This window comes from Heteronotia binoei, chromosome 4 (assembly GCF_032191835.1).
Source record: "Heteronotia binoei isolate CCM8104 ecotype False Entrance Well chromosome 4, APGP_CSIRO_Hbin_v1, whole genome shotgun sequence".
NCBI classification, from domain to species: Eukaryota; Metazoa; Chordata; class Lepidosauria; order Squamata; family Gekkonidae; genus Heteronotia; species Heteronotia binoei.
This window is the reverse complement of record NC_083226.1, coordinates 69,594,862-69,883,219: the sequence shown is the minus strand read 5'-3', so window position 1 is coordinate 69,883,219 and position 288,358 is coordinate 69,594,862. Positions and strand designations below refer to the sequence as shown.

At 44.8% G+C, this 288,358-nt stretch overlaps 1 protein-coding gene across 1 annotated transcript; it reads left to right on the top strand.

Annotated features, from left to right (window-relative positions):
* Positions 1-52,298: 52,298 nt before the first annotated feature.
* Positions 52,299-285,140, top strand: LOC132570621 (guanine nucleotide-binding protein G(q) subunit alpha). The gene is made up of 7 exons (XM_060237486.1): positions 52,299-53,146; positions 131,810-131,994; positions 197,862-198,016; positions 252,342-252,470; positions 253,778-253,907; positions 282,757-282,910; positions 283,582-285,140. Exons 1-7 carry the CDS (start codon positions 53,011-53,013, stop codon positions 283,770-283,772), a joined length of 1,080 nt encoding a protein of 359 aa, XP_060093469.1. The 5' UTR covers positions 52,299-53,010; the 3' UTR covers positions 283,773-285,140.
* Positions 285,141-288,358: the final 3,218 nt, after the last annotated feature.

Sequence of the window (288,358 nt, the reverse complement as noted above, 5' to 3'; positions counted from 1 at the left end):
AACCAATTGCCCTTTCATCACACACCCTCAAGCCTACAAATAGCAGCTCTCCAGCAGCCCTGGCCCCACTCAATGCACAGCAGCCAAGAAGGTCTGAGCACCTGCTCCGGCTGCAACGCCACTGAGGATGTTCTCCGCAGCTGAGAACGAAACGTCTGGAAGGAAAACTTTCTCCAGTAGAACACGGCACTTGAGCCCGAAAGATTCTACAAACCCTAATGATGTTACCAGCCGTGAAAACCTGAAATCTTTGATAAAACAAGACTTCCTTGACCATTACATATATGTAGTGAGGGTGGGTTAGTTAACAGGAAGGGCTAATTAGAGTTAAGATGCATAAGTAACTGAGTGATGAGTATAGGTAAAATTGGATTAAAGTAGTTTGTAAGACCTGTGAATAGCAGCAAATTAGCATACAGAAAATAAAAGCGTTAACAAACAGATGTGAGAACTAAGTTTGAATCCAGCAGTACAGTTAAGACCAGCAAAGTTTAATTCAAGGTATAAATGAGAACTAAGTGACTTAGCATGTGTAGTGAGCTAAGAACCCAATATCTCTGTTAAGCCTTGGGGGTTCCATTGTCATGAGCGTTGTAATTACTTGTAATTCAGCAATCTCTCATTCCAATGTGTTTCTTAAACTGCTTTGCAATAAAACAGCTACTTTAAAATCTCCCATTGAGTGCCTTGGGAGATTGAAATGTTCTCCTACAGGTTTCTCACGTTTGTGATTCTTGATGTCAGATTTGTGTCCATTTATCCTTTGGCGTAGGGTTTGACCTGTTTGCCCTATGTAGAGAATTGAAGGGCATTGCTGGCATTCAATGATACGATTTAATGGTGTAATGTACTGGGAGACGAGACGTGGTGAAGGCATAGGTCTTTATTGGCTGGTACATCACAAGAACTGGGAACACGCGGCCGGGTCCGCTAATATATACATGCATCCCGGAACATCCCCTTCGCTGGCCAGCCCAATCCTGGCCAGTTAAACTTCCCGCCCTTGGTCAGGATTGGCGGTGGCTTTTCCCGCGCTGCGCACGGCGACCCGAGGGTGGCTCGGGTCGCGCGGCGCTTGCGCTGAGTCCGATACACTACACTCCTCCCCTCCTAGTTTAAACTACATAGTCCTGTAGGTACGCTGGCGTCCTGCGTTCCCGTGTTGATCTCCTCGGGGTTGCCGTTGGTGTGGGGCCCGATCCCAACGTGGGTGGCGCCGTTTCTGGCTGTTGCCGGCCCGGGTCGGGTGCTGGCTCCGGTTCTGGTCCCGCGGCTGCGGGGGCCTCGTACGTGGGTCGCTCCTGTATTGGCGGGGCCCCTTCTGGCGGTTCCGTTGCTGGCGGTTCCCTACTCTCTGCCTCTTCTGCCTCCTCGGGTAGGGTGCGGCGGCGCAGCTGGTCGATGTGCCGTCTCAGCACCTGGCCTCCGGCGGTGGTTACCTCGTATGACCGGGAGCCTGTCACCCTCAGAACCCTTCCCGCCAACCACTCGGGGCCGCTTGCGAAGTTTTTCGCATACACTGGGTCGCCCGGAAAGAATCCTCTCACTGCTTCCCGGACCTCGGGGGACCCGCGGACATCCGGCGCCCGGTCGGGGTGTAGCCTATCTAGACGAGTGGTCAGTTTCCTCCCCATGAGCAGTTCTGCGGGGCTGAAACCGGTTACAGGGTTTGGGGTGATCCTGTTGTGGAACAGGAATGCTGAGAGGCGGTGGTCCCAATCCCCATGTACTATACGGCCAAGGGCCTCTTTGGTGGTCCGCACCATGCGCTCCGCCTGGCCGTTGGTGGCTGGATGGAATGGGGCGGACCTTATGTGCCTTATGAGGTACCGGTCGGTGAACTCCCGGAATTCCCGGGAGGTGAATGCCGTGCCGTTGTCCGTCACCAGGGTGTCAGGGATCCCGTGTGTGCAGAGGACCCTTCTGAGCGCCCTGACTGCTGCTGCGGTGGAGGTCGAGGCCACCGGGATTACCTCTAGCCATTTTGTATATGCGTCCACAAGTATAAAGAAGATCTGGCCCTGATACGGCCCCGCGAAATCCACATGGAGGCGGGACCACGGCCGCCCGTTCGACTCCCACCTGTGGACCGGGGCGGACGGCGGATTGGGTCTGGACTCCTGGCATGGTTGGCACCTTCTTACCCACCCCTCTATTTCCTCATCCATGCCCGGCCACCACACGTAGCTCCGGGCCAGGGCTTTCATTCTCACGATGCCCGGGTGGGTCTCGTGGAGATCCTCTAATACCTGTCTGCGCAGGGGGGGGGGGCACCACCACCCGGCTCCCCCAGAGTATGCACCCCTTGTGTGTCGATAGCTCGTCCTTCCTGGACGCGAACGGCCGGAATGCTTCTTCCACCTTGCCCGAGGGCCACCCCCTTCCCACCCAGTCCCTGACTCGTGCGAGGATGCGGTCTCTCCCAGTCGCCCGAGCCACCTCGTCCGCGTGCAGTGGGCGCTCGGGGAGCGACTCAATGAGCATCACCCCGTGTGCCGGGGCGGGATCTGGGTCCGTTGTGGGTAGCGGCAGGCGGCTGAGGGCATCTGCGTGACCCATTGCTTTACCGGGGCGGTGTATCAGTGCGTAAGTGTATGAATTCAGGAACTGGTTCCACCTTAAAACCCTCTGAGACAGAATCTGGGGGGTCTGACGATCGGGGGCTAGGAGGCCGAGGAGCGGCTTGTGGTCAGTGGCGATGGTGAAACGCCTACCGTAGAGGTAGTCGTTGAACTTATGCACCCCCGCCACGATCGCCAGGGCCTCCTTATCGATCTGGGCGTAGTTCCGCTCGGCAGGGGACAGAGTCCAGGAGTAGTAAGCGATCGGCGCCTCTCTCCCGTCCGGGAGTTGGTGCCCTAAGACCGCTCCTACTCCGTAGGGGGAGGCGTCGCAAGCCAGGATCAGGGGTAGGTTTTCATCGTAGTGATGAAGTACCGCGTTAGAGACCAAGAGGTCTTTCACTGCCTGGAACGCCGCGGCTTGGCGTTTACCCCAGACCCACGGGGCCTGTTTATCTAACAAGCGGTGCAACGGTTCCGCCACGGCGGCTTTGTGTGGCAGGAATGCATGATAAAAGTTCAATAATCCTAAAAAACTCTGTAGTTCTGCCTTGCATTTGGGGGCAGGGGCCTGGACTATGGCCCTGGTCTTGTCCGCCGTCGGGTGAATTCCAGCCGCGTCCACGGCGAACCCCAGGAACTCCACTCGCGGAACACCCAACAAACATTTCTCCTTTTTGACTCTCAGCCCCGCCGCTTGGAACCGTCTGAGGACCTCTCGCAGGCGGCAGCTGAACTCTCCTTCGGTGGGGGCGGCGATTAAAACGTCGTCAAAGAAGGGTTGAACTCCGGGGATCCCTTTCAAGAGAGAGTCCATTATGCTCTGGAATATCCCCGGAGCTACACTGACCCCGAACTGCAGCCGTTTAACCCTGAACGCGCCCCTGTGGGTCACGATCGTCTGCACCTCCGCTGTCTTAGCGTCGACCGGCAGTTGCTGGTATGCTTGTGCTAAGTCCAGCTTTCCAAAAACCCTCGCCCCGGCTAGTGCTGCTAGGACGTGGCTAACCACCGGGACTGGGTAGGGGTTGTCTTGCAGCGCCTTATTGATCGTGCACTTGTAGTCAGCGCAGATCCTAACCTCCCCGTTGGGTTTGACTGGCGTTACTATGGGGGTCTCCCATTCCGCATACGTTACAGGTTCTAGGACGCCCTGGGCTGTTAGGCGGTCCAGTTCTGCCTCTATTTTAGGCTTAAGGGCGAACGGGACGCGCCTCGCTTTAAGCCTTATGGGCCTGACCATTGGGTCTATCGGTAAGGTGATGGGCGGACCCTTGTAGCTCCCCAAGGACCCGTCGAAGACCTCGGGGAACTCCCGGCAGACCCCGTCGAAATTGCTGGCCTGCAAGTGGTCCACCCCCACCAGCTGGATCCCCAGTGGATTGAACCACGCCAACCCGAGAAGTGTGGTCAGTTGGCGCTTGACCACTAGGATGTCTAGGGGCCCCCTAAAACCCCCTCTTTCTACATGCACCCGGGCCCACCCCACGATGTGTACTGGGTTCTTCTGAAAGTCCCTCAGTACGAAGTCCGCTGGCCTCGTTTGGATGCGGCGGCGGGGACATAGTTTCTTGAGGGTTTCCTCCGAAATGATAGAGATGGAGGAACCCGAGTCTACTTCCATGATGCAGGGGGCGCCCTCGATTAGGACCGACATTTTGACCTTGTCTGGGGCCGAGAGGGGCAAGTTCAATACCTGCAGACTGGTGGATGCCGTCGTGTGTGTGTCCAGGGAGTCGTGATGCGCTGACGGTTGGCGGCGGCTGTTCTTGGCCCGGCAAGCCCGGGCGATGTGGCCGGTCTTTCCGCAGCTGCGGCAGTCCAGGTTGCGGTACGGGCAGTCCCGTCGCTCGTGGGGGTCGCCGCAGCTGGCGCACCTGGAACCGGTGGTGGCGGTGGCCCTCTCCGTCGCTCGTTGTCTCGCTGGGGCCCGTGTGTCCGTTCTCTGAGGCCGCCGGAGCTGAAACGCTTCTTCCTCTGCTCGGTCTTCCAGCTCCGTTTCTCCTTGGTGGACTGCTTCGCCGCGTGGCTGGCCGAACGCCTTGGTGGCCCTCTCGAACGCCGTCGCCTCGTTGAAGGCTTGTTGTAGCGTGAGCTCCTCCTTAGCGAAGAGCTTCTGCTGCAGTCGTTCGTCTCGGAGGCCCCAGACGAAACGGTCCCTCAGGGCTTCGTCCCTTTTGTCAAAATTGCAGTTCCCGGCGATCTGCCGAAGGGCCGCCAGGTAGACTGCCGCTGTCTCCCCCGACTTTTGGTCCCTCTTGTGGAAGAGGAATCGGCGGGCGACGATGGACGGTTGGGGCGAAAAGTGGCCCGTGAGGAGTCTCACGACTTCCCGGTAGGTCCTCTCGGTCAGCTTAGCTGGAGCGGAGAGGCCTCGTGCGATCTCGAAAGTTTCTTCTCCACAGACGCTCAGCAGGACGTCTCTCTTCCTGTCGTCATCTTCGATCAGGTTCGCCCGCAGGTAGCACTCGACCCTTTCTGTGTAGGTCTCCCATCTCTCGGGGTGCTCCGGGTTGAATTCCGCAAGATGGCCCGTCGTTACCGTAGAGTTCGCCATGGTGGCGGCGGGCTGTGCGATCCTGCGGTCTCACGCCTTCCTCGTCTCCGGCCCGGTCAGGTTCCCCTCGAAGCGGCCGGACCTATCTCGATCCCACCTTCGTCGCCAGTGTAATGTACTGGGAGACGAGACGTGGTGAAGGCATAGGTCTTTATTGGCTGGTACATCACAAGAACTGGGAACACGCGGCCGGGTCCGCTAATATATACATGCATCCCGGAACATCCCCTTCGCTGGCCAGCCCAATCCTGGCCAGTTAAACTTCCCGCCCTTGGTCAGGATTGGCGGTGGCTTTTCCCGCGCTGCGCACGGCGACCCGAGGGTGGCTCGGGTCGCGCGGCGCTTGCGCTGAGTCCGATACACTACAAATGGCATATACAATGTTAGAAGATGAGCAAGTGAATATGCCTAAGATGATGTAGTTGATGTTGTTAGATCCAGTGATTGTGTTGTCTGGGTATAGTCACCCAGAAAACAGAAGGCTCCATGGTCTCTAAACAGAGCAAAAATAGTAATAAGCCTAAGGATACTGGTGAAGCTTATGCTCTATGTTATTGTTGGAGGTTATTGTTGGAGGCTCAGGCTACTATCTTCCATTAGAACAAAGGTGAGGAGCCTCAGGATCACTTGGTCTGTTCCTCGCGGATTGCTGGGCCGACCTGAGCCATGTGGTGGTCTCCCTGGCCCAGCTGGCTGGCAAGGATTGTGGGGCCCGGCTGTGCTGTGCAGTGGCCTCCCCAAGACCCAGCCACGCTGCGCAGCAGCCTCCTTGGGGCCTGGCCGGCTGACCAGGATCACTGTGGAGCCTGGAAACGTCACTGTCACCTGTTCAGGTAAGGTCCCCCCCATTTCTTTATTTCCCTTTATTTCTATTTCTTCCCCCCATTTCTTTGTTTCCTCTTTTCTCCTTTCTTCTCCCCTTTATTTCTCTTCTTTCCATTTCTTCCCCATTTATTTATTTCCCTTTATCCCCCATTTCCCTCCCTTCTTTATTTCTTTTTCTTCCCTTTCTTTATTTCCCTTTCTTCCTCTTTCTTCTTCCCATTTCATTTCCCCTTATATCCCTTTCTTCCCCCCATTTCTTTATTTCCGTTTATTTCCCTTTCTTCCCCCATTTCTTTATTTTCCTTTCTTCTCCTTTCTTCCCCCTATTTCTTTATTTTCCTTTATTACCTTTTCTTCCCTCCATTTCATTTACCTTTCTTCCCTAATTTCTTTATTTCTCTTTATTTCCCTCTCTCCCTCTTTCGCTCTCTCTCTGTAGAGCCTGAGTGGTGGGCATTGTGAAGGACTGCTGCTGAGGTATGTGGGTGCCTTTAAAGGTCTGTGGGGAGCAGCTGCAGTTTCCTTGTGGAGGGAGGGAGGGGTGGCAGGAATGGGGATGGGAGCCAGCTACCACCAGTCCAATTTGCACTTGATTATCCCAGATGGTGTGGCCTATATGCTAGTATTAGTGGATGTGGTCTAATATGCTAATGAGTTCCTGCTGGGCTTTTTCTACAACCCCCCCCCCTGGACCTAGGCATTTGCCTAGGGTGGTGGGCTGGGGGGTGCACACCAAATTAGGCTCTCCCCACATGACTTCAAATAGAAAAAAGCAATTATTTGCATTAATTTTGCCGGCCTGAATCTTTCTCCCTTGGTGGACCACTGTTTTTTAAGCTGATAATTTTCTGTGGCCCACAAATGATGTTATAAATATCCAAATGGCCCTTGGCAGAAAAAAGGTTCCCCACCCCTGCATTAGAAGAAAATTTGTCTGAGACATTAATGAGAAAGAACAGAGCTCTTGAAGAAGACACAAAACTGCTTATATTCAAATAGAGCAAGTCAGACTCAGGGATCCTTTTGTCCTATACAGAAGCTTATTTCTTGTTCTATTAGCACCTGTGGAAGAAAGGTAGAAAGAACTCTCTAGTTCATTTTGCTATGGTCCTAGGACTTTATCTATAGAACATCACGTTGGACTGAAATTGTTTTATATATTGTTTTTCATGACTATACTGTTATCTCTTCTTGTAGTTCTGTATAACACTATACTTGTATGCCATTTGTAAGTTACATGGTCTTATTGTTTTTGCTCTGGGTTTATGTGGTAGCAAAGCTGGCATCTGGGTTTATTGCAAGCTCAGGTACCAGTGTCCATGTTCAAATCAGATGTTGCATTATTGTGGGTGAGGAGCTGTTTAAGATTGTGGGGCGCTGTCTGTGTGCAAGAAAAGATTTGACTCCCAATACTTGTGTAACAGAACTGTCATTATCCAGTATAGGTTACTAAATCGCTATTGATGCAGTGAACTGTTTTGCATTGAGAGCTGTATGTGACCATGGTGTTTAGTTATTGTCTGTTTTGGACCTGTCTCGCTATGGGTTTTCTCTGGGTACCATTCTAGCTTTGTTAATCTGTTCTGCCTGGATAAATCAGAATGGCAGGGGGGGGACGGATTACAGAAAGCTGCCAGCAACCAGGAGAGTATTATATAATTCCTCAACTTTTTTCATCCTGCTCGTTCCTTTGGAATTCTAATGTGGCGGGAGCTACTACAAAATAGTTGCAATAGGAGGTTAAACCAACCAACCATAGAAGGCTCCCATGGACGGCAGAGCCACCCACAAGATGTCAGGGAGTGAGGTTATGCTTCTCCTCCTGGCAATCACTTTATGTGAGCCCTTCCATTTTAACCTGTATTGTTACTTGTAACACTTGATGCTGAAGAGGTGGTGAGAGCTCCTTGCATTGTGTATAGTAAAAGAGAAATTTTGAACAGATTTTTAAGAACATTTATGATTTTTGAAAAGTGGACACTTCCTCCTGAATTATAAAAATAAACAGAAACTTGAAAGATGTGATTACTTCAACAGAAGGTCCAATTAAGCACAATTAAGCATTTTAGCTGTGCAGTGCAATCATGTTTACTCAGAATCAAGTCAGACTGCAGTGACTCTCCGGGGTCTCAGACTAAGGTATTTCACATCAACTACAGCCTGACTCATGTAGTTGGACATGCCAGGGACTGACCCAGGACCTTCTGCATGCCAAGCAGATGCACTAAGCAATCAAAGAATGCTGAAAATTCCAATAGGGACAAAGGATAGCTGATTTTTTGTATAGTTTTTTTCTGATCAAAATTGCCCTCCCCAAGTTGCTGGCCCATCAATTCCTGTTTTAAGGATCTAGGCAGGGGAATTTTGCATTGTAAAAAGTCCCAACAGGAAAGGGTCAAGCACCTCCCCCACCCTTCTTTTGGTCAGCCTCCCACAATCACTTTTCATTTTAAAAAATGGCAGCCTGTTAACAAACATTTGTCCTGTAATATATAGTTTTGCTGTTATTTTTTACATTTATGAAGATCAGCTTGGCAAATGAAACAGAACTTTAAAACACTGTTTATTAGATAAAGGTATCACATTTCTTCCTGTATTTTGTAGTTCTCTTAATCTGCACCAGTGATCCAAAAAAAATTTAAGTTGAGCATGAGCATGCAGTAGATCCGGAATCAGATTCACTCTGGGCATTATCAATGAGTTGTAGGGAAATAATTGAAATTATAGGATAACCTGCCAGAAATACAAGAAACCTCTTGAACGTCAAGCCATGTAACAAGGCATGGCCCTTGTAAAGTTCACAGTGACAGACTGGTTGATAGAATTTCTAGCGAATTTTTCAAGAGCTCTGAACTCTACTATCCAGAGAGACTGAACTAATCTTAATATTACTGATCCAGCTGTAATGATTTTCTATGTTATCTTGAATGTTATTAAAGTAATTAGGCTAACTTTTACAAGAAACTTATTTTAGTATGTCAATTCTCAGAGGGCAGGTGTATAAGAAAGCACCTACAGATTGCTTAGATTTTAGGGATGGCCTCTCACAATGTGTTTCCTATTTGTATTTTAAGAACATTTTGAGAAACAGCTGAAGATATATGTATCTGTGATACCTGGCAGAACACATCTGAAGAGCATGGCCAGTTGTACATCATGGAGTCAGTTCTTCCACGACTTTGTGGCAGCTGTGGCAAACTTGCTTTCCCCTGTGCTACCCCAAAACAAATATGGTTATCCCTGATTCACTCAAGAGAAGTTTCTGTCCTCTGGCTCCTCCTGCCCACTGTCAGTATTATTCTAATTTCCAGAGAGTTGGTGATGGAACGAGGAGGAAGAAATACATTTTGAGCTCTACCCAGCTGAGGTTTCTCAGTATCAGAAACAGCAGCATACCATACCACCACAGTTACCCACAATGCCCAATGTCTGGAGGTCTCTAGTATTTTACGTTGCCAATAGCAGATCCATTTACGAGTATTTTAATTCATTAAGTAAAATCCTTTCATATAGTAAAGTAGAACAACAAAAAGAGAAATTTAACCTAAATTTCTCCTTGCTGTGCCAGTATATTACATGCTTATACATGGTAAAAACATATCTCCCTTCCACCCCCAGTATGAATGGAAGTAGTCTACCACCTTAGTCTATTATACATTCTCTCTAGTATGTTAGACCTTTTGAACATGATGTTGGCAGAGCCAAAGAATTTACCTTTATAACTTTGCATGCACCAAGCATCTCATTTATATGAGATGCAAAACTGAACTATTAAGAGGGTTTTTCTGCGCAGGTAATGAGTACAAAATGGTTTCACAGACTTATGTGGATAAATTATTAGGACTTGTGATCTTTACAGCTATATGTAGCATATTTTAAGTAGGATCCTATTATGTAATTTCTGTACTGCTTAGTGTATCATGTTAATACTTCTGCAGTGCTCCTGTTCTTTCTGGTGATTCCAGTCTTCTAATATCCTGATGCATTAGTTATTGAATATCCCGTCTTGTTGATTGTACTGACTCACTATGGGTGTGGTCAGATGGGTAGATTTGTATCTTGGCTTTAAATAAACCGCTTGAATTTGGGGTGGTTTCTGTCAATCAGACAGCACCCTTCCTAAACCAGCATCATGGTGTCGCAGCCACATGGTTGATTGTTTACATCACTAATGCACCATAACCATGGACCCACAGCTGGATTATTGTTCTCCCCCGCTCAAGTCCTGTTGTGCATGTGCAGAAGCAGACAAACACACACACACTCCTGGCCACATTCTATTGGGCACTGAAGCACACATCACAGTGGGGTTGTGGAAAGATGTGCCAGAAATGTAGCGGAACGATCACACCATTCATGCATTTTCATGGCATGCCCAGGCAATCAAATGCCTGGAAACCTATCATGGAAATGCTTTGCCAAGATAGGCACTGGAATTAACCAGTAGCTATTTAATCCGTGTAGGAATTTGTAATATAGGATCAAAGGATCAAGAAGATGAGGCAACAGTGATAACAGCTCTTTATTAAAGACAGCATGGTATAGAGCTGCCCGAACAAGACTAACTGGCCGGCCGACAGGGCCGTAACTATATACAATGCTGTTTTCCTGCATTAGCAGGTCATTCAAACTGGCTGGGGCCCTATGATTGGTGTAGGGCAGCAGGTATCAGGATCCTGCTGCCCATTGTTCCTAGTTCCCCAAGCTCCATTCTTCCGGTTCCAATGAGCTAAATAGGAATACCCAGATCCTTGATACAATTCAACATGCATAACAGAGTTGTTTTAGTACAAGGTAGGGATGAGTGAGGCATGGGAGTCAGATGTGTGTGTTTGATCACGCCCATTTGATTTGGAGGGGAGAGGTGGCTATGCTGAGCTCATGTGATTGCATCCTATGTGTAAACTGCCTTTATAAACAAACAAACAAATAAATATAAATTGGAACACTACAAATGCAAAATGGATATGCAACACTTGTCCCACCTATAATCTCTGGCATACCAATTGTGATGATTTCACTATGTAAATATTTTTTGTGTATTTTATCCAGAATCATAGTGTTGGGAGGAACTTCCAGGGTCATCTAGTCCAACCCTCTGCACAATGCAGGAAACTCACAAATACCTCCCCCTAAATTCACAGGATCTTCATTGCTGTCAGATGGCCATCTAGCCTCTGTTTAAAAACCTCCAAGGAAGGAGAACCCATCACCTCCTGAGGAAGTCTGTTCCACTGAGGAACTGCTCTAACAGTCGGAAGTTCTTCCTAATGTTGGGCCAGAAACTCTTTTGATTTAATTTCAACCCATTGGTTCTGGTCCTACCTTCTGGGGCCACAGAAAACAATTCCACACAATCCTCTATATGACAGCCCTTCAAGTACATGAAAATGGTGATCATATCACCTCTCAGTTCCCTCCAGGCTAAACATGCCCAGCTCCTTCAACCTTTCTTCATATGACTTGGTCTCCAGACCCCCTCACCAGCTTCATCACCCTCCTCTGGACCAGTTCCAGCTTGTCTATATCCTTCTTAAAATGTGGTGCCCAAAATGAAACACAATACTCCAGGTGAGGTCTTACCAGAGCAGAGTTTCTAGGTTTTTATCTGGAGTTCTATATGTATGTTGCTGTGTTATGATTGGAAGGTAGCTGTACCCTAGGGGATGGAGTTGACTGGTTTTCTGAGAGGGTTTGTGTGAAAGATACTTAGTAGGGAGTGTGTGGCAGTACATATTGTGTGAGGTACTATAGAGTGTTAGAGAAATCTGTGTTCTGTGTGGAGGTAATGAGCCTATGTGGCAAGTTAGGAAATTAAATCTGTGTGCAAATTATTAGCCTAAGTAGTAGATGAGAAAAATAAGTCTTTGGGGCGAGGTCTATTTAAGGAGAGGAGCCCCATGGTACAGAGTGGTAAGCTGTAGTACTGCCATCCAAGCTCTGCTCATAACCTGAATTCGATCCCGGAGGAAGCTGGGTTCAGATAGCCAAGGTTGACTCAGCCCTGCATCCTTCTGAGGTCAGTAAAATCAGTACTCAGCTTGCTGGGGGTAAAGTGTAGATGACTGGGGAGGGCAATGGCAAACCACCCCATAAAAACTCGCGCCAACTCTCTTTACGATCTTCTTTAGCATGATGCTTCAAATAGCCGCAGTAGATCTAGATGATGACGATGGTGTCTACATCCGCTATCGCACTGATGGCAGCCTGTTCAACCTGAGGCGACTAAAGGCTCACTCCAAGACAATGGAAAAATTCATCCGAGAGCTACTATTTGCTGATGATGCTGCACTCGTCTCCCACTCGGTATCAGCTCTGCAGCATATGACGTCCTGCTTTGCAGAGGCTGCCAAACTATTGGGCCTAGAAGTTAGTCTGAAGAAGACAGAAGTTCTCCACCAGCCTGCACCCCAGGAAGATTATCACCCTCCCTGCATCACTGTGGGTGAATCAGTACTGAAGACAGTCCAGCAGTTCAGCTACCTGAGGTGCATCATCTCCTCAGATGCCAAGATTGACAAGGAGATTGACAACAGGCTGGCAAAGGCAAACCGTGCATTTGGCCGACTGCACAAAAGAGTGTGGAGCAACAAGCATCTGAAAAAAGGCACAAAGATCAATGTTTACAAAGCGGTTGTGATGACAACCCTCATCTACGGCTCCGAATCGTGGGTTTTATACCGTCATCACCTGCGACTCCTTGAGCGCTTTCATCAGCGCTGCCTTCGCACCATCCTCAACATCCACTGGAGTGACTTTGTGACCAACACTGAAGTCCTCAAGAGGGCGGAGGTTACAAGCATCGAAGCACTGCTGTTGAAGATGCAGCTGTGCTGGGCAGGGCATATTTCTAGGATGGAAAACCACCGCCTTCCCAAGATTGCTCTGTATGGCGAACTTTCCACCAGCCATCAAAATAGAGGGGCACCAAAGAAGAGGTAAAAGGACTCCTTGAAGAAATCCCTTGGCACCTGTCGCATCAACCATCACCAGTGATCTGACCTAGCCTCAGATCGCAAAGCATGGAGGCACACCATCCACCAGGCTGTCTCTTCCTTTGAGAACGCACGCATAGCTGGTCTTGAGGACAAAAGGAGATTGAGGAAGAATCGCACTGCTACAGCACCAACCCCAAATCAGACTTTTCCCTGCAGCCACTGTGGCCGGATCTGCCTGTCCCGCATTGGTCTTGTCAGCCACCAGCGAGCCTGCAGCAGACGTGGACTACTGCACCCTTCTTAAATCTTCGTTCGCGAAGTCAAGCCGAGAGAGAGAGAGAGAGAGAGAGAGAGAGAGAAACAGTAATAATATTGGAACTTCTGTTATATTTTCAAACTACTAAAAGGACATTAATATTGTTAACATTTTGTCTAATGTTTAAGGGGGCCCATTTCATCAGGAGCCCACTTGCCATCAGGCAAGCTGACACTCTGGCCAGTCCACAACTGTCGGGATGTGACATCCCTCCCAGCGGTACTACCTTTACCTTTACCTATGTAATGGACTTTAGAGAAATAATAGAACAAAGTTTGAGTCCAGTGGCACCTTTAAGACCATTAAGTCTGGGTATAAGATTTTGTGTGCATGCACAATTAATCAGATACATTAGAGAAACAAGAACTGTGCACCTATCTAAAACTACACTTTACCTCAGAATGCTACAGAGAGGTGTCTTTGCAAAGATTATACATGCAAGTGGTCTCACAGAAAAGGAATAAAAATATTACACCAGTATTGCAGTGACTGGAACTCAATATAAATGAAACACCAGGCATGTGCAATGTTGCAAAAATTAGTTCTTCATTCCCACTAACATCATAGGCCTTACATGTCTCCCCAAGAGAGCTTATCAAACTTGTATCTCATTAATTGCATATTGCACAGACATTGCCTCCTGCAATCTTCAACCACTTTCCTAAATGTATTTTAAGAGCATGAAAAGGGAAATATAATGTGGGATATAAATCCTATAATTCTGTTAGATGAATTTTTGATAAGAGAGAAAAACTTTAAAGGTAGCTTCTCTACCAGTAGATGGTACTATATTGACCTCGGTCCTAAGCTGTTGATGTCTGTACTTTGAGCTGGGAGGAGGAGCAAGGGAAATTGAAAGAGAAGTTGTATCTGGCTCAGTTTGTTGCAGAATAGAAGTCAGAGTGCTCTTCTCCATTGCCTTAAGACTTTTAGTCAAGGAGCTTTAATCAGATTAAAGGTAAGGAAATGATATAAAATTGTTTTTCACAGACTTCCAAAATCCTCTCCAGACAATTATCACTCTTTATAATAATAATACCATAGTGCAGGGGTGGCCAATGGTAGCTCTCCAGATGTTTTTTGGCTACAACTCCCATCAGCCCCAGCCAGCATGACCAATGGCTGGGGCTGATGGGAGTTGTAGGCAAAAAACATCTGGAGAGCTACCGTTGGCCACCCCTGCCATAGTGGTATTGGCCAAATGGAGCTCTCTCATTTGTTGATGCCTGCACTCCATAAATCATTGGCCCATCATGCGTCAGTCACCACCTCTGGGTTCCCATTGGCTGACTCCCCTATCCCCCACCTACTGCAAGCCTGGGAACACTGAACAAACCGCTAAAACAGTCTCACCTCAGACGTAGCAGTTACCAACCTGTGCCTGGAAACCCTAGTCTCAGATTAGACTACCTGAAAGACAGAAATAGTTAACATCCTTTCCAATCTGGTTTTAGGCTAGGTTATGGGACTGAAACAGAATTGGTTGCCCTGGTAGATGACCTGAGATGACTGAGAGATGGACAGAAGGAATGTGACTGAATTACTTTTTCTGGACCTCTCAGCAACTTTCAGTGTGGTATCTATAATGTACTGGGTTTGAAGCATGAGGACACTCAAGTGATAGTGAATTCAGCTCTTTATTCATGGATTCAGCATAGCAAGGTAGAAACTGGACTGATAAGCAGGGCCAAAGGCCCTGCTTATATGCATGCAAATAACTCTACCCAAAAACTCATCAAACACAACTATAGGTTCCTGGCTGACCTAACGACCCCTGATTGGCCTCCTCCCAGAATCCAGGGGCCTATTGTTATGGAGCCTCAAGCTCAGCCAAGTCCCTGCTTGACCCTAAGGCCAAGGTCCAGCCTCAATACATAACAGTATCCTTCTGGATTGGGATTGGAAAGCACCATAAGAGCCAGTTTGGTGTAGTGATTAAGTGTGTGGACTCTTATCTGGGAGAACCAGGTTTGATTCCCCACTCCTCCACTTGCACCTGCTGGAATGGCCTTGGGTTAGCCATAGCTATCACAGGAGCTGTCCTTAAAAGGGCAGTTGCTGTGAGAGCCCTCTAGGCCCCACCCACCTCACAGGGTGTCTGTTGTGGGGGGAGAAGACATAGGAGATTGTAAGGCACTGAGTCTCTGATTCAGGGAGAAGGGCGGGCTATAAATCTGCAATTTTTCATTTTGGGGTGGTTCTGGTCCTGCCTAAGAAGATGCTAAAGAAGATTAGAAAATATAAATATATTCTTAAAGAGAAATGAAATTAATCACAAAGAGCTTAAAGTGACAGCACACTGACCACACCAACACCCAAAGTCTTGAACCGGCAATCAATGCAACAAAATTCAAATTGGTGGTCCGGGCTGTGGTATAAGGTCGGTTTTCCAGCAGAGTCCAACACTCCAATTCTTTCCAAGAAGACAGGTAGAGTGGTATGTTGCAGCAAGGCAATTAAAGAACGCGAAAGGGCTGTACGAAATTCCCTTTTACCCAAAGCTTCTACAAGCTACATAAATAAATATGAAAATTTAAACACCATCCATACAATTTGAAAATAACAGTGAAAATTACCAAACATTTCTAGAGGTAGATACAAACCTTCAAAATGCATAATACAATTTTCCAAAGAGAGCAAAGCTTCAAATATTCAGAGATCAGTTTTAACAATTAAAAGTGGTATCCACCTAGTTATATAGCAAGTGCAATGCCACAACATTCTTTAAAGTTACAGACATCCTATCATAAACGGTACCATCAGTTTCACAAATAATATATTTAAATCACATTTAATATATGCAAAATCCACACTGTAAAGGAAACACAAAAGATCCCAATTGTTATTAAGTTCATTTGGCACAAGGGTCTCGAGTTTAAAAATCCAACGCATCTCCTGTTTCAATAAGCACTTATTCATATCAGTTTTGCCCTGTAGCCAAGATGGAAACTTTTCAATAAGAAAAACTCTTAGGGAATCAGGATCTTGTTTAAATTCACAGAAAGGCTCCATGAGAGGGGCTTCTGCCACCAAATTTTTATGCGTGATTTGTGCTCCAATACACGTGTCCTGATGACTAGTGCTCCCAAGGTAGATATTAAAACAGGGGCATAAAATTGCATATATTCAGTGTCTAGTCGAACAGGTTGTAGTGTCCTTTAAAGTAACTTTGCCAGAATTACGATGGACAAATTCTCTAAGATCAAGTGATAAAGCACACACGGAACAGGCTCCGCATTTGTGATGGACTCCCACATGGGTTTCCATGGATTTGGATCTAGAGTAGTCAGACCTAATTACAAAATCAGCAATGTTTCTGGTTCGTCTATATCATATTTTAGGGAAGCTTTCACACCCAAGTATCCCTTTAACTATAAACCAGAATGTCCTCAAAATATTTTGTATAGAGTAAGATAATGTAGAAAACTGAAATGCACGTCATTCTATTAGGCTGCTGTAAAATTTCTGCGCTTTGTTGAGTTTCCTTTTTAAACACTGAGTTCTAGATACTCTGGATGCGATCACAAGCTGTCATCCTGGCCACATAAAGAGAAGTCTACCATATTCATAGTTAGTGAGAACTAAACACAATTCTACCGTAGAGTCCGGAAGACAGCGGCCGTGCTCAGAGCCAACTCTGAGCACGCTCGCTGCCATGCCCCCTAGACTTTGCAGAGGCCTCCTGACTTGGCAGAGTCTGAAAGGCAGTGGGTGCACTCAGAGCTGACTCTGAGTGCTCTTGCTGCCATGCCCCCGACCTTGCGACAGCATTGGGCACTAGGAGGCAGACAGCAGCAGGCACTGGAAGGCGGATAGACATGGCGAGGGATTGACAGCAGGTGCGGGGAAGGGAGAGAGCACGGAGATGGGGATGGCAGCGGGCACGGGGAAGGGGACAGCAGCAAGGAGTGAGCGCAAGGAGGGGATGGCAGTGGGTACGGGGAGGTGGGTGGGCACAGGGTGGGGATGGCAGTGGGAACGGGGACGGGAGTGAGGAGACAATGAGAGTGGGCGCAGGGAGGGGACAGGATGGCAGTGGGCACAGGGAGAGGGGGTGCCTCATGGCGCCCCTAGGCCAAGTGGCACCTGAGGCAGCTGCCTACTTGGCCTACTCCCACACACTGGCCCTGCTAACAACAAAAGCCTGTAAAGATGTAACTAAAGCCTGTTGAGGTATAGTTAGTGAACCGTCAGTACAGCACCGGCACACCCATCTTCTCAGCTATTGTTCCATGTTGACCAAAGCCAGCCTCCACAGTTGTCCTCTTCAATAGTAAGCATGAAGGTAGAGATTCTAACGATCAACAGCAGACCCCACTATCAACAGAAACACATTGGCTCACAAAAAACAAAGCCCTAGTAAATTAGATCTGAGAAATTTGCCAATCAACAAGGAGTTATGTGCAAACACACTTATATACAGCCCTGGGAACATTTCACTGCCTCCAAAAAGTATAAAAGGTCCCATTTGGAACTGTGCTTGTATTATGCTGACTGCATGAAAAAATATGAAAAAGCAAAATCTAACAAATTCAATATGTGTGAGAAAAAGAAAAGCTGGAATGGAAAGTAGAAGGAGGGGGAACAATAATGTGTCATACCAACCCAGAGATTTATTGGGCTATGAGAGAAAGGCTGTGGTTAGTTTATTTTTTTAAGGTTCCAGTATTCAGTCCTGTAAAATATTAACTAGGAAACCCCAAGTCTTAATTATGGACACATAGAGCTACTGGTGAAAAAAAAGGAAATGTGCTCATATTCAGGGGCATTGTTCTTTATTATTGCCTCATTTTATCCAGAGCTGAACCTTAGACAAAAAAAAAAAACGTGTTCTGGGGCTTTACTCACATATGCCCTCCAACTGCATTGTGAAGCATCAATATTGGGGGAAGGCAGACAGAACTCCCCTATTAAAATCCTACTGCTGTGGTACTAACATCTTCCATCCCAGCCACAGTGATTGCTTCCAGAAGGTTTTGGTCCAGTTTAGCATCCAACTGGACTGGGTTGTTTTTTCTGAGCTCCACCTGACATTGTTCCCCAATTGTCCACTTTCTGTGTTTTTACCCACTTGTCTATGATCGCTCCCAAACCTAGTTTGATACCTTTAAAAAAATTGCAGTCAAAGTGCAAACAGATTGCATGCTGTGTGAAAGTCCTGCCTATATTGGTGCCCAAGGCTACCATTTGCCCCCATAACATCAGGGGGCTTTTTTAGATTTTTTTTTTAATTTTATAAGGTTTTATTGAATAAAATAGTAAATACAGAGAAAAGGCAATATTTGCCGATTGTAAAGAATAACAAACGGTCCTGTCAGGGATAATTACATAAATATTAGCGGTTATAAAAAAGTTAGATACCAAAATTAGGACAAAACTACACAATACAATAATACTTCTAGAGTTAAAGTCACTCAATTTTACTGGTACTAGTACATAGCATTAATTGCTTCTAATTGCAATGAAAATTGGCTATGCGAAGCCAAGTACTCCAGGAAGGGAAATCAAACTCTGTGAAAGCACAATTCATAGGAGTCCGAATTTCGTTGTTTAAGAGAGTCTGTAATTTTGTCGAGTTCTAAAATCCTGATGTGCCAGTTAAAAATAGATAGAGATTCAGGAGACTTCCATTTGGAGGCAATTTCTAAATGCGCTACTGTGCAACAGTATTCAGCTAGCTCGTAATTATGAAAACGAGATAAATGAAATGACCAGAGGTTCAAAATTGCATTTTCAAATAAAAGTAGCAATGAAAAGTGAAAAATATGAGAAATTATACTTTGCACCCTAGACCAAAAAGCATGGGCCACAGGGCAATGCCACCAGCAATGCTATTGGGTGCCTATAGCATTGCAACCTTTCCAGCAGAGTCTAGAGGAATTGGGAAGAATATAAAAAGTTTGCTTGGAGTAGTATACCATCTTGTAAGAGTTTTAAAAATCTGGGTTCTTATTTTGATGTTTGGAGACTTAAAAGCATATGACTTCCAAATTTTGTGCCATTCAGTGGAAGTAAGGGGTCTACCTAGCTCTTGTTGCCATAATTTTGTGTATTTGGGTTGTTCTGACACATAAAGTGAAATTAAAATTTTATAAATAATAGAAATGGAGTGTTTATACATTAAGTTAGGTTTGTAAATTATTAATTCAAAAGGAGTCAATTTTGACCTTAAACGTTGTTTAAATTTTGGAGGAGAAAATAAATGGTTTAATTGTAGGTCCTGAAACCATTGTATTTTAATTTCCCCTTTACATTCTAAAATAATAATTATTATTATAATAAATTTTATTTATATCCCGCCCTCCCCGCCGAAGCAGGCTCAGGGCGGCTAACAGGACATTGTATATACCATGATTATTATATAAAACAATTGTAAAATACAATTAATAAATACATTTAAAAAACAGTTACATAAAATTTAAAACTACAATAAGTTAAGGTGCTACATTCAATAGGTATATTCCGATGGCTAGATGTCGCTTTCAGGGTTCCTTATAAGCTTCCAGAAAGAGGGTGGTTTTGCAAGCCCTGCGGAACTGATTAAAGTCCCGCAGGGCTCGCACTTCCTCCGGTAGTTGATTCCACCAGTGGGGGGCCATTATAGAGAAGGCCTGCTCCCTCGTTGCTTTCAGTTTGGCCTCCTTTGGTCCAGGGATCCTTAAAAGACTTTGGGAGCTAGATCTTAGTGCTCTCTGGGGAACATGTGGAGAGAGGCGGTCCCTAAGGTAGGCAGGTCCTCAGCCATATAGGGCTTTAAAGGTGATAACCAGCACCTTGTAGCGAACTTGGAATATAATTGGAAGCCAGTGCAGTTCCTTCAGCCCAGGCCGCACATGTTCCCACCGAGGTAGTCCCAGTAGCAGCCTGGCTGCCACATTCTGCACTAGCTGCAACTTCCGAGTTCGGCACAGGGGTAGCCCCATGTAGAGGGCATTACAGTAGTCTAATCTCGAGGTAAATATGCTTAGCAAATAATTATCCATTAGCTGAAATATCAATAAGTCTACTGAAGTGGTTGAAAGCCCAGAGTTTATAGCCAGGATTGTTGAAGGCTGGTTGGAACCAGCTTTGATTTATAAATGTAGCAACAGAAGAGATATCAGGGGCTAGTTTTTTCCTAAGTCTATCCCATACTTTTAATGTATTACTTTAAAAAGGATTAAGAGAAATTGATTTGGGGCTTTCTCCATATGAGTTCCAAATGGTCTCTTGTAAAGTCCTGTTGGAAGCAAATGATTGCTCAATATTTGCCCAATCTGGCATATTCTGAGTGTCAAGCATTTTAAGTAGATGCGATAAATGGATAACATCACGATAATAAAACACGTTGGGAACACCTGAGCCACCTTCTGAGATAGGTTTACTGAGCATTTTAAATTGGATTCTTGGTTGTTTGGAATCCCAAATAAATTTGCAGATCCTTTTATGAGCCTTTTGAAGAATGGCTTTGGGAAATACCAGTGGCAAAGTTCTGAACATAAAAATAAATAGAGGTAGAATGAAAGCCCTAACAAGATCAATTCTTTCTTGCCATATCCATAGTTTTTTCCATGATTGAAATTTCTCTTTGACTTTAGATTGTACTTTAGTCATATTGCAATTCAGTAACTCATTGAGGTCTAAAGGGATAAAAAGATCTAAATGTCACCATTCCTTAGAAACCCACTTGAAATTGAAGTTTTTTTGTATTGCTTGTCTTTGCTCTGAAGATAGATAAATTGGGTATAATTCAGATTTTTGATGGTTTATGATTAAGCCGGAAACTGAGCCAAAAATATCAAAGAGCTCACTAAGAGCAGTTAACGATTTGAGAGGTCTGGTGAGATAAATCACTGCATTGTTGGCAAACAACAATAGTTTATAAATATTATTTGTAATCGAGACACCTTCAGTTTCTGGAGAGGATCTGATCAGAAGGGCTAAAGGCTCCTGGGCTATAATAAATAAGAGGGGGGATAGGGGGCAACCTTGACGGGTTCCTCTGGTTGGGGAAAAGGGCTCTGATAAAAGACCATTGATTTTGATATTTATTCTGGGAGGTTTATGAATTGAAGATTTTGCTATTAAAAAGGGATTTCTGAAAGTTGTAATAAATTAAGTAAATAATCAATTTCTAACAAATAGAAAGTTTTTTCTAAATCAAGAGATAACAAGACTGAATTAATTTTTGCTATATGGCCATAATTAATTAAATTTAAAGATTTTTGTATATTGTCTGTCATGCATCTTGAAGGAACAAAACCCGATTGGTCTTTATGAATGTATGACAAAAAAAAGCAGTTTAGGTGTGAAACTAAAATTGAAGAGAATATTTGAAGCCTTGATTTAGTAAGGCAATAGGCCTGTAGGATTTCACATCTGTATGGTCCTTGCCTGGTTTGGGTATCATTCTCATAGTAGATTCAGCCCATGGTGATGGTAAAATTTCCTTGTCCATAATGTCGTTGCATACCATATCAAGTAGCTAGGGAAGATATGTGAAAAAGATTTTAAAAATTCCACCATGAAGACATCATTACCCGGGGATTTCCCATTTTTATTTTTTTATTTTTATTGCGTCAGAAACCTCTTGTGCTGTAATTGGGACATTGAGGATGTCTCTTTGATTTTGTTGTATAATAGGGAAGTCTTTAATTGATTACAAAAAGGATTTAATAAGGTCCGGCTTGGGTGAGGTTGAGGAATATAAAGATTTAAAACATAAAAAAATTGATTAAGAATTTGATCATTTTTTACTAATGAATTACTTTCTAGGTCCCTATAAGCTTTTTTTTTGGTTTTTTTATTTGCTTTCCAGGCTAGATTTCTAAGAGCATGAGAGTTACAAATTGTAAAAAATTGTTTTGTTTTCATAGGGGTTTTTTTTTATGCTTGAAAGTTCTAAAGTTTCCAATGCTTTGTGTTAAGAAAGTAACTTCTTGTAGATTTGGGGACTATTAAGTTTTCTATGGAGGTTTTCTAAGTGTTGATTTTTTTTAATCAGCTCAGATCTTAATATGTTTTGTTGCCTTTTGCAGGTTGATGTGAGAGCAATGTATTTGCCTCGTAGGACCGTTTTCATTGCATCCCACAGGATTGCATTGCATACATCCCTTTATCATTGTCCTGAAAAAACACTATAATAGATTTTTCAGTATCATTCCTTACGTTTTCTTTTAATAACATAGAGGAGTCAAGAACCCATTGCCTGTGATTTTTATCACTCGTATTCCAATTAATAGTTGCAGAAACCCATGTGTACAATTTAAGGCCGATTTCAGAGCGGGTAGTATTGGAAGACAAAACAGAAGAACCTAAAAGATAATCTATTCTGGTGTGCACTTGGTGTTGAACAGAAAAATAAGTGTAGTTTCTGGTGTTGGGGTTATTTTGTCTCCAAAGATCAGTAAGACCAAATTTCTGGAGCAGAAGATGCAATTTTGTATAAGGATTGGTTCTAAACTTCTTATGCAAACAAGCTGTGGAATGAGATCTGTCAAGGTTTAAATTTGTAACACAGTTAAGGTCAGCTCCAATAATAAGTTCTCCAGAAGAAAATGAGGAGAGATGGGGAAAGGTTTCAGTTATAAAAGCTATTTGATTATCATTAGGAGCATAAACAGAAGCTAAAGTTATAGGTTTGTCATCGATGGAACCTTTCAAAAATAAAAAATCTCCCTTTAGAGTCTGACATTAAGTCTCCAAATTGGAAAATATGCTTGTCCAAAATCAAGACGGCCACCCCTCTGGATTTAGAAGTGCCGGCCGCATGAAATTGATAGGGAAATCTCTTTGAATTAAAAACCTGTTGATTACTGGCTTTGAGGTGCATCTCCTGAATGAACACTATGTCAGGTAAATTTTTTAGAAGGGCAGATTCAAACTTTTTCCTTTTTATGATGTTGTTAAGCCCTCTGCAGTTTATAGTTAAGACAGTTAAGTTAGGATCCATTGTTAATAAGCAATAGATGGATTTTAAAAAACCCCAGTGGACTGGTAAAGTCCACGGTTTCTGCCATAAGTCAACTCTGCGTACAGGACCCAGCATAACTTAGAGCCATTCTACTCTTAAGCTTATAATGAAAGCATATAAAACAAATAAAGTTAAGTCACAATCTGTATTAGACAGTGTTAATAAGAGACCCAATGATTTACAGTAGCCTAATGAGGCCGTATGTGTTAATTAAAAAAAAATTAAACAAAGAGGGTTATAGCACCAACTTTGCCATACTAGTAGATTAAAACATTTATAAAGCAATGTAGTACCTTCATGGAGAAGAAAAAACTCTTTATTTGAAAAAAAACAGCCCTGACTTATGACTACCAAATGCTCTAGACACTTTAGCAAAGAGAAAATATTGAAAACGTTTGACATAGCATGTAACATCCTGAACATGTAACATCCCAACCTCCCCCCCCAACCTCCCCTCCCCTCTCCTCCAACAAGCAAAAGTCTTAAAGAAGACAACAATCTAATCAGTAAAGCGATAAATAAAGCTTACCCCTCTTACTCTCCCACCCATACAACAATCCCTCCAGCCCAAAATTCTTAAAAACACAGACGATAAAGACAACCAGTCCGATATTGAAAAAGTAAAATTTAAAGAATGAAACAAAAGCAACAACCATCATTGTGTCCTCTTTAAAACTAAATCTTTCTGGTGAAGGACCAGAAATCAGACCTACGTTTTGCGATAAGTGCCACATAAAAAGAATTAGGAGAGCTCGCAGCAATAAAAAGAAAATGAAAAAAATATATAAAAAACAACATGAGCTCAGCAGAACACATCCTGGGAGCCTAAAGGCAAGCGACTCTCCCCCTACCCCACCTTTATACTAGCATGTAATCTGATTAAGCCAACATAATTATCAGCATGGGAATAAGAGTCAAAAGAAAGGCAAACATGTATTTTACAGAGTAAAGCCAGTCAAGTGTCTCCTTTCTTGTCTTTTTTCTTGAATTCCAGCTGTCCCGAGGTGTAGAATCTGCTCCATTTAGGTGGAGTAAAGGTAAGATCCAGCTTACGTTTTGTCATCTTACGTGGCAGGTCGATGTCCAAGTCAAGTTTGAGAGCGTAGAGTATGTAATAACCAGAATCAAGATCGTCTGCCTGGAAGGATTGAGAATTGTGTCACACCATCAGTTTGCCCGTCGGCAACCACTGATATTTTATACCTGCTTAGTTAAGGCGAGTAGTAATAGGCTTCAAAACACGTCTGGTTTGAAAAACTTCTGCAGGCAGATCCAGAAATGTAGCAATTTTAGCATCTTTGTAAGGAAGACCATTTTTTGCCCTGGCCTCTTTTAGAATTGTATTCTTAGTTCTGATGTCGAAAAATTCCACCAGAACATCTCTCAGGCCACATTGGTTAGGGAGGTTTGGGGGACCAATTCTATACGCTTTTAAAATAACCAGGGCTACCCCATCCTCTAGTTGCATGGTCATCGCCAGCCAGGTAGAGATAAAAGAAGAGAGTTCAAGATTACCCTCTGCCTGTTCTTCGAATCCCCGAAATTTTAGGGAATGTTCTTTGAGGCGTTGTTCTAAGACTAGGATTCTTTCTCGTGTCCATGTTTCAGCTTTTTGCAGATACTGGATGTTGTCCAAGTTTGCCATAGCATTCTCGAAGGCTGCATTTGCTGTATCGGTGACTTTTTGAAGAGCATTATGGATAGCAGATAGTTGTTCATTTATTGGTTGGAACATGCAGTTGATTTGTGCCAGCATATCTGCTTTAAAATGTTCAAATAAGTCTTGCATGTGTTGGAGCGACGGGTTTTGTGGATTGATTTCCATCTTGTCTGCTGCAACGGCTATTCTGGCTTTGGCACTCAGAGCCCTCTCTGTGGGCACGAGTGCTCCTTCGCCCCCACACACACATGAGGCTTGGCTCCCCTCACTGGCAGCACACCTTTGAAGCCACGCAGGAGAAGGCTTCCCTTCCCCTCACTTCCAGCTTTAATGAGCTAGAAGGCGCACTGGCTGCATCAAAGCCGGTAGGCTCCAACTTTGGTGCAACGCAGCTTGACATACCTCTTAGGAGGAGGGGGGGCACGGAGCGTGGCTGCATTGCAGCTCTGGGGAGGGAGGGAAGGGGGGGCGGAGAGGCTGCAGCGGGGGGGAGCCGAGCTTTGTGCGCAGGGGGGACAGGGAGCATGCATATCCACAGAGAGGGCTCTGAGTGGCTTGGTTTGGAGAGGGATTTAAAGAAACAAGTGCCTTCTCCAAGCTGGCCAATGGGGCGGTGGGGGCTTCAAGAGCCACACAATAGTTGCGAAAGAACCATCTGTAGCTCCTGAGTCACAGTTTGGCCACCCCTGCTCCAGGTGGTAGTTGGAGGTTGCTGGCTTTTACAACTGATTTCCAGGTGACGGAGATCAGTTTGCCTGGAGAAAACATCTGCTTTGGAAGGTGGACTCTGTGGCATTATATCCTTCTATATATAGCCCTATATGGCTAAGGAGCGACCTACCTGAGGGACCGTCTCTCCCCATATGAGCCCCAGAGAGCACTGAGGTCAGTGGGGAAAAGCAGACTGAATATCCCTGGGCCAAAAGAAGTCAAACTTCAAAGCACCCGCACTCGGGCCTTTTCCGTTGCGGCCCCACAACTCTGAAACAAACTCCCAGAGGAGGTGCGGGCCCTGCGGAACTTAGACCAGTTCCACAGGGCCTGCAAGACCACCCTCTTCAAACAGGCATTCACCAATAACTGAATTAATGTTTACCGCCAGATTAATAACGGTTACCGCCAGTGTTGATTTAGGAATGTTTTAATTATTGATTGATTTTAATGTGAATTTAATGTTTTTAATACTGTATTGTTTACTTGAAATGCTGTTAGCCGCCCTGAGCCTGCTTCGGCGGGGGAGGGCGGGAATAAATAAAATTTTACATTACATTACTTCTGAGCATGGGTGCAGAACAGGGTTGCCAACCCCCAGGTGGTGGCTGGAAGCCTCCTGGGATTACAATGAATCTCCAGGCGATAAGAGATCAGTTTTCCTGGAGAAGATGGCTGCTTTGGAAGGTGGACTCTGGAGTCATATCTCATTGAAGCTCCTCCTCTCCCCCAAATCTCCAGGTATTTTCCAATCCAAACCTGGCAACCCTAACTGGGCCTCCTTCAGAGAGACAACAGGGCACTCCAACCTTTTTGAGCTTGTGGGCACCTTTGGAATTCTGATTTGGGAGTGGGTGCAACCACAATGCAGCCCCCAAGCACAAAACACAGAGGAAAATTCCTTGAAGGCATTGCTGCAGTTTTAGGGAGGGGGTTAGATGGGACCCACTAGGGCAGGGGTGGCCAAACTTGCTTAACATAGGAGCTACATAGAATAAATGTCAGATGTGTGAGAGCCTCCAGGCATGAACAGCAAATGTCTGAGAGAAGGAAGGAAGGAAGGAAGGAAAGAAGGAAGGGAGGGAGGAAGGAAGGAAGGAAGGAAGGAAGGAAGGAAGGAAGGAAGGAAGGAAGGAAGGAAGGAAGGAAGGAAGGAAGGAAGGAAGGAAGGAAGGAAGGAAGGAAGGAAGGAAGGAAGGAAGGAAGGAAGGAAGGAAGGAAGGAAAATAGATGATGGGAGGGAGAGGTTCAAGCAACTTGAACTTTAAATGCATTCTCCAAGCCACTGCCTGGCTTGGCTTGAAGAAGTGGTTTAAAGAGACAAATGCCTTCTCCATTGGGGGCTTCACACGATGTGAGTGAAAGAGCCACCATTTGGCCACCCCTGCACTGGAGAGATGGATATAAGGCACCTTCACGTTTTCATGTGGCCATAACCTGGTTGTGTTTCATATTTCAAAACTGCTGTGGCAGTTTTATCATGGAGTGAGATGGATAAACTAACAAGAATTTTAAGAGACTATGATTTGGAAGTGTTTAAGAGGAATGGAAGAAATTTAGAGGATATATAGAAAAAAAGTGGAATTTGAAAGGACATTGGGCAATTTTTTAACAATGAATTTAAGAAAAGGGGAAAATTGAACTTTGATGGGTTAAGGGTACCTTTATAAGTGAACTTACGTATATAACATCGGCGGAAGTCTAGTAAAGGAGGGAGGGGGGGTTAGAAAAATATCATATGGGTTAGGGATTGTAACGATATAATTTGACATTGTTACCATATGCTATTAATAAATTGTTTTAAACACCTCAAAACTGCTGTGGCACAGTCCAAGCCGAAGGGAAGAAGAGAACATAGGTGTGTGGGGATGGGGTGGGTGGGGAGGAGAGATCAAGACCTTGAATCAAGCATGGTTTTTTTAAAGGAATGTGGGTTTATTACAGGAAATGCTGGATCCCACTAATCTGGCAGAAACAGCAACTGGGATCGCCTCTGGTTTAGGAGTGGAAAGGGAGGAACTGCAGGCTTTCTTGCTTTCAAATACGATGCTTCTGATAGCAGTATCTAAGTAGAGCTCTTTCAAGCTACAGGAGCAAATTGTTGATAAGCTGTTTTTGAACAGTTGCACTGCTGTTCTGGTTTCCAGAGCATCCCTGACAAGTGTTTGTCCAGCCGCTGCTTAAAGACTGCCAGTGAGGGGGTCGATTGCACTGTTGAACAACTCTTACTATTAAAAGGTTTTTCCTATGCCAGGCCTCTCCTCTGCTGCAAGCAGGAACAGCTCCCTGCCCTCCTCTAAGTGGCAACCCTTCTAATACTTCTAAAGAGCAATCATGTCTCCCCCCTCAATCTCCTCTTCTCCAGACTGAATATCCCCAAGTCCCTTAGACTTTCCTCATTGGGCTTGCTCGCCATGGTTACACGGAAGTAATCTACAATGAGCACTGTGACACCTACTCTCTACACATGCACAGGATTGCAGTTTCAGTTTAAAGAAAGAAGAAGATCCTGGATTTATATCCTGCCCTTCACTCTGAATCTCAGGGTCTCAGAGCAGCTCACAATCTCCTTTATCTTCCTCCCCCACAACAGACACCCTATGAGGTAGGTAGGGCTGAGAGAAGCTTTCCCAGAAGCTGCACTTTCAAGGACAGCTCTGTGACCCAAGGCCATTCCAGCAGCTGAAAGTAGAGGAGTTAGGAATCAAACCCAGTTCTCCAAGATAAGAGTCCACACACTTAACCTCTACACCAAACTGGTCCTCCTTTCTCACATCAGAGTTAGTTAATACAATTCAGACTAGCTCTGAAGTTTCCAAGGGTAGCCGTGCTGATCCATAGTAGAACAACTAGATTCGAGCCCAGGAACACCTAAGAGACCAACAAGATTTGGGGAAGGGGGCAAAAGCTTTCCAGCATTAGAGCTCCCTCAATCAGATAAAAGGAGCTTTGACTCTAAAAAATCTTATTCTCTAAGGTGCTGCTGGACTCAGATTTAGCCATATAAATCCATGGACTCCTTTCATCAACTTAATTTATTAACTAACATCATGTATCTCCTGCCTTCCTCCCCCCCAAAAACACTGAAGTGGTTTGACACTCTCTCCCCTTCTCTTTTATCCTCACAACGAACCTATGAGGCGGGTTAACCCAGAGTATATTACTGGTCCAAGCTTTCCCAGCAAGCTGCCAGGGCAGAGTGGACATATGAATCAGAACCTCCCAGATCTGATTTGGACACCCTAACCACCAGCTCCTACCAAACATACCATATTTTAATGTATTCTTTTTTCCTAATGGCAAACTAGAATGATGTTTATAATGTACGTTACATGTTCAAAAGTAAATTAGGTGGACAGGAACACCTCTAGGAAAGGCATGTTCTCAGTTTAACCCAGACTTGCAAGCAACAGAGCAATGAACAGCCTCCATTTATTGCCTTATGACACTCTCACTATCATTCTCCCATTCTGACATGTTACTGTTTTGTTGGTTTCCTAAGCAAATGCTATCCAGACCAAATGTTGTTTCAGTTTGTTAATTTCACTATGAGTTGTTTTTTCTAAACTAAAACCTCAGTATTCAGGTTAAATTGCCATGTTGGCACTTTGTGATAAATAAGTGGGTTTTGGTTTGCAGTTTGGGCACTTGGTCTCTAAAAAGTTCGCCATCACTGGCCTAGAGGACTGTCATAATGTTCTCATGTCAGCATTACCAGAAACTTAATCCTAAAGCTAGGAGTAACAGGGTCCACTGTTTAAAGGCCACTTTATGAGAAAGAGTTCTTTTCAGCTCTGATCAGCTAGCATCAAAACAAACTACTGTGCTTGGGTCCAGGACAGAACTGATGTCCTTGGTTCAGTTGCTTCCAATGGTAGATCCACACAGGCATCAGTCTCAGTCAGGGCCGGTGCCAGGCTTCTTGGTGCCCTGGGTGAGCCCCCCAGCCCCACCTCCACAGGCTTTCCACCTTCCTGTCCAATTCCTCTCTCCCCCGCCCCCCCGCCCCCCAGGTTACTAGGTGTCTGCCAGTGCAGGAAGCCTGATTCACTTCTTGGCTCTCTCTGCTGTCTCTGCTTCTCCAAACGCAGCCAGCTGGGTGGGGATCCATTCAAAGCTGACAACTTTTTATGCCCCATTGATCCGAATAGGGAAGTCTGACAGAGGCCTGTCATGAACTTTTCTTTTAAAATGGGACCTTTAAGGCGCTTAAGCAGAGCTGGGATTTTGTGTGGGGCGAGGCCTGGGGACAACCAACCACAGAATGAAATCAAAATTAATAAGGTTTTTTTTTAAGGGGCAGTGAGTGGAGTGGTGGTGGTGGAAGAGTTGGCCTTTATAGGTACCTGTGCAGCAGCAACATCTGACTGAGTGGTTTGCAGCCAGACCTACCCTGGCTATCTTTACTTGGGAGCAAGTTTAGGATGAGGAGGAGAAAGAAAAAGAAAGCCCAGAGCTGCCAGAAGACTCAAGCCAGTTTGGGGTGGGTGGGGGGCAGGGCCGGATCTAGGGGGGTGTTTGCCCTGGGCACCGACAGAGGAGGGGGCACCAAATTTGGTATGGAGTCCATTCTATTCTATGGACCTATAAGATAGAATGGGCCCATAAGGGGTGTCATTTTTTAATTTTGCCCCGCCTCAAAAACTTATAGATCTGGTCCTGGTAGGGGGTCTTTTGCAGATAGTTCTTTTTTGTGTGTGGGGGAGATCCTGCAGAGAAAAGGGAGATCGACTTAGCTGGCTGACCATCAGCTCACTTTTCAAGTGCCCCCCTTCCCCCTGCCATCCTTTCTTCTCTTTTCAAAAACCTTCCCTGATCTCTGCATCTTCAAACACTTTTTTCTTTTTTCCCCCAGTTTGGCTTCTTCTCTGTCCACTACACTCGTTCTTGGCTCTTCTTTTCTTTCCCGGTGATCCCCTTTCCTCCTCCAGCTCTCTTTTTGTGAGGTCCCCTTTCCTCAACACCTTTGTTTCGATCCCTTAATTTTCACTCCCTTTTCCCTTTCTTCTGGTTTTCCTTCATTTTTTGACTTCTTTTCCTTTCTGTCTTTGACTTTGCCCTGTTTCCACAGGAATCCTAACACCAGCAGAATCTTACTCGGGTCTACTCAATCTGCCTTCCTCCCAGGAAAGCACCTATAATATTAGTCCATCTCTCCTCCCCCATGTATTTTCTGGCTCAGCCCTTCTGATCTCCATTACTTTTCTATAATATAGTGGGTTCTCAGGCATTGAAGAGGTGAGGCGGAAGTGATAACAAGCTCTTTATTGAGTACAGCATGGTAAGTCTGGAGAACAGGGCCTGCTGGGCCAACTATATACAACACTGGTTCCCATGCTAGCACACCATTGGGTCATTCAAACTGGCAGAGGGGCCCGTGATTGGAGCAGGGCAGTCTGGATTTGGATCCTACTGCCCATGGTTCCCAAGTTCCCAAGCTCAGTCCATCAGGCTCTAATAAGCCAGGCAGGAACACCACTGATACTCATTAACTCACATATATAACATCCCTCCTCCCCTAGTTCGAAAGCCTTAGTAATCATAATCCTTAGCAATCATAATAGGCAGGCTTGCGATGCTCTCATGTCGACCTCTGGAGCACTGGAGTGGGAGGTGGGTCAGGTGCAGTTTCTGGGGCGGCTAGCTGCAGGTCCAGTGATGCCGGAGCTTCGGCCGGCAGTTCTAGGACCTCGGAGATCTCGGGCATATACGGTGGTTCCGGTTCCCCAGAGGCCTCGGGTGCTGATGAGGGAGTGGGAACCGGGACCTTGGCTTCAGTAGGCTCCAGGCTGCTCGGGGCTGGCACAGCCAGTGGATCACTCCCGCCCCCCGGCGCCTCACGTGACCGCAATCAGCCTATGTGCCACCTCCATATAAACCTGTCCTCTGAGGTGACCTTGTACATGACTGCTCTTTGCACCCTGGAAACCCGGGTCAGTATCCAGGCTGCCCCCCCTGAGGTTCCTAGCAAACACCAAGTCCCTGTGTCAAACCCTCAGGGAGCTCGGACCGCCTCTGGAACCTCTTGTAAATCTGGGGCACTGTCCTGGTGCATGTGGTCTAGCAAGGCTGTTAGCCGATGGCCCCTGAGAAGCTCAGCCAGGCTGCGGCTGGTGACTATACTGGGGATAGAATGTTGTGCCAGTAAGCACTCCGCAAGGCGGGCTTTCCAGTCCCCATAGATGATGAAGCGGAGCATTTCCTTAGTTGCCCGCACCATCCGTTCCACTTGGCCATTTGTGGCTGGGTGGAAAGGGGCTGACCGCATATGTTTAATTAAGTTGTGGCCGCAGAATCCTGGAACTCGTCTGATGTGAAGGCGTCTCACTAGCGTGTCGGGCAGGCCTTGTGTGGCGAAAACCCTGCAGAGAGCCCCTAACATGGCCCTGGAGGATGTGGATGCTACTGGTATTACCTCGAGCCACTTCGAGTAGGAGTCCACAATAAGGAAGAATATCTGACCCTGGAAGGGCCCCGCGAAGTTGAGGTGCAGGTGGGACCAGGGGTTGCATGTGGACTCCCACTGTTGGGCTAGGACTCGGGGTAGAGCCAGATGGGTTTCCTGGCATGGTTGGCATCGGGCAACCCAGGACTCAATAGCATCATCAATTCCCAGCCACCATACATAATCGCGGGCCAGCACCTTCATGCGCACAATCCCCAGATGAGTTTCATGCAGCGCTGTGAAGTCTCGCTGTTGCAGCACCAGGTGCACCACCACTCTGTTCCCCCACAACAGATAACCTTTATAAAAAGACAGTTTGTTCCAGCGGGACACAAAAGCCGAGAATTCTGACCCCACCAAGCCCGTGGGCCATCCCCTCCACACACAGTCCAAGACCCAGGAGAGGATTTTGTCCTTCACAGAACAAAAGGGAATGTCCTTGGCATGCACCGGGTGGTTCAGGAGTGACTCCAGCAACATAATCTGGTACGCCGGAGCTGGGCAGGAGACTCAGGGCATCGGCGTGGCCCATCACCTTCTCCAGGCAGTACTGGAGGTCGTACTGGTACCCCAGGAGGAAGATAGACCACCGCAAAACCCTCATGGAAAGCATCTGTGGCGTCTGGCGGTCAAGGGCAAACAGACCCAGAAGGGGCTTGTGGTCCATCAAAATAACGAAGGGCTGGCCATACAGAAAGTCATGAAAAATTTTCACCCCTGCCATGATTGACAGTCCCTCCGTCAATTTGGACATAATTGCGCTTTGGCTTTTGCATTGTCCTAGAATAGTAGGCTACCAGGACCTCGCAGCCGTCTGGTAGCATGTGAGCCAAGACAGCACCCACACTATAAGAAGAAACATCACAGGCCAAAATGACTAGCAGCCACTCATCAAAGTGCTCCAGCAAGCTGTTAGAAATCAAAATGTCCATTACTGCCTGGAAAGCAACCGTTTGCCAGCGACCCCAAACCCACAGCGCCCTTTTGTCCAAGAGTCTATGCAAGGCTCCACTACCACTGCCTTGTAGGGGAGGAAGGCGTGGTAGAAATTTAGGAGGCCGAGGAACGCCTGTAACTCTGCCTTGTTAGTGGGCAGGTGCAGGTGCATCACAGATAGCCCAAATTTTGTCCTGAGCTGGGTGGATTCCACTCGCATCCACTGTGTAACCCAGAAAGTCAATGGTGGAAACCCACAGCTCACATTTCTTATGTTTCACTTTTAACCCAGCCCCATCAAAATACTGCAGCATGGCCCGGAGGTGGGATGGAAATTCTTCTTCAGCGGCTGCGGCTAACAGCACATCATCGAAGAATGGTTGGACCCCGGGGACACCTTTAAGGAGAGAGTCCATTAACTTTTGGAAGATCCTCGGGACCACGTACCCCTGTATGTTACAATGGCTTGGGCCTCCGCGGTGGCGGCATCGACTGGAAGCTGCTGATAGGCCTGGGCCAAATCCAGTTTCCCAAAAATTTTAGCCCCCGCAAGGGAGGCAATCACATGACTAGCCACGGGGACTGGCTATGCGTGGCCTTTCAGCGCCTTGTTAATTGTGCATTTGTAGTCTGCACAAATGCGGACGCTGCCATTCGGCTTAACGGGGTGACTATAGGGGTCTCCCATTTCATGTTTGCTACCGGCTTCGGTACCCCCTTGGCCACAAGGTGGTCTATCTCCTTTTCAATTTTGGGTCTAAGGGCCAGGGGCACTTGCTGTGCCTTCAGCCTTATGGGCTTCACACTGGGGTTCAGTTCCAATGCCACAGGGGGTCCTGTATATGTTCCCAGAGTACCATTGAAGACGATGGGAAATCCCTCACAGATCTCATGGAAGTCTCATTACCAGATCCCCAGGGTTCTCGAACCATGACCGACCCAGTAGGCTACACAGGTCCCCTTCTACAACTATTAAGGGGAGCTTGCCCAAGAACTGTCCACATTTCATGTGAACCTCCCCAACCCCCAGTACAGCAACTTCTCATTTCTGGAAATCCCTGACTACGAACAGGAATGAGTGTAACCGGAATTCCACCCCCACCCACCTCAGGGCACAACTTTTGAAAAGTGCGGGCTGAGATGACTGGCCTGCCTCAGAGTCTACCTCCATTTTGCAGGGCTTACCCTCTATGCACACGGTCACCTTAAATTGTGGCGGCGGTCATTTTTCTGCCATGCAATGCTTCCTTGGCCCTGGCGTGGCGACTCCAAATGGCAAACTCATGCCAGATGGCCAGTCTTGCCGCACATGTGGCAAACAGCATCATGGTACTTGTAGGAGTGTCATTCGTGGGCGTCTCTGCAGCTGGTGCAGTCTCGGATCAATGCCGTTTCAGTTGAATGTGGCGGCTGGCACTTCAGGTTGGCCTGGTGCATTTTGAGGGCGTTGTCCTCGGAATCGTCTGGGTTGGACCTGCCAGCGACCTGGTGTGTCCCTGTTGAGTGCCGCTCCTTGTGTGACTTCTTGTAAGCAGTGGCTTCACTCATGGCATCTTCCAGGGTGAGTCTTTTTGACAGCCAACTTTGCCTGCGTTTGTTCATCTCAGAGGCCTGTTACAAAATGGTCGAGCAAGGCCTCTTTGAGACTCGCAAATGCACACTCCCGAGCAAGGTGGTGGAGCTCCACAAGGAAGGCCACAACGGTTTCTCTGGCCTTCTGGTTCCACTTGTGGAACTTGATGTGCCAGGTCATTTGGGTTGGCTGGGCCGAGAAGTGGTCGGTAGGCTTCTCCACAATGGCCTTGTAGGTGGCCTCGTTCAGTGCCATAGGCGAGAGGAGACTCTCTGCCATCTCCAGCATGTCCTCACCACAGATGCTGAGCAAGAGATGCTTCTGCTGCTGTTCATCCTTACTCTTATGGTACAGGATTAAATAGTTCAGCCTCTTTCCCTATCTCTCCCAACACCCCAGTTAAGCGGGGTTGAATTCCAGAATATACCCATGTGGCCCTGGCACAGCAGCCTGGTTGGGCCCAGGCTTTGGGAGAGTGGTAGCACTGGATGCTTGCGGGGTGCTCAGTTTCAGGTCCTGGCTTGGCGACTATTTTCAGCGATGGCAGTGTGATGCGTGGAGCTGAAAGCAGCTGTGAGGTGCGGTGTGGAGCTGATTGCTGGATTGCCTAACAGGATCCCACCTTCATTGCCAATATAATATAGTGGGTTCTTAGGCATTGAAGAGGCCAGGTGGAAGCGATAAGAAGCTCTTTATTGAGTACAGCATAGTATGTGTATGCACTAATAAGAGTGGAAGATGGAGCCTGCTGGGTCAACTATATACAACACTGGTTCCCATGCTAGCATGCCATTGGGGGGCCTGTGATTGGAGCAGGGCAGTCTGGATTTGGATCCTACTGCCCATTGTTCCAAAGTCCCCAAGCTCAGTCCTTCAGGCTCAAATGAGCCAAACAGGAACACCACTGATACTCATTATCTCACTTACATAACACTTTCCTTTTTTAAAAATATATATTTTTTTTTCACATGGGACTTGGAGGTTTCCAGTCAGTGTCAAAGTGTAGTTAATTTCACTCCCCAGCGGTGGCTTTCAAAAACAAGGGAAGGGCCACTCTTTCTCCGCATCCATGCCTGGGCGGAGAAGGACTGATGGAGGCAGAGCCAAATCTGTCACCTGCCTGTTCCAAGCCCAGGCCCCTGCTGGCAGAATCACCTGCCCAAGGGAGTGACAGGAGGCAGAAATGCAGAGTGGCAGTGGGACCAATGGAGGCAGGAAGTAGAGGAGGAGAGGGCATGTGGGAGAAGTCTGCCTGGAGCAGCAGCCCCCAGCCAAGCTGAGAGCCACCCACCCGTTAACTTCCAGCCTTGATGGAGGGAAAGAGGGAGCAGACAGGGGAGTCCTGGCAGCAGTTGTTGCTGCCACCAGTGGCCAGGATCTTTCTCAGGGAAGCTGAATAGACTGAGGCTACTGTGGGCACCTCTCTCCCATGCTGGCTGTGTGTATGCGCAGGGCTTACTTCACATGAAAACATGGAAGAATGGGCTGCCCTAGTTGCAGGCACAGGTTTTTGGCATTGGAGGCAGCCAGGGGGACGTGCCGCGGAGGCGCTGGGAGCTTTCTGATGGGCACGTGGAGAGGGAGAGGGGGTGCCTGCCACCCCTTCTGCCAGGTAGATGCCCTAGGTGGCTGCCTACCTGGCCTACTTGGTAGCGCTGGCCCTAGTCTCAGTCCCCAGCTCCATCAGTTCCACATATGAATATGTTAGAACCACCTCCGAAAAAGCTAGCCTAGAACTAAATTTGAGGACTTCAAGAAAGTTTCCAGCCTTGTGCATTGGAAGCACTCTGACAAGACATTGTTGGTTACGTGCCTAGAGGACCTAAAGCCACTAGTTTTAGAGGAGAATCCTATTGGGATATTTGGTTTTTATAGCAGAGTTTGACCAGTCATAGAAGCATGATATTGAGCGCAGTAAATAACTGTCCCTAGAACTACAAAAAAGGTAAACTTACGTTTATTCAAGTAGATCAAGTTTGTTTGTTTGTTTGGTCAGTAGGGAGCTGATTCACATTTAGGTTGCAGTCAAAAGAAGAGAAAGAAGCCTAATCTAAAGAAAACTTTCCCTATCACAAATGCCAGTTAATCTGGCATTGTGTGCATGGGAGTATGAGAGCACTGTATCTACAGGAGATATCTGCAGACATCTGTCTCCATGGAAGAGACAGGGGCTCCCACCTGCCGTTGGCTGAGCCCCTGACAGCCCCACTGGCCCAAGGGCAAACCAGCTGGCCACCCTGCCAGGACAACCCACCTGCACACGGGCTGGGGAAGAGGCTCGCTCCAAGGCGCGTTGCCGGCTCTCCCCTGTGCCCAGGGCCCAGGAAATGACACCAGAGCACGCCGACGGCATGGGCAGCTGTAGGGTGCAGCCCCAAGCCCACAGCAGGAGATGGGGGCGGGGGGGAAGGGCCCCAGGGGGAGGGACACCCTGGACCCGTGTTGGGAGGCAGCGGTGTCCAACATAGGCTGAGCCTGCTACTGCGGCGGCTAGTGCTGCCGCACTCCAATGCCCCTGCAGAAAGCCCTGCCCAGCCAGGGCCAGAGAGGCCTGCGCATGGGGGTGGCAATGCCCAGCATCCCACCTTAAGGGGGGGGGGGGGCTGGAGCCAGAAGGGAGGGCTGAGTGGAAGAGGGAGGGACAGGCAGAGCAGGATAAAAGGTGGCCAGCCTGGGTCAGGAAGGAGTAAGGCTGGCGTGAAGAGGAGCAGTAAACAGAGAGAGAGAGCACAGAAGGAAGCCCCGAAGTGCACAGAGTGGGAAGGAGAGCCTAAGGTGACGGAACCGGAACTTTTCCCATTTCTGAGACCTCCCACCACCTGGGGGGGGCCCTCTGGGGAGCAGGCAAGGCAAAGCCGACTCCCGGGCCTACGCGGTATGCTCAGGGGAACATGACAACCATGTAGAGGGAGAGAGCAAAGCGCATGTGTGACAGTGAGGAGAGGCAGAGGGCAGCTCCTGCGTTAAGAAAAAGAGTGGCATCTCATTCAAGGGTATAACACCTGTACACCATTCGAGTGACATGGTGTTTCCTAGTGTCCAGGCATGCTAAGTTGCTCACTCAAATAACATTGTAAACCACTATAATCCTCAGCATGATTAGGAAGCAGGTACAAATTCTGCTTCAGTAGATGGGTGGGCAACAATATCCTGATTGCAACTTGCCGAATTTATAGCATTTACTCCTATAGAAAAATACATAACTTCTTAGGTCTGATCTTTCTCCAGCCTAGTCTGCATTAGCATATCCTGACAGTCAGTGCTGGGCCGTGGGTGTGTGGTGCTCCAGTCAGGCTCCCTGCCTGCTGCCCCCACCCACCCTCCTCCTTCCCTTTGCTCCCCCGCCGAGGCTGGTCCTTACCCCTCCTGCCACTGCTATTCTCCTTTACCCTCCCCCCCCAGGCTGGTCCTTCACTGCTGCTGCCCTCCTTCCCTTCGCCCCTTCCAAGGCTGGTCCTTACCCCCTGCTGCCGCCCTCCTTCCCTTTGCCCCCTCCAAGGCTGGTCCTTACCCCCTGCTGCCGCCCTCCTTCCCTTCTCTTTGCGGTGCTGCAAGGCAGTGCCCTGCTCCTTTGCCTGCCCGCCGGCTGACTTCGCTCACCCACCCTCCTTCGCCCACTCACCGGCTGACTGTGGTGTCCCAGTCAGGCTCCCTGTCTGCTGCCCCCACCCGCCCCCCTCCTTCCCTTTGCCCCCCCCCCCATCAAGGCTGGTCCTTACCCCTCCCACCGCTGCTACCCTCCTTCCCTACCCTTCTCCTTCACCTCCCCCCAAAGCTGGTCCTTCACTGCCGCTGCCTTCCTTCCCTTCGCCCCTTCCAAGGCTGGTCCTTACCCCCTCACACTGCCGCCCTCCTTCCCTTCTCTTTGTGGTGCTGCAAGGCAGCGCCATGCTCCTTTGCCCACCGGTTGGCTGGTCCTTTGTTGCTGCTGCCCTCCTTCCTGGCTTTGATGCGGCTGGCATGGTATCTTATCTTTTGAAGAACCCGTCGGAGAAGAATTCGCTCCCCCTCCTTCCCAGAATCAAAAGTGAGGGGAAGCGAAGTCTCTTCTCATGGGCTCTTCAAATGATTACAAGCCGTGCCAGCTGCATCGAGGCCAGTAAGGGGCAGCTGCCACGGTGGGTAGCGATGGAGCATGGTGGCGCGCAATGGAGTGTGAAGGGAAAGGAAGGAAGGCAGTGGCAGCAAGGAAGCAAGGGAGGGCGGTGGCAGCGAGGAGGGAGGCAGGCAGGCAAATGGGTATTGCCATGGGTACGGGGGGGGAGAGGCCTATTCAATGCCCCCCACCTTCCAGCATTCTAGGCAACCGCCTAGTTTGCCTAGTAGGCAAGCCGGCCTTGCTGACAGTGCGGGATTGTTAGTTGCTGGCAGTTTCAGTTCAAAGTGTGCAGTACCCTTTAAGTATCTCATCGCTCTAACAGCAATTCAGTCCTTTCTGGTGGTTACCCTTCTGGTGGTTGTGCTAACCCTTCTGGATAATATACTTACAGCTGTTGCAATGTCAGGTCTTCTTTTAATGGCTAAGTATAAAAGACTGGGGAAGGCAATGGCAAACCACCCCGTAAAAAGTCTGCCGTGAAAACGTTGTGAAAGCAACGTCACCCCAGAGTCGGAAATGACTGGTGCTTGCACAGGGGACCACCTTTTTTTATAAAAGAAGTAACTGAATATACAAGCAAATTTTAAAAAGACAATAATAAAAAATACCTCTTGGGATACTTCCGATGTCTGCATCCTGCAGCTTCTGCTGATTTGTTAGTCACCTTGATTTTGGGGATATAAGGCAGGGTATAAATATTTTAAATAAACAAAAAATGGTTAAGGATGCAACCCAACCAACAGTAGAATTAAAAATCCAAATGCCTTACTTGTGACATAGGAAGTAAGCATGGCAGCTCACCAGGACAGGGTGGGTGCTGCGATCTCTCTGTCTGCCTGCCTGTCTGTCTGTCACGCACACAGTGTCCTGACATGCCCAAGCCAGTTTGTGTAGTTAAGTGTATGGACTCTAATTTGGAAGAACCAGGTTTGTTTCCCCACTTCTCCACATAGGGTGGCCAGGTCTGTGTTGGAAAATACTTGGAGACTTTGGGGGTGGATACAGGAGAGAATGGGGTTTGGGGAGAGGAAGGGTCTTAGCATAATACAGTGCCATAGAGTCCACCCTTCAAAGCAGCCATTTTCTCTAGGGGAGCTGATCTCTGCCACCAGGAAATCATTTGTAAAAGTGGGAGATCTCCCAGCCCCATCTGGAGGCTGCAATCCTACTGCCACATGCAGCTGCTGGTGTGATCTTGAGTCAGCCATAAGTTCTCAACAGAGCTGTTCTCTCAAGAGCAGTTCTCTCAGAGCTCTTTCAGTCACACCTATCTCACAGAGTGTGGGGAAGGGAAAGGAGATTACAAGCCACTTTTAAGTAAAGGGTGGGGTATAAATCCTCCTCCTTCTTTGCAACAATATGCCACCCTGGGCATCTAGTGCCCTTCTTGGCTTTGTACACATATTGCTTATACCTGGACTGTGTGAATGGTTGACATCTGACATCACAGGGGTTTGTGGAGTCTGCTGCAACCAGCATGGTCTAATGTTGCTATTGGAATATGACTATCAGTTTCTGGGGACATTGAACACTATACTGTTTCATCAATCGTGATCCCTGGAATGACAAAGACTTCTAAACTACTGAGTGTCCTACTCTCCAGAGGGCAGGCAGGTTCATGCTATTTATGTGACTTGGAATAAGAGGGCTTTAGAACATCCAAAGGTGGTGGATTATTTTGGTTGCTATATGCAAAACTCCTAATGGTACAATCCTAAGAACACTTTCCTACTAGTAAAACCCATTTAATAGATCCAAGTAGGATTCTGAGTATACTTGCTTAAGATGGCACAGTTAATTTCTTAGTTCAGTGAAGATAAATTTCCTAGTCCAGAGGGACTGCGGAGAGCCCCATATGTTTTTCAGAGCTGCTGCATTTCTTCCTTCAAAAAGCAGCTTTTCACAGACTGGGGTTGAAGGGATTAGACTCTATTGTGTGCACCTGAATTTCTCTGGATACATATCTGAAGCTTTCTCATGAAGTTATCCTTAGTTACCAAAACGGTAAACAGCACATGTGGAGTTGAAGACTTTTCAAGTTGTAAATTGCTATTCTATGAATCTGTGCTCAGTCAAATGTCATAAGTGTACATGAACAAAATTGCTGAGGTACTCAAAACCAGTATAAATTAAAAGTCATAATGTTGTGCTGTAGGGATGACATTTACTTAACAATGGTCTTTGAGGCACTCATCCTTAGGTGGCTCTTCCATGCATTGGACTACTTTCACATTATACATTAATATACTTAAAGATTCACTGACTTCAACCTGATTTGATTAAATCATACATAATTATGATCACACCCATGAATGAAAAACTACTCACAAGAGCACTAGAACAGAATAGCTGAAAGCCTGTATCCTTATGCATATTTTGAGTTTATCATTCTCACGTACACCAGCAAGCAAAACTTAGTAAATGGCTGCAGCAAAAATTCTTTGTCTTCATGTTCAAAGTTGCTCTTTGTTTATTTAAACATTTTAAACTGCCACTCTCTAAAAATGAGTCAAGTAGGTAAAATACCTCAACATATCTCGGCTTGACTTCGCGAACAAAGATTTAAGAAGGGTGCAGTAGTCCACGTCTGCTGCAGGCTCGCTGGTGGCTGACAAGACCAATGCGGGACAGGCAGATCCGGCCAAAGTGGCTGCAGGGAAAAGTCTGATTTGGGGTTTGTGCTGTAGCAGTTCGATTCTTCCTCAATCTCCTTTTGTCCTCAAGACCAGCTATGCGTGCGTTCTCAAAGGAAGAGACAGCCTGGTGGATGGTGTGCCTCCATGCTTTGCGATCTGAGGCTAGGTCAGACCACTGGTGATGGTTGATGCGACAGGTGCCAAGGGATTTCTTCAAGGAGTCCTTTTACCTCTTCTTTGGTGCCCCTCTATTTCGATGGCCGGTGGAAAGTTCGCCATACAGAGCAATCTTGGGAAGGCGGTGGTTTTCCATCCTAGAAATATGCCCTGCCCAGCACAGCTGCGTCTTCAACAGCAGTGCCTCAATGCTTGTAACCTCCGCCCTCTTGAGGACTTCAGTGTTGGTCACAAAGTCACTCCAGTGGATGTTGAGGATGGTGCGAAGGCAGCGCTGATGAAAGCGCTCAAGGAGTCGCAGGTGATGACGGTATAAAACCCACGATTCGAAGCCGTAAATGAGGGTTGTCATCACAACCGCTTTGTAAACATTGATCTTTGTGCCTTTTTTCAGATGCTTGTTGCTCCACACTCTTTTGTGCAGTCGGCCAAATGCACGGTTTGCCTTTGCCAGCCTGTTGTCAATCTCCTTGTCAATCTTGGCATCTGAGGAGATGATGCACCCCAGGTAGCTGAACTGCTGGACTGTCTTCAGAACTGATTCACCCACAGTGATGCAGGGAGGGTGATCATCTTCCTGGGGTGCAGGCTGGTGGAGAACTTCTGTCTTCTTCAGACTAACTTCTAGGCCGAATAGCTTGGCAGCCTCTGCAAAGCAGGACATCATATGCTGCAGAGCTGATACTGAGTGGGATGAGTGCAGCATCACCAGCAAACAGTAGCTCTCGGATAAGTTTCTCCATTGTCTTGGAGTGAGCCTTTAGTCGCTGAATACTTAGAAGAAGATCCTGAAAAATTTAGAAGTATGCTGGACAGTGTCTACAGAGTCAACTCATCATATGCAAAAAACAAAGGCTTACCCAGAGATATCGTTCTGAAACTAAGGTCCAAGGACATAGCAGGAAAAATCATAAATAAAGGCTTTCAAAAAGCTTGGATAATAGAAGGGACCAGAGTTAAAATAATGAAAGAACTCCCAAGACAAGTGATTAATGACAGGAAGAAATATAAGAGACTAACAGAGAAATTGCGGGCAGAGGGTACAAGATACAGATGGATACTACCTGAAGGTCTTGGTTTTGAACAGCATGGAAGAAGGATTACAATAAAGAATGAACAAGAGATGTAATCCCCCTGCCAGTTTTTGACGGGGCGCCACTAACAGCGGCGCACAAGGTCAAGAGTTTGGGGGTACTATTGGAGCCTTCCCTAACAATGGAGGCTCAAATAGCCACTGCCAAGTACGCATTTTTTCATCTTAGGCGGGCGAGGCAGTTGGCCCCTTTCCTGGAGCATGACGATCTATCAACAGTGATTCATGCCATGGTCACCTCGAGGTTGGACTACTGTAATGTCTTCTACATGGGGCTGCCCCTGTGCCGAACCTGGAAGTTGCAGTTAGTGCAGAATGCCGCTGCCCGGCTGTTATTAGGGCTCCCAAGACGAGAGCACATTCGGCCGGGGCTTCGGGATCTGCACCGGCTGCCAATAATATACTGAGTTCGGTACAAGGTGCTGGTTATTACCTTTAAAGCCCTATATGGCCTAGGACCTGCCTACCTTAGGGACCGTCTCTCCCCACATGTTCCCCAGAGAGTACTGAGATCGGGTTCTCAAAACCTGCTTGTAATCCCCGGGCCAAAGGAGGCCCGTCTGAAATCCACCAGGGACAGGGCCTTTTCGGTAATGGCGTCTTGCTGGTGGAACCAGCTGCCGGAAGAGGTGAGGGCCCTGCGGGACCTTGGGCAGTTCCGCAGGGCCTGCAAGACAGCCCTCTTCCGGCTGGCCTATAACTAACTGACATTGGAAATTTTATGGAAGGTTGTAGTGTATCATTTTGGCAGATCGCTTGTTCTATATGTTTTATTATTTTACTGTTTTAAATTGTCTAAATTGATGTATTTTTAAAGCCATTGTTGTAAATTGATGTATTTTAAAGCCAAACTTTATGTTAGATTTTATATGTTGTGAGCTGCCCTGAGCCGCTTCGGTGGGAAGGGCGGGATATAAATTGAAATAAACTGAAACTGTTAGGGGTTGGGGCTTCCCTCTGCTGGCAGGAGCCCACAATACTAAAGGGATCCCCCGCTCCCACCTGGCATCCCTAGTGTGACCCTGGCCCAATCACTCTCCCAACTGAAATGACTCTTGGGGTTTTTGTGGGGATAAAATGGAGGAGAGAATGATACATGCCACTTGGCAGGTCCATTGGGATACAAATAAGATATTAAAAAAAATCAAATATCACCTATGCTGCATTGCCACAAATGAATTATAGCTATTACCATTTAGCAAAGGGCTATATGGTAATAGTTTAGGATTGCCTGACAACCAGCAGGGGATATGGGGGACAGTCTGGTATTGTGTAGGGTTGCCTGGTCTGTTGGACCAGCTGGCAAGGGATGGGGCTGCATTTACCAGGAGTGGGGAGGGAAGAAGCTGGAAATAAACACAACATGTCTACATCATCTGGAAGTGTAAAACAGTAAGTGCTGAGCCATGTTTCAGTTCGGTATAAAGGGCCTCCATAAAAGAAAAGTTTAGGCCAGAACATCTCTCTGAATTTCACCAATGCCACCTCTTGGTGGAAGGAATTCTACAGACCATGGAGGGAGGCAGGAGTTGAAAAGTTCCTCAGGTAAGTCCCAGTCACCTAACTTGTATTAATTCCTGCATGAATATATACTATATAGAACTGAAAACTAGGTGGAGGTACTGGATCCAAGATGATTAAGGTCAAAAATAGCATATCAAATAAAGCCTGAAAACAAATGGGATACCAGTGCCTGAAGCAATACTGACATTATTATAAAGGCGAGAGCAGCCGGGCAGGAATGCCAGGCTCACTAGAGAGCACAAGGCTGTGCACTGTCCCACTGCTCTCAGCTTCCCAGGTTTGCAGCCCAGGAAGCCAAGAGCAGCAGGGAGGGGGCACCCAACAGTGTCCTGTAGGCGAGGTGGTGCCTGAGGCTGCCGCCTACCTCGCCTACTCCTGCACGCTGGGCATGTTTGTGTAACTAGAAGTATCACTATACTGTGAAACTCACTGTGAATGTGATCTTTCATGATGACTGTAACTGCACCCTGATGGGGTGAAGTAACAGTCAACGGCACTTCTACCATGCCTGAACTCGGTTTCAATTTATTTATCTTTCACTATGGATTTTTCAGCATGCTCAGTTTATTCCTGATTTTCTTTGGAGTTGATCCACATGCATTGGAACCAATTTGGGCACAGTTCTTGCACATGTCTACTCTCCCTTTGCATTATCACAGTTGTGGTGTCAGTTTATTTTCTTTCACATGTACCTTAAATAATCAGCTTTCTTAAAGCAGGAAGCTGTCATCATCAGTGGCATCACATTACCCCCTTTAATTTTTCTGCACAAGCTTATATCAGTATATTAATATCATGGCAGCATTTTAAAAAATACACTGACATATATTAATATATTGATGTACTGCTGTGATGATAGGGAAAGCAGCTTGGGTGAACTCCCAGCTTTCTTCCTTTTTAAAAAGAAGTAAGTCTCTGTTCCCTTCCCTTGAAAAGCTATGACTTTTTCCTTTCATGTCTAGGAGTGGAAAAGCTAGAGACTTACTTTTAAAAAAATGAAAGCTGAAAAAGCTTAGTACCATTAAAAATAAAAATAAAACTACTTATCAGGCCGGGACTGGAGAAGTACTTTGACAATGATGACAGTCATATAATGAAAAAGTGGGCTGGAGGTGAATGGGAGTGAGTGGAACAAAGAAAACTGACAGAAACATTACACATGAGGAAAACAGCAACTAAAATGGCTCCCCCCCCCAAAAAAAAAAAGAAAGAAAGAAAGATTGGGATACAAGTGTTCTCAAAAGAAATGGGAAAAAAAATCCCAGGGGTGAAAAACAAAGTGACGACTAAGGAGACAAAAAATATGTGTGGAAATCAGGGGATAAAACAAAGCAGTATGGGGCCAGAAACAACGTCGCTGAAAAGCCCTGTCTCCAGTCACTTCTGCAGTATAGTTGAACTGTGTTGATTGCTAAGAAATACCATTTAATGTTGTGATTGCAAGCAGCTTTGTTGGTCCAAAGAAAAACTAAGAAAAAACCATACAATGCCTTTTATTGAGACCAACATATTATTACAAAATAGGAGGAGGGAGAAGGGGGGAAAGATATTTCAGGGTATGATGCTTAGGTAGGGTTGCCAAGTCCCCTGAGGCTTTGTGCTTGTGGCACAATGATGCCACCCGCAAGTGATGTCATCGTGTCAGCGACATCATGTGCCGGTCGCTCTAGGCATTTCTGGGGGAAATCTATGGTTTTCCCGGACACTCTAGCATAGAGTTTTCCCTCCTAAATTGCTAGAGTGTCTGGGAAAACCATAGAGTATTTCCGGAAATGTCTAGAGCAGCCAGCTCATGACATTGCTGGCACGATGATGTCACTTACCCCCACCAGCCCAGTGAGGGTCTATGGGTTGGGAACCTCCAAGGTGGAAGAACCCCCACCCAGCCCAAGGGCTTGGCAGCCCTATGCTAAGGCCTCTTGCCTATATTGGGAAAGACCCTTGATCTCTATGTCCTGCTTTTTGGCCCAATGCAATGGGTTGGCTGCTGTGTGAAGTATGAGACAGTATGATAACTAGATGGGTCACTCGTCTGATCAAGCAAGCTTTACTTATGCTCTTATGTATTCTGTGCAGGGTGCACTGAAAACCTATTTAGGATAAATTATGATGGTCCAATCCAGTTAGGAGGTCCCACTGATCAGATTTTCATCACAAGCATGACTTTATCTGAATCTATCTCCTCTTTACAGTGTGAAGCCTCCTATGACAGGAAAGCCAAATTGAACAGAAAGCCTTACAGCACATCTAGAGAAGTTGGAAAAACACAGCTAGAGTGTGTCCTGTTCTGTGTATCTATTAGAGATAGATCCATAATTGTCATGGAAGCCATGAAGTCCCAAGCTGATCCTAAAGAATCACCCTTGGACAAATGGTGAGGCTGTTGCTCTAAAACACAGTATTGTATGGTAGCTGTAATCACTGTATGAAAACATATTCATGAGAATCTATCCAACAGTCTTACTGATCTTGACTGTTGCCTAGGATCTTGATAAACACCTTGGTCTTGGCCTCACTCCAGAAGGCTGGTTGTAGGCCTCAAGTTTTTGAGGAGCAAATCATAGCTGAAGTTCAAACTAATTGGGGGAGGGGGAAGATTTTGCTTTTGTGCCATTTAAACCAGTTTCATCTGCAGAAATCAACCAGTGATTTCCCCTCCCCCTTCAGCATGGAGATAAACAATATAATCCATTAATGTTGGCATATGTATAGGAGTAGGTTTCAAAGTTGGAAACTCTATCATAACCTTTTATTAAAGGTGACAGTTGCCAGGATCCTATGCATGCAGGAGGGAAGAATACAGATAAGCAATTTTCATTTCATCTCCCTGACAGCTAAAAGGAAGGGTCCCCAACCAATCTGAGCTTGCAGGTGCCTCTAGAATGTTAAGAGAGGGTGGTGGGCACCACCACAAAATGCCTGTTGCAGGAAGCAGAACTAACAACAAAATGAGCAAGGAAAAAAATGGGGATTCGGACATAATACAGAAAATGCCTGGCAAGGGGAAAAATAAAACACACAAACTTAAGAGACAGGAGACAAAGAAAGTAAAATACAAAGCCAACAAAAGATGCCCGCCTCAGGATACACCCACCTCAGAAGCCCAAGGGGTAAAAAACAGAAATAAAAACCACACACATGGGGGGGTGCAGTTTCCTCCCCCGCCCAAGCATTCTTTATTTTCTTTTTTTTGTGTGTGCTGCTTTCAGTGATTGGGGTGCGGTTTCTTCTTAAGAAGAAAAAGAAGACTGCAGATGTATACCCCGCCCTTCTCTCTGAATCAGAGACTCAGAGAGGTTTACAATCTCCTATATTTTCTCCCCCCACAACAGGCACTCTGTGAAGTGGGTGGGGCTGAGAGGGCTCTCACAGCAGCAGCCCTTTCAAGGACAACCTCTGCCAGAACTACGGCTGACCCAAGGCCATTCTAGCAGGTGCAGGTAGAGGAATGGGAATCAAACCTGGTTCTCCCAGATAAGATAAGAGTCTGCACACTTAACCACTACAACAAACTGGCTCTTTTAAGGGCTCGCTATTTCCATGCTGCACAGTTAATTTGGGGGTACCACACCACCTATCCCAGACTCCCTCTGGGGTGGGCAGGCACTATAGTAAACCAAACAAGGCAGGTTTGTAATATTTAAAACTGAGGTTGACTTCTCATAAAAAGGTCTATTGTTTATTTTTGAGTCAACTCTCCAAAAGTGCAGTTGATCTCAACAATTGTTCAACATTAAGCCCCGTGTTTAGCATCTCTGAGGTTGCCTTCCCCCCTTTATAAGATGTTAATATGCAAATGGGTGTTCTTTGTCTATGACTATAGGCCACTGAAGAAGGCACACTTAGCCAAAACATGTTTGGCCTGTTGGTTTTATGTATATAATCCTTTTTATTGGGGATATTTAACCTTGTTTAACAATTGTATTTTATTTTTATGCATTTTTCACATTTTCAATTGTCATACAGTGGAATAAATACCTGCAGCAGGCACCATAGTGGACATCACATCAAAAGAATATGCAAAGGTCTAGTACTTTATATCTAGTTTCCAAAACAAGGGCTAATCATTTGTAAAAGTTTGCATGATAACAAGCACGGGTAGCATTATCCATTATTATAAGTCTCTTATTAATCAAAGGGGATTTCTACTACCCACTTGATGAAAATGAAATTGACATCCGTTTAAGAATGTAAACTGGTGATGGGCATGAACCAGGAGAATGGAGGTTCATGGTTTGGGGTTTTCATTAACCCTAAACACCCAATGAACTCCTCCATTTGACAAACTGGTTCATGGTTCATCTGGTTCATGAGCTCCAAAAGCATTTAAATGCCTTGGGAGCTTACTTCCCAGTCTGGCCACTTGACTGGAAGTGAGCTCCAAAGGCATTTTAAATGCCCTCTGAGCTCTCCTCTGAGTCAAGCCAGCCCAGCTGAGCTCTGAGAACTCAGTCGAGTTGGGCAGCCTGCAGTTTGTGGTTTGGTTCATGCCCATGCCTAATGTAAATCTGTGCTGATTTATACTGGACTAAATCTCACTGAGTTTAAAAGAGTTTACTTTTATTTACAAATATTCATGGCATCAGTCTGCATGAGTTTGGTGATAGCATGAAGTAATCAGTAACAATGCCACTTCATGTACAGATAGACAGTGGCAGATGATAGTTGTATTTACCATGCTATGGATGAGCTTCACCAACTAACTCTGCAGATTGCTGTTAAAGGCTGACTAGGCTGTTTTCTTCCAAAGTCAGTGGGCAATCCTACTCAAACATCATACTCCCTCTTCCCCTACTTTCCCCTATTGAATTCTGAGGCAGCTAGCTGGGAAGGGGAGCAAATTAACAACAGTCAGATTTTTCCAACTTCTGTCTTTCAAGAAGCACCTACTCCATCTGGGTACTTGGCGGTTGTAACCCCATGCAGGGTTAGTTTGTGTGATCAAGGCAGGCTCCCAACAAGGGAAAACAGTCGGCCACTTGGCAAATGTCACAAAAACACATAGTAATCCAGCTTTGTTACATGAAAATCCACCACTTCTTAATTTTTAAAAATATATTATTTAGTTTGCATTAGACCCAACAAACAAGGGAAACCTTTAGTTAATGGAATTATACACGTAGCACTCTCCTGAATGTACCTCTGCACCCAGATATAACATTTCTGAGGTACTCTGTGTATGTGCGTGTGTGCAAGGGATCTTCATTCTTTATTGCCTGGGTATTATTTCTTCTTTCCTCCAACAGCATCTCTGGTCTTTCTAAAAATAAAAGAAAGAATGATGCGCCACAAAATGTAATATTACAGAACTGGAAGTAACAACCTGTTTATGAGTGTATTGCAGAGCCATAACTAGCTAATTTTGTGCTCATTGCAAAAATATAAAATTTATCTGCCTATACTTTCATAGGAGTTACTTTGGTAGAAAGGTAAATATAAAGATAAAAAGAGTAATAATAACACATTTATTTTAGTCATGATTCATTAAATACTTTTTCTGTGCCCCTCAGCTTTGTACCCAAGGCCTCATTTGTAAGTGCCTAACTTGTCTTTCCCTTGTTACAATTCTGTTGTGTTGGAAAGAGCCCCAAAATTTTTTTTGAAAAAAGTCCTGCATACAGAACAAATATGTAGACGGTATTCTTTATTTCTGAGAAATTACAAACAAATAGTGAACAATATATATTGGAAAAAATACCACAGAACATGTCTCTACAATCTACACCAGAGATCCCCAGCCTTTTTGGACTTTTGAGTTTGCAGAAACTTTTGGAATTCCAACACAAGATGGTAGGCACAACCACAAAATGGCTGCCAAAGGAGGAGGGGCCAACCTCAAAACGTCAGGGAGTAAGATAGATCCAGGTGGCTAGCTGTGCTGATCTGAAGCAACAGAATAAAGTTAGAGTTCAGTGGCACCTTTAAGACCAACACCATTTAATCTAAGGTATGAGCTTTAGCGCTACATAAGAAGATGCCTTTTTAAATGAACATATTGTTTTAAATTATTGTCTTGCTTACACACAGACTACCTTCAGTCACCCAGTGAAGATCCTTGTGCTCTGGAGACAGCTGCTGCTGAAGCAATTTTTTAAATAAAAAAAACCCTGCATAACCCATCAGATCTCCAGTGGCCAGTTAGAACTCCTGCTGTGCAAAAGTCCCACCTGGCTCTGGCAGCTTTTTAAAAGCACTAGGTGGGTTCCAGGAAAAGTGTCAACAGGTGCCATGGAGAGTTTGTATAGATCCTTCTCATGTTCTGATCCTCCCAAGTCTTCATAGGTCTATTATAATAAAAATATTACTTTAATAAATATGGGGCCAGGTGTTCAATAAAATCACCAGGTTCTAGAGTTTTCCTAATTTTCACAATTATTATTTCTAATTTAACTTCTATGTGAATAGACTTTTCCATAAATTGTCAGTGTTCATCTGAGATTCCTTAGCTTGGCTTAAAAAAAACACCCTGGCTCAACTCCATCAATTGTCATGGCCCAGACATCAGTGGCCAATGACCAGCTTCACTCTTGAGGGAGGAGGGGCTGAGACCAGGGGTGCAGGCACTGCAGTGCTTCCTCCTGGCAACCCACCCTGTGGCTGCTGCACCATGCCTGGGGGAACCTTTCCTAGCAACAGCATCAGGGCTGTGGAGGCCTCCTGCCAGTCCTCGCTGTTCGGCCCTTATCCAAGTGAATTTGGAGCCTGGGCACTTCCTCTGAGCCAGTCAATATGTATTTGCTAAGAGCCAAGTGAGCTGCCTGCCAGGTTTGTTTCCATAGTTGAAGAGTCTGTTTTACTTTTTAAAAATCTTGGTGCTATATGTGCATCATTTAATTCTACCCTATTTTTCAGCATATCTAGCCTCTTTACAACTTTCTCTGCTTCCTTACATTTTTCATTTCTCATTTCATCTCACACTTTATTACATTTGTAAAAACATTTACAAATGCTTAAAAAGCCTCCCAGACCTACTAAAATGAATTTCACCTGTTTAACTGATCTCAAAGTACTGATGTATTTCCATTTTCAGTTTGATGTTTAGCACTTAGTAACAAAGAAGTATTAATACATTTTTGTTTATAAAATCGATCATATTTATATTGAAGCCAACTAAGACAGCTGCAAATGTTATCGGGCCTATCCTGGACTACTTTAATAGGTTTATTGACCTAAAGGAGGGAAATATATAATCTATATGTGACTAGGGTTTTTCAGCATATAACAAAAAGTAAAGGTATTTCTGATATAGAATTTTTTTTTTGAAGACAGCAGTTTTCCTCAACCATGTCAGTAATTTTTGGGGACTAAATAACTATGAATTTTCCTCATTTGAAGTGAGAATCAGATATTGCATTCCAGAACATTTATGGTACTCCCATTGATGGTCATTTCACTCTGAGGGCTGTCATTCCAGTCCCAGAATACTTATGCCACAGTTAGGGACTGCCCTTCCATTTTGGAAGCTGTCATTCCAGGCATAGAGCAGGTCTAAATTTGTTCTGCATTTTTGTTGCAATTTTTGTTTGCTGTAATGTAGTTCAATGGAGCCCATGCAGCTCAATTGGCATTCCAGGCTCCTATTATAAATAACCAGCCATCAGGCATCTTCTTTTGTTCCCAATAGGCATTCTTGTCATTCCTTTTAGGATATCCCTTGAACAACAAAATAACTCACACGACCATTAGAGCCGAATACTTTCAGTCTCTTGTCCGGGGCCTCCGTAAAGGCCCTGCCCTTAGTGTCGCCCTTCTTCAGTGACACTGCCTTCTCTCTTGGTAGGGATACGCAGTTCCGTGGGAGAAGGGAGTAACCCCAATGTTAACCCGGGCGGGGCAGCAGGCACTTCCTATCGAGCCTCGCAAGGCAGCACACGGCAACAGGCAGCTTTCTGCCTTCAACCCATATCCTCTCTGACCTGCTGCAGTGGTGGTTCTGGCTCCACCAAAAAAGGCAGTGTTCCTTGCGGCCATTAAGGAAAAAAAAAATGGCTTCAACCTTTCTGTGTTATTGCTGGTGCGTGGCAGCGCTGCAGTATAAAGGCCGTTCAGGGGGTATGGGGGCTTATTTTCCTGCGATATCATTTCGGGGAGGGGAATTTGGAGAGACAGGGAAAGAGAAAAGGTCCGCCATATTTCTCCCTTTATCACGCCCGAAAAGCCGAGCCATTGAAATCAGTCTGGTTGCATATAGTAGATGCACCACAGACTGTGCTTTCGTCCACCCACCCCCCGTTCCTTACAGTAAGGGCAAGGCGGAATCGAGAAAGGAAGCGCTGGCTCTCCCTGGTTGCTGCCGCCTTCGGAGACCAGAGAGAGAGAGAAAACCCACCCTCTTTATTCTCAAACGAAGAAAGTTCATTTCCAAGATCTTAAGAGCAGAGCTAGAGCTTTCCCAGAGGCAGCAGGAAAAGCCTCCGCTCTCCTCCCCTTTGGCGGAGAGAATATTGGGCTGCCTTCAGCATAGGGTGGGGAGAGAAGTGAGCGAAGAAAATGTGTGTGTGGAGCGGGGGAGGGCTTCGTAGGAATTAGCTTTCCTGAGGCGGAGGAGGCGGTGGCTCGGTGGAGGAAGCTTGAGGGGGCATTTTCGCGAGTCTTAGGGAAGGCTGTGCCAGTCTGCAGGCGTGGAAGAGGGGAAAGAAGGTGTTTGCACCAGCGCTTTGCTGTCTTTTGGGCAGCGTTGGGGCTGCCGCTTCTCCTCCTGTGGATGTTTCCATGTTGTTTGGTGCATGACTGAGAGGAGAAAAAGAAGAGGAGGAGTTGTAAGCAGCCAGTGTCAGAGGCAGGATTGGGGAGGGGGGATTTTGTGGATGTGTCCGAGTGGCTCCTCGCGTGCTAGCTTTTCTCGGGCATCTTGCCTAGCCTTGCTGTTGTCCCCGGGCGTGGGGGCTCCTATCTGAGGAGGAGGAAGAGAAGAAGGGCTTTCTTGTATTCGTGGCTTTGGGGCTCTGTGTGTGTGGTGTGTGTTTCGGAGTGGGGGCGGGGGTTGTGCCTGAACCAGTTAGGAAGAATGACTCTGGAGTCCATCATGGCGTGCTGCCTGAGTGAGGAAGCGAAGGAAGCCAGGCGGATCAACGATGAGATTGAGAGGCAGCTCCGCCGGGATAAGCGGGACTCCCGTCGAGAGCTCAAGCTTTTGCTGTTGGGTAAGTCTTGACCGGCGGCGCCCTCCGCCCCAACCGTGGGCAGTTGCTCTTAGCGCCCCCCGACACACCGAAAGGTTCGGAAGCGTATATGTGTGCAGCGATCCTCTCTACGTGTATATATAATCCACAAAGAACTATCCCCGTTTTTTATATTCCTATCCATGATAGAAAGAAGCGTGTTCCGGTTACATTCGATTTTGTTGCTCTCTACCGTTATGCATAGTGGGGCCATACACCAGCTAACCGCTGCTGTAGGGAAGCAGATCATGGTGGTGAAGGTGTGTGCAAGGGAGGGAGGAGAAGGTTCAAACTCGAGTTCCCTCCCCCTTTTTTCCTTTCCTTTCTCTTTCTAGTGGGGCCTTGCAAGCTCCATTATGATCTTCGTTACAGTGGGGATGGAGAAAGGCGTGTTGTGCTCCTTGCGACCCTTGCCATATCCTTCTTTAAAACCCTCTCCTTCTATTCCATATGACTGCGTGTCTGCCTGAGCAAACAGATGCATGTAGCGGAGTGAATGGCTGTTTCTGGTTCCTGTGGGTGGCTTCGTGTGGAGTGGACGCCTGCCGAAAATTGAACGAAAGGGGAAGGGGGTGGAAGAAAGCGAGGGGGAAGAGAGATCCAGACGGTGATGGATGTCAGATGCGTTTTTGAGGTGGGAAGACTGCGAGAAAAGAAAACCATAAGGTTGAAGGGAAGAGAAGAGCAGGGGGAGTTGTCTTCTAGGATTGATGGTGACAGGATTTAATGTCTGCATTGCTCTGTGCGGTGTGTCCACCTCAGGAAGACTTGTGGGCATGCTGTGTAGGTGTGACACCCCCCCCCCTCCCCAATGTGTTAAGATGCAAGAGAGGAGAATGCCTAGCTCTGCACCCGGTGGCATCTGAAGGCAAATCTGTGCTTGAGAATAACAGTCCTCCTGGATCTTCCCACTGGATGTGAAATGTGCCCTACTCTCTTTTAAGGGGCTGCCAGATAGGAATAACCACACTGCAGATTAGGGTTGTCTGGTTTCCCCTGACCACTGGCAGGGAATTGAAGGGGGGGGTGGGTAGGGTTGCCAAATCCAGGTTGGGAAACTCTTGGAGATTTGGAGATGGAGCCTGACAAGGACCTCAGTGGGATACAATACCACAGAGTCCACCCTCCAAAGCATCATTTGCTCCAGGGAAACTGAGTTTTGTAATCTGGAGATAAACTGTAATTCTGGGGGTCCCCATGTCCCACTTGGAGGCTGTCGATCCACAGTGTACTTTCTAAAAAGTGCTGCATAGCAGTGTTAAAACAGAGGATGCTATATATTCATGGATATTTTCCCTTCCTCCCTGCCTGTGCCAATGCTAAATGTGCTGTACGTTTTTTAAAAAGGAAGCCCTGCATTACTGTTATATCTGATCATGTTTAGGCAAATCCCAGGAACATCCTCCCTGATTCTTATGACTGAAGTTGGTTCCCAGTTCCCTGTTTTCAGTTGCTGGTTATGAATTCTACATTTCAGTTATGAATATTGATATAGTTAAACAGATATGCAGTCAATGTAAGCTGTGGACCAGGACCACGTCAACTCAGAAATCCCTGGAAGCAGAAGATGCCCTGGAAAGGTCATAGAGGGATTCCCTGTCCAGTGCTTAGTTTTGTTGAAATATGCTCCAGACTGGAATGTCTCACAGAAATCCTGTACATTCGCATTGCTAAACAGCTGAAGAATGCTGTACCACAAAATCAATTTTGGACCACATCCACTCATACATTCCTGACATCAGAATATGGTATCTGGCAGAGTAGCATACAGTGCTGGTGCTGGTGGAAAGTGCTGAGAAGTTGCAGCCAACTTATGGAGACCTTCAAGAGACAAACAGTAGTGGTTTGCCACTGTTGCCTCTGCATAGCAACCCTGGACTTCCTTGGTGGTCTCCCATCCAAATACTAACCAGGGCTGACCCTGCTTAGCTTCCAAGATCTGTTGAGGTTGCGGCACTCATCCCAAGCTCTGTTTTTTTGCACCAAGTGCCAATTCTGGGTACCCCCTGCTCCATAATTCCATTGAATTGGCTTGTGTTGCTAAGAATTTAGAAAAGAAGGGACTGAAGCTACAGTATCTCAGAAGAAAGCTTTGAACCATGCCAGGGCATACATGTTCAGAACCTGGAAATTGTGCTCTATGAGGTACAATAGAGTAGGTACAAAGCCTGGATTTTATGCAAAGCATCCCAAAGCAGAATGTCTCCAACAAACCCATTGGATTGCATTTATAAGTGACAAGAATAAGAGACTGAGGGTTCTTCACTCTGTTTGGAGTAGTAACCCTGCAATTTTGCAAAGTAATTAAAGAATAAGAAACTACAGGTTATTGGGCCACAAAATAAGCTTCGTACCACTTCTGATTCCAGAGATGTGTACGTTGAAGTGGTTCAAAATTTATTTGGGGCTGCAAAGATTATTATTGTTTGTGATTGGAGTGGATAATAGGGAACTGGGAATCATCTCAGCATCACCTAACATTGTATTTTACTGCATAGCTTAAATCAAAGGGGAAGATTGTGGCCTGAAAAATGTTTGTAGGGAAGATGTGGTGTTATGAAACTGATTACCAGATATGAAAGATTCACTGCATTATTAAACCTGTTATTTGCACATAAAATTAATATTTCAGTTTATAGCAGAACTTAGCTCAGTTCTGCAGAGCCTGTGAGACAGAGATGTTCCACCAGGCGGGCCTATGGTTGAGGCAGCAACAGTTTCCATCTAGCCTGGCTCCTCCTCCTCGCTATGTCTTTCTTCTACCCCTGTGGGGTTAGGATATAATAGTGCTGTAATTTTAAGTGTCATCTGAAATGGCTATCAAATTGTTATTGTTTTAATTGTTTTTAACTGATCTGTTATAAATGTGTTATAAAAGTGTTATAAATGTATTTATTGGAAATATTGTTCGCTTCCCTGAGCCTTGGGCACAGGGGAGGGTGGTCTAGAAATAGAATAAACAAACTTACTTTAAATAAGATAACTGAGCAGAGAACTACAGACTTGCATTTAGTGATTGCACAGAATGTACGCATCTTTTTTTCTGTTCTTTGTGTGAGCTGAGGTCATGAGTAGGAGACTATGGTACTGAGAAGAAAAAAGATCTTTGACTTTTGGTTTAGATGTAGTTGAGTTACGCAAGGGAGGTAGATTGGAAAATAAATAGGTGCTCATTGTTAAAAGCCAGTTGAGCTAGACCAGGATGGCCAAACTTTAGCTCAGGAGCCACATGTGGCTCTTTCATGTGTAGCTCTTGGAAGTCTCCACCACCCTATCAGCTGGCTCGGAGAAGGCTCTTTCAATCACTTCACCAAGCCAGCTGGCAGCTTGGAGAATGCATTAAAAGTTAAAGTTGCTTTCTTTCCACCTCTCTCTTCCTCTGCCTCCTCATCTTTTCCTCCCTCCCTCAAACATCTGACATTTATTCTGTGTGGCTTTTATATTAAGCAAGTTTGGCCCTGAGTTGGCTATTAAGGGTTTTCAAATACATTGCTACAGTGTTAGGTTTGCATTGCAATACACAGTATTTCTGCATTTACTCCAACTTTGCTTTATTATGGCAATAATCCTATAATGTTCCCTCAAATTGTAGTGTAAGTAAAATGTATAGATTCGGAAATTTAGCACCTTCTTTTCGTTTCTCTACACATACTATTCCAATTACTTGGAAAGCAATTCATTCATACATATGAATGACTGTGTGACTGATAGATCCAGGTGGGCAGACCTGTTGGTTTGAAGCAGTAGAACAAAATAGGAGTCAAGTAGCACCTTTAAGACCAACAAAGTTTTATTCAGAATGTAAGCTTTCTGAATGCAAGCTTTCATATGCATGCATATTTCTTCAGATGAGGGAATGGGGTGCAGTGAGCAGAACTTACATATAGCTGGTGGGTAGTGGTAATACAAAGTTAGGATCCAATGGCAAAATAGTGTAATAAACAAATTGAAAGACCATTTGATCTGGATAGCATTTGTGTGGAAAACCAATGAAAGGTAATAAAAGTTGCCTGTTAATTGCTCTTGCTACAAGTCTAGGTAAAACAAAAGGACATGTATTTCCTGGTGATGTTCTTGTCCACCTAATTTACTTTTTAACATGTAATATACATTATAAACATCATTCTAGTTTGCCATTAAAATACATTAAAATATAGTAAAAATGCGTTAAGTATATGTAATGAGATATGTAATGATATATGTATATGTAATGTGACTGATAGCAAGATCAGATCTGCTATGATCTTGTGTGAAGTAATGAGTTACAGTTGGATATATAAAGACGTATTTTGTGAAATAAGGAATTTTTATTTGTTCAACTCACTCAGTATAGTAGTGCTATGCTAGGTCACTTCCACATTGGGATTTCCTCCCTCATGGAACACAGGAAGCCCACAGGAGGGCCAGGTTTTGAGTGTCTGTGACTTTGAACCTGTCACACACACTCAGCCTGACCTGCCTCAAAGGTTGTTGCTTTGAGAAAGTGGAGGAGGGAAGATCGATATCCCAACTATGGGAAGAAAAGAAGAATATAAATAAATGCAATGCATGGACATTAAAAGATAATGTTTCCATGATACCATGCTCATTCTGTGCGTGATTCATGTGCTTCCCAGGGCTTTCTCTTTTTAAACAGATTAAAAAAAACTTACTTTGATTTGATTCAAAAGTTGAACTTTGGAGTAATGGTGGTGAGCAGCAAGGGGGGGGGACTGGGCATGTGAATGGTATTCTCAAGCCATTTCCTACTGTGGCAGGCCTGTGTTGATGCAACCATAGTTTAGAAATTTTTTTATCAAGTTGCAGCCAACTTATGGTGAGAGACTGTAGGCAAGAGACATTTTCAAGGCAAGAAACATTAAGCGGCGGTTTGCCATTGTCTGCCTCTGTAGTGTTCCTGGTATTCCTTTGTGGTCTCCCATCCAAATACTGACCAGAACCAACCCAGCTTAGCTTCTAAGATCTTATGTTATCAGGCTAGCCTGGACTATCTAGATCAGGGCAGAATTGTGTTAATGTGGCTTAATTTAAAACTAAAAATGGTGTGCATTTGCAAGTCAATATATATCTTTAAACTAGAGAAACAATTCCAGTATGGGTGTGGTGAAGGAATGGACTTGCAAGCCTTTTCCTGTTTCCCCTGAAAGGTGAGGAAGGCCCTGCAACTGCCTCAAGTTTCACCTTCCTCTTTCTCCCCCAAACTGACAATTACATGTTGGGTAACCATCAATTGCCATTAATGACTCATAGGAGTATCTCCTGCCCTATGGAGTCATACCTGCAACACTTTACCTGTGTTGCCATATAGAGTCCCTACCTAGTTTTTACTCCTCCTGCTAGAGGTGGTGGTGGGGATGAGTGCTAGTTGGAGGGGGTGGGCGGGAAGACACTAAGGGTAGGGGAAGTGAATGTGTTCACTTGGGTGTATGGGTAGGAAGACAGCAAGGATGGGGGGGTCACTTTCCCACAGCTTCTTTCTAGAGCCCATTGTATTTTTCCTCACAATGGGCCTTATTCCTAGTGAATGCATTAATAGACATGTTCTTTTCACGATTTCAGGATTACCAAGAGCACAAAGAAAAGGTGAAAACGTGCAGTCCTTTGTCCCTTTTCTAGATACTTTTAAAATGATGTTTGATATAGGAAAGGCTAGCTGTACTTGAAGTTGCTGTAAGTTAGAGTCTGTTGTTGCCTTTGATCTCCAGGTTGGGATTCCATTGTCTCCTGCCTCATGTAGAAAATGGAGCCCTTAGGTGAAAGCTTAGTCTATCATTGCTGAAAAGCTGCCCAAAATGAGAGACCTCTTTGTCCTGGGATTTATAATCTACTTGACAACACTTAACACAAATATGGAGTAGAATCTAAGAATCATTTGGATCTTCCTTTATAGCTATTTGGCTATAGTAGTCCCTGTCCCCTCTAAGTGTAAGTTGGTGGCAAGATGTGAATGAGTAACCATTGTCTTTCCTTGGCCAATGCCATTAACTGCATACTCTGTGGTGGAAGCTTGATGGCTTCTTTTTCCCACTTCCCCCTTAATGCTGACTATGATTTTGCAGCTGGACTCATGTACATGGACAGAATGTAATCAAAATTAATTCAATATTGGGGTGAATTTTGGAGTGAAGGACATGTGTGAGTTGCCACATTCCTGGGCCAAGACTGTCTTATATCTTATTAAGCATATGAATACTCACAGTCCGTCAGATACTTCTGTTAAATCCTCTGTATTTGTTTCCAGTGGTATGTTCATTGGAGTCTCTACTCAAACTGCGGTGAAATAAATGACTTGCTCAGCCATAGTACTTGGTAGATTAATACTATTGTCAGCGAATTGGTAATTTCACAAATATAATTGGAAGTTATTTATCTACAATAAGTAATAAGCAAATTTAAGATTGTAGACTCCTTTAAAGACAAATGAACCTTACCTGTCTGTCAGAAGCAAGGTCTCAGAAAATTAGAAATCTAAATTCTAGAGGTCTAGTCCATATTAGTCTGTTATAGCATGAATAAATCACAGTATTGTGTCATTTTAAAGATTAATACCTTTTTATTCTAGTATAAACTGGTACACCAAGGTATCTGAGGAATTAGGCTGTTGAACTCAGTAATTTATGCTGGAATAAAAATATGTTGGTCTTTAAGATGCCACAAGACTTCTTTTAGAGTTCTATGGTGTGAGAAATAGGATTGAGCTATAAAGTGGTGGTCTTAATTAATTCTTGGAGTTAGTGGAATTTATCTGCAACTAATTGTGTTTGAGATCAGGGTGATGGTTTCAAACAAGTCATTATATTGATGTTACTTACCTACCAAGTTTCATCAGATTTTGGCCAAAGAGGCTCAATAACTTTTTTTTTCAGAGGTACACCTTAAAATGCCTATAATATTTTCATTATAAGAAGCACATGGTGCAATACTTGAAAAGATTACTTCAAAAGAGGATCTTTATTTGACTGCAAGTAGATTGATGGATAAATAATTATGCCTCTGTGATCAAAGGGTGCAAAACAATGAAGGGGGAACACCTGATGTTGTAGCATTCTCAAAGCTAAATGGGTACAGATCTGCTAATACCTCTATGAAAGATCATTGGGATTCCATGTAAGCACCTCTGTAATGAATCATATATTTTCTATAGCAGACTTGTAAGTAATAGCTACATGCTCATGATGAATAAAAATGGCTTTCATTGAGTAGACCAGGAATGTTTTAAAAAATTGGTTTTTCTTTCTTTTAGGTTGCAAATAACCAGGACTTTTTTTTTAAGCAGGAACACAGTTCTGACTGGTTTGGTGTCAAGGGGTGTGGCCTAATATGCAAATTAACTCTTGCTGGCCTTTTCTACAAAAAGCCCTGTGTAAAAACAAAGGTGACATCAGGGGTGTGGCCTAATATGCAGATGAGTTCCTGCTGGCCTTTTCTTGCATAAAAGCCCTGCAATTAACTAACATATATTGATAGGCAAACTAGTAAAGCTTTTTGTAGATAAGTAATATTTGTGATTTTATAATCAGTGGTCTGTTTATTCTAGTTGTGGAAAGTCCTGTCAAGTTGCAGCCAAGTTATGGTGAGCATGTAGAATTTTCAAGGCAAGAGATGAACAATAGTGGTTTGCTCTTCTGCGTAGCAACCCTGGACTTCCTTGGTGGTCTTCCATCCAAGTATTAACTAGTGCTGACTCTGTTTAGCTTCTGAGATCTGATGAGATTGAGCTGGCCTGGGCCAGTTAAAGTCAGGGCTTCTTTATTCTGATCTTAAACTGTTGTCAGAATGGGTGTTGTGTTCTCTGTGTTTTGGATGTGAATAGTTAAAAAACAAAAACAAACCCTGTAATTCTTGAGCAAACTTACTTGCATTTTTCTTATGGTACCAGCTGCAACAGGTGTCATTTTAAATCACTGTTTGAGCAGTACAGCCAATTTTCACTGTAGTGACACTTCTTTCATTTGAGCTCTTTGGATATTCATGAAACGATGGATTGGATTTACAAGCATTTTAAATTTAATTTTCATTTTGTTTATGATGTTTATAAGAATGGGCCCATGAAATCAATAGCTGGTCTCTCCATCCCCATATAGTAAATGCAGTAATTCATTTTATTAATTAATAATCCATTACATAAAAACAGGAAAAAGGCACAAAATAATCATGCTTCCATAGTACCAAAACCATAAAAAAGTATTTCAAATATTCACCTTATTTGTACCTCCTTAATATAAAATTTCTAACAATACTTAAAATGTGTATCATCTCTGCCTGAATTATTTCAATATGCTGGAGAACTGAATGCCACAGCTCTTTTATATTCTCAGTTCTTCACAAGTTTAATTAAAATATAGTTCTTTTAATTTGTATAACCAATGCTGCTTTACTTGGTAACATATCTTGTTCCTGTAATTTGTAGTATAACAGTTTAGTTACAGTGAATAAATTGAGAATAATAGCCTGTAATCTTGTCAGGATCATTTAAACACTATTTAGTAATATAAACTGGAATTTAAGGTACTTTGGCTCCTAAACCTTTTGTTAAAAGTTCTGATACCATTTCCCAGAAATTATGAGTATATTCATGTAACCACCGCATGTGAAAGAGTATGTTTTTATCAGTTTCACAACACCAACACTTTTTGTTTGGTATTATAAATTTTGACTTGTCTCCAAGGAGAGAGATGCCATTGGTGGATCATTTACATTATATTTTCTCTAAAAAGAAGACTAACCCTGAAAGAGGAATCATATGTCTACACAAATTTCTGTGTTTTATTTTCCAATTCATAGAATAGATTTTTATGCTATTTCAGATCATTAATAGCTCACACCATTCTAAGAAGAGAGGCACAGAATATGAGCAATAATTGTCTGGCATTGTCTGCAACAAAATATTATATATAGCATAAAATAGTGATTTACATTTAACAGGCATCCATTTTTCAAACTTAGTTGTTTCTATCAAACTCTCATATTTTTTGTTCTCTTTTGTACAGATGCAACCAATGAATATTTCAGAGTACCCTAGATCTTAAACAGTTCCAGACTTACAGCATGATGTTAATAAGTCATTTTTCAATAATGTCATTATCAATATTAACATTAGCAATAATGTTAATCTCATTTTTCATAATAACTGTTCCTATACATTTTTTAAATCCATGGTAGTGTTTTTATAATGTTCTGACAAATTATCTATCAAAATCTTCAATTACTGGTCTCATGATGAAGTTCGTTTAGACTCAAGGAAAGCTTATACTTGGGAAATTTTGTTGATCTTCAAGGTGCTACTGGACTTGAATTTTGTTACTGCAGATTAACGTGGCTTCCCACTGGAAACTGCTTAATAATATAAACTCTAGTTCAGGGGTGTAAAACTCAATTATTATGTGGGCTGGATTGACATAAGTGAGACTTTGTTGGGTTGGGCCATGTGTGCCATAAAATGTAATGCCAAGTAGTGGAGATATAAACTTAAAAAGGACATAGACAAACACAAAGTTTTTTTAAAAAAAAAACTTAAAACATTCTTAAAAGATTAGCACTTTTGCAGTATTTTGCTTATTTAACAGCCTCTGATAACTGACTCCTTTTGCTCTGAATTATTGCATCAAAATCTGAAAACAATATCTATCCTGTAGCAATCTTGAGTATGCTGTTCAGGAGTTGTTCAGGTGTGTATCCGTAAGTTGCAAACCTACTTGTGATTTATTGAGATTTATTATAGAAATCTTATGGTCAATACTTTGAGCCTAACACCCAAAGGAAAACATGAAATGACGGCATTGTGCTCTTTTGTACATAAGTTGCTTCATGTGCTGGTCAGCCAATGGAGAAAATAGAGACTTTATTTAGTAGCTCTTGTGAGATTGAGCAAGCCTGGCAAAGCAAGAAAGAAGCAAGAGAGGGAGAAGGAAGCAGATGATAGTGAGTTGCTAGCAAGCCTGATAGGAGTCCTCTGGGAGTCTGATCTGGCCTACGGGCTGCACATTTGACACCCCTGTTCTAGTTTGTTATCCCCAAACTTATCCTAGTGCACTTATTCTGAGTAACTATACAACTGATTCTTAAAATTTATTAAACTCTGACATTCCTTCAGAGACTTTACAGAATTAATACAAGGAGATTTAAAAGCAAACAGTTCATTTTGATAGTGTTGCCATTTTAATTGCATTTACTATACTTTGAAATTTGACCATATCACCATTTTATATTTAATTCCAGCTATTAGCAGTTTGAAATGTACTCTAGGAGACTCACTGTTGCCCCCAGAGATAAAAATCCCTAGGTATTTAATACATTTATTAACACTTTTCTTTCATTTAACCCATTATGGTTACTGACATTTTTTGCTCCATACTTTTACTCCATTGTTTGTTTTCTCAATATTTACTGTTTAACCTACAATGAGATAATTTTACCATGTCATCAAACCTATTCAAGATACGATGAGTCATATGCCACTTTAAGAGGAAGAGAGGCACAGAATATGAACAATAATTGTAAGAGGAATTAATGTATACATTGACTATTTACTGTGCCTTGAGATGAAAAGTTCTAGAACAATTGCAGCCACAGATAAATTTTGTAGTAAAAAAGAGAGAGCATTATTAGGACAGAAACATGCTCATATAGTCATAGTAGATAGGGCTAGTAGAATGTCTGGATATCAAATTAAACTTTATAACATTAAGCATTGATAATTTGTTGTAATTAAAACACATAATAGTATTTCAGTAATCGCCAAAATTGTTCACATTTAAACAGCAAATATATCCTTGAACATCTCTTCTGGACCTTTTTCAGTCTGGGTTCAGGTGAGCCAATGGGAGAGCAAAAGCTCTGGTGGCTTCTGATAACCTTCATCTGAATAGGAGAATGTGATCTGGACTTGTTCAAATAATTCCTCAGTTATAGTATGCAGTGTTTTTGTTTTGCTCAACCTGTACATCATGTCATTTCCTGTTGTGTTGCATCAGTTAAAAGCCTGGCAGCAGGCCCATCTCTGGGGTGCATAGCACCCCAGGCAGACAGACTGCCCACCGTCCCCTCCCACAAGGGCACCCCTGTACCCCTCCCAACTGCAGCACTTACAGGAGCAATATGCTTCCGTGCTTCCTGCTGCTCGCTATTGAGAACAGCTGTCAAAACACGGAAGTAGGAGGATCATGTTGCTCCTCCACACACCCCCCCACGGCACTTACAGGAGCGATGCCATCTTCCTGCTTCTGCGTTTCAGCAGTCGTTCTCTTAGTAGCAAGCAGCAGGAAGGGGCTTTGAAGCCTCTTCCTGCTGTTCACTACTAAAAGAACTCCCGCCAAAGTGGGAAAGCAGGAAAATCGTGTCGCTCCTGTAAGCGCCGTGGGGGAGTGGCCTCTGGGAAGCACACGGGGGGAGGAGGGAAAGGGCCGGGTGGAGAAGGAGGACGATTGCGGGTGGGGGGGAAGGGGTGGGCAGGAAGCTACTGAGGGCGGGAAGGGGTGATTGGCGGCGGCAGCGGCCGAGAAGAAGGGGAAGTGCGGCGGAAGGTAAGGAAGTGGGCTGGTGGTGACAGCGGCGGTGGCAGGGGGAGGCAAACTATGCAGTTGTCTTGGGCACTGGGAGGGCGGGAGCTCAATTTGGTGCCCCTGGCCTTCCTGGCACCCTAGGCAACTGCCTAGTTTGCCTAGTGGAAGAGCCGGCCCTGCCTGGCAGAACAATTCTGTTTTACAGGCCTTGTGGAACTGTAATAGGTTCCGCAGGGCCCTGATCTCTGTGGGGTCTGATTCCACCAGGTTGGTACCAGGACTGAAAAGGCCCTGGCTCTGGTTGATGCTAGACAGATGTCTTTTGGACTGGGGATAACCAGCAGATGGTGATCAGCTGATCATAAGGCCTGTTGGGGTACATAAGGGGAGAGGCAGTCCTTCAGGTATGTTTGTGCCTGGCCACTCAGGACCTTAAAGATTAAAACCAACTCTACTGTCAGTCAATGCAGGCTGCACAGCACCAGCTAAATGTGAGCCTGCATATGTATCATGGATAGCATTCTGCACTCTCTGCAGGTACATTATTATTTATTTGATTTATTAATTGCCCCATCCCTGCTTGCTCCAGGCTCTAGGAAATGAACAAGGGCATAAATTATTCGTAGTTTTGGGACTGGCTTTCATCAGTATAGTGATGACATAGGGGAGGGGCTGTGACTTAGTGCTAGAGCATCTTCTTGGTATGCAGGAGGTCCCGTGTTCATAATCAGTATTTAGTATGATTGAAAGAGCAGGCAAAGGTCCTTTGGAAATGACATCTGCTTGAGACCCTGGAGAACCACAGCTGGTCTTGAGTAGGCAATACTGACTGATGGACCAAGGGTCTGATGCAGTATAAGGCAGCTTCATGTGTTCATGTGACATCCAGCTCTATATCTCCTTGTTCAGATCTTCTGGTCATGAATTGTTGCTTGTCCACTGTGGTGAAATGGCTAAGCAAAATGAAACTAAATCCTGGTAAGACAGAGGTAATGCTGGTTGACAAGATTTTGAAAGATGCTGCTTCTCACCTTTGATGTGGTTCAGCTGACCCTCATGAACTTGGTTAAGAGCTTTATACTGTATCCAGTATTACTGCTTGAGAAGCAAATTAATACAACTGCAGGAAACAGCCCCTTACCTTGACTTGGCCAATCTGGCCACCTGGATCCATACCACAGTACCTTATGACTAGATCACTATAATGCATTCTACATAGGAGTCACTACAAAGTCAGCTTGGAAACTCCAGTTGGTTCAGAATGCTGTTGCCTGGTTATTACCAGGAGCTAGTCAGAGCATGCATATCAGCCCTATTCTGCTGTCACTTTCTTGGCTGCCTATCAGTTACCGGATTCATTTTAAGGTATTGGCTATCGCAAACAAAGCTCTCCATAGACTTGCGTCCTCATATATATGGGACTACATCTCCCCCATGCTTTGCTGCAACACCTTCACTCATCTGAGCAGGGCTTCTGCAGGTGCCACCCTGCAAATGCACAAGATCAACAATTGCTTGGACATTTTATGGAATGGCCAGCCTTATGAAGTCAGGAGGCTCCCACTATCCTGGCATTTTGCAAACTATGCAAAACTGAATTATTCAGAAGAGTTTTTTTTTACAAAGGTAATGGGACTTCTTAATAATGTGATTCCAGAAGAATCACAGAATTGGAAAGGACCTCCAGGGTCATCTAGTTCAGCCCCTTGCACAATGCAGAAAATTTGCAAGTACCTCTCCCTATACACCCCCCCCCCCAGTGATCCCTGCTCCAAGCCCAGAAAAAAAAGAAAAGAAAAAAGAACTCTCCATGATCCCTGGAAAACTGGTCTGGATAAAGGGAAATAGACTGCTATGCATAACACATACTACCTGCTGCTATATGTATTATCCTGATCTGTAATTTCTGCATTGCTTAATATGCCATATTAGTATGTATGTGTTGTGTTGGATTTGTTCCCGATTTTAACTTGGTTTTAATTTCTGCATTCTAATCCTATTACATTGCTTGTTAGATGTCCATTTTAATGGGGCTTAGATGGGGAGGTTCATTGTGGATTGCTTCCATACACTTTTGATTTGAGATGCTCTGTATTAGGATGAACAACTTCAGATGTACTGTAAAGTAAATTGCTCTTGATGATTTGCCTAATATCTGCATTGCTAAGACAGATGTTAGTGTACAACTGATCAATGTGGCATGCTTCTCTTTATACAAGCCACATTGCTCTGATTTCTTTATTGCCTGACTTTATTATACACAGGAAGCCATTAATTGAACATTGAATAAGTAGGAAGCTATCAGTTCCAGGCAGCACTCCAAGATATGAGATGATGATTGTGAATATTTATAATTACTAAAATATATATGCCCCACCTTCCCAGTTCACTTCGAGGTGGCTTACAATAGTTATCAGAAAAATAATACCTTCAGCAGCCTGAAAATAAGCCAAGATCCTAGGGTTGCAGTTGAGATAGATCAGGATCACCAGGAAAGAAGATAAGAATTAACCAAACTATCAAACCAATCCAATTAAAACAAAAAATAGAAAAAAACCACACCTGTTTAAGCATCCAAAAGCCATCAAGAAAGGTGTCATGAATTACTTGAGGAAGGCTTTCCACAGATATTCCACCATGCTCTCCTTTTACTCCGTTGGGTGCACATAGAGAAGGGCCTGTGAAGAATATCTTAGTGAGTGAGCAGAACTGTACAGGTGATGTTAATTCCACTGCATTAGGAAATAACTTAATTTCTCATTTTTTACCTTTCTAAGTATTCAACCACTATGTTTTCATCATATGGAGGTACTAAAATATTGTGGAAATTCAGAGAGCTGGTCAATTCTTGATTTAGTTGCTTTCCCTTTTTCTGCAATTGGGCTAAACATGGTGTATACAAACAAGCAAATTAAAGTCATAAAACTTATTACAGGATTCTTAATTAACATACTTATTCAACGCCTCTTGTTCCTGATAGCCATGTTTATTCAAACTTATGTTACAAGTTGTTCTTTTTTTCATACCTTTCCCAATTTTTAAAATAAGAATTTTAAATAGAAAGTTTTACTGCTTCTTCACATGCCTCACTTGCCAATTCTTTTGACGTACTTCCTCTTGACAAGACACCCAGGTAAAAAGAAGGTGATCAGCTATGCCAGTGGTTCTTTAACAGTGACTGTATGTCCTCCAGAGAGAATTCTACAAATCTTGGGGGCATTTAAGTTTTTAAACAGCTGCTTCTCCGGTGGTCCGTGGTAGTGGGACGGTCCTGAACTGTTGGGAGTAGGCTCCTCCTCCGGAACAGGGTCGTTGATCGCTTGATCCGGCCTGGGGGAGGGGCCGCTCCCTTAGGACCCCTTCAGTCCAAACGGCCCTGTTGAAAGAACAGGACGTGTTCGCTGTGCCTGCGAGGCACGTTGATCAGAGGGACGAAGAAATCTTTTCCTTAAAGGTCTCTGCCTTTTGACTTCAGCCGCAATCGGCAGCGGGCAGAGAGGTTCGCCGTCAGCGTTAGGCTTTGCCTAACAAAAAACGGCTCGTGCATCGGCTGCCGCGGAGAGAGGGAAACGAGGTCGCCCCCTTTCATTGCCTGCGCAGGAGGCGTCGGCGTGAGCGGCAAAGCCATCAGCCTGGTCCCACGCAGCGCCAGCTGGCGTAGTGCAGACGACCAGGGCCCGGGCTCACCCGGCAGAAGACTTTGGCGAGTGCTCCAGACAGCGGTATACTCGTGAGTAGGTAAGCTGTCTGGGAGAGAGAGCGGGAAGCTCTTCGGGATGCACTCTGCCCTTATTCTTGGGACGGGCTCTGCTGTAAGGAGGACAGCCCACCCAGGAACTTTGCAGCTGGCCTTTTCCCTCGTTCCTGAAGGGAGCGGGTAGATGGTTTGTTAATTAGGCCTCTCCCTTCCAGGCACGCGGTGCGTGGCCGGGAAGGGGGGGGGAGGTCGGGGTTGGTTTTTTGTCGCCCTGTAGGGGTCGCCACGGCAGGCTGTTAACCTGGAATTGGCAGTTTCCTTTCCCCTTTCGTTTCAGCCTCCTGTGGAGCTGAGATGGCTGACGAACAGGAACAGGGGACAGGCTCAAACAGCGACTTCTCCACGCCTAAGTACTCTGGCTCAGTGTCTGAAAGGGATCGTGAGGACTCTGATCCGGACTTATCTGGGGAGAATGCCAAGCTGAATTTACTTGCTTGGTTAAAAAGGGAACTTAGCAAGGAATTTGCCCCGGCCCAAGGCACTGCTGCGCGTGCTCACTCTCAGAAGAGGAGGAGGCAAGCAGTTTTAGACCTTGCCACGGCCCCTACAGACCCTAAGAAGGCAAGATTGAGTAAGGGCTTGGAGTCTCCTAGTGATAGCTCGCAGGAGGAAGAGGAGGTTGTTTCCTCGGTGGACTCTTCTGCTAGAGAGGAGGGGGAACTCTCTGAGGAGGAGGATGATACTCCCTCTGTGCAGTCTAGGGTGTTCCCAGTGGAGTATTATTCTAAGCTCCTTCCTAAGGTCCTGAGGGAACTGGACTTCACAACCACACCCAAAGAGAAAGAAGAGTTAGACCCGGACTTACCTTCAGGGTCGGGGAAAATGATGCCCAAAGTGGGGGTTTCTCAGACCGGTGTACCCTTGCCCGCTCCCTTTTTTAGTCTGATTAAAGCGGAATGGGAGCACCCGGCGAAGCCAAAATCTAATCCACATTTGTTTTCCAAACTGTATGGTTTGAGCCCAGAGGCTACTAAACGTCTGAAATTGCCCCTAGTGGACGATCCTGTAAATAGTTTGTTATCCACATCGGTGCTGCCCATGGATGCGGACGGACTACCTAAGGATGCTTGTGACAGGCGGATGGAACAAGTTCTACGAAAAAACTTTGAAGCTTCGGCTTGGTCCATCCGGGCTTCTTCAGCGGGCTCCCTGTTTGCTCGTGCAGTATATACCTGGGCTTCTAATTTTGCATCAGCAGAGAGTGATGCACCGAAAGAGTTCAAAGATGAGTTCAAGAAGATAGCCCTGGGCACAGCATTTATCGCGGATGCAACCTTGGACGCTATGCAGTTGTCTGCTAGGGCAGTGGCCTGCAGTGTAGCAGCGCGCAGGAACGTCTGGCTTCGAACCTGGGATGCCGATGCAGCGGCTCAGGCCAGACTGGCAGCTGTTCCATTTAAGGGTGTTAGTCTCTTCGGGGACGAATTGGAACGCTTCCTGATTGAGGGGAAGGACAAGAAGAAGGTTTTGCCTTCTAAGAGGAAGGACTTTAAGTCTAAGAAGCCCTTTCAGCCCTTTCAGGACTCTAAGAAGTTCTCGCGTCGTTCAAGCCCTTTCGAGGGAAGTGGCAGTCTCGCAGTAGGGATGCCAAGCCCTTTTCTAGCCGTAGTGACAAAGGAAATAAGAGTGACTCCAAAAAGGGAGGGTCACAATGACTATGCCACAAGGCCGGAACTGCTTCCTATCGGAGGGCGGCTTCAGTTTTTTGCAGCTCAATGGAAGGCTTCGGTTGCAGACCAATGGGTGATCGACATGGTCTCCAAGGGCTACGCCTTAGAACTGGAATGCTTCCCACGTCAGAGGTTTCGTCCAGTCCTGAGGAAACAGGATCCGATCAAGCACCTGGGGATGTTGGGCGCTATCCAGCATCTTCTGGACATCAGGGCCATAGAACCGGTACCCGCAACTCAGAAGGGTCTCGGGGTGTATTCCATCTTGTTTCTGGTTCCAAAACAGAATGGCGATGCTCGGGCCATTCTGGACCTGAAATGGGTCAATCGTTTTGTCAAGACCAAAAAGTTTCGGATGGAGACTTTGCGTTCCATTCTCTTGGCAGTGCAGGAGCGAGAGTAGCTGACGTCAATCGATCTGTCCGAGGCTTATTTGCACGTGCCCATTCGACTAAGTCACTGGCGGTTCCTCAGGTTCGCCTACGATGGGAAGCACTTCCAATACCGGGCTTTGCCTTTCGGGCTCAAGTCTTCCCCGCGAGTGTTCACGAAGATCATGGTGGCGTTGGTGGCTCACCTACGGATGGGGGGCGTGACTCTTCATCCGTACCTGGACGATTTGTTGGTCAGAGCCGCTTCGCATCAGCAGAGTCTGGAGGACACCGAACGGACAGTGCAGGTGCTGCAGGACCATGGGTTTGTGGTCAACAGAGCAAAAAGCCACCTTGTTCCCACGCAAGCGATAGTGCATCTGGGTGTCCTGATCGATACTCAGAGACACAGAGTGTTCTTGTCGGAAGGACGACAGGTGAAGCTCAGGTCCTTGCTGGAGGAGGTGTTGGCGTTGACTCAGGTTCCTGTGATGACCCTAGCAAAGTTGTTAGGGGTGCTGGTTTCTTGCCAGGATGTGCTGTCTTGGGCGCGTTTCCATCTACGGCCTCTGCAATGTTTTCTGATTCCCTTTCAGCACGTGATAGCTCGCAAGCTGCACAGGCTAGTGCTTCTTCCGCCGGAGCTGCGGCGGCAACTCCAGTGGTGGTTGGAACCATCCCGTTTTCAACAGGGGGTCGCGATGAAGGAGCCACAGAGGATAGTGGTGACGACGGATTCCAGCCTCTCCGGATGGGGAGCACATTCTCAAGGGGTGATGTGTCAAGGTCAGTGGTCTCTACTGGAGTCTCGACAGAGCATCAACCTATTGGAGCTGCGGGCGATCCGTCTAGGGTTGTTACGCTTCCAGACTTCGCTTCAGGGGCGTCACGTGTTGGTAAAGACGGACAATGTGACAGCAAAAGCCTACGTCAATCGGCAAGACGGGACCAGACTCAAGAAACTGTGCAGTGAGGCCAACAGTCTGCTAAATTGGGCAGAGAGGTATCTCTTGTCCATAAAGGCGGTGCACGTAGCCGGAAAGGACAACGGTCTGGCGGACTGGCTCAGCCGGAATGGTCGCTGGACAAGAGGGTCTTCCAGTCTCTTCAGTGCAGATACAACAGAGTGACGGTGGACTTGTTTGCAACCGCGGACAACCGTCAAGTGCGGCGTTTTTTTGCCAAGCAGAACCACGATCAGGCGGAGGGCGTAGACACTCTCAGCTGCGACTGGCCGGACGGCCTGTTGTACGCCTTTCCGCCGCTGCAACTGATTCCTCGGTTGGTGAACAAGGTTCTTCAACACTCCGCGGAGCTGGTGCTGATAGCCCCCTTCTGGCCGAGACGGGGGTGGTTTCAGGATCTATTACGGCTGTTGACGGAAAAGCCTTGGCGTCTCCCAGTATACGAGACGTTGCTGACGCAAGGGACAGTGCTTCACCCTCAACCGGGCATGCTGCAGTTGACTGCGTGGAGGTTGAGCGGGCGCAGTTAGTTAGGTTGGGGTTTGACCCCACAGTGATTGACACTGTGCTGACCTCTAGGAAGGGTTCCACCACTCGGGTGTATAATAACACTTGGCGGGTGTTCTCTCGTTGGTGTGACGAAAGGGGATGGGATCCCTTGAGGTTACCAATCCGGAAGCTGTTGCTGTTCCTACAAGAGGGCTTGGATAAAGGGCTGGCCACTAATACCCTTCGTAGACAGGTGGCAGCTATTGCGGCGGTGCGTGGAACTAAGAAAGGGGGTTCTTTGACACGGCATCCACATGTTAAGCGTTTTTTAAGGGGAGTGTCCTTGTTAAATCCCCCTGCAGTACACAGGTTTCCTACCTGGAGGTTAAACGTGGTACTGAAGGCGTTGTGCCATGCACCTTTCGAGCCCATGGCCACCTGTAGCCTGAGGGATCTTACTCTTAAAACGTTGTTTTTGGTGGGGATAACTTCGGCCCGCAGAGTATCCGAGTTACAGGCCCTATCAGTGGATAAAGACCTCTGTACCTTCCATAACGACAGGGTGGTGTTGAGACCTGATCCGACGTTTGTTCCCAAAGTGAATTCAGTTTTCCACCGTTCTCAGGAGGTGGTTTTACCCTCATTCTGTCCTAACCCCAAGCACGAGAGGGAAGAGGAATGGCACCGACTAGACGTGAGACGTGCTTTGAGTTTTTATATAAATAGAACCAAGGACTTTCGGAGATCGGAGTCCTTGTTTGTTTCTTTTTCCTCCCCCTCGTTGGGGAAACCAGTTTCTCCCTCAACTCTGAGCAGGTGGTTGGGGCAGTGTATTTCTTCTGCTTATGCAGCGTCAGGGTTGGAGCCTCCAGGAGGCGTCATGGTGCATTCCTTACGGGGGGCGGCTACTTCTGCAGTATACAAGTCCTTCTCATCTCTAGAAGGCATCTGTAGGGCAGCTACCTGGAGTTCTGTCCATTCATTCACCAGGCATTATAGGGTGGATAGGTGGGCAGCAGCTGAGGCGGCCTTTGGTCGCAGGGTGTTACAGCAGGTCATACATTGAAGGTGCAGGCCCACCCGGGGTACATATTGCTTTTGTATGTCCCAACAGTTCAGGACCGTCCCACTACCACGGACCACCGGAGAACGGAAGATTGGAAGCTCTTACCGTGAAGCTTCCTTCTCGGTGGTCCTGGAGTGGGACGGTCCATCCCACCCGGTGTGGTACCTTCCTCTAGGCAGATAGCAAGGTGAATTGGTCGCGGGAGGTACTGGGGCACTGGTGGCGAAGGTTTGTTATCTGGCTGGTTGCTGTTACTTCGGCTGGTTGCAGTTATTAAAATGGAGTTGCATTATTATGGTCTCCGCGTGGTTTGTTCCTATGATGCAGAGTTTTGTTTTATAGATTTATGCCGTTGGGGGAGCATGGCTGTTCTATGGACTGAAGGGGTCCTAAGGGAGCGGCCCCTCCCCCAGGCCGGATCAAGCGATCAACGACCCTGTTCCGAAGGAGGAGCCTACTCCCAACAGTTCAGGACCATCCCACTCCAGGACCACCGAGAAGGAAGCTTCACGGTAAGAGCTTCCAATCTTCCGTTCTCTTTAATTGTAGTGGCTTCTGACAACAAGTGAAGGAGAATTGTTTTGTGCTTCTTACCCTGTCCTGAGGATGCAGTCTTCTGCTCTAGGTTCCTAAAAAGTAGTAACAGCAGACAGGATTCTCACTTCATTTTAAGGAGTTGGCCAATGGCCACTGTTAGAAAGGGTCTCATTGCATTAAATCTGTGTCATCCTATGCATATATAATAAATATACTTATATAGATAAAATTGCTTTGTCAGGAATGCTGTTTTACTTGTTGTTTGAGGGGCATACAATGATAATATTGCATACTTGGTGGACCATGGTGGATTAAAGGTTAACCAGTGGGCTAAGTGATGCTCTGTCATAAATCGATCATGACAGACAGACAAGTTAGATGAGGTTAGGAAAACTACTTCTGTTCTTATTTATTTAGAGCACATACACATAAGCTGAAAGGAACGTAACAGCAAATGTAATACCTAAAACAGGGGTGTCGAATTCATTTGTTACGAGGGCCGGATGTGTCATAAATGGAATTGAACTGGTTTCCTACTGAGTACCAGATCTGGTTTCCTACTGAGTACCAGATCAGATTCAAGGTGCTAGTGCTTACCTTCAAAGCCCTATATGGCTGGGGCCAACATATCTTCGGGACTGCCTCTCCCCATAAGAACCCCGCAGGGCCCTATGATCAGGGAATCAGCATCTTTTGATGGTCCCCGGCTCAGGGACATACGATTTGCCTCGACTAGGGCTAGTTCTTTTTTTGGCCCTGGCCCCTGCCTGGTAGAATGAGCTTCCTTTAGAGATAAAGGCCCTGCAGGACCTACTGCAGTTCCACAGCATCTGTAAAATGGAGCTCTTCCGCCAGGCTGTTAGTTGAGGCATTGGGCATCTCCTTACTGTTAGAACTCCCTTTAGGGCCTCAAATGACCATCTACATCTGTTGGCTGTATCTGTCAAGGCACTGACTATTGTTGCTGAATTTTAGATGTTTTAATCTGTAACTTTTAAATGCTGTGGTTTTAACTGTTGTGGACTTGTGATGGAACCTGTCCTGAGCCTGCTTTTGGAAAGGACGGGATACAAATCCAGTAAAATAAATGTCAGTGCCATGGTTTTCTATAAGCCTGCAAACTTTAAAACAATATAAGAACAAATACATTATACTAGTACTAGATAAAAGCATTTCAACATGGTGCCTTGATGCCATTTTTCTTGCAAGTTGGAAACCTAGAAGTGTTGTTGTGACTTAAAAAGAAATCTGGGATTGTCTTGATATTACTGTATTTCTGTAAATTGCTTGGAACAACATCTAGGACTGTACATTGCTGCTTTACAGCCATTAACGTGAGTCTGATATTGACTACAGTAGGCGTGTGTAATTAGGAGAAATGGATCCATCTTGTATTCATGTTGACCTTAAAAAAAAAAAACAGACATGAAAGCAGTGTAGAATTTTTCTAGGATGTCCTGGCCATGAACAAACATCACCTAATACTTTCCACTAGGTCCTTTCATTTTCAGATGCCCTTTATCATGTAACTCTGGCTTATTTGTATCTGAATTACATATTATATATTCTGAAGCAAAACTCAAAATGCATAGTTTGAATTTAAGTTTTGCTATCTAATGCTTTTCTGTCTTTTCCTTTAGTGTTTTTATAAACATGGTGTTAATTATTACCTAATAAAGCAGGAAGTATTTATGTGTTTTCACCATGGGGGAAGGGAATGATTGGGAAATTCCTGCTATGTATTAATGCTGCTCAGTCCACTACCAGTGTTTTACAACACTTTACATTTCCTTTATAGATGAAGTTTGTAAAATCACAGGGAATTGGTTGACCAGGTGCTCAGTTATTGGATTCTAGCACAGAGTAATTTACATTTTAAAGTATTTGCAAGTAAAGCATCTAGGAATTTAAAATCTTTCCTAAACATAAATTTAGATCAGTGGTCACAAACCTTTTCTTTAATGAGAGTTGCTTCAAAGTAATAATAAAAAAACATGAGCCATTTCCCCCCGTATCCCGGCATATTACTAAATTGTCTTGGAAACAGAACATGGAATAGGAAGAGACCCCAATAAATGAATCTATTAGCTAACCAGCATAGAGAAAAATCATATGAGATAAAACTTTTTAAAAGGGGTAATATGATCTTTTTGATGTCTTTTTCCTGGGTCTTGTAAGCGATGCATGTGTTAACAGTACAGACCTTTGGTTTAGAGGAGGGGTGGCCAATGGTAGCTCTCCAGATGTTTTTTGCCTACAACTCCCATCAGCCCCAGCCATTGGCCATGCTGGATGGGGCTGATGGGAGTTGTAGGCAGAAAACATCAGGAGAGCTACCATTGGCCACCCCTGGTTTAGAGGCTTCCCATCATCATCCCTTTCACTGTTATAAATAAATATTCTTTTTGTTTTACTGAGTATTTGTATTGCTGTCAGTTGTACAGTGTTAAAAATCCAGGGTGGTTGTTTTTTTTCTGCACTGTACTTCAGTATTGTTTAAATATAGCACCTAAATGAATGCATATGTCACTTCCATGTTGAATATTTTATAGCTTAAGAGAAATTTTTAAAATATGAGTTAGTATATAGTTGTTGGTATAAAGCTCTTTGAAGAATTTGTACCATGGGTTCAAAGTAGATGAGAGGGTGGGAGATAGGGTTGCCAACTCTGGGTTGGGAAATTCCTGGACATTGGGATGTGGAGCTTGGGGAAGGTGGAATTTGAGGAGGGGAGTGACCTCAGTGGGATTGGAGTCCACCCTCCAAAGCAGCCATTTTCTTTAGGGGAACTGATCTCTATCATCTAGAAATCAGTTGTAATTCTGAGAGATCTACAGGCCCTACCTGGAAGCTGGTAAACTTGCAGATGATCTGTGATTGAATATTTCATATTTTCCCCAAATGTTAGAAGACATTGGTGGGAAGTCTAAAACAGTTGGATGTGTTGTGCTGGGAGGTTGGCTTAGTTTCCCCCTTGCTTTTTTTGCAGGAGAAAATATGGCATTAGCTTTGAAAACTAGACTCTCTGTTTTATCTACTATGACTAATTGAAGAGTTGCACAACTGTACTCAGGGGTATTTGCTCATCTCATTTATTGAAACATGCTTAGCAAGGTTTTTATAGTTTTTTATTTTCACGTGTTTATGATTTTTTTATTGAATGCATTGTATAATCTGTTTTTCTTGTAGAAAATGTAAACTTTAAATTTTGAGCAGATGAGGTCATCTAGGATTTAAACTTGTGTAAGTCTGAGTGACATAGTTTTGATGCCCAGTGGACACACAAGTATGTCGTCTTGTTATGTAGGACACGTTTGAAAAGGGAAAAGAATGATAGGTAACCTTTGGGACCTGTCTTCAAAGTGCATTTGTGAATTCTGTAACTTTATTGCACTGTTTCTCATGACAGTTCAAGTTGTTTTTTGAGTTTGATAATGTAGACAAAGTAATGAAAAAGTTGTTGAAGTACCCCATGAATTCCTTAAACCAAAGAAATGGTAAAATAGTACAACACTGTGTCTGTGTGATCATTGTAAGGCAATTGTTGATGTAAAGGCTGTAGTGGTTGGTGAATATATTTGCTCAGTTGAATAGAACAGCTTGTGAAATGCCATCGGCTTCATCTTACAAAAGGAACTCATGCGCATAAATTGGAATGGACTGCAATAACTGAAAATATTGCACAGGACCATCCCAATTGAGATCCCCAGGAAATGCCTATACCTTTGGCAAAAAGAACTTTTACAATTTTTATGGGCAAAAAAAAGATCACGCACTAACCAAAAGACTCTACAGATCAATACAGTATGGAGGTCTTGCAATACCAAATCTTGCACTGTACTATGAGACATCCAATTTAGCCTCCTTATTGAGAGCTTTAGCTTCTCCCACCTTAGCTTGGGTACAAATAGAAACACATGATATTCGGCCTCTAACTTTATTTGACTATACAAGGAACCTTCCTTCTAACAAGTTGAAACCAAAACCTTCTCTTACAAAAAGCTGCTTACATGCTGCCATTAAAATATGGAACAAATATAGAAATAGAATCACCCCTTTTCTATCCACTTAGTCCTCAAATTTGAACCAAGAATGGTCACCCACACATACTGCAGATATTCTGATATACTTTACTTTATTCGATTTATATCCCGCCCTACCCCACCGAGGTATCTTGCTATAAAGCTGGACTTACACGAATTATAGATTTCTTCAGCAAAAGGAAAGCTTTTAGAAAAGAACAAATTAGAACAAAAACTGGTCTTAAGTTATTTTGACCACATTATTTTCAAATCAGAAGTTTTTTCTCCATACCACTAATACAGAATGCCCTAGCCAGACCTCAAACAGAGTTTGAAAATATACTACATACACTAGCTACTGACAATTCTAAATTCATATCTAGATAGCGTAAAGTTTTGCTCAACTTAGACCATACCCCATCCTGAAAATATCAAAGATTATGGCAAACTGATTGTAACACAAAATTTTCTGACAACGACTGGAAAGAAATATGGTCTTCCACATCTTATACCTCTAAAATTTCCACCATTAGGCTACAATCCTATAAACTTCCTATAATCCTCCAAAAATACTTCACCACATGCACAATAGCATAAGTTCAAACTGTATAAAACAGTGTGGGGAAATAGGCAATTATTTTCATTGCTGGTGGTCATGCAAGCACATACAGAACTTCTGGGAAAACATCATTCAACATATAGCACTTATTACAAGTACAAAGTTACCTTTAAAACCTGAAGTCTTCCTTCTTGACAAATGGACTGACCCTGGAAAAAATAAGACAAATTCAGAAATATCTGCTGCACTCACCACCCTGGAGGCACACTGGATTGATAAAAATCCCCCGTCTATCCTAGCTTGGCAACAAAGACTGTGGGAATATTTCATAATGTCTAAGATCTTCTACGTGGTCTCTGTGCTTCACACTCATGGGATGAAGCGCCAGCGCTGATCCCCGATCAGTAATTCCAAGGTCTGGAATTTTTCGCTGCCCGACCCCGGTAGGCATGCACGACAGCCCCAGTGCGCATGCCCACCTGGGGGCGCGAATATCCTACCAGTTCCTTGTTTACCGTCGCGTCGGATAGACTTGTTTTGGTCACTCCGGTTGGTAGTTATTACTTTTCCTTCTCCAGGATCTCTTCGTTTCTTCGTTTTTTCCTCCTTGTTCCTGTTATATATATATATATATATATATATATATATATATAAAATTAGAGACTATTACTTAGTTGTTTCACCCCTTTGGGTCCCCCCCCCCGCCCCCCCCGCCCTTCTCCCACCATCCCTGTCTATGGAAAAGCATTGGGGTTTTTTAAAGTGGTGCCTTAAGCGTGGGAGCAAGATCCCTCCTCCGGATGGACATTCTCTTTGTCTGCTGTGCCTTGGGGAAGGTCATCAGGTGAAATCCTGCCATCACTGCTCAAAATTTTCCAAACAGACCAGGAAAAACTGAGTGGCGAGACTTTCGGCAGTGCTGGTGAAATCAGCTCTTGCACCACAGATGTCGACATCGGCGTCGACAAGCACTTCAATGGCTGCCCCGGTGTCAATATCGGTTCTGGCCTCGTTGTCGAGCCAACCGACCCAATCTTTCCAGGGAGTTGACCGCCCCCACAAGCATGCGGGCTCGACAACCCATTCGGAACCATCAACCCCGGCCAAGAAGGCCAAAAGGTCCTGGGACTCGCGCTATGCTGAGCTCAGGAAGCACAAGGAGAAAAAGAGGCGCCAAGACAGGCAGAACCCTTCTCCACCACTGAAGAACCTGGCGATCATTTTGGGGGAGCCTCCGGAGAAAATCCTTGCTTCTCTGATTCAACCGAAGAGCCCCTCGGGTCCAACGGATGTTCCGCAGACCTCTCTCTCTGGCTACGACCAGGAGGTCGACCCTATAGTATGGTTGGCAGACTCGAAAGAGGGCGGCGATCCTAGCTCGGCATCAGACGTAGAGGTTTCGCAGCTGAGGGACCGCTCGACACCGAAGATGGCCTTGATCCAGCCCGAGAGATTCCGGGAGCCTTCGAACCCTTTTAGAGGTATTCATCCTCTGCCGAACTGGGATCCGCGACCGTGGGCTTACCCGTTTGGTGGCTATCCTTACCATTCTCCATACCCGTGGTATCCTCCTCAGAACCCCAATTGGGATCAGCACTCGGAGGCTTTGCACCACCCTAGAGTCTTGGCACATTCTCCACCAGGTCACTGAGAGGTAGGGTGGCCATAATGTCTGAAGGCCAGCCAGGGACACCTTGGGGGGGGGGGAAGGCAGGAGTGCGCGCGCGCGCCGCCGGAAACAGGAAGTGACGTCACTTCCGGCGACGTCACTTCCGGCGACGTCATACCACCGCCGGAAACAGGAAGTGACATCACTTCCTGTGACATCATTTCCCCCGCGCCACCTGCCGGAAACGGGAAGTGACATCACTTCCTGTGACATCATTTCCCCCGCGCCACCTGCCGGAAGCAGGAAGTGACATCACTTCCTGTGACATCATTTCCCCCAAATGGCATCATTTCCCCCAAATGCCACTGCCGGAAACAGGAAGTGACTTCACAGCACTTCCTGTGACGTCCCCAAAAATCCCCCAAATATCACCGCCGGAAACAATTTTGTTCTCAAATCCTGTATATACTTCATCAGTATATGGGATAAGGCACTTTCTCAACTGTGCTGCATAATGCAGCCTATTTATTTTGTCCTGTTGGCTCTGTTGGCTCTATCTGCGCCACCTTCATCACTTTCGGGGTGTGGATCCCCCAGTGGGGTGGGCTCCCGACTCCCTCCGCCGGCTGTTTCTGATAGCCCTGCGCCCCCTCTTTCATTTGATATGTGTCCCGTGCGGGTGCCACCCTCCTGCCGGGAGATGCCGCAAAATGAGCCCCCTTGAGGCTTATGGCGGCAGGGCTCGGGGGAAGCAAGCTAGACTGCTGTTCTTTTGAGGGGTTATAGAGTGTTTCGAGCCCCTCCCTGTGGCATTGGTCCCATCGTCGTGGGACCCAGGGGGCCGGCGCAGCAGCCTGCCGAAGCAGCCTGTCACTAATAACACAGGTCGAGATGCGGAAGTGACTGACAGGCTGCTTCAGCGGGCCGCTGCGCCGGCCCCCTGGGTCCCACAACGATGGGACCGATGCCACAGGGAGGGGCTCGAAACACTCTATAACCCCTCAAAAGAACAGCAGTCTAGCTTGCTTCCCCCGAGCCCTGCCGCCATAAGCCTCAAGGGGGCTCATTTTGCGGCATCTCCCGGCAGGAGGGTGGCACCCGCACGGGACACATATCAAATGAAAGAGGGGGCGCAGGGCTATCAGAAACAGCCGGCAGAGGGAGTCGGGAGCCCACCCCACTGGGGGATCCACACCCCGAAAGTGATGAAGGTGGCGCAGATAGAGCCAACAGAGCCAACAGGACAAAATAAATAGGCTGCATTATGCAGCACAGTTGAGAAAGTGCCTTATCCCATATACTGATGAAGTAAATACAGGATCTGAGAACAAAATTGCACCAGAAGACACAAACACAAAGCTCCCTTACACTGAATCAGTGCTTGGGTCCACCAAAGTCAGTATTGTCCACTCCAGTCACAAACACAAAGCTCCCTTACACTGAATCAGTGCTTGGGTCCACCAAAGTCAGTATTGTCACATAAGAACATAACAGAAGCCCTGTTGGATCAGGCCAGTGGCCCATCCAGTCCAACACTCTGCGTCACATAAGAACATAAGAGAAGCCCTGTTGGATCAGGCCAGTGGCCCATCCAGTCCAACACTCTGCGTCACATAAGAACATAACAGAAGCCCTGTTGGATCAGGCCAGTGGCCCATCCAGTCCAACACTCTGCGTCACATAAGAACATAACAGAAGCCCTGTTGGAACAGGCCAGTGGCCCATCCAGTCCAACACTCTGCGTCAAATAAGAACATAACAGAAGCCCTGTTGGATCAGGCCAGTGGCCCATCCAGTCCAACACTCTGCGTCACATAAGAACATAACAGAAGCCCTGTTGGATCAGGCCAGTGGCCCATCCAGTCCAACACTCTGTGTCACATAAGAGAAGCCCTGTTGCATCAGGCCAGTGGCCCCTCCAGTCCAACACTCTGCGCCACATAAGAACATAAGGAGGGAAGGAAGGGAGGAGGGAAGGGAGGAGGGAATGGAAGGGAAGGGAAGGGAAGGGAAGGAAGGAAGGAAGGAAGGAAGGAAGGAAGGAAGGAAGGAAGGAAGGAAGGAAGGAAGGGAAGGGAGGGAAGGAAGAAAGAAAGGAAGGGAGGGAGGAGGGAGGGGAGGAGGGAGGGAAGGAAGGGAGGAGGGAAGGGAGGAGGGAAGGGAAGGGAAGGGAGGAGGGAAGGGAGGAGGGAAGGGAGGAAGGAAGGAAGGAAGGAAGGGAGGGAGGGAGGGAAGGAAGAAAGAAAGGAAGGAAGGGAGGAGGGAGGGAGGGAAGGAAGGGAAGGGAGGGAGGGAAGGAAGGGAGGGAAGGAAGGGAGGAAGAAAGGAAAGAAGGGAAGAGGGAGGGAAGAAAGGAAGGCCGCCTCCCCCCCGCTTTCGGCCCCCTTACCTGCGGTGGCGGTCGGCGGCGAGTCGGGCGGCGGCGGCGGGTCGGGCGGCGGCGGCGAGTCCAGCGGCGGCGAGTCCAGCGGCGGGGGCGGCGGCGAGGCCAGGGAGGCGTCGGAGAGGCCTTCCTTGGCCGGCGCTGGCCCGGGAAGGCCTTCCAGAGGCTCTGGAAGGCCTTCCCGGACCAGCGCCGGGTGCTCCGCGGCCTCCCCGCGGCCTCCGCTGGTCGCTGGGGGCCTTCCAGACACTCTGGAAGGCCCCCAGCGACCAGCGGAGGCCGCGGGGAGGCCTTCGCTGGCCGGCGCTGGTCCGGGAAGGCCTTCCAGAGGCTCTGGAAGGCCTTCCCGGACCAGCGCCGGGTGCTCCGCGGCCTCCCCGCGGCCTCCGCTGGTCGCTGGGGGCCTTCCAGACACTCTGGAAGGCCCCCAGCGACCAGCGGAGGCCGCGGGGAGGCCTTCGCTGGCCGGCGCTGGCCCGGGAAGGCCTTCCAGAGGCTCTGGAAGGCCTTCCCGGACCAGCGCCGGGTGCTCCGCGGCCTCCCCGTGGCCTCCGCTGGTCGCTGGGGGCCTTCCAGACACTCTGGAAGGCCCCCAGCGACCAGCGGAGGCCGCGGGGAGGCCTTCGCTGGCCGGCGCTGGCCCGGGAAGGCCTTCCAGAGGCTCTGGAAGGCCTTCCCGGACCAGCGCCGGGTGCTCCGCGGCCTCCCCGCGGCCTCCGCTGGTCGCTGGGGGCCTTCCAGACACTCTGGAAGGCCCCCAGCGACCAGCGGAGGCCGCGGGGAGGCCTTCGCTGGCCGGCGCTGGTCCGGGAAGGCCTTCCAGAGGCTCTGGAAGGCCTTCCCGGACCAGCGCCGGGTGCTCCGCGGCCTCCCCGCGGCCTCCGCTGGTCGCTGGGGGCCTTCCAGACACTCTGGAAGGCCCCCAGCGACCAGCGGAGGCCGCGGGGAGGCCTTCGCTGGCCGGCGCTGGTCCGGGAAGGCCTTCCAGAGGCTCTGGAAGGCCTTCCCGGACCAGCGCCGGGTGCTCCGCGGCCTCCCCGCGGCCTCCGCTGGTCGCTGGGGGCCTTCCAGACACTCTGGAAGGCCCCCAGCGACCAGCGGAGGCCGCGGGGAGGCCTTCGCTGGCCGGCGCTGGCCCGGGAAGGCCTTCCAGAGGCTCTGGAAGGCCTTCCCGGACCAGCGCCGGGTGCTCCGCGGCCTCCCCGCGGCCTCCGCTGGTCGCTGGGGGCCTTCCAGACACTCTGGAAGGCCCCCAGCGACCAGCGGAGGCCGCGGGGAGGCCTTCGCTGGCCGGCGCTGGTCCGGGAAGGCCTTCCAGAGGCTCTGGAAGGCCTTCCCGGACCAGCGCCGGGTGCTCCGCGGCCTCCCCGCGGCCTCCGCTGGTCGCTGGGGGCCTTCCAGACACTCTGGAAGGCCCCCAGCGACCAGCGGAGGCCGCGGGGAGGCCTTCGCTGGCCGGCGCTGGCCCGGGAAGGCCTTCCAGAGGCTCTGGAAGGCCTTCCCGGACCAGCGCCGGGTGCTCCGCGGCCTCCCCGCGGCCTCCGCTGGTCGCTGGGGGCCTTCCAGACACTCTGGAAGGCCCCCAGCGACCAGCGGAGGCCGCGGAGAGGCCTCCCCCACCGCTGCCGGCCCCGCGCGCGGGCGGGGAAGGCGGGGAGTGAGGGAGGGAGCGTCCCTGCGCGTGCGCAGGGGCCCTGCGCAGGCGCAGGGACGCTCCCTCCCTCACTCCCCGCCTTCCCCGCCCGCGCCCGCGGCCCACCGGCTCCTGGGCTGCCTAAACCGGGACCTTTAATGGTCCCGGTATAGGGAGCCCGGGATCCGGGATTGGGTGGCCAGATCCGGGAATGTCCCGGGAGACCGGGACGGTCTGGCCACCCTACTGAGAGGCATCGAGGCCGACTTCGACCCAGAGGTTAGTCAGGAAGCCGGCATGGTCCAGTGATCTCGACGTCGAGAAAACTTCTTTGACTAGGATTGCCATTGACGCCCCAGGTTTACCATTGGCTGAGAGCGTATTGTCTTCGCCATCGACCTCCGATGACGATGGGGAAGAGCAATCGGGCCATCAGGAGGGATCATCCCCAGAATCTAGAATAGCCGAGGACCTTCCAATTTCTCCTTCGGAAGATTTGAAGTCCTATGGGGAACTCATTAAAAGGATGGTGAATTCCTTGTCTTTGCCTGTGGTCCAGCCTCAACTGGTCATTGACGATACAGTCTTTGATATTATGCAGAAGGACACTTCAACAGCGGTAGCCCTTCCCATTACCAAGGTCATCAAAGATCCTTGGTCCAAGCCTGCCTCAACCCCTATCTCGTCCAAGCACATGGATCACATGTATAGGATCCAGGAGCAGGGTGCAGAGTTCCTCTTTAACCATCCATGCCCCAACTCTGCAGTAGTGTCGTCCTCCTCTAAGGCTAAGAAGACCCATGCCTCACCTCCAGATAAAGAGGGGAAGAGGATTGATACTTTTGGCAGGCGCTTCTATTCTGTGGGCACTCTGGGTATAAAAATTTCTAATTATTCTGCATGCACGGCGAGGTACCAGTATTCCCTATGGGAGCAGCTTTCACCGCTCTTGGCTTTTCTGCCTGAGGATAAGCGCACTTTGCCCAAGAAGGCTTAGAGGGAGGGAATGCTCCTGGTGAAACAACAACTGCAGGCTTCCAAACATATGGTGGACACTGCAGCTAAAACTCTTACCTTGGCTATTACATTGCATCGTCACTCTTGGCTTCGGTCCACTGTTCTCCAATTGGACCAAGATCCTGGGTTGAGGATCTTCCTTTTGAGGGTGAAGGTCTATTCAGCTCCACTACGGATGCGGTCCTACAGGAGATTGGCAAGAGTATAAAGACGTCTCGTAACTTGGGAGTACCTTCATCTTCCTCTCGCCCTGGCAAGTCTCTCCCATGGTCCAAACAATGGCCTAAGAAGCCCTACCACACAAAATCCCCTGAGGGTTCGTGGAAGCTGCATATCGGACAGCATGAGGCTAAGAGTTCCTTCACTGTATGAGGGAAAACCAAGTTTTCTTCTTTTTCCTCTCATATGGGAAAATCTAAGGGTGGCAGGAATCCCAAGCAGCGACTTTGACTTTGGTATTCCCCTTTCTCCCCCACCCTCCTCGGGACCCACCCGTCTCCACAGTTTCTTGCAAGCCTGGTGGCAGATTACTACTGACAAGTGGGTCTTGTCCATCATACAGGAGGGTTATACGATAGAATTTGTTCAGCCCTCTTCATATCCCAGATTGGTGATCACATACCCTACAGCGGTTTTCCTGGAGGAAGTCCAAAATCTACTCAGCAAGCGAGCGATAGAACCCGTTCCCAATCATCTCAAGGGCCAGGGGTTCTACTCCAGATACTTAACGGTTCCCAAGTGAGACAGCGGACTTAGTCCGATCATGGATCTGAGGGGCTTGAACAAATTCATTGCTTATCAGAAGTTCGGAATGCTGGCTCTGCAAAGCATCCTTCCACTCATCAACAAAGGAGATTGGATGGCTACCCTGAACTTGAAGGATGCCTACTTTCACATCAACATCATCCCCAGTCACAGGAGGTTTCTTCAGTTTGCCATTGGGATGCACCATTTTCAATATCAGATGCTCCCTTTTGGGCTCTCTACGGCCCCCAGTCTTCACAAAGACCATGGTTGTTGTGGTGGCTTACCTTCGTCTCCAGGGTATCATCCTTTTATCCTACATAGACAATTGGTTGGTGGTTGCTGTGTCCAAAGCTTCTCTCAGAGCACATCTACAGGTGGTTCTCAGCATCTTGAGTGCACTAGGACTTCTGGTGAACAAGAAGAAATCTCACCTGATCCCAATGCAAAGAGTTCAGTTTATCGGAGCGATTTTGGACACCACCCAGCATCTGGCATTTCTTCCAGATTCCCAGGCATTGGATATCATCTCCCTGGTCCAGCTCCTTCGTGCGGTGAGATGCGCTTCTGTTCTACAGATCCAACATCTCTTGGGCCTCATGGCGGCTACTACCAATGTTCTGCGCTTTGCGAAACTGAGGATGCGAGTCCTCCAGCTCTGGTTCATCAGGAACTACAATCGGTTGAGAGAGCTCCCCTCCAAGATTCTGCAAGTTCCTTCGCTGGTGCTTCAGTCTCTGGATTGGTGGAAGATGAAGCCCAATCTTTGCAGAGGAGCTCCGTTTAATCTCTCTCTCCCCTCGCTCACGGTAACAATGGATGCCTCGTTGTGGGGGTGGGGAGCGCATCTCAGAGATCTCTGCATAGGCGGCCCATGGCCCCCATCGGTGTCTCACCATCATATCAATTTTTTAGAGCTCATGGCAGTCCATCTGGCCTTGAGGTAGTTTCTACCCCTAATCAGCAATCAGACCGTAACTGTGATGTCGGACAACACGACAGCTGTCAGTTATATAAATCACCCAGGGGGGAACTGTGTCCAGAAGGCTGTGTGCTTTGGCAATGCAACTTTGGGAGACCTGCATAGCTTCTCAGACTTTCATTGTAGCCACTTACCTACCCAGGGAGCTCAATGTTCAAGCGGTCTCCCTGAGCAGGGAAGAGGTCTCCCATCACGAATGGGAACTGAACTGGAGATACCTGGGAGTGGGGTCATTCCAAAATAGATGTTTTTGCCACGGCAAACAATCGAAAGTGTGAACAGTTCTGCTCCAGGAAAGTGACAGACCGAAGTTCCCTAGGGGACGGTCTTCTGCTTCCATGGGCGGAAAAGTTCCTCTACCTGTTTCCACCCTTGCCTCTTCTCACCAGAGTGCTTCACAAATTGACCCAGGAGCGTCTGGGATGTATCCTAGTTGCTCCTTTGTGGCCTCGACAGACTTGGTTTCCTGTTCTCCTAGCCATGGCAGGGGGGTGTCACCACAAGTTCCTGTCAGAACCAGACCTCCTTTTGGCTCATGGCAGTCGCCTGTTTCACCACGACATCCCTCACCTCAAATTGACTGCTTGGAGGGTCAACTTCTAGAATTCTCTGACAAAGTGCAACATGTCATGTTGAACAGTAGAAAGCTGTCAACTCGCTGGTCCTATGTGGGAAAGTTGTCTAAGTTCCTGTCCTTTCTACAGAACAAGGGTGCTTCGGCAGGGAGGGCGGGGTATAAATAACAAATTATTATTATATTATTATTATCTATGCACGTTCTTCTGGTCTTGAGTTTGTGTTTGAGTTTTTACTTTCTCTTGTTGATGCTGGACTTAATCATTCTTCGGTTCGAGTATATCTGGCTGCCATCTCAGTTCATCACGACCCTGTGGATGGCACTTTGGTTTTTACCCATCAGCATACAAAACATTTTTTGAAAGGTCTTCTGCGGCTTCACCTACTGTCTAAGGTTCTTCCTTCTGCTTGGGATCTGATGCTCGTATTGGACCGGCTTTTAAGGCAGCCTTTTGAACCTTTGGCTACCTGCCCGTTGCATCTTATAGCATGGAAGACTGCCTTCTTAGTGGCCATCACTATGGCCAGGAGGGCAGGTGAGCTCGTGGCTCTGTGATGTGATGCTCCGTACATTTCCTTTCAGGACGATGGGGTGTCCTTGGCCCTGGACATCTCATTTCTCCCTAAGGTGGTGTCTAGTTTCCACCTTAATTTGGAAGTCTTTTTACCCACTTTTTACCCTTCTCCTTCTTTGGTGGAAGAGAGACGTCTGCATGCCTTGGATGTTAAGAGGATGTTGTTTTTTGTGTATTGCACCAAGCCGTTCAGGAAGGATCCCAATCTATTTGTCTCCTATGCGGTGCCTAGGTTGGGTCTCAAGATCTCCTCACAGAGACTTTCTGAGTGGATCACGGAAGCCATTAAACTTTGTTACCTGTTGGCGAAGCGTCCCTTGCCGGGGCCGCTCTGTACGCATTCCACTTGGGCTATGGCTATGTCCACAGCGTTCCTGAAGGTTGCTTCTCTGGCGGACATCTGTTTGGCTGCAACCTGGGCATCTCCTCATGTGACATTATGCCCTGGATGTCCGGAAGCGTTGCAGAGCACAGCTGGTTACCCTGGTCCTTCAAGCCGCTACTTCTGCATAACCGCCAGCTCCCTCCTCCAGGTAAGCGTAGCTTGCTAATCTCCTATGAGTGTGAAGCACAGAGACCACAAAGAAAATAAACAGGTTTTCTACCTGTAACTGATGATCTTCGACTGGTCATCTGTGCATTCACACTACCCACCCAACTTCCCCTCTGCTGCTGGTCATGGTACTCTTGATAGGTGGCGGCGCCAAGGAACTGGTGGGATATTCGCACCCACCGGGTGGACATGCGCACTGGGGCTGTCGCACATGCCTACTGGGGTCATGCAGTGAAAAATCCCGGACTTTGGAATTACCGATCAGGGATCAGCGCTGGCGCTTCATCCCATGAGTGTGAATGTACAGATGACCACTTGAAGATCATCAGTTACAGGTAGGAAACCTATTCATACTCAAACCCCTTTGGTGGAAAATTATGAAACATTTTTTGTTGCTGTATGGTACCCGGTGATAACTTGCTTATCTGAACAAAACATTTTGCCACGTTGAATGCTGTATAGAAAGATGTTATATTTTAGTCCTATTAAGTGTAAACGCTTTTACTTTAGCTATTCTGGAAAGGTTAAAACAAAAAATAATATAGATGATAATAATGGAAATACCCATTGTGCTTTAGTTTTAAGTATTGACAGCAATAATTGTTCTTCTCTTTTTCCCTTGTTTTGTTTTTATGTCTGAAAGGAATATGTAATTATAACTGTAACAAGAATTGTAGCTATTTCTGCTATGATTATTAGCTTTGAATATTGTAACCAAACTTTAAAGTTAAAATAAAGTTTATGCACAGAATGCTGGAGTTCTTCATTTGGAAACAGCAGTGAGAGAACATGTAAGCCTGGAATTGGAGACAGGGCATGGGAAACTGAGCATGGACTAGCTCAAACTAATCTCCTGGTTCAAAATAATAATCCCATATGTGAAAATTTATACACAATATATTAGGGTCTGGGAACATCACTAGGTGAATTAATGCCTACAGAAATGTTTACTTGGGAGCCTGTGTTATACATAATAATAAAAGATCAGTTTAATGAAATTATACAGATCTGTATGTGGCAGCTCTGAATGATGGGATGCTGATCATCTTGTTGCTGGGCAGGATTTTTCAACATTTGTATCATAACCAAGGGCTTATACCAGAGACCTTTGAATATAAAAGAATGTAGTATGGCTAGTTCTTTTTGTTCATTAATTCCTTTTCTCTTACTGTTACACAGCAGGAAGAGCTGTTTCAATAGAATATTTTTGAATGACTCATGAGACTGCTTTGTGAGGAGTGTATTGTGTACTGTAAATGTGGCACCTAGCAGCCACAGTACTTCTCAGCCTTTTGCAGGGTAGCATTTCTTTTTCTTTGGCTTGTATTCTGATTTGCTGAAATGTACATTTAAAGTAGCTAGCAACAACTCAGATGCTACAAGAATGAAACAGTAATAATTTTGATTGGAAAATGTACTTGGGTATCTTGCCTTATGTAATGGCATACATTTTGTATGTACTCAACAATTTTAAATTTCCAATTAACACATAACAGCAACTGAATTCAGGTATATTAGTAAGCAATGGGTGTTCATTTCAGTGGCTGAGACTACTTATTCTCATTCCTTGCAGTATGTTTCAGCTGTTTGCCAGTAGCTTAGTACTGAGCAACCTATTGTAATAGAGTGTGTGTATTTTACCCAACCAGCATAAAATATTATCTGGCTGTATACATTGGATGAGAAGTATCTATGCGAATTAAGGACAGTCATCCTTCTCTTCCCTCCTTACATTGTTACATATTCTGGAAGTGGGGGAGAAAAGTAAGTTCTCTGGTCTGTAATCTCAGGAACAGTTTTCCTTGCTCTGATGAGAGAATGGTAGAATAGAATGCCTACAGCTGTTCCAGCCTACAGTTCTCAGTAAATGGGTGTTAGCCAGGAAACCAAACAAAAGGTTTCCTTAGTGGTGATTACTGACTTAAAAGGTTAAAATGAATTTGAGAATGAAAAGTTTGGAAGGATGCCATCATTTCTTGTGCTGTAGGTTTTAAAAACTTTCATACTTGAAAAAACATATAACAAACATTTGACTTTGGCCTTGGTATTTTATTTTTTTAGATGCATTAATGTACAGTATTCTCTTTAGGTTAGTTGAGGGTGGAAAAGCAGTGTCACTTCATGCACTCAGTAAACTCTTGCTAATGTGTAGGTAGCTGAATATGGATTGATCAAGCTTTTGATACTATCATTAGCATTATACTTCTGGACTATTTGGACTGAGATTGGGAAGCATCAGTCTGGTGGTTCTATTCCTACAAGGAGGGCAGGTTTCAGAAGATGGTTATGGGGAGCTACTATTCAGTCCCTTGATCTTAGGCCTGTGGCAGGAGTGGCCAACGGTAACTCTCCAGATGTTTTTTGCCTGCAACTTTCATCAGCCCCAGCCTTTGGCCATGCTGGCTGGGGAGTTGTAGACAAAAAACATCTGGAGAGCTACTGTTGGCCACCCCTGGCCTATGGGATGCCACAGCTTTCCATCTTATATGCTCTTTAACATCTACTGCTGTGTGGGGTCATCCAGACATTTGGGCTAGGTATCACCAATATGCAGATAGCACTTAGTTTATCTTGCACTTCCATGTGGCTAATAAGAAGCTTAATCTTGACAGAATGCAATCGCTACTTATGGAAGGTCTGACCTGGGTTTTAAGGATAGGGTTATGCCAGGGTGGATAAAAAATGTGTTTTAAAAAAATAAAAAATGGAATGTTTATATTAAACAATTTCCTTAAAATTTAAATTGGATTTTGATAGATTTTTCTGTTTAAGATACAGTATAGTACAAAGGTTTCATCATGAAATGATTAGTTTTTTAATTATGTAGCACAAGGCTGTATATTCATGCAATGTTTAACTTCTTTGTTAAATGAATTCCATTAATCCATTCACAATGTCATGATTTCCCAGAGATTCTGTAAGATTATTTTGGGCAATTTTTCTGTCTAGAGAAGATACTATCACGTGAGAAGATACTATTGCCCTTCCTTCCTTCCTTCCTTCCTTCCTTCCTTCCTTCCTTCCTTCCTTCCTTCCTTCCTTCCTTCCTTCCTTCCTTCCTTCCTTCCTTCCTTCCTTCCTTCCTTCCTTCCTTCCTTTCTTTCTTTCCCCATCCACAATATTCCCCCAGCAGTCTTTGCAGCCCTACGTTTCCCTCCTTTCCATCATTTTGCTCCCCATCCCCCATTTCTTCCCCTGGAGGTCTCTGCCCTTTCTCCCCTCTATGGCACACCTTTCCCCTCCCTTCTTTACCTTGCTTTATTGTCTTATCTGTTCTTCCCCCTCCAGTTTCACCTTTTCTATCCCATCCCATCCCACCCCATCTTGTTCTCCTTGCCTTTTTGGCTTGTTGCCCATTGCAAGGCAAGGAGTTGCTTGCATGCAGGGTCTTGCTGGTCCTCATCAGCATTGGGCTTTTATGCTTGCTGGACTGAATATTTTCCTTTTGAGAACAGACTGTCGGTGTTGCTTGTTGGAACCTCATTCAGTTGCTCGTATTTTGCTCTGTTGCCCTGTGTTTCGTGGGTTTCATCGGGAACCTTGTGATCCTGTTGCTTCTGACCTTTCCAGCTAACCAGTGGGAGTTGCCCAGCATTTGCTTGCTGGTGGATCACCCAGATTGATGGGGCTGGTGGCTGGGTGTTTAGCTGTTGTATTGCATAGGGGCTATAATAATTTTGGGCAAGGGCGAGGAATATTTGATTAGTTTTTCTGTGATGGTGTCTTGATTGCCTTTCTGGCCAGTGTAATTTTTACTCAGTTTCTCCCATTTTAGATCCTATGTTTTTGTTTCATTATTTTATGCTATTAAAGGTTTTGAAAGTTTAAAAAAAAAGACTCCCAATGAGTTGAATTGGGTATTACCATTGATAATAGTTAACCCAAATTTGGCTGCAAGTTTAATTAGGAAAGAGCCAGCTGAGTTGGTTCTCTGATCTTTTGTTGATCAGCTTCCTGGCATAGTGCGGTAAAAAAATTAAATCTCATGGTCATCATTTAGAATTAATCAAAGTTCATCAGAGGAACCAAGACAGGCATTTAAGTCAACAGCCAAAATGATGTACTGGAAAACTGCAGTTCCAAGTTTGCACACAATTTTTTACTAGCAGCTTGAGTGGGCAGATATACATTAACCAGAATTAAATTCACTTCAGTAGATTCAGTTAATACAGCAGTCACAAGAGGGGGAGTTGAAATAAGTATCATGCTTCAGATATTCCATACCCACAAATAAGGCAGTCAAACCTGTCTCTGGCCTGCCTTTTATTTTAACTTCTGGATTGTATATAGTACTATAACCTGGTAATTCTGATTACTAATCCAAGTTTCCTGAAGAAGAATTATATTAAAAATACCTTCAATATGGAGGTAAATGTGAGTTGGCTTGCTTACTACAGCCCACTGTCACTAGCAGTGAAAATTGTTTAGGGCCTGGCATTTTAAGATGAATTTGAGTGATCTTGTTCTAAATATCAATATAATAGACTAAGAATAAGGCTCTAGAAAGAGGGGGTTAGCGAGTGCCCCAACCTTGGGCACTCAGCGTTACTTTCCTATGGCGTCATAGCATGTTGACAGTCATGCAGACGCTGAAGGTCAGCATGCCTTTTGTCTGCAATGCATTGTTACCACTTTTTCCTGTCATATTTGACCTTGTGGCAATTAGCATCGGCATGTCCTTGTGGCATGATCTGTCGTTTCTGGCCTGGTGTGGTTGTGTTGTGGTATATCATAGAGCAGAGGTCCCCAACCCCCAGGTCATGGACAGGTACTTCAGTGCCATGCAGACGCCCCACCCCCGTCATGGTGCCTCCTCCCTCTGTTTTTACGATTTTGACTCCAGGGAAGGGGTGACGAAGCGCCACCTTCCCCAGCTCTTTAAAGGCCGACCCCTTTAAAACTGCGGCAGCAGCGACAGGCAACCCACTGAAAAAGCGGCACCACCCTTGCCTCCTCCCCATTTCCTTCCCATGCCCCACTTCCTTCTCGCTCCTCTCTCTCACTCGAGTGGCTGTTGCTAGCCATCCAAGCTGCTTCTGTCAGCCAAAGGCAACCAACCTCAGTTCTGACAGTTTATGGCTCTATCTACCATAGAGCCATAGAGAAAGCATTCTCACAATTGGCTGAGAGGGAGGGAGGAGGGGGAAGGCTTTATCTCAACTGGCTGAGGACTCTCTTGACTGGCTGAGAACTTCATCTCTATCCTCCCCTGGAAGGGAAACAGACAAAGATGGTGGGGAAATGGTGTCCTGTACCAGTAGGTCAGATATATATAGAGAGAGAGAAAGTGAGGGAAAGCGAGGGACACAGAGAGATTGAAGTCCTGTGCTTAAGACCAACAATGTTATCAGAGAGAGAGTGTTGATCTGAAAGGTATCACTAAAGGCCTGTAAGGGAGAACTCATTGGGTTCAGTCCTAAGTTCAGCTGCCAGTTCCAGGTTGGCGGGAAATTCCTGGAGATTTTTTCATAGACTTTGAGGAGGGCATAGGAGTTAGAACTTCAAAGTGGTGTCTGCCAGACAGAGGTTCTTGCTGTGGAAACTGACTGGGTGATTTTGGACCACTCACAGACTTTCAGCCTAACCTTCCTCACAGGGTTGTTGTTTAGATCAAAGGGGGGAGAGGAGAATGCTGTAAGCTGTTTTGGTCCTGCCCCCCTGTGGAAACAGACTATTCTTTCCCTAGATGAATGCTGCAGAGAGGGGGGAGGCGATGAAAAGCTGAAGTCAGAGGGGCAGATAAAGGGAAGGAAATAGGGTTGCCAATGCCAGGTTAGGAAATTCCTGGAGATTTAAGGGGTGTGTTGGGTGAGGTTTGAGGAGCGATGGGACCTCAGACAGGTACAATGTATGGCAGCCATTTCTTCATCAGAAACCGCTGTTGCCAATATCCAGGTGATAGCTGGAAATTGCTCAGAATTACAACTGTTCTGCAGATGGCAGAGATCAGCTCCCCTTAAGGTGTGTGTGTGGGGAGTGAAAGCCTTTATTTGTGTGGGTGGAAAGACAACAAGGGGGGGCACATGCCTAGAGCCTTTTTCTAGAGTCCATTGTATTTTTCTCTTCAGTGGCCTTATTCCTAGTCCTTCATAAAGTTTATATCTCCACTACCTGGCATTACATGTTATGGCACACATGGCCCAGCTCAACAAATTCCCATTAAAGTTAGATCCATACCTTGCAAAAAATGAGTTCAACACCCCTGGTTTAAGTTAAAGGGCAATCCTATTTTTTCTCTCAAGTTTCTGGGCTGAGCAAATATTCAGAATATATCATACTGACAAGGTGGGACAGCCAGAGTTTCTTCAGAGAAGAAAACACATTATCAGGGCTGCTCACTCCATGAGGGGACAGAAAAATACAGGGAAAATGTAGCTTCTGAGGGAGGGAAGTGGAAAGAGTGTGTTATAGTTGCCATTCTCTGGGTGTGGCCTGGAGGTTTCCCAGAATTACAACGGATCCCCAGACTATAGAGATCAGTTCTCCTGCAAAAAATGTCTGCTGTTAAGAGTGGATTCTGTGGTATTATATCCTGCTCTTTCCAGGTTCCACCCCCAGATCTCCAGGAATTTCCTCACCTGGAGTGGGTAACCTATGCCATTCGCATTGCTGCTCCTGGGGATTGGGAGGCCCCAGGAACAAAATGAGGGGGCAATTAGAAGACTGTCAAGGAATGGGGGTGTCAGCAAAAATCCCTTTCCCTAGCATTCATAGACTTGTTGAAGATCCAGTGTTCTGTCTGATATGTACAACTAACACCTACACACTTTGGAACTTAATTCCAAGAGAGATGCTGTTGTGACTATGACAGAGAGAAGGACTTATAAATTACTAAGTCAGAAAATATTTTGTTATGCTTGATTCTAATGGCCAGTAGCATGTGTGTCTTTCTTGCTAATGGCTAGCTTTGTTTTTCCCTCCCCCCAACACTGATATTGACTGCATGCTCCTAGTGAACAAGTTGTCTGACTGACTTGCCACAAACAGAAATTGAAATGTTGTACCCTACCACAAACTTCCGCAATGTGGGCAGTGATAGCCTGCAAAATGCTAACTTCTGTTCATTGCAAATGAGTCAGGCAGTCTGTTTACCACAAGCAAGGAGTTCAGAAGAAGGTAGACAAAAGGATGCCACAAACAGCATGACATTGGCTCTGGAACTAGGAATATGCTTTAAATGTTGTAGCCTAATCTTATTTGCATCTCATAAAACTATGCTACATGACAGTTTAATGGATGAGGCACATGCAAAGCAACAAGCAGGTACTGTTATGTTAATGTCCTGCTACTTCCAGATGTGACACAGGATTGATGGGTCAAAGCTCCTAGATGGTGAGATCCTAGTAATACTCAGAATTCACTTCAATCAAATGCAGTCAGCATGTATTGTTTGACCAAACTGTACAATAACAGCAATACAACATTGAACACTAGCACAGTTTCCAGATCAATTCAGTTAAATTATGTTGAATCCCGTTTTTACACTAATATAAATCGTGGCATAATTCCAGTCTACTTATTGGTAAGAACTTAAAAATTGTGATGCTGCTGTCTAGTAATTCAAAATAACTTTTCTACCTCTGACCTGACAAGCAACATAGAACTTGCACCAAACTGTGCTGGGATGATATTATGCTATTACTTTTAAATGTATATCCTTGGTATTCTTTATTTAGGCATGTGTCCTAACAAAAGAACAAGTCTAATTATTTATCTTTTAGTGTTTTTCGATATTATCTCAAAGACAGGCCTTCAGATGGTCAAATGTCTCAAATTCCAAGAGTGAATTTACAGGTTCAGTTTTCATGTGAGAGACACTTAAATATCTAAAGTTGCTGTTATTTATTTATTTATTTATTTATTTTATTCCATTTATATCCCGCCCGCCCCGCTGAAGCGGGCCCAGGGCAGCTTACATAGACATGCGTATTAATGAGTAGATACAATAATGTGACGTTAAAACCATTATAAAAGCATAAAATACATAGAATAATTAACATTTCACTGTTAATAGAATACATAGAATAATTAACATTTCACTACTGGGAGGTAGTTAATGATTGAATTGTTCTAAACAATTGTGCTGGATGTGAGTTCGCAGATGCAATCGTGACTGTAAAATAAACACTCTTACTGGCCTTTACTGCCATCTCATAGGTTCTCATCAATAACCTATAGGATGCTCTTGTTGCTTTGCCGCAGGCATACCGCCATTGCCTCTCTAGCCATCTCAGCCCTTTTCATCAGCCGTAGCTCTGGGGTATACCACAATGCCAATTTTGAACGGGGGCGGAGAGGGCACCTGGGAGCAATCTCATCAATAGCCATGGAAAGCCTGTTGTGCCTGGTCTCCACCAGCTCCTCAAGAGAATTGCCAGGGGGCCAAGACTCTCACAAAGCCATCTGAAGCCGCATGGGGTCCATTTGGCTTTGCGAGCGAGCTAAAATATGCTTGCCACCCAAACAGGGTTGGAGTGGAACATTCACGCAGGCCTTCAGGGCAAAGTGGTCTGACCATGGCACTGCCTCAGCAGTGATACGGTCCACTGCCACTCCCACTGCAAAGACCAAATCCAACATATGCCCAGCCTGATGTGTGGGAGTTGTTACATATTGAGAGAGTCCCAGTGCCACCATGGATGACACTAGGTCCATCGCCTGAGTGGAGCATGCATCATCGGCATGGACATTGAAATCGCCCAAGACCAACAGCCTTGGGTATTCCAATGCCCAGCCTGCTACTACCTCTGCCAGGGATGGTATGGCACTGGATGGTGCATTGGGTGGCCGGTACACCAACCAGATAGCCAAACTCTCTCCTGCCTCACACACCATGCTGACATATTTGATGCCGGTGATCTGTGAAGACAGGAGCGCCCAGAAGGAGTAAGCCTCCCGAATGAATACTGCCACCCCTCCCCCCACCTGCTAGTCCATGATTGGTGGAGGACCAAGAAACCAGGTGGAGCTAACTGGGAGAGGAACCAGGTGGAGCTAACTGTTAGACCTGGCACTTAGGCTTCTGTTTTCTGTGTTCATAAAAAAAAAAAAAAACAGAACATGGGCCATCTTAATTAGCTCATATAGTCAGAGCCATAAAGCAGATAAATGTTGCATAATATGTGTAGTTAACTTTTTCTGATGTTGAATCTAGATTGTCTAGTCATTCAAAATAACTTGCACTCAGTTGGGGGCAGGGGATCCCTTGGTTTGGATGCCCTGCCACTGCTTCAGAGTTAGTAAACAATGGAAAACTGTGTAGCACAATAATAGCATGTCAATAAGGAACAATTATGACAACAATTTCTGTATCCAACCTCTGGTATATTATAATAAAGAAAATAAATGTAGCTGACGATTAAGCACTGTCCATAAGATTAATGTCCATAAACAATATCAGTGCACAGTCCAAATGCTATTCCAAAGTTGTCTTGGAGTGCATCACAGATATGAAGAATAACAAAGGAAAGGACGCTGCAGCCCAAACAAGAAGCTCAGGACTGGTTTCAGTGAAGACACCTTCAACTTTTAGGCTCCACCTGTAATTGCATAGAAATCTTTGCATGAAATAAAGTAAAAAATCAAACGTAAATCCACAGTGTCTGAGAACACACACTCACCCATTACAGTAATGAATGTGTGTTGGCTATGGAAGCTCCAGTCTATATTCGTTCTGTAGACATAGCACAAACACTGCAGCTGGAATTGCTTCTCCCTAGCAGTTGCCAACACCCACTGTCTTTTAACAAAAAGAACCAGAATCACCAACATCTGTAGTACTGATTTAAAGAGACATCACTATACAAGTCGTATCATATTACAGAGAATCACAATGCAGCTGATCACATGGCATGCAACCTTTTACAAACATAAATCTATGTTGACTGTAAAAGGTCCAGTCTGTGCCGTTCAATAGATGTGATTCTCTAACGTCCTGGCTGAAGTATTTGATACCAGTTGAAGTTTCCAAACACTTCTCAAGGTCAGTCCCACATAGTGCACATTGTGGTAATCAAATCTAGATGTAAACCAAAAAAACATGCATGACAGTGGCCAGATTCCGTCTGTCCAGAAAAGGCCACAGCTGGCTAACCAATCAGAACTGATAAAAGGCACTCGTGGTCACAGCTACCATGTGCTTATCCAGCAGTAGGGCTGGGTCCAAGAGCACCCCAGACTTTAGACTGGCTCCTTCAGGGGGAGTACAACCCCATGCATAGTGAGTGGCACCTTAAATCCCAAGTCAGACCTTCTACTCACCAGTAGCACTTCTGTCTTATCAGGATTAAGCTTTAGTTTATTAGTCCTCCAAAACTGCCTCCAGGTTTCTTTAGAAGCAGATGCCCCCATGGCCTGTTTCAAGGCTGGGGCAATTGCCCCCTCTCTTAACTACCTCTCAAACCTAGTCAGCCATCTCCCTCCACCAGAAGATTTAAATAACCAGGAAAAACAAGGGTCATATAAGCAAGTGATAGGATGCTGAAAAGTATCTGAAACAATTGGGTGAATCAGCACCCTAGCACTACCAGATCCTGTCACTGCTATTGTATGGTCCAAGTCGGAAAGGAAGCAAGAGATTTTATCTGCAAATTGCTGAGCAAAACCATCACAGTGGGCCACCAAACAGTCCACCTCCTCCTGCAGGCAAGAATCCAAAGGCTTCTTACCACCTGGAACAGCTCCACTGGCCTACACTGTGCAGATGCAATGGTGGTGGAAAAATGTTATTTATTTGCCATCACTGCAGTAGAGTACACTTTAAAATGAACTTTTGCCTGTATCTTATCAGATGTGTCCTGAATCTTTCTCTACTGTTGATTGACTTTTCATTGCCTGCAGCCCTTCAGTAACTCAAGTCAACCTGGACTCTAACACTCGAAGCAATCATGTCAACTTCCTAGATCATTTTGTCATTCCAGAAGCCAACCAGGGCATCAACAGGAGCCCTTTTCATTTCCTTGCTGTAATAGCCCTTTTTGCAGTAATAAACTCTGCAGTGAAAATTCTGTAATCTACAAGATCTTCTTCGTGGTCTTTGTGTTTCACACTCATGGGATATAGCTCCTGCGCCGATCTCCCAAATCGGTACCTAAAAAGCCTGGGATTTTTCACGCTCGGCACCAGTGAGCGTTCGCAGGCGTCCCAGTACGCCTGCTCACCAGAGCCAGCATGCAGATTCCACCAGTTCCTTTTTGACCGCCGCACTGAGAGGATCTCCTTTCTATTGCTCTGGTCGGTACTGTAATCCTTTGGATTTTTTTCTCTGTATATATAGCCCGTTTGTTGTTTTCCTAGTTAGTAGGTAAGTATTATAGTTAGTTGTTGTTTTTTAAAAAAGACTTCTTGTTGGACTTTGGGGCCTTATTTTCCCCCCATTCCCTCAGAAATCGCTCTATGTGGGTTCCGGTGCCTATGGAAAGGCGTTGGGGTTTTTTTAAATGTTGCCACAGCTGTGGTAGCAAAATTGCGCCTCCTGATGGTCACTCCCTCTGCTTATTGTGTCTGGGGAAGGGACACTGAGTCAACTCGTGCCAGCATTGCTCGAGTTTTTCGAAGCAGACCTGCAAAAACTGAGTGGCAAGGCTATCGGCAGCCCTGGTAGAATCAGCTCTTCATTTGCCAAAAATGGCAACGGGCCCGTCGATATCAATGGGGGAAGCCACCCAGGCCCGAACGGTTGCATCGGTTGATCCATCGTCACTGGTGCAAACCGATATGCCGACCGACCGAGGCCGACGCACAAAACGACCTGCTGAAGGGTTAGTGGTGTCTCCAGCCAAGAAACATCAGGACGATTCGGGGACCCGATCATCCCTCCCGAAGAAGTATAAGTCAAAGGAGAAGCGAAAGAACAGACTTTCCCGCACTCCTTCTTCTCGGTATGCTTCGGTATCGACACAAGCTGCTCCACCCTGGAAGATCCTGGCGTCTCCGTGTCCACGGAGTCCTTAAGTGTCGAGAAGCAGAGGTTCGCAGCTGATCTGTCTGTTGGGGTCTGAGCAGGAGATAGACCTGACCCAGTGCACCCATTCATCGAGATCGGGATCACGTCGTAGGAGCGACAGTGGTTCGGTATCGGAGATCGAGGCTTCGGCACTGAATGAACCCCTTGCACCTCTTCCACCGACTGTGGGATGGAGAAAGCTTGAACCTGCTGCTATGGTTCGACGTTTCCCGCCACCTCCGCTGTGGGATCAACGTCAGTGGCCTTGCTCCTACGGATATCCATACCCGCCATACCAGTGGTACCCTCCACGTGACTTCCCCGAATGTGATCAGCGGTCAGAAGCCTCGCATCTCTCAAGGGTTTCTCATCATTCCACGCATTGTGCATCGGCGTCGATCCTTCCCGAGCAACGCAGAGAGCAGGTGGAGAAAGTGCAAACGTGCTCGTTGGTATCGCTGTGGTCACCTGAGCGAGCTTCAACCCCCGATACTTTCTGAGCACTCGGTGAGAAGAGACTCCTCAACATTGGATTCTGAGGTCGTGATCCTGACAGGGCAGTGTAACCTTCGCCAGAGTTGCATATTGCTGAGGACCTTCCCATATCTCCATCGGAAGATCTGAAGTCTTATGGGGACCTGGTGAAGCGGATGGCACACCCCCTCTCTCTCACTGTAGTTCAACCACAATCAGTCGTCGATGACACCGTCTTTGATATAATGCAGAGAGACACATCGACGGCTGTGGCCCTTCCAGTGACCAAAGTTATCCTGCAGGCAGTGAAGGAGCCCTGGGCAATGCCGGCGTCTACACCGATCTCTTCGCAGAGACTGGACCATATGTATTGGGTCCTGGAGGCTGGTGCTGAGTTTTTGTTCGCCCACCCTAAGCCCAACTTGGTGGTGGTCTCCTCATCTTCTAAGGCATGCAAGACCCATTCTTCTCCACCTGACAAAGAGGGCAAGAAATTGGACAATGTGGGCAGAAAATTTTATTCAGCTGGAGCATTGGGAGTAAAGGTTTCCAATTATGCTGCGTGCATGGTTCGCTACCAGTACTCCATCTGGGAGCAGCTCACTCCATTATTGTCTTCTTTGAGCGAGAAGAAGCGATCTGCGTTCAAGAAGCTGCAAAAAGAGGGCTTTGCTGTGGCTAAGCAACAATTGGCTGCAGCAAAGCGTATCGTGGATGTATCGACCAAGACCATCACGTCCGCCATCTCCCTGCGTCGTCACTCTTGGCTAAGGTCTACAGCTCTTCAGCCTGACACCAGGTCCTATGTTGAAGGCCTTCCTTTCGAGGGTGAAGGTCTTTTTAGTTCAACCATTGACAGTGTCCTTCAAGAGATGGACAAAAGTATAAAGACCTCAAGAAACCTGGGTGCCCCGGCTTCCTCTAGGGCTGGCAAGCCTAAGCAATGGCATAAATCTTGGCCAAAGAGGCCCTACCAGAAATTCTCCCCCGACCAGCCATGGAGACCTCGCTCTTCTCAACTAGAGAGTAGGTCTCCCTATAAGGGAAATAACAGAAACGGATTTGCTTCAACATCTACAACCACCGGCAAATCTAAGGGTGCCCGCCCACAGAAGCAGGGCCTTTGACTTTTCTGTAGCACGCATTGCCACCCCTCCTTCGACACATATCCGCCTCAGTCAATGTCTTCTGGCTTGGGAGTCCATCTCCACAGACAGGTGGGCTCTTTCCATCATAGCAGAAGGATACAAGATAGACTTCGTTCAGGTTCCAACTCAGTCAGTGATGGTCAACACACACCCTTCCCCACCTCTGCTGGCGGAGGTGAGCAACCTCCTGCAGAAACAAGCCATAGAACCGGTCCCAGTAGAGGCGAGAACGGGGGGGTTCTATTCTCGTTATTTCCTGGTCCTCAAGTGGGATGGGGGATTGAGACCAGTTATGGACCTTCGGAATCTGAACAAGTTTATTGTGTATTCAGGATGTCAGCTCTGCAAACAATCCTTCCCCTCATCAACCAAGGGGACTGGATGGCAACCTTGGATCTCAAGGATGCATACTTCCATGTCAGCATCCATCCTTCGTTCAGGCATTTCCTTCGTTTTGCAATAGGTTCCAGCCATTTTCAGTTCAAAGCCCTTCCATTCGGCCTGTGCACTGCACCACGGGTGTTTACCAAGATGATGAGTGTTGTAGCCGCACATCTTTGGCTTCAAGGCATAGTCGTTTTTCCGTATATCGACGTCTGGCTCCTCGTGGCGGAGTCGGAAGAAGTCTATCCGGCCATATTGCAAATACTCTTCGTCTTCTTCACACCTTGGATCTGCAGGTCAACATGACAAAGTCTCATCTTACACCATTGAGGACAGTTCAATTTATAGGGGCTTTGCTGAACACAAGCCTTCACTGCGCTTTTCTGCCTCAGCAGAGAGCGATGGACATTATCAATCTTATCCATCTTTTCCAAAGTTGGAAATGGGGCACAGCACAGCAGCTGCAGTGGAAGCTGGGGCTGATGGCAGCGACTACAAGCGTGCTACTATTTGCAAAATTGAGAATGAGAGGTCTTCAGTTGTGGTTTCTCAGACAGTTTCGACCTTTACGGGACTCACCTCAGAAGAGGTTCACAATTCCACCCTTGATCCTCCAGTCCCTGCAATGGTGGACATCCAGAGACAACATCTGTCAGGGAGCACCTTTCCATCTACCTGTAACGACAGTTACGATCACAACAGTCTCATTTCTGTGGGACTGAAGTGCTCATATGGATTCTCTATGTGTGGGGGGCCCTTGGCCTCCACAGCTGACTCGTTGCCACATAAACTTTTTGGAACTGTTGGCAATTCATTTCACCCTTCGGTCTTTCCATCCCATGGTGGCGGGGAAGGCGGTGGCCCTGTTGACGGACAATATTACAGCCCTTTGTTATGTCAACAGGCAGGGCGGGACAGTCTCTTGATGGCTCTATGCGCTAGCAATAGAGCTTTGGATGGAGTGCCTGCAGAATGGCATCTATGTAAAGGCCACACACCTTCCAAGGGTGCTCAATCTGCAGGTGGATTCGTTGAGCAGAGGACCAGCATCTCCGCACAAGTGGGAGATGCAGTGGTGCTTCCTTCAACCTGTGTTTCAGCTCTGGGGGTATCCTCAGGTGGATGTGTTTGCTACAGCCAGGAATTGGAAGTGTCCTCTGTTCTGTTCCAGGGTTGGCTCGGATCCAGAGTCATTGGGAGACGGCCTGATGTTCCCGTGGAACGATTGGTTCCTATATCTGTTTCCGCCTCTGCTGACAAGGGTGGTCAACAAAATTGTGAGAGAGAGACCGCGGTGCATTCTAGTGGTGCCGTGGTGGCCTCGGCAGAACTGGTTCCCGATCTTGCTTCAATTAGCGAGGGTTTTTTTTAAATCAGTTTCTGGCAGAACGGACCTGTTGTCGACTCAGGACGGACACGTGTTCCATCACAACGTGCCTCACCTAAAGCTGACGGCGTGGTTCATCGACCCTGTGAGTTCTCCAGCAGAGTCCAACACGTCTTTCTAAATAGTAGAAAGTTGTCTTACCCATGCTTCCTATGACAGGAAGTGGGGGAAGTTTCTTCAGTTTTTGGCTGACCCTACAGTCTCACCCCAACGGGTGGGTCTGTCGGTGATTTTTTATTTTCTGTTATCTTTGGTGGATGCTGGACTTTCCTTTTCTTCTGTTAAAGTTTATTTATCAGCAGTATCAGCGTATCATGAGTCTGTTGAGGGGCATTCAGTTTTTGCTCATCCTCATTTGAAGAGGTTTCTAAAAGGACTGCTCAGATTGCATCCTCCATCAAGATCACCTCCACAGTTGTGGGACTTGCCTTTGGTATTGGACAGGTTGACTCGGCGTCCCTTTGAACCAATGGCAACCTGTTCTCTTCAACTTCTGTCATGGAAGACTGCTTTTTTGGTGGCTATCATGGCACGCCGTGTAGGGGAACTCATGGCTATGTGTTTTGACCACCCATATTTTTCATGAGTCTGGAGTGTCATTGGCTCCTGATGTTTCTTTTCTTCCTAAGGTGGTTTCCCAGTTTCACCTTAAGTTGGACATTTGGTTACCCACGTTTTATCCCACGCCTTCCTTGGATGAGGAACATTGGTGGCATGCATTGGACGTTAAGCGTGTGTTACTGTTTTATTTGAGTCGTTCTAAGAGTTTTCGCCAGGACCAGCATCTTTTTGTTTCTTATGCTGCTCCTAAGTTGGGTTCCAGAATTTCATCTCAGCGGCTTTCGAAGTGGCTCACTGAGACTTGCTGGCAAAGAAGCCGTTGCCTGGGCCCATTCGTGGACACTCTACTACAGTGATGGCGATGTCAGTGGCGTTCCAGAAGGGTGTTTCCTTGACGGATGTGTGCAAGGCCTCCATCTGGTCCTCTTCTCATGGCTTCATGAAGCACTACACTCTGGATGTGCATGCTCAGCAGAGGACTCGCCTGGGAGCTGTGGTGCTGCAAGCTGTCTTTTCTGGTTGACCGTCCTCCCGCCTCCAGGTATGTCTTGCTTGCTAATCTCCCATGAGTGTGAAGCACAGAGACCACGAAGAAGATAGACAGGTTGCTTACCTGTAACTGTAGATCTTCAAGTGGTCATCTGTGCATTCACACTACCCGGCCTCCTTCCCCACTGCTGACCGTCTCCCTATGTTAGGGAGCTTCCAGCGGTCAAGAAGGAACTGGCGGGATCTGTGCACTGGCTCTGGTGAGCATGCATACTGGGATGCCTGTGCATGCTCACTGGTGCCAAGCGCGAAAAATCCTAGGCTTTTTAGGTATCGATTCGGGGGATTGGTGCAGGCGCTGTATCCCATGAGTGTAAATGCACAGATGACCACTCGAAGATCCACAGTTACAGGTAAGCAACCTGTCTTTCAGAAATCTTTTTAACACATTAAGTTAAGACTGGTTCAACAAAAATACTGGTTATGTGATCATACTTCTGTTTACCATTTCCTAAAAGTATATTAAATCAGTTCAAAATCTGGAAGCTGCTTGGGATAATGCTCAAGGGGTTGTCCTCTCCTTTCATTTTCTTCCCTTCCTTTGATGGAAAGAAAGTTTTACCTGTGAATTTTGTCATTTTTTACTTTTTTTCTGTCTTGGATTTCTGTTGAAGACTGAACAGAAATGCTGTATCGCCATTAATCTGTAGAGGTATAATTGCATAGTAACTAGAGGTTATGGGGGCTGGCTTTCACTACTATCCATATAAAGATGTATATTGATGCTTTTAAAGGATGCTGGTAACTTTGATATGAATGGCATATTATATACGTTATATTCATTGTTTATGTGTATGCTGAACCCATGATTGAATTATCATGATGTTGGTCTAAAGTTTGACTCATGCCACACTGTACAATTTTGTACCTCTGCAGTAGCAGTTTTGGCTACATTGCAATGACTAGGTTGTACCTTGGTAAATATCTTTTGTGGCAGCTGGTGGATGCTTCTGCATCTGTGCAGATTAGGCATATAGGGTCATTGATATTCATTAAAGTGACCTAGCTGACAACGCCACGATCACTGCAGATTGGCCCTCTCTTTGTACCTCTGCAGTCAGATTCATCATTTAAGTGACTTGCAGTAGACGTGCTGCCTATGAGACTACACATGTGAATATAGCACTGTCAGGATACTTCAGCTGCTTTCCCTCATAGTGTTCAATATGGACAGTAGAATCATAGAATCATCGAGTTGGAAGGGACCTCCAGGGTCATCTAGTCCAACCCCCTGCACAATGCAGGAAACCCACAAATACCTACCCCAAATTCACAGGATCTTCATCGCTGTCAGATGACCATCTAACCTCTGTTTAAAAACCTCCAAGGAAGGAGAGCCCACCACCTCCTGAGGAAGCCTGTTCCATTGAGGAATCGCTCTAACGGTCAGGAAGTTCTTCCTAATGTTGAGCCGGAAACACTTTTTTTTGGGGGGGGGGGGGAGTTTTGTGAATTATTAGATGACCATAATTTTGTTTGGTGCCCTATCTTGTCTTTTTTCATAACTCACAATTTTTATTATTTTTAACACAATATATCCAAAGCTAGGCATATAAAAATAAAAATAAAATTACTTACACTTATAAAACATACAGAAAAGTGAAAACAGAAACAAAAATGAAAATTACATACAAAAATAGTTCACTCCGGTTACATGTTTACATCATGTTCTAATATCCACTTAATACAGAATAAAGTCCAGATATTTTGTTGAAATCGATGAACAGGGCGAAGATTTTTCATTTATATATGCAAAAAAAGCAAACCATTTTTCCACAAAGGTATCAGTTAGTAATGGATTTTCATATTTCAAAATGAAGGATGCCAATTTATCTTGAATCAAGAGATCCCAGACTTTTTCAAACCATTGACGAATACTAGGGCTTTTGTCAGATTTCCAACATTGTGCCACATTAATTTTAGCCGTCATTAGCAATAATGAGAGTAGTTCTGAATTCAAGTTAGAACAAGGTTTCTTATTTCAAATATTAAGAAGGATTGACTCAGGTAGGAAGGGGATATCACATCCTATTATTTCCATAGCAATCTTTGCACTGATTTCCAAAATAACTTTATTATAGGGCAGTCCCACCAACAATGTTTTAATGTGCCTACTCCCCCACAGCCTTTCCAACAATTTGAATTTGAAACCAGTTTACTGCGAAACATACTGCACAGTGTGCAATACCATCTAGACCAGACTTTAAAGTTTTGGATTCTAATGTAAGAGGACCTTGATTTAAATAAAGAGCTTTTCCACAGTGCTAACCATTGTTCTTCCGAAAAAAGCTTCTCACAGTCTTTGTGCCACTGATTTTGTTGTGATGTACATCGCACCCATGTCTTTGAATTTAATACCTGATAAATAATTAAAATTACACCTCACAGCAGTAGAGCCAGTCTTTAAGCAAATTTCAAAAGCGTTTAAAGGTCTGTTTGTACATGTAAGTGGTATAATCTTGTGCAATGTGTCATGTATCTGAAAGTACTGCATCCAGGGGATTTTGACTTTATATTTTGCTTCCAGTAGAGATATAGTGCTAATTTTACTATTAGTTGTGATGTCTATTAGTTAAAAAAATATTCCTGTCACGCCAGATTTTAAAATCATTCAAATTTTTACTTGGTAAGAACCATGTTTGTCCAAGAAATGACATGAAAGGGGAGGTGGCAGGTGTTAAGACCTCTCTATATTTAGTCCAGAGTCTGTGTATGATCTAAAAATGGGTTAAAACCATTTCTGGTCTTTCAAATTTCCCAAGCCAAATGACCTCATGTAGAAGAGCCTCACCTAGAGAGGCCTTCTCAATATTAAGCCAAGAGGCATCATAGCTCGGATTAGCATATGGAAGGATGTACTTTAATTGAGAAGCTAGGTAATATTTTTCTAGGAGGGGAACACCCAAACCTCCTAGTGCTGCAGGTTTTGATAACATAGAAAATAAAAGTCTTATGGTATTTCGAGCTCCACAAGAAGTCCATAAAGGCTTTTTGCCATCTTTGTAATTCTCTTTTATCAACTGGAATAGGCAGGTTTTGAAATAGATACAGAAATTTTGGTAACAAAAAGGATTTTAAAAGATCACTTTTTTCAAGCAGTGAGAAATTACCTTTGGACCAATCAGATAATGAATTCTTAACTGAAAGAAAAAGGGGAGAGTAATTTACTTGAGCTAAATCTTTAAGATTCAGCGGTATATTAATCCCAAGATAACGCCAAGATTTTTCCACCCATTTATAAGTAAAGTGAGATAGAATGCCTTGCTTCAAGGTGGGTGTAATTACCATAGGGTATATTTCTGATTTTAAAAAATTTACAGTAAATCCAGAATGTACACTATATTGGTCTATAATTATTTTTAATTATTTTAGGGAGACAAGAGGATTACTAAAATAAAAAAGTATCGTCAACAAAAATACTAATTTTATGTGACCTATCCTTTAGAACAATGCCTTCCACATCTGGATCTTCCCTGACTGCATGAGCCAGCGGCTCCAATGACAACACAAATAAAATTGGGGACAACGGGCATCCCTGTCTAGTACCCCTATTTAAAGTCAGATTATCAGTTCTGAATTGATTAATAGAAATTTGGGCATTTGGCGCATTGTATATGGCATCTATAGAATGAACAAATTGCATCGAATTTAATACTGATTTCAAAAAAGAAATTTCCAATTTGTAAAATGCTTTTTCAGCATCAAGTGAGAGAATTAGCGAAGGAATCTTAGATGCTCTGCAGTAGTGAATCATATTAAGGGTTCTACGAACATTATCATTAATAGATCGACCCGAGATGAAGCCATATTGATCATTATTAATGTAATGCGATATGATCTTATTTAATCTTTCAGCTAGAATAATAGAAAAAACTTTAAAGTCGTGATTTAAAATAGATATTGGGTGCTATGAGGACGGACTCAGTTTATCCTTTCCTGCCTTGTGGATTACAATAACTTTTGCTTCTTTCCAAGAGCTAGGTAGGTACCAGAGGACATAATGAAATTACATGTATTTAGGTGTTCTGAAATTTGCGCCTTAAAATGCTTATAAAATTCAGTTGGGAAGCCATCTCTCCCAACAGCCTTGTTAGTCTTAATTTTAGCGATGGCCAAATTCAGTTTGGTCAAAGAAATCGGTTTATCTAAAAAGGAAGAGTGCTCCTGTGTTAAAACTGTATTAAAATTAATATATTTTAAATATTCAGAAATTTAAGTTCTCACTTGATGTTGTATATAAGTTTTTATAGAACTGAAAAAAGGAAGCAGCGATATCTATTGAGTTTATCACTACCTGACCAGCAGGTGATTTAATAGCATGGATTAAAGAACTAGCTTTCTGGTGAGAGACCCTATGTTTCAATAACTTAAGTGATTTTGATGACCTAGTAATGTATTTCTGATGCAAGTACATCATATCCTTTTGAACCTTGGAGATTTCCAAAAGCTCTAATTTTTTTCTCTCTTGGGTTAATTTCCTGAGAGTTTTTTTGCCACCATATTTCATATGCCGTTTCTCCAAAACAGATATATTTGTTTATATGTCGTGTATGTATTTTTGTCTCTCTTTTTTACATTTGGCAGCTATAGAAATTAACTTACCTGTTATCATTGCTTTGAATGCATCTCAGACATAGTCTTGGGAAACTCCACACAAGGCATTACAAGAAAAATAATCTTTAATATGCTGCTCTATTTCTTCTGAAATGACATAATTTATTGGTAACAATTTGTTTAATGTCCATCTAGGACCTTTGTCATCAGAGTCATGCAAAAATAAGTCACAGGAGACCAAAGCATGGTCAGAGATCTTTATGGAATCAATCTTTGCATTGGAAAATTTTCCCACAAATTTTTTTGAAGTAATTAAAAAATCAATTCTGGAGTATACTTCATGTACAGGAGAAAAATAGCTGTACTCTCTGGATCCAGGGTTTAAAGAACGCCAAATATGTTGTGAGTGTCTAGAACCTTCTGCAAAGCTGATGTTTTCAAGATAGAACGACTTGGTTTCCCCTGTTTGTGTGTTTTATCGTAAACAGGTTCGGAAATGATATTAAAATCACCTCTGATAATGACTTCTCCTTTTTGGAAAGAATTTAGTTCTTCTAGAGTGGATTTGATAAAATCAATTTGGATCTTGTTAGGAACATAAATTGATGCCAGGGTAACTGGGGTACCATTTAGCATACCTTGAATGAATATATAGCATCCAGAAGGATCTCCCTTTGTTGATTGGCATTGGAATGATGGATTCTTTTAGATGCGAATCGCCCTTTGATTTAGGCCTAAGGCCTGAAATTTTTGGGTGAATCATGAGGTTTTCAAAAGTTGTTTGGCTCTGGACTTTTGGTGGGTTTCCTGCAGAAAAACAATGTTAGCTCTTTCTTTAAATAGCAAGTTGATTATACGTCTACGCTTAATTTGATACCTGAGACCTTTGCAGTCCCAAGTTATAAACTTATATTGCTGAGACATTGGCTTGAAATTACTAGGGACAGTTGTTAACCAAAACAAATAAAATAAATAAATAAATAAATTACATAAATAAATACAAAATATACTAAAAAGTGAACACAGAACTAAGAGTAGAGATCAAACTCTACCACTCAAGCCCAAATGGGGGCTAAGGTTCCAAGAACTTACCAACCTACTAACTTAAACTAACCTACTGAATATATAGCATCCAGAAGGATCTCCCTTTGTTGATTGGCATTGGAATGATGGATTCTTTTAGATGCGAATCGCCCTTTGATTTAGGCCTAAGGCCTGAAATGTTTGGGTGAACCATGAGGTTTTCAAAAGTTGTTTGGCTCTGGACTTTTGGTGGGTTTCCTGCAGAAAAACAATGTTAGCTCTTTCTTTAAATAGCAAGTTGATTATACGTCTACGCTTAATTTGATACCTGAGACCTTTGCAGTCCCAAGTTATAAACTTATATTGCTGAGACATTGGCTTGAAATTACTAGGGACAGTTGTTAACCAAAACAAATAAAATAAATAAATAAATAAATTACATAAATAAATAAATACAAAATATACTAAAAAGTGAACACAGAACTAAGAGTAGAGATCAAACTCTACCACTCAAGCCCAAATGGGGGCTAAGGTTCCAAGAACTTACAAACCTACTAACTTAAAGGGAGTCACCAAGCTATTCTCCCTAATTTGAAACCTTCCTACACCTCGAGGGAGGCACGACCCACCTGTGTGAGAACAATTCAAAATAAACACCCCTTTCCCCCCTCCCTTTCTGTAATATACAGCAAACAATGAAGATATGACCTCCTCTTCAACAACTGAATAGCGCTTGTCATGAGGTAACAACTGAGATGACTGTAGAGTCAACACCATAGTAAAACTTGCATAACCTACATATAAAAATCTATAAGGTATCAATTCGTATAAAACTTAAACACTTATTATTATGCAACTGCGTATATGGAAAACTTTCTGTTACAAATTTTATCTATACTTAATATAATTACTGTAAGTTCTCAAAACTATTTCGGTAGTTATAAAAATCAACCAGGTTAACCTCATATAAAATTCAGTGTCATAACAATAATAAAGTATTTTTTTCCTTAAAAAGCCTTAAAAACAACCATGTAGTCCATCACGAATTAAACAAATATTCCCCGCATTAAGTAAACGGTTTACAATTAAGAATTTAACCACTAAAATTAATTTAGTCTACCCTAGTAAGTCCTACAATAAAAATTTGATTAAAAGTATTAAGATTTCATCAAAAATGTCTTTAAAAATGCAGTTAGTATTGTTAGTATAAGATTGCATCAATGTAAAAGTTTAGTAAAGTTAGTTAGAGTTCTATGCCTAAGAATTCATTAATTTTTCATGTAATCCTAACAAGTGTTATAACAAAATTCTTAAAACTAGCTTTAACCTTATTAATAATCAACTATAAATGCTGTGTTAATAGAATTAATGAAACTGTGTGTGAAATGTTGCCTAAATTTCCTAAGTGTGCAGAGTTAATAGGGTTAAATGTAATTAAGAATAAAAGCGTATTCAAGTGTTTAAAAATCCAAAGATAAATGCTACATCAACCATCAGTTTATAACATTTTATGTATTATTAATGGTTCCAGTCCGAAGCAAAAGCTTATGTAATACCAGATTAAAGTGCTAAGAGTTCAGGTTGCTTCAGATGTGTGTAAGTCTTCGGTAGCAGTAGGGAAGGCATGCAGGTCTTCTTTGCCTCATGACAGCTTAATGTTCAGTTTTTCAAGCAACAGCTTTCCTGTTGAAATATCTGAGGCTTTATTCAATATGCCTCCCTTGTACACCAAAATATCAGAGACAGGGCTCCACCGAAATTTTATGTTAGCATTGTACAACTTGGATGTAAAAAACTTTAAAGTCTTCCTTTTTTCTAATGCTTCTGCTGATAGATCCAGTAACACTAGCACTTTTTCACCTTCATACGTGAATGAGCCCCAACTCCGGGCTTCTCTTAGTATTTTCTCCCTAGTCTTGGGATATATGAATTGCACCAAGATGTCTCTCGGCCTTCCCTTTCGTGCCACCGCCAACGGTCCAAGTCTCATAGCCTTAGCTATGACTGGAGTCGCACCTCCTTCCTGTTTAAACATCCTTGCTAGCCACTGGGAAAGAAATGTAGCCACGTCCAAATTCTCCTCCGTGCCTTCCTTAATCCCCCTAAATTTTAAATTCAGGGCTCTCCATCGGTTTTCAAGGGTAAGTATGTGCATGTTCAGCACAGATTCCTTGGCCTTCAAATTTTTTAATTCTGCCTGCATGGACAGAGAGATTTCTGCAGTGCGCTTCGTCATTTTAGACGTTACTTCTAATTCAGTCACCACATCATCAATCGGTTTATTAACTGGCGCCAATATGCTGTCCACTGATTCTTTAAAATAAATGTGAATGTCCTGCTTCAGTAAATTCAGGTCTCTATGACAGATAGGGGCATCATTCCCATCAGGCTGGGGAGTATCGGCAGAGTTTTGTCCGGGCGCCATTTTAGGATCTATAGAGGGGTAACGGCTTGACTGAGAAGGAGAAGATCCTGACGAAAAAAAGTCTCTTACCGACTCAGAAGCCTCTGCTGCAGCTTTCACTTTAGCTCTGTTTTTAGCTTTAGCTTTCATCCTGAGAGGTTTTCCCATTGGTAAGGAAAGTTTTTATGTTCGTGAAGTAGCCGAAGCACCAAGAGTTAGAAGGGAGAGAGCTGGAGCTTTACAGAAACGCGTCCGCCATTGCTCAGCGACGGCCCACCCTCCCCCCCCCCCACCGGAAACTTTTGATTTAATTTCAACCCATTGGTTCTGGTCCTACCTTCTGGGGCCACAGAAAACAATTCCACACCATTCTTTATATGACAGCCTTTCAAGTACTTGAAGATGGTGATCATATCACCTCTCAGCCGCCTCCTCGCCAGGCTAAACACCCCCCAACTCCTTCAATCTTTCCTCATAGGACTTGGTCTCCAGACCCCTCATCATCTTCGTTGCCCTCCTCTGGACCCGTTCTAGCTTGTCTATATCCTTCTTAAAATGTGGTGCCCAAAACTGAACACAATACTCCAGGTGACAGCACTCCGATGCATGACAGCACTACTGTGATGGGGGAAAGGTACTGAAACACATCTTTGTTATTAGTCTAAAAGACTGAAAAACAGAATTTTTGTAAATGGGAGGTTAGAGAGGAGATTGTTAGAGATGAGAATGTTCATGCATTAATTTGTCCAGATCCAGACAGCTTGACAGCCATTAACACAGTAATTCTGCTGTAATAGCTGCTACTGAATTAGAAAGCCTCATCTCAGAATCTATGTGTGTTTTAAATTCTTCAATATAACAATGGCCGGTACAGTATCCAATAGGAGAGCACAGCTGAGACAAAGCAGTTATCTAACTGAATGTTCTTTAAATGAAACTAAGTCCTCAGGGCCTGATGAACTGTATCCAAGGGTACTAAAAGAACTTGCGGATGTCATTTCCGAGCCTCTGTCCATTATTTTTGAAAATTATTGGAGAACAGGTGAAGTTCCAGAAGATTGGAAGCTGGCGGCAAATGTTGTCCCCATCTTCAAAAAGGGGGAAAGGGAGGATCTGGGTAGCAACTGTCCTGTCAGCTTGACATCTATACCTGGGAAGATTTTAGAACAAATAATCAATTAGTCACTCCTGAAACATTTAGAAAAGATTGCTGTGATTACTAAGAGCCAGCATGGGTTTCTCAAGAATAAGTAATGTCAGACTAACCTTATCTCCTTTTTTGAGAAAGTTATTACCTTACTGAATCAAGGGAATGCTGGAGACATAGTTTATCTAGACTTCAGTAAGGCCTTTGATAAGGTTCCACATGCTCTTCTTGTTGACAAGTTGGTAAAATGTGGTTTGGATCCTGTTACTGTTAGGTGGATCTGTAACTGGTTGACAGATTGTACCAAAAAAAATTGCTTGTGAATGGTTCCTCATCCTCTTGGAGAGGAGTAACAAGTGGAGTGCCTCAAGGATCTGTCCTGGGACCTGTTTTGTTCAACATCTTCATAAATGATTTGGATGAAGGAATAGAGGGAATACTTATTAAATTTGCAGATGATACTAAATTGGTAGGGGTTGCAAATACAGTAGAAGACAGAGCCTGTCTGACTGAATCCTTTGTTATATATTTGAGAAGACAGAGACAGGTTACAGGATGATCTTGACAGGCTGGAAAATGGGGCAAAAACGAATAAAATGAATTTTAACAGGGATAACGGTAAAGTTCCGTATTTAGGTAGGAATGATCCAGCGCATCATTATATGATGGGAGAGGCTTATCATGGCAGTAGTGTAGTCCAGAGGTGCTGTGTGACTAATGGAAGTACTTCAACAGATTATGGGGTCCCCATCTTCCTGACCTGAACCAGAAATCCTGTCACAAAACAGGCCAAGCAAGAACACATTCTGCTTGGGCCTAAAAGCCAGTCAAGGCTCTCCAAAAGGGTTTTTGTCTAAGATTACATACAGGAATCCTTGAGGCTATTTCTAGTCTGCATCTGCCCCACTTGGCAATGGAATATTCAATACAATGGATTCTACCAGGTACATATCTAAATTTCTTAAGCTCTGGCTAACAACTGTTGGCTCATCTTTTATGTCTCCTTACCACACCCAAGCACCCTTTTGTGTATTTCTGTGCTGATGTGCAAACCCATTGCACAAACCCCCTTTCCTTCCTGCTTTCTCTCCAGAGTATCGAGGTAATATTAATTTCAAACATTAAACCACTATGGCTCTTCCTGGCACCCATCAGGAACCCATTCCCACCTTTTGTTTCAAACCAGGAATCCATTCTGAAAACACCCAGAAAAGCCCATCAACGATCATTAACTCGATCATATTCCTGGAGGAAGAACTACCTCTCCAAACAGTATAACACATGAGAGCAAATTTGGCCCCTTCATGCATTCTCTGGGGTGCCATATGCAGTTTGTGCCCTGTTACTCTATTTAATTGGGCTGCTTTGAAGACCTTGCTGGTCGTGCATGTTCCCATCTCTGTTTTTCTCTATACTGATTTCTGGACAGGTAAGTATCACCTCTGTAACAAGCTCCAAATGTCTCTTGATTGTGTGTATTTTTGAATGCCTTGAGTGTGATTCTATTTCTACACATATTCATTTTAAACATATTAAATCTGGAGTCTTCTTTCTGATTCTGGACCTTTGTATTATTGGTGAGAGAACCCACTTCAAAAATAGCTCTACCTATGGTCTTTCTCTTGCTAATTCCCCCATCAAAAGAGTAGACCCAAGCATTTCTAGTAAAAGTAGTATGTGCAAAAAGGATCTAAGGGTCTTAGAGGACCATACACTGAATATGAGTCAGCAGTGTGATGCGGTGGTTAAAAAGGCAAATGCAATTTTGGGCTGTATCAACAGAAGTATAGGGTCCAGAGCACGTGAAATGATGGTATTGTTTTTCTCTGCTCTGGTTAGACCTCTCTTAGAGTTTTGTGATCAGTTTTGGGCACTGCAATTTAAGAAGGATGTAGACAAGCTGGACCATGTCTAGAGGAGGGCAACAAAGATGGTGAATCTGGAGACCAAGTCCTATGAGGACAGGGTGAAGGAGCTGGGCATGCGTAGCCAGGAGAGGAGAGGACTGAGAGGTGATATGATCACAGTCTTCAAGTATAGAGATGATGGTGCAGAATTTTTTTCTGTTTCCCCAGAAGGTTGAACCAGAACCAATCAGTTGAAATTAAATCAAATGAGTTTTTGGCTAAACATCAGGAAGAACTTCCTGACAGCATTTCTCAGTGGATCAGGCTTTCTCAGGAGGTGGTGGGCTCTCCTTATTTGGAGGTTTTTAAACAGAAGCTAGATGTCCATCTGACAGCAATGCTGATTCTGTGAATTAGGCAGATCATGAGAAGGAGGGCAGGAAGGGTTGCATCAGTGCTTAGTTCTTGTGGCCCTTCCTTACATGCCCAGGGAAATGCTGATTGCCACTTTGGGGTCAGTCAGCAATTTTTCTCCAGGCCAGTTTGGCAAGGGATCCTGCAGATTTTTGCTATCTTCTGTGCAATGGAGGGGGTCACTGGGGATATATGTTTGTGTGGGAGGTTTGTGAATTTCCTGTATTGTGCAGGGGTTTGGAATAAATGACTCTGAAAGTCCCTTCGAACTCTGATTCTATAAATCTATATGCTGTCATCTCTTTTTCCAGAATTGAAAATGCTCAGTCTGTTCAGTCACAAACAAAGCACTGAATATTCTACTCCAATAGTCATAACTTGGAAGGGGCCCCGTGGCGCAGAGTGGTAAGCTGCAGCATTGCAGTCCAAGCTCTGCTTATGACCTGAGTTTGATCCCGGCGGAAGATGGGTTCAGGTAGTTGGCTCATGGTTGACTCAGCCTTCCATCCTTCTGAGGTCGGTAAAATTGAGTACCCAGCTTACTGAGGGTAAAGTGTAGATGACTGGGGAAGGCAGTGGCAAACCACCTGTAAAAAGTCTGCCATGAAAATGTCGTGATGCGACATCACCCCCGAGTCGGAAATGACAGGTGCTTGCACACGGGACTACTTTTACCTTGCACAAGGGACTAACTTTAACCATAACATAAGTAGGATATGAGCTGAACCAATTAGTGATTGGACATTCTTGAAGTTAACTTGTATTTAATTTTTTGTACTTGTGTGGGTTCTTTGATTCTTTTCTATTTCTGTATATGTGCTTAAAATACTCTTGTATATTCTATTATTTTGAGCTGGTATTAATCAGTCCCTCCCCCTTGAGTATTCAGCTAGATGGGGTACAATACTTACTTATCCTCAATCATCAGTAGAAAAGTACTCTACTCAGGTAAGTAGGAACATGAGTAAGCCAGATCCTTGTGAAGAGAGCAGGAGATTCTGAGCCCTTCAAGGGGTTATATTAAAGCTTCATACAAAGCAAGAGTTGCATCTCTTTACAACAGAGATTTCAAAAGGCATGGGTTTCCTATAGTGTTCATATTTTTTCACAGCACTTCAGTTTATCTTTTCCTTTTTTTCATTCTAGAATAAAGTGGGGGATACTAATGTTTTTGACTTCAATAAACAATGGGAGTTTCTGTATTGAATGAAGCCTTAAATAGCTCGTCATGCTCTGTAGCCTGAGTGCCTCATTTTTATCCAATAATGCTAATAGGTGCCATATGCTATCCATCAGTAGAAACATTTAGAAATATACCAAGAACATCCAGATCTAACAAACATACTCCAGCATTTTAAGCTACTAGTAATTTTCTCGTCCTAAAGGTGCACCAACCAAATTTAGCTATTTTAAGAGTAACTGCAAGATATTTGCCCTCCAGGAGTTCTTTTAAGTTGGCATATTTTTTGACTGCTAGTAGGGGGAGTAATCATGGAAGGCAGGAGGGATTCCCTGTGCTTACTGTACACTTTGCAATCATAAAAGACATGGACTAATGACTCTATGCCATCATTACAGCAAGGGCATTCATAGGGGATTTTCCTGTATTTACCCTCTGTAACTGCAGAAGGGAGGGTGTCCCACCTCATAAGGGAGAATATTCTTCTGTATTCATGGTTTTCTAGGTGAAACAAATATGGCATGGGAGATAACCTATGAAATGGTTCTATAAAGGTGCACCATTTTTGTGAGTTATTTAAATCTGTTTGTCTGGCCATATCTAATATCCATTGTGCCACCGTCACTCTTGCCTTATCATATGCCAGGTTGCTAAGGTATCGACTTGAGAGGCTATAAAAGGGAAGTCTTTATTGCTTTCAGCCATGGAGGCTCTATAATACCTTGAAGGATTAAGCCTGTTAGCCCTTTGGGATAAAAAATGAGTTTCAGCCGGTATTGGATGGTCAATATCCAGAGCCTTGCCTCTACTGGGACCATGCCCAATTCAATTCTAATAAGAGTATTTGGAATGCTGTGAGGAGTCTGCAGAATTGATCTCTAAAATTTTGCTTGGACAGTTTCCAATTTTTGGGGGGTTGCGGTGATATTAAAAGGGGCACCAAATGTAAACTGACTGTTTTTGCCTTGAACAGTTCGAGGGCTGCTATCACGCATTTACCCACCCCACCCCCCCTTCTTCCAATAACATTTCTGGATTGCCCTGCATTGCTTTTGGCCTTTAAACTAATGGCATCCTTATTATGCCTTCTTGAATTGTTTGCCTGGAACATAGCCCCCAGGTACCTAGAGCTTTTAACTTGCTGTATTGGGATATTGTCTAAAAACCAGTTGTGAGGTCTCAGTGTTCTCTTGGCAAACACCATTACTTTAGTTTTAGAATGATTTACCTCCAACTTGTTGGACTGGCAGAAATGAACAAAGGCTTTCAGCGCTCTTAGACCTGTGGGTGTTCTTGACAAGAGGATGGCATCCTCTGTGTAAAGGAGAATTCCAACATGTTTGTTTCCTAATTTTGGAGGATGGTGATCTGATTTATTTATGTATGCTACCAGATCATTGATATAAAAATTAAAAAGAAGAGGGGTCAGGAGGCAGCCTTGTTTAAGCCCCTTGGCTGTACCAATGGGGTCTGTCTATAGTTAGCAATAAAATCAACAATGAAAACATCAGAAGTTCAAACCCTTCAGCATTTGATCAGTTTTACTAGCTAAGCACCCAAATGTTTGCCTAAATAAGGTCTAACAAGAATACATACTACCAAACCTGATCCAGTACCTAATGCCGATGTTGTAGTTTGAAAAGGCCCTAATTTTTCCAATCTGCTAATTTTAGCGGTGTATAAGCAGGCCAAATTATCCATTAGACACTGTAGGCACTTTTAGGGACCCATGAAAATGTTTTAATTTCTTTTAAAATCAGAAAAAAATAAACTTTTAGAGTTAAAGAAAATGTTTTAATTTTTTTTCTCACATCAGAAAAAAAAATGAAATTTTAGGGCCCACAAAAATCTATTACATTTTGCCTAAAACAGAAGAAAAATAAAATGAAAAGTTATAGCAAAAATAATTTTTAACATTGATATTATTGTGGTGGGAAGAGGCCCACAAAGGCAAAAGTGCCTTGGGCCCATAGAAGTAATAATGTGGTCCTGTGTATAAGTAAAATAAATGGAGACACGTTGTTTTGATATACAACCTCCAAACTGTGAAGAGTTTAAAATGTCAAAAAACAGTCTTTGCATTTCGACTGGAAGCAGATAAGCAGTTGATTCTGTTGCCATAATATTAATGAAATGTGATTCTGTCTTCCTCCCCAGACAGGTTGCAGGGTGTGGCATTTTGCATCAGATTAATTATCTTCAAGAGAAATTTATTGCAGTAATTTATCCTAGAGAGTAGACAATCTTATATCCCTGTTCTTCAAGAGAGGATCAGTTGTATTTAATGTAACTAATACAGGACAGTTCTGAATATGATTGATATCTGATTTTACCAGACGCAGGACCAGATGCAAGAGCATTTCTGTCATCTGGTATATTAGGGTTCTGATCCATACAGTTAAAAAAAATTGTTTAGAAAAATGATGTTAAGCAGTTCTAGATACGCAACTGAGAATATGCATCGGTGCGTAACATTTTTATTCTTTGGGTTTTATGCAAATTCTCATCTTATATACTCATGAAGGGTATTCCTTGGAAATACTTTGCTTAATTGATATTATTATCTATAATAAATATGTGGTTTGTGAAGGGAATGGCTAACTGTAATCAGACACCAGGCTACCAATGTATTGCCTGTATTGTGAGATACATCCTTAAGTATACACACACAATCTTTTCAGTCATTTTCATTTCTTTCTTAAAAAGAGAACTCATTGAATGCCACTATTATAAAATTTTCGCAGTTGATTTCAGCAGTTCATGTTAATAAGACTGCACTTTAAGGAAACACTTAGTTGCTGCAATAATGCTGTCACATAATGAGTTTCTTCAGGTAAGTTTTAAAGCCAACATTTTAAACTATCTCTGGTTCTTAAGTATTTCAGATATAAGAATTTATAAATATACACTGCACAGGCATCAGGGCCATACATTGGAATGGAGAAGCTTAATCCCCTCTATGTCTATGATTCGTCCTTGATGCTGCCCGGTTTTACTGCAGCACCAGGATTTCACTGGCATGGCACCAGTGTGGCGCCAGCAGGTTTTGATGCTGCTATTCCTCTGTAATACACTAGTATATCTCCAGGTTACACTGGCAAATCTGTGGGATATGTTACTGCGACTTTTGCCAGTGCAGGCTTAGTCACTGTCCTGAGAGATTTGGATACAGAGTTTAGGATTGGAGGAAAGGTCACATAAGTCTCAGAATTTACTGCTGTGTTAGAATATAAATAGAATCGAAAGGACTTAGATAACTGAACTTCCATTACTTAAACATTTTAATACTTTTCAGCTAGCATCTGGTGGAAATGGCAGCTATTTCTAATGGTAGCATCTTATTCACTTTGTAAAAGATCATGACATTAGGGCAAAAAAAAAAGTTGTATTTTTTCAGTAATTCATGGTCTGTCTCACAACTTCAGATCAGTGAAGATTACTTAAAAGCCTGGGGTGCTGATTTGTAACTTCTGCATTGTCTCTTTCCCCTCCACACTACAGACATATAGAGTAGTGTCAGGGATGGTTTAAATAGCTCTGCATGTTCAGCTGGTTTTAGCACTTGCTGGCTGCCAGCTTTTAGGGGAAGGGGGTGTTAGAAAGCAAGAGTGTCAGTTTGTTATGAAGAGGTCATTTGGTGACAGGACTAGAGAGGTTGGAATTGGAGGAAGATGAACAGGAAGTAGCCATGGCTGTCATTAAAGCTGTTACATTTTAGGTTCTGTGTAACACAAATACCGTGAATAAAGTCCATGCAATAAAATATATATTAGTCTCTTTTTATAATTTGCCACCAGCAACTTAGAAGGCATAGTTCTATAATTTTTAAAATAAACTTATTAATGCTTCTGTAAGATTTCATTGTGAACACTGAAGTATTTGCTGGACTTAAGCATTTAAAACCAATGACAGGTATTTCAAACTAATGGTTGTATGTCAGGAATTTTATTACAATATATAGTAGCTTTAAGTGATTGGTATCTGATATTGCCTGTTAGTAGCCAAAAGGACTGTCAGCTGTGAAATTCTTCTGCACAGACCCTGTTGGTAAGTTGCTCTTGTTTCATTCCCTGGAGTTTACTTCGGTGGGTTATGTCATGTATTCATCTTTTATAGCACTTTTCTTCATGTAATATTCTTCCAAAATAATTTTAAAATTGTAATGTGGAAAGGCTTAAAAGATTGATTTGCTAGCAGTAGCCACATCCTAATTGCATTCTTGGAAAGTTTTCAGATATTTTTGTTGTGGCCTTTTGTGAAATTAAGATCACTTTAAAATCAGATGCTGTCATATAATTATCTAATATTTTCTTGTGGTTTCATTTTGGCAGTACATTTGTGCAGGTACTCCTATTCCTCATTTATATACATGACAGCAATCTCTACTTCATGTGTCAGCAGAGTGGCTATTTGGAGTTATATCAGAGCAATTCTTGTCCTATGTTATAAGTAGAGACCTTCAAGGATTGCTGAAAACCAATTGCTTTCCAATTTTTACCTCTTTGAAGTTCACAAGCATATTACAGAGATTTCCCTCCATTATTGTTGTCTCCTTGCATATGGTGTGCACAGATACATTCTTCTATACATGGAGGCTTTTATTTTTTGCTGTTATGGTTATCTACTGTTGGTTGATTTAAGAATATTTTAGAATCACGCTAATGATCACCACCACAGCACACAGAGAACTGTGGTTAAAAAGTTCTGCAAGTTAATTTTGTGTTGTGTTAATGAGTTTTTACCACGGAGGTATAAAACAGTTATCAAAAGAAGATAATTTACAGGGAAAGTCAGGTAAATTATTATTTTTTTAGTTGATCTAAACTGTACAAAGTGTTGTACAAGTACTCATTACCTCCCTCAGATAGGCCATTTTAAATGCTAAGTGAAACAGAGTTCTAAACTGAACCAATAATTTAAAAATTGCAAGTTACCTGGTTCAGATGGCAAATATGTTATATTTCTTGAGGTACTCAAGTGTGTGGTTCTTTACTTCCTAATACAAATATGTAGAGTGTTATTGAAAGCAGCTTCCTATAATGCAAGCTTTTCTAAATGGTTGCAGGAAGGAAACAGAAAATGACACATTCTGCCTCAGAGGCAGAGGACATCTGAATGGGTTGTTCCCATGATCCTTCAGGGAGGCAGGAAAACTTTTTTCTCCTTTCTTTTGGCACCTTCGGGACAACCCGCCTCTTCAGTTTAGTTCCTGCCTCTGAAGGGAGAGCAGCTAGACAGCTAGGCTTAAGGATATTCCTTACCTTTTTTCTTCTACATTTTTCTAAACTTCTCCTTCCATTCTTACATCCTTTAAAAAAACCCCAAAACTTTCCTTGCTTTCCTGTTTGTTTGTCTTCAGCTTCTTCTGGCTCTTCCCCCGCCCCCTTCTCCCTTCTTTGATGGAAGGCTGAGCTACTGGGGGGAAAAAAGGATATGGAGGCCAGTCAGCATGACGGATTTCTTTCAGAGGACAAACAGGATTCGCACGCCGCAGACATGGCCATAGCAAACAGCAGTGGCAGGGCCGACTTGCCTTACAGGCATGATCATGCCATTCAGGGGCAACTCTCAGAAGACACGGCAGCCAGAGGCAAGTGGCACCACTTACTGGAAGAGCACGCGTCTTGGGGGAGCATGGCAGTGAGTCGTGGCAGCCATTTTGGGGCTTCAGCCCCCGACACCATCTCCTTCCCGCCTTTCAACTCTGGCGTGGCAGGATTACAGGGCAACGGTCTCTCTTCTGGGCTCTACTTGGCAGTGGTTGAACCTTCTCCAGCAGCGTGAATAATGCAAACACAGGATCCAAAACCTTCCTGCCTGAATTTTTTCAGAAAATGACACTAGCTACGCAGGAGGGGATGGAACAGTTTCACTCGCAAGTAGGTTTCCCTATCCCCGGTTTTTCCATGAGCGCTTTCCTCTCAGACTCTTCCTGCTTGGCCCACTAAAGCATCCCACATAGCTAATAATACACATGGGGAGAGACAGAACTTTAATGAGGATCCTAATCCCAGAGGGATCCATAGAGGAAGATAGGGAAGAGGGCGAATATTTCTTAGGTGATGAGGAAGAGGAGGTCAAGTTCCCGGAACAAGTCACTCGGTTTTTTTAAAGTCAATGTTTATCAGTATTTACTCTCTAAAACCTTGGTAGCCCTTGAAATTTGCGATCTTCCCTCAGAGGAAGAGCCCAAGCTGACAGGTTCCAAAAAGTTTAGATCTAGAACCAATGGCAATTCAGAATTTCTTCCCAGGGATAAGTCACCTGAGAATGAATTCCCTTTTCCAGAGTTCTTTGAACGCCAGTTAAGGGGCAGAGTGGGAAAAGCCTGCTACTTACAAACAGTTTCCCCATTTAGCCAAAAAGCTGTATGTCTTGTCTAATTATACCACTGAGTGTTACAGGTTCCTGCAGTAGAAGCTCTGGTAGCAGCCATTCAAACTTCTGGCCTCCTCTCCGAGGATGGTCATGGAAACATCAAGGACGCTCTATACAAGAAAACAGGTGTCTCTCAAGAGGGTACACGAAGCAGTAGCTATGGCTGTCAGAGCTTCCTCCTGCGCATCTCTGGTTTCCAGGACGACTATAGTGTGGCTTTGCAAACTGATCCAGTTGATCCGTGAAGATAATCGCAGGCTACTGGAGGGCGCCACCCGCATTCTAAAGGCGTCTTCCACAGGAGATTCCACATTGGACATTATTTCCTTTGCATCCAGAGCTATTGCTTCTAACACAGTTGCCAGATGACTGCTTTGGCTTAGGGCGTGGCAGGCTGATCTTCTGTCCAAGTTGTTACTATCGACTTATTCCTTTGATGGGGAAAAGCTGTTTTGGGAGTCACTGGACAAGATTTTGGTAGAAACAAGGGAAAAGAAGAAAACCATGCCAGAATCTATTCGCAAACCAGAAAGACGAGGCACCTATTCCTTTCACTTGCAACATTAATTGGACAAGTTTTGACCTGACAACAAAAGATCCAATTGGGATGCCTCCCGAACTTCTTTGAAGAGACCCTCCTTTGGGAACAGGCACAATAAGAGCTCCTTCTCCAAGTCTGAAAAACAGGAGCGCAACTCCAAATGAAAACAGGCCTGACTATGATCACATTCCGATGTTGGTCCAGCTTCTACACTTCCATCCATCCTGGGTAGCCTCTCATGCAGACACTTGGGCTTTGGAAATAATTTCCCACGGGTACTCCCATTGAGTTCAAATCCAACCCAACAGATTTGTAAGGTCTCTGCCAGCAAGAAATCAAGAAACAAGCGAATCATCACCCACAAAGCTCTTCATCATCTCTTATCTATGTGGGCCATCGAGCCAGTTCCTCTCGTGGAACAAGGTCAGGGCATCTATTTTTTTCTTTTCACAGTGCCCAAGAGGAACGGGGACTCGAGAGCAATCTTAGACTTCAAATTCTTGAACAAGTTCATAAAGCTTTGTCATTTCCGCATGGAGACCCTGAGTTTCATCATGAACGCTCTTAAGAAAGGAGAGTTTCTCACTTCCATAGACTTGACCGAAGTGTACCTACATGTACCAATACACCCTCCTCACAGGAGATTCCCACGCTTCACTTGGAAGGTCTGCATTTCCAATATCGGAAGCTGCCCTTCAACCTGTTGACTTCTCCAGGGGTATTTTCCAAATTGCTGGTCATCCCAATTGTACACCTCAGAGACAGGGTGTACATGTACATCCGTATCTAGATGATCTACTGATCCATTCTCGCAACGTCCAAATGCTACCAGGATATAGAGAAAACTATTCAGTGTCTACAATCTCACGGTTTTCTGGTGAACATGGCCAAAAGCGCTCTCTGCCCCACCCAGTGCATCTAACATCTGGGGCAATAATAGAATCTGTGAGCTGCTCACTGTCACTACCTCTAGCCAAGGCCCACAGTATCAGGGAAATCGTCACTTCAGTTCTCAACAGCCAGTTTTCTGCTCTGGCACTGCTAGCCAAGCTTTTAGGTCTGATGGTCTCTTGCCTGGACATGATGCAGTGGGCCCACCTCCATTCCAGACCATTGCAGTTTTTCTGCAGACCTTACCAGCAGGCAATCATGGAGCGAAGGGAAATGTCCCTGACGGTCCCTTATTCAGTCAAGCGCAGTCTTGCCCCACTGAGGAAGGTAAAAAAAAGGCCATCAGCTTCACTCTGAAGGTGTGTATCATAGAATCTTATAAATCATCTAACCTGCCAGTTCCTCAGGGCATTACAGCTCATTCTCTCCACAGTGCTTCTACAAATGTGGCACTCATCAACCATGCGTCGGTGGAAGAGGTCTGCAGAGCAGCCACCTGGTCATCCATCTCCACCTTCATCCGTCATTACAAGATTCACTCTATGGCATCAGCTGATACAGCCTTCGGAAGAAAGTTGCTTCAACGCGTTCTAAATCCAAGTGAAGATGATGATAATCCACCCATCTCAGGGACACTGCTCTAGTACGTCCCATTCAGATGGCCTCTGAGGGAGAATGGACCGTTGGTACTTACCATGAGGGGTCCTTCTCCCCAGAGGACAAGACGACATCTTGCCTCACCCTGTATCATCATCATCTATCTTTACTGTATAGTATTGCTGTTGTTTTTCACTCACCTTCTTAACTTTCCTGTGGTCCGTTTTATCTTCTGTATTACTGGTCCATAATGTTTTTTGCAAATGGTTACTGTTCAAGTGTTTTCTTTGCTAGTATTTTTTGCTAGTTATTATAGTTAGATATCTGGAGACAACGCTCTCACTGCTTTTGGAGTCCCTAAACTGAAAGGGGGTAGGTGCCCCAAGTCGGGGGGTCCACTCAGACTTGGGGCTGGTCTTTTACTGGTGGTGGTGGCACGGTACTGGACTGGGGGCACTTGGCAGGGCAGCCGGAGAAGTGCCCCGCCCCTCCTCAGTATAGGCAGAGATTCTGTGAGCGGCGCCGTGCTTTTTCCTCGGGGGTGAGCCGCGACTGCGCAGCCCCGAGTTGCATGGGCTCAGGGTCATCAGTCTCGGGACTGGTGTGCATGGGGGTTGTCACCGTCGCTAGGTGGCAGGGCAGCTGAGAGGGACAGGTGCTGCTTGGCACTTGGCAGCGGCTTTCCAGGCAGCCATCGATGCGGAGACACAGCATGATTAGGCCTTGCAGTGTGGCCGGTCGGTCTACTCATGCCAGCTTGTCAAGGACTTCATCAGCCAGCCCCTCCGTATACTGGTCCATGAGGTCAGCCTCATTTCAGACCAGGTCTTGAGATAGAAGCTTGAAATCGGTGGAGTACTGGGAAACTGAGTCCCTACCCTGCTTCAGGGTCTGGATCTTCTGATTGGCGGTGGCTGCTTGCTGGGGGTTAGCAAAGGCTACTGCCATATGATCCAGAAAGCCCTGGTAGTCAGTCAGCAGGGGTGATGGGGTAGAAGCAAGGGAGTAGCCCATTTAGCTGCCTGCCCCTTTAAGAGGCTGACAATCAAACTTACCTTGGTCTTTTCGTTGGGGAAATCTCTGGCACGTAATTCAATATACAGTTTGCACTGTGCCAGGAATGCAGGAAATTCCTCCACCTTCCCAGTGAACTTCTATTGGGGAAGCACCGGGCACTTGGGTGGGGCAGCGACAGTGGCTTTTTACTGTCCTTTTACTCCATGACTCTCGAGCTTACTAAGGAGCCTTTGATGAGGAACTTTTTCAAAAGCTTTCTGGAAGTCAAGGTAAACAATATCTATCGGGTCTCCTTTGTCCACATGTTTGTTCACCCCCTCAAAGAAATGTAACTGGTTAGTGAGGCAAGATCTTCCCTTACAGAACCCACGCTGAGTCTTCCTCAATAACTCGTGTTCATCAATGTGCCTACTCATTCTGTCCTTGATAATGATTTCTACCAACTTTCCCGGTATTGAAGTCAGACTGACTGGCCTGTAGTTTCCCAGATCTCCTCTGGAACCCTTTTTAAAGATGGGGGTGACATTTGCTACCTTCCAGTCCTGAGAAGGCAGGTGACATTTGCTACCTTCCAGTCCTGAGGAGGCAGATTTCAATGAAAGATTACATATTTTTGTCAGAAGATCCACAAATTCAACTTTGAGTTTTTTCAGAAATCTTGGATGTATGCCATCCGGACCTGGTGACTTATTAGTTTTTAATTTGTCTATCAGTTGTAGGACCACCTCTCTTGTCACTTCAATCTGACTCAGGTATTTCAACACCCCTTCCAAAATAAGTGGTTCTGGAGCTGGCAAACACTTCTCATCTTCCACAGTGAAGACGGAGGCAAAAAATGCATTCGGCTTCTCAGCCATTTCCCTATCCTCCTTCAGTAATCCTTTTACCCCTTGGTCATCCAAGGGCCCCACTGCCTCCCTGGCTGGTTTCCTGCTTCTAATATATTTGAAGAAATTTTTATTGTTGGTCTTTATGTTTTTTGCAATATGCTCCTCATAGTCCCTTTTTGCCTGCCTGTCACAGTCTTGCATTTGATTTGCCACAGCCTTTGTTCCCTTTTATTAATCTTGCTTGGACTAGCTTTCCACCGCTTAAAGGAGTCCTTCTTACTTTTTACAGTTTCCATTACTTTGTTTATTAACCATGCAGGCCTTCTCTTGTGTGTACCTTTCCTAAATTTTGGTATATATTTTATCTGAGCTTCTAGGATAGTAGTTTTAAATAGCCTCCAAGCTTCCCCAAGGGTTTTGACTGTATTTACCTTTCCTTTCCGTTTCCTCTTCACATGCCTCCTCATCTCAGAGAATTTACCCTTTTTAAAGTTAAACGTGATTGTGCTGGTCTTTTGGGGCAACTCTCTATTTATACAAATGGTGAAATCAATAACGTTATGGTCACTGCTCCCAAGAGGTGCGATCACTTTTACATCTCTCACCAAGTCTTGGGCATTACTTAGGACCAAATCCAGGATTGCCCCACCCCTGGTAGGTTCAGAGAGCATCTGCTCCATAGCACAGTCATTGAGAGCATCTAGAAACTCAATCTCTTTCTCTCGACCAGAACACACATGTCATACTTCCCAAGTTTCAACAGATTTTGACAGCTGGTCTTTGTTTAAACATATAAAATGTGTTGCATTAGCACAGGAAAAAAGTGTATATAAATGCCTTCTTTGTGTGGTTGTTATTATTAACTTCTTTTATAAGCTTGCTTTTCTCACTGAGTTGCAAGGTGGTTTACTAAATCTGGAAGGCAATTGAGTTAGGTAGCAAAGGCCTTACCAGTAGGGTTTGAGCAGGTCATCCACATGACTAATAGAGTGGTCATTCTAGATCTTCTAGAAGATGTTGAAATGTTGACAAACTTCACCTGGTTAGCCTGTTTGCTGGATAAAAATATTCTGACCACTGCAGTGCATGCCATGGTTACATCTACAGTAGATTACTAGAGTGCGCTTGTGACGGAATCAAAGGGTTAAAGTAGTAGCTGAGGACTCAAAGAGCACTGAGTCATGTGACCCGAGGGTGGGGGCCAGGTGCACTCAGAACTCTCAAGTCTGGAATGGGGGGTTAACTGTCAGAAAACGGTCAAAAACGGGGAATTGGAGACAGAGTGCTGTGAAGGAGACTTCGTGGGGAGGGAAGCTCTCGGTCGGCTTGGTGAAATCAGCCAGGTGGCTGTGGAGGGCATATCTCTTGGTCGTGGGTGCCCTCAGAGAAAGAGGAGGGTGACAAGAGACTGTCAAGGTGGAAGACAATAGTGGTCACAGACATATTTTACACTGCTCCTAAGAACTTACAAGGTGGCGGAGGGAGAGCCGCGGGTCTGAGGGAGTTAGGAGAGCTGGGGGCTGTCACACCAGATGCCTCCAGGGACCAGGCACATAAAGCCCAAAAGGCCAGCCTGAGTAAAGTTTTGGAGAAGGGAATAATAAAAGGACTGTGAACCCTGAAAAAACCTCAGTGCCCTACTGAAGGTGTCAAGACTACAGCCTGTATATAAACTGTTATTCATAAGAAGACACAAACTATCCTCTGTATAAACATCCCATCACCCCCAGTTCAAGCCTATCTGTAAATAAAGTACTGTGGTTGATTGTTTCGATCTTCGGTGCCTGAGTCTTTGGGAGAGACATCTATTCAGCAGTGATCCCCTCATTAGCTATCAACAGGACCCCCGAAGTGACTAATGTCATTATACGTCCTTGTTCAGTCACGGAAAAAGGCGGGCAATAGGCGGCCATTGCATTAAATGGTTATAGCGCTCTACATTGAAAAGTGTTCAGAAATTTCAGTTGGTACACAATGCTATAGCCAGAGTGCTAACTGGAGTGGGTTGCAGAGACCATATCACTCCAGTCTTGGCCCATCTACAGTGGCTTCTAGGTTGTTTCTGGGCATAATTCAAGGTGCTGGTCTTTACCTTCAAAGCCCTGTATTGATTTGGAACCAACCTATCTGAAGGACTGCCTAATCCCTTATGAACCTGCCCAACTATTGTCATCTTTGGAGACCCTGCTTTGGGTTGCTTTTGTTTTCTGAATTTAGCCAAGTGACAGCCTGAGAGTGGAACTTCTTAGTCATGGTACCAAAGCTCTGGGGCTCTCTCCCTTTTAAAGTCTTCTGTCTATTTCTGTTATAATCTTCTGCCAGTGAGAGAAGACATTTTTTGTTTTATTTGGCATTCCCTCAATTGTACCTCCTTCCTAAACTTCACTCCAGATAAACTAGGTTATGAAATTACCCATTGTCCTGATTAATTTCTGATAGTGGCAAACTCAAGATTTGCACCAGCAGTTCCTACCATTCATCATCCTTCTCAAAGGTCTCTGCGAGTGACTGCCTTAATTACTTGTAATCAAACTAGATAAGATACCTGTGCTGTTCAGCCTGTTGGATGATAGCCAATAGAACACAATTCTGCCTGCATTCTTAAGGGCTGCCTGTTTAGGGTACAGGACAACGGCACCATAGATCAGGAAGAAAATGGGATGTTTAGCTTTTTAAGAATGTGTTTTAACAGGCAGATTTAGATTGACATAGGAACAGTGTGCAGGACAGCATCCATAATGGAACACAAGAGTGCAGGTTGCTGCATTTTTATTCTTTGCCCATGTGGAAGAAAAAAACCATAGGAAAATAGTTTTAAGTGACTGTAAATATATTTGCTTTCTCTCTTTGTCTCTCTGTCCATCACACACTATGTGAAAAGTTCTGAAGTAAGCTAATTTGATTGCCTCTGCTCAAAGGCAGTTTGTAGATATTGCATGTAAACTTACCTAGAATGCAGCAGCAGGACATTCATTGTGAGCGCTTTCCTTAGCAACTGGTATTGTGCACTGTCGTTCTCTTGGTTCACTGAGATCTCACCCATATAAAGGTTGGAGCATAATATAGAATAGTTGCTAGAGATGAATTACTACTTAAACCCAGCTTAAATATAAAAGCAAAAGGTTTAAATGAACCTGTGCAACACCTACATTTTCTGTGAATATTATGGTTTAATGAGAGTTGGATGAAGCTAAACCTATCTAAGACAGATTATGTGGCTGGGGAAGCTGCAACCACTGGGCTGGTCACTTCTTCCAACCCTTGATGAGGTCCATCTTTCTACACTTGACACAGTGAGGAATTTGGAAGTATGGCTTGATTCTTTGCTCTCCATGGACAAACAAGTGTCCTTACTGAAAAAGACTGTGTTATACCTTCTGTGTTGGGCTCACCAACTGGCTCTCTATCTGTCATGGGAGGACCTTGCCTCACCAGTAGTCACCTTAAGACTGGAGTACTATAACACACTCTGTGCAGGGCTACCTTTGAAGATGCTTCGGAAGCTGCAAGTGGTCCAGGACGGAGCTGCCAGCTGCAAGTGGTCCAGGATGGAGTATCCTGGTCAGCTCATACAACACCTATCCTGTGGCAGCAGCACTCGCTCCCAATTAGTTTCCAGTGTTGGTACTTATAAAACCCTAATCAGCCCAAGACCCTCATACCTTTGGGACTGCCTTTCTTGGCATGATCCTCCTCGTCTTCTTCAATCTTGATCTTGGAACTTATTGAATGTCCCTGGTCCACGAACTGCCCACCTTGTGTCAACAAGGGCACAGGCCTTCTCAGTAGTAGCCCCGATCCTGTGGAACCAGCTGCCTGAAGAGGTGCATGCTTTGCAGGACCTCCCTACGTTCCAAAGGACATGCAAGGCTGGTCTGTTTCAGGTGACATATGAACATATAAAGCTGCCTTATACTGAATCAGACCCTTGGACCATCAAAGTCAGTATTGTCTACTCAGATGGGCAGCGGCTCTCCAGGGTCTCAAGCTGAGGTTTTTCACCCCTATTTGCCTGGACCCTTTTTTGGAGATGCCAGGGATTGAACCTGGGACCTTCTGCTTACCAAGCAGATGCTCTGCCACTGAGTCACCATCCCTCCCCTTTGGGTGATTGGGATCCACCAGGCAGCTGGTATACCTCAGCTATGTCTTCACCATCCAGGCATCCTACCTTGCTTGATAGTGGATGGATTTTAATGGGGATAGATTTTTAACTATTTCATATTTTAAACATTATTTATTGTCTCTTTGTATTGTTTTATTGGTGTATTTTATATGCTGTTAGCCGCTCCGAGTCCTGTTTGGGGGAGAGGGAGTAGAATATAAGTTTGTTTAATACATAAATCCACCTTTTAATGTTTTGCAGGTACGGGAGAAAGTGGTAAAAGCACATTTATTAAACAGATGAGGATCATCCATGGATCAGGATATTCTGATGAAGACAAAAGAGGGTTCACAAAGCTGGTGTATCAGAATATATTCACAGCAATGCAGTCTATGATCAGAGCTATGGATACACTCAGAATTCCATATATGTATGAACATAATAAGGTGAGCTTTCTGTTTTAGATATGCAGCAGAATTTTCCCTCATTTAAGTGGTTCCCCCACGGTTCTGGAAGATTCATTGGATGACTTCAAATTCATGCATCTGCTTCTTAGAGTTCTGAGTAAGAAAATGTTTATGTTGCAAAGAGGTCATAACATAAAAGAGGCTCCTTCATATAGAAAAATGGTGTTGAGGGTGAAACGTTCTGAGCTTTCCTTTTCTCTGCCATAACAGTGTGCAGGAAATCTCTTTATATGGAGGACCATTCAGTCATTTAAGCCCCTACCCTGCCTGTAGCCTAATTTGGAATATCTCAGTCACAGTTTTATTACCTCACAGAGAATCAGGCCTCTGCAAGCAAGACCCATGAGTATGAGGGCAGGGAGGAGAATCTCATTTCTCCAGCCTTTTGCTCTCCCTCCTTTTACTGTCTCTGTTCCATTCTGTCCCTGCTTCCCTCCCCCATGTCTTCTTTCCTTTTATCTGCTTCATTCCCACCTGCCCTCTTCAGTTCCCCACCTCAGCTGCTGTTTTCCTTCCAATTACAATTTCCTTCCCTTCCATCTTTTCATGTGTACTCTTTCCTCTACACTCACAGATCCTCTTCCCACTTTCCATCCTCTTTTCTTGTTCCCATTAACTCCTGGAAGGGTGAAGCAACAGTGGTGCCAATTGGGGGCTGCTGTAGCATTGAGTTTCTTTCCATGTCTGTGCACAGGCCACTCTTTTTTTAAAACTCTCTCTGTTTGTTTTCTAACTCTTCCTGTTTTAATTTTTTTTTCTCTAAATATGGAGCTTCCAAAGTGCTATGTGGCCCCATTGTGCATTTTTGACCCGTACCTTGGGAGAAGATTGAATGTTAGCTATATGATACATTAAGTCAGTTCATGACCAATGATCCAGAACCAGTCTCTGGACTTTTGAATTGGCAGCAAGTCTGTTAGATGTGGACTGCTGTGCTGTGTTGTTAGTGCACAATTTTCTGGACAGAAACCGTCCTGAATAAATGAATGGATTTTTCAGCATCCCTTTCTCAAAAATATCTTTTTCTGTGTTAAGTAAAAGGATGACTACTAAACATATCTCTTGAACAAGGTTGTGTTGAGAAATATGACCTTTTTGTGTTTGACACAGCAGATGCTTGACATTTCTGGCCTTGTGCCAGGTTTAGGCTGTTCATTGATAACTTGAGCAGATATAAAGCTAAGCCAGATGCAGAAAGGGTTTGGAGGGAAAATTTTGACTTGATTGAACTTCTAGATATTTCACTGATTCAAAGCACAATATTTTATACAATTTTTCTCACAGGAATTATGTGTAAGATTTTGTATTAATAGTATTGATGCTATATGCCAGTTACGCTAATTTGACTTTTGAAGACTTCTGTTCCTCATGTAATAAGGGACATTATTCAACACTTAAGTGTGTGTTTGGTTAGAGACCTTAGTAGCTTGTTGATTACAAACCTCCACTTTGTAAGTATGTGGCATGAATATAATGAATGATAGTTTTATCAAACAGGGTACATTTGTCAGCTGGAAACTGTTGTAACTGCACCTTCTGTCAACTCAGTGTCAAGCATGCTATTTCTGTGTATTAAATCAATATAGGTATTGGAAACCATTTCCTTTCTGCCTTAAAATTCTTCTCTCATAGTTGCATTTCAAAGCTTGTTCCCCCCCACCCCTTTCTCTCCTCTCCTTTCTTTCTCACCCCTGGGTAGAAGATTTAGAATATGCAAGTAACCTTGATGATAGAAGAAAGGCGCCTCCCCCGAACAGTTCCCATTCATACATCTTATCAGAAAGACAGGAATGTCTGGGAACCGGGAGAAGTTGTAACCACATAATGGTAGTTGGTAGGACCCTTTGAACATCTGTTGCAATTCACATCTGTATGTTATGGTTTGAAGCTATCTTTCCTATTACCTTTGAAGTAGCCTTTAAGAATCTATATCTTGTGAAACTTTGTATCACTTCCAAGGTATCGTACCTTGGGTAAGTACCGGATTCTCAATAAAACGAGTCTTTGTATCAAACAATTGTTTGGTTATTTGAAATACTGATGCTTGACATTTTGGAAGTGATCCTATTAGGAATTTAACTGAACTGGCAACTTTCTAACTGCATGGCGGAAAGAACTCCAGATAACAGTGAATTCCCTACTTCCCTGGAGAGGAGACGAGGCGAAAGCAGAGAGGACGAAGCTGGAATGAGGACCCCTCCGTGGCACATACTAGACGCCCACAGAGTTACAGGGAGAGGGTCTCCTCTGCATATTCAACAACTCCTCATCACCCCCCGAAGTTGGGAACTGTGAACTTCCACCATCCTAATGGAGGAGGCACAGCTCGGAGGGAGGCCATCCTAACGTGACATTCCCATAGGGTGAGAGTGATGATCGGGGAGAGTGGGCAAGAAGGCGCACGAGCTGGTGGTGGCGGGGAAGAACTCCGACCTGAGGAGGAGGAGGGTGAGGCTCCTGAACAACCAGGCCCTGAAGGAGAGGGAGAAGAGCCCTAACCCGATGACTGAGGAATACTCCAAACAATGAGAAATGAGATGGCTGACATGGCGAGGGGCTTGAGGGACGAAATACAAGCCAACGCCACCTTCATGGTGCAAGAGATGCGGAGGCTGCTCGATAGGGTGCTGCGGCCCGCAGATCCGAGGGAAGCACCAATACCCTCTCTGGCGAGACAACCCATAGCACTGCCGATGCCGCCACCACCGCCCCCTTCCTCCCGAGACTATGGCTGGGGAGGAGAGTTGGATGCGATGTTCGATGGTGACCCCGAGGAGGTAGAGTACTTCTCAATCCAGGCCAATAGCTACATGCACTATTGGGGGAACACCTTTCCAGATAAATTCAGCCGAGTAGACTACCTGGGGTCGAAATTGAAGAGGGCCGCCAAACGGTGGTACGTGAGACCAGAAGCCCTGAATTGGACACAGTGGCTGCCTTCCTTCAAGCCTTACTCATGCAGTACGAGGACCCACTTCAAGAAACTCAAACACTGACAGCACTACGAGACATGCAGCAGGGGTCTAAGTTCGTGCATGAGTATGCGGCCGAATTTTGGGCAAATACGGCCAAAGTCCGGGGGTGGAACGAGCTGATGAAAATCGAGCAGTTCCAGAGGGGCCTGAATGCAAGCATGTTGGATTGAGCTCTACAACAAGCTCATCCTACCATATTGGTGGGGTGGGTACAGCTAGCTGGTGAAGTAGAGACCAACATGAAAAGAGTGGACCTGAAACGCCAACAGCAGCAAGGTGGTAAGGGGGGACATGAGTCTCGGTCGGGAGCAAAGCCAGAAGGGAAGAAAGTTAACCCCACGGGGGGAGCCAATAAACAGACTACCCCGCGACGTTGCTTCCAATGTGGGGACCTGAACCATCTGGCTGCTAACTGCCCAGAGCGACTTTGAGGGCCCCCCCTTACTCCGAAACCCAGTGCACCGGCGTCAAAGAAGACCGCGAGTCGCCCTAAAGAATCAGTGAAAGGGAACACAGTAGCTGCTACTTCCATGGATGAAGAAACCATCATCTTAGATGAGTTGAGTGAGAGGTCCTGGAAAGACGAGCCGGCGGGAAACGGGAGCGACCTGCACTGAGAAGTGCCGAGCAGAGGTCGTGGAACTAACGGCACCACTAAGGGTGAGAATAATTGGATCTTTATTTTTTGTCCCATTGACTTTGTTAAACTCGAAGCTAAAGAGGTTTGTTCATGTTTGGGCCCTAATTGATTCAGGATGCACGAGAGAAATAATTACGCCCAAGTTAGTGGAAGCCTTGGGTCTACCCAAGATCCCATTACCACAACCCATACAATTTGAGCAAATGGACGGGACGGTAATGAAAGGGGAACCCTGCATGGACTAAACTCAAGCAGTGCCAGTGGGCATAGAAAATCACTGGGACACAGAACTATTTGTTATAGCTCCATCTGCCTCATTTGACGTGGTACTAGGAGTGGGGTGGTTGGCAAAACATGACCCAGACATTAAATGGGGAGACAAAACCATAGACTTTATGGATAATAAATGCGAATGCCACCAACGGGACAAAACTTGGGACCCTGAACCACCCCCTAGGAACGAAAGGCTGTGTTTAACGGTAGAGGAAGTACGCTCCATCCCCAAGGAGTATAAAGATTTTAAAAGGGTGTTTAGTAAAGAGGAAGCGAATGAACTTCCTCCCCATTGGGACATCGACTGCTATAGAACTGATCCCTGGGCAAGAGCTTCCTAAAACTAAACTGTACTCCATGGGATGGGTGGAAAAGACTGAATTGCAAAAGTTCTTAGACAAAAATCTAAAAAGAGGATTCATCAGACCGGCCACCGCCCCCCACACAGCCCCAGTACTGTTCAGAAAAAAGGACGGTAGACTTAGGCTTTGCACGGATTTTTGAGGGATCAATGGGATTTCCCTGCCAAGATCCAAGCAGTGCTAGATTGGGAACCCCTGAGGACACGTAGACAGCTCCAATCTTTCCTTGGTTTCGCAAATTTTTACCATAATTTCATTCAGGGATTTGCACACACCATGCTACCCCTAATGAAACTCTTTAAAACAAAAGGGAAAGTCCCGGAAACAAAGAGACTAGGGGCAAAATTAGAATGGACAGCCAAATGTCAGGAGGCTTTTAATAAACTGAAAAGACTATTAACTAGTGAACCCATTCTTAGTCACCCAAATGAGTTACGACCCTTTGTTGTTCAATGTAACGCCTCCACGTCACTGTAGGAGCCATTCTGATGCAACCAGATGATGAGGGGAGACTAAGACCCTGTGCATACATTTCCAAGAAATTCTCTCAGGAACAGCAGAATTGGTCCGTGGGGGATAAGGAGGCATTTGCCGTGACATTTGCCTTAAAAACCTGGAGGTCTTGGTTAGAGGGAGCCAGGAACAGCAGGAACAGCAGAATTGGTCCGTGGGGGATAAGGAGGCATTTGCCGTGACATTTGCCTTAAAAACCTGGAGGTCTTGGTTAGAGGGAGCCAGGGTCCCTTTTGAAATTAGGATAGATCATAAGAACTTAGAGGCACTCACGGGACGCAGAAAACTAACTGAGAAACAAATTCGATGGGCAGGATTTTTTGCCAAATTTGATTTTACTTTAAAGCACATTCCGGGCTCCAAAAACTTTTTAGCAGATGCTTTGTCTCGACTCCCCCAACACAATAGCCAAAGGGAAGAAGTTATTGACTCTATTATATCACCCCATCACCTGGTGGGGGCAGTAACCACTAGGTCTAAAGCTAAAAAAGAAAACATAGAAGAAAAGTGGGGAGGGGAAAGACTAATTGTTGAAGTGGAAAAGGAGGGAGACCAGAAACTGGATGGGGTTGTTAAGGGAGAGGGAGGATTCTGGTACCGAGAAGGAAAACTGTATGTACCAGAGAGCCTCCGGAAGAAAGTATTGCAATTTTGTCGCAGTAGTAAACTTTCTGGGCACTTTGGTTATGTAAAGACCTTACATCTGGTGAATCGACAATTTTGGTGGCCATCTATGAAAAAAGACATTTCAAGTTATGTAGCCACCTGCCCAGTGTGCATAATGGCTAAGAAAAGGTGAAGAAAACCCCTGGGACTATTACAACCGTTAGAAACCGCCAACAGGCCATTGTCAGTGGTTTCGATGGACTTCATAGTAGAACTCCCAGTATCACAAGGAAAAACCGTAATTTTGGTAGTGGTGGACACTTTCTCAAAACAAGTGCATTTCATTCCATGTACCCAGTTACCCACTGCAAAAAAGCTAGCCTACCTATTTTTCCAGCATGTGGTCAAACTACACTCATTTCCAGACATGGTTATTAGTGACAGAGGGCCTCAGTTCGTTGCCAACTTCTGGCGGGAGTTTTGCAAATTAACCAGCATGGAGCAAGGTCTGAGTTCCGTGTACCACCCTCAGACTGACAGACAAACGGAAAGAGTGAATGCTCTCCTAGAACAGTATTTACGGTGCTACGTAAATTACCAACAATCCAATTGGGTAGACCTATTGCTGTTTGCGGAATATGGATATAACACTAGTGTTCATAGTTCCACAAAAACTACTCCTTTTAGAGTAGTGAATCGTTACGAAGGGAAGCCTTTTCCACTATTACCAGGAAGATCTATTCCCGAATTACCCTCCTCATTTGAACATTGGTGGGGGAACTTGGGAAAGGTGTGGAAAGTAATACAAGAGAACTTAGAAGAGGCTAAAGACACTTACAAGAGACACTATGACAAAAATCATGCTCCAGTGTGGGACTTTAAAGTGGGGGAAACCATTTTCCTGACAACTAAGAACTTACCTATGTCTCAACCTTTGAGGAAGTTAGCTTACAAATTCCTGGGCCCGTTCAAAATAAAGAGAGTCATCCATAAATTATAGTGGAATTAGAATTGCCAAAAATGTTCAGTAAAAACCACCCTGTTTTTCATTGCGGTCTATTACGCCGAGATCCTGGAGCTACGTCTTGGCACCCTCGACCACAAGCTCCACAACCTATCCAGACTGGGAATCAGAGGCACCATGAAGTTAAAGAAATTCTAGATGCAAAGTTAAAGAGAGGGGTGTTGTATTTTTTAATTAGATGGAAACATTTTCCACCAAGTCACAATGAATGGGTGAAGCTTCAAATGTAAAGACAGCAGATTTGATAAAGAAATTTTACAAATTGAATCCAAATAAACCCTGGAAAAAGTCTGGGGGGGGTAGTATGTCAAGCATGCTATTTCTGTGTATTAAATCAGTATAGGTATTGGAAACCATTTCCTTTCTGCCTTAAAATTCTTCTCTCATAGTTGCATTTCAAAGCTTGTCCCCCCCCCCCTTTCTCTCCTCTCCTTTCTTTCTCACCCCTGGGTAGAAGATTTAGAATATGCAAGTAACCTTGATGATAGAAGAAAGGCGCCTCCCCCGAACAGTTCCCATTCATACATCTTATCAGAAAGACAGGAATGTCTGGGAACCGGGAGAAGTTGTAACCACATAATGGTAGTTGGTAGGACCCTTTGAACATCTGTTGCAATTCACATCTGTATGTTATGGTCTGAAGCTATCTTTCCTATTACCTTTGAAGTAGCCTTTAAGAATCTATATCTTGTGAAACTTTGTATCACTTCCAAGATATCGTACCTTGGGCAAGTACCGGATTCTCAATAAAACGAGTCTTTGTATCAAACAATTGCTTGGTTATTTGAAATACTGATGCTTGACACTCAGTACTGTTCAGAAGTTGTAGTTTCTGTGGAAGCCAGAGCTCATATCACAAGCCTTGTGAATTTGATGTTTATGGGTCTGTAAATTGGGCTGAGTTTGGATTTATGCAGGCGGTGTCATTAAACGGTGGAATTACAAGTGAATGAAATGTTTGCCATGTGAAAAACAGTTGAAATCATTCCACTTGTCGTTGTCACTTTGTGAGGTACTGTTTTGTGTGCAATGATTATCTGTATGACCATTTTACTACCCTTCTTTCATTCAATGTCAGATGCATTTTTGTTATTTGTAATTGCATGGAGAAGATTGTAAAGAACATTCTGAAGGTGCCACATGGACTGACTTTAAAGTGTTGATGAATATTTGTAGCCATAGTGAGTCTTATGTAAATGGCTTGGAAATATGTGGGATTGCTCTCAGATACACACATGAGGCACATTAGTGTTGATTGACTATTATTATGAACCAGCATGTCCTAAAGTGCCACTTGCCCTCATGGAAATCCTAGCAGTCATTTCCAGCACCTCTGAAGGCATCAGCATGCTTCCTCAATGTGGCTTGTCCATAGGGGTGAAGATAACATAGTCTACATACAGTCATTTCAGGTTGCATAAACCTGGCCTTAGTTTCTAAAATCATGTTGTCAGTTCTGTTTCTCTATGCTGTGAAATGTGACTGCTGTGGATCAAGAAGATAATGATTAGTATGAGCAAACAGATCAAAGACTGGACCTAATACTATAAGCAAGTTGCTCTTCCTAAAGCTATTCTTGTGATATGTAAAAATGTAAATGATGCTTAAGAGTCTGAAGGCTACATCCTCTCAGTATGAAATAAATAGAAATAAGGTCATCTTAAAAACAGTTTCAGTTCAGCATTCATGTTTCTAAATCTTCCTAATATAAACACAAGGGCAACCTGGAAAACAGGAAAAGAACTCTCTAATCACTTATATCGGGAAATCCTATCCATCTGAAGTTTCTGTTTTGTTTTAAGTCTCAGTAGCAAAGTATTTTTGTTTTTGTTTCCCCATTCAGTTTCAAAAGTTTACAGTACAGTTTAGGAGTCTGCTGAGATGCTGGATGCTATTGATAGATTTAATAATGTGGCATGGGTGATGTCACGAGCTGGGGCTGAGTCAGGCAAAGTCCAGGGGCAGTCCAAGGTCAGCAACTCGTGAGCAAGGAGGGTCCAAGGTGCCAAAACAGAATCGTAATCCGGGTATCACAGGTCAGAGGTTCAGAAGCCGAAGTCAGGGGGTCCAGAGGTCCAAGCCAAAGTCAGGAATCCAAAAGCCAAAGTCAAGAGCCGGAGTGGATGCTAGGATGTCAGGTATGTGACTAGTTGCTTCCACAAAGCCTCCTCCCAAAGCCCACAGCTATATAGCCCTCTGCTGCCTGTTGCTCATTTGGGCTAATTGCTGTCTCAGAGCAGCAGCCAGGATCCTGCCGAAACTTAAGCATCCTCACACTTAGAAGGGCCAGAATCCTTTCACCACTCAGGGCTCAGGGAGCGTCTTGCTTGTGAGCGTGCCGCCCTCCTCCGATCCCTGAGGTCCTGACGAAGGCGGTCACGCACACGAGCCACCCGAGAGGGCGAGGCAGGGGGGCTTGGATCTTCTTCAGCAGGAGGCAGGGGCACTGGTGCAGGTGGCAGGGGCACAGTTCCTTCTGCAGGCTCTGCAGGCTCGGTTTCTTCTGCAGGGTCCCCAGCACCCATGACACTATCCCCCCCCCAGGGCCCCCCGCCGTCGAGGGGCCTGGGAGGTCGGGGTGGTCGCTGTGGAATCGTTGCACCAAGTCCGGGGCATGAAGATTGTCCACAGGTTCCCAGGACCGGTCTTCTGGGCCGTATCCCTCCCAGTCCACAAGGTACTGGAGGCCTCCACGATGGTACCGGGAGTCCAGAATCTGGCGCACCTCATATTCTTCCTCGTCATCCACCAACACCGGTGGTGGCGGCGGTGGGGAAGGAGGCCGAGCTGGGTCAGGGGGTGCAGCTGGAACAAGGAGGGAGCGATGGAACACAGGGTGAATGCGGAGGTGGGGTGGCAACTGGAGCCTGAAGGCGACGGGGTTTATTTGTTCTACGACGGGGTAGGGTCCAACGAACCGTGCATCCAGCTTGTGAGACCGACCAGGCCGGCGCAGGTAGCGAGTTGAGAGCCACACCTGATCCCCCGGCTGCACTGGAGGGCCTTCTTGCCTCTTTCGGTCCGCAGCCCGTTTATATGCCTCCTTGGCCTGCTGTAGCTGCTCTCGGAGCAAGTCTTGGCTGGCGCGGAGTTCTTGCAGGTAGGCATCGACGGCGGGGACATTCGTGGGTGGTAGGATTGCCGGGAAGAACCGAGGGTGGTACCCGTAGGTTGCAGCAAACGGGGTCATTTGGGTGGATGAATGGACCGCATTGTTGTATGCAAACTCCGCTAGGGGCAATAGAGTGGTCCAGTCATCCTGCTGGTAACAGGTGTAACAGCGGAGATATTGCTCTAGCGTGGCATTGGTGCGCTCTGTCTGGCCATCTGTCTGTGGGTGGTAGGCTGAGGACAGGTGCACTCGAGTACCCAGGCTGGAATGGAGGGCTTGCCAGAACCGAGAGGAGAACTGAGGGCCCCGATCGGAGATCAGATGGGCTGGGAGTCCGTGCAGACGAAAGATGTGTTGCAGGTAAAGCTGGGCCGTCTCCTGAGCTGTGGGAAGTTTCGGGCACGGAACAAAGTGGGCCATCTTGGTAAATAGGTCGACGACCACCCAGATACAAGTCTGACCCTTGGAGCGCGGAAGTTCCGTGATGAAGTCCATCGAGATGGTCTCCCAGGGTCCTGAAGATGTGGGCAAGGGCTGTAGCAACCCTGAGGGTTTGGCTGGGATGTCTTTGGCCCGTCGGCAGACGTCACAGGAGCTGACATAACGGGCAACATCAGCGCGAACTCGTGGCCACCAGAATTCCCTTGTCAGCAAGTGGGTGGTCTTATGCTGTCCAAAGTGCCCGGCGGGTAACGAGTCGTGGGTCAGGCGTAGCACTTCTGCTCGCAAGGGCCCGGGCGGCACATAGAGGCGTTCGCGGTGTAGCAAGAGGCCGCCTCGAGACGTGAACTCGCCTGTTGGGTCATCTTGGAGAGCCTGGAGGTGTTGCTGGACCCAGGGATCATTGGCCTGGCTAGCCCGAATGTCCTCCACGAGTGCTGGTGAAGTGGAGGTGGCTGCAAATACTGAGGGTGGCAGGATTGGAGCAGCGGGCACGGTCTCAGTTGAGGCAGGGGCGTATTCTGGTTTCCGGGAGAGCGCGTCTGCTTTCCGGTTCTGGGTATGGGGGATGTAGGAGATCCGGAAGTCGAAGCGAGAGAAGAATAGGGACCACCGGATCTGGCGCTGGTTGAGACGGCGGGTGGTCTGGAGGTGTTCCAAGTTCCGGTGATCGGTGAGCACTTGAACAGGGTGGCGAGCCCCTTCGAGGTAATGTCGCCAAACCTCAAACGCCGCCTTGATCGCGAGCAACTCCCTCTCCCAGATGGTGTAGTTCCTCTCTGCAGCAGTGAGCTGGCGCGAGTAATAGGCGCAGGGCTGGAGTGGCTGGGACAGCTCCTCGCGCTGGGACAGCACTGCTCCCAGGGCCACGTTGGAGGCATCAGCTTCCACCGTAAAGGGAAGCTGGGAGTCAGGGTATCTCAGGAGTGGCCCGGTGGCAAAGCGAGTCTTCAGGGTGGAGAAGGCGTTATCGGCCTCTGGGGACCAGCGGAAGGGTTCTTTGGGGCGGAGTAGTTGAGTCAGGGGTGTGGTCAGGGATGCGTAGGCCGGGATGAATTGCCGATAGTAGTTGGCAAAACCAAGGAACCGCTGCAGGTCTTTGCGATTCTGAGGAGCCTGCCAGGTCAGGACCGCTTCTACTTTTTTCGGGTCCATGAGGATCCCCTGCGGTGACACAATGTGCCCAAGGAACTCGACGGAGCGCAGGTCGAAGTCGCACTTCTCCAGCTTGGCGTAGAGGCCATGGGCTCGTAGGCGCTGCAGGACCTGGCGGACGTGCTCGGCGTGCTGGGCAGGATTGCGGGAGTAAATTAGGATGTCATCCAGGTATATGATCGCGAAGCGGTCGAGCAGGTCCCGGAATATGTCGTTCATGAACCTCTGGAAGACAGCTGGGGCATTGGTCAATCCGAAGGGCATCACCAGGTGCTCGTACTGCCCGTATCGGGTCCCAAACGCGGTCTTCCACTCGTCTCCGGGCCGTATGCGCACCAAATTGTACGCTCCACGGAGGTCCAGCTTGGTGTAAATCTGGGCCCCCTTTAAGCGATCCAAGAGTTCAGGGATCAGTGGTAGAGGGTACCGGTCGCGGATGGTGATCTTGTTCAGGGCCCGGTAGTCATTGCACAGCCGCAGCTCCCCACTTTTCTTCTTCACGAAGAGGACTGGAGCAGACAGGGGAGAGGTTGAGGGTCGTATGAATCCGCGTTTCAGGTTCTTGTCCAGGTAGTCTCGCAGAGCTGCCAACTCAGGCTCCGACATCGGGTACAGACGCCCCACCGGGAGTGGTGCCCCAGGTACTAGGTCAATGGCACAGTCATAGGGCCGGTGAGGGGGAAGCTGATCCGCTCCTGTCTCTTCGAAGACATCGGCGAAGTCCGCATACTTCTGAGGGAGCTGAGGACCACCACTCGGGATGCCGGCTGCTAGAGTGGTGGGAGGAGTCAGATGGGGGCATGGGTCTCGGAAACGTAGTTCCTGCTGGGCCCAGTCCACGATGGGGTTGTGCAGCTTCAGCCAGGAAAGGCCCAGAATCAGCGGGAAGCGAGGCATGCGGGCGACATTAAACTGCAGCTGTTCTTGGTGCTGCTGGACGTGGAAGGTGATGGGGCAGGTCTCCTGGGTGACGGGGCCAGAACGGAGGAGGCGCCCGTCGATAGCCTCCACCAGCGTTGGAGTCTCTTTTGTCTGCACTGGTATCTGGTGCTGCTTTACAAAGGCAGCATCTACAAAACAGTGGGCCGCTCCCGAGTCCAGCATGGCATATACAAACAGCCAGCGTTCATCAGGCAGACGGAGTTTGACTGGTAGCAGGAACGGGCCCGGGGTATCAGTCTGCTGTTCGGAGGACCCAGCTAGTCGCCCCAGGCTGGAGGGCCCACTTACGCCTGGGGCTGCTCTTTTGGCGGCGGTGGCAACGAGGGTCCGGGTATCCGACGCTTAGCAGGGCAGCCAGAGGCATAGTGGCCTGCTGTACCGCAGTAAAGGCACAGATTCTGCGTGCGGCGTCTGGCCTTTTCTTCTGGAGTCAGGCGGGGTCGAGCAGCTCCAAGCTGCATAGGCTCCTCCTCGGCTCTGGTACTAACTGGGGATGGGCGAGGAGCAAAGTGGCACGGCGCAGGGAGCTGGCGCCCTCTGGTCTTGGCTTGGCGGCGACTTTCCAGGCGGCCATCAATGCGGAGGCAGAGGGTGATAAGTCCTTGGAGCGTGGGTGGCGACTCCACCCTGGCCAGTTCATCCAGGACTTCCTCTGCCAGCCCCTCGGTAAACTGGTCCATCTGGGCAGCCTCATTCCACGCCAAGTCTTGGGCCAGGAGCTTGAATTCGGTGGCATACTGAGCCACTGAGGATTTGCCTTGTTTCAGCGCCCTGATCTTCCGGTTGGCTGTGGCTGCTTGGACTGGGTTTGAGAAGGCAGCAGACAGGTGGGCCTCAAACCCCCGGTAATCAGTCAGCAGGGGAGAGGACGCAACCAGCAAGGGTGTGGCCCATTTGGCCGCCTGCCCCTTTAACAGGCTGATGATGAAACACACCTTTGTTTTGTCGTTGGGGAAGTCCCGAGCTCTTAGTTCGAAGTACAGCCGGCACTGCGCTAGGAAAGCAGGAAATTCTTCCACGGCACCCCCAAATCTGTCAGGTGGGGGAACTGGGCACTTGGCTGGAGCACTGGCCACAGGTTGTTGCTGCAAGTGTACTACTGCCTGTGTCAGCTGCTGTACCTGGGCTTGGAGCGCAGCCAGTAGTCCTGTGGTTCCACTTGCTTCAGCATCCATCCTGTGGAATGGGTGTTGGTTGTGGGTGGAAGCAATCTGTCACGAGCTGGGGCTGAGTCAGGCAAAGTCCAGGGGCAGTCCAAGGTCAGCAACTCGTGAGCAAGGAGGGTCCAAGGTGCCAAAACAGAATTGTAATCCGGGTATCACAGGTCAGAGGTTCAGAAGCCGAAGTCAGGGGGTCCAGAGGTCCAAGCCAAAGTCAGGAATCCAAAAGCCAAAGTCAAGAGCCGGAGTGGATGCTAGGATGTCAGGTATGTGACTAGTTGCTTCCACAAAGCCTCCTCCCAAAGCCCACAGCTATATAGCCCTCTGCTGCCTGTTGCTCATTTGGGCTAATTGCTGTCTCAGAGCAGCAGCCAGGATCCTGCCGAAACTTAAGCATCCTCACACTTAGAAGGGCCAGAATCCTTTCACCACTCAGGGCTCAGGGAGCGTCTTGCTTGTGAGCGTGCCGCCCTCCTCCGATCCCTGAGGTCCTGACGAAGGCGGTCACGCACACGAGCCACCCGAGAGGGCGAGGCAGGGGGGCTTGGATCTTCTTCAGCAGGAGGCAGGGGCACTGGTGCAGGTGGCAGGGGCACAGTTCCTTCTGCAGGCTCTGCAGGCTCGGTTTCTTCTGCAGGGTCCCCAGCACCCATGACAGGTGATAATATCAAATATATAAGACAATATTGTTACCCAGGAATGTATATATTATCTTGAACTCAGTAAGCAGTAGTATTATCCTTAAATACTATCATAAAAGCAAACTGGCTCTGAAAAAATGATTTTTGATTAAAAACTTTCTTTTTTCCCAGTAATTTACACTGTTTACACTGAGAGCTCCAAATACATTGCTTTACAGTATTGTGAAATGTTTGCATAATTCCTCCACTGGGACTAGTTTTTACTGTAATAATTTCTGATGTGATTAGCCAATACTAGTTATATTGGGTATAGATTCTGAAATAAGGTGCTAAGAAGACGGTATTCGGCAGGTGATATTTTGTGTGTTTCTCAGCATTCTGCCCAAAGATATTGGAAAGATAGAACCATCTCCTTAAAGCAAATCAGTAGTCTACTTGTCCAGCAACTGAGTTCTTCAATAAGATGTGTTCAGCTGTTATATTATCAGGAACTATCAATTAATTCTCTTTTGTTCTCCTGCATTTTTTGGGTTCTGAGCTGTGCTTGAAATATTTATAGTCTATGGCACTGAGCTTCTGTTGGTCATTAGGATCTTCTCCTGTCAATGAAATGTGAATCTTCCTTTGGAAACCAGTGAACTGCCAGTTTGTTTAAATCTGTTTCCGAGAAAACGCCTATAGTTGTATAGGTTTGCATCAATAGTATCTATACTACCTATAGGTCAAATACCCTTATGAATGCTTTGACACTCATCCTGATAATGACTCACCATGTCCTGAAAAATCATCAAGAAATGACTTCAACAGAATGTTCTTAAGTGCACATCATACAGGCTGAGTAATTTATAAGACCATTTCAGCACAACCAGATTAACTGGAAGCCATCGCCCTTTAAATATTTATCAATATAATTTTATAGATTCTTAACTCCTGGCAGCCCCAGGGCATTATCTTTTTTTTATTTCTTATCTTTGGAAATGTTGGTAAATACAACTTGCTTGGAATGGAGAGCAGAGAAACATTGCATTTGAACAAATTTCTGTTCCAGTTCTATCATTTGTAATAGGTCTCATGAATACATAGATATTTTACCTTTTTATTTTTGAGGTGGCATGTTGATTTTACTGCATGCTCTGTTCCTGATATAGCTTAGGTATTTACACTTGGATAAATACAGTCACAGAAATTATGCAAGACTCCTTCAAGGATCACTTGAGTATTTATTTTAGTATATTTTTATTCTGCCCATTCCCATAGGTCTCAGGGCAGAGTACAGCATATAATAAAACAATAAAATACAATAAAAACATTTTAAAAACAAACAGCACTCAGAGAAGTTACCCAGCCTGGCCATTTCACATCATGATATCTCACAGGTGACAGTGCCGATAGGGGAGGCCAACCAGATCAAGAATAGACGCCTGCAGCCTGGTGGAACAGTTTTACAGGCCCTAAGGAAGGCTAATAAGCCAGTTAGGGCCCGGATCTCTTTAGGGAGCTGATTCCACCAGGCTGGGGCCAGGACCGAAAAAGCCCTGGCCCTAGTTGGGGTAAGGCGGGCGTCTCTTGGGCCGGGGATGGCCAACAGATGTTGGGAGGCCGAATGTAATGACCTCCTGGGCATATATGGAAGGAGACGGTCCTGCAGGTATGTTGGTCCCAGGCCGCGTAAGGCTTTAAATATTAGAACCAAAACCTTGAAGCAGATCTGGTACTCAATGGGCAGCCAGTGCGGACTGTGGAGCGCTGGCCGAATGCCCACCCGTAAAGGTGGTGCAGTCAGCAGGCGAGCCGCCGCATTCTGCACCCTCTGCAGTTTCTGGATCAATCTCAAGGTTAAGCCAGTGTAGAGTGAGTTACAGTAGTCTAGTCTGGAAGTGACCATTGCATGGATCACTAGCCAGGTCCTGGGGGGATAGATATCCTGCTAGCTGCTGAAGATAACAAAAGGCAGACCTGGCAACCATCGTGATCTGGGCCTCCATGGAAAGGGAGGCATCCAAGGTCAGTCCCAAGTTCTTCACCTGTTGGGCTGGCACCTACGTGGCACCGTCCGAAGCTGGGAGCTGGATGCCCATACCCACCCCGCCCCAGATACAGGACCTCTGTTTTAGCTGGATTCAGCTTCAGCCGACTCTGTTGTAACCACCCAGCCATGGCTCCCAATGCCTTGGACAACTGGTCAGAGATGGCGACAGGCCGGCCACACATCAACAGATAGAACTGGGTTTCATCAATATACTGGTGGCAACCCATCCCAAAACCTCAGGCAAGCTGGGCAAGGGGGCGCATATAGATGTTAAATAATATTGACGAGAGAACGGCTCTCTGCGGCACTCCACATATAAGTGGATTGTAAGGCCACCCCATGAACTCCGGTGATGGCGAGGCGGTGGGTCATAAGGTTGTAATCTGTGGAGTAGAAATCTGTGGAATATTAAATCTGAGTAGAAATCTGTGGAATATTAAATAAGCCTTTTAACAGCTTTTCACACCCACAGGACTCATTTTGTAATCACTCAGACTGTGCTCTGGACAGCCCATAACTCTGCAAAACAGTTTCCAGTTTGTCCTGTGTGCAGTTTTTAAAGTAGGAGGTGGTGATCTTTGTATATACATTTTAAAAAGAATGTCCATCTAATATTTACAGGTCCATGAAGAGAGGAAAAAAATTCCTGTGTGTCACTTGTTAAGGTACTTGATATATTCAAGTACCCTTGGTTTTGATATATTCAAGTTTCCCTTGGTTTTGCCACATTTCCTTGTCTTTGTCTTCAGTCTTCTGTGCAGTCACATACTGGGGACTGCACATGTATGGAACTGCTGATGGAGAAATTTTTCTAGCTTCTTAGGAATAGACAGGGTGCCCATTCTCTTGACGCATGCTATGGAGAAACACCATTTAGGACCTATGTTTGTCTGGGAGTGGTTGGAGGAGTCCCTCAAACTCGAGGCAAGGCTTTGGCCTAGGCTGTTCCTCCTTCCCCCTCCTCTCCTGTCTGGAAGCGGCACTTCTGAGGAGGCCTCCTAGAGAGACAAGAAGTCTTTCAGGCTGGTCTCCCAGAAGGCTGCAGGAGGGAAAACCAGTTCCTGGGTGGGAACTGGGTTTTATATTATAGATTTTGGGAGGGAAAAGCAGTTTGATTTGAGTCTTGGAGACTGGTGAGTCAGTTCTGGATGGTATGGTCAGGGCCAGTTGTATAATAGGGAAAGAAGGAGCGTTTTTCCCTAGTTTGATTTAGTTCTTCTGTTCACAATTTTATAATACCTGTATATAGATTTTAAATAAATATTTTGTCTGTTTAAAAAGGTAGTCCCTCTGTACCACATAGGTTTCCCAACCGCCTTAGACCACGCTACTGCAAGAGGGGAGTCCAGGGAAGTGGGAAGGCACACAGTTGGCAAGGGTGCCAGTCCTCCAGGGGGCTCCCAAAGAAGGACTTTGGTCTCTGTCATAACCAGGTGCTGGGTTGGCAGAGGACCTTGAGGCCAGGCCTCAGAACTGGCAGGAAAGGGGATTGGGAGTCCTGTTCCTCTCAGTCTGGAGCCCCTAAATTGAACAGGTGGTGGCAGCATGCCCTAGTGTTGGGAAGAAGATAAGCTCCCTTCAGGAGTTGGCAATTCAAAAGGGAGTTGACGGGACCAGGTGTGAAGGCAGAATCGGGCCGGTTCCACCACACATGCCCAGAGTGTTACTGCTGAAACTGCAATGAGGACAAGGGGCAACATTTCCCCTCAGTTCTTCTTTTGCTGCTGAGATAAGAGGAATTCTTCTAACTTAGCTTCTGTTTCCCTCCAATGTTTCTCTTAACTTGTGATGCTTTGTGAGATTGCCAGTTCCAAGTGGTTTGATTTCCCTTTTTTGGCTGTGTGCTCCATTCTGGCGCAAAATGCTTCACTCAGATGAGCTCACTCTCTGTTTAATCTGCCTTGGGAAGGCTTGTTGCCTTTGTTAGCAGTTTACTCCCAAGGCCAGGGCAGACAGGGCTTCTCACATGAAGGCAGCCCTTTGGGAACGTGCCATCTCTCAGGTACTGATAAGCCAGCAGCAAAGTCATCTGTCTCGTGTTAATCTCTTCCAAGGGCTGAATCCTTGGCTTCACCTAATGTTGGTTCCAATCCTGGATCTGCATTGTCATCGGTCCCAATCTCTGGAACCACCCACGACTAAACAGAGCTTTTCTGAACCTCCATCAAAGAAGGTACACTCAAAATCTAAGGCAAGACTTTGGTCTCGAGCCAACCCAAACACCCTGATTGTCTTAGATTGTCTAAGACCCCACTCAACAATTTGCCAGAATCAATACCTTTGGAAGACACTCTTTTGGTTCCTTGCCCACCTTTGCTGTATTTTGAGGTCACCGTTGGTTTTGACTCAGAGGTTGAACCCATGTCAGTTCCAGCAGAACTGGCACATGAGGGGAAGCCACCTCCAGCTCCATGCTCATTGGTCCCAATGCAGCAAGACACATGATTCCTTTCCAGTGTTTCCCTCCACAACCCTGGTGTGGTGGACTCTGGCTGTTCCCTTACCAGCAGAGCTCTTGGCCTACCTACTGACCACACCACAACATTGGGACAATCCACTTCCCTGGATCCGATAGCCTCTTGTAAGCATACATCAGCTTTTTGTCTAGGTCTGTATTTCCACCCAGGAGCCCTGGCTTCTGATCAAAAGCATTTCTCCGATTCCAAACAAGAAGGGCTACTGTTCTGGACCAAGATCAGACTTATTACCAATCCCTTGCCTGATCAAGCTGTAGGAGATGCTACGCCTGTGTCCCCAACTGAAGATCTGTGCCTCTTCTCTGAACAAATGGTTAGGATGACTAAATCTTCAGAGTTTGAGGTTGGCTTCTCTAACCGAAAACGTAAACATAAAATTCTATCAATGTTCTTTATATGCCTGTTTTTCAGGGGCCTGGACAGGATGTGCTGTCTCTTCACAGATTGTATTCAAGTAAATAGTTCTGGCTATTAAGTTGTGATATGAGCATGCTGGAATTTTGCTCCTTGTCCCTTCAAGAAAACTCCACTGGGGCACAAGCTTCTTTTACAGCCTTTCACAGAGGTGTCCCACAACTGTTGTTCATCGAGTTGTCTTCTGTGCAGACTCCTGCCCCACTGTGAGCTCTTTCTGTGGCTGTGCTTGGTGCTGCAGGGGGGGCTCGGTAATGTGGAAGGACTTAAGGGAAATGGTGTCCCTCCTCCTCAGCGCAGTTGCAGTGGGAATGCTCTGGGAATGTGCCAAGGGGAAGGGTGTCCTCTTCATTCCTAAGAAGGTCTGCACATCCACAGTCTCCAGTGTGTGCCTGCACAGAAAACAACTTGATGAACAACAGTTACAGGTAAGTACAACACTTGTCTTTCCAACTATGTACAAATCAAAATAATCAGTTCACATGGAATTAAAACAGTTTACAATAGAGGTCTTGTTTATAATCCATACAGTCAGACAAATAGACAACATAAGTTGTTTTACGGATCTTGACTTGGTTACTGTATTAGATTGCTGGCTTTTGCATATATATATACATATATATATTGCATATATGTGTATATGTATATATTGCATATATATGTATATGTATATATTGTGCACACACGCACACATGCATATATATATATATATATATATATATATATATATATATATATATATATATATATATATATATATATTGCACACACACACACATATAGAGAGAGAGAGTCAGTCAGTCAGTCTCAATGTCATCCAGTGGGGGAAAATGCAATTTGTTTGTTCACACGCACACATACACACTCTGCATTTTTCCATTGGCTAGAATAGAGGCAAACATCTACTTTAAAAGGCCAGATGTCATTCTTAAATGGAATTGAGATGAATACAGTTTTCAAGTCTTTGAATGATGATGAGAACTGAAAATACAGGGCCAGTTTCCTGCATATGGACTCTACCTGAAGTAATTCTGGCTGTCTTTCTTGTGAGTGTTGCTGCTGTTTTCCCCTTTCACATTGAAAGCAGATTGTCTTGCCAGCAGAGGATTCCTATGTGCCTGATCTCCGCCTTTCTTCTTTAAAAAAAGAAGCCAAAGCAAAGAGCTGCATAAGTGCTACATGTCCTGCTAATCTGAACCGCTCTGGATTATTATTTATTTGCATTCTTTATAATCTGCCGTTCTCAGAGAGACTCAAGGTGGATTTCACAGTGAGCCAGTACAATTAATGAGACAAAAAAATGGGACATTCAGTAACCAATAAGTTAGGATTTTAGATGTCTGGAACCACCAGAACTGAAATGTTGCATAAATATTAGCCTGACACATTAAGTGGCACAGAAATTACATAAATAGGATCCTACTTATAACAATCTGAACACAGTAGTATGGACTACAGTCCTCAATCATTTATCCATTGCAAAAGCTGGAACAGTCTCTTAAAGCAGTTAGGTTGAGACAGTTCTTGTGAATTCTAAAATAATTTTAGGACTTTTTGTTTGAATTAGATAGCTTAGTTTCATTTGTGGGTCTTATTTTTCTTTCTAGCAATATATAACATGCACACAGCCTAGCTTGTTCCTTGTCCAGTTTTAGCCACTCATATTTGTTGTGGTCTTCCTGCAGAGTTTCCTGTGTATTCATGCATTGATATTGTGTGATTCAGCAAAGTGCATGGTGGTCATATAACAACAAATGAAATTGAAACAATTATTCATGTAGGTACTCTCTTCAGATTAACCTGTTTTAGATGGTGTGGAGCACATTATGAAGCATTTAATCTAGAAGCTTTTTGTGTGGTTGCTGTCAAAATAGTAACATGGGCAACAGAAGAGATCCTGTTTAGAGTGCATCTCAGGTAGGAATTAAATCAACTGCTTCACAGAAACATTGTTTGCTGTGAAATGTAGGACAACAGTGCGAGGCATTTTAACAACAGGATAATTGTTGAGTTGGAAGCACTGTGGTGAATTTCCTGTCTGATTTGCATGTACAAACAATTTGTTAAATTTGGGTGTTCAAATTTCAGAGGTGCCAGACCATCTTTGACTGATCTCTGTCCTGCCAACGGAATTGTTCATTCATATAGGCGTACCAAGAATGATGTTTGTGCACATAATAAATTGAATACTCTGAAGTATATTTTGGTCTCATAAAGTCATTGAATAAACTCGGAAGTAGATCTAGGTCAGCTGTTAGGTTTCTGTATTTTTACTAGATTAATTTCTGTTTCTAAGCAACAAGCGTGGTTATTCAAACACAATAAAATGGAGAACAGGTTTAGGGTGAGTTCCCATGATGCGAATCTAAATGATAGCCAGTTGTGATATTCCTCTTGTCTCTGATTTCAGTCAAGTATGCTAGAAAGTATGCCGGAAGTATTTATTGTTATTATAATATTACTGTTGTTAATATTACATTTATTGTTCTCATTTATAGTTTTCTTTTCTCACTGAGACTTATTATGATACTTGATATATCATAGAACTAGACCTTATTGCCAGGTCTAGTTGCTGAGAGAACAGGAATATTTGGATGAGGAGGGGCATTTTTGATCTAAAATAGGTAGGCAGAAGGTTAGCTTAATCCCTCTTGTGCTCACCAGTCTCCCCTCACAGATGAGCTTCTCCCCCAATCCAGTGCACTCTTCTCTCAGTGAGATTTACTGCCTCTGTGGAGGATGCTTAGCTGAGGTGCTGCAGTTGCCCTTCATCACAGGCTCTCCCTTTCCCACCTCCCACCCCTGCAAAGAAGAATGTTTAAATTAGGTTCATTATTTATCATGCTTCCATGGGTTTTGCTGGTTTCTGTTTGGCACACAGATCTCATTATCCCACTTTACCCCTTTCATCTCCATCAAAATGAAGAGTAGTTTTTATGCTAATTTCAGTATGCAGTTTTGATTTAGGCTGGCTGGTAGTGACTTGGTGAGTGAACTTGTGCGCACATCACCTCCAACATCACCTGTGCTACCAAGGTTCTGTAGAGATATTTTGGTGCAGGTAGATTCAGAATGGCAATGGGGAGATTGGTGGTGCATTTCTGTGCCTATCTAACTGGTTAATGGCCCTGTTACTTCTTTCTAATCTCCTCTTAATTTTGGGAACAGCAATTTGCCCCAACTGAGAGAGGATGCAGGCACAAATATTGCTCAGTTCAATAACCCTCAATGTCCAGGACTGCGTAACTGAGCAGACAAAGTTAAGCACTGTCAAGACTCATTAATTTCAGTGGGAGTAATTTGGGATTGTGCCTGAGGTACAGAGTATGTAGGAGAGTGATGCTTACTCTACAGCTTGTAGAGAGTCACATTTGCAATTACCATCAACCACATGACTACAGCATGCCATGTGCAAACCCCCAATTCACATATACAGTTAAGAGAAAAGTATTAATCTTTTTAATTACCAGATTTTCTCTGAGCATATAGGATTTTCTATCTTCAGTACTGTTAAACTATATGCCCTTGTGGATCTGGAGTGAGGGGGAGAGCTTGCAAGTCAGAGCTGTGACACAAAATAGTGTGCAAACTTGTAAGTTCCCCAAAACTCTTTATTAGGTTTGATATTTAAAAATATCAAGTTGAATTCTAATGTTGCAAGAGACTATATGGTTAGAACCTCTCTCTGTACTTTTTAAATCATTTCTTTCTTTAAAAAAGGATAAAAAACCCAAGAAGGCGGGAAATTCAAAATCCAGAAACTACTACTTTTTAAATCATTTCTTTCTTTAAAAAGGATCTGGAGATCAACTTACCTTTTTGGGAACAAAAGAAAATAGGGATCTGGATTCCTGGTCCTTACACAGCCCCCAGGCCAAGAGCCCTTTAGCTTTCGCCCTCGGCTCACGCCAAAGGCTCGCACCTCTGGCAAGGCGCAGCTTAATAATGCAAAGAGGTAGGGGAACACAGCCACTCCTAATCAATCAGCAACAATCACCTTCAGTCACCTTCAGCCCACTCAAACCAAACATCCAGAAGTTCCCCAGCAACCACAAACTCAGAAATTCTCAGCAACTTCCCCAGCTGCTTAGAAAGCCAAACCTCACCCTTATAGCACTTATTCTCCGCTCTCTCTCAGAAATGTGCTCCATCTCTGGCAAGGCGCCGCTTAATAATGCAAAGAGGGTGGGGAACACAGCCACTCCTAATCAATCAGCAACAATCACCTTCAATCCCCTTCATCCCACTCAAACCAAACAGCCAGCAGTTCCCCAGCAACCACAAACTCAGAATTTTCAGCAGTCACACAAACTCAGAAATTCTCAGCAACTTCCCCAGCTGCTTAGAAAGCCAAACCTCACCCTTATAACACTTATTCTGTGCTCTCTCTCAGAGCTCTCTGAAATGTGAGTCCCCAGTTGCCAAATTTTAAGAACTGTTGATATAGGGGCACTTAAAACAGAAAAAAAAAATCCTAGGATCACTTTTAGGATGAATAAGTGGACTATTGTAATGTAATACTCCAGTTATTCGTGACTGAATTTTTTGAAAGGCATATGGAATTCCTCCTGCGCTGTAAACATACAAAGCCCAGTTCCCATAGTCACTCTGGAGGAATTCAGTTGCTACAAGTTTTTAATGCTACTGGCCTTAATGTTTCATGTGAAGTACAAGCCTGCCAGGTTTTGAAACATTTGTACTAGGGCATTGTCTGTAGAAATAGCACAACCAACTGCTCTCAGAGGAATTAAGTTACTCAGCAATCAATTAATATGCATCTATATATGTTCTCATTATCCCACAAACTAGTTCAAGCTGCATGCTGAGACTTTCCCCCTGTCCTTCCAATTCAGATGGAAAATGCCTTTTATGTCATTAAATAAGAAAAAAAAATCAGCTGCCTTGTCACCTGCCTTTCTCTAGATCTTTAAATATGATTTGTGTTTTAGTGTTTTTTTCTGTAAGTTTTGCTTAGATGTTCCAATAGCCTTCAGCGTATCAATGTACTCAATGTGAATTGTTATTTGGCTACCTTACAGAAAGAAGACTGATTTTCACAAGTCTGCTGGCATGAAGTTGATATAAGTGTAAATATGAACGCTAGACTGCTGCTTTAAAGAGCAGGGTGCAGTATTTCATTAATGAAAATCAGAAAATAATTTTCATGCTTTCTTCTCTCCTCACCTTGATTAAATAATTTTCTACTGAAACCAGACATAACATTACCAGATCTACAAATAGTCCACTTCGAAGTCAGAGAGATAATATCACTCATATGCTATACCAGGGGTGGCCAAACTGTGAATCGGGAGCCACATGTGGCTCTTTTACACATATTGTGTGGCTCTCAAAGCCCCCCACTGCCCTGTCCACCAGCTTGGAGAAAGCATTTCTTTAAATCACTTCTCCAAGCCAAGTCAGCCAGTGGTTTGGATAATTCATTTAAAGTTGCTTTCTTTCTATCTCTTCCTCCCATCTCCCCCCCCCCTTCCTTCCTCCCTCCCTCCAAAATCTGCAATTCATGTCTTCTGGCTCTCAAACATTTATTTTATACGGCTCTTACAATTAAGCAAGGTTGGCCATCCCTGTTCTATACTTTCCATCTTGCACAGTGCTGTCTTGTGTGGGTATCTTCTGTTCATCCAAGACAGTTCCTAGCATGAGCAGAAAGCATCTCCTAGAGACTGAGGATTGTGCTATCTGGAAGGAAGCCATAGGATCCAAGGTTCTGTCTCTGGAACAGATGCTAAATAATCTTTGGTAGTCTCATACTGTGTGGCATCGGTGGAAGTCCAAAGGCCACCAATAAATTGAGACTAATGTGTACAGGCTGCAGTGCATATGAGTATCTTGTGACATGGAGTAAATCTGACAAAATGGACATTGTTTTCACACAAAAAAACCCCCTACCTCTGACTTGTTACTGCCAGTCAGGATAAAGTCTATAGTGGTTGGCCTGTCCAGCATTAAGGAGTCTTATAAGACGTCTTATCTGAAGTCTTAAATACAAGAGATTGGGAGAAGGTTGACAGCAGCTTACCAGTAGACCATTAGAAAGTCTAACAGTGGGCCACCAGTAGATCAGTTGACATATGCTGGTGGTTAGGCTTATTCTGCCCTGACCATCAACAAAGTTAAGGGTCACTACGCAGAGGCAGGCAATAGCAAACCATCTCTGAATGTCTCTTGTATTGAAACTGTATGGGGCCATCAGAAGTTGGCTGGGACGCTGACATTTTCTGCCACTGCTACCAGGTTTATTCCAAAGAATCTCTGAGTAGGTTGACCTAGGTTGGTGTTATTCAGAAAAATACTGCTGAAATCAAACAAAAGTGCATATTTAGGTATTCTTGATGTCAGGAAGCATCACCTTTTGGGTCCATTGCACTGCTGGCTGGGGTTTAGTTGGCCACAAGTAGCAGCAGGGCTTTTTTTGAGCAGGAATGTGGTTCTGGCTGGCTTGGTGTCAGGGGTGTGTGCTCTAATATGCTAATTAATTCCTTCTGGGCTTTTTCTACAAAAAGCCCTATGTTAAACATTGGTGCCGTCAAGGGGTCTGGCCTGATATGCAAATGAGTTCCTGCTGGGCCTTTTCTACCAAAAAAGCCCCGAGTAGCAGTAAAGGCCTTGCAGGTGATATGCCATTTCCTGTGCCCCTGATAGCAGGGAGTTAGCTGAGCCCCTATGGTGTGTCAGCACCTTTCTCATTGTGCCACTATAAAGAGGCAGTTTGGTAGCTTAGCTGGATAATTGGCCCTACCTGATCCAACATGACTTCTCTTATGTTTACGTTCTTCCTTTCCTTTCCTTTCCTTTCCTTTCCTTTCCTTTCCTTTCCTTTCCTTTCCTTTCCTTTCCTTTCCTTTCCTTTCCTTTCCTTTCCTTTCCTTTCCTTTCCTTTCCTTTCCTTTCCTTTCCTTTCCTTCCGTTTTTACTGGATGAAACTTTTCTGTTCATCATACTGTTGTTGCAGACATAGGAGCTCTGCCAATGAAAAGTTGGCACCCCCAGGTGTAGCCTAGTGGCCTTCTATGAAATTTCTGTGTGAGTGAGAGTAAGAGGTGTGGGGCAGAAAGAGGTTATTGGAGATTACTGTGGTATATCTCAACAGCACTGGAAGAGATGGTACCATGAACTTGGCACCATTTTACTGGTCCTGCTTTTAACAGCTGTCTTACACCAAAATTAAACTCCTCTTGTAGATATTAAAAAGGATGAAAGTAGTTCACTGACTAAGTATTTGCAAAAAAGGTTGCTTTTAAAGGCATGGGAAACACAGCCAGTAAAAAGCTGCAAGCCCCTCATAAATATCTTTTTTGGGATAACTGCAGAAAAGCTTGTATAAACTTTATATAACTTGAAATTCATTAATTAATTGCAGTACAATTATCTGCTACCTTTCAGAGCAATTTCCCAGTGTTTCAACCAAAGAAAAGTATGAAAAATAGCTGTCGAAAGATTTTCTTGAAACCAGGCAAGCTTGGTTGTAGCTTGAGGCAGGGTTCCAGTAGTAGCTGCTGAAGGAAGGGCCTACTAAATGTATCAGCATATTTTGAGGTAGAGCAGCTGCCAGGGCTCAGTGTAGGTGGTACACAATGCTGGCATTCCTGATGGCAATGGCAACAGCACTCTCAACTGCATACACTGGCCAGTGCTGTTGAGGAAGGGATGTGTAGGTAGTGCAGGCAATTGAATATGGGCATTAGGAATGCTTGCAAGCTGAAAAGAATACACAAGCAGATAGGTGCATGCAAGTGTGGGGGTGAAAAGAGAGAACCGCTCACTTTCCTTCTCCATTTTGGCTCAGCATGAATTTCAGAGAGATTTTTCTGAAAATGAATTTACTTCCGAAGAAGAGGCAGGTTTGGGGGAGTGCCCTGGAAGTGACATCACAGGGAAAGGTGGAGTTTTGGTTCAGTGTGCCCCGGAAGTGACATCACTTGGTCCTTGACACCACAGAAAATGATATAATTCCTGTCTCCTGGCTCCACCCCCAAAATCTCCTTGCTTCACCTCCAAACATTAGTGGCCACAAAGGAGAAGTGTAAAAATAACCAGGCCACAGGAAAGAAAAGTTTGGGAAACCCTGTGCTAGAAAATTAATTTTGCTCTCTTGGTTTTTTGCTATGTGACTTTAGAGCATTGTGTTACTGGTAAATTAAACTTTTTATATTGTCAGAAATTAAACTTTATATAATTTCAAAAATAAAAAAGGGTTTGGTTATTTGTGTACAGCAGCCCTGGGGACTCATGGTGGTCAGCCTTGGACTTCTTGACAACTGTCTTAGCCATAATAAAAATGTCCAAAAGTATCTTGGAATATTGTTGCAGTGTATCTATAACATTCCTTTTCTCATCCAAAACATATGAAGTGTAAATATTCTGTTGTCACCAAGGTGGATCCTATGATTTTTATTGAATTATGTGAATTAAATACATTTGTATTTTATGTAGCTTTGAAGCATATGGATGATGCTTCAGCCTGCCACAGCTTCAGAGATTTCACCACATCTTTCTAAGTTTGTCTTTGCAGCTTAAAAATGTACCCTTTTTTGGGGAAAAAAATCTGAGATTTCCCATGATGCGGAATATTAGAACATAAGAGAAGCCATGTTGGATCAGGCCAATGGCCCATCCGGTCCAACACTCTGTGTCACACAGTGGCCAAAATTTATATATGTATACACACACACATACATATATATATACACACTGTGGCTAATAGCCACTTATGGACCTCTGCTACATATTTTTATCTAACCCCCTCTTGAAGCTGTCTATGATTGTAGCCGCCACCACCTCCTGTGGCAGTGAATTCCACATGTTAATCACCATTTGGGTGAAGAAGTACTTCCTTTTATCCATTTTAACCTGACTGCTCAGCAATTTCATCGAATGCCCACGAGTTCTTGTATTGTGAGAAAGGGAGAAAAGTACTTATTTCTCTACTTTCTCCATCGCATGCATTGTCTTGTAAACCTCTATCATGTCACCCCACAGTCGACGTTTCTCCAAGCTAAAGAGCCCCAAGCGTTTTAACCTTTCTTCATAGGGAAAGTGTTCCAACCCTTTAATCATTCTGGTTGCCCTTTTCTGCACTTTTTCCAATGCTATAATATCCTTTTTGAGGTGCGGTGACCAGAATTGCACACAGTATTCCAAATGAGACCGCACCATCGATTTATACAGGGGCATTATGATACTGGCTGATTTGTTTTCAATTCCCTTCCTAATAATTCCCAGCATGGCGTTGGTCTTTTTTATTGCAATTGCACACTGTCTTGACATTTTCAGTGAGTTATCTACCACGACCCCAAGATCTCTCTCTTGGTCAGTCTCTGCCAGTTCACACCCCATCAACTTGTATTTGTAGCTGGGATTCTTGGCTCTAATGTGCATTACTTTGCACTTGGCCAACTTGAACCTCATCTGCCACGTTGACGCCCGCTAACCCAGCCTCAACAGATCCCTTTGGAGTTCCTCACAATCCTCTCTGGTTCTTACCACCCTGAACAATTTAGTGTCATCTGCAAACTTGGCCACTTAACTGCTCACTCCCAACTCTAAATCATTTATGAACAAGTTAAAGAGCATGGGACCCAGTACTGAGCCATGTGGCACCCCACTGCTTACCGTCCTCCACTGCGAAGACTGCCCATTTTTACTCACTCTCTGCTTCCTATTAATCAGCCAGTTTTTGATCCACAAGAGGACCTGTCCTTTTACTCCATGACTCTTGAGCTTTCTAAGGAGCCTTTGATGAGGAACTTTATCTAAAGCTTTCTGGAAGTCAAGGTAAACAACAACTATTGGGTCTCCTTTGTCCACATGTTTGTTCACCCCCTCAAAGAACTGTAACAGGTTAGTGAGGCAAGATCTTCCCTTACAGAACCCATGCTGAGTCTTCCTCAATAACCCGTGTTCATCAATGTGCAATTGCTTTTCTACACTTTGACAGTGTGAGCATAGAATGTACACCATCCTTGACATGCATATTTTTGTACTGTTTGAATGGAGGGGCATAACTACTGTTTGAAAAAGTTGCAAAACTTTGCATACTTCCAATATAATGCCAAAACATTGTTTATATAAATTAGTCCTGTGTTTACACGCTTATTCTCTCCTTCCTGTCTTTTTGCAAAATTAATAATTGACTTCTTTTTCTGCTCACACCATTGTTTGGCAAACCATGATTTACAGTCTTGGTTTGGAGATGGGACAAAACCTATATTTTGATTGTTTGAATGGAACACCAAACTTTGGTCCTAGCCAGGGGTCATTTGGTAGAAAAAAGAGGTGCTGGAGCTCATTAACACAACTCATTTGCATATGCCACACACCTCTGACATCATCAGAAGGTGGACTAAATTATATCAGCTCAGCATCTACCTTAAAATGCTTATTGAATTAAAATTGTCATAAAAAATCTGACTCCCATCATACTTATTAAATTACTTTTTCCTGTGCGGCCACAGTGGCATGATGAAGATTTCCATCTGCCTGCTTTATATGTTTTGGTTATTTTCCCATTTTTTGTGGTGGGAAATATTAGCAAGTTTGTTCAGCAAAATTTTCACAGGAGGTTGAACAATGGAACCCAGAAGCAAGTATTTGTTGGGGGAGATAAGAAAGAAAGAGCACAATAAATTCTAGAGATTCCAGAGCTCCACTCTTGTGAGCTCCTGCCCAAAATGAGGCCTGGTCCTAGCGAAAATGAAAGTCATTAATTGATTTCATTCACATGAGAAGTGTTTGGGAGAGAGCATGTTAGCACAGTGCTTACGAATGTAGAGCTAAACTATGGTTTGGCGTTACATTGGAATCTTGTTTAATTTCCTGTTCAGACATAACGGTCATGTGTCTGTTTTCAGGCCTTTTTCTCAGGAGAGAAGAGAAACATAACAAAGGAAGTAGCCCTGAGTGGTGGTGATGTTTGTGTGTTTTAAAATAGATACATAAAATGCTTCCTGGAGGCAACTTCCTGCATGCTTCCTTTAATTAGCACTGAGAGATCCTGCATAGAGTATTTTTCAAGAAATCTAAAGAGTGTGCCTTATATAATTTAACTACACTTAATCAAGGTGGGCGGGGAGATTCCTTGACACAAAGGTATTATTTTGGCTTCCTGTGGAACATTTATTGGCTGAACATTCCTTGGTAGAGAACTGAAAGTGTTTGTGTATCCAATTTACATTTCTCAGAAGGTTATTTGGGGGTGGGAGGAGGAATTCTAGTCATATTATTTTAAAACAAAATTTATATTTGTTAAAGCCATGTCCTTTTCTGATTAATGGTAACTGAAGGTAATACTCAATATATCAGCACTGACTCATCGATTAATTTTGAAAATTGATTGATTAAATATTAATTTTCCTTTCCAAGTATTCTAAATACAGGGATTAAATCTGTGATAGAACTGCCTTCTGACTAGAATGCAAGATCAATCTTTTGTCTATACTTGACGAAGCTCACAACATTTCCAGGCTACTTCTGTTGAGAGACAGTGTGAGCACGATCCCTGAAAACACTGTTCTCTGCTTGATTCAATGATGGACTGCATTCAGATTCTGAAGGTAGATTAGTCTATAGTACCTGTGACTATGGGTATGCAAAAACACACACAGTAGTTTTCCAATATGGGTGTATTGGACCCCAAAAATGGTATTCCATAATATTCCTGAATCCAAATATTGATGTTGGTATTGGGATTCAGGTAAATATTTGGGAATACTGAATTTATTCATCTCCATTATACTTTATCGGGTCCATCTGTGGCGGCACAACTCCCTAACAGCTGAGCAGGTGAGCCTCTCTGCTGTTAGGCTGACATGACTGGAAGCCAGTTTCTCAATCCTTTTCACACATGGTCAGTGGCTGCCTTTCCAGTGGAGAGGTCTCTGTGCACTAAGCAGTGGTCCTCAACCTTTTTGGCCCCAGGGCGGGCAGGTTGAGGGCACCAAATTTGGCCCCCCCCCCGCAGTGCCTCCTCCTCCCCATCCCCCCACGGCGTCTTATCCTCTCTCCGTTTGTATAAATTTAAGGCTGGGGAAGGCAGCAGTGAAGCACTTCCCCAGCTCTTTAAAAGCTGACCCCTCCCCCACTGATCAGGTGATTGGTGGGAAAACTGCAGCAGCAGCATGTGCGATCGACTGAAAAAGCTGCGCTGCCCTTGCCTCCTTCCCACTTCCTTCCTGGGTGTGGGAAGGATGCAAGGGCAGTGCGGCTTTTTCAGCCAGTTGCTCACGCTGCTGCCGCAGTTTCCCTGCCAATCACCTGATCGGCAGGAGGGAGGGGTCAGCCTTTAAAGAGCTGGGGAGGCGCTTCATCACCGCCTTCCCAGGCCTTAAACTTGTACAAACAGGAGGAGGAGAAGGTGCTGCGGGGGCAGGCAGGATGGCAAGGCTGCGCATTGCTGTGGGAGGGCGGGGCTGTGCAGCCTGGTTGCCAACACGCCATGAACCGGTACTGGTCTGCGGCCTGGGGGTTAGGGGTCCCTGCACTAAGGGACAGAGCACCCAAGGAAAAGAGACCTCCATCCTGCTGCTGGAAGTTTTTATCATATCTTTTTCCCCTCCCACTGATTAGGTGGTTATTAAATTTGCAGATGATACAAAATTGGGAGGGGTAGCAATTACAGTAGAAGACAGAGTCAGGATACAGGATGATCTTGACAGGCTGGGAAACTGGCTAAAACAAATAAAATGAATTTTAATGGGGAGAAATGTAAAGTTCTGCATTTAGGTAGGAAAAATCAAATGCATAATTATAGGATGAGGGAATCTTGTCCTTGCAGTAGTATTTGCGGAAAGGATCTAGTGGACCATACACTGAACATGAGTCAGTATCAGCAATGTGATGCAGTAGCTAAATAAAGGTAAAGGTGTCCCCTGTGCAAGCACCACTTGTTTCTGACTCTGGGGTGACATCGCATCATGACGTCTTCATGGCAGACTTTTTACAGGGTGGTTTGCCATTGCCTTCCCCAGTCATCTACACTTTAGCTAAATAGACAAATGCAATTTTGGCCTGTATTGACATGTCCAGATCACACAAAGTGATGGTATCATTTTACTCTGCTCTGGTTAGACCTCACTTAGAGTAGTGTTCAGTTTTGGGCACCACAATTTAAGGAGGATATAGACAAGCTGAAATGTGGCCAGAGGAGGGCAACAAAGATGGTGAAGGGTCTTGAGACCAAGTCTTATGAGGACAGGTTGATAGAGCTGGGTATGTTTAGCCTGGAGAGGAGACAACTGAGAAATTATATGATCACCATCTTCAAGTTCTTGAAGGGCTGTCATATAGAGCAGTGGTTCCCAACCTTTTTGGCACCAGGGACTGGTTTTGTGGAAAACAATTTTTCCATGAACTGGGGGGGGGGGGGGGCGGGCGATGCTGGGAGTTTTGTCGCCCCAGGCTACCCCATGCCGCCCCATGCCTGCATCCCTGCCCCCCATAGCGGTCTTTAAATGGGGGGGGGGTAGACTGGGGCTGCTTCTGCTACCTCTCCTGCAGGGGGAGGCAGCCTCAGAGCGAGGCTGTACCACCTCTTTAATTTGCTCGGGTCCCAGGTGGGTGAAACGGGCGGTGCAGAGTCTCTGTCTTGCTCTGAGGCATCCTCAGAGCAAGGTTGCTCTCCCTTGTGCCTGGCTGGAAAGCCAGGCTCAGAGGAGACCACACAACTATGTGCCATCCCGCCACTCTCAGCTTCCTGGGTCTGTAACCTGAGAAGCTGAGAACACTGTGCCTGTGTGGCCCAGTTGCTAACAGACCACAAACTGGTACCAGTCCACAGAAGGGGTGTTGGGGACCTCTGATATAGAGGATGGGGCAGAATTGCTTTCTGTTGTCCCGGGTTGGACCAAAACCAACAGATTGAAATTAAATCAGAAGAATTTTTGACTGAAGATTAGGAAGAACTTACTGACAGAGTTCCTCAGTGCAACAGGCTTCCTTGGGACCTTCTTTGGAGGTTTGTAAACAACCATCTGACATCAATGCTGATTCTGTGAATTTAGGCAGATGAAGAGGAGGACAGGAAAGTTTGCATCAGTGCTTAGTTATCATGGCCCTTTCTTACATGCTCAGGGAAATGCTGATTACCAGTTTGGTGGGGTGATGCGGCAATTTTTCTCCAGGCCAGTTTTGCCAGGGATCCTAGAGGGTTTTTTTTTTTTTTTTCAAATAGCCATCTTCTGGGCATGGAGCAGATGTCACTGAATGTGTGTGTGTGTGGGGGGGAGGTATTTGCGAATATCCTGTATTGTGCAGGGGATTGAACTAGATGACTCTGGAGGTCCCTTCCAACTCTATGATTCTAGGTCACTCCAGATCAAATAAGTGTTTCCTGGACATCTCCAGGAATCCCCTTCTTGAAGACTAGTATTCTATCCCTGTAAATCTCTGTTCCCTGCTTGAAGGGGGGAGGGGGAGAGCTTGACCCATCCATTATTTCTCCTGCTAGATCTATTTGCAGTTGTATGAAGGTGAGCTGATGTACATCTGGAAAACCACTGACTGACTTTCTCCTTCCCAGTCTGTTTTCTATTGGGTGTGTGTGTGTAATTTAAATTGCAAAGGGGAAGTTTTGCTCCTTTCAAACTTCCCAGGAAAAAATGCATTTTTTCTCACAGCTTGCAAAGAGATCTACCAAGTTGAAACATTAATCTCCTGCTGCCTGTTTTCTTAGGGCTGGTGCTTACATGGCCATATGGATACATGGACTCTATAAATGCTTTTTGTTTGGCTGCATCTCATACCAAATCAAGCCAATATAATGTTAGAGCTCCTGCTTTCCAGAGCAGGTCAGCTTCTCTATACAATAAAGCACACATCCCATTTCATGTTCTAGTAGCTCATCTACAACCAGATCCGTTGCCAGCAACTAGTGGCCTTGAGGCTGAACACTAAGCACTGCAAGGTATTTTAGGTGTTTTAGGGTTCTAAGGTTTGCTACTCAATATCTTCTCATAGTCCCAGGTCCTAAGGATGCCTGGCTGGCTTCAACAAGGGCCAGAACCTTTTTGATCCAGGCCCCGTCCTGGTGGAATGAGCTCCTGCAGGAGATCTGGGCCCTGCGGGGCTTATAAAGGTTTTGCAGGGCCTGCAAGACAGAGCTCATTCACCAGGGTTTTAATTAATCCACCAGGTGTTCTTTGAAAGTCATTGCTTCCCCCAGCATTTCACCATTATGGTGTTTATGTAATGCTGTCATTTATCGGCCACATGCAGTTTGGTGGTTTTGCTGCCTATGTCTGTAAGATTGTTTATTATGCTGCTCCTGATTTTGTAATGCTTGTTTTCATGATATTATTTTAACTCTGTTTGATTTTACTGCTGTAAGCCGCCCTGAGCCCGCTTGCGGGATAGGGCGGGACATAAATCCAAAATTAAATTAAATTGAATTTTTTTTACCACATAAAGTGAGTTTAAAGTTTTGGGGCATTGGGGGCAGTGTTCCCTCTAAACCGAACTAGTGTGAGCTAGCTCACAGTTTTTTAGCCTCTGACTCACACATTTTTGTCTTAGCTCAGGAAAAATGGCCCCAGAGCAAACTAATTTATACAGTAACACACACCTTTAGCGCACAAAGTAGAATTTTTGCTCACAAGGCTCCACAGCTTAGAGGGAGCTTATTGGGGGGTACTTTTAATGTAGCATTGGGGGTATTTTACTGCAGTGTACAAAGAACTAATAAACAAAAAACAGAAGTGGTTCTTTCTCTGTAAGAAAGGTGTCCTGTTGACTCCCATCATCACAGTCTCATCTTTGTAGAGTTAGCAGTTATAGCACTGGAAAATCCTCCCGTAGTTCATTAAGGTTTTGTGTATATTCTAAACTTGAATGCTTGTGGGTCCTTTTGAACATTAAGCAAGTAACTTTCCTTAAGCATTTACTCTAACACAGACCTTTAGTGACTTTTCATTTAACTTATCTGATGTGTGAGCTTGTGGCCCTTTTCATGCTATATTTTTATTGTCCAATACATTTCATATTTTTTCTTTTAAGTTAGTGACCTGTTCAGAGCCATCTAGTACAGCAGACACTGATTTATTTTTCCCAAGTTCAAAGTCAACATACAAGATTACACCCTAGTTTCCAACAAAAATGTTCAGTTTCTCCCTTTTATTCCAACTTCAGGTTTTACTCTCCATCAGTATTTTTTTAATTAAAGACAAATTGCAACTCAGTGACTTAATTTGCAAAAGACATTTTTAAAAACAAGATCTTATTAAAAATATTAGAAAATACAGTTGACCATTAAATGTATGCTGCTTTCACTTTTTAAGTGGGTAATATTTCAATGATAACATGGTAATACTTTTCTTTCGTCACATAACTCAAAACCCTTTACAAGACATTGGATAAAATAGTCTTATATAAGCAACAACGTAATTCTGTGGTTAAATTAATCACCAAGGATAATTGAAGGAAGCACCATACTTCTAGAAGCCCAACTATTACACAAGTTAATCTCTGTAATGTAATACAGAGAAAAGCACTATTCTGCAAGCCCAAGAAGAAATATTCGGAAATCTGCCATGTTTATGACATGCAGTCAGTCAGTTTGGTTGTGATGAGTTAAAAAACATATGGCTCCAAAGTAATATTCATTGTGACTACAAAAAACTTACTGATCTCAGTATTATACCAAACTTGCATATTGCCTATATAAAAGGATATTATGATTTATAGTTCCTGCATTCTGAATTTAAAACACAAATATGACCTGCAGTACAGTTTGAAGAAAATCTTATAAATGTCTAATGAAGGGCCTTAAATGTAAACCTTTCATACTGATAGTGAATATAGAGCTGTCTTGTTCTTTTTCTGAACCTTTAGAGGAACCTCAAGACTGACAGAATATTTTTCAGGCTTTTGCTTCTAGAGAAAATAGCCATCCAATTTTAGTTAAAATTAGGTCTCTGAACGCAAATGTTTCTATATTCTTACATGAAAACCATTCTTAACAGTAATCTGGGAGCTACTAAACATGTGATTGAGATATTTTGCTAATGTTTGCTGGCTATTAGTATTTTCTGTTTGACTTCTGTAATGAGAAATCTTCTTCATGGTCTCTGTGCTTCATACTGATGGGATATAGTGCACCTGTGCCGATCCGAATCAGTACTTCAAAGCCTAGGAACAAGGATTTTCATGCCCCTTCCACCGGGCATGCGTGGCTCCCCACCAGGCATGTGTGGCTCCCCACTGCGTATGCTTAATGGGATGGGCACGAGGACCTCGCCAGTTCCTTTCTGATCACCGCGCGGATAGGATTTTCCTTACCGTTCTCGTAGGTACTTACCTCTTTTGCCTTTTTCTCCATCGTTGCTTTCCCTCCTTGCTTCAACGTTACCTGAAAAACACGGACACTTTGAGTGCGTGAGTTTATTTTTGCTCCCTCACGGGGAGGGGAAGCACCCTTATTTTTCCCTTGTGGGCGCATGGAAAAATTGTGGGGTTGCTTCAAGTGCTGCAAGAAGTGCAGCAGCAAACTCCCTCCTCCCGATGGCCACAACCTTTACCTACTTTGCCAGGGAGAGGGACACCGCCCAGAGACTTGCACGCACTGTGTGAAATTTTCCAAACAGACGTGGAAAAATTGCACCACACAACTTCACACAGTGCTTATGAAATCAGCTCTTACCCCTGGCATGCAGTCCCAAATCAACTCGGGGTGCGCATCGACGTCAATCTCTTCCACGCTGACTTTCTCTTCCCCAGCTCTTTCTGACGCCGACTGCTCGGTGCGGAAATGCTCGACCTCGGCATCCATCTCGGAAACCTCCACTCCTGCTAAGAAATACAGGGAGGGTAAAGAGCATAAGAGGGACAAGGACAAGAAGCACAAGAAGGACTCATAAGAGCCCTCGGGAACACCCTAGCCACTCTTCCACTCCGATCGGTCTGGTGAAGCCGGACAGGGCCCCCCCATTGCAGCTTATAGCCTTGCCTATTTGGCAGGCTCCCTCCCAGAAAGTGCCCCAGGAGGAGTTCTCGGACTTTGAGATAGATCTGATGCAGCAGACATCTCACTCCACATCCTCTGGCACTGAGCCAAGTCCTCCACCTCGACCGGAGCAGCAGGGTCAGGAGACCACCTCTCCGTTAGTCCCTCCCAGGCCGCGCACACCGATGGAGGTTCCCGTGCCGAAGGCTCTGGAAGAGCAGCCTCCACCACCGCCTCCACCCCCACCACCACCAGCCTGGGATCAGAGGCAATGGCAGTACCTCTATGGAGCATACCCTATGCCATCGGGCTTCCCATGGCTCCCTCGCCCTCCCCCGGACTGGGAATCATGCTCGTTGCATCTTGCCATTCGTGCCATTGGGATCCCCCGGCATGGAAGCGCCCAGCCGAGCACCCAACTGCTCCACAGCCTAAACGAGTTTCGACGCTGACACTTCCACATTGACCATTGACGCCGAAGACCCCGGGCTTGCCCCAGCAGCCATCAGAACCTGACACGGCTTCTTCCCACTCAGAACCCGATTCGGAGTTGGAGCAACCTAACCATCCAGACTCCAACACTGAGCCATCTCCGCCACAACACCCTATGAAGGAATTGCCAGTTTCTCCATCAGAAGACCTTAGGGCTTATGCTGATTTCGTCAAGCGCATAGATCTTCTTCGTGGTCTCTGTGCATTCACACATATGGGTATTCCGCAGGACTTACCCTGACCTCGGAGAGTTCAAAGCAATCTTGATCCCTTCGTCCCAGGGAGGAGCCACCTTGTGCGCATGCCTGGGAAGGGGAGGTGCTTAGCCACTCAGTTTCTTCCTTACCGCCGACCGGATCGCACCTACCTCGTTGATTCTCCAACTTCTTCATTGCAGTCTCCTCTCTCAACCTTCGATCTCTCATCCTACAAACACCGTTCCCCAGTCTTCTCCTGGTATCGTATTTAAAAAAAAAAAAAACCTCTTTACTGCTACTTCGATCTTTCCCCGTCCCCACCCCCACCCCCGGGCGGATGGAAGGAAGGGACAAAATAACTTTTAAACGCTGCATTCGCTGCGCGGCAAAGATCCCATTGTCAGACGGTCACTCCCTGTGCCTCTTCTGCCTTGGAGAGTCCCACCGCACTGACTCCTGCGAGCACTGCAGCCAATTTGGAAAACAGGCCCGCAAAAACCGCGCCGCGAGGCTTAGGAGCCATCTTATGGAAACCTCCCTCAGACCAACTACGTCCCACGCGGCGCAAAAACAACCTCCGCCATCTTCCCCGCCTCTCACGGGAATGGCGCAGCCGGCAGCTTCCGTGGCTCAAGGTCCCTGCAAGCCTAAGTCCGGTAAGCACACTGCAAAATCTGATGAGGCCAGTAAGCGCCGCCGCTCCGACTCCGCTCATGCGGACCCGACGAGCAAGACGACGAAAAAGCCGAAAACGAGACACAGATCATCCGACCCTCCGGCGCAAACCACGGGGTCGACCCCCGCCACGAGTTCGAGCACGGCGAAGCCCACGGCACCGAACCCGGTCACGAATCCTAGTTCGAACCCGAAGACACCACTGAAGTCCACCTCGACACCGTCCATCACGCCGCTCGAGATCGTGCGTATCTCTTCCAAGTCCCCGTCGATACCGAACTCTCCACCAGACCAGATACTCGACGTCGACTCACCCATTTCCGTCCGAAGCCAACGCCATACACTCGACCCGAGAGCCTTCCAAGACGTGCAGCGCCAACCACTGCAAGCCCACTCTCTACTCAGAGAACCCTCGACTCCGAAAACGATTCCACGGCCTCCAACTCCAAGATCTCGCAGTCGCCAACGGGCTCACAGTCATCGAAGAGAAAGATATCATTACTACTCCCCATCGAGGTCCAGATCCCCGTCCCCTCGGTACCGAAGAAGGCACCGAAGATCTCCCTCCTTCGATAGATACCACTCGGAACCGAGAGTCCACCCCTACCGTGACTCCCCTCGGTACCGAGACCTCACCGAGAGACCGGACCGGACCCGATACCACGAGGTGTCCCCGCGCCGACACCACCACGACTACGAGGCACCCCCTCGGTACCGTGACGAACAGGCACTCCCTCGGTACCGTGACGAACAGGCACTTCCTCGGTACCGTGACGAACACGCTCACCTCGACCTCGAGCAGAAACCACGATCGCCGACAGCATCCACCTCGGCCATCCCCACCAAACAGCCTACACCCGTGCAACCCCAGCCTGACCTCCAACACGGAACCGATGACGAATCCGAGGCAGAACTCTCGGACTCGACCCATTCTTCCGCCTCAGATCTACAATCCCCGGCTTCAGACATAGCCAAGCCAGCGGATTTATCTCCATCAGAAGGCCCCAGATCCTACCTGGACCTCATCTCAAATATGGCAAATTCACTGAACCTAAAACTCAATACCGACGCACCCAGGGTCTCGGACGTCGTGTATGACCTCGTACACGCAGACCTCCAATACAGCTCTTCTCTCCCTATGCTCCCCGTCCTTCTCGAGACACTCAAAGAAGCGTGGGACAAACCAGCATCGGTACCGCCAACCTCCAAGCGAGTCGAAGCCCTCTACAAGATCCACGCACCGGAGTCGAAGTTCTTATTTAGCCACCCGGCGCCGAACTCGATCATAGTACACTCTTCCTCGAAGTCGAAGCAAACTAGACACCCAGCGCCCCCCGAGAGGGAGGGCAAAAAGCTCGACACTATCGGGAGGAAGATATACGCACTCACCACGGCCACATCTAAAATACACAACTACATGGCGTGCTTTTCCACCTATGCATACAACCTGACTAACTACCTAAACACACTAGTTCCATCCCTACCCGAGGCATCCCAGAAATCAGCAACCCATGCCTTGCAAGAACTGGCCAGGGTGAGTAAGCAGCAGATCAACACGGCACGGCACGCCGAGCAGTGCTCCTCCAAAACCCTCGCCTCAGCCATAGCCCTACGCAGACACGCGTGGCTGAGATCTTCATCCCTCCAACCCGACATCAAATACAAGGTTGAGGACCTACCATTCGATGGGCTTGGCCTATTCAACGCGACTACGGATGACATCCTCACGTCTGTAGATGATGGCAGAAAGAGGGCGAAGAGATTGGGGGTCTCCCAATACCAGCCTCAACTCAGCAAACAGAGACACTGGAAACCAAGCTACTACAAGGGTACTAGATCCCCAAGGCAACAGGAGCCATGGAGACGGAAGCCTCCACAATCCAAACAGCCCTTCCAACACAGGCCACGCTCGCAAACAACCAAGAAAACAGCTACCTCCAAACCGCCACTGTGACCACCCCATCCTGAGACGTCCAGCCACCCCCCTTCAGCCAGACCACCACCCAGACACGCGACTTATTCCATTCTACCCAGCATGGAGGGCCATAACGTCGGACTCCTGGGTCCTCGCCATCATACAAAGGGGCTATCTAATAGAATTCAACTCCACCCCGAAACATCACAGATTCCTCATCACACCACCTTCCGCACCTCTGCAGGCAGAGATCACGTCTTTGCTGGACAAAGGCGCGATAGAACCAGTCCCAACACAGTACCATCGGACCGGGTTCTACTCTCGTTATTTCCTAGTACCAAAGAAGGACGGAGGACTCCGCCCCATCCTCGACCTCCGCAAACTCAACCTTCACATCACCTACAAGAAATTCCGTATGATCACCCTCCAGTCGATCCTACCACTCATTCCAGAACGGTCCTGAATGGCGTCCATAGACCTGCAGGATGCCTACTTTCATATTACTATCAATCAGCATCACAGAAGATTCCTCAGGTTCGCCATCGGGGACCAGCACTTTCAGTTCCGTTCCCTCCCATTCGGCCTCTCAACAGCCCCGAGAGTCTTCACCAAGTGCATGGCAGTGGTAGCCGCATCACTACGCCAGCAAAAGATATCTATCTACCCGTATATCGACGACTGGCTGATCGTCGCCCACTCAAAAGAACAACTCCAACTGGACGTCTCCACTACCCTCTCTCTTCTGGCCACTCTCGGCCTCCAAGTCAACTTATCGAAGTCCAAGCTAACTCCTACCCAGACAATTCAATTCACAGGAGCGGAAATATCCACAGTCGCCCAAAAAGCGTACTTACCACTGGACAGAGCACGCAGCATTCAGTCCCTAGCCACCACTATTATAGGCCAACGCTCCCAACCAGCACTCACCTTCCAGAGAATGCTGGGCCTGATGGCAGCGACCACCGCGGTCCTAGGCTTCGCAAAGTTACACATGCGACCCCTGCAAATGTGGTTCGTCAGGGCTTTCCGCCCCCACACGCAGCACCAATCCACAGTACTGACTCTCCCATCCCACATCACTACATCTCTCAGATGGTGGACGATGGAACATCACCTCCGCACGGGCATGCCGTTCAAACAGACACCCCCATCAGTGACCGTCACCACAGACGCCTCCAAGTGGGGATGGGGAGCCCACTTGGGACCCTTAACGGTGCAGGGCCAATGGTCGGACTACGAGCGCTCCCTACACATCAACTGCCTAGAGCTACTCGCAGTCCACAAAGCCCTAAAATCCTTCCTCCCGTCACTACACAACCGTCATGTACAAGTCGCCTCCGACAATATTGCCATGGTTTTTTATATCAACAGGCAGGGAGGCACCGCCTCCGTCAGACTATGCAAGAAAGCCATAGCACTATGGCATTGGAGCACCAGCCACGGCATGTTCCTCACGGCAGTTCACCTACCAGGAATCGAAAACGAGCAGGCGGATGCCCTGAGCCACCACTCAACCAACAACCACAAGTGGTCCTTCAACCGCCAGTACATAAGACAGATCTTCAGGATCTTCGGCACCCCGAACATAGATGTATTTGCAGCACCATCAAATGCCCAGTGCACCCGTTTCTACATGAGAGGGCCTCCCATCTCAACTTTCCAAGGGGGACGCTTTCCTCCAATCCTGGAAGGGAACACTCCACTACCCCTTCCCTCCAATACCACTCATCACCAGAGTCCTACAGAAAATACAAACGGACCGCACAAACTGCATCCTAATAACTCCATGGTGGCCACGTCAACCCTGGTTTACCACTGTGCTGCTCCTGTCCAACAACACATTCCTCCAACTCCCGCAAGCGCAGGACCTCCTCTCCCAACAACACGGCAAGGTCCTACATCACAACCCAGCGTCACTCAAACTGACAGCCTGGAGGATCAATTTTTAGATTTCCCCCCTGAGGTCCGCCAAGTTCTAGTGAACTCCAGGAAGCCATCCACCAGAAAATCCTACTCACTCAAGTGGAAGCGCTTCGTTCACTACGCCTCACAACACAACTTCAACCCCACAAGTGCTAGCATCCCTCAAGTTCTATCCTACACCCTAGCACTCTCCAAATCAGGACTCTCCTACTCCTCCCTGAAGGTACACCTCGCAGCCATCTCCGCCTTCCACCCCCGCATCGAAGGCGTGACAGTTTTTTCTCACCAGGCCACCAAGGCCTTCCTCAAAGGCATCATTCGCCTGCACCCCCCAATCCGACGACTCCAACCCACATGGAGCCTTTCCCTCGTCCTAAGCCAGCTCATGAGACCACCCTTCGAGCCAATGGCTTCTATTCCCTTGAACCTACTCTCTTGGAAGACAGCACTACTCATAGCGCTCACCTCGGGCAAGAGGGCCAGCGACATCTGCGCACTCAGGGCAGACCCTCCATATACCATCTTTTATGCCGACAGAGTGGTCCTCCGCCCTGACCCGTCCTTCCTACCAAAAGTCATCTCTCCCTTCCACCTTGGAAAAGCCTCCACCATACCGGCCTTCTTCCAACACCCTACGGACGCAGGCCAGAGAGCACTACACAACCTAGACGCCCGGAGGGCTCTAGCCTTTTACATAGACAGGACTCGGGAATTCCGTAAGGATCCCAGACTCTTTGTCGCTTACGCTACCCGCAACAAGGGCAGCAGGATATCTACCCAGAGACTCTCCAAGTGGCTCGTGACCACCATCGAACTCTGCTACCAATTGGCGAAACAGCCAATCCCACAGCACATACGAGCTCACTCCACCAGAGCCGTCGCTACCTCGTCAGCTTTCCTGAGGGGCGTTCCAATAGAGGACATCTGTGCCGCTGCGGTCTGGTCCTCTTCATCCACCTTCGCCTCGCACTACGCTCTCGACGTTCGTGCCCGGCGTGACTCGTCCTTCGGACAGGCTGTGCTACGCTCCATCTTCAACTAACTGCTAGTGAGTACCGCTCCCACTATGTTTCCAATCTAACTACACATATTCTTCCAGATCCAGCACCCTCCTCCGAGGGAAATAGCTCGCTAATCACCCATATGTGTGAATGCACAGAGACCACGAAGAAGATGGACAGGTTTCTTACCTGTAACTGGTGATCTTCGAGTGGTCATCTGTGCAGTCACACAGACCCACCCAGCCTTCCCCGCTGCTGGACACTCATCTAGCTTAAGAACTCTTCCACCTGTCCGGCGGCGGGAAGAAACTGAGTGGCTAAGCACCTCCCCTTCCCAGGCATGCGCACAAGGTGGCTCCTCCCTGGGACGAAGGGGAGGCGCGCCAGATCTACGATCAAGATTGCTTTGAACTCTCCGAGGTCAGGGTAAGTCCTGCGGAATACCCATATGTGTGACTGCACAGATGACCACTCGAAGATCACCAGTTACAGGTAAGAAACCTGTCCTTCTTTCTCTGTTGCTGCCGATAACACAGCCGCAATCTCTCGTTACCAACACGGTCTTCGACATCGTCCAATGAGAGACATCCACACTGGTAGCCGTGCCCATTACTTCGGTGCTCCTTCAGGCAGCCAAGGTAAGTAAGTAAGTAAGTAAAATTTTAATTGTATCCCGCCCTCCCCCGCCGAAGCACGCTCAGGGCGGCTGACAACATTTAAAAGTGAACAATACAATAATAAGACATTAAAATCACATTAAACCAATCAATAATTAATTAAAACATTTCTAAATCTAACACTATTAAGTCTGGCAGTAAACATTATTGTTTGACGCTATGTCTGTCAGATGGTGTAGTGGTGGTGGATCCCTAGACCAGACCATTTTGGCGTTTCCTTTGTTGTGCACCTATAATTCAGTCATTGAGAAACGCCTGTTTAAAGAGGGTGGTCTTGCAGGCCCTGCGGAACTGGTCTAAGTTCCGCAGGGCCCGCACTTCCTCTGGGAGCTGATTCCAGAGGTGTGGGGCCGCGGTGGAAAAGGCCCGAGTGCGGGTGTTTTGAAATTTAACTTCTTTTGGCCCAGGGATAGTCAATCTGTTTTTTCCTACTGACCTCAGTGCTCTCTGGGGCTCATATGGGGAGAGACGGTTCCTCAGGTAAGTCGGTCCTTGGCCATATAGGGCTTTAAAGGTAATGACCAGCACTTTGTACTGGATCCGGTATACAATTGGCAGCCAGTGCAGTCCGCGCAGCAGCCTGGCCGCCACATTCTGCACTAGCTGTAACTTCCGGGTCCGGCACAGAGGCAGCCCCATGTAGAGAGCGTTACAGTAGTCCAGTCTTGAAGTGACTGTCGCATGGATCACCATTGCTAGGTCCTGACGCTCTAGGAAAGGAGCCAACTGCCTCGCCCGCCTCAGATGGAAAAATGCTGACTTGGCAGTGGCTGTTATCTGGGCCTCCATTGATAATGAAGGCTCCAGTAAAACACCCAGGCTCTTTACCCGCTGCGCCGTCTTCAGCGGCGCACCGTCAAAGTCCGGAAGAGATATTTCCTTCCCCAGAGTGCCACGACCCACATAGAGAATCTCTGTCTTCGCTGGGTTCAGCTTCAGCCCACTCAGTCTAAGCCACGTTGCAACAGCCTGCAGAGCCCGGTCTAGGTTCTCTGGGGCGGAGGCAGGCCTGCCGTCCATTAGTAGATAAAGCTAGGTGTCATCTGCATATTGATGGCAACCCAGCCCAAATCTCTGGGCAATCTGGGCGAGGGGGCGCATATAGATGTTGAATAACATCAGGGAGAGAACTGCTCCCTGAAGCACCCCACAATCTAGTGTGCGCCTCTGGGATCGCTCACCCCCAATCGCCACCCTCTGTCCCCGACCCATGAGGAAGGAGGAAAGCCATTGTAAGGCCAACCTCTCAACCCCTATGTCGGCGAGGCGGTGGATCAGCAACTGATGGTCGACCGTGTCAAATGCAGCCGACAAATCTAATAACATCAGTACTGCCACATCGCCTCGATCCAGTTGCCGCTGGAGGTCATCCACCAAGGCGACCAGGACCGTCTCCATCCCGTGGCCCGGCCGGAAGCCAGACTGGCACGGGTCTAGGACAGAAGCGTCATCTAGAAATCCCTGTAGCTGCAGCGCCACTGCCCTCTCGATAATTTTACCTAAAAATGGTAAATTAGACACCAGTCGGTAGTTTGCCAATTCAGCCGGGTCTGCTGTAGATTTTTTCAAGAGGGGGCGGACCAAGGCCTCTTTCAGAGGCGTTGGAAAATGCCCCTCTAGGAGGGATCTATTTATGATGTCCCGTAGAGGACATCTAAGCTCTCTCTGGCAAGATTTAATCAGCCAAGAGGGGCAAGGGTCCAAATCACATGTTGTTGGGTGAGCAGCAGAGAGAATTCCATCAACTTCCTCCAGGCTGAGTGGGTCGAAGTGGTCCAGTACTAAATCCGAAGACAGGCGCGGAGCCTCAGTTTCACTTACTGTATCTAATGTGATAGGCAGGTCTTGGCGGAGCGACGAGATTTTATCTGCAAAATATTTCCCAAATGCCTCACAGCCTATCTCTAATTCTCTAAAGTTTGGTTTGCCTTGTGGCAATGTTATAAGATCTCCAATTACTCTAAACAATTGTGCTGGGCGCGATTTTGCAGATGCAATCTTGGCTGCAAAGTATTCTTTCTTTGCAGCCTTGACTGCCATCTCATAAGACCTCATAAACGTTCTATAGGATGTTCTCGTCGCTTTGTCCCGAGTGTGCCTCCACCGTCTCTCTAGTCGTCTGAGCCCTTGTTTCAGCTGGTGTAGCTCCAAGGTATACCATTGAGCCAGCCTCATACGAGGGCGCAGAGGACGCCGAGGTGCAATTTCATCGATAGCCCATAGGCTATCGATAGCAATTTCATCGATAGGTCCCATGGCTCAAGCTGGCATCCACACCGATCTCCACTCAACGTGCAGACCATATGTATAAGACGCAGGAAACAGAAGCTGGGTTTCTCTTTAACCATCCCAAACCTAACCCTGTAGTGGTCTCCTCTTCCTCCAAGAGCAAGTGCACACACTCCACGCCTCCCCATAAGGAGGGGGGAAAGGCTTGATTCCTTTGGACGCAAGATCTACTCCACAGGAGCCTTAGGAATCAAGACAGTGAATTATGAAGCGTGCATGGCCAGATACCAGTATGCCCTCTGGGAGAAGTTAGCTGATATCCTGCTCTCCCTACCGGATGACAAGGCACTAGAGGTGAAACGACTTCAAAAGGAGGGCATGCTCATAGCGAAACACCAGGTTAACACTGCTAAGCACTCGGTAGATGTCTTTGCCAAGACACTGACAACAGCGGTTACCCTCCGTCGCCATGCATGGCTCCGCATCACAGCGCTGCCCCAGGACACAAGAGTGTGGATAGAGTATCTCCCCTTTGAGGGGGACGGTTTATTCAGCTCCATCACAGACATGGTCCTACAAGACCTACAACTGGATTCTGTCCATCATAGAGCACGGTTATTGTACAGAGTTCATCCAACGACCTCCACCATTGAGTCTAATAACAACTCCTCCTTCAGAGGTCCTCTTGCAGGAAGTCATAAATCTCTTATCAAAACAGGACATAGAACCGGTCTCCCCGAACTCCCCCTCTGGGTTTTACTCCCGTTATTTCACTGTCCCCAAGAGAGATGGGGGCCTCCGGGCTATTCTGGACCTATGGGCCTTGAACGAGTTCATCACTTACAAAAAAGTTCCGCGTGACATCTCTGCAACACATCCTTCCTGTCTTAGGCCAGGACGCCTGGATGGTAACCCTGGACCTGAAGGATGCATACTTCCACATTACTATCCATCCCCATTTCTATCAGTACCTACGGTTTGCCATTGGGAACCGATGCTTCCAATACACCTTGCTTCCCTTCGGAATTTTGACCGCCCCCAGGTCTTTACAAAGACAATGGTAGTAATTGCAGCTTACCTTCGTCTTCAGGAGATTCTCATATTTCCCTGCATAGACGATTGAATGGTAGTGGCCAAGGCAGCGGACACTCTACAGTCACACCTCGACACCATTCTACAACTCCTCCGAGACCTGGGGCTCCAGGTCGACACACTGAAATCTCACCTCACTCCATTAATGAGAGTACGGTTCATAGGAGCCATCCTGGACACCCACCTTTGCAGAGCTTTCCTCCCGCTGGAACGAGCAGATGCACTGATCGTCCTCATCTCCACGATTCGGGACAGGGCAAAGCATCAGCACTCCAGATACAACAGCTCCTGGAACTGATGGCAGCTACCACGGTTGTACTCCTCCACACCCACCTTCGCATGTAACCTCTGCAACTATGGTTTGTGAAGGTCTTCCAGTCGACTCGACATCTACAGTCTCAACACCTGACACCATGTGCTAAACTCCCTAATTTGATGGGAACAGATTCACAACTTACTCCAAGGTGCTCCTTTCCAACTGCCAGCTCCAGCCGCAGTGGTGACGATGGATGCCTCAATGTGGGGCTGGGGGGCTCACCTGAACGACCTCTGTGTCGGCGGTCCCTGGGAGCCCCACCGCCAGAGTCATCACATCAACTATTTGGAGCTACTCATAATACGGTATGCCCTGCATTATTTCATCGTCTCCTTTGCAGCCAGGTGGTATCTTTCCTGACGGACAATACCGCCGCCCTTTACTACATGAACAAATGGGGAATATGGTTTCCCGCACACTCTGTCAGCTGGCCCTCAGTATTTGGGAAGACTGCCTTCGCTGGAACATTCACCCAGTGTCAACGCATCAAGAATACTACAGCGGATGCCCTGAGCAGGGGGAGCTCATCCTTCCATGGGTGGGAGCTCAACTGGAAGTATCTTGGACCACTCTTCGACGAGTGGGGCTGACCAGACATCGATTTCTTTGCTACCAGGAGCAATGCAAAGTGCCTGACTTTCTGCTCCAGAGGGGGATACGACCCCCTGTCTCTAGGGGACGGACTACTTTACCCATGGCACGGGAAGTATCTCTTCCTCTTTCCTCATTACCCTTTTTTGACCAGGGTCATCACAAAGGCCCAAGTACAGAGACCTACCGGGATCTTGATCGCCCCATGGTGGCCACGTTAGCCGTAGTTTGCAGTTGTCTGGCCAGCACTTCGATCAGTTCCCACCAGAACCGGACCTCCTGGTGGTTCACGGGGGCTGCCTTCTTTACCACAACATCCTGTACCTGAAGGTCACAGTGTGGCGGCTTCGGTGATGTCCGTTCAGGAGCACATTGACCACATCCTCTTGAACAGTAGGCGTCCAGCTACTAGGTGCTCCTATGAGTACAAAAGGAGAGCCTTCCTGAAGCACAGAGACACTCTACTGGCATCCTTGAGAGACACATCATTGTTGCTGGAGTTCAGCTTCCTCGTTTTTTTGCTGGACAGAGGACTAGCTCTTTCCTCCCTTTGTGTGTACCTAGCAGCTATCTCTGTGGCTCACGATTTAGTTGATGGGTTATCCGTTTTTGCCCACCTGTCTATTAAGAAATTCCTGAAGAGTCTTGCCCGCCTTGCCCCAATACACAGGCGCCCGACCACCCCTTGGGATCTCCCACTGGTGCTTTACCACCTCACATTGCCTCCATTCGAACCTATGGCGAACTCTTCTCCTCATCTCTTGGTGTGGAAAACTGTGTTCCTAGTCACAATTACCTCTTCTAGGAGAGTGGGGGAGCTTAGAGCTCTTCGTTGTGACGCCCCTCACATCTCGTTCTCACAGAATAGAGTCTGCTTGATTCCTGATTTGGACTTCCTCCCTAAGGTGGTGTCCGAGTTCCACCTGTCTGCAGACATCAACTTGCCCACCTTTTACCCTAATCCTACAACTGCTGAGGAGCGCCGTCTACACACGCTGGATGTACGCAGGGCGCTCTCTTTTTACCTGCATCGCACCAAGGGGTCCAGGAAATCTACCTCACTATTTGTATCATATGCATCCAATACGCTCGGACAGGGTATCTCCTCTCAGCACTTATCGAAACCATAAGACTTTGCTACTTGCTGGCCAAACGGCTCCTACCGGGTCCTGTGAGGGCACACTCCACCAGGGCGGTGGTCTCTTCCACGGCTTTCCTTAGAGGGGTTCCGTTGCAAGATGTCTGTAGAGCAGCCATATGGGCGATGCCCCACACCTTTGTTCGCTCTGGACATCTGATGGAGTCAGCGTGCCTCGGTGGGCACGGCAGTACTGCAAGCAGCGGTTTCTTGAGTACCTCCCAGCACCCTCCTCCAGGTAGGTCTTATGGCTTGGCAGTCTCCCATCAGTGTGAAGCACAGAGACCATGAAGAAGATAAACGGGTTGCTTACCTGTAACTGATGATCTTTGAGTGGTCATCTGTGCATTCACACTCCCCGCCCTCCTTCCCCACTGCTGTCGGTTCTCTAAGGGCTTACAGCGGTCAGAAGGAACTGGCAAGATCCTCATGCCCATTGGGCAAGCCTGGTGGGGAGCCATGCATGCCCAGTGGGAGGGGTGCTAAAATCCTTGTTTCTAGGCTTTGAAGTACCGATCAGGATCGGCGCAAGTGCACTATATCCCATCAGTGTGAATGCACAGATGACCACTCGAAGATCATCAGTTACAGATAAGCAACCTGTTTATATATGCTATAATAGACCTTTATTAATTCAATATTGATATTATATTGAGTGCATATGAATAATCTTGTATATTCTAATATTTCAAGAAATATAAGTATCTAATTCAGGGATGTCAAATGTTTGGCCCGCAGGTCAGAACCAGCCTGCCCAGGGCTTTAATAAGGCCTATAGCTCTTTTCTCCTCACTCCTGTCCTCAACCTTTGAAGCTCCAAGGCTGCCAAAGTTCCCAGCTCCTTCTGCCTTTCTTTGCCAGCTGCAGCAGGAAGTTCTTTTAGGCTCACAAAGCTGGAAAGAAAATGCAGAATGGATTTTCCATTAAGGTCTCTGTGTTGGGGGAACACCGGTGGCAGCACTCTGCTCACTCTCCTGTTACTCGCTCTGTATATTATATAATTGCACTGGAAATAAGGTACAGTTTTTGCATGGACTGCACAAGTCTGTGATGGGAAGAACCAAAGGGAAAAAAACGTGGAAAAAATCACCCAAACAGACCACAAACAAGCTCAAACTCAGAAGATGGTTTGCAGCCGGAGTTAATCTCCTTAGAGAAAATGGTGTCAGGAGAAGCAGGTCTAGATATAAGTTTTCAAACAACGATAATGCACGTCCTTACAGAAATGAAAAACAAATTTAGCCAAGGCATTGACTGTATAAAACGAGAAATTGGACATTTGAAAACTGAAGTGGGGAGACTTCAGGAAAAGGTTGAACCACTCCAACAGACGTTTGAACAACTCACTACGGTAATGAAGGCAACAGAAGTGAAAGCGGAAACAGTTCTACAAGTAACAACAAGGATAGTAAAGAACTTGAAAGCAATTAAAGATTTTGAGATGTGAGCAAAGAATAAAATTATATTACAAGATATAAAACTGAGAGATTGTAGAGCTAAGATCAGAGGAATCTCTAAGAATTACTCTCCAGGAGAATATTTGTGCACATTTCCAAATGTCTGGGTAAAATCTCTGCTGAGACTAACATCTTCAAATCAAAAGGTAATCACAAATGCCTTCCGCCTGCCTCTGTCGAAAGCAGCACCTTCTGATATCTTGGTGGAATTTACAGACATTCAGCAAAAGAATAAATTACTTCAAATGGCAAGAGAGAAACAAGGGGAGGGACGGTGGTTCAGTGGTAGAGCATCTGCTTGGGAAGCAGAAGGTCCCAGGTTCAATCCCCGGCATCTCCAAAAAAGGGTCCAGGCAAATAGGTGTGAAAAACCTCAGCTTGAGACCCTGGAGAGCCGCTGCCAGTCTGAGAAGACAATACTGACTTTGATGGACCAAGTGTCTGATTCAGTATAAGGCAGCTTCATATGTTCAAGGTTTGCAATTGGCTGATACTATAGTCCAGCTTTTTCCTGATCTCCCCCCTGAGATCCTCGCTTCGAGAAGATTACGTAGAGTGGCTGATAAACTGAGAAAAAAGGGTGTCAAATTTCATTGGCTACCTCTAGGTCATATTATTGTGCATCAGGACAAGAACATGTACACAGCCTTCGATGAACTATCTGGAAAGCAATTGTTAGAAGCATGTGTTAAAGAATAGAGGAGGGGGGAATAGATAGACTTGAAAGTTTGTTAAGAATAATTCAAGGTGCAATTTAAAAGTTTAAAATGTTGTAAAGATGTAAGGGTATTTGTGTAACATTATATAGCAAGGTTTCTAGATAATATTAGTTATTAGTTTATTATTATATTGTAATATAATTATTAACATAAGAACATAAGAGAAGCCATGTTGGATCAGGCCAACGGCCCATCCAGTCCAACACTCTGTGTCACACAGTGGCAAAAAAAAAATTATATATACACACACACTGTGGCTAATAGCCACTGATGGACCTGTGTTCCATATTTTTATCTAAACCCCTCTTGAAGGTGGCCATGCTTGTGGCCGCCACCACCTCCTGTGGCAGTGAATTCCACATGTTAATCACCCTTTGGGTGAAGAAGTACTTCCTTTTATCCATTTTAACCTGTCTGCTCAGCAATTTCATCGAATGCCCACGAGTTCTTGTATTGTGAGAAAGGGAGAAAAGTACTTCTTTCTCTACTTTCTCCATCCCATGCATTATCTTGTAAACCTCTATCATGTCACCCCGCAGTCGATGTTTCTCCAAGCTAAAGAGTCCCAAGCGTTTCAACCTTTCTTCATAGGGAAAGTGCTCCAGCCCTTTAATCATTCTAGTTGCCCTTTTCTGGACTTTCTCCAATGCTATAATATCCTTTTTGAGGTGCGGCGACCAGAACTGCACACAGTACTCCAAATGAGACCGCACCATCGATTTATACAGGGGCATTATGATACTGGCTGATTTGTTTTCAATTCCCTTCCTAATGATTCCCAGCATGGCGTTGGCCTTTTTTATTGCAAACGCACACTGTCTTGACATTTTCAGTGAGTTATCTACCACGACCCCAAGATCTCTCTCTTGGTCAGTCTCTGCCAGTTCACACCCCATCAACTTGTATTTGTAGCTGGGATTCTTGGCCCCAATGTGCATTACTTTGCACTTGGCCACATTGAACCGCATCTGCCACGTTGACGCCCACTCACCCAGCCTCAACAGATCCCTTTGGACTTCCTCACAATCCTCTCTGGTTCTCACCACCCTGAACAATTTAGTGTCATCCGCAAACTTGGCCACTTCACTGCTCACTCCCAACTCTAAATCATTTATGAACAAGTTAAAGAGCATGGGACTCAGTACCGAGCCCTGCGGCACCCCACTGTTTACCGTCCTCCACTGCGAAGACTGCCCATTTATACTCACTCTCTGCTTCCTATTACTCAGCCAGTTTTTGATCCACAAGAGGACCTGCCCTTTTACTCCATGATTCTCAAGCTTTCTAAGGAGCCTTTGAGGAGGAACTTTATCAAAAGCTTTCTGGAAGTCAAGGTAAACAACATCTATTGGGTCTCCTTTGTCCACATGTTTGTTCACCCCCTCAAAGAAATGTAACAGGTTAGTGAGGCAAGATCTTCCCTTACAGAACCCATGCTGAGTCTTCCTCAATAACCCGTGTTCATCAATGAGCCTACTCATTCTGTCCTTGATAATGGTTTCTACCAACTTTCCCGGTATTGAAGTCAGACTGACTGGCCTGTAATTTCCCGGATCTCCTCTGGAACCCTTTTTAAAGATGGGGGTGACATTTGCTACCTTCCAGTCCTCAGGAACGGAGGCAGATTTCAATGAAAGATTACAGATTTTTGTTAGAAGATCCGCAAGTTCAACTTTGATGTCTTTCAGAACTCTCGGATGTATGCCATCCGGACCCGGTGACTTATTAGTTTTTAATTTGTCTATCAGTTGTAGGACCTCCTCTTTTGTCACCTCAATCTGACTCAGGACTTTCAACACCCCTTCCAAAATTAGTGGTTCTGGGGCGGGCAAAAAGTTTTCGTCTTCCACATCAAGTCACAGCCGATGGGAAATCCTATAAAGTCTTTAAAGCAAAGGAGAAACAGAGATGGTTTGCCATTGCCTGCCTCTGTGTAGCAACCCAGTTCTTTCTTGGTGGTCTCCCATCCAAATACAAACTAGGGCTGACCCTGCTTAGCTTCCAAGATCTGATGAGATCAGGCTAACTTGGCCATGAACAGAAAGTCGCATTACATATAAAATCTTTAATGAAAACTATTTAAAATACTGAAGTTTTATATCAGATAACTGAAACGATGGACAGTTAAAAGGAAAACAAATGGTATGATCTAGGCATTTGTGATATGGTTACTGGATGAATAAGAAATATATAATTTACATAATATTTTAATGGTATACTATGTATCATTTGTAATTCCTGTGAAAATATTTTAAAACAATCTTCATGTAAAAACTTTTACTATAGCAGTGCCCTTTAAATACTAGCCCAAGAATTGTGAAATTCTGGGTTTGATTTGTTTGAAACACTTCTATACCACTTTTCTGAAAGCAATTAACAGATCAGTAATTCATTAAATTTCAGTATACAGTGAATTTAAAAATCCCTTTGAAATGCAGATAAACATTTTAAATAAATACTCGACTTTTCTGCATGGGTTTTTTTTTGTCAGTTCTAGTCCCATATTACTTTTGTTTACCCCAGTTTCCATACACATTTTAGTGCCTGTAATTTTCACTTTAGTTTTTTTTTTGTCTTCTCTTCAGCTTCCCCTCCTAGTTCTCAGTTTGCTTTCTTTTTAAAAAGTAAGCCCCTAGTGCCTTGCCTTGCAGACATATACGGAAGAAGGCATATGTCTGCAAGAGAAGGGTATAGAGACTTTTAAAAAAATGCTGGGAATTCAGAGAACCTTCTTTTGTTACAGCAGTCCAGTGATGCATAGATTATTTAATGCTTTTATTTAAAAAGGAGGGGTGTAGTGATACCACTGATAACAACAGCTCCTTCCGTTGAAAATCCTCATTATTGCAGGCCAGGGATGGCCCAAGAGCTTTTTGCATCCTAGGCGAAACGAACTTTGCCCGCTCTCTGCAGCACCACACCAGAGAAGGGATTTAAAGTTTAAATCCCCTTCTCTAGAGTCGCACAGCATCAGAGGCTTGATCCCTCCATTCTATCCTATGGGCCCACAAGAAAGAATGGAGTACATTCTATCCTATGGGCCACAGGATAGAATGGACTCCCTTTAAATCCCTTCTCTAGTGTTGCACTGCAGAGGCGGCACGATCACTCCATTTTTCCTATGGGCCCTTAGGAAAGAATGGAGTCCATTCTATCCTGTGGCCCATAGGATAGAATGAACTCAGATGGGGGGAAGGGAAGATCCTCTCCCTGCCTTTGCACCTCTGGGTTACAAAGGCAGGGAGAAGGCTCCTGCCTCCGTGCCTCTCAGGAAACTCCTGAGAGAGGTGGCAGGGGGGAGATCATCTTGCTGCTTTTACACCCCCCGGGTGCAAAGGAAGGGAGAAAGCCCCCTCGGCCCACACCTCTCAGGAGACTCCGAGACGCCTGATTTTGCACCCCAGGGGTGCAAAGGCAGGGAGAAAGCCCCTTCAGCCTGCATCTCTTGGGAGACTCTAGGCGTAGAGAGCTGCAGAGGGACTCCAAGAGGCAGCCACTAGGTAGCTGTCTCAACTGAGTCCCCTGGGGAGTGTCCAATTCGGCACCCCCAGTCTTTCGGTGCCTTAAGCAACCACCTACTTTGCCTAGTGGCAGGGCCGGTCCTATTGAAGGCACATGTGGAAGAAAATAAACTGACTCCACAACTGTGAAAATGCACTGGGAGGACAGACATGTAGAACAACTGTGCCCAAACTGACTCCAATGCTTGTGGATCAGCTCCCAAGAAAATGAGGTGTAACTCGAGTGTGTGGAAAAGCCAGCAGAACAGCCAAAGACAATCTGAATTTAATGTTGAAAAAGAAACATTTTGCAACATTTATTAAAACTCAGAAATTATGTAGCTTTATATACAGCCTTCGGGAACAACAGATAGAGTGTGGGCACCACTACCAAGAAATCCTAACTCTTGTCACAGTTATCCTTATCTGTCAAAGCAATGGTACCAAAACCAGTGTTTGCTGTCTTAATGTCTGTGTGGCCCAGTGAGATTTTCAGAGTAAAATGAATACTGTTGGGCTACAAGAATGTGTGTGTGCATATATACACAGACAATGAAATAGGCTTGTAGATGTTTTTAATATATATGTTCATAAATTTTAACATGTGAAAGTAGCACTAGATATTATTCATATTTATTTATAAATTTGATATCCCACATTTTTGCCTTCATCTGGGGCACCAAGACAGCTAGCAAAAACATACAAAATAAAAACATATCTTTAAAAAGCATTAAAAACAAAAACAAATAATTAAAACACTACAAACAAGCCAAAATACACATACAAAAGCATAAAACTTCAATTAACACATAAGGCAGGAAGAAGGGATTATTGTGGAAATACCACACAAAACAAAAGAACAAAGCATTAGGCAAGTGCACCTTTAAGACCAACTAAGTTTTATTCAGAATGTAAGCTTTCATACTTGCCTGTCAGAGTCTCGAGACGGCAGGAGGAAGGTGGCGGGCCTAGCTTGCCTGGGAAATTATAGATGTTTGTACACAAATGCTAGAAGTCTTCAAAGTAAAATTGGTGAGTTGGAATGTTTAGTGTTGGGAGAAAACGTAGACATTCTGGGAATTTCAGAAACTTGGTGGAATGAGGAGAATCAGTGGGACACGGTGATTCCTGGATATAAGTTATATCGGAAGAATAGGGAGGAAGGGGTTGGAGGTGGGGTGGCTCTGTATGTCAGAGAGGGCATACGGTCCAGTAAGACTGAAGTCAGAGAATTAGATTCCCTTCTAGAAATGCTTTGGGTTGAAATAGAGGGCCCAAAATGAAATTTAATTATGGAAGTTTGTTATCGCCCACCAAATCAAAAGATAGAGGATGACTATAATGATGGAAGGCTTAAAGATAGTGGCTAGACGTAAAAACTGTGTCATCATAGGTGATTTTAACTACCTGCAGATTGATTGGGTCAATATGTGTTCTGGTCGAGAGAAAGATTGAGTTTCTAGATGCTCTCAATGACTGTGCTATGGAGCAGATGATCTCAGAACCTACCAGGGGTGGGTCGATCCTCGATTTGGTCCTAAGTAATGCCCAAGACTTGGTGAGAGATGTAAAAGTGATCGCACCACTTGGGAGCAGTGACCATAACGTTATTGATTTCACCATTTGTATAAAAAGAGAGTTGCTCCAAAAGACCAGCACAACCACGTTTAACTTTAAAAGGGGTAAATTCTCTGAGATGAGGAGGCATGTGAAGAGGAAACTGAAAGGAAAGGTAAATACAGTTAAAACCCTTGGGGAAGCTTGGAGGCTATTTAAAACTACAATCCTAGAAGCTCAGATAAAATATATACCACAAGTTAGGAAAGGTACACACAGGTATAAGAGAAGGCCTGCATGCTTAACAAACAAAGTAGTGGAAGCTGTAAAAGGTAAGAAGGACTCCTTTAAGCGGTGGAAAGCTAGTCCAAGTGAGATTAATAAAAGGGAACACAGGCAGTGGCAAATCAAATACAAGACTGTGATCAGGCAGGCAAAAAGGGACTATGAGGAGTATGTTGCAAAAAACATAAAGACCAACAATAAAAATTTCTTCAAATCTATTAGAAGCAGGAAACCAGCCAGGGAGGCAGTGGGGCCCTTGGATGACCAAGGGGTCAAAGGGTTACTGAAGGAGGATAAGGAAATGGCTGAGAAGCTGAATGCATTTTTTGCCTCCATCTTCACTGTGGAAGATGAGAAGTGTTTGCCTGCTCCAGAACCACTTATATTGGAAGGGGTGTTGAAAGACCTGAGGCAGATTGAGGTGACAAAAGAGGAGGTCCTACAACTGATAGACAAATTAAAAACTAAATCCTGAGCCACACACAAATGTGGGTACAGCCTTCCTGCCCTACATAAAATCTGTCACCGACCGCATTGGCAAAATTCCCAAACGCCATAATGTTGACACAGTCTTCAAGCCCACACAACAGATCCGCCACATGCTGCGCTCGGCCAAAGATATGAGAGATCCACTTTCAACCCCTGGAGTCTACAAAATACCCTGCTCCTGTGGTGCAGTCTACATTGGCACTACCCAACGCAGTATCAACACCCGTCTCACCGAACACAAGAGACACTGTCGCTTGTTTCAGCCAGAAAAATCAGCTGTATCTGAACATGCACTTCAAGAAGGAGACCACGTCATCCACTTTGAAAGAACTGAAGTCCTTTCTGCGGTCTCACATTATCATACCCACCTGAACAGAGAAGCTATTGAGATTTACAAACACCAGCACAATTTTAACAGAAAGAAAGAAGGCATTTTCATCCACCAATCTTGGTACCCAGCTCTGCAAAACACCCTACAGACTATAAATTGCAGGAAATCTCAGAACAACCAGCAAATTCCACAGAACAATAAGCACAGTCAACAACCATCTTCCTTATCTTCAAACCCCTTCCAACCCTCCCAGCAATTAACACGGAACAATGGTCACATTCAACAGCCAGTTTCCTTATCACTACCCTTCCAGGAAGCCCCACCTAACAATGGGCTCATCCACAAACCAATTGCCCTTTCATCACACCCCCTCCAGCCTAGAACTAGCAGCTCTCCAGCAGCCCTGGCCCCACTCAATGCACAGCAGCCAAGAAGGTCTGAGCGCCTGCTCCGGCTGCAACGCCACTGAGGATGTTCTCCGCAGCTGAGAACAAAACGTCTGGAAGGAAAACTTTCTCCAGTAGAACACGGCACTTGATCCCGAAAGATTCTACAAACCCTAAAGGTTAAAATGCTTGGGGCTCTTTAGCTTGGAGAAATATCGACTGCGAGGTGACATGATAGAGGTTTACAAGATTATGCATGGGATGGAGAAGTTAGAGAAAGAAGTACTTTTCTCCCTTTCTCACAATACAAGAACTTGTGGGCATTCAATATAATTGTTGAGCAGTCGGGTTAGAATGGATAAAAGGAGGTACTTCTTCACCCAAAGGGTGATTAACTTGTGGAATTCACTGCCACAGGAGGTGGTGGCGGCTACAAGCATAGCCAGCTTCAAGAGGGGGTTAGATAAAAATATGGAGCAGTGGTCCATCAGTGGCTATTAGCCACAGTGTGTGTATATATATAGCTACTGATGGCTCTTATATATATACACATTTTTTGGCCACTGTGTGACTCAGAGTGTGGCCCTGATCCAACATGGCTTCTCTTATGTTCTTATGCTCTTAAGCAGACTTCATCATACAAAATGGGAATGGAAGCATCAATTCTTAATATAAGTGGGCAATGTAGAATCATGGGAATGTTTTTAGCAGATTAAAAGAATCACAAATAGGAATCTGTGTTTGTTAGTGTTATGACAAAGCAGGGCTGAAAAAACACTGGAGGGTGATAAAAAGCAGACTGCTGTTGTAGGTGCGAAGTGTCATAAATCTAGGTAACATTCTGGCTTTGTTTGTTTAAATAGTGGACATGGTTTCTCAAGAGATTATAACATCCATTATAGTTTGCCATTAGAAAAAAAGGAAGACATTAAAATACAATGGAGGATGGGTTGGTGTATGCAATAAGACGAACAGCCAATATCTCCCATTTGAATATGTCAATACAAAAAAACAAAAACAAAAACATTCTGATACACTGTTCTAAAAGAGAAAATATATAAGTTAGCCATTAGAAAAACAGGGTGCATTAAAGTATTGTGGAAGGTGGGTTAGTATATGTAATGGGACAAACAGCCCACATCCCTCATTTGAGCATGTCAACACACACAAAAAAATTATTCTGATATACTCTTCTAAAAGAGAAATACATTGGAACACTGTGGATGCACAGCTATACTCAGTGAGAGTTGGTTTAGCATATGTAATGAGATAAAAAACCTGTTCAGTCCCGGGGAGGTGTTTGTTCCAGTTTCATGATAATTTGTAATTCAGCAATTTCTCCATTCTGTTCTTGAAGTTCCTTTGCAGTAAAATGAGCTTTTTACTGAGATTGTATTCACATCATATTGTCCTATTAAACTAAGAGCAGATCTTTTTCAAACTCTCATAGGTACTTGGAAATCAATATCAATAAGCAAATAATAGGATATGTGATAGACACAGAAGTGGTACTTTTTATTGATTCACACTAAAGATACTGTAGAATACAGAATAGTACTGGCATACATGACCACAGAAGCCAAACTCTTGAATGCCAAATACTGGAAAGATGAAAAAATGCCACCAATTTAGAAAGCAAAAAATAATCTATGGGATTATGAAATTGAAGTATGTTCAGATGAACATAGGGAGGCAAAGAGAAATCTTTAATCAACACTGGTATGAGTTCACTAATTTGTACAAAACTGACTTATATAGTGGGATTACCAAAATAAATGTCTGAACTATATTAGAATATAATGCTATTTCTGTGGAGGTGAGCAAACCCCATAAAATATTACTTAAGGCAGAGAGACTACTTGTGCCTTAACAATAATTTCTTAGAATGTTTAAAACTATGTTGAACCTAATAAACATGATTCACAGTTCTCCCATGACTTGTAATAATTCCATAAATACTGCAGTGATAATACTGTTGTGTGAGAAACAAATTTAATAACTGGCAAGCAAAAACCAATGATTTTTAAAAGTATATCCAGCATACCCCCATAAATATACATACTATTTTCCAGAACGATAGTTGTGATCATTTAAAGGAAGCACATGATTAAGTTCTTGGTAAGTAATGTTGCCCCCACTACAATTACGGATTATATTCAAACCAATTAGATCAGGGGTGTTTGACCTCATTTGGTGCATATATTATTGATACTGTACATATTTTGCATTCCAGGACTCTCATTTTAAAAATTATCTTCTATCTGAGCCTCTTAATTTTTCTGAGTTTTGTAATTGTGGATTGTTTATGTGATGGCTACTTGATATTTTTGTCTTGTGCTGAAGCAAGATATGCTTTCCCTATTTTTATTGTTTAAAATAAGTTCATATTTCTTCATAAGATTTTTTTGTAGACATAATATACCTATGTTTTATTTTTCAGTTGATTGAAGATTTTTATGCATTTTTAATAATTCAGTCCACTGATATTTAGTGATACTATTTTTATTTTACAAATTTTGCCCTGATGTTGTTGCCACATTCAACTTTTCTATGCTTGTTTCTTCTTGTAAGTTTTTGGTTTGTGAACTTTGCATTGAGCTACTAGCAAACAGCTTTGAATTACTTGGAGATTCTTCTGTTCCATTTGCAGTTCTTTAGCCAATTTCTTGGCATGTTCCTCTGATGTGATTATTTTTCTTCCTTTTGGTAAAAATACCTCTGTTGCAAATCGTATTTTCCAATGATATTTTATTTATTTATTTTGTAAGCTCTGTCTCAAAAAGTCAAAGTCTTTCCTTTTGTTTAACACATTTGTTGGGATATCCTGAAAGATCTGCACTTTTAGTGATTTCTTTGGTTCTTTAGTATTGTGTCTTGCGTTTTCTTGTGTCAAGAGTACCTTTTGCCATGGTTATTTGTCTCCTAGACTGTTTCTTTTGCTTCTTGCTCATCTACCTCCTATCTCTGTGTAATGAATGAAACATTCCTTCTGCCTGATCTCAGGGACGGCCAAGGCCATCTCTGCCAGATTATTTTGGCCCTGTGAGGGGCCTGAGAAAGGACTGCTGCGGGTAGGAACAGCTTGCTTCACGCCTTGGGGTTTGAATATATAATGGTTTAAGTGCTGAGCAGAAGTAAGGGTCAAGTTTCAAGGTTATTTAAATTTATATCCCGCCCTTCCCACCGAAGTGGCTCAGGGCGACTCACAACACATAAAAATCTAACATAATTTTTGAATTTAAAACATCTTACACAGTTAAAACAGTAAAATAATAAAACATATAACGGCGGTCTATCAAAACTACACTTAGCTTCCAATGCCAGTTAATTATAAGCCAGCCGGAAGAGGGCTGTCTTACAGGCCCTGAGGAACTGGCCAAGGTCCCGCAGGGCCCTCACCTCTTCCGGCAGTTGGTTCCACCAGAAAGGAGCCGTTACAGAGAAGACCCTGTTCCTGGTGGATTGCAGGCGGGCCTCCTTTGGCCTGGGGATAACAAGCAGATTTTGAGATCCTGATCTCATTTGCCCGCCAAAGCCAGTTTTCGCAACAACCCTCTTGCTTTGGACCTGTCAGTATTTCAATAAAGTCTATTCTCTGAAACCTGGTGCTGATCAACGAACTGTTGGGGACTTGATATCTTGTAGGTGAACTGAGCCAGTATATCTTGAAGTTATTCTTGAATGCAAATCTTGTATTCACTCTAAAAATCTGGTAAATATCAGGAAAGTCTTCCTCTACCTTCAGATAATTTCGAAGTAAATCACAAAAGGTTTTTTCCAAGTTTAGCCTCCCCAGATCCTCTGGGATTCCTCTAAAGTACAGATAGTTAGATCTACATTGAGTATTTTGTTCTGAAGAATTGAATTGCAGATTTATACCCCGCCCTTCTCTCTGAATCAGAGACTCAGAGCGGCTTACAATCTCCTATACTCCCCCCACGATACCCTGTGAGGTGGGTGGGGCTGAGAGGGTTCTCACAGCAGCTGCCCTTTCAAGGACAACCTCTGTCAGAGCTATGGCTAACCCAAGGCCATTCCAGCAGGTGCAAGTGGAGGAGTGGGGAATCAAACCCGGTTCTCCCAGATAAGAGTCCACGCACTTAACCACTACACCAAACTGGCTCTCTTAGTCTGAAGATCCTGCCTTTCTAAGTGTGTCATTATCTTTTTGCTTCTCTTTGATTATTATAATTTCTTGAGTTTGTTCTTGTAATTTTAAATTAATTTCTGATAGTCCAGCTGAAATCTCTTGACACACTTCTTGAATCAGCATGAATCTTTTTTTTCTAGCAGTGGTAAGTTTGGTTAAACTGATGTTGTAAGTTAGCTGTGCCTGTTCAGGTTCTGTGTTCAAGTCTTGTTCATGTAAGATATCTGAATGAGAGAGGGCGCTTTTGCAGTGCTATCTACTGCAGAGCAGACATTCTGCAACTGTTACTTGATAGAACTTCCATTGGATTCTTTTTGCCTTGAGATCAGATTACTGGAATCTCTTTTGTACCTTTTCTTCAATAATTACTGGAATCTCTTTTTTTACAGTCCTCCTTTTCTTTTTTCTTAAATAGCTCTTTGCAGAATGTTACTTTCTATAGGGAACAAGTGATCCTCTGCAAATATCCATGTGAGAGCTGTAACTGATGATAGTTCAGGTGAGCTAGTAGTTAGTGGGTAGGTAGTTTTTCACCCATTGCCCTAGGATATACTATTGTCATGGCTTATGAAAGTGAGATTCTAATACAGGGGTATTATCAAAAGTTTGTTCTATAGAAGTGTTAACAAAAGTTTGATTAAAACAATGTTTTAAGTATACATACATATAAATGTACAAAGGCTATAATTATTTTAAACTGTAATTAAATGAACACTTTAACTGATTGAGGTAATAGCTTTTCTGGGAGGTGTGTGAGAATAATTAGCAAACACTTAGAAATTTAAGTAAACCAGGCTTTAAATATAATGCATTAAGAACAGTTATGTTGTAATGTAAACTGTAAATCACAATAAATCAGTTATTTGTATCATAATCAGGGCTTTTTCCCCTGAAGTAACATGGTGGAATGGAGTTCCAAAACCTCTTAGTGGAAAAAAATTTATCAACAAACTTTTAAAAGTTCATGAGGGACTTGCATGTTTCTTCTTCATTTCCCTCTTGAGAGTTCCAGCATCTCTTTTTCCAGAAAAAAAGCCCTGATCATAATTATGTTGTGAAGCATGTTCACACAATCTACAAACATAAAAAGATACACCAACACCATAGTCTAAGACAGGTGGCCAAAATGTGGCTCAGGAGCCACATGTGGCTCTTTCACACATATTGTGTGGCTTTCGAAGCCCCCACCATCCCATTGGCTGGCTTGGAGAAGGCATTTGTCTCTTTAAATAACTTCTCCAAGTCAAGCCAGCCTGCAGCTTGGAGAATGTATTTAAAGTTAAAGTTGCTTTCTTTCCACTTCCCATCTTCCTTCCTTCCTCCCCCCTCTCTCCCTCTTGAGGAGAGTGAAAGACACATTTGCAGTTATTATTACCAAAACCAGTGCCTGTTGAGATTATTATGCTTTCTCTATTCAAGTGGATTTTACCTTTTTAAAAAAGGAAGCTTCCTGTTCTGAATGCCACTTCTGCAAAATGAAAAAGGAAAAAATCCTAAGAAAAATTCACTTTACAATTAAAATCATTTTGTGCAAATGCATGCCAATTAGTTCCCTCCTCATACAGCGTATGAAGAAACACAACATCATGATGATTGGCTATGGTTTCTTGGTAAAGAAAAGCACACAGGCTAACAGGGAATTTTAAAAATACTCAAAACTGTTCTTAAAGTATGTAAGCAATATGTTAGGAAATCTGAAAGCTACTAATAAGCAGCAGTATAGATAAAGAAGACTATAACAATGAAATTCTGCATCTTGGAAAAATTTACCTCACCTTTTAACATTGCCAACCATAGAAAAGAATCATCCAGCCCTGAGGGAAATATAGAGGAGTTTTACACTGGACAAGATCTAACCTTTGAGACTTTCCTGATTGTTGGCTCACAGCAAGCATACAGAGGTAGTTTCTAGACATAAGAGCTGGTTTGAGTGCAGTTCCAAGATTCAGGTACTGGCTAGACAACACACTCAGCTTCAAGTTCAAAGGTAAATCCAATATCAAGGCTTCTAGATACAGGTGAGAGACAGGAAGATCAATCCAAAATACAAGCAGCAAGATCAGTGCCTAACAGACAAGTTGCTTCCACACAGCTACTTACTTTTCTGGTGTTTTTAAGCTCCATGTTGCTAAGCCACCTGCATTATGTACGTGTTGGCTATCTCAATCCTGATTCTGCAAGCAGTCATGGTGTTAGGGTGATGCTGTGCTGCTAACTGGGCACTGCACCTTCTGATTTGAAGGTCTCCTTATCTCCATCTGACAGCATTTCCAAAGCTCTGGTGATGAAATGAATTGGCTGGCGACTGACTCTTTGTTGCTGGCCTGGGAAGCTGAGGGGCCAGTGTGCTAGGTCCTGGCTAAGGATCTATATCAGGCCCTTCAAAGACTTGTTTCCATCTTCTGTACCTCTGCCACAGAGTGTGGGTTTGAGTTAGGTCTGCTGACTACATCCTCCTCCTCATGTTGCTCTGCTGGACGTGGCTAGTCCACAACAGTCACAAGAATGTATGATAGAATAAAACTAGGCTATGTTTCTAGAAATACAGTTAACCAAGCAAGCACATGATAGAAAATCTTACCATGTGGTAAATAGATCGTCTGCATTTTGCTTTCTTTCCTCAAATAGGGTTGCCAACATCCAGGGGAAGCCTAGAGATCTCCTGTTATTGCAGTTTATCTGCAGATAAAGATCAGTTCAGTTGTAGAAAATGGCTGTTTTGGAGGGTGAACTCTATGGCATTGTACCCTGGTGAGGTCTCTCTCCTCTCAAAATCCCACCCACCCTAGGGACAATCCTCAAAATATCCAGGTAACCTTATCTCCAAATATGTGCTTTGGTGCCATAGGTGCTTATTCTCTGCTGAACTGTCATAATCACAAGGGATTGTGCCGATTTATTGTAGACATCCAGGGGTTTTTTTTGTAAAAAAAGCCTAGCAGGGACTCATTTGCATATTAGGCCACACCCTCTGATGTAACCATTGTTTCATACAGAGCTTTTTTGTAAGAAAAAGCCCAGCAGGAACTGATTTGCATATTAGACCACACCTCCTGGCACTAAGCCAGCTGGAAATGCGTTCCTGCTCAAAAAAAAGCCCTGTGTGCCTCTATGTGTGTAAAATCATGAACAATATGTCTTTTCATATAGCTGAGGAGTTAAGCTACTGTCCAAGTGTGTTTAACTTTTTCTTGTGATGAGCACTAATATTTATAAGCATAATTCAAAACAATACTGCTGTTTTATCTTGTTAAATGAATATCAGTCTTATACAGTCAGTGTTAATGAAATTAAGTATATTCTGCATAGAAAATAACTTGTTAATTTTTATTCCAGAAAGTGTGTTCCAATTGCCTTCCATTATTTTTGCTGTACAAAGTGAGGCTGTAGAGTCAGATTAAAATATATGCTATGCTTGAGCACAGTGTTGTTAACAAAGATCTATATAACATCAGTAAATATTGCCGTAGGTCAATTGTTCCATGTTATATAAGTATGAGCTCTGGCTTGGCTTTGTTGTAATTGCAAGGTATACTGCCACCTTTAAAAGTAGTTTACTCTGAAAGGTAGGAACAGTAAGTTTTAATGGTGGTAGCCTTTCCATCTTTTATTCTTGACAGAAGCTCTGTATCTTCTGCATAACTGCCAGAATTTCAGAATATGGAATTTTGCCTATAACTGCACCTTTGTTTTTGGGAAATGCTTGTTGAATTTCTGTCATACAGCTGTGCAAAAACAGAGTTTCTGGTAGGAAAAAAAAAGATGAGACCTCATAATTACCTAAGCAGCTAAAATTAACTTGCCAAACTGGATCTCAACATCACTTTTGTCTCAGATTTACCTCTGTTAGAGACCAGCCTCATTTTGTATTATTGCACAGGTAATATTAATATATGAGTGCAATAGTTATTCTTACACCACTGCATAACTAAAAATATCAAATGTTCACATTCTGTATGATATTTCTTACAAACATAAAAGTAATGGAAATAATTTTTGTTAATAACAGGCCAATGCACAGCTAGTTCGAGAAGTTGATGTAGAGAAAGTGACCTCATTTGAGAACCCCTATGTAGATGCAATAAAGGCTCTGTGGAATGATCCTGGAATACAGGAATGTTATGATCGACGACGGGAGTATCAGTTGTCAGATTCTACTAAATAGTAAGTATGAATATAAGTATGTATGTGATGGTGTGATGGCCTGGCAGAGGAAGCAGGCCTGAAAGACTAACTCAATTGAAGGGGGTGGGGAGGTAGGAGAACTTGAACTAGAGGTTAAAGTGTCTGCATCTGCTTCATATGATTTTGTCCTGTGCATCCCATATCTCTGAAGTCATGGGGATAGCAAAGAGCTCAGTGAACAAACATTTGATGAGAATCTATGAAGGGGGAGTTCAGAGTATCCCTTCATGCCAACCCCAGCCCAGACAGTAATGGAAGTTTCAGTTATAAAACATGGGTAGTCATTTTGACAAACATATTTGAATTATCCAGCCTCTGCTTGTTTATCTCCTCTCAGTTTCTTGCTTTTTAAAAGTTTAACTATGTTGCTGATCATTTTTGAGATTTTTGCCAGTTGACAATATTGTTAATATGCAGTATATGTAAACTATAACAGAAAGTATGTAATTACAGATAGTCTTGGCCTTCTTATGCAGTATAACATTCTTCGTGGTCTCTGTACAGTCCCACACATGGGTAATGCTGAAGAGCACAGACCTGACCACAGAGATCGATTAGCTAGGCTCAGTCTTTTTGGGATGGTTTCTCCCTTGCTCTGGGAAGCAGGCATCAATTGCGCATGCCTGGAGCAAGGGGGAAGACACTCCTCCCATTCAGTTTCTTCTTTACCACCCATCTGGTAGGACTTACTTCATTGCACTCGTCTCTTCTGGTTTAGTGGCCTTGTCCTCTTCAACCCTTTGTTTGCCTTCAACTTCCTTTGGAATTGTACTGCTTCTCTTGAAAAACAAAACAAAAATCCTTTAGTGACTGTTTGTCTTTGTCTTCCCCTGGATTCCTCTCCCTTCTCTTATTTGTGGACGGTTCTCAAAAGGAAGGGCCTCAAAAACTTAACAGTGTGTATGCTGTCGGAGCAAATTTCCCTCATCCGACAGACATTCACTCTGTTTGTTTTGTCTAGGGGAATTCCACAAAATTCACTCTTGTGCCCACTGTCTTGCTTTTATGAAGCAGGTGCGTAAAAAAACAGAGGAGCTAGACTCCAGACCCATCTTGTTAAATTGTCGCATACATCAGGCATGTCTCACTCAGGACCTCCCTCTTCACAGCCTCCCTTAATTTGTAAAAGGGATTTGGCAGGTTTGGCAGCTTCAGCTGTTTCAGCAGTTAAAAAACTCAACCCCAACAAATCTCTAAGCATTCCGATTCATCTTCCAAACACAAGAAACTGGACAAGGCTCGTCACCTGCATTGCAACTACTCGACTACTGTTCTGTCTCCCACATTGTCAATTAAACCTGTCTTGACCACAGTACCGCGGTTGGCAACAATGGTCCCATCATCTGCTGTGTCGACCCTTCCTTCGGATCTTTCACCATCTATGGATGTCATTACTGATCCACCACCCAACATACAGCTCCATATGCAAATAGTCAACCTCCCAAGATTGCCCTCCTTCCATAGCAAGCTGCCTTCAGATTTTCTGGAATCAAATTGTCATGTGTTGTCCCAAGCTACTTCTTCCACTCACCATGACCACGCTTGGATTCATCATGACCTCCCGTCTTACCATTGAACATTCTCCATGGTTTCACCGTGTTGCTACTCAACGTGACTCTATGGACCGCGAACTCCACGTTTCTTGGACCTGTCACGCTGCCACCGAACATGACTGTGATGTTCCCAATACCTATGCTTTTGAGACTGTCACTTGACCACCCAAAGAGAATATAGTGACTTCAGCCCTTACTACGATTCTGACTACAAGACCAGGCTTCACCAAGTTGCTAATCAGTGTGTCCCTATCCTGTACTGTCATTTTCACTGCTTCCACCCTTGGTCCTGTAGACCTTGTTACTATGTATCCTCACCATCACATTCTCTGTCCCCTTGAGACCATCGACCTCGCTGGGATTGTCCACAACATGATTCCCATTCAGCATCATATCACTGCTATAGGGATCCTTCTGATCATCATTTCTGCTACCATTTTCTGAACTGTACTTTACCTGACAGACATATGCCCCCTAAGGATGTCACTGCAGGACATTGCCTGATCCAAACACACACTACTTCAGCCACTGTTTCGGTTCCACACTGATCATCCTAGACCAAACTTCTCAGGATTATTTGCTTTGTGCCCCCAACCATCTCTCAGGACCATCCAATATAGATTCAGATTCCTTGGATTCGGAGAAGCTAGACTCCTCCAGACAGCAATACCCCAGTATCTTCATCGTGGTCTTCACACATGGGTTTTCCGGCTGGAACCCGACCTCAGAGAATTTAAAGCTAGCCTAGGCGTTTATTTTGGTGCACATTCCCTCCAGCTCTGGGGAGCAGGCATCCACTACGCATGCCTGGAGCGAGGGGAAGGCGCTCCACCCACCCAGTTTTTTTCTAACCGCCGCTCAGGATAGTCCTTCCTCGTTGCATCTCCTCAACTTTACTAGCCTTATTACCTTCTTCAACCTTCATATTCCTTCATCGTCCGTCTTCATCATCTTCGATCTTCTACTGGTATCGTACAAAATTTTTTTTTACCCGCTTTACTATTGCCTCATCTTCCTTTTCCTCCCCCCCCCCCGGGCGTATGGAAGGAAAGGATCCGAAAACCACTTTTAAAAAGTGTACTCGCTGCGGGGGCAAAAATCCCCTCAACAAACGGACACTCTCAGTGCTTATTTTGTTTGGGTGAGGCTCATAGGACCGACACTTGTACTCATTGCAGCCAATTTGGAAAACAGGCGAGAAAAAAACACGCCGCTAGGCTGAAGAGTCACCTTTTAGAGTCTTCATTGCGGCCTGTGATGTCCCACGCTTCTGGGTCCCAAAACTCGCCACCTTTCCTGACCCCACAAAGGGACGTGGCAAAACCGGCAGCTTCAGTGGCATTGGCTCCCAGGAAGCCTAAATCCGGCAAACATACTAAAAAGTCAGACGAATCCAAGAGAAAGCACCACTTGGAACCTTCGTCTAAGCGACAGCAGGAGTCAAAAGCTGCATCGAAGTCGACTTCGAAGACCCAACCGGATCTTCGAAGCTTCAGATATCATGAGTACATGAGCTTCGGATATCATGAATACATGAGCTTCGGATATCATGAGTACAACCTTGGTATCGAAAACTTTGGTATCGAAGTACTTTTCTCCCTTTCTCACAATACAAGAACTCGTGGGCATTCGATGAAATTGCTGAGCAGACAGGTTAAGACGGATAAAAGGAAGTACTTCTTCACCCAAAGGGTGATTAACATGTGGAATTCACTGCCACAGGAGGTGGTGGCGGCCACAAGTATAGCCACCTTCAAGAGGGGTTTAGATAAAAATATGGAGCACAGGTCCATCAGTGGCTATTAGCCACAGTGTATGGAGCACAGGTCCACCAGTGGCTATTAGCCACAGTGTATGTGTGTATATAACATTTTTTGCCACTGTGTGACACAGAGTGTTGGACTTGATGGGCCGTTGGCCTGATCCAACATGGCTTCTCTTATGTTCTTATGTTCTTAACCTACGACACCAATTGTTCCACCAGAACTTTCAATGCCCACAGATGTGATTGCTGACGAGATCATACGGATTCAATCCCGGTCACCATCCATTCACGAGTCCCTGCCCGAAGACATCTTAGCCACGGGGTCTATGGAACCATCACCTCGAATCCAAACACAACGAGCCAACCTTCATTCCGTGAGGTATCGGCACCAAGAACATTTAAAGATTCTGCTGTCCCCCACTCCATCGGGAATCCCCGGCTTGTCGGTACCGAGAAAGATCTCCAAGTCGACATAGAGATCAATATTATTATTACAGCCAGTCCAGATCTCGGTCTCCATCTCCATACCGTCACCATCACTATTACAGGCCTTCTAGATTACCATCTGTAGAATACCGACATAGGTACCATGACCAACCTCAGTACCGTGAGGAATCCTATCAACCTTGGTACCGAGAGGAAGCTCATCATTACAGGCACATTGAAGATCCACATCACCGGTACCATGACGAAGCCTACTATCGACTCTGACAGGAACCAAAGCAGACATCACCGGCTCCTTTGACATCCGCTCTATCTAAACATACAGTACAACCAGACCAACCTACCCTGGTGACGAAACCTTTAACTTTGATGACACCGGTACTTGACAGACCCACAACTCCTGTAGATGCTCCAGAGGATTCCGAAGCGGAAAACTCTTGAGTCATCACATTCAGTCTCGTCACCAACATCACCTGCGTCTGACATTACAAAGCCAGCTGACCTATCTCCATCTGAGGGATCTAAAGCTTATCTGGATTTACTCACGAACATGGCAAATACACTTAACATAAAACTAACCACAGATCTGCTGAGAGTATTAGGCGTGGTCCATGACCTGGTCCATGCTGATTTACCTGCAGGATCCTTCTTACCCATGCTACCTGTCCATTCAGAAGCATTGAAGGAAGCTTGGGATAAGCCGGCATCGGTTTCACCAACGTCTAAACGAATTGAATCCCTATACAAAATACATGCACCAGATTTGAAATTCTTATTTAATCATCCTGCTTCAAATTCAATGATTGTACATTCGTCCTATAAATCAAAGCAGACACGTCACCCTGTTCCACCGGAGAAAGAAGGAAAGAAGTTGGACACATTGGGCAGAAAACTCTACTCCCTCTCCACCACTACATCCAAAATTCATAACTATTTGGCCTATTTTGTTGCCTATACTTTCAATTTATCGTCCCAACTGAATACATTGGTTCCATCCTTACCTGAAACTTCACAGAAACAAGCTTCAAAGATACTGCAAGAGCTTAACTGTGTAAGTAAGCAACAAATCAACTCAGTCCGGCACACTGTTGCTTGCTCTTCGAGAACCGTGGCTACCTCCATTGCCTTACGTAGGCATGCCTGGCTCCATTCCTCATCACTTCAACCTGACATAAGGTTTAAAACAGAAGATTTGTCCTTTGACGGCCAAGGTCTTTTTAATGCAACCACTGATGACATCTTAACCACAGTAGATGACAGCAGAAAGAGAGCCAAGAGATTAGGGGTTAGTCAGCAACAATCTCAAACCAACAGGCAAAGAGGATGGAAACCATCCTTCTACAAGCGCCCCCGTTCACCCAGGCAAGCTGATTATTGGAAACGCAAAGCTCCACCAGCCATCAGTGACCATGACCACAATCGACTAAGAAGGCGACTACGGCCCCAAAACAGTCTCTTTGACTTGCTAATGCCACCATCACCGGTACATCATCTCCATCCCCGTGCAATAAGACTGCTTCTCTTTTACCCCATGTGGGAATCCATAACATCGGATTCATGGGTCCTGGTGATCATCCACAAGGGTTACACTATAGAGTTCACTTTGCCCCCGAAGCATCATCGCTTTATACCTACTCCTCCTTCTCTACCCCTCCAGGAAGAGATCGCTACCTTGCTGGCCAAGGCAGCCATAGAACCAGTACCACCTCAATTCCATTGCACAGGGTTCTATTCCCGATACTTCCTGGTCCCAAAGAAAGATGGAGGGCAACGTCCAATACTGGACCTCCACGAACTCAACCGTCATATCCGATACAAAAAATTCCGCATGATCACCCTGCAGTCTATAATTCCCAACAACGCTTGGATGGCACTCATAGACCTTCAAGAAGCCTATTTCCATCTTACCATCGACCATTGCCACAGAAGATTCCTGAGGTTCGCTGTCGGGAATGACCACTATCAGTTCCACACTCTTCCCTTCGGCCTATCGACAGCACCAAGAGTCTTCATGAAGTGCATGGCGGTGGTGGCAGTGTCACTCCGTCAACGGAAAATGTCCATATATCCGTACATAGACGACTGGCTCATTGTGGCTCAATCCCAAGAGCAACTTCAACAGGACATTTCGACTACTCTAACACTTCTATCTTTACTAGGCCTACAAGTCAACCTCCAAAAATCCAACCTTGTCCCAACACAAGACATCCAATTGATAGGCGCACGCCTATCAACGATAGCTCACAAAGCCTATCTGCCGGCAGAGTTCACAACATTCAGACCATAGCCAGTGCCATCATATCTCATCCCACCCAGACAGCTCTCATGTTTCAACGCATGCTGGCGGCTACAACTTCTGTCCTCTGTCATGCAAGGCTTCACATGAGACCCCTACAATTGTGGTTCGTAAGGTCGTTCCATCCACACCGTCAATGCCAGCGAACTCTACTAACAGCCCCACGTCACATTCTTCCAGCACTGGAATGGTAGACAATAGAACACCACCTTCTGGCAGGAATGCCATTCCTGAGATGATGATGATAATAATAATAATAATAATAATAATAAAAAAAAATTTTATTTGTACTCCGCCCTCCCCCGCCGAAGCAGGCTCAGGGCGGCTAACAACACAGTGACCAATGGTCACCTCCATCAGCCATTGTCACGACAGTTGCTTTGAGGTGGGGTTGGGGAGCCCATTTCGACACACTGACAGTGCAAGGACAGTGGACAGCCTACGAAAAATCCCTCCATATCAACTGTCTGGAGCTCTTGGCGGTCCACAGCACTCAAGTCTTTTCTGCCCTCTCTTCATGTTCTACACATTCAGGTCACATCAGACAATGTTGCGACCGTGTTCTATATCAACCAGCAGGGAGGTACTGCATCTACCTGTCTGTGCAAAAGAGCTCTAGCTCTCTGGCATTGGAGCATTGCTCACAACATACATCTGACAGTTGTGCATCTACCTGGGACCCAAAATATCCAAGTGGATACCCTAAGTCACCAACTCGTGAACAATCACGAATGGACACTCAAACGATGCTATCTCCAACCAGTCTTCAAAATGTTCGGAGTTCTGGTCATAGATGTGTTTGCTTCCCCGGACAATACCCAGTGCACACGCTTCTACATGCGAGGTCCCCCATCGACTCAGTCTGCGGGAGATGCTTTTCTCCACCAATGGAAAGGACCGCTTCACTACCTCTTTCCACCCATTCCACTAATAATGAGAACGCTTCAAAAGATCCAGTTGGATCAGACAGATTGCATACTAATCACACCCTGGTGGCCTCGTCAACCATGGTTCACCACACTTTTCCTTCTCTCCAACAGTGTATTTCTTGACTTCCCTCAAACTCGGGACCTCCTTTCGCAGCAGAATGGCAAGGTCCTATGTCACGGGCTGGGGTCGGGTCAGGCAAAGTCCAGGGGCAGTCCAAGGTCTGTAGCCGGTGAGCAAAGAGGGTCCAAGGCGCCAAAACCAAATCACAGTCCAGGTATCGCAGGTCAGAGGTTCAGAAGCCGAAGTCAGGGGGTCCAGAAGCTAAAGTCAAAAGCCGAAGTGGATGCTAGAACGTCAGGTAAGTGACTAGTTGCTTCCACAAAGCCTCCTCCCAAAGCCCACAGCTATATAGCCCTCTGCTGTCTGTTGCCGATTTGGGCTAATTGCTGGCTCAGAGAGGCAGCCAGGATCCTGCTGAGACTCTCACTCCTAGAAGGGCCAGAATCCTTTCAAAACTCAGGGCTCAGGGAGCGTCTTGCTCGTGAGCGTGCCGCCCTCCTCCGATCCCTGAGGTCCTGACGAAGGCGGTCACGCACACGAGCCACCCGAGAGGGCGAGGCAGGGGGGCTTGGATCTTCTCCAGCAGGAGGCAGGGGCACTGGTGCAGGTGGCAGGGGCACAGTTTCTTCTGCAGGCTCAGCTTCTTCTGCAGGGTCCCCAGTACCCATGACATCCTACATCACGATCCAGGGCTCCTGTGACTGACTGCATGGAGGATCAGTTTTTAGAATTTCCTGCGGAAGTCCGACACGTTCTATTGAATGCCAGAAAACGATCCACCAGAAGGTCTTATTCTCAAAAATGGATGCGGTTTGCTGAGTATGCTGCCCATCACAATTTTTTTCCTACATCTGTCATGGGTACTGGGGACCCTGCAGAAGAAGCTGAGCCTGCAGAAGAAACTGTGCCCCTGCCACCTGCACCAGTGCCCCTGCCTCCTGCTGGAGAAGATCCAAGCCCCCCTGCCTCGCCCTCTCGGGTGGCTCGTGTGCGTGACCACCTTCGTCAGGACCTCAGGGATCGGAGGAGGGCGGCACGCTCACGAGCAAGACGCTCCCTGAGCCCTGAGTTTTGAAAGGATTCTGGCCCTTCTAGGAGTGAGGGTGCTTGAGTCTCAGCAGGATCCTGGCTGCCTCTCTGAGCCAGCAATTAGCCCAAATGGGCAACAGACAGCAGAGGGCTATATAGCTGTGGGCTTTGGGAGGAGGCTTTGTGGAAGCAACTAGTCACTTACCTGACGTTCTAGCATCCACTTCGGCTTTTGACTTTGGCTTCTGGACCCCCTGACTTTGGCTTTGACTTCTGGACCCCCTGACTTCGGCTTCTGAACCTCTGACCTGCGATACCTGGACTGTGATTTGGTTTTGGCGCCTTGGACCCTCTTTGCTCACCGGCTACAGACATTGGACTGCCCCTGGACTTTGCCTGACCCGGCCCCAGCCCATGACAACATCATCCTCTGTAGCTCAAATCCTGTCATACACTTTATCTCTCTCCAACTCTGGCCTCGCTTACTCCTCTTTGAAAGTTCATTTGGCTGCTATTTCAGCCTTCCATCCACATATCAAAGGACACACGGTGTTTTCTCATCCTGCTGCAAAATAATTCCTCAAAGGCATTCTATACCTACGACCCCAATTCATTAATTGCAACCTTTGTGGAGTTTATTTCTTGTTCTGAGTCAACTAATGAAACCTCCCTTTGAACCAATGGCATCTATCCCACTGCATCTTTTATCATTGAAAACAGCACTATTGGTGGCACTTAAATCTGGCAAAAGAGCTAGCGATGTTTGTGCTTTCCGGACAGACCCACCTTACACTTCCACCATGACAGAGCGGTTCTACGTCCTGATCTAACCTTTCTCCCAGAGGTCGTTTCACCTTACCATCTGGGAAAACCGACCACTTTACCTTCTTTCTTCCAGAATCCTAGTGACATGGGTCAATGAACTTTACACAATCTTGATATACGTCGGGCCCTTGCTTACTATATTGATAGAACAAGCCCTTTTCGTAAGGACTCGAGCCTGCGGAACTCATAAACAAGGACAAAGAATCTCTACCCAGAGACTCTCAAAGTGGGTTGTGGCTGCAATTGCATTATGCTACCAACTAGCTAAACAACCTATACCTGAAAATGTACGAGCCCATTCCACTAGAGCTCTTTCTACGTCCTTGGCTTTCTCCAAGGGCGTACCAATGGAAGACATCTGTGCTGCTACAGTCTGGTCTTCTTCATCGACATTCGCCACACACTACGCCTTAGATGTCCGTGCACAGCGAGATGTGTCCTTCAGACAAGCTGTACTTCGCTCTATCTTTGATTGAAGCCTGCAGAATCCTCTCCTGTAAGTACAATATTTTTGGGTGTCTATATGTATACTTAATCCATGCCGTTCCTTTTCAGAACCAGCACCTGCCTCTATGCACTTCAGCTTACCAGTCACCCATGTGTGGGACTGCACAGAGACTATGATGAAGATAAATAGGTTGCTTACCTGTAACTGATAACCTTTGAGTGGTCATCTGTGCAGTCACACACGCCCGCCTAGCCTTCCCCGCTGCTGGTTTATGCTATGCTTACCTTTTCAGATTACTCTGTACAGCGGCTAGAAGAAACTGGGTGGGTGGAGCGCCTTCCCTTCGCTCTAGGCATGCGCAGTGGATGCCTGCTCCCTAGAGCGGGAGGGAATGTGCACCAAAATAAACGCCTAGGCTAGCTTTAAATTCTCCAAGGTCGGGTTTGTTCCAGCCAGAAAACCCATGTGTGTGACTGCACAGATGACCACTCAAAGGTCATCAGTTACAGGTAAGCAACCTGTTTTTCTTCTGCTCCAGATATTCTTCAGTCGGGCTCACTCTCTCCTTTGGAGAGCTCTAAAAGCTATTTGGATCTCTTGATGTCACGACCCGGACCTTCAGGTAGAGACGGGCGGCTGCTGTTGCCCTGGCAACCGGCCAGGACGCTGGCAGTCGGCTACGGTGCTTTCAAGGAGCAGCACAAGCGTTATCTAGCAGTCCTAATTAGTCCCTACCATAAATCAGTCCAGCCGAAGGGAGAAGCAGGGCGCGTCGTCACAGGAATGCAGTGGGTCAAAAGCCAGAGGAAGCAAGCCGAATATATTCAAAGTACCTAAGCCAGTCCACAGAGCAAAAGCAGAGTCCAGTTCCAAGTCCAAGATTCAAGCCGGGTCAGGAGCAAACGGGTTCTCTCAGCGGGCAAGAGGGTGCAGGGCGTGGTCACGTCCGAGGAGGATCGTTCGTTGCCAGCACAGTTTGCCCTAAGGCCAGGACTACAGATATACTGTGCTGGCTTGTTAACTCGTTAGTACTCCGGGCTTAGATCTCTCCTCCCACGCATGCGTGCTTCTTTCCGTCTGTCTTTGAACTCCTGCCGTCTCCTTTCACGGAGCCGGCTCACAGGTGGCGGGGATTCAGGAGGTGATGCACTAGGGCCCGGTGTGGCCTGATCAGTTTCAGGAGGGGATGAGCTAGGGCCTGGTGTGGCCTGATCAGTTTCAGGTGGCTCCTGCTCTGGGTTAGCAAGGGCTGGGTCTGGTGCAGGCATGACACTATCCCCCCCTCAGGCCCCCCCTCATCCAAGCCGCCTGGCTTATCCGGGTAGGTCGCATGGAATTGCCGGAGCAGGTCAGGGGCGTGCAGGTGGGTAGCTGGTTCCCAGGAACGATCTTCGGGGGGGGGTAGCCCTCTCAGTCCACTAAGTACTGGAGCTGACCTCGGTGCAGCCGGGAGTCCAGGATCTGATGGACCTCGTACTCCTCATCATCCACTAAAACTGGTGGTGGAGGTGGTGGTGGGACGTCCCTGTTCGGGTCCGGCGCAGCTGCGGGTTGGAGGAGGGAGCGGTGGAAAACCGGGTGGATCCGGAGGTGGGCGGGAAGGCGCAGGCGGAACGCCACCGGGTTGATTTGCGCCTCGATGGGGAACGGGCCGACGAAGTGAGCTGTTAACTTGGAGGACCGGCCAGGGGTCCGGAGATACCGGGTAGAGAGCCAGACGGAATCCCCGACCTTGAGGGGGGCTCCCTCCTGGCGATGCCGATCTGTGGCCAGTTTATAGGCGTCTTTGGCGCGCTGGAGCTGGGCGCGCAGGAGGTCATGGAGCGCGTGGAGTTCCTCGATCCGGTTGTCTGCTGCGGGAACATCGGCGGACGGGCCGAGCGGAGGGAAGAACCGGGGGTGCAGTCCGTAGTTGGCCGCAAACGGTGTGGTCTGCGTGGAGCTGTGGACCGCATTGTTGTACGCGAACTCGGCCAGGGGTAGCAGGGAGGCCCAGTTATCTTGGTGGTAACTGGTATAGCAGCGCAAGTACTGCTCCAGGGTAGCGTTGGTGCGCTCAGTCTGGCCGTCGGTCTGGGGATGGTAGGCGGACGACAAGTGAAGCTCCGTCCCCAAGCCTTGCTGGAAAGCCTGCCAAAAGCGGGAGGTGAATTGCGGGCCCCGATCCGAGACAATCTGCTTGGGTAACCCGTGCAGGCGGAAGACGTGGTTCAGGTAGAGCTGGGCGGTTTCCGGCCCCGATGGCACTTTGGCGCAGGGGACAAAATGGGCCATCTTGGTGAACAGGTCCACCACAACTAAAATGCAGGTGTGGCCCTGGGATCGAGGTAGGTCGACAATGAAGTCCATGGACACCACGTCCCAGGGACCGGCGGGAGTAGGAAGTGGCTGCAGGAGACCGGAGGGCTTGGCGGGTACGTTTTTAGCGCGGCGGCAGATCTCACATGAAGCCACGTACCGACTAACGTCCGCTCGGACGCGAGGCCACCAAAAGTCTCGGGTCAGCAGATGGGCGGTTTTGTGTTGCCCGAAGTGGCTGGCCAGGGGTGCATCGTGGGTGAGGCGGAGGATGCGGGATCGGAGAGGTCCTGGAGGGACGTACAACTGCTCCCGATGGTAGAGCAGCCCATCCCGGGTGCTCAGTTCCCCGGCAGGGTCTTGCTGAGGGTCTTGCAGGTGCTTCTGGGCCCAGGGGTCGGTGGCCTGACTGGCCTGTATTTCTGCCACCAAGGCGGGTGCAGTCAGGGCGGCGGCAAAGACCGTGGGTGGCAGGATGCTAGCCTTGGGGGCTTCGGTAGCACCAGGGGTGTCATAGTCTGGCCGGTGGGACAGAGCATCGGCTTTCTGGTTTTGGGTGTGCGGGATGTAGGAGATGGTGAAGTTGAAACGTGAAAAGAACAGGGACCACCGGATCTGTCGCTGGTTCAGCCGGCGGGTGGTCTGCAAGTGTTCCAAGTTCCGGTGGTCCGTGAATACTTGGACCGGGTGTCTTGCTCCTTCAAGGTAGTGCCGCCACACCTCGAAAGCCACTTTGATGGCCAAGAGTTCCCTCTTCCATATGGTGTAGTTGCGTTCGGCGGCGGAGAGCTGCCGGGAGTAGTAAGCGCAGGGCTGACTGGGGTCGTCCCGCTGGGAGAGCACGGCTCCGATGGCCACGTTGGAGGCGTCTGCTTCCACCATGAAAGGCAAGCGGGGATCAGGGTATCGCAAGAGGGGACTGGAGGAGAAGCTGCGCTTGAGGTCGTGAAAAGCCTGGTCAGCTTCCGGGGTCCATTGGAAGGGTTCCTTGGGGTGGAGGAGCCGAGTCAAGGGCTTGGTTAGATTGGCGTAGCCAGCGATGAACTGCCGGTAGTAATTGGCGAAGCCCAGGAGGCGCTGGACGTCCTTCCGATTGTGAGGGGCCTGCCACTGGAGGATGGCGTCAACCTTCTTTGGATCCATCTGAGTTCCTTGGGGGGAGATGATGTGCCCCAAGAACTCGACTGACGGGAGGTGGAAGGCGCATTTCTCTAGTTTTGCGTACAGGCGGTGAGCTCTGAGCCGCTGTAGCACCTGTCGGACGTGTTGGACGTGCTCCTGCTCAGAGGTGGAGTAGACCAAAATGTCATCCAGATAAATAATCAGGAACCGGTCCAGCAGGTCGCGGAACACGTCGTTCATGAACCGTTGGAACACGGCGGGGGCATTGGTGAGTCCAAATGGCATGACCAGGTGTTCGTACTGGCCATACCTGGTACCAAAAGCGGTCTTCCACTCGTCTCCGGCTTTGATGCGAACCAAGTTGTAGGCCCCTCGAAGGTCGAGCTTGGTGTAGATGGTGGCCCCTTTCACGCGGTCAAGGAGCTCCGGAATCAGTGGAAGCGGGTAACGGTTCCGGATGGTAATTTTGTTGAGTGCCCGGTAATCATTGCAGAGCCTCAAGTCCCTGGTTTTCTTCTTTACGAACAGGACGGGCGAGGACAAGGGCGAGGTGGAGGGGCGAATGAACCCTCGGGCCAAGTTCTTCTCCAAATACTCCCATAGGGCAGCCAACTCCGGGTCCGCCATGGGGTAGAGGCGGCCTGCTGGTAGCGGGGCGCCGGGCATTAGGTCAATGGCGCAATCATAGGGCCAATGTGGGGGAAGCTGGTCTGCTTCCTTTTCGTCGAAGACGTCTGCAAACTCCTGGTGGGGAGCTGGTAGTGTGGTGGCGGCCCCCAGGAGGCTGGTGGGGAGCGAAGAGCTGGGTCGAGCATCAGGAGGCACCGGAGCCGGGTCCGGTTGTAGCGTGGAGCACGACGCAGGGGCACCGGGAAATTGCAGTTCTCGTTGCACCCAGTCCACGTGAGGATTGTGGGCCTGGAGCCAGGACAGGCCTAGGATGACGGGGAAACGTGGCATGCGGGAAAGGTCAAAGGTTTGTTCCCCTTGGTGTTGCTGGACCCATAGGACGAGTGGTTGAGTCTCATGGCGGACGGGTCCAGAGCGCAGCAGACGACCGTCCACGACCTCGACCAGGGTAGGGCTCTTCTTTTCCCGGATGGGGATGCCATGTTCCTTGGCGAAGAGGTGGTCCATGTAGCAGCAGGCGGCCCCTGAGTCCAACATGGCATGTACAAAGATCCACCGGCCATCAGGGAGCTGCAGACGAATCGGGACCAGGAACGGGGTAGGTGGGGGATCGACGGAGCTGGAGGCCCTCAAGAAATGCCCCAGGTCAGGAGCTCCAACTAGACCTGGGGCTGGCCTTTTACCGGGGCAGCGGAGCTTGCGGGGCGCTGCGATTTGGCTGGACAGGTACTTGCAAAATGTCCAGCTCCGCCACAATACAGGCACAGGTTGTGGGTGCGCCGACAGGTCTTCTCCTCGGGAGTCAGGCGAGGGCGGGCGACGCCCAGCTGCATGGGTTCCGCAGCTGGGGGAAGAGCCAGGGAACCTGGTGGTGGAGCAGCTGTGGGGACCCTCGCTGGGGCGTTGCTTCCTTTCTGCTTCTGGCGGCGGCTCTGTAGCCGCCCATCAATGCGCATGCACAACCGGATCAGGTCTTGTAGGGCGGCTGGTCGGTCGCTGCGGGCCAGTTCATCCAGGATGGCATCAGAGAGTCCCTCCATATACTGGTCCACCAGGGCAGCTTCATTCCAGGCCAGGTCTTGAGCCAACAACTGGAATTCAGTGGTGTAGTGGGAGACAGAGTTTTGGCCTTGTTGCAAAGTCCGTATCTTGCGGTTGGCCGTCTCAGCTCGCACGGGGTTGGCATAGGCAGCCGTGAAATGTGCCTTGAAACGGGGGTAATCTGCTAGCAGCGGCGAAGATTCCAGCAGTAGGGGAGTGGCCCATTTGGCCGCTTGCCCTTTAAGCAGGCTCAAAACAAAACAGACCTTGGTCTTGTCTGTAGGGAAGTCGCTCTGCCTTATCTCCATGTACAGTTCACATTGGGCGAGGAAGGCAGGGAACTCTTCCAGGCTTCCTTCAAACTTGTCAGGAACACTCACCGGGCAGCGGGAGCGAGGCGCTGCTGCAGCAGCCAGGGCCGTAGCATTGGAAGCAGTCTGTTGCTGGAGTGTAATTACAGCCTGCGTCAGCTGTTGCACTCGGTCGAGGAGCCCCGACAGGGGGTCCACGCCTCCTGCCGCTTGTTCAGTCATGGGGGAGCCGGGCGAGTTATATGGGTGCTGGCAAGCTGTCACGACCCGGACCTTCAGGTAGAGACGGACGGCTGCTGTTGCCCTGGCAACCGGCCAGGACGCTGGCAGCCGGCTACGGTGCTTTCAAGGAGCAGCACAAGCGTTATCTAGCAGTCCTAATTAGTCCCTACCATAAATCAGTCCAGCCGAAGGGAGAAGCAGGGCGCGTCGTCACAGGAATGCAGTGGGTCAAAAGCCAGAGGAAGCAAGCCGAATATATTCAAAGTACCTAAGCCAGTCCACAGAGCAAAAGCAGAGTCCAGTTCCAAGTCCAAGATTCAAGCCGGGTCAGGAGCAAACGGGTTCTCTCAGCGGGCAAGAGGGTGCAGGGCGTGGTCACATCCGAGGAGGATCGTTCGTTGCCAGCACAGTTTGCCCTAAGGCCAGGACTACAGATATACTGTGCTGGCTTGTTAACTCGTTAGTACTCCGGGCTTAGATCTCTCCTCCCACGCATGCGTGCTTCTTTCCGTCTGTCTTTGAACTCCTGCCGTCTCCTTTCACGGAGCCGGCTCACAGGTGGCGGGGATTCAGGAGGTGATGCACTAGGGCCCGGTGTGGCCTGATCAGTTTCAGGAGGGGATGAGCTAGGGCCTGGTGTGGCCTGATCAGTTTCAGGTGGCTCCTGCTCTGGGTTAGCAAGGGCTGGGTCTGGTGCAGGCATGACACTTGACATGCATGGTGACCATGCTTAATATTCAGCTAGGATCAGACTCATCTCCTAGCTCAGATTCACGACATCATCCACTCTTCCAATATGCCAAGTTTCCTCTTGCCTATGCTACCTGTCCACTTAGAACTGGGGTGTCAAACTCATTTGTTATGAGGGCCAGATCTGACATAAATGAGACCTTGTCGGGCCGGGCCTTATCAGGCTGGGCCATGTGTGTACCCAAGGCTTTTTTTGTAGCAGGAACTCCTTTGCATATTAGACTACACCCGCTGATGTAGCCAGCCCTCCAAGAACTTACAGTAGGCCCTGTACTAAAAGCCCTGTAAACTCTTGGAGGATTGGCTACATCAGGGGAGTGTAGCCTAATATGCAAAGGAGTTCCTGCTACAACCCCGCCCCCCGCCCCCGTGTGTACCTATTTAAAATTAGGTAGCTGATATATAAATTGTATAAAGGACACAGACAAATACAACTTTAAAAACTCTTAAAACATGTTTAAAACATTAGCACTAGTTTGTCTTAAAGGTTATATCTTTATATCTCTCCTGTGTGATCCAGGGGAGTGAGCAAAGGAAGCTTTGGTTCTTTCCTTCCCTCCCCAGGAGACCAGGACAGGGAGAAGCTTCAGCCAATAGAAGGAAGAGAGGCTTGGCTCAGTAGCTCTGCTGTGTGATTGAGAGATGCTGGCAACACAAGCTGTTTCTCTCCCCTTCCTCATCAAGGGAAGAGCCTCGGCCACTGAAGAAAATAGAGGCTTTGCTCTATAGCTCCTGTGTGATTGAGCAAGCCTTGCAAAGCAAGCTGTGATGCAGAAGGAAGCGAGAGAGGGAGAAGGAAACAGATGACAGCCAGTTGCTTGGGGGACTGATAGGAGCCGGATAGTGTCATATGTTTGACACTCCTGATTTAGAAGGTCTCCATGAGGCGTGGGAGAAGCCCGCTTCAATTCCCCCTGCTTCTAAATGCTTCAAATCACTTTACAGGTCCCAAGCATCAGACTCTAAATTTCTCTTTATACATCCAGTGCAGAACTCAGTTATTGTTCATTCCACAAGCAAATCTAAACAATCTAAGCATCCTTCACCTCCTGACAAGGAAGACAGGAAGCTTGACACTCTTGGCTGAAAGATGTGCACCTTAATTACCACTTCTGCAAAAATCCATAACTATTTGGCATACTTTTCCATCTATGCCTTTAATCTTGCAAATCAGTTCACACCTCTTCTTACTGACTTGCCTGAACCTGCTCACAAAACTGTATCTGACCTCATCACTGAACTTTCCCAAGTCACTAGACAACAAATTAACTCAGTGAGGCATGTGGTCTCCTGTTCCTCCAGATCACTGGCCACCTCCATTGCTCTTCGCTGTCACTCCTGGCTCAGGACCACATCTCTCCAACCAGATATAAAGTGGAAAATTGAGGACCTTCCCTTTGACAGCCTTGGTTTGTTCCATTCCACCACTGATGAAATCATAACCAACTTGGATGATAACCGTAAACAAGCTAAGAACTTGGGGGTCTCCCAGTCTGCCTTGCAAAGGTCTTTTAAACCCAAATCTTGGAGACAGTCTTCTTACAAATGGCCTTGGTCACCTCGCCAGTCAGATTACTGGAAGTGGAAGGCACCTCCTGCTAAACAATGCTATCATCAAAAGCCATGTTCACAGCCTACTAAAAAGTCTACCCATCAGGCTAAAGAGCCTCTTTGACTCTTCCTCAGTTCCCTTCATTCTTTCTTTCAGGACCAGACTGCAACCATTCCTTGTAGCTTGGGAGGACATCACAACAGATTCTTGGGTACTGACAATAATCTGCCTGGGCTATGCCATCGAGTTTCATTCAACCCTCTCAGGTCCATCGATCTGTACCTACTCTCCCCCCCCCCCCCCCCCCCCCGTTCTTCTGCAGGAGGAAGTGCACTCCTTCAGAAGGAGCCATCAAACCTGTTCCTCTTTGACAGCTTCAGAGAGATATCTACTCCTGGTATTTCATTGTGCCAAAATAGAATGGGGGAATATACTCCATCATGGACCTGCATCAGGTCAACCATTACATCCTTTACAAAAAATTCTGGATGATAACACTACAAACCATCCTTCCTCTGATCCCACAAAACTCCTGGCTTGCATCCCTTGACTTATAGGATGTGTGCTTTCATATCTCCATTAAGCCTCAACACAAATGCTTTCTGAGATTCACAGCTGGATATTGTCATTACCAGTATTATGCGCTCCCCTTCGGCCTTTCCACCAGCCCGAGGGTTTTCACCAAATGCATGGCGGTAGTAGCAGCCACCCTCAGACATTGGGGAGTCACGATATTTCTGTACATAGACAATTGGCTACTGGTAGCTGATACTCCTCAACATCTTCAACAGGACATAAATAGTAGCTTTGGCTTTCTGGAATCTCCGGGTTTGTGTGTCAATCTAGTCAAGGCCACTCTGACTCCTACCGAAGAATTACAGTTCATAGGGGCCAGGTTCTGCACTGTTCCACACAAGGTTTTCCTGTCTGCAGAGTTCTACACATTCAGATTCTTGCTTCTACTGTGATGTCCTCTCCAACTCAACAGGCTTTAACCTTCCAAAGATTTCTGGGGCTACACATGCATGTGCTGCAACTCTGGTTTGTCCCTGTGATTTGTCTGCATATCCAGCACCAAAGAACCTGACTCATGCTTCCTGCACATCTTCTTCCATCTCTTTGCTGGTGGACATCGGAAGGCAATCTGCTCCTTTCAACTCCAACCTCCTTCTGCATTTGTCACCACAGATGCCTCCATGAGGCATTGGGGAGCCCATCATGGATCTCTCATGGCTCAGGGGCAGTGGACTCCCTCAGAGAGGGTTCTCCACTTCAATTGCCTAGAGCTTGTGGCCATCCATTGTGCCCTCTGCTCCTTCCTTTCCTCTCTCTGTGGCCATCATGTTCAGGTGATAACATTGCAATAGCATTTTAAGTCAACAAACAGAGAGATACAGTCTTCACCAGATTCTTCAAGAAAGCAATTGCTCTATGGCATTGGTGCAGGGAACACAACATCTATCTTACTGCTGTCCACTTAACAGGTGTTCAGAACTACCAAGCAGATTTTCTCAACTGTACCCAAGTGGACAACCATGAATTGTCTCTGAACCTTTGGTTTCTCAAATCAATCTTTTGATTCTTCAGACAGCCGCATATTGATGTCTTTGCAACCGAGGCTAATGCCAAATGCTCATTTTTTTTACAGTTGGGACATGGATTCCCCCCTCTCTTGGGGATGGCTTTCTCTATTCTTGGTCAGGTCCTCTTCATTTCGTGTTCCCCTTTTCCTCTCATTCTCAGGACATTACAGAAGATCGTTCACGACAAGACGGACTGCATTTTCTTGGTGGCAACAACCATTGTTCACCCCTCTTGCAACTGTCCAGGGGGAGTGTACCTCCACCTACCATCTGCCCTGGACCTTCTCACACAGTGCCACAGGAGAGTGCTATTATCACAACCCAGACCTTTGCAAGCTCACGGCTTGGAGAATCTCTCCCTAGCTCTCCCTCCCACAGTCCAGAACATCATCCTGAATGCTCACAAACCAACTACTAGAAAAGCTTACCTCACTAAGTGGCACCATTTATCTATTTATGCTTCTTTCTGGCAACTTGTACCTGACTCTGCCCCACATCCTGAAATCTTAACTTACCTGACTTACTTAAAAGACTCTGGTCTGAAGTACTCTTCTTTAAAGGTTCACCTTTCAGCCATTTTTGCTTTTCAGCGTTCAATTGAAGGGAAAACTGGTTTTTTCTTGCCATGTTACCAAATTGTTTATGAAGGGGGTACTCTACTTCTATCCATCTGTTATGCCTTTTAAGCCACTCACTACGACTCCTATTCATCTGTTATCCTGGAAAACAGCTCTCCTGGTTGCTCTCACTTTGGGGAAATGAGTGAGTGACATCTGTGCTTTCAATCATAATCCTCCTTATACCTTATTTCATAAAGATAAGCAGCAGGACCCATCCTTTCTTCCAAAGGTTGTCTCCACTTACCATTTGTCGCATTTCTACAGTGCTCCCTGCTTTCTTCCTCAGTCTTTTGGATGACGGCCAAAGGATGCTCCACTCCCTGGACATTTGCAGAGCGCTCATTTTACCTGTCCAGAACACAGCCCTTTCATATTGACCCTGATCTGTTCATGGCCTTTGGAAAGCCACATCAGGGCAACAAGATTTCCACACAGAGATTTGCCAATTGGGTGACTTCAGCAATTGCTCTCTGTTCTGAACTTGCCAAATAACCATTGCCTATATTACTGAAATCTCATTCTATTCGGGCTGTCTCTATCTCGTCATTGTTCCTTGAAGGTGTGCCTCTGGAGGACATTTGTGAAGCAGCCATGTAGTCATCACCACGCACCTTTGTCAAACACTACATCCTTGATGTGCATTCCCAATGAGATGCCTCCTTTGGCCAGGCTGTGCTCCCATCAGTCTTCCACTGATTTCTCTTCCAAGCATGTGCCTGTAAGTATCTATAGGTGTTACCTTACTTTGGGTGTTATCTTACTTTGTTGTTTTCCAGCACCCACCTTCCTCTATCTGGAGCTTGCTAATCACCCATGTGTGGGACTGCACAGAGACCACAAAGAAGATAAACAGATTGCTTACCTGTAACTGATGATCTTCGAGTGGTCATCTGTGCAGTTACACACACCCACCTAGCCTTCCCCACTGTTGGCTTTTCTACGTTCAGCTGTTTCTGATTGAATTTTCAGATTTGTCAGTAAATGATGTGAAGAAACGGAGTGGGAACAGTGCCTTCCCCCTTGCTCCAGGCATGCATGGTCGATGCCTGCTCTCCAGAGCAAGGGGTAAAGCATGCCAAAAAGATTGAGGCTAGCTAATCAGTCTCTGAGGTCTCCAGCAGTACTTGTGTGTGACTGCACAGATGACCACTCAAAGATCATCAGTTACAGGTAAGCAACCTGGTTTTTTTCTTCTAAAATAGGCTTTTGCTTCAGTGCAAGAAAGTATATGTGTTGTGGCCCAGGAGCTTGTGCTCCTTGCTCCTGGTTTCTCATTTCGCTCTCCAGTCCTGGTGTGGTGCATTCTGTTTCTGTCTGTTCACAGGCATTTTTACTTGCCACCTTGGTGTTCTGGAACAGATTACCAGAGGCTGTTCAGAAAGTGTCAGTGTTCCTTACAGCCTGTAAGACTGTTCTGTTTCAGAAGGCTTTTGTGTGAAGGGCAGGTTTTATTTTTCAAGTATATTAGTCATTTCTGGCTGGTGACTATCTAGTGTTGCTTCTTCAGAAATTTTTGGGATTGTTATTTTATTAATATGTATTATTTTATCCTGTAGGTTATTTACTATTATTTAAAATATACATTATCTTTGGACTCCTGAAAATGGTGTAGTCTTGAGAAGGCTTGGATCCCTGTGATAAGGAAATTCCAGAGATAAAATGGCGGTGGTATCCCCAGGATGTTGTTTTGCCTAGTTTGGCCTAAGTGTATAAGCTGCCATTGTTCATATGAGTAAGATAGTTTCCTTTGTCAATATAATTTGTATTACATTAAATGTTTTGATTATTGAAGTAAGTCTTCTAATAAAAAAGCAGTACTTTTCTAGTAATAAGGAACACTAGACAAGATATTGGGACTGTAAGTCACAATAATTTTAAAAAAAAGCTAAAATAGAATTTAGAAGAAGAGTTGGTTTTATGCCCTGTCCTTCACTACCTGAAGAAGTCTTGAAGTGGATTGCAATCACTTTCCCTTCCTCTCCCCAGAACAGACACCCTGTGAAGTAGGTGGGGCTGAGAGAGCTATAGCTAACCCAGGGCCACCCAAGTGGAGAAGTGGGAAGTTAAACCTTTTAAAAAATACTTTTATTTAATTAAAAAAGCACATAACAGGAAAAAAATAGGTGAAGGAAAAAAGTGATAACACATAGAAAAGGGAAGGCAAGTTCTATATTTCTGCTATTAGGGTCATTAAGCCAGTACATAATTCCAACAGATAGTGACCATAAACTCAGATATAAATCCAGTCCCAGATGTGTACATTAGATGGAATAATCTCATTTTAAGCTAAATATTGTTTCAGCTAAATATTGCAGCATCAGAACCCAGGTACCTACAAAAGTGCCGTTCGTATCATCACAGAAGTGAGAGTTTAGACCAGGGGTGTTGAACTCATTTGTTATGAGGGCCGGATCTGACACAAATGAGACCTTAATGTCAGGTTGGGCCGGCCCATGTGTGTACCTATTTAAGATTAGGTAGCAGAGTTATAAACTTTATAAAGGACACAGACAAGCAAAATGTAAAGATTTTTTTTTTTAAAAAAAAAAACCTTAAAACATGCTTACAATATTAGCACTTGCTGGTCTTAAAGGTGTTTTTTTTTTATCTCTCCCATGAAATCCAGGGAACTGGGCAAAGGAAGCTCTGGCTCTTTCCTTTCTTCCCCAGGACCAGGAGGAGGGGGAGCCTCAGCCAATGGAGAGAATAGAGGTTTTGCTCTGTAGCTCCTGTGTGATTGAGCAAGCCTGGAAAAACAAGCTGTGATGCAGAAGGAAACAAGAAAGAGGGAGAAGGAAGCAGATGACAGCCAGTTGCTGGGGGGCCTGATAGGAGCTGTCCGGGGCCTGATTTGGCCTCCAGGCTGCATGTTTGACACCCCTAGTTTAGACCATCAGCAATCTTTCCCATCACAAATTGTGTCCATGGTTTATTGAACCATAGTTTTAAAGTTGGTGCTTCCTTGGCTTTTCGTTTGGAAGTAATGGCTAACCTTGCCACTGCCAATAAGATAAGAGTAATAACCTTCTTACCTTTATTTGGAGAGAAGTTGGACCACAATTCTGTCAGGGTTAGATCCAAGGTAGGAGGGATGGTTTGATCTGTTATTCTACCAATTCTAGTTAAGACATCTTGCCAGTGCCCTGGATGATGGGATTGACCCATCAGCAGTACTGGAATGTGCCCACTTGGCCATATCACTTCCTCCAACATAATGGGCTGATGCTCTTATTTATTTATGTAACCTAGAGGGAGTATAGTACTACCTGATCTGCATCTTAAAAGCCTGGAGCTGAATATTAAAAATTTATGAGGAGTTAGCACCCGAGTTCCAAACTTGGTGCCATTTGGTAAATGAAAGCTTCCTACCCAGGTCCAGTTCCCATTTCTCCTGTGTGAGTGTCTTTCTTTCGGTGAAGACCTTTGTAAGAATACTGTAGATAGAAGATAAGAGGCCTTTCAAGCCCCCATCATAGCCTTTGTAGATAATCTCAAAATCTGAAAAAAGAGACAAGGAGCAGCCTTTTCTTCTAAAGGTTTCTATCCTACCCCTGACCTGGAAATATTTAAACCACTGAATCGTAATGTTACCCTTTACCTCTGCTGTAGGTCTTTTCATTATTTTTCCATTACATACCCAATCTATGGGGCGTGATAACCTAGCAGGGAGCCATTCCTTAATGATGGATTTGAATAGCGTAGAGTAACAACCCTCCATAATGGAAAGAGGAATTAAAGGTGAGACTACTTGGACTAGGTTTTTTTTTTTTTTTTACGGTCCCAAGTCTTTATTGAGGTATTGAAAGAACAATTATGAACCACTTGAGATGGTCTGAATGTCAGCATAAGCCAACAAAGTTTCTGGAGGGAGAATGGGGCTGAAAAAGATGGTTCTATGTATATCCATTTCTCAGGGGAATTCCCATGAATCATCTTTATAACATGAACTAAATTAACAGTGTAATATCCTTTAAGGTTGGGGAACCCCATGCCACCATCAGATGAGGCCCTACACAGGGTCTTAAAGGGGATTCTGGGCTTCATAAAAAGGTGAGGTAGTCCCCTGTGCAAGCACCAGTTGTTTCTGAATCTGTGGTGACATCGCATCATAATGTTTTCATGGCAGACTTTTTAATGGGGTGGTTTGCCATTGCCTCCCCCAGTCATCTACACTTTACCCCCAGCAAGCTGGGTACTCATTTTATTGACCTTGGAGAGTTGGAAGGCTGAGTCAACCTCAAGCTAGCTACCTGAACCCAGCTTCCACCAGGATCAAACTCAGGTCATGAGCAGAGCTTGGATTGCAATACTGCAACTTACCACTCTGTGCCACAGGGCTCCTTTTGGGCTTCCTATTAGACCACAAAAAGTTGAAAAAAGTCTTTTGCCATCCCTTCAGTCACCAACCTATGAGGCTTATGGGAAGTATCTAAATAAATATATAAACTTGAGTAGCAAAAAGTTTGTAACCAAGTGGAACCTATCAGACCAAGATAATCTCAATTTGTTCCACCATATTATCTATGCACAGATTTCCTTGTGAATCTTGTCAAAATTACATTGGATCAATAATTTAAAATCTAAAGGTATAATGACTCCTACATAGTGCCATACTTTATCTACCCAGATGAATTTAAAGAGAGATCTTAAATTAGAGATAGATGGAATCAAACCTGATCCTGCCCCTCTTAACCACTACACCAAACTGGCTCTCTAGTTTACACATATAAAAAGTAGTGGTAGTAGATAATAAATTCTCTCAAATAGAACTGCAGCATTGCCTACATCACCCCATTGCTGGCCTTCCACAGCTCTGTTTCTTTTTCTTTTCTTTTTTTAGTTTTTCCTGTTGCCTCTTTGTAATATATATGAGCACAAAAACAATAAAGGACAGGAAAGGACAAATATAATAGATTTTCTCAGAGTGCTACATTATCACCTCTGAGCAGCCCCGTAGCCAGGATTTGAAGAATTGGGGGGCCGTGATTTTTTTCAGGGGGCACATAGTGGCCCCAACCTCCATGGCCTTCTCTCCTACCACTGCTGAGGAGGTAGGAGGTATGCCAGCTTGCTGCCATACAGCCTCACCCCTCTCCACAGCTGCCCCAAGATGATCCCTTTCCACCCCTCTTCCAGCCGTTCTGGTGGGGAGCCACTCAGAGGTTTAGATATGGGCCACACAGTCTCCTGCTCTTACCTGTAGCATGATCTAGCTAGGCAAGCCTGGCGGGACAAGGGGGGGTGGAAGGCACCACCAAGTCACAACTGACTTCTGGGGCTACAAGACCTCCAATTCGAATTTCTTCCTGTCGGAGGGCGAGCCGAGGCTGCCCAAGTGCAGCTCCCACCCTTGCTCAGGTGGCCAGCGAGACCAGGCCAGAAAACCCCTGCAGGCGAACATCACCTCTCCATTGATCCCCAGCCCTGGACTGCAGCCGGGACCTCCACTTGTGTGCGCCAGCCTACCTTACCCTGCCCTGTCTGCAATGGAGCCATCCGCCCCCTACCCCCGCCGCTCCACTTGAGGGCCAGAACAGCCTCTTCGTGCAGGCGCCCTCTAGCCCAATGTCAGCCCAATGTGGAGCTTAACTTTCAGGCCTGGGTGCTGAAGGTGCCCTGTTGTTTCTACTTGCTGGGGGGGTCAGAGATTTCTTCCAGCCCCTAAGCAAGCAGAAGCAACACGAAGCTTAACTTTCATTCCTGGGCACTGAAAGTGCTCCGTTGTTTCTGCTTGCTGAGGGGTCAGAGATTTCTTCCAGCCCCTAAGCAAGCAGAAGCAACTCAGAGCTTAACTTTCAGTCCTGGGCGCTGAAAGTTCCCCATTGTTTCTGCTTGCTGAGGGGTTAGATATTTCTTCCAGCCCCTAAGCAAGCAGAAGCAACACGGAGCTTAACTTTCATTACTGGGCACTGAAAATGCCCAGTTGTTTCTGCTTGCTGAGGGGTCAAAGATTTCTTCCAGCCCCTAAGTAAGCAGAAGCAACAGGGAGCTTAACTTTCAGTCCTGGGGGTAAAAGTGCCCAGTTGTTTCTGCTTGCTGAGGGGTCAGAGATTTCTTCCAGCCCCTAAGCAAAAGCAGAAGCAACAGGGAGCTTAACTTTCAGTTCTGGGGGTGAAAGTGCTCCATTGTTTCTGCTTGCTGAGGGGTCAGAGATTTCTTCCAGCCCCTAAGTAAGCAGAAGCAAGGTGGAGCTTAACTTTCAGTTCTGGGCTCCAAAAGTGCCCTGTTGTTTCTGCTTGCTGAGGGGTCAGAGAATTCTTCCAGCCCCTAAGCAAGCAGAAGCAATGGTGTATGATGACGGCACAATGAAGAAGGATGCAGCCCAGGCACTGGAGGCTGGTTAGGGGCCCCAAGTCAGGGGGCCCTGCCTAGCAGTCAGGGGGCTGTTCCCCCATATGCGCCCTCGTAGCTATGATCCTGCCCCTGAGTATATTTATTAGTGAGATGGCTGGAGGGAGTTGTGATATGAAGTGCATGCAGTTACTTATAATTATTTTAAAGTGAGATTTTGTAGAAAGGATATTATTACTTTAACAAAAGTGGTCCTCAGTGAGGTACCTTTTTGGACTCTCTTGCAATAAACAGCTGTCAGGCAGGTCTGCATGTTGCCATGTTAACAGGGCAGGACACCAAAGGTGAGCATCTGTATCCTGGTTTCTGATTGTTCAAGTCAGCAGGTGTAGTAGGGTAAAGCTTGAAGGTGAGGCAGAGGTTCCTTGTCTTTTTCTCTCCATGATCCTATAGCAAAAACTCCCACTCAGTGCCTCTCAAGAGCTATATAAATTTGGAATGCTGAATCACAAGATTTATTAATTGAGATTGAAAACTACTTTGGCAGTATCATCAAAACTGCTTATATATTGTTAGCCATAAACAAAAGTTGATTAACATTATCAGCAAAAATATTGCACATATTTCAAAGGAGTTACTTTTGTTATGTTCTAGTATATTACAGTCCAATTATAATAGCAAATACAATTAGCCTTGAAAACTGATATCATGTAGTAATCACCAGTGTTCCCTCTAAACTGAGTTAGCGTGAGCTAGCTCACAGATTTTTAACCACCAGCTCACATATTTTTCTCTTAGCTCAGGAAAAATGGCTCCAGAGCACAATAATTGATGCAGTAGCTCACAACTTTAATGCCAGTAGCTCACACAGTAGCTCATAAGACTCTGCAGCTTAGAGGGGACATGGGTAGTCACCCACCCCTGCTCCTGATGAACTTTCTGATTAGCAGGTTGATAGGTATATAACAGGTTCATAGTTTCTGCCAAAAGTATAAACTGCTTGTTCTAAAGGAGGTATAAGAGAAACAATAAAGGGGAATTTTTTATTAGCAGCAGTTTCTGGTTTTCAGCAGACATATAAAGTTTGTAAATTTATTACTTTTATTGATAAGAATTTTTAAACACCTTTTAAAAAGATTATGTTAATGTGGCAAGATTATAACTTTAACTATACATTACTTTTTCAAGCTCCTGGCTAATATGCTGTATTTTCAAAACAGTGCTAAAAAATAAGCTCATCTTTGATATGGAAGAAACTGCAGACATGGAACCTGCAGAGCTGAAAAAAGAGCAAAAATGATGGATTGGAGAATGTCCTCCCACATTCTAATTAGATTTTCTAGGCAGTGTGTTACAGTCAAACTGTGTGCCTATTTTAGCCTAAAATTATATAACTTCAGCTTGCATCACTGTTGGAACAACCATGGTCAAAGTTATATAATGTTATCAAGCCATTTTGAACCATCTGACTATTGATTGTCAAAAAGGATGGAAATTAATTATTGAGCAAATTTTTATGCTGCCTCTCTAAGGAGCCTGCCTAAGGTGGCTTGCAAAATAAAATCTTTGCCTTGCTTAATGTTAAGTGATTACATATTTTTTGTGTTCACATAGCCAAAAGGCAAAAGCTGAACATAATTATATTTAATGTGTTATATGATTTGGGATGGTCTTGTTGGGAGTGTGTCCATACAGTTTTGATTGTACTTTGGACCAAGAATACTGTTGTGCTTGCTGAGACAATGAGATAGTATCAGTGGAAGCAAGTCTCAAGCATACACATTCCACTGCCTTCATAATGTGTTACATAAAAAGCTTGAGCAAACTATATGGGCTTTACTCACACATGGAAGCTCCCTGACCCTATGATCCCAATATTGGAATCAGAGCTGGCACACACGCTAGGCAACCTTAGGCAGTCCCCTAAAGTGCAGCCCTGGGAGGCACCAAATTGGGGGTAGCCCCCTCCTGGATGATTTAAATTGGTGGGAGGGCACTCAAGAGCAGCTGCTGCACTTCCCATGCCCAGGAAAGGTCCTGCCAATTGAGCATTGGCAGAAGCAGCCAGGCTGGCCTTTCCCTCCATTTAGAGTCTGCCAACCGTGTGGTTGGTGGTGGGAGGTTTTAAATCGTGCAGGAAGGGCAGTGGCTTCTCCTGCCACTTTTCCCATGCATTTTGAATCACCGGTGAGGGTGGCCTTTTTTTTTTTTTGTCATTTCAAGTTTTTATTGAGTTTAGATAAAAGGAAAGGGGAAAAAGAGGGAAAATAAAAAGAAAAAATATAATATACACACTACAGTTGTTTCTACAAAAAAGCCACAAGATTAATTATACTTGCAAGCCTCCATATTTTAACCAGATATTACCATTAAATTCTACAACATTTTGTGACTTTTTGTGATCTCTTATAGTTCTGTTAATCAGATTAAAAATCATATCAAATTATCCTTAATACCTACAAGGAGAAAGAACGAAAAGAACCGAAATAAAATAAATAAAACAAGAAAAATAAGAAGGGGGAAATGAACAAAAATTCTTAATCCGTTATACAGGCTTGTTTACTACCAAAAGATAGGATAACTTCATAGTACAGCCATATAAATATCTATATTAATAAAAGTAATTTTCAAGCTAAACGTAAAGAACAGAACTCCAGAATTATAAAGCACATCTATTTTCTAAAGATGCCATAAATTGACAACAGTAAAATATAAATAGTAAAATATAAACCTTCTTGAAAACAACATATACCCAAATATCATAGTACTTATAGAAATAGAAGAGAGAACAAGAATTTCTAATCTGTCGTATAGGCTTGTTTACTACCCAAGGAAGAGAGAATACAAACTCCACTAAATTACTTTACCCAAATTGAATAAAGAAAATCACTAAAAAAAATTCTTCACATGATTAGAAGTTTCTCTAAATTATTGTATGCTGAGAAAGGTGAGGCAATATATTTTAAAAACTATTCAAATTGATTTAAATTATTAGAGACAATGCATACTCAATTTTTATACCATACGTAGAAGAAGAGGGTAAAACAGAAAACACATTTCAAAAACCTGCAGAAACAAAAATACTTCCAAACTATGAGTTTAATTTCTAGTTTGTGAGATTGTAACTAACTTTACACTTCTAGGTTCACTTAGTATTTAGCTTATAAAAAAATAAAATACAAGATGTCCCTTTACCTATTTGAAATATTTAAATCTCTGTAGCATATTATTAATTATTGTTTTGTCCTTTTAATATTTTCTCCCTAGTGTACCTTAAGTTTTAAAAGCTCCCATCTTTATAAAAACACTTATAAAATCTTCCCTGTATCTTTAAAATCACCAATTCTTAAACTCCAACCAGTTTACCACCCAATTTTCTGTTTTAAATTTACTGCCCATATAAGACTACAAATCTCCTAATTTAAGCTTTTATTTATACCATCGAATTGAAAAAGTAAGAAAAAATTAATGAAAAAACCCTAAAGATCCAAATAAAGAAACCAGAGTTCTTAAAAGACTTCCAAGTTTTCATTGTCTTGGAGTTTGCCTTAGAACTATAAGTTTTTGTTGAATCTGCAAGTTCTCCCCTTGAGCCGCTCATCAGTTCAGCAAAAAACGTTGAAGCCAAAACAAAGTCACTTTGTATTAATCTTGATAGGTTGTAGTTTCTGTTTCTCCTTCCTCCTGCAAAACTGCATATGTCACCTCCGTTTTGGATTCATGCAAGACATTTTCAGGCACTTATTCACTTTTCCTGGCTCATTAGAAAGATCTTGGGGGGGGGCGGAGCGTCGCTGGTTCATGGCAGACGTGTTCTGAAGGAGCTCCCGAGCTACCCCCTATATATTGGATACTTAAACACACCAGACTTCGATGTTGAAGACTTTCTGATGGGAATGCAAACCAAAAGGAAATCAACTTCCAAAGGAGGAAAATCTGTCGCTGACTTCTTCAAGCCAGAATCTAGAGAAAAGGTCAGTCCCCCTCAAACTAGATCGGCAGCAAATATGGCCGCCAGCAACCCTCCCTCCCCGGGATCGGGGCATGAAGATGAGGAAGCTCCCATATGTAAGAGGGACCTAGAAGACTTGAAATCCGATATACATCGGTTCTTCACTGAGTCCATGGAAAGCTTTCTAAAACCCATCCAGTCTCGAGTGCAAGAGCTCTCTGAGGAACTAACCGTTACCGCCAAATTGGCGGAGCAAGCAGCGGAGGGTGCGCTGGGTTTAAAAGAAGACATAAAAATAATGAAAAAATATGAATCCCAACTTGAGAACAGGATTGTTCTACTTGAAAATCGCTACAGGGCTGCCAACCTCAAATTTAGAGGAATAGAAGAGGGGGAGGAAAAAGACTCAGAATTATCTATATTTATAAATAAATGGCTGACCAAAACACTAAAAATGGAGGAGGGGTCCTCAATAGCGATTGCCAAGGCACAAAGGCTTGGTGCAATGGCGGCGGCAAAGTGCGGTAGGCCACGGGACATTCTAGTAAGCTTCGTGTTCCCGAAAACAAGAGACATGATTTTAAGAGAGGTGAGGCTCCACGGGGCACTTTCCTACAAAGGCAAAACAGTTTTGACTCTCCTGGACCTTCCCCCTGAAGCCTTGTCAAAAAGAAGGAGACTTAAGCCTTTCGTCTCTAAACTCCATGACGCGAATATTAGGTTCAGATGGAGCCCGTCGTCTGATATTTTAGTATTCAAAAATGGCGCCCTGCTCAAGGCGTACAATGTTGAGACCGGGAAAGAACTACTGAACTCTCTGGCTATCAAGTTGTCCCCTGCCGAAGAAGAAGCCCTAGCTAAAGAAAGCGCTGCTGAAGAAAACCTACCGTCTGGATCCTAAATGATTTTTATCTTCTCCTTTGCGCCTAAAATATTGTATTGAATACGATCGATTTTGGCGCCACAACCGCTAACGCTCCATCTAGAGAGGACACCCCAGCGGCGCCATTGCCTGATCGCTAAGCTCCTTTTGCGAACTCCTATTTCTGCCTGTTTCTACTGTACGCTTTTGTATGGCTGATTTGATGTTTTTTTGTTGTTTCACCGGTGCTGGGTTTGAGAGGCGCGAGAGTGATGTACTGAGAGAGAGGGGTATTGGTATGGAGGGTGGCGGGAAGTTTGAATGTGAGCGCGTGTGGGTGGATGATCTGGGAGCGGAGGGATGTTGTGTGTGGCCCTTTGTGGAGGAAATGGTGCTCGACTAGGGAATCTGCTGCCCAAAACCCGAATAGTTTTATCCTTCCCTGAGCTTTTAAAATGTTCTCTAGTCCAAGAATATGCTTGGTGCCATGCCCGCTAACGCTCCATTTAGCAACGACGTCATAGAAGCGGGAAGGAGAGATCGCTCAGGCCCCCTTGCGGTCTGTCATCTATGCTTTAATTATAACAATGTCCGACTTGGAATCTATGACGGCTTTACTAGTGGTGGGTATGAATGACGCGTGGATGGCTTGAGGTGAGAGTGAGGCACTGATTTGGATGACTGGGGGATGTTTGAATGTGGGTGCGCTTGGCTTGGAGGTTTCGGTGTGGTGGGGTGGTGTGTGTTGTGTCGTGCCTTGTTTGGAGTGGATGGTGGCCGGCTGTTCGGGGGCAGGCCTGTCGGTGCCTGGGAGGTCGTGCCAAGAGTGCGTTTTTAGGTTTCTTTCCTTTTTTCTTCTTTCTCTTTCTAGTATGAATGGGGTAAGTATGGTATAGTAATGGCTGAGATGATTGTAGAGAGTGGAGAATAAGTGCTGGTTAGAGGCAGGGAAAAGGGGAGGGGGGAGTGGATGGTAGACTTGAAGTGAGAGTGTTTATTGTAAAGAGACATGGGTATTGGTTTAGGTTTAAACTAAAAATTATATTAGCTCAAGAGAAAAGGGAAGAGTTGTTTTACAAAGACCAGGGGAAAATGACATAACGAACAAACAAATAAGAACTTAAATAATGAACCCCAATGTGTTAATTTACACTAATGAACCACCTCTTGATATGTAACTAATAAGACATAATGTTATGTAGCTCACCCTAAGACAGAGGGAGTGTGGGAGAAGCTGATTATAGCTGGTTGAGTGGTATTATTAGTTCTGTTTTATAAATTACATCTTCTCGTATTTATAACTATTTACCTATCCGTCCAGCACCTATGGGAGTGTATTGGAGTTTTGAATGTCTATTTTTCTCTGAAAGACCATAATGGTAGTTATGTCATAATGTTTGCTGTTCCTGAGCATACTGGATTGCTGAAGAAGCCTGGATTGTTATTCTAGTATGTGACCACAGGGGGGTGGCGACGGTGTTTCATTTTAACTTGTGTGTTATACATCAATAATATTTATTGCTCCCTTCGTTAAGTTAAGTAGTTTCACCCTGAGGGGGTACATTGCGTATTTCTCCCTTGTGCTCCTTTTATAAGGGGTGGTGAAACCTTTCCCCAGTAGTGGGGTAGTTGAGTTTGTTTGTATTATTAATTTGTTAAAAAGGTTGGGTAGTGACCCTTATAGTTAATCCCCTTATTGGTTGACCCTAAGTTTAGGGGTCAGAGTGTTGGAACTTAGTAAAGGGGGAGGGAACGATTCTTGAGACTTTTTGCATTAGTGGTATACAATACACCCCTCCAGAATTGAGAGAGGAGTTAGGTTGAGTTAAAAGTTATAGTTATTTATTAATTGTTATTTAAGCTCAGGGCATTTGGTCCCTGTTAATTATAGTAGTGTTGCATGGCTGATCACATCAAAATAGCTACATGGAATTGTAGAGGATTTCATAACCCCATAAAACGAAAACGTATATCTAATTATTTGGAAAAGAAAAAACTTAATATTGTATGCTTGCAGGAAACCCACATCAAGGAGAAGCACATCAACGTTCTTAAATCACAGTGGTTTGTCCAATCATTCCAGGCTCCTGGTACCTCCAAGGCAAGAGGGGTAGCTATCTTAATTTCCAAAAACACTCCTTTCGTCTGCTCTCAAACTAAACTTGACCCTTTGGGCAGATTCATTTTCATCAAAGGCACACTAGATGGGAAGCCTACTACAATTGTCTCAATCTACGCCCCTAACTCTGGTCAGAATGACTTCCTCAAAAATACGTTCTCAGAGCTGCACACATTCCAGGAAGGCAATGTATTAATTGGCGGAGACCTTAATCAGGTGATTGACCCTCTCTTAGACAAATCTAACCAACATAGAGCTATACGGAGCCAGACCTCTCCACCTTCAAATTTGGGCACGATGCTCAATAACTTTAACTTAGTAGACACGTGGCGAAATTTACATCCTAAAACTAGAGATTACTCTTTCTTTTCTCCGGTGCATAACTCCTATTCAAGAATAGACTTTATACTTGTTTCCCAATCTTTAATTAATTGTATAACAAACGTTGAATTTGATATTAGAAACATCTCTGACCATTCGCTACTGGAGTGTGAATTGTCAGCTCAAGACACGGATGGAAAGGGTCCTAACTGGTCTTTAAATAGGCTTTTACTGTCCAGGGAAGACATACGTCTGAAGATAGAACAACAAATTCAGACGTACTTTGAGTTCAACACCAACTGCGGGGCCTCTCAAACGATTATATGGGACGCTTTCAAAGCAGTCATGAGAGGAAATTTTATTTCTATTGCATCTGCTTGTAATAAGGCTCGTAGGAAAACCATAACAGATTTAAATTCACGCATTGCAGAACTCCAAAATAGACATCAAAAATATGGGGGAAATAAAACCCTAAGAAAATTAGATCAAACCAGAAAGCAACTAGAATTGCTGGAATCTTCCTCCATACAGAAGTCTTCTATATACCTTAAACATAGGTATTTAACAAAAACTTCCAAATCAATTAGATACTTGAAATTTCGTATTGCCCCAAAAAATCCCACAAACTCCATCCATGCTATAAGAGACACTAAGGGAATCCTCCATTCATCCTCTAAGGAAATTTCAAGAGTTTTTTTTTATTATTATAAGAAGCTCTATGAATCTGGAAAACCTAATGGTCAGAACATTGAAAACTAACTAAGATCAATTAATTTCAACGCAATCCTCTCAATAGAACACGCAGACTTTTTAGATAGACCATTCAATTTGACAGAGCTAACCGCGGCTCTCTCCAAAATCAAAAACAATAAAGCTACTGGAAGGGATGGATTTCCTTCAAAGTTTTATAAATTATTTAGAGCCTCGTTGTTAAATCCCCTTCTTGAGACTTGCAATACGGTCCTGAAGGACGGTCAGCTGCCTCCTAGTTGGCTGGAGTCACGAACAATTCTGATCCCCAAATTAGGCAAAGACAAGTTTAATCCCGCATCCTATCGTCCTATTTCAGTGTTAAATCATGACTTTAAAAATTTTTCTACTATGTTGGCGGAACAGTTAAAAAAATCATCACATATTATATCCATCCTGACCAAGCAGGCTTTATGCCTGGCCGTTCCATCACGGACAACATCCGTAAATCCTTAAATTTGATCCATTTGGCGAAAAAGTCCCCTGCCCCCTCTCTGATTCTATCGTTAGACGCAGAGAAGGCATTTGATAAAGTGGAGGTTGACTACCTAAAGACCCTACTCCAGTTCATGAATTTTGGCCCAAACTTCCGTAAAGCTATATCGGCGATATATAGTGCCCCATCAACCCAAATACTTACTAACTCTTTTAGGTCAGAGGAACTTTATTTACATAGAGGTACCAGACAGGGCTGTCCCCTTTCCCCATTATTGTTTGCTCTCTCAGTAGAGCCTTTTGCACACACTACTAGAACTTCATCTGAAATATCCGGCATTCGAGTGGGAGAGTCTGAATATAAAATAAGCCTATTCGCAGATGACATGGTGTTCTATCTAACCGATCCTCTCTCTTTGTTGACCCAGCTTAAAGCAAACTTGGAAGAATTCGGCAAACACTCTGGTTTCACCATAAACCTTACTAAATCGGAAATATACCCTATCAAGATTTCTGAAAGCCTTCAATTACTTATAAAATCATCCCAACCTTTCAAGTGGGTCTCTAAATCATGGAGGCATCTTGGAATCCAGATTCCATTGAAGCTTCAGGACTTATTCCAAGCCAACTATGGTCCTTTAGCCAGCTCCATGACCTCTTCTCTATCTGCTTGGTCTAAACTTAATTTTTCTTTATTAGAAAAAATTGACCTTCTCAAATCCTTCCTGCTACCACGTTTACTATTTCTATTTCAAAACTTACCAATTCCTGTCCCCAAAAAAGAGCTTGCTCGTTGGCAGTCACAGTGGTCATCCTTCTTGTGGAACAATTGCAAACCTAGAATCGCCCTTTCCCTACTAACCAAACCATGTAATCTGGGAGGCCTGGCAGCCCCATTAGTGGACAAATATATTTTAGCTGCGCAACTGAGAGTCATCGTTTTTTATGCATCACCATACGCCCTCCCTGCGTGGGTCCAAATTGAAAAGGCAAACTTGCCTAGCCTACTTCTACATGAATTTATTTGGTCCTCGAGAGCAGACAGAAAGGAGCTTAAAATCTCAAACCCATTTTTAAAATTTACCCTCCAACTCTGGGATCAATGGAGGAATACTATTGTACCGGCCTCATCTCCAGTTATGGCCTTCCTTGGGCAATCTTGGTTCCCCCCGGGAAAAGACAGAACCCAATTTAGAGTCTGGAGGGAGAATAATATCTTTAAGCTAACTGATATTACGTTGAATGGTAAATTGTGTTCCCACTCCCAACTAGAAAATAAATTTAAGATCACTATTCCATGGTTCCAGTACCTACAAGTACACCATGCTTTACATCATATAATTCCCATTGTAATGCATAACAGGCCTCTAAACCCAGTCGAGAAATTAATCAACATAGGTAACTGCACCATAAAAGGAGTTATTTCTATGATTTATATTCTTCTAAACCAAAAAACATGGAAATGCCCCTCCACTCATCTAAATAATTGGCAGAGAGAATGTGCAATCTCAATCAATGAAGACCAATGGAGCCAGCTTTGGACTTCGCCTTTATTTAAATCCAAATCCCTTTATTTCCGTCTTCAAAATTATAAGTTATTTGCAAGATGGTATATGACTCCTCTTAATCTCTTTAAGGCAAAGGTGAAGGCCGACCCCCGGTGTTGGAAAAGGTGTGGGCTTCCAGGTTCTTTCTTCCACTGTTGGTGGGACTGTCCCAAGGTAACTGATTTCTGGAAGTCTATTCTGGAAATAATATCAGAAATAATAGGGGTTAACATCCCTTGCACTCCTGCAGTGGTTCTGTTAAATTTATGGCCTGATCAATCGCTTTCAACATTAAAACAGAAATTGGTTGCTTTACTTCTGCTTGCTGGTAAAATTACTTTGGCATCATACTGGAAACACCCTGATACCCCTCCACTACAGAAATGGTGCACAAAAGTGTGGGACGTCCTGATCCAGGACAAGCTAACTACTGCTATATCTATGCTTGATAATATCAAAGCAGGAGATTGGTTTTTACAAAAATGGTTTGGCTTCCTTGATTATGTAAATAGTTCTGACACTATATTTGGGAAACTGCCGGCGAAATATGTGAATTTTATGATTTATTAACTTTGACCTGATGTAATCCATAGCTTTTTGAAATCCCAATCTATATGTATTTCTTGAGAGATCCTTCTTTCTTTGTTAAAATTTGTTGACAATATGGAGTGTGACGATACATGTAAGGCAATGTCGTAGACCCCAGGTTGGGGCGTATTTTTGGTTATTGAAATGTTATTTAAACTTCTTTAATAAAATTTAAATTTTAAAAAAGAAAGATCTTGAACACTTTGATCTTTCTGCTGCTGTATAGCTTCAACTTCATTACATTTCACCAGAAACTTTTCCACCCGATCTATTATCAGCTCTTTTACGAGACTGATTCCTTATTTTATAGAAGATATGGTAGCCATAAAATCCTTTAGATAATCAATTTTTGCTTGCTGCACCATCTTCCCCACACAATAGTTCAGTCCAATAGTAACTGCTGAATAATAGCTCAGTCCCAAATTAACAAATCCTTCCAGATCGCCACATAAAAGATATTTTTCTCTTACATTCCAGTTTAAATCAGTTCAATTCCAATAAATCATCAAATGCACTTCTCTCACTTAGTCACAGTCAGCCTTTGTTCAAGTTGTAATATAATATGTCCATAATCCAATTAATACTTGCTTAATTTTAAACCGAGTCCATCCAAATATGAATGTTCTTTTCTTTTAGAAGTCTCTCATATGGGGGAGGAGGGGCTTTCCCTTCTCCTCCCCCTCTTTCAGAACAGTCAGATTTTGTTTTATAATAGGGATTTCAGTTATCGGTAACGTTGTGGATCAGACTTACTTGCAAAGTACAGTTTCAATAGATGCAGTAGAAAAAAAGATGCATTAAGAAATTGCTGAAGATAGAAGAAGCCGGCAATCACCTCTGATGCCATTTAAAAATGGCGATCGGAGCAGCAGGGACAGCGGCTCAGGGAGTCAATCACCACCCATCTTCCGAGCCTTCCGTCGAGCTGCTTGCCTCCCAAGACCCTCCCCGGGTCTTGGAGTCGAGTCTCTCAGCTGAGAGACTCCCCCCCAACTGCTAGATTCAAGAACAGCTGTTGGGAGCAAGTCCACGGCCACTCTTAACCCCGAGGCATCAAAACCGGAAGTCTGGTGGGGGTGGCCTTTAAGCATCTCCACTGTGGCTTGAGGGCCACCCCCTCCCTCCTGGGCAATTCAGAGCTCATGGAAAGAGCAGCAGGAGCAGCCACTTGCCCTTCCTGAGCAATTTAAAGACCCCACTGACTAGCTGGTCGGCAGGCTCTTTAAATGGAGGGAAATGTCAGTATATCCAGTCTACAGGCCACAGCTAGATCTAGATGATCTAAATGACAGCTGAAGAAGCTGGCATTGCTCCAGATTGCATCAGCCAAGATGATGTAATGGGGTAGTGCTTAGTGACTCAGCACTAAGCTGATTGGATACTGAATTGTATAAATGTACTATATGCCTGTGCTGAGTGTGGTGTGTGTATAGCGGATGTATTGGCGGAGCACTTTGTCAGTCTGTATAAATATTGTAAATAAACCTTGTATATAGTTAGCGTAACAGCAACTGTGTACAGTCTTCCTTCTGCAAGTCTTGAGAAGACCCCACACTAAGCGCAAACAGGGTTATAGGCCAAGCACGCTTCCGCTGCGCCAACGCACGCTGAGAAGTGGTGGTCTTCGGACGGAGACGGTGGAAAGCTCCAGCAGTGTGGGAGAAAGCAGCTCGGAGGAAGAGAACAGTGAGGCTGATAACCAGGTGCAGAGCAGCATGGCTCAAACAACGGCTGCGTTGCTGGTTGAGAAGCTTACTCCCGTGAACTATAATGTATGGGCTGTGTGGATGGAGCAGTACCTGAAGAGAGAAGGGCTGTGGGAGAGTATATCAGATCCTTCAGTGGCACCCACACATGCAGAAGAGCTCCGTGACCAGAAAGCCCTAGCCACCATAATCCTCAGTGTCGCAGATGATCAGCTGGTACACGTAGCGGGGAAGATGCAGGTCAAGGAAGCCGGGGAAAGTCTGAAAGCCGTGTACATCCAACAGACTGCTGGCTCTCTAATTGCACTGACACGGAATATGTATCACAAATGAATGCAGCCGGAGGAGTCAGTGAGAGACCACCTCAATGCCTTGTCGGTGTGTTTTCAGGAGCTGGAGCAGAGAGGGAAGGTAATTCCTGAGGAGGATAATGTCTATGTATTAGAGAAAGGTGCAACGGGAGCAAAATTGATATTGAACAAAAAGCCTCACCACAGGTGTATCCACCTGCTACATAGACGTGTGGGGCATGCAAACTTCAACACCATAAACAAAACCTTGGCTATCTTTACTGGGGAGAAGGTTATGCCCTGTGATTCATATTTAGACTGTAATATATGTAAGCAAGCTAAATCAAAGGCGTATCCTGTGGCATAGAGAAGTAACAGGATATCAACAAGGCCATTGCAATTAATTCATGCAGAAAGTTATTGTTTCTTGGTTACCAAAATGGTATGAAGGCCTATCGGTTTGCAGATGAACATAACATGTTAAGCTTTAGTCGCTCTGCAGCGTTCTGTGAGGATCAGACTTGGCTGAGAATTCATTCAAACGACTTGCCTTCTACTGCAATGTTACCTCTGTCTCAACAAGCAGAGGAGGAGGGTGTAACTATAAAACAAGAAGTGTCTTCACCAAAGGCTATTCAGAGGTCACTGTTCTCTGAGAATACACAGAGTGCAGAACAGAACATAAGGGTGTCTGACAGATCTAATAAAGGAGTGCCTCCAGTAAGGTACGGTTTTAGTGCTGCTATAAATCATGTGTACTTGAAAACACCGCAGAGCTATGAGGAAGTACTAACCTTGGATCGGGCGGAACGGGAGGGATGGATGCTTGCAATGCAAAAGGAATTTAACTCCTTAAACGAAAATAAAGTGTTCATGCCTGCAGCTCTACCAGCTGGTAAATCACTCATTGGATGTAAATTGTTGTTCAAACTAAAACGACTGCCAGATGGGTCCTTTCAGAAAAAGGCTAGGCTGGTTGCCAGGGGTTTTACACAGCTGGAGGGCAAGGACTTTGATGAGAGTTTTGCCCTCACTGAACGAATAGAAGCCCTAACAGCAACATTGTGTAAAGCAGGTGAGTGGTATGGCAGTGCATCACTTTGATGTCACTGCTGCCTATCTAAATGCCACTATCAAAGAAGAATTGTATTTGCAACAAATCCCTGGGTTTCCTAATGCTATTGATCCACCAGTCCTAAGGATCAACAGAGCACTGTATGGTCTTAAACAGTCAGCAAACGAATGGAATAAGTGTTTGAGCAATGCACTGGACCTTCTGGGTTTTACTCAAAGAGTGGCTGATCCTTGCTTATTCTGTCATAAAGTATATGAACAGGAATATTATATTCTGTTTCAAGTTGATGATCTGTGTTTGCTATGCAAAAGTACTAAGCAACTTGAGTGGTTTATTAGAGAAACTCAAGCTCTGTTCAACATAAAACATCTGGGAGAGATACAACACTATCTTGGTATGGAGGTCACTAAAAGTGCTGAAGGTCATTTCCAATTATGCCAGGAGGAAAAGAACCAGAATCTCTTAAAGGTATATGGGATGGCTGAGGCTAAGGTTGTACAGAGTCCTATGACAACTGGTTTCATTAATGAAGAGGATGATACTGTGCTAGAGAATAAGAGTATGTATCAATCCTTGGTGGGATCTCTGTTATATTTGGCATGCTGGACCAGGCCTGACATTTGCATGGCTGTACATCTACTGAGTCAAAAATGTGCAGAGCCACGACAAAGGGACTGGGTTGCAGCCAAACGTGTACTTAGGTACCTCAAAGGCACATCAGGGCACAAACTGGTAATGAGCACTAACAATGAGCATGTTTTGATGGCTTATTGTGATGCAAGTTGGGGGGAAAGACAGGATGGCAGGTCTACCTCTGGGAGTGCAATATTTCTGTTTGGTGCTCTGATCTTCTAGCAATCACTAAAGCAAACGCACATATCTATGAGCAGTTGCGAGGCAGAATATTCTGCGATAAGCGATACTGTTATACAGATTGAGTGGTTGAAACAGTTATTAAGTGATCTGGGAATAAAGAATTCAACACCTGTAAATGTGTACTGCCCAACATCTCACCAATGACAGAGGAATAAAGAGCAGGAGCAAACATATTATCATCCAATACCAGAATGTAAGGGAGGCTGTTAATAAAGGTTTGGTAATTCTAAAGCATTGTACATCTTCTGAAAATGTTGCTGATGTGTTTACAAAAATTGTAACAATTGACAGGTTCCTGATGTTAAGGGAAATGTTAATGCTGATGGTCTGAGACCTGAGGGGGGGTGTCAGTATATTCAGTCTACAGGCCACAGCTAGATCTAGATGATCTAAATGACAGCTGAACAAGCTGGCATTGCTCTAGGTTGCATCAGCCAAGGTGATGTAATGGGGTAGTGCTTCGTGACTCAGCACTAAGCTGATTGGGTACTGAATTGTATAAATGTACTATATGCCTGTGCTGAGTGTGGTGTGTGTATAGTGGATGTGCTGGCAGAGCACTTTGTCAGTCTGTATAAATATTGTAAATAAACCTTGTATATAGTTAACTTAACAGCACCTGTGTACAGTCTTCCTTCTGCAAGTATCGAGAAGACCCCACACTAAGCGCAAACAGAGAAGGCCAGTCTGGCTGCTTCTGCCAGTGTTACCCATGATTGGGAGAGCACCCAGGAGCAGGCACTGGCCTCCCAGTGATTTAAAGGGCCCACCAATCAACTGATTGGCAGAATCTTTCCCCAGGACAGTGGCTGCTCCTGGATGCCCTCCTGCATGGTTTAAATTGCCCAGGGGGAGGGGGCCATCGTCCCAGCCTAGGACACCAGCAAACCTGGCCCTGGCCCTGATTGGAATGAAAGGATTGAGTTGATTTTAGGATCAGGGACAGATAGTTTTCACATACACATAAAAATGGCAAGGCCTTGTTCAATTATGTTTTTTACAGGCACAGTAGGTGAGATCCACTTCAGCTGTTGCCATTGTTTAAATATTACTCTCCGATCAATCTCTGTGTCTCTTGTATAAAATGAACCCTAGAAAATTGCCAGTGTTTCCATATTACATTGGAAGGGAAGAATGGGTACTGGTGAGCAATTTTCTGAGCTGTATATCTGCCATTACTGATTTTTCTTATTGATGAATGCTTGAGATGTGTTTCTAAAGAATTTAAAAATTCTCTGGAACAGAGTCTGGAAACCACTAGCATAGATAATGGGCTGCCCTCAGATACTATTGCACTCTATAAAACCTGTAATAAGATTTTCACTGCAATTAACTGCTATATTGATGCTAAGTATTTGGATGTAGCATTAAAGAAACCTCACAAAAAAGTCTTCACTTAAGCTCACAGAGTAGAAAAGTGTTGAATAGTGTGGTTCAGAACTGATGGTCTTTGGTGTTGCATAATTTATAACTGCAGTAATGCTGTCTAATGTTTTTCCTGGAAATTGTCTTTAAACTTGGTGAACTAGGAGATTTCAAGTAGCTTTTGAAGGAAGTTGCATTCAAAAGCTACTTGAAATAAGCTGCCACAGAGGTGTGTGGATGAGTGTGATGCCTGTATACATGTCTTTACACATAGGGACAAACTGCAAAGTCCTTTCAGTAATGTGATCATTATATTGTTGAACAGATCTGTCCCATATTCTGTGCATTCAGTTTATCTCTTCAATTAAGCAGGAAAAGAATAGCAAACAATTTTTTAAAAAATTTGCATATTTTGGTATATTTCTAGGGCAGGCTACATTTAAAATGTGAATTATAGCTGTAATATATTCTGTAAAATGATTAGGAGTGGCTGCTGAGGCAATTCTGTTGGGTTGCCATAGTGATAAGCTTGAGGTACATTACCAAGGTAATATGTGTGTAACAAGCTGTTGGCCATAATGGTCTCAGTGCTTTCTGACGCAGCTGCAGAATTCTAGTATGGCTTGGATTCTAGGGTAACATGGAAGACAGAGGAGTGTCAGACAGAGATACTGCAATATAGCCTTTTCAGGAAGCACTTTTGTTTAGATAATATGTTTTAGACAGGGCTTTTTTGGTAGAAAAAGCCCAGCAGGAACTCATTTGCATACTAGGCCATTTTCCCCTGATGTCACCATTGTTTCAAATAGGACTTTTTGTAAAAAAAAGCCCAGTGGGGATTTATTTGCATATTAGGCCACACACCCTGACACCAAGCCAGCCAAAACTGCGTTCCTGTGCTTCCTGCTCAAAAAAAGCCCTTGTTTATAATCTGAAGGAAGTCCTTGAAACACAATAAGGAAATAATTTTACAAATGCGGTGTTCTTGTTTTGGTTTGGTTTTATCTGGTATATTAACTGTTGTTCATCACAGAACAATAATAATTTTAGTTGCTGGTGGGTAACGTGGGGGGAAATTCCACAATAGCCTAATTGATAAAAGGAGAGGTTAATGCTTATAAAAAGATCTGCATTTAAATACAATGTTAGTTAAATCAGAAGGGTTTGTACCAGAAGGACTGCCTGTCCTTATATGAACCTGTGTAGCGGTATAGACTATCACAATGACAAGTTCTTGCCATCTCTTTTAACACTAGGGTGTAGATCAGGGGTCCTCAAACTACGGCCCACGGGCCAGATGCGGCCCGCTGAGGATGTTTATGCGGCCCGCCGGGTTATGGCAAAATCAGACTGGAAGTGACGTTCGACCTAAACTCGCGTTAGCAACGCACACTTCCGGCATTGGGCTGAGGCGGCGGAGACAGAGTGTGATGTGATACCAAGGTGAGGTGAGTTCCCAGGCCGAGGTGTGTGGTGTGGGGAAGGGAGAGAGATGCAGAAGACGGAGAACTGACGGCCCGTGGCCTTGTACAGTAACGGCAGTCCGGCCCTCCAACAGTCTGAGGGACAGTGAACTGGCCCCCTATTTAAAAAGTTTGAGGACCCCTGGTGTAGATAGATGTGACTTGCTTTCAGGCTTGTCAGTGCAATCTATATTTTATTTACTTCATTTATACTTCACTTTTCTCCCCAGTGGGGACCTAAAGTAGATTGCATCATTCTCATCTGGTCCATTTTATCCTCACAATAATTCTGAGAGTGAGTGACTGGCTCAAGGTCACCAGGCAGCTTTCATGGCAGAGTGGTAGTTTAAGCCTGGGTTCTTTAGACCCTGCTCCAACACTCTGCTCACTTAACAACACTGGCATATTTATGGAATACCCTCTCTGAATGTTTCAGAAAGACCTCTATAAGTCTAATAAATAAATACTGATTGCCTTCAAGAGAGGCTGACAATTTTGGTGAGTTATAGAGAAGGAAAAGTATGGTAATAGCAAAGTAAATGTTCAAGTAAAAAATAATTGTATAGGCGTTCCTAACATGAATGACTTTTAAGAGTATTAAGTCAGATACAGGTGATTTTGTAAGACAATATGCCATTCTTTTAAATTATTGAATGGGGCAGTAAGCGAAACAGAGAATGAATCGCCAAGACAGCAAGAGATATTGATAATATTGTATTAAACTTGGAAAATCTTGGCCAAGACCCTTACTGTGTTTTTTAAAAAAACCCTATGGTTATAGGTTCATAAGTTCCAAAACAAAGGAGTGTATTTGGAGACAAAAAATAAAATAAAATAAAATAAAGGCATAAGTGATGTTTAGTTCCTCATTCTTTCAGCATTTGTCAAGAGAAGAACAAAGATCAACAGCTGGTTTGCTATTTTTATAGATTATTTGAATTCTAATGTCCATTTCATTGGGTTATTTCTAGCATGAAGTATTAGGTTATCCCCCTTTTCTAGATAGGTGGCTTGTCCTGACAAAAATGCTAAAGACTCTTCACATGGTGTTCATACTAGCTGACAGAAGCTACTGTGTGTCTTAGAACCTGTTAGACGTTAGGGATATGACATCTACCTCCTTGCTTTCTGCCAGCTAGCCTACTCCTAGACAAAGTTGCAAGGAAAACATGGAGTGGAATTTCTGTTCATATCTGCTCTGCCCAGAAGCCTGAAAAGAAAATCCATTCTGCATTTTCTTTGCAGCTTTGCTTTCAGCTTTAGCCTCTGCAAAGAGAAGGCAGAAGGAGCTGGGAATGTTGTTGGTAGCCTCGAAGCTTCACAGGGTGAGGACTGGAGGGGAGAAGAGAGCCCCGAGAGGCCTGATGGAAGCCCTGGGCGGGCCGGTTTAGCCTGCAGGCCACATGTTCAACACCCCTGCCTTAGGCTGTTGCTTTATAAAGAATAACTATATGCAGAATATACCTCAGTCTTTGAAAATGTTACTTGACAACTTTATCACAGATAGAGAATTCAGCTGCAAATAGTAGTGACAAAAGAATAAATAAGAGGGGAAAAGAGTTGCACTGCGCACTAAATCTCTACCATATAACCAGTGCAAACTTGCTTCTGGTCTCTGTCTTCAGTTTTCACAGTCAGCATCCTTTTTCCTCTTTGCCTTATAGTGTTAAAAATCAGAATGAGTACTTGAATTTTTCAAGATACCAGATTATATGCTGGATTCTATAGTTGGCTTTGCATTATGGTGAATTCACTAATATGAAGAATAAATATAAGACTTGAAACATTCTGCTTAATAGACAAGATATGAGGTAATCCAGACGAAAGTCAGAGATCAGTATTTCTCTTCTGTTGTGCTAGAGCTTCCTCATTATGCCTTGCTAATCTGTCTGTGATTTTCTGTACAGTCAAGATGGGGTGTTATGGAGAACAAAAGCCACATGTGACTAGACCAATGTAGTTCAAGACTTATTAACTGGAGAGACTAGGAGTTTATCCCAGGAGACTTACCTTGAGCAATGGAAAATTCAGATGCTTCCTAGATTGCCAGCATGCCTACAAAGTCTAGCAGCCACAAGAGGAAAGTTGCAGGCCTAATGTGTCTGGAAAATTATAGATGTTTATATACAAATGCTAGAAGTGTTTGAGGTAAAATGGGGGAGCCTATCAGGGAAAGGTGATCATGGACTTGGTCCTTAGTAAAGACCTGGTGAGAGATGTGAACATGATAGCACCAGTTGGGAACACTGACCATAATGCTGTTAAGTTTAGCATTTATGTAAACAGAGTTGTCCAAAAGACCAAACAACCACACTCAACTTGAGAAGGGGTAATTTCTCTCAAATGAGGGGGTTTGTGAAGAAGAAACTGAAAGGAAAGGTAATGAAGGTAAAATTCCTTCAGGAAGCTTGGAGACTATTTAAAGTGACAATACTAGAAGTTCAGATAAAATGTATATCATAGGTTAGGAAAAGTACAAAGAAGTAGAAAAGGTCTGCATAGTTAACAAACAAAGTAACGGAAGCAGTAAAAGTAAGAAGGATTCCTTTATGTGGTGAAAGGCTAGCGCAAGTGAAGAAAATAAAATGGAGCATAGTCTTTGGCAAATAAAATGCAGGTCAGTGATCAGATAGGCAAAAAAGGACTATAAGTAACATATTGAAAAAAAAATGACCAACAATAAAAATGTCTTCTAATAAAGTAGCAGCAGAAAATCACCCAGGGGGGACTGGGACGCTTAGATGACCAGTGGGTAAAAGAATCACTAAAGGATGACAGGGAAATGGCAGAGAAACTGAATGCAATTTTTTTGCCTCTTTCTTCATTGTGGAAGATGGGAGAGGTGCTTGTTCAATCTGGAACCAGTGATTTCAAGAGGCATGTTGAAAGACCTGAGTCAGAGTGAAGTGTTGAGAGAGAAGGTCCTACAACTGAGACAAATTAAAACCTGACAGATTATCATGCCCAGATGGAATCCATTCATCCAAGAGTTTAGAAAGAACTCAAATGTAAACTTGTGGATCACACTGATGAACAAAAGCTATTGAGGAAGAATCAGCATGGATTCTATAAGGGAAAATCTTGTCTCACTAACCTTTTAGAGTTCTTTGAGGGGGTGAACAAACATGTAGACAAGGGTAACCCAGTAGATGTTGTTTACCTAGACTTCCAGAAAGCTTTTGATAAAGTAATCTCACAAGCCATGGAATAAGAAGACAAATTGTCTTGTGGATTAAAAACTGGCTAATGAGCCGGTTTGGTGTAGTGGTTAAGAGTGTGGACTCTTACCTGGGAGAACCAGGTTTGATTCCCCACTCCTTCATTTGCAACTGCTGGAATGACCTTGGGTCAGTCATAACTCTCTGAGCTGTTTTGTCAAGAACAGTTTCTGTCAGAGCTCTCTCAGTCCCATCTACCTTACAGGATGTCTGTTGTGGGGAAGGGAAGGGAAAGGAATTGCAAGCCACTCTGACTCCAAGTGGAGGGTGGGGTATAACTCCAATCTCTTCCTCCTCCTCCTTCAGGAAACAGAAAGTGAGTATAAATGGGTAGTTTTCACAGTGGTAGGTGGTAAGCAGTGGGGTACTGCAGGGCCCAATACTAGATTTGGCTCTTTTTAACTTGTTTATTCATGATTTGGAGTTGGGAGTAAGTAAGTAAGCTAAGTTTGCGGATGACATTAAGTTGTTCAGAGGGGTGAGCACTGGAAGAATTGTGATGTGGCAAATTAAGTTTAACATGGGCAAGTGTAAAGTAATGCACATAGGAAGCAAAAACCTTAACTATAAATATGCGCTGATGGGATTGGAACAGGCAGTAAAAGGGCAACTAAAATGATTAAGAAGATAAAATGCCTTTCCTGTGAAGAAAGGTTAAAGATGTTAAGGCTCTTTAGCTCGGAGAAATGATGATTGAGGGGTAACATGATAGAGGTTTATAAAATTATGCATGAGATAGAGAAGGTAGAAAAAGTACTTTTCTCTTTCTCACAATACAAAAACCTGTGGGCACTCAATGAAATTAATGAACAGTAATCTTAGAACAAATTAAAGGAAGTACTTCTTCACCCAAAGTAATTAACATGTAGAGTTCACTGCCTCAAAAAATGGTGGTGACAATAGGCATAGCCAGCTTCAAGAAGGAATTGGAGAAATGGAGCAGAAGATCATCAGTAGTTATTAGCAACAAGGTATAGATGGAACACTATGTCTGGGGCAGTGATGTTCTGTATTCTTGGTGCTTAGGGAGGGCTTCTGGGACCTCCTGGTGGTACAGTGTTGGACTGGATGGGCCAATTGGCCTGATCCAACATAGCTTCTCTTATGTTATATTTTTATATCTTTATTTGTTGACAAACTACTCATGGCAGCACTTTGCCTCTTGGCCATAAGTTCTGTTTTGTAATCTAATAATATTTGTGGGGTTGATTTTTTTTTTGGCACATCTTGTAGTTCTCTCTGTATTGTCTGACTATCTCTTAACTACATACAGGGCTCATTTTGGGGAGAAGCTCTCTGGAGTGCTGCTTCAGTAGATGATAGAACAAGCACCCCGTGTCCCATCTTGGTGTCAAATTTAACAAAATTATGGGCAAATATGCGGAAATGCTCTTTAAATACAACACTGAAAAGGTCAGCTAAAATGGGCATTATTTATGCTAATGAACTCTTATTATTATTCTGCAAAATGACCCCTAACCAATACTCCCTTAAATTTTTGAGTCTTGTGAATAAAAATTCTACTTAGTGAGCTACTGGCAATTATTGTACTGCATACATTAGTTTCTTGAGTTAAGACAAAAATGTGCGAGCTGGTGGCTAAAAAGTTGTGAACTAGCTCCCACTAACTCCGCTTAGAGGCAACACTGGCCCTGACTACATATTATAATCCCAATCAAGGTAGCTTCTTCCTTCTTTCCAGTGCATGAATATAAATTTTGGGGATGTTCTGATTTGTATTGTTTATCACAAGCATGGGACAAATGGGGTAGTTGTTTCCAGTTTATTTGTTCTAGAGTAAATGTGTACTCTGTATCTGTTGTGAGAATATTTGAGGTTGACATTTGAAACGTTAGACCTGCAATTGTGTATAATTTAAATACAGAAACCCATCTATAGCATTCATGTAAATTAATAATTTAAAATAAATAATTGTTTTGATAAGAATGCTTCTGCGATATGGGTAGAGCATACCAAGTTCAGAAGAAAATGGTTATGACCTGTACAATGTTGGCTTGGCTTAAATTGAGATTCATTTTTAAAAAATGGAACCTAAGATTTAATTTTAGCAGCCAGTGTCAGAATTCTTGAGGTAGATGTTTTTTTATGATGGACATGAACACGGTTAATTGCCATGCTTGAGAATTCCCTCTCTTCTTTTTCTTCCTCTTTCTCCTTGTATAGCATCCAAGTCTTTAACTATCACTATTTAGTTGTCTTAATACGAGCTCCTAAGCAAATTGTGATTAGTTTGTATCCCAGTAAACAGAGTGGGAAATCTGTAACAGGAATGGTCTCTGACTCTGGTGTACCTAAAACTCATTTTTGTTTGGTGGGGCACTCCAGATGTAGATTTGTTCATGACCCGAATCCACACAAAGGCTGTAAGGTTTTGTTCCCACTCTGGCAGAGATATAGGGTCCCTGGGAGATGCATTCCAGAGACCTTAGGTAGAGGAACTGTTGTATGCATTCCCACTGTTCTCTCTAGTGATCAGAGTTGTGGAGAAGGCCGGATGAGAGGGTTTGAAGATGATTTTAGTGACCCCATTTTGGCCCCACCAGATTTTGGTTTCCCAGTCTTATGGAAATGGTTCATAGCCAATATATTCAATTCCCCAGATACAGGGACCTGATCAGCATTGGTAATGTACCATACTACAATCTGGAAAGCCTCAAGCTTACGGTTTGAAATATTGCGCCAGGGACCTTAGTTTCTCCCAAAAATTTAATGAGGTTCTGTTGAATTAATGAAAACCTGCCACCAGAAGGGCTTATACATGGCTTTGTTGGTGGTCTTGAGGGGGAGAGGAGTTTCATCATATGTAGCTTCTCTACAAGAGGTTTTTAAATATGTTCTATTTCTAAAGAATGATAGATTGGCATTTGCATTAAAGATGTATTTTGCAGCAATTTTGTGTTTTCATGCTGGGTTGGACGGCAAGTCTCTCTTCTCCCACCATTTGACAAAGAGGTTCCTCCTAAAGGGACAATCTAACACGTGCTCACCTAGGAATCCCATTGTTCCATACTCTTCCATGTTGTTGGTATTGACATATGCGGTGGGAAAACCATTTCAACCCATGTGTTCACTATCCCTACTTTCCACAAAAGTTTGTTTTCTTATAGCCGTTTCTTCTGTCAAATGGGTGAGTTGGCTGCTCTGTGAATGGGAGCACCCGTTCTTGAAATCCTTTGGCCAAGCCTCAGTTTTTGCTCAAAGTTGTATCTCATTTTCACCTCTCCTGGAAGATTACCGTATTCTACTGTATTTTCCCCTGCACTGAGTTCAGATGCAGAGAGGAAGCTCAATTCTTTAGATGTTAGGAGAGCTCTTTCATTTTACCTCAAACAGACAATAGTTCCACTATTAGAAAATTTTTGTGCAGTCATCTGAGGACACATTTGTTCACCACTGCGCCCTAGACCTACAGGCTAGATGGGAAACTCAACTTGGGAAGTCAATCCTGTCCATGTTTTCTTAGGTGAGCATGCCCTACCACATGGTATGTAGCTTACTAGAATCCTCATGTGGGACTGCACTGAAGATAGATGATGAAAGCAGGGTTGCGCTTACATGTAACTGTTGTTCATCAAGTATCTTCTGTGCAGGTACACATACCCTCCCTCTGGCCCTGCTGCATGCTTTCTTTGATGGTGCCAATATAATAGAGGTAGTGAGGGTAGGGGCACTGCTGCATGGGAGCTCATGTTCCTGGGCAAGAATGAGGCCTGACTCCAGCATGCAGCACCCTCTGGAGACTCTTAGGTATACAAAACTAAGGCAGGCCTGCTCATGCACAGTCCCCCATGTATGCCTTTACAGAAGATACTTGATGGACAAGTTAAAGGTAAGTGCAGCTCCTTCTCCCCAAGCTATTTTTTTTCTTTGGCAAGTCCCATATCCTCAACTTTCTGTATTTCCTTCTTTCCTTTGCACCCACTCACTAATTTACCTTTTATTTGACTCCCATATTTGGCTATGCTGATAATCCTTTCTCCACAATGGGGACCCAAAGCAGCTTACATCATTCTCCTCTCCAGGTTGCACTTTGTAGCAGGAGCTCCTTTGCATATTAGGCTACATACCCCTGATGTAGCCAATCCTCCAAAAGCTTACAGGGCTCTTCTTACAGGGCCTACTGTAAGCTTATGGAGGATTGGCTACATCAGAGATGTGTGGCCTAATATACAAAGGAGCTCCTGCTACAAAGTGAGCCCTGCTCCTCTCATTTTATCCTCATAAACAATACTGTCAGGTAGATTATGCTGAGATTGTGTGGCTGGTCCAAGGTCACCCAGTAGGCTTCCCAACCCTCCCGCCCTGGCAGGGGACCCCAGAATTTCCAGCCTCTTCCCTCGCTCCCCAAAAAAACAGAAGTGGGGGGAGGGGGGAAACGGTGCCAGAGAGCGTGGCGAGCCGCCTCATCTCGGAGCGGGCGACGCCGCTGCGCTGCCGCCTCGTTCGCCTCGCCCCTCCTCTTTTTTCCCTATCTTGTGACACCTTGTAAACCAATCACATTCAAAATAGAATCGTCCGTTCAACCCTCGCCCCCTTTCATTGCAGTCTGCTAGAGACGGGTTTACCCGCTTAACAAAACTTACCCGCCACTTTAACGGCTTTTTAAACTTGCTGGACTTGCCTGATCGCTGTCAATCAGAATATCACCAACAGCCACTTCCGGCTTGTGTGTGACTCAGGAATGGGAGGAGTTTCTCTTTACTATTCCCACCTTTTCCGGAGCAAATAAACCTCATCTAAAAGGATGTTAGCGGAAGGAGGGAAAAGTGAGCGAAGCCGCTGTCGTCAAGACAACAAGCAGAGTACGCGAGGTATCAGAGCGCTTGCGCGGTGGAGTGGGAGGGCAACCAAAGGACTGAGGCTCAAAATGCAGTTTGTGGCGGAGGTGTTGATGAGCAGAGACGTAAAACTGTCGCCGCCGTGTAGGGTTGCCAACCTCCCGGTGCCAGTAAGTTATCAGGTGGGCCTGGGCTGGATGGAAAGTTGTGGGGGGTTGCTGGTAAGTTTGGGGGGGGGGGATCCCAGAGGCCCCATTCACTAGGGTTGCTGCCCCTTTAAATGTGATGGCCAGAACTCCCTTGGAGTTCAATTATGCTTGTCACACCTTTGCTCCTCGCTCCACCCCAGTGTCTCCTGGCTCCACCCCCAAAGTCCCCAGATATTTCTGGAATTGGACTTGGCAACCCTATCACCCAGTGAGCTTCCATGGAGAGGGGAAATTTGAACCTAGGCCTTTTAGATTCCTGTCTGAAACCTTAACCGTTATATCACATTGGCTTTTGTGAGGTGGGTGCTGTTGAGCAGTACAAAGCATCCAGGCCTGGCCCTGAGAAGTTCTCCCTCAGAGTTTGAAAGCATCCTGCCACTCCCTTGCCTTTTAATAAAGGCCTAGAGGCTAGCAATATAGTAGTTGCCTTGGAATGGCCATAGAGGGCATTTGTTTCTTAAAACCACAGATACTGCTTCTGATGTTTGTGAGGGGGTTTAACTCCATAGTGTATTCTTTTTTTAAGATTTCAAATTTTATGCAAACTTGAGGTTTTTTTACCTTTGTAAAAATATGTGACTTGTCTGTTCATGGCTCCAGTCTGTAGATTTAAGTATTCTCAGATTTGGCCTCATGGAGAATTAGCTATATCAGTGAAGCTTTTGCAATCTCTATATTTCTAAAATCCCAACTGCTATTAAAATCATATTGACAATGTGAAAAATGAGCTGGGTTTTCAAACATTCTCCTGAGATCCCTTTTCTTGTGTTTCGCTGTTGTACTTTGTTTGAGAAAAACATGTTGCATAGTGCTGTCTTTTGGTATTTTAAAAGTCTGTTGTGGTGAACATGGGTTATTTCTCAAGATCCTGTAGAATAAGTTGCATTCAATTAAGAAGTGATTTGATATTTTGAGTCATTAGAGGCCTACCTATGATGTATAAATGCGTATCTTGTGTGTTCCTAATTTATGTGTAAATAAGAGAGCAAAAGAAAGGACTGGATAATAAGTACAAAGACAGGATATTTTAACACTACTTTAATAACAACAAGGTCAGTTTTAATAAATAGAATGCAAAAAGCAGAGTGGATTTTTAAAAATTGCAATTATTTTCATTGGGAATTTTTTTAAAGCTTCTATCAGTCTCTCCTTAAATACTATATTTTATATCCCAAGTTTGCCATTAGCAAATTATCTGTCAGTCAGTGGTGATTAAAATTCACTGGACTTTATGTATTATACATAAACTTTAAAAATAACAAAATGTTTTCAGGCAAGTTCTGATTTTCCTTTCTTCCCATAAAATCATATTCTTTTGTATTTTAAAAAAGGTTAGATGCAAGCAATAACACCTATGCTAGTCTGTCTTAGAGAGCAGTTTGCAATACTGTTATGGCAGGGGAACACAACACAGAAATACCATGGTCTGATTTTCATGCATTCCTTCCTAGAGCACAGGAGTTGGTAGGAAATAGAAGGGAAAGAACATGCTGCTTTTAGAGAGGTGCAAGAGGTCACTCCAGTAAACTAAACCATTCACTCACTACAGCAATATATAACTCTGGGGAAAATGGTTCCACAGTGATCTTCATAGTGTTTAATCTGTTTTAGTCAGTTGTAAAAGTGGAAATACTTTCCTTTGTTTTGATTTTTGTAGATGTTATCCATTCTGCCACCTGTTGTGCAAATAAGTTTAGTCAACTTTTGAGTATTAGTTGCTTAAGCATATAGCACATACACAGAAGTATATATTAAAGGAATACTATATCCAGGAGTTCTATTCATCTTTTTGAGTAATAACTGCATTGTTGTAGTATTATACACTGACTGGTTGCATGTTCAGCTTGGAAGGGTTTAATCTGTGGAAGGAATTAATCCAGAATCTAGAAATAGCAAACACTATAAGAGCAATCAGAGTGACATTTTTCTTCCTGTATTTCTAATTAGAATTGCATTTGCATGGAGCTGAGGCACAAAGTATGTTTTGTTGACTTTGGTAGTGTCTCAAACCTTTGTTTTTTTGGAAACCTTTGTCTTTTTTTCTCCATTCTTTTTTAATTAAACTTTAAAAAAAAAAGATATACAAGTGCAGTCAAATATTCACAAAATTTTAACCCTTTAAATTCCACCCCCCCCCCAGACAAAAACCCATAATAACACATCTATAACACATCTAGGATCAGATTCAGATAGACAAAGTTAAAGCAGTAGATACAATATGATCAACATAAAGCTGCAAAATAAACTCCCTACATAGAGAATACATACTGACATGTTCAAAAGAGGCTCAGCTTATAGAATGCATGGAATGCACAGGGTGAACTAACTTCCCAGAAAAGGAGGGTGAAGGGGAAGGGGAGAAAAACAAACAAACAAAAATATACACAATAAAGACAAAATGTCACTGCTTCTGAAGGCTGTGCTAAGTATCCCAAAATTAGAATGTACCGTTTATATATTGGAACATGGAAAAATCTCTCTCTCTCTATTAAAAAAGAGAAATCCTTTGTGATTTTTATCCCATTTATAGTACAAGATTTCTCTTCCAAACCATATCTTGCAACCAGCTTTCCAGTCCAACAAGGCTGATTTTATTTATGCCAGTTTCTTATGGGAGATACTCTGTTCAAATGCACCCTCACATGGTGAAAACTGGTATTTATCATGACAACATACCACCAGTATTTTTTGATAGTCATAAGACATTGAACATCTCAGGGTGATATTCAGGCAAACAGGTAAAAAGTAAAAACTCAAGTTACACAGATTCTTTAGATTGTCAAAATTCCTGTTGTTATTTCCAACGGTTTTTGAAACTTAATCTCATCCCTTCTGCAGTTTGTTACATTCTCTTTCATGCTCTTGTAACTCTTGTTCTTCCTCTAACACCATATTGCTCCTTCCTTCAGTAGGACTGTAATATCACTACCTTGCATTCCTGTTTCTCTCCTGTCCGTAGTTATCTTAATGACTTGGACCGTATAGCAGATTCTGGCTATCTGCCTACCCAACAAGATGTGCTTAGAGTTCGAGTTCCAACAACAGGAATTATTGAATATCCATTTGACTTACAAAGTGTCATTTTCAGGTATAGATTCAATTATGTTTTAACTACTTGATATGTTACTTTTCAGCTCCCTTATCAGGTGTATGAAATTTGTTGCTTAGCAAATATAGTCATAGAAATTGCTAATTTTAAACTGTACATGTTTTTTGAGAAAACAAGATAGAACATGATTGCAACTTCCACAAGGGTGCAAATTCAACCTTCTTACTGTTAACTATAAACAGAACATATATGAACATATGAAGCTGCCTTATACTGAATCAGACCCTTGGTCCATCAAAGTCAGTATTGTCTACTCAGACTGGCAGCGGCTCTCCAGGGTCTCAAGCTGAGATTTTTCACACCTACTTGCCTGGACCCTTTTTAGTTGGAGATGCTAGGGATTGGACCTGAGACCTTCTGCTTACCAAGCAGATACTCTACCACTGAGCCACTGTCCCTCTCCTAAACTTCATTAAGTGTTTGTATTTGATTAATGTGCAAGTACAACTTTGTAGGGTACAACATTAAGTTGCACCTAAAGCTTTTCCCCTGTGTTTGCACATTTTTCTGCATACACAGAATATTTCTATTTCAGACTCTTCAGTGCCAATTTAGGATGTATATATTATAGATTTTATCCCCAAGCCAGTCAGTTATTGGGATTAATTAGCAGTTTATTAATGTAAAATCCTCTGTGCAATCGTTGCTCAACTTTATTATATAGTTTATTTTTTTGCTAGATTGTCACCAGTAGTACATGTTTTACAATAACTCAAAAATTTGAAAAAGTTCAAACTGTAAATTAATTCCAGCAGAAAACCGCAGTGTTTCAGAGTTTTTAAATGTAATTATAATTTATCAGTAATGTTTTACAACCTGTTTTCAAAAAACTTTTAACTTGAACTTGTAAGAAACTACTTCTTCCATGATGTATGTGACATTCAGTCTCTCAACAAAAACTACAAAAGCCTGATTGAATAAATAAAGCATTCTAGCCAAAGAATTCTTAATATCATAAAGCTGTATTCAGAAAATTTAATGGTGAGATCTCATTGTAGTTAGGTTACTGGTCTAAGGACTGCATAACAGTAAACAAACAAACATTGTAGTTAGGTTGAAACATATGATGTTATTGGGTTTCTGTTAATCTAATCCTAATTTCTGTAGGTCTCTCACAAAAAAGATATGTCTTTCATTTAAATATGACAGATAGCGCCAGTGTATGGTTATTTGGTTCAGTTGTCATTCAAATTGATTTTAAGAATTTGCATAATACTATGTAAGTGTTTAATCATAATTGTTATATCTTAGTTTCTTTATCTTTGTGGATTTTGCTAACATTGCAGAATGGTGGATGTGGGAGGCCAAAGATCAGAGCGAAGAAAATGGATACACTGCTTTGAAAATGTCACATCTATCATGTTTCTGGTAGCCCTTAGTGAATATGATCAAGTACTTGTGGAGTCAGACAATGAGGTAAGCAATGGTTCAAAAAATGTACTCTTCAGCATAAGGAAATATCCACTCCCATATAAACCTGCTGAGAATTTACAGCATTCTGATGCTGCACTAAAGATTGCAAAGAAGAATTTTTCCATGATGGCACCAATGTTGTGGAACACCTTGCTTCAAACAAGTTTGTCAGGATGACTATCCAGTGATCTTTCAGAGATGTGTGTGTGTGTGTAAAATATTATCTTTAGAGGGATGTTGAGGGCCTCAGCTAGGTTATGCATTTTTGATTCTTCAGCAGAATTTCACTGCTGAAATTTGTGTTGTATGGATTGCTGATGTCCTAAGTTGTTCTGTTTGTTTGAATTACTTCTGCGGCCTTGAGGGTGGCACACAAATTCAGTGGATCATAAAGGAGTTCATTGAATGGCTCTCTCCTACCCTGCAAGCTTTCCCCCTCCTTCTGGTTGTTCTTGACAATTAGGAGGCTTTTAGGAATATTGTGGGATGCAGCATTTAGGGGGCTCAGCATGTAGAGGGGAATTAGCAGAAATGTCCTCCTTAGTGATTTTGTTTTCTTTTTGGGGAAGAGCTTGTACATGAGATGAGGAGGAGGATTTCTGCAGATTTCTTCTCAAGCTGCAGCCCTCCATGATGCATCCCACTCCATTTCTGAGATTCTTGAGTCTCAGGAATTCTTTTTGCAAGAAGTGCAAGCAGACTGAAAGGAGACATCCATTTTATGAACATTTCACATGTAGGATCCATCTTCTTCTTTATAATTTTCTCAAAGTATACAATGATTGTGAATCCCCAGGGAACTTCAGCTTTGCAAGCTCTTGAAATTAAGAAATTAATTTCAGGTTCTTAAAACCTTTAGATAGTACCCAAAATGATGCTGGGATTTATGCTGGATTGAAGTTCTCTAAAACAGTGGTCCCCAAGCTTTTTGGCAGCAGGGACCAGTTTTGTAGAAGACAATTTTTCAATGGATTGGGGGGGGGGGCGGTGTTTGGTGCTGGGTTCGTTTGTTTTTTTGCTACTCCAGGCTGCCGCCCCCCGCCCATGCAACATTCCTGCCCCACATGGGGGTCTTTAAATGGGGTGGAGACTAGGGCTGATTCTGCCTCCCTCTCCCATTTAAAGACCTCCCACTGATCAGCTGATCAGTAGAGGTCTATAAATGAGGGATAGGTTAAGGTCACAGCAGCGCTGCCCTTTCTGCCAGCCTGGGACCTGGGCAGATGAAAGAGGTCGTGTGGCCTTGCTTCAAGGCTGCCTCCTCTGAAAGGCCATGCCACCTCTTTAGTTCAGGGCTGCTCTGCTTTGCTAGGTTTCTAGCAGGCCATGGACCGGTACTGGTCCGTGGCTCGGTGATTGGGAACCCTTCTCTAAAAGAATACAAAACCCAAAATGAAATAAACTACTACATAATCTCAAATTAGAGCAAATTCACACGTTTATCATACAGTATAAACTGATGATTCAAATGTATGAAACAGCTATGATTTCTTGTCTCCATATCAACTGTTCAGTGAAGGGTTACACTTTCAGTTGAATATTACTGAGAGACTACCATATGTTACAGTGTTTCCTAGTCCACCTCAGGTCACTTCAAGTCAAATGTGTGCTGTGAGGTCTGTGTTTGAAGCTTCCAGCTAATTTTGAAACTTTTTTATTGTATGAGAATATTGTTATCTCTATCAGTCCCTGTGTCAGGTCTGTCAAGTGAGAAGTGCCCTTCACATGAAGAACTAAAAGATGAGTCCCAAAAGATGGCAGGGAGACTGGTACTTAACCAGCAAGTAACTTTATTATTCTACCCAAGATACAGAACAGAAAGAGCAACAAAGCACAGTACAACTGAACTGCTGAATTGCTGTACTACCTTGGCAGTTTACATCTGATGGTCCAATAACAATAATTCATAGTCCTAGTGTGTAGTTGTATTACCTTTGGCCAAACACCCATGTGACAGAAAGCTAAGGGTTAACCAGAAACTGAAGACGCACGGGGCCTGCATCAGGTGACCTGAGGGTGGGGGCAAAGTGCTTGGAGCTCTCAGGGAGGAAAAGTGGTTGAGTGACAGAAGCTGCTGAGGCAGTCATTCAGTCAGTTGGTGTCTGACAGAGTTGGGGCCTGTCAGAAGTCTGTCAGTGTTGGAGCCTGACAGAGACTGAGTGGGTCAGTTCGTGCCTGTCCGAGGCTGGGAGGGCAGCTGATCCTGTGAAGGAGCTTGAGACAGTGATGGGAAAGTCTTCCAGAGACTGCAAGCTCGACAAAACCAGTCAAGAGGGCTGTGTGTGAGGAACAAGAGTGAGTCAGTCAACGGTCACAGACACCTATAGACAACTCTGAAGATCTAGTGAGGTGGTTGAGGGAGTGGATGTGTGTCTGAGACACCAGAAAGACTGGTAGTAGTGGCTCCAGTCGAGGGGTGAGACTTGGTACATCATACCCAAGAGGCCAGCCTTTGCTAGAGGTGGAGAGAGCAAGATATAGGGAAACTGTGAACTGTGTAACTGAGAGAGACTCACAAGAAGAAAGAAGTTATTGTAAAGCTTGAAACAACTGAGCAACGTGTTAGCCTGTGTAAATATCTCCCATATCCCCAAGTTAAGACTTTGTGTTATAATAAATCTGTGGTTTGAGTTAAAGTTCTTGAGAGCCTATATTTTTGGGGAAAACTACAAAGCTGCTGTGGTCCCCTACGAAGAGAATTCTATTTCCATCAAATAACAAAGTAAAATACCCCGAAGAGACTGAAATAAAGAGATCCAGTGAGGCCGTGAGGTTGGCGCTGCTATAACCCAATTTAAATTATTCCAGATTATGTTCTGCCCACATGGCCTGTCCAGAGCATACCATGGGGAGAGAGGCAGTAAATGCTTACCCAAAAGGGACCAGAAGGCTTGATGGGATCAGTGGGAAAGAATTTCAAATAAGAAGGAAGGAATCTTGAATCAGGATTGAAGGGAGGGGTGCACTGGGGAAAGACTAGATGGAAATAAAGCAGGCAAACCAGGGATAGGAGATGGAGAACCTAAGGAATGAGGAGTATGTAGAAGGATATAGAGTTAAATCTGGGAAGGAATACAGGATGGAAGAGAGAAAAATATGCTCTGTTTTGAAGAGGGAAGATCCAATGAGTCTGTGCTTGTGTTTCTGGAAGAAGATACTAGAGGGGAACAAGCTACAATAAGGTACTAGAGAAGATACTAGAGGGGAACCAGCTACAAACTACAAACAGCAGGTCTTGATATTACTTTTTTGTGCACCAAGATCTAGCCACCAATGAGTGGGTGTCCCTTCTGGTAGCCAAATTTGGTAGAGAATTAGGATCTGTGATAGCATTGGGCCACATACGCAGGATCTGGTTGCCCATTGGTAGAATATGAGCTGCATCCTGATCTGTTATCATTTGTTAGGACTGAGCTGTCATAGGACAGTGCAGAGATTCTTTTATAAAATTGGAGTGCCAGAGGATATATCAGGAGATGTGACAGGAGGTGGGTTTGATTGTAGATTATTAATTTAGGATGGGAGGCAGATGTGACTAATAATTGCAGACAATGTCCAGGAGATGGGCTAATGGGCTTTCTTCAGGTTATGATCATCCAGAAAGCTATACTGTGAGAGAGACTGCAAGAGCTGTGGCTATCATCTTGAAAACTTGGTCATGCTTATGAACATGGCTGGGAGAAATTCTGGCAGGTCAAAAGAGGCTTGATTAATGTTCTCCTGCAGCATTCAGTCCATCAGGCTACTTTTTCAAAGCGCCCAGGAGTATTCTTGATTCAATCAAGAGGCCCTGCCTTAATATCAGAATGGATGGAATTCATATGCACCTGTGACATTTTATGAATCTATCTTTGTGAGTCTTCTCCATCAGTACCTGATGCAGACAGAGGCTATATGTGATTGTGTGTACTTTGTGTTGGGTACCAAGGATGGGTTAAGATTTGTTTACTTAGTTTGAAGGCATTGCTGTCCCCACCATGCAGGGGCAGTGGACCAATTAAAATGATACACACTCAGCAATTAATGAATCATTCTGGTTTCCAGGCAGCTCTCTTTGGGAATTCTGAAAGTCTCCCCTGGGTTGTGATGAAGGGAACTCTGACTCTTGAAAGTGTATACCCCAAACATTTTGTTGGTCTCTAAGATGCTACTGGCCTCAAATATAGCTGTTTGAGGCATTATGAAAGCCTAAGTAGCTACATAGAATGATAGGGAGGTTGGGACTATAAGAGAGTCACTCCTAGATAGGCTTCTAGCTCTGTGGTTAACGAGGGAGCTGGGGAATATGAAGGGAACTGGCAGTTGACTAGGATGACACTGACGGAAGACTTGGTCTGAATCAGACAGAGCACACCATAGAACCCAATTTGCAGGCCTGAGGTGGCAGTACTGGCAGCAATGAAGACTTTTTTCCCCCTTCACCATCATTGCATGATCACCTCAGTTAAAGTGGTTCATTACTTGATGACATTTGAGTGTGATAGTTGCCACTTGTGCTTTTGGTCCATGTCCATCCTAGCTTCTAATATAATGCCTGAAAAACCAAAAGACCTTTCTAGCATTTATGAAACCATAAGAATTTTCACATTGTTCTTTACTGTTATTACACAATTATACAGTTTATCACATTCATAAAGAGATAAAGTTTGTAAGCAAACACATTTAAATACAGTTATAATTCTTCAATATAAAGTTTCTGCATTTCATGTATATAGATCCTAGAGCATATGAGTTGCAACTTAGTAAATTTTTTGCATTTTTGCTTAATGTGACAAACATTTTAAGATTATTTTATGCTATTGTAAATTTTTAATATCGAGTTTCAGTATAAGTTGAAAAAAATAAATTATAACTGACCAAATTCATTAATCATACTACAGGATGATGCAACAGAATTGGATTAAGAATTTCAGCAGGTCAGTAAAATACAGCAAGAATGTTCTGTCATAGACAGTGATATTCTATTCTCAATGAACTTAGGGTATGCTTTAGGATGCCACTCATAGTGTACTATTTATATTGCAAAATTGTGCAGTTATAATTTGTGTAGTTATTTTCGAATCATGTCATACCAAGTATTTATGGCACATATAAATTTGCTTTCCCAAAGTTTAGCAGTTTGCATTTTTGCAGCTAAATTGGAACAATTAAATCCTTGAAGGTTTTTTGAAAAGGGATCTTCATTATGCCTCCAGGGACCTGCAGCTGGGGAACTGGTATTTTATGTCCCTCCCCCCCCCTGCCCAGTGTGGTTAATGATCTTGCCCAGAACTTTCACTTTTGGACTAGACCTCCCAAGATATAAATAAGAACTATTTCTTCTACATTTTTTCCAACATGTTTTCGAATATTATGGATGCATATTATGGATTTTATCCAGTGTCATGGATATAAATGGTATATAATTTCAAAATTTTGTTTAAACTATCAGACTGTATATTCCAGGTAAGCAGTCTGAGGGAAGCCCAAATGGCCGATAAGCTAAAAAAGAGGAGTGTTTGTTTGTTTTCATTCCTTCCCAAAGATACCTCGCTTGCTCTTGGGTGGCTGTTGATTCATACTATTTTACTCTGCCTTTTGGCCCAAAAATTGGTGTTTCAGCAAGCCCAACATATCTTGCCTGTAGCTGGTGAAGCCTACAAATCCAATAAATACAAGCTCATGCCTTCCTTTCTCCTATCATAATAGTCTTGCTTACATTGTTCCTGTTCACTAAGAGGAAAGAGCAGATAAAAATGGGCATATGTAATTTATATAATTTGAACAGTAGATGGTGTGAAAAACCTTGAGATGTGCAGGAGAAAGGCAGGGATATAAATGTTTTTTATATTTAAAAATACCCTCTAGACCAGGGGTGTTAGGAGGGATAGATCTGACACAAATGGGATTTTGTGGGGCCAGACCATGCATGTCATAAAATATAATGTGAGGTAGAGGAGATATAAACTGTATAAAGGACAGAGACAAACACAATTAAAGATATTATTTTTAACTTAAAATACAAACTTTAACTTAAAATAAAAACATGCTTAAAACTCTTGCAATATTTTGTTTAGAATGAAAATGTAATGTACTGAGGGACGAGACGTGTTGAAGGCAACATGCTTTATTAGCGAGTACATCACAAAAGAGGGAAACGCGGGCCGGGTCCCGATTATATACATATCTCGGAACAACCCTCAGCCTGGCCAGGTCCAATCTTGGCCAGTTAAACTTCCCACCACAGATCTTGATTGGCGGAGCGTATTTGCGAGCTACGTCCGGGGACCAGTGGACTTCCACTGGTCACCTCCGTAGCGTTCGCTGTGTTCTAACTTCAGGACTGAAATGCAAGACCCAACAGGAAAGGTGTGGGAATAATAGGATTTGGCAATGCAGTTTTTAAAATAAAACATCAAGAAAAAGCACAAAGATCACAGCAGAAACTAAAAATATAAAATGTTCTGAGCCTGAGAATACAATGAAATGGCACTCCAAGTTTCTCCCCCTCTCCTCCTCCCCAGGTTCTGCTCAGATTGACAATAGCTCTCCAGTGTAATATCCCCCTTTGGGCTCCAAGGCTAGAGTACTCACTAACCATTCAGCAGAGACAAGATAGCTCAATGCAACAACACTTTATTTTCAGGGACAGCTAGCTGTAGGGACACTGAAGTAAAGTAAAACTGCACTGAAACACATTGCAGCACAGACGAAGTTGCAAGGAAAATGTGGAATAGATTTTCCATTAAGGTCTCTGAGCCCTATCTGTCTGGGTACAGAGAACTTAATGGAAAATTCATTCCATGTTTTCCTTGCAGCTTTGTTTCCTGCTGCAGTCAGCAAAGACAAGGCAGAAAGAGCAGGGAACTTCAGCAGCCTCAGAACTTCAAAGGGTGAGGACAGGAGGGGGGAGAAAAAAGCCCTGGACAGGCCAGTTATGGCCCGCAGGCCAGATATTTGACACCTCTACTCTAGACTAAAGTGTTTGAAAGCCTCTAGTTTTGACTAAGTAGTTTGATTTGTCTAAAAATTGTATTCTTATCAATCTTATATTGTAGTAGCTACCCATGGTTTTCATATGTGGGTGGGTAGCTAAATCTGTGTATCAGGACCTCATGGAAACTAAAGAGATTTTTGCAGAAAATCTTTCTTAAAATACATAGGGAGATTTAAATCCCCTGAAAAGTGCAGAAAATGCACTAATCTATGGTGGTCAATAGCAGTGGCATCGGGTCTCGACACTGGGCCTGGAGGCCATGCAGCCCAGGGCTTCATGCTGGTCCCAGTGGCTGCACAGTCCAGGGCTTTGCACTGAGCCTTGGAGCCACCCAACCTAACAACTACATTAGGCATGCCCCCCGGTTAAGTCTGGAAGCTGCACTGGGCATGCTGCCATCAGCAATGCAGCCCAGGGGCCATGCTGGGCCCAGTAGCAGCAGCTCCACAGCCCAGGACTCTGAGTTGCACCTAAGAAAGAGCAGCTCAGGGAGACCCTGAGGACATGCTGGGTTTGACGGCTGCTGCCAGGCAGCCTAAACCTAAGGTTCTGTGCTGGACCCATTGGAGCTGGCAGAGAGCATGGGTGCTGTGCTGGGCTCTGCAAGAGGGTGTGTGTGGGAGATGGGATTCCCCCTTCCCCCGAATTTCACAGTTCCCCACTTGTCTTCTAAATACAGTAGAATACAGTTGTTGTATAGCTCTTTTTGATGAGAATGAGTTTAGCATATTTAATAAGATTTTTCAAAAATATCCCTGTTGAGTCCTGGGGAGGTGTTTGTTCCAAATGTTCTAATAATGTGTAATTCAGCCATTTCCCTTTCTATTCTGTTCTTGAAGTTCCTTTGTAATAAAATAGTTGCTTTGAGGTCACCCATTGAATTTCCTAGAAGGTTGAAGTGTTCTCCTACAAGTTTCTCAGTTTGTGAACCCTGATGTCAGATTTGTAGATTTCACACCCTAAATAAAACTTTGTTGGTCTAAAAGGTGGCATTGGAGTCTAACTTTATTCTACATCAATGGCTGTTATCCAGGACTGCTGTAGGGAACCACCATGTTCAGAGGCAGTATCACTCTGAACACTAGTTACAACAAAAAGCAGAGGTTTTGGATATGTGCTCCTTGGAAAAGGAAAGGAAAGGTCCCCTGTCAGGCCCGTAGCTACGAGGGGGCCTGTGGGGGAACAGCCCCTGACTGCTAGGTAGGGCCCCCTGACTTGGGCCCCCAACCAGCCTCCAGTGCCTCAGCTGCATGCTTCTCCATTCTGCCGTCATCATACACTGTTGCTTCTGCTTGCTTAGGGGACATGATCATACACAGTTTCTTCTGCTTGCTTAGAGGCCGGAAGAATTCTCTGACCCCTCAGCAAGCAGAAACAACTGGGCACTTTGGAGCTCAGGACTGAAACTTAAGCTCTCTGTTGCTTCTGCTTGCTTAGGGGCTGGAAGAAATATCTGACCCCGCAGCAAGCAGAAACAACGGGGCACTTCAGTGCCCAGGACTGAAAGTTAAGCTCAAAGTTGCTTCTGCTTGCTTAGGGGCTGGAAGAAATCTCTGACCCCTTAGCAAGCAGAAACAACGGGGCACTTTCAGCGCGCAGTACTGAAAGTTAAGCTCCAAGTTGCTTCTGCTTGCTTAGGGGCTGGAAGAAATCTCTGACCCCCCAGCAAGCAGAAACAACTGGGCATTTTAAGTGTCCAGGAATGAAAGTTAAGCTCTGTGTTGCTTCTGCTTGCTTAGGGGCTGAAAGAAATCTCTGAACCGCCCCCCCCCCCAGCAAGCAGAAACAACAGGGCACTTTCAGCACCCAGGACTGAAAGTTAAGCTCCATGTTGGGCTGACATTGGGCTAGAGGGCGCCTGCAAGAAGAGGCCATTCTGGCCCTCAAGTGGGGCAGTGGGGGTAGGGGATGGATGGCTCCATTGCAGACAGGGCAGGGGAGGGTAGGCTGGCGTACACAAGTGGAGGTCCCGGCTGCAGTCTGGAGCTGGGGATTAGTGGAGAGGTGATGTTTATTTATTACTCATTTATGGCCACATCTTCATCCAAGAGAATTTGGAATGGCAGCATGACATCCAAGGGAAATATTAGACATCCAAGGGAAATGAGTAATAAATTAGTGGAGAGGAGTTTTCTGGCCTGGTCTCGCTGGCTACCTGAGCAAGGGTGGGAGCTGTGCTTGGGCAGCCTCGGCTCGCCCTCCAACAGGAAGAAAACCATATTGAAGGTCTTGTAGCCCCAAAAGTCAGTTGCGACTTGATGGCGCCTTCCCCCCCACCCCTTGTCTTGCCGGGCTTGCCTAGCTGGATCATGCTACAGGTAACTGCAGGAGACCATGTGGCACGTATCTAAACCTCTGAGTGGCTCCCCACCAGAGCTGCTGGAAGAAGGGTGGAAAGGGATCACCTTGGGGCAGCTTTGGGGAGGGGGAAGGCTGTATGGCAGCGAGCTGGCAGCTTTCCTTCTCAGCGGTGGTAGGAGAGAAGGCCATGGAGGTTGGGGCCACTATGTGCCCCCTGAAAAAAATCAGGGCCTCCCAGTTCTTCAAATCCTGGCTACGGGACTGTCCCCTGTGCCAGCACCAGCCGTTTCTGACTCTGGGGTGACGTTGCTTTCACAACATTTTCATGGCAGACTTTTTACAGGATGGTTTGCCATTGCCTCCCCCAGTCATCTACACTTTCCCCCCAGCAATCTGGTACTCATTTTACCGACCTCAAGAGGATGGAAGGCTGAGTCAACCTTGAGCCGGCTACCTTAAAACTCAGCTTCCGCCGGGGATCAAACTCAGGTCATGAGCAGAGCTTAGGACTGAAATACTGCAGCTTTAACACTCTGCGCCACGGGGCTCTTTCTTATGGGCCTTACAGGGCATCTTTTTGGCCACTAAAGGAACAGACTAGATGGACTCATCCAGCAGGAGTGGTCTTATGATATGCATCCAAGTTTTGAATGAAAAGAAGCAGTGATTAAACTACTGCATAATGCTGTGTTATGTGTTTGTAAATATCATCATCATCATCACATTTTATTTGTATCCCGCCCTCCCCGCCGAAGCAGGCTTAGGGTGGCTAACAGCAAGAATTCAATACATACATTCTATAATATAACATTTTAACTACAATTAATTAAAATCCATTAAAATTCTAAAAACAGTAAAATTAATATTTTTGTGCTATTTCCCAGATGGCAAGTTTTACTTAGCAGTTCTACTCAGCTAAGGCCATTCGGAACAGGATGGTCTTACAGGCCCTGCGGAACTGTTCAAAGTCCCGCAGGGCCCGCATTTCTTCTGGAAGCTGATTCCACAGCTGTGGAGCCATGACAGAGAAAGCCCGAGTATGGGTACTCTGGAGTTTTGCCTCTTTTGGCTCAGGGATAGTCAGCAGGTTCTTCCCTGCTGACCTCAGTGCTCTCTGGGGTTCGTGCGGGGAGAGACGGTCCCTAAGGTTGACAGGTCCTCGGCCATATAGGGCTTTAAAGGTAATGACCAGCACTTTGTAACGAATCCGGTATATAACTGGCAGCCAGTGCAGTTCACGCAGCCCCGGCTGTATGTGCTCCCACTTTGGGAGCCCCAGCAGCAATCTAGCAGCCGCGTTCTGCACTAACTGCAGCTTCCGGGTTCGGCACAGAGGCAGCCCCATGTAGAGGGCATTACAGTAATCTAATCTCGAGGTGACCGTTGCATGGATCACTGCTGCCAGGTCCCGATGCTCTAGGAAGGGAGCCAACTGCCTCACCCGCCTCAGGTGAAAAAAGGCTGATTTGGCAGTGGCTGCTATCTGGGCCTCCATTGAAAATGAAGGCTCCAGTAGAACTCCCAGGCTCTTGACCTGGCAAAAACCGGGAGAGGTATTTCCCCTCCCAGAGCGCCCCGACCCAGGTAAAGGACCTCTGTCTTCGCTGGATTCAATTTCAGCCCACTCAGTCTTAACCAAGTTGCCACGGCCTGCAGTGCCAGGTCCAAATTCTCTGGGACACAGCCAGGCCGGCTATCCATTAGCAGATAGAGCTGGGTGTCATCTGCATACTGGTGACACCCAAGCCCATACCTCCTGGCAATCTGGGCAAGGGGGCGCATATAGATATTAAATAGCATCGGCGATAGGACTGCTCCCTGAGGCACCCCACAATGTAGTGTGCGTCTCTGGGAGAGCTCACCCCCGATTGCCACCCTTTGTCCCCGATCCTTGAGGAAGAAGGAGAGCCATTGTAGGGCCAACCCCCCAACCCCAACATCGGCGGGGCGGCGGGGCAGTAGCCGATGGTCGATCGTGTCGAACACGGCCGACAGGTCTAACAACATCAGCACCGCCACACCGCCTCAATCCAGATGCCGCTGGAGGTCATCCGTCCCATAGGAAATAGGAAATAAAGGCAGCTTTGATGGTAAGGATCATAAGGTAAAGATCGCAGGTGGGTGGGGGCTTTCCAGTGTTTTGCACTGAGTGTCACATGTATGACTATCTGCCCAAAGGACAGAAGTCTTGGGTGTGTGCTCGATGCAAGGAGCTCCTGGTCCTCAGGGAACAAGTTCGTACCCTTGAGGCCAAGGTGACTGCCCTGGAGAAGCAGAGACGGTCAGTTAGATGAGCCCCGCTCTGAACGTAGCAGCCCCGTTGCTGCCAGAGAGCGTGAGGATCAAGAGGGAACAGGGCACCGTGCTAAGGATAAGGGGAATGCACCCTCAGAAGGGACCTCTTCTTCAGTTGGTGAGTGGGAATCCTTTCGCGCCAAGGAACCATCCCTGGGCAGGGGGAGAGGGGGCGGGGTTGGTAGTTGGTGATTCGATCCTTAGGCGAGTAGACAGCTGGGTGGCAAAACCGCATACTGACCGTATGGTGACTTGCCTGCCTGGTGCGAAGGTAGCGGACATTACGCGTGTAGTAGATAGGCTGATAGATAGTGCTGGGGAGGAGCCTGTGGTCGTGGTGCATGTTGGCACCAACGATGTGGGGAAATGCAGTCATGTGGTCCTGGAGGCAAAATTTAGGCTGCTAGGTGGGAGACTTAAGGCCAGGACCTCCAAGGTAGCCTTCTCAGAAGTGCTACCTGTTCCAAGTGCAGGGCAGAAGAGACAGGCACAAATTAGAAGTCTCAATGTGTGGATGAGACGATGGTGTAAGGAGGAAGGGTTTAAGTTTGTTAGGCACTGGGATGCTTTCTGGAACAAGTGGGAGCTGTACAAAAGAGACGGTATCCACTTGACCCCGGATGGAACCAGGCTGCTGGCGCTTAAAATCAAAAAGGTGGCAGAGCAGTTTTTAAACTAAATCTTGGGAGAAAGCCGACAGGAGATGAAATGTCTCTGGTTTGGGAGGACTCATCTCAAAGAGATGAAGGGTTGGCTGCTATTTTTCTACTGGGTAACGGATCAGAGTTGTCCACTGTGATGGTGACAAACAGTATGGACTGTCTGCCAGAGTCTCGAGGCGGCAGGAGGAAGGTGGCGGGCCTAGCTTGCCTGAGAAATTATAGCTGTTTGTATGAAAACGCTAAAAGTGTTTGAAGTAAAATTGGTGAATTGGAATGTTTAGTGTTGGGAGAAAACATAGACATTGTGGGAATTTCAGAAACTTGCTGGAATGAGGAGAATCAGTGGGACACGGTGATTCCTGGATATAAGTTATATCGGAAGGATAGGGAGGGAAGGGTTGGAGGTGGGGTGGCTCTGTATGTCAGAGAGGATATATGGTCCAGTAAGACTCAGGTCGGAGAATTAATTCCCTTTTAGAAATGCTTTGGGTTGAAATAGAGGGCCCAAAAGGAAATTTAACTATGGGAGTTTGTTATCGCCCACCAAATCAAAAGAGAGAGGACGATTATAATATGATGGAAGGCTTAAAGATAGCAGCTAAATGTAAAAACTATGTCGTAATAGGTGATTTTAACTACCCACAGATTGATTGGGTCAATATGTGTTCTGGTCGAGAGAAAGAGATTGAGTTTCTTGATGCTCTCAATGACTGTGCTATGGAGCAGATGGTCTCAGAACCTACCAGGGGTGGGGCGATCCTGGATTTGGTCCTAAGTAATGCCCAAAACGACCCTTGGCACTTACCGTGAGGGGTCCTTCTCCTAAGAGGACAGGAGGACATCTTGGGTGTTTTCCCACCGTCCAATCAGGGAGGCAGGAATCTAAAAGATCTTCCCCTTCCTGTGGCTGTGGGAACCACCCTTCAGTTCGGGTGACTCCGAGAAGCAGTACGAAAATCCTATATCTAGTAAAAAAAAGGAACTTCTCATGCAAACAGTTAACGGTACGTCAGGTACAACTGCCTAAACGCGGCAGATTGAAATTCAAGGTAAACCCTAAAAAAGGAACGTAAGAGAGAAAAAACAGGTCCATGACAATGGACATAATCAGTAGAAAGTACCAGCAACAGGTGTAGAATAAAGGAGTAGGAACAGGCTGCCCAAGGTAGGGCGATAGATGGGAGGGCAAGATGTCCTCCTGTCCTCTTAGGAGAAGGACCCCTCACGGTAAGTGCCAAGGGTCGTTCTCCCTAAGAGGCGGAGGACATCTTGGGTGCTCCCAGAGCAGTATTGTTAAGCAGGGTGGAGTCGCCCTACTCGGGCAGGACGTGTTGAAGGATTCGCCTGCCGAAGGCGGCGTCTGCTGATGCGTAGCCATTCAGTTTATAGTGCCGGATAAAGGTGGATATTGAAGACCATGTAGCTGCCTTGCACACCTCCTCGACAGAGGCGTTCTTATTGAAGGCCGCGTTGGCCGCTGAACTCCTGGTCGAATGTGCCGTGATTCCTTGTGGAACTTTGAGGTGTAACGCCTTGTATGCCTCCGTTATGCACTGCTTGATTGCATAACTGATGGCAGACTTGGACATCTTCTGTCCCATTCTGGGTTCTGCCACACTGACAACATGGCGTCAGATTTACGAAATGTCTCAGTCCTAATCAAGTAGATCTTGAGTGCCCTGCGCACGTCCAAGGTATGCCACGTGCGCTCCTTCGGGTGCTTGGGATCTGGACAAAACGATGGTAGGTTGATCTCCTGGCTCTGGTGGAATCTAGAGGAAATCTTCGGGCGGAAAGTGGGATCCGGGTATGAAATACGCAAAGTTCCTTCCTGACCGACATCGCACCGATTTCCGAGATCCTCCTGGCCGAGGTTATTGCCACCAGGAAAATCGTCTTCATGCGCATTATCCTTAATGGTACGGACATTAATGGTTCGAAGGGTGGATTGGTTAGAGCCGAGAGCACCGTGTTCAGTCGCCAAGTTGGAAAGCGATGCGTTTGTGGTGGAGAGCTCAAGGAAGCCCCTCTAAGGAACCGCCGGAGGTGTGGATGGGATGGCAGATGTACGCCATCTACCTGCTGGAGAACTGATGCCAGGGCCGCGACCTGTCGTCTGAGAGTAGCAGGTTTCAGTCCGGATCGGAGGCCGTCTTGAAGAAATTGTAGGATCCTAGGGACCGTAGGCTGTAGCGGGTCCACCTGTTTTCTCCTACACCACCTGTGGAAGGCCTTCCAAGACGCGTTATAGATCCGTGTAGTGGATTCTCTTCTGGAAGCTAGAATTGTATTGGTCACATCACTAGAATAGCCTAGGTCTAGTAGTGATCTCCTCTCAACCTCCACACGGTCAGACTCAGCCATTCGGGATGGGGGTGCCATACTGGTCCCTGCAATAGCATGTCTGGTTGAACTGGTAGGTGGAGAGGTTCTTCTACCGACATCTGCTGAATTGAAGAAAACCAAGGATGACGAGGCCACCAGGGTGCAACTAGTATGACCTCGGCCCCCAGCCGGCTGATCTTCCTGAGCAACTTGGGAATGACCGGTATCGGGGGAAAGGCGTATAGGAGATCCTGCGGCCATGGAGATGTTAAGGCGTCTGTGGCCTCCGCCCGACTGTGGTAGTACCTCGTGAAGAACCGAGGGAGCTGGTGATTCTGGTGAGACGCAAAGAGATCCAGTGAAGGTGGGCCGAAATGGTTCACTATCTTCAGAAACAAGGCCCTGTTGAGCGACCACTCCCCTGCTTGAATGCTCTCCCGACTGAGCCAGTCTGCTTGGACATTGCAGCCCCCCTTGATGTGCTCCGCTCTTATTGATTTTAAATGGAGTTCCGCCCATTCGAATAACTTCGCAGCCTCCTTGTAAAGGGAACTGGACCTGGACCCCCCCTGATTGTTTAAGTAGGCTTTCGCCGCTATATTGTCCGTTCGCACTAGCACGTGCTGTCCCGATACCTGGACCTGAAAGTAGAGTAGTGCCAATCGTATGGCCCGGAGCTCCAGAAGGTTGATTGGAAGAGTCGACTCCTTGGCTGACCACAGACCCTGTGTGGGAACCTCGTTGAGAGTAGCCCCCCAACCTGAGAGGCTGGCGTCTGAGAACAGTTGTAGTTCTCTCTCTGCGGCGTAGATTCTTCCCTGCCGAAGGTTGGTGGTCTTGGTCCACCACAGAAGACTCTCCTTGACCTTCATCGGTACCGTCAGTGAGATGGCACATCTCTCCATGATGCAGAGTTGATAGGGTCGTAGAAACATTTGCAACTGTCTGGTGTGATGGCGACCCCACTGTAATGCCTCGAGATTCGAGATCAGGAGACCCATGAGCCTTGCTAGTGTCAGGAGCGTTGATGATGACCCCTGAATCACCTGCTGTACCAGTGTCTTGGTCTTTGAGATCTTGTCCTCCGGAAGGAATATGGAGTTCAAGTTGGTGTCGATTATCATGCCCAGATGTTCCAGTCTCTGGGTCGGATGCAATTGGCTTTTGGATAGGTTTATTAAGAACCCGTGCTGTTGAAGGCAATTGACAGTGCGCTGGACGTCCAATTCCGCTTCCCTCCTCGACGAAGATCTTATCAACAGGTCGTCGAGATAGGGGTGCACGTGGATTCCCCTCTGTCTGAGGTGTGCTATCGGATTCACCAGGACCTTGGTGAACACCCGCAGTGCCGTCGCCAGGCCGAATGGAAGGGCCCTGAATTGGTAGTGCGATCTGTTCACGCAAAAACGAAGAAATCTGCGATGCGCGGGTAGGATCGGAATGTGCAAATAAGCCTCCGTTAGATCCAGTGATGCCATGTAATCTTGGTGATGTAGGGCTTCTGTAATGGACCTGATGGACTCCATTCTGAAGTGTCGAAGTTTGATGTTCTTGTTCAGGAATTTTAAGTCCAGGATCGCCCTCCAGTCCCCGTTCCTTTTGGGCACTGTGAAGAAGATCGAATAGACACCTTGATATCTCTGGTTCAAGGGAACTTGTTCTATAGCTGCGATCTCTAGGAGGTGGTCTATAGCCCTGAGGGTAACATTCCTCCGACCCGGGTTCAAGCGAAGAGGAGAAACGATAAAGCGGTCTGGGGGTGAGCGCTTGAATTCTATCGGGTAGCCCCGAGTAACAATGTCCAGAGTCCATGAGTCCGCCCGTGACTCCCTCCAGGCTTGATGGAAGTGAAGCAAGCGGCCCCCTACTGGGATGAGATCCCAGTCATGCCTTACTGGGCTTGGGGCCCTTCTCAAACTTGTCCGATCGGTTGGGCTGGTTCCTCTGGAATCGGGGGTTGGAGAAGTTCTTGCGGAAAGTTTGTTTGGATTGACCCCAGGATTGTCTTCTGTATTCTTGTTTAGGCTTGGAGAAGTTGGCTGTGTTACGAAAGGAACTAGAACCGAACCCCCGTCTGTCGGGGCGTCTCAGAAACTTTGGCATTGCTTTCTTTTTGTCTCGCGTCTCCACCAGGATCTTCTCCAGTGAGTCCCCGAATAGCTTCTCTCCTTGAAAGGGATAGCCTGACACGATGGATTTTGAGTGATTGTCGGCTGGCCACGCTCTCAGCCATAAGCCCCTTCTCGCGACGGTGTTAGCTGCCATCGCCCTGGCTGAGAACGAAAGAGAGTCCAGTGAGGCGTCCGCTGAGAACTCTGCTGCCCGCATGAGTCTGCTGGTGCCCTCCAGAATCCTCTTATCCGTGTCTGGTACGAGTTGTGCTAAGCGTCTGACCCACACTATTGCTGCTCTAGCCACAATAGAAGTAGCAGTAGTTGCCTTGATGGCCAGGGCTGTGGCCTCGTGGCTCCTCCTCAAGGCCAGGTCGATTTTCCTGTCCCAACTGTCGCGGACTGAACCCTGACCGTCCTCAGCTAGCAACCCCTGGGACTGTAGGGCTGCCACGGGAGCATCGACCAGGGGAACCTGTAACATATCGTTAGCAAAGGAGGGAAGCTCATACAATTTTTTGACAGAATTGGGAACCTGCTTGCTGACACTTGGTTTGGCCCATTCAGCTTTTAAATGACGTTCAAAGAACTCTGGGAAGGGGAAGACGTTGTCCGAAGCACGGTGCCTCGGGAAGAACTCTGCGTTTCCCTTGGGCTTATTTTTGGGGTTAGTCAGGGAACTTGTAGTTTCCTGTTCCTCAGGTGACCCCTGAAGGTCCAGTGCAGCTAGCACTTTGGGAAGAAGAGATTGAAACTCCTCTGGTTTGAAAAGGCGTGAGGAGGGTTCTGGCACAGTAGTGCTCTCTATTTCTTCATCTGAGAGGAATTCACCCTCCTCCCGTTCTTCCCCATAAGACTCCTCCGATAGAGCTTCATATGGGAGCCTCTCACCCTCCCGGAAATCACTGGCTGAGGAACCCCTTGGAGCCTTAGAATGCCCCCTGGATCTCTTGGGAGATGGGGATCTGGAGGAGGAAGCATGGCTAGGGGACCTTGGTCTCTTGTGGGTGGCTGCCATAACTGCTGCACCCACAGTTTGTTTTATGGAGTCTAAAAATTCTGCAAACAAAGAGGGCCCCATGGTGGGTACGTTACCAGAGCCCCTCTGGGGCTGGTAGGTCTGCGGAGCTTCCTGAGTTGGCTGGTCACTGAAGGCGCTGGGGTCTCCCGCCTGGAGATTGGCATCCATCGTCCCCCGCCACTGGAGGCTGTCGGCCTGCAGGCCTGCTTCCTTTCGCGCCTTTTTGTGGCGCTCAAAATGGCCGTCGCAGCCGGAATGCAGCTCTGAGGAGGCCTCCTCCGCTGCAGAATAAGACCAGCGCCGCTTCCTTTCGTCTTTTCTTCTGCCCCTACAGGGCACGTTGCCGGCAGCCGAGGCAAGCCCCAAGGTCATGCCGGCTCCGGGAAGTGGCCTTTCGGCCCCGCGCGATGCGTCGGGCACCGAGTCGTCATCTAAAAAAGGATCTCTCCCCCGACGTGCCATCTGGCCTCTATTCGCGCCGCGGCTTGCATTTTGCTCGCGGTTTCCGCGGCGCCGCTCCTCTCTCCGAAGGAAAATGGAAAGGGGGGGGAGGAGTAGCGAAAAGAAGAAGAACTGGTGAGTGAACAAAGGGCTGCAGTATTTAGACGAAGGGTAAAGTAGAATAATTAGATTAGGATAGGAAGGAGAAGAAAAAGATCTGAGGAAAGTTTTTTTTTTTTTTAAGAAATTAGTCTCTCTCCAAGAAAAGAATAGGAGCCTATTCTAAACACTTGCTCTCCCTGTTGAGGCAGGAACAGAACTGAAGGGTGGTTCCCACAGCCACAGGAAGGGGAAGATCTTTTAGATTCCTGCCTCCCTGATTGGACGGTGGGAAAACACCCAAGATGTCCTCTGCCTCTTAGGGAGAACTTGGTGAGAGATGTAAAAGTGATTGCGCCACTTGGGAGCAGTGACCATAATGTTGTTGATTTCACCATTTGTATAAATAGGGAGTTGCCCAAAAAGACCACCACAACCACGTTTAACTTTAAAAGGGGTAAATTCTCTGAGATGAGGAGGCATGTGAGGAGGAAACTGAAAGGAAAGGTAAATACGGTCAAAACCCTTGGGGAAGCTTGGACACTATTTAAAACTATAATCCAATAAGCTCAGATAAAATACATACCACAAGTTAGGAAAGGCACAAACAGGCATAAGAAAAGGCCTGCATGGTTAACAAACAAAGTAATGGAAGCTGTAAGGACTCCTTTAAGTGGTGGAAAACCAGTCCAAGTGAGATTAATAAAAGGGAACACAGGCTGTGGCAAATCAAGACTGTGATCAGGCAGGCAAAAAGGGACTATGAGGAGCATATTGCAAAAAACATAAAAGACCAACAATAAAAATGTCTTCAAATATATTAGAAGCTGGAAACCAGCCAGGGAGGCAGTGGGGCCCTTGGATGACCATGGGGTAAAAGGATTACTGAAGGAGGATAGGGAAATGGCTGAGAAGCTGAATGCATTTTTTTGCCTCCATCTTCACTGTGGAAGATGAGAACTTTTTGCCCGCCCCAGAACCACTAATTTTGGAAGGGGTTTTGAAAGACCTGAGTCAGATTGAGGTGACAAAAGAGGAGGTCCTACAACTGTTAGATGAATTAAAAACTAATAAGTCATCGGGTCCGGATGGCATACATCCGAGAGGTCTGAAAGAACTCAAAGTTGAACTTTTGGATCTTATGACAAAAATCTGTAATCTTTTATTGAAATCTGCCTCCGTTCCTGAGGACTGGAAGGTAGCAAATGTCACCCCCATCTTTAAAAAGGGTTCCAGAGGAGATCCGGGAAATTACAGGCCAGTCAGTCTGACTTCAATACCGGGAAAGTTGGTAGAAAGCATTATCAAGGACAGAATGAGTAGGCACATTGCTGAACACGGGTTATTGAGGAATTCTCAGCATGGGTTCTGTAAGGGAAGATCTTGCCTCACTAACCTGTTACATTTCTTTGAGGGGGTGAACAAACATGTGGACAAGGGAGACCCAATAGATGTTGTTTACCTTGACTTCCAGAAAGCTTTTGATAAAGTTCCTCATCAAAGGCTCCTTAGAAAGCTTGAGAGTCATGGAGTAAAAGGACAGGTCCTCTTGTGGATCAAAAACTGGCTGAGTAATAGGAAGCAGAGAGTGAGTATAAATGGGCAGTCTTCGCAGTGGAGGACGGTAAGCAGTGGGATGCCGCAGGGCTCGGTACTGGGTCCCATGCTGTTTAACTTATTCATAAATGATTTAGAGTTGGGAGTGAGCAGTGAAGTGGCCAAATTTGTAGATGACACTAAATTGTTCAGGGTGGTGAGAACCAGAGAGGATTGTGAGGAATTCCAAAGGGATCTGTTGAGGCTGGGTGAGTGGGCGTCAACGTGGCAGATGCGGTTCAATGTGGCCAAGTGCAAAGTAATGCACATTGGGGCCAAGAATCCCAGCTACAAATACAAGTTGATGGGGTGTGAACTGGCAGAGACTGACCAAGAGAGAGATCTTGGGGTCGTGGTAGATAACTCACTGAAAATGTCCAGACAGTGTGCAATTGCAATAAAAAAGGCCAACGCCATGCTGGGAAATATTAGGAAGAGAATTGAAAACAAATCAGCCAGTATCATAATGCCCCTGTATAAATTGATGTTGCGGTCTCATTTGGAGTACTGTCTGCAGTTCTGGTTGCCCCACCTCAAAAAGGATATTATAGCATTGGAGAAAGTCCAGAAAAGGGCAACTAGAATGATTAAAAGGCTGGAACACTTTCCCTATGAAGAAAGGTTGAAACGCTTGGGGCTCTTTAGCTTGGAGAAATGTCGACTGCGGGGTGATATAATAGAGGTTTACAACATAATGCATGGGATGGAGAAGGTAGAGAAAGAAGTACTTTTCTCCCTTTCTCACAATACAAGAACTCGTGGGCATTCGATGAAATTGCTGAGCAGACAGGTTAAAACGGATAAAAGGAAGTACTTCTTCACCCAAAGGGTGATTAACATGTGGAATTCACTGCCACAGGAGGTGGCGGCGGCCACAAGTATAGCCACCTTCAAGAGGGGATTAGATAAAAATATGGAGCAGAGGTCCATCAGTGTCGATTAGCCACAGTCTGTATATATGTGTGTGCGTGTGTATATATATAATTTTTTTGGGACACTGTGACACAGAGTGTTGGACTGGATGGGCCATTGGCCTGATCTAACATGGCTTCTCTTATGTTCTTAATATTTCCCTTGGATGTCATGCTGCTATTCCAAATTCTCTTGGATGAAGATGTGGCCATAAATGAGTAATAAATAAAGAGGATAGAGTAGAGACAACATTTATTATCAGGAATTATTTCTTTTTTCTCTTTTTATAGCAATGAACAGTATATAGTCTCCTGCTGCTGGAAGATAATATCATTTTAATCTCAAGCTGTTTCTTTTTTTCCAGTGTCAACAGAATTGGGATGTGTTGGAGAATCAGAACAATATATTCATATTAAGCTTGGAATAATTGTTGACTGGTGTAACAGGAATACTTACAATATTTGGGGGAAGGGGGACATACTGCTTTCTCATAAAGAATTATCACAAACCTAGTGCACTGATCCTTCATGTTCTTGTACCATCATGCTTCTGGGTGTTGGCTCTGTGATTGTCTCTTAACTCTTGAAGGCTGCCATTGATTTTATTTGGTCATGAGGGAGGCAAGGTGCCTTGAGCTTTTGGCATTTACATTAGCCTTGATGGAAGCTGCAGATATGTTGGGCTTTGGTTCATGTGGATTGATAGGGTGAGTTTGTGAGCTTGTTGACATTTAGTTTTTAGACTTGCTGGCCTTGTTACTGGAAATGCTTGATGTCTCCTCTTTTAGATGGGGAAATTAGCAAGAAGGACACTTAAGCAGAGTGAATTAGGAGCTGAGATCTTCAGCAATTATGCGAAGGTCCGATTCTCATAAAGGAACACTCCAGATCAAATATATTTTATAATGTTTACTAGAAAATAATGTAAAAAGGTACAATCACGCACACAAGCAGCAATATATACACAATCAAGGGCTAAGAAGGATAGAGGTGATCGATAGGGAGTTGTGGGGTTTGGTTGAAGCGGGTGATACTGCCTGTCCTGTAGTGCAGACATCCGTGCAGCAAAGAGAAATGGAGAGCATGCATGACCAGTGTGACACGCCCTAAAGAGCCAGTTACAGAGAGTAATGGGGGTACAGACTGTATGTGGCACCTTACAGAATGGATGATATAATGTGATTTGGACACAGTTTATATAGGGTTTTGAGGGGGGGTGGTCCCTCCCATTACTAAGGAGGCTGTAATGATGAATCGATCTCCAGGTGGGAACAATAGTGAGTGCTGACTCAGTAATATTTGTCGAGATGGGTTACGATAGATCTTAGTGGGTTTGTGATTCTTTAATTAATTTAGGGTGACATCCTGAGGAAGAGTAAATGTAGAATATAAAGGATTTATATAAGTGTCAGACATTACCACAGTAGTAGACAGAGAGTTGATTTGAGGTGATAAGTCAGGAAGGTGGCTGTATAATCAGATGGCCAGAGGTTTAAAGCAGAAACAATACCTGCCTGTTGAACCCATAATCTTATCACTCAATTGGGAGGGGAAGAGCAGCCAGTACAGGGAAATGCCTATGCTGCATTTCCTATATTGCTATGTCTCCTGGCCACAGCCTTCTACCCAAAGCCAAGTATTCATGCAGTTATGGTTTTAAAAAATAGACGGTGTATGTCATTCCCTTCAATATGTATGCACTATATTTAAATCTTTACAACTTGTGGCAGTATGATACAATGTAAATATGTGTTTGTATATAAATTAACTGTGTGTATAGATCATGGAGACTTACATAATTAAAAAAATATATATTTGGTAATATTGTTCCTTAATTTGAGAAAATAGATGGGTATGCAGTGTGTGAATACAATGCATTATTTTATTTGTGATCTAAGAGTTTTATTTGACCTTTTTATGGTAGTGTATGCTTTCATACTTGGAGCTGTTGAAAGACTTGCTTCAACTAGGAATGTTGACTCAAGTTATTTTAGTAGAATATTGCTTGGCATCTTTCACAAAAGAAAAGCATATCCATTGTTTAGTCATATTTTCATAGAATACATTTTTGGAGTTAACATAAACTTGCACATTTTGTTTTTGTTTACTGTGAAGGACTTCTGCATTGAGGAGGTTTGTCTGAACATTGACCTTCGATAATGAAGGCACAGTTAGTTTGTTCCTACGTAAGGTGCCAAATGACTGCTTTAAGTGGTCATTTTTGTTTTAAAGGGTGTCCAGTAGCTCTTTAGTCTCATTCTGGAAAGAAATATTTGTTGATGGCTGAAAGTTGGCTATTTGAGCATATGTTTGGTGACTGAAGGAGCTGATTCAGCCGCAAGTTGTAAAAAATTAGGGAATCATAGAATATTCATTAAAGTGATGTCCTAGTTATTTGTAAGGTTATTTAACTCAACTATGAATATTAAACTTGTTAGGAGACAGCAGTGTTTAAATGCTGTTTTAAGGTTAAAGTTCTACATAGAATCAAGCCTATTTTCAATAGCTTAAAAATGTAGAATATAGTTCTTCAAATAGGAGGATTTAGATTGGCATAGGCAGTCTTTTTGGCCTGATTGCTTAAAAAAAAGTACAATGTCTCCCAGTGAATATCTTGTTTTGTGAGATGAAGGGTTCTACTTAGCCGGACACACTGGGAGCGAACAAAGTCTCAGAGGTACTGCCAGTGCTGGTGGTCAGACTGCTATGGGAGGTGATGACAGTCATAAACCTTAAATCAAGGTGATTGTATGTTTGTTTTCAACACATTTAATTTGTAAGTACTGTACAGCAACTAAGACCTGATTTAACTCATGCATGTTTATCACTTGATACATATCTGTTGATGCTTTGTAGCTGACTCCACATCTGTAACCTGAAAAGTATGAGTTGGCATGGGCTTATTAATTCTCACAAGAAGAGCCATAAAAGCTGATTCACACTGTTCTGATAGCATTTGATACTGTAGTCACTAAGTGATGAATGTACATTTGTAATCCAGACAATTGTACTTTAAATCAGTAGTGACTAAACTAACGTTTTTCATATGAAGAGAAAAAACATTGTCTGGAAAAATCCAGACTGAATTATGTATTTATCCCAGAAATGGTGAGAAAGGCAGCATCCATGATTTGTGACTGATCTGCTTCCATCTTCCTCTACAACCTCAAAGCAAGGGGGAGCCTGGAAATGTGTATTCTGTCCCTGTATTTGGAGACTGTGTTACCTCCCTGCAGGAGATGAATGAGATGAGGAAGCAAAGAGAGAGGAGGCACTAGTTGGCTGTACTTGACACTTGTAAAGAACACGAGAAACCATCATGTCTTCAGAGAACTTGATATTGTTAAAGATGAATAAAATTTACACAAGATTTTTCTATTTAAGAAACTTTTGGGGGGCCACCACGCCCTTGGTTCCATAAAATTATCCCCAATGCCTCCTACTCCATAAGAATTATTTTTCAGAATAGCAGTTTGCACAACCCTTTAAGTAAGATAACAATAAATTCTAAACTGTAACAATTAATTGCACATTTCTTCAAAATTTTATTAAAACGTTTAGTCTGTTTGACAAAATTGATGAGCTTGATTCAGTGATCCCAACTTTTCAAAGTCTGACAGTCATTTACCAAGGATCTTAGATACCACATTTAGTAATTACTTCACTGTTTGATACATTTTTAATGTGATGGGTTACTCTGATGGATATCAGTTTCTCAATGTCTGGCTTAAAGTCACTTAGCAGAAGTCTTAAATCACCATGTATAGTTGATTTCTTGGTTTGGAGAGAAGTTGGATGACCACACTTAAAACCATATTCTACCAAACAGGATGTTGGAAATGCAACAAAAAGCATTTTAACTATTGTCTATAGTGCAGGATAGCAATCAGAAATTTCCTTCTGTAAACAAAACTCTAGGTATGCTTCTGCTCAGTGTATTTTTGTAGCTCAATTAGTTTTTTCTCCACTATTGCAATTTCATCAGTTTCTGAAAATGGATTTATCACCCAATCTGGAATTCCCTTTCAAAAATGGTACTCAGATCACTCAGATGTATCTTTGATGAAGCATATCCAAATCGTCACACACATAAAAATTACAGATCATCATCTTGTATCCTGCCTTGCTCTTCTAGTTTGAACAGGCTTAATAATTGATATACTTCATGATAGCCAATATTCCATTTGAATAGATTTAATTGAAATAAAATGTAGATATGACAGATTTTCCTTAATAAGATTGACCTCCTTTCCTTGCAACTGCAAATTAACTTCATTTAACTTTGCAAATAGTTTGGGTAAATAAGCAAAGCCATGCCCAATCTCTTTAGAATTAGTCACTGAGCAGAACATTCATGTCTTTTTTTTAAAAAACCCACAACAGTGTCAAAAAGTCACAAAAGTGTCTCACACAGTTGCCTTTTGATAGCCAGTGAACTTCAGTTTAGAGGCTAAGATAAAAACAAATGGGTAACTGAGAGAAATACAGGCCACGGTAACAATATTCAAAATTCTAGTAATCAATGACAAACTATGCTATGTAATAAATATTGGGGGGGGGGGTATATTTTTTGAAAATCAGTGTTACTTATGTTTTATAAAATTCATTCACCCATAGAATAATGCTTGATTGAAAATATGTGTTTCTATGTATGAAAACTGATGGATACTGGATAATATGTTGAAATGTTTGGCAGAAGAAAATGGCATACATAAATAGTTCTAGAAGGTCCTGGAAGACCAAAGGGCCTTGAAGACCGAAAAAAGATAAAGAAAAATAATGGCTTGAATCTAAAGGAATATAGAAGACAATTTTAATTTATCACCTCTTTTTAACCCTTCTATTGTTTATTTCATTTTATTACTGTAGTTCTAAATAAATACATGTTATATTTTCTTTCTTATGGTTTGACTATTTTTAATGGGTTTTTTGCTGAAAATATACTCATTTACCATAATTTTTCCTTTTACCAGAATTTTTATTTATTTACTTACTTTAGATTTATATCCTACCCTCTCTGTGAACGGACACAGGGCTGCTAACAAACAACCAGAAAAGATTACATACCAAAATCACTAAAACAAGGCAAAACTAAAAACCATAAAATACAATTATGGTGCTATTCAAATAACAGGTGGTTCACAATTTCTTCAGCGGGTAATTCCAGTCCTATTAATTTCTTAAGTTGGTCTATCTGTTGGTGGTCCTTATGATATTAATTACTCACAGCTATTAGGGTGGCAGCCCTCTCCCACTCAGATGTCATAGGCTAATCGAAATAATTCTGTTTATATCTTAAAATTTTCCCCAATTACCCCATTTTTCCCTTCTGCTTCCTAAATTTTCCTTTCAAAGATTTCCCCCCTTTATGAAAATAGTATTTGTGAAATCTTATATCTTTATATCCTTGCCAGCATGCTGCCATAGGCTGTTCAACTGTAAAAAAGCGAACAACATGATCAAAAGACCCACCTTCATTGTCTCCCCTTGCCTAGAGATGTAAAATTTCTGGAAATTTAGAAGCTTGGAAAAAAAACCCATTTTTTTTCAGAAAAAAACCCAGATTTTTTTGGAAAAATTGAAAAAAAATGCTACAATAGCATTTCTTCTCTTTTTTTTTCCAGATTGAAAGTCATTCTGTTACTTCAGGAACATAAAGCATGACTATGGACCATTTTATTTGGCATAAAATTATCACAACGAGCATACTAAAAATATAGTGTATCCAAACAATTATTACAAATAGAATTTACTTTTTAAATAATATTTATTTGTAATTGTAACAAATGGAGCAACAATCTCCTGAACTGTTTACTAGTTCATGTGGAACAGATAAAAAGACCTCCACAAAACAATTTTTAAAAATCCAGAAGTAACAATTATTCATATTTCCTCTCCACAGTATAAAATAAAAATAAAAAACTCATTCTCATAAAAAGAATTGAAGAGGGGGGAGTGTAAGAAGGGAGTGTAGGACTAAGTTTCAATGAATGGGCTTGTCCTCAATGCATAGAAATTCGAACAATCTGATACCATACATATTTTTTTAGAAATGATTTGGAAAATATTTGAACACCTTGTCTTAAAATGTTTTATTCATCATGTTAAAATAAAACTTTCCATAATCATTTTTCCCCTTTCCTTTCCTTTTTTTCAATTTTTCGGGAAAAAACAAAAAAGACTTCAAGAAAAAAAAAAATTCCCAATTTTTTCTGGTTTTTTCCCTTCACATCTCTACCCTTGCCTCTTAGAGCCCCCCAGGTAATCCCACTGCCCCTTGGTGGGGATGGTGGTGGTACCCACTTTAGAACCATTGCTCTAAAGCCAAATGTAGCTTAGTATGGAACCAAATACAGCTTCTTAAAAAAGAAAATGAAATCTTTTAAGGTGAGGTATATTAAGGAATTACATGAAACACTAGGTAAACCAGTATGTGAAGGTAACAGCAGGCAAAGATTTTAAAAGTTTTGTAAGAGATGTTTTACATAATGGAAAAAGATAGACATGAACCCAGCAATACTCAGTGGCCCATCAGCCACTTGTGGCTCTCTGACATGCCACCTATGGCTCTTCTGAGCACCATTCCCCAATATGGCACTTGCCCCATTTTTTCAGGAAAATGAGAAAATGTGATTTAGGGTTAGTAGTTGGTTCCCAGCTACCTTGAAATAGCCACTGCTAGAGGAATTGGTAAACTGTGAGCTTTAGTGAGATGAAGACTTTTGTGGCGACTGGAGATTACGGGATGTGGGAGGAAGGCTGTTAAGACAACTGCCTTCTGGACTGAAGAATGTCCAGTCCTCCACTCTAGCCTCTCTGATTCTTTAAACCACAACCACCCACAGTCAAATAAAAAAGAGGTTACAAGCTTTGATTAAAGGATGGGTAGCATGTAAGCCTTGTGCTCCCTAAAAGCCTTTTATTTGGAAACCTACTAGACCAAGGGTGTATTTGTTTGTGAGGTAAACAGAAATCACTTTTTCATGTGCTGCCCCTGCATCTCAATTGTGATTCATCCCCTCATTTCCGGATCCCAGTTAATTGCTAGGAAGCACGCTGTTAAAGGGCCAGACACTGCCAAGCAGCTGGCCAGTAGGAGTCATCTTAAAAGCATGAGTTGGTGAGTTGGGTTGCTTTTTGGTTCTCCTCTAGAGTTGGCCAAGGGTTGCTTTTTGGTTCTCCTCTAGAGAGCCAGTTTGGTGTAGTGGTTAAGTGTGCGGACTCTTATCTGGGAGAACCGGGTTTGATTCTCCACTCGTCCACTTGCACCTGCTGGAATGGCCTTCGGTCAGCCATAGCTCTGGCAGAGGTTGTCCTTAAAAGGGCAGCTGCTGGGAGAGCCCTCTCCAGCCCCACCCATCTCACAGGGTATCTGTTGTGGGGGAGGAAGGTAAAGGAGATTGTGAGCCACTCTGAGACTCTTCGGAGTAGAGGGCAGGATATAAATCCAATATCTTCATCATCTTCTCTAAATCATTGTTCTGGGATTCATTAGGTCCCCAACACATAGTTTGGCTCTTGTGGTGTACTTTACTTTGTGGTATACTTTAATCTGTAATGTAGTGAAGGGGATGGTGGAAGAATGAACATATGTTTTAGCCTGGGGTTGGATTTAAATGTTCATTGTGTCCCTTTCAGTTTTATAATTGAAAAGGACACATATGTACCATATGCTGAATTCTGACCCATAGAAGTATGAGACTCAAATTCTTTTCAGAATCCTGAGATTATAGCATTTATTTTTTTATGATTACTATGTTAATGATACCAACAGTTAGATGTGATTGTGTAAATTGTGTAAATGTTGTTGACCTGTTGTCTATACAAAATAGCCTTTTGATATTAACTATTCAGAATGGATATTTAGTCAAAAAGTTAATGAAAGTCTTTAAAGAGCAGCTTGTAGACTTTTTTGTCTTTTCACTTTACTCTCCCAATATGATATAAATATAAGCTCATTAAGGTTTTAAATAGCTTTAATGACAACATGACCTAAGATGAATTGCTTAATTTATAGATTACTCTTTTTGCATATTGGTTATAGTTAAATAACTTGTGTATATGAAAAGATGCCCAGCATTCTCCTCACGTAATTATATTTTTGTCTCCTGCAGAATCGAATGGAAGAAAGTAAAGCACTATTTAGGACAATTATTACATATCCCTGGTTCCAGAACTCTTCAGTCATTCTGTTCTTAAATAAGAAAGATCTTCTAGAGGAGAAAATAATGTACTCCCATCTAGTTGACTATTTCCCAGAGTATGATGGTGAGCAAGGTTATTTTGTAAAATGTTATATTGTACCTCTTTCAAAGCAGCAAGAAACAAGCCTGTAATGTTGCTTGTATCTATAGATGCTTTCAGAACTACTAGCACAAAAATATTTGTGTTTGCCATTTGAACACCAAAGCTTACAATGGGAATAATGCATTCTATTTTCTTTGCTATATTTATATAATTATCTGTTCACAGTGTTATCTGGTAGTTTGATAATAGAAAAATAGTCCCTGAAATACTACAGATGTTCATCTTCCATTCATTTGAAGTGGTTTTCAGGGAGAAGACCAGTATAAGAATCATTCAAATGCATAGAGCAGGTTGTAGAGCAGTATTGAAAGTTCAACTCAGTTTTAATGTGTGTTCAACGAAATGAAATAAAATAGTAAGGTGCGAGTTTTGAGCATTTTCAACAACCAGAGCAAACAGATGGGAAATCCTTACTTGTGAACAATTTCTGAAAATCTTTTCAATTTCTTTTTTAAAATACCTTGCTTGGTAAAGATAAGTGCAAGAATGTAGCACCAACTGAGGTATAATGTAAGGTCTTTTTAAATACGTAAAACTATTTTCTTTCCTGCTATTAGGTCATTGCACTTCAAAGGTAATAGCCATATATTTTAGTTATATCAATGTTAAACTCTCTTGTTCTGAAATAACAGGACCTCAGAGGGATGGACAAGCAGCACGGGAATTCATCTTGAAGATGTTTGTGGATCTGAATCCAGAAAGTGAAAAAATTATCTACTCACATTTCACATGTGCCACAGACACGGAGAACATCCGCTTCGTCTTTGCTGCTGTCAAGGACACTATCCTACAGTTAAACCTGAAGGAGTACAACCTGGTCTAACTGTGTGCCTCTTAGATCTCCTTTTCCCCCTTACTCCTTTTGGGCAACTGAAGATATTCAAGAGGGACTGTATTATCTGTGAAAAAGATCTGCATAATACTAATTTATTGCCTGGACTCTGTGAAAATTCACAGAGTTTATAGTAAATATTATTATTTTATTTAAACTTTACTGAGGAAAAACAAAAGATGCTGAACTACATTTGCAGCACATTTCCTCTCTCTTTTTTTTAGTTAAAATCTTGTGACTATATGTGTTTTAAATTCACAGTCATGCACTCACAAAGGATAGGGACTTGGGGTGATTTTTTAAATTATTATTATTATCATTATTTTGCTAGCAAAGCAAAATCAAGTTGGTGTCTCCTTTGACCCATTTATCTTTCTTTAAGGTACAATAACCTTTCCCCCAAGTTTCATTCCTTGGTTGAAGTGTTTTCTCTAAAGTGAAGTAGTCAGGAAAACACTTTCACTAGAATTTAAGCCATCAATTGTTCTGATTTTTCAGTAAATACTTTGTGAAGGATCAAACTTACTAATACTCGGATTAGAAAAAAAAAACTATTGGCAAAAATGTCAAATACATGTTTCTTGGTACTGTCTTTGCACTGAAGGGTTGGAATGTTGTTAGATGGGAACATTAATTGTAGCAGTGTTATGGATTTTACCTTTATTTGTACCATGGGAAGTCAGAAAATGCACAGAACACAATGACAAGATGACTAAGACACAAAACAGATTAATGAAATAGAATAGGTATGTTTGTTTTTTAAACTGCTATGTGCCATTATGTTTATCTTTTTTTGGAACTGTACTTATTTTCTAATCTCAGATGCCAAACAAAAATGAAATGGACACTACAGTAGCTTGGAAGTCCCCCCTCCTTTAAAAAAAAATAGATCTTCTAAATTTCACTTCATATTTTCAGACCTATTTTTACTGTCTCCAAAATTTCATGTTGCCAAAACTGGCTTTTTTAAAGTTAATGAAAGTGATAACTCTGAAATGTAAAATACTGATTAAATGCCAAATTAACTGATTGGGAATCTGTCTGATTCAGACACCTATCAAATGATCTGAAGCTAGTTTTCATCTTTTCTGTGTCCTCTTTGTATAAGAATGCATTCCATTCTCAATGTCAAACAAAAAAAAGAGGAAAGATTAGTTGTGTGAGTAAACGTTATTTGGTGCTATATACACACAAGCAAATGGTCTATTAATTAAAAGTCAATTTTCTTATGTCTAAGGTGGCATAAGATTGCACAGTGTTGTTCTTCTTTCCTTTAGGCTACCTTTAATTACAAAATATGAAATTGGAAATAAAGCTTCCGAGATCAAGTTGTTTAATAAATGCATTTGAAGATCTTTAGGTAAGAGCTTTTAATGTATTTGAAACTGTTGAATAAACCATGTTGAAAGGCTAGGGTGTACTACAAGAAAATGAAAAGAGATGGGCTACACATGCCTTTTTTTCATACTAGCTTGAAAGATAATTTTGAATCAACTCCAAAAATAAGATTGCTGTCAGGCTGTAGAATTGCATATCTGGGATAGAGAGGTCAGATGTGAAACTGGAATTTTTAACCAAAAAAACCCTCCCATGTTGCAGCACATAAATTTAAAAAAAATCAGCAGTGTTTTGGTGGAGAAACTAAATGAGAACACCTAATTATTTGAGTACCAGTGTTTAACTGATGGCACAACTTAGCATTTGTTTCAATTGTGCAGGTATAGGACTCCCATTTAAACAAACATGTGTGCTGTCCACAGCAGGGCTTGGTGGATAGTCCTCAATAAACATGAATGAGGTGTCATTCACCCTTAACCACTTTTACAAAAAAAAATAAAAATTTATAATTCCCTCATCATGAAGCATTTTGTAATTTAAAAATGGATGTAGGTATAGTGCAATTATGAATGCTATAATCATTGTACATACATGATATATATATATATACACACATACACACATGCATACATATATATATATGTATATATATGTATGGCAGAATTCATATTGGCTTTGTAATAATTTTTGGCAGATTGAATGTGCTGTATTGATATGTATCTATGTAACTGTAATGTATGTCTTATAGATAATTCACATTTTAAAATAATGTTATTTTATTTACTTTTTTAAGAGAGAAGAATGTAAATTTTTGTCAGTTTATTTCTGACTAGGGTTTTTTATTTTTATTTACAAAAATAATTATAGTGCAGAGCGGTACTGGCATCATGCTGTGTAAAGTCATTTGCACCACCCTGAGCTGAGGTGAATTGAAAGTGCACACACACACACAGAAGGTCATTGATTTTTCAGTACAAGTTTTCAAATGATCTTACAGGTAATGCACAGCTTTGTTGGAAGAATTCTTGATGTATAATGCTGGACTGCATTGTTTGTTGGCAAACAAAAAGCAGATTAGCTTCACCTCACTGGCTGTTTCATAATGGTGGCCTCTTAAACATTCTGCAGTCTTTTTGTAGTCGAGATCTATGTGGTACTCAATCTTGTGAATAAGTTCAGCATGCTTTTAATACCTAGACCTGGAGAGCCCAGACTAGCCCAGTCTCATCAGATCTTGGAAGCTAAGCAGGATTAACTGTGGCTAATACTTGAATGGGAGACCTCTATGGAATACCAGGGTTGTGATGTGGAGGCAGGCAATGGCAAACTTCTGAATGCTTCTTGCCTTGAAAAATCCACAGGGTCTCCATAAGTCAGCTGTGGCTTGATGGCCAAAAAAAAAAAGAAAGAAAGAAAGAAGAAGGGAATTGGATGAGATTAGTGGATCCAAAGTATGACTGGAGCCACATACACCCCCTTTGAGATGATACAGTTTAATGAAAACATTCATCCAAAGGAGGGCCACATAGACCTCCAAGTATAACCATGTGATAGAAGAGAGTCACTCTGAGTTGGAAAGAGTGTTGGTGTTGATTCACTAATGTGCTGTTTTCCTTGCTTCAGTGAGGAAAAAAATGTATACTACAAATATACTGACATGTGATAAGCATGTGGGTATATGTGGGCATACATGATGGGAAATTGAGATTATAAATACCATCTTGGGCAAAGGACCCCTTGTGGGAAGGCTTTAGCAGCAGTCATAACTGATTATGCATACTCTTCACATAGACATTCCCATCTTTTAAATATGTTAAGCCTAAAATGAAATTTGGTCCAGCTGAATAAGTTCCAGATTGTAGTTTACATCAGAGATTTAAAATAATAGCTACCATTGATCCTGTGATCTCGTCCAGTCTAAGTCAATTAATGCCCTGACCTGGATGGCAGCCTAGCCTAATCTCATCAGATCTTAGAAGCTAAGCAGGGTCTAGATAAGCAGGGTCCAAGTGGTTAGTACTTGGATAGGAGACCACCAAGGAAGTCCAAGATCACTATGCAAAGATAGGCAACCGTCTCTGAATGTCCCTTGCCTTTAATACCCTCTGTGGTCACCGTAAGTCAGCTGCAATTTGATAGCACTTTCCACCACCACCAAATCCATTAATAATGTACTTAGACTGGATTAGCTCTGCCTAGGGTCACACTGATAGTAATTCAGTGTGTTTTATGTAACCCAGGCACAATTGGTAGATATAGGATGTCAAAAGGAACACTAAATAGAGGTTAATTTGCTTACACATTTTTACTAACACCATTATGGAATCTGTCTTGACTTCGTTATAAACAGAGAAGGTTTCAGCCATTATTGTTTTATGCAATTGTCATTCATTTCATTGAGTATCACCCTTGCACTACTATTTTTTGTTTATATAGCATTTAATTTCCAGCTGTAACTGAGTTCTCAAAATAAGTGAATAAGAGAGCTTGATATCATGAGAACTGAGTCTCTGAGTGGCACTGGATGTGACAGCTCAGCAAGCCTGTGGAACATTCCTACACAAAATCCCTTTTGAATAAGCATTGAGCATCAGACTGATGCAGAAATGGTTGTACATTGGACTGACTTGTACTGTTCATCTCATCTGAAACCACTTTGAAATAGTAACTTGTCTTCAGCAGATACAAGATTTGAAGCCAGGCCTCCATGGTCTTTTCTCTTTTTATGCTGTGGCATGCACATCAAACACATGGAGATCATGGCACTCTGGTGCCTGGTGATTTGTGCTCAAGTCCTGGATTTCTCTCTATAGTTCAAACTCAGGGGTGCATGACAGTATTCCTTCTCTTGGGAATAAATTGACCACCCCAGTTTTCAGTGGATTCTTTGTGTATATATATATATATATATATATATATATATATATATATATATATATATATATATATATATATATATATATATGAAAATACAGAAAAGCACGGACAGAGGGATCAAGTTAATTGGGGGGGTATATGTTTTGTTGTGGGTCTTTGGGGAGACGCAGTGGGAACATAATAAAAAGCATTGTCTTAAGAACTTGTATAACAGAGAATCAAAAGTTTATGTTATGCCTCATAGTTCCAATATAAGAATGTTCATTAGCATATTCTGGGAGACTTGGGCCTACAACAGATGTTTAGATGTAATCTGAGTTAGATCTGAGCAGGGTTTGGGCATAAAAGGGATATCTTCAGCA

Excerpts from the sequence above, each read along its gene's own strand:
- LOC132570621 (XM_060237486.1), top strand. The coding sequence starts at position 53,011 with ATGACTCTGGAGTCCATCATGGCGTGCTGCCTGAGTGAGGAAGCGAAG. Across the intron at positions 198,017-252,341 it reads TTGTCAGATTCTACTAAATA|TTATCTTAATGACTTGGACC; the intron begins GTAAGTATGAAT and ends TCCTGTCCGTAG. Across the intron at positions 252,471-253,777 it reads TTACAAAGTGTCATTTTCAG|AATGGTGGATGTGGGAGGCC; the intron begins GTATAGATTCAA and ends CTAACATTGCAG.